The sequence below is a fragment of the Juglans regia genome, chromosome 16 (genome assembly GCF_001411555.2).
Source record: "Juglans regia cultivar Chandler chromosome 16, Walnut 2.0, whole genome shotgun sequence".
Lineage (NCBI taxonomy): Eukaryota > Viridiplantae > Streptophyta > Magnoliopsida > Fagales > Juglandaceae > Juglans > Juglans regia.
Window position 1 is genome coordinate 24,672,799 of NC_049916.1, and position 270,958 is coordinate 24,943,756.

Genomic DNA, 270,958 nt, shown 5'->3' on the forward strand with positions numbered 1-270,958 from the left:
AAGTATATGAAGTGGCGGCTCAGCCGGTCGTCAAGGCTGCAATGGAAGGTGTTAATGGTATGTAATACTTCTAGGACTCTGAAAAGCGAGTTTACTGGATTTGCTTGCGTGCGAAAACGAATTTGTATTGAAACATTTAAATGAATCCGGTAAAAAGGTGCTTAAAATAAGCGGTGAGTTTAATTCCAGTCAACACTTAGTTGTACTGATGGATACAGAAAATATCTTGTCTTAATCATTGCGCTCTGGTGATGCAGGAACTGTATTCGCGTATGGTGTTACAAGTAGCGGGAAGACGCACACTATGCACGTAAGTGTCAACGTTTAACTCAACGAAATGTTTAAACTCTAGCTGTGTTCAACTCCAAGTGCTGCCCAATCTTATTGAGTAATTATGCCCTCGCTAATGGCTTTTGTTGACCATATTAATCCTTTGTCCATGAATTCAACTTTAGCGTTCAATTTGAGATGGCTTGATTGAATGAGCAGGGAAAGAAATTTGCCAATTAAATATAATATGTTATTTTACATGGCAAAGATTCGCAGGAGTAAATATGTTCTAAAAACTGATCAGTGTTATTATTATTTTATCTGTCAAAGCTTAAAATCCCTTGAGTTTACACGCAGAGGAATGTTAACCGCTAGAGTTCTTTTCTGGTCTTGTGCTTACCATCAATAAAGTTATTGCTAGTCCTACCAGGACCACTTTGATGGATTATTAGAAGTCTTGGGAGGAGGTGAGGTAGAATCTACGTCTGAATAAAGCTTAAAACAGCAAAAAACTGAAGATATTCTTTAATATATAGATCCGTCTATAATATGCTTTACAGTGTGGGTAAGTTTCATGCTTAGCATTTCTGTTGTTGTGGTGCCGCAGTATGCTACTGCCACAACACATTCTGTTGAAGTTACTATTTTTAATATCAAGGGTTTTCAACCTATGTTTTCACCCTTTAATGCTCTGAGCACTTATTCCCACTTGTACCATGCAATATATGCTAAATTTCAACTATGCAGTATTTGACATTTCTCTTATACAATTTGTACAGGGAGATCAAAATTCCCCTGGTATTATACCCCTAGCTATAAAGGACGTTTTCAGCATTATCCAAGATGTAAGTGTTTTATAACAATCAGTACCATTCCTTTTGTTCTTTAACTCCTTTTGTTGAAGCTTTCATGTTACTATTACTTTTAATATGGCATTTTCCCCCTTTATTGGTTTCTTTGAAATATAGGTCCATCGTAGTGATGTGCATCATATTATAGGGTTAAACTTTGAAATATATCTTTTAACTGAAAGGTGGCTTTCTACAATTATCCTCTTACCACTTAACTAAATAACTGCATTCTGTTCCGCCTGTGTGAAATTTTGATCTTTTTAGAATAGGAAATACTTATGTTTGTTTTACATAGTCACTGGCTGTCTTTGCAGGGTCATGGATGCGTTATTATTTTCTTCTGGTTGGCATTTATTATCAATTGACTTAACTAACCTTTTTGTTAGATCTTTGCTTTTACGTTTTTGTGATGGAGGATATCTGCATGGTTGGCTAACTGAATTATCTTTTCAGACTCCAGGAAGAGAGTTCTTACTCCGTGTGTCATATCTTGAAATCTATAACGAGGTTAGTAGCACTAAGATGAGTTTCCCAGTTTGAGACATGGAGCGGCATTTTACTTTTGGGTTTTGGGCCTGAACAGTCAACATATTTCTCTTATGCTTCGTTTAGTCCTCCCCTGTAATTTTTAAGTTTATGGTTATAACTCTACTGTTGTAAGTTTGGGAATTCTTAACTTGGAAACGATAATCATCATTGGATGGGAGTGATTGGTTAGTAACTTGATTTTCATATGTGAAATTTATTTATTATGGTGCCATTTGTGCTTATTGTATCAGGTGATAAATGACTTGCTTGATCCCACTGGTCAGAATTTGCGTGTCAGAGAAGACGCACAGGTTTCCCACTTCTATTCTTAAAGTTTCTTACTTGTCAACAACTTGCCAAGTTTCATATGCTGATCTCATTTGAGTGTGATCTATTCAGGGAACCTATGTTGAGGGTATAAAGGAAGAAGTTGTTCTTTCTCCTGGGCATGCACTTTCTTTTATTGCTGCTGGGGAAGGTACTTGTACCAATTATTCCTGCTCTGTTCATCACCTTTTCATTTGTTGTTGATCTGTTCATGAGTGTCTGGTTATGGTATTCTTTATTGAACTTTAAGTTCACTTCTGGTAATGGCAGAGCATCGTCATGTTGGATCAAATAATTTCAATCTGTTGAGTAGCCGAAGTCACACAATATTTACACTGGTAAACATTCTATATGTAGAGGAATGACCTCTTTTGCTTTATCAGTTTTTATTTCAACTTAACAGGAACAAGTTGCTCTCTTCATCGTCTCTTTTTTACTTCAAATCTCATTTTTTATGGGTAAGTTACACATGCATCTAGTGGGTCTTGAACCCGTGAGGGATGAGGGTATTAATTGAGCTAAAGATCATGTACAACTTTGGTATTTCATATCATTAGTTTCAGATGTCAAAGGACCAACTCATTCATACTCTTACTTATGTGAATGTGGATAATACTGAGGTTCGTTGTTTAAAAAGGGGCGTTGTGACATGTTCTAAAATCTGAAGTATCATTCATAAATGAGTGCTAGTGGTTGTAAAATCTTGAGGTTGAATTTCATTGTAATTGAGTGCTAGTGGTTGACTTATTCCATTGTAATTGATTTCAATGGAATGAGTTTCCATGAATTTCTTGTATTGCTGAACTAGCATGCTAAGGTGACGCTCTTGTATATGTCCCATATACCTGGGCTTTTTCCTATTCTTATGATCAATCAAATTTTGTTTACCGATCAAAAAAAAAAATCTTGAGGTGGCTAAAGGTCCTTGTATGTAAAAGTTGCAAGTGCATTATGATCCATCAAGCCCAAATGCATGATAGTTTGTTATGAAGTAACGGATCAATGGGCCGGTATGATCGTTTTTTCAAATATTGGTTTGCCAATTGGATGGTAACAGTTAGCATTTTTAATGGTAGATTGCTTTAGTTTTCTCTATCAATAGTCTATTTTGATATACCATGCTCGCAAATTGATTCTTTAATAATAATTTTTGTTTTATTCTGATTTGAAAGGGAAATTAGTACAATTTTTCATACAGTATCTGATATATCGTTCATGTAAATTTGGTCATGATTTGGTGGACACTTATTTTGAAAATACAACCGGTATTGTGTAGTGAAAGCAGTCACCACATTCAAGTATTGAAGCAAATATATTTGTACTTGTTTACAACATATTTGGTGCAATACTTTCTGTCACAAGATTTCTCTAACTCATTGATGCATTTGCAGATGATTGAAAGTAGTGCAGATGGTGATGAATATGATGGAGTGATCTTCTCGCAACTTGTATGATCAAATCATTTGTAATTTGACAAACACAAAATGTTATTCTTACGCGCATGGTTTGGCTCATTGGTTGGTTTTTGTGTGGTTTTATAGAATTTGATTGATCTAGCCGGATCTGAGAGCTCGAAAACAGAAACAACTGGACTGCGGAGGAAGGAAGGATCTTACATCAATAAAAGCCTTTTAACTCTTGGAACAGTAGGTGTTGTAGAGATTTGATTGAACATACTGTTAAACTATTGTAAACATATTAGATATACTTTTACGTGTGAGCGCCAAAAGTAGTTTGCTCTTTGACTTTTTGCTTAGAAGTTTCAACTATTCCATTGTTAATTTTCCATACATATGCATTGAAATTTATAGTTTTTAATGTGCTTGAATGGTTTCAATGTGAAGGTAATTGGAAAACTGAGTGAGGGGAAGGCATCTCATGTTCCCTACCGAGATTCCAAGCTTACCCGCCTTCTGCAATCTTCACTGAGTGGGCATGGACATGTCTCGGTGAGTTTCAGATGCAACATAGGTTATGCTATTGAAACAATTCCCTTTTCAATTCTACTTAAGTTTCAAAACGCCATTATATGATTTGAATTGTGTTATACATATTTCTCATTAGATGGTTGCTTGTATACTAAGAGTGAAGTCACCATGGAATGCATATTGCCCATCCCTTATCCTGGATCATCCTGTAATGACACTAATAGGATCTTTTCTACCATCATTATTGTATTCTCCCAGCTTATATGTACAGTTACTCCTGCGTCAAGCAACATGGAGGAAACTCATAATACATTGAAATTTGCAAGCAGAGCAAAGCGAGTGGAAATCTATGCCTCACGTAATAAGGTGCGTTGCAATTTAATTATTTCAGTTACAAGCAATGTCCGGTCATAAGCAATTAAAGCTTGCTCTTAGAAGCAATTCAAGCTCTTACGTGTTTTTAAAAATAATGTTTCAGATTATCGATGAAAAATCTTTGATTAAAAAGTATCAAAGAGAAATTTCAAGCCTCAAAGAAGAACTTGATCAGCTCAGGAGGGGGATGCTTGTTGGTGTTAGTCATGAGGAGATTTTGACATTAAAGCAAAAGGTTTCTTTCCCACCCCTCTTCCTTTACACAATCAGTTTTATATGATGGGCACTGAAAAGTATGATTTGTGACTAATGTTTACCAACTATATTCTATTGTTGATTGAATAGTTGGAAGAAGGTCAAGTGAAAATGCAGTCGAGATTGGAAGAAGAGGAGGAAGCCAAGGCTGCTCTAATGAGTAGAATCCAGAAACTAACGAAGCTCATACTTGTCTCTTCAAAGAATACAATTCCTGGATATTTGAGCGATATTCCCAGTCATCAACAAAGTCATTCAGTTGGTGAGGATGACGTGAGTTCCTTCTCTCCCTCTCTCCCCCCTCTCTTGTTTGTTCTATTTGATCTGAAGAATGCTCTTTTCAAGTACAAAGAAACCAAATTTGACCATTTTTGTTGAAATTTTTGCAAGTTGCCTTGAAGTTTTTGAACCGTGTGTGATATAACAAATCAAGTCTATGATAACCAGTAGTTGATTGCTCAACTTAGCTCAGTAGAGATATCAATTTTATTTCTCTCTTGTTTTTCTTTCAGTCTTGTTATGTGCGGCTGTGTTCTTTCCAGATCAATAATCCCCACCCACCCCTTTATAAAAAAATCCATTCGTTCTGTTTCAATGTAGATTTTCTAGTTCTTTTCTCCAGTTTGAAAATATGAATCCATTGCTCATCTTTCCTGTATTTTTCTTTTTAGGATTCTTTGCTTTTAGAAGGTGAGAATCAGAAGGATTCATTGTCATCTGCCTCAGCAGCTCCAGCAGATGCACCTTTTGATTTTAAACACAGAAGATCTTCTAGCAAGTGGAGTGAAGATCTGTCACCTTCTGGCAGTGCAATTACTGAATCGACTCATGCTGGTGAACTTATTAGTGATTCAAAACTGCCAACAGTATGTACTGTTTCTTTCATGCTTATCTATTTAAAAACATGTACCATATAATCTTGTTTACAAATTACTTTTCTATATGTATAGTTTTTTCAATTTCTATGCTTATGCAAGACGGGCAACTGGAGCTTGCAATCTGTTTCTGTAGGGCCAAACTTTGGCAACATATTTATTTCATCTTGGCAGGTTTTGAGTTGGAATTAAGAGGTCTGTATATTTCTTTTGGTTCTTGCTTGCAAAGGTTAAAATATTCCCCCTCTAGCCTTTGGTTGGAATCACATTGCATTTTGTTATGATTTCTTTATGTTGCCCTACTGTATATTGGCTTTCCACATCCTTGTGTTCTGAAGTCTTTAGCCTACACATTTGCTTTCTTTCATTTTTATTCTTAAGTATTTAGTATGCACATTTTGCCATTGATTCTATCTCCTGATGCAAAAAGTGATATCTCTAGATGATATTGATTTCCTAATGTATAATTTAATGGGCCTATGTTGCATATGCTTGTTTTGATTATGGGGATTTCATATTTGTCTTGAATTTGTATTCTTTGAAGATGGTGCATAAATATGGCTGCTTACGGCTTAGTATTACAGGGAGGGATGACGATGTCAGATCAGATGGACCTTTTTGTTGAGCAAGTTAAAATGCTTGCTGGAGAAATTGCATTTAGCACCAGCACCCTTAAGCGCCTGGTGGAGCAGTCTGTAAATGACCCTGATAGCTCAAAAACCCAGGTAAATCCTTCTTCTATTCTGTTTTAGAGCCACACTACATCTTAGTGCAATTAAGTTCACTGAAAAGTTCTACTGACTACTTATCAAAAAAAAAAAAAAAAAGTTCTACTGACTAATTAAAAAAACGTGTGGCACCAAATAAATGAAAAGCCTGTTTGTTGGCTGCGTTTTGGCGTTCTGATTCCTATATCACTCTTTTGATTTTGTTTACCGATCAAAAAAAGGATATAGCTAATTTTGCATTTAGCAATGACCATAAGGATCTCCAATTATTGCTACCTTGATATTTTGGTGGTTAACTGATTATTAGTGTTACTTAAATTTTATTTTGCTGGATGTATCCCATTAAATATAGTAAGTAATACGTATAATCTATCTGGTTCATTATGTCCATTAGTTGTTCATTGTTTTATTTAATGGCCAGAAGCTGCCTCATTTTCTTGGCTTGTTTATTGTAATCCCTACATAAACATTCCTAGGCTGTCTAAAAGATAACTAATGAAAAGCAAATTGTAATGTAACCAAATCTTTGTATGTAAGCGTCTAAGAGAATATTTCCCCCCGAAAGAGCCTGATAAAAGCTCTTGTGCTTTCTTTCATACAGATTCAAAACTTGGAACATGAGATCCAAGAAAAGAAGAGGCAAATGAGGGTCTTAGAACAGCGTATTATTGAGAATGGTGAGGCTTCAATTGCTAATGCATCCTTGGTTGAAATGCAGCAGGCAAGTCTCAAGTCTCTTCCTCTGTATGGCTATAATTTTAATGTCAAATACCCTTTCATTGTACATGGTTATTGTTTGTTATTTTATTGTTGCTAAAGTATAGTCAATTATGTATTATTCCTTCCATTTTGTGACAGACGCTTATGAGATTGATGACACAGTGCAACGAGAAAGGTTTTGAACTGGAGGTCAGTATTTTTGCAACTTTATGGGGTGTTTGAGTTCTAGTAGTGCCCTTTCTTCCCTTGTTTACAGCATTTTTTTTTTATTGTATAGAGTGCAGTTTTTGTTCCTCGGATATATTTGAATTGTATGAATGGAATATCATGAAGCATAATATTTCATCTGTAACACCTAATTAAGATGATTTGTAATTGGTCCTGCAGATTAAATCAGCAGACAACCGTATCCTTCAGGAGCAGCTGCAGAATAAGGTCAGAATGTCACTCCATTTCTTTTAGTTATTTTAGTTGATTTATTATCACTTCATCACAATCTTTAGCAGCTTTATTTTCCTTTGTTTGGAGATGCTGCTAATCCTTTTAGTGAATTGAGTTCAACTTATCAAGGTTAATTATCTGGTTATTTTCAGTGTTCAGAGAACAAGGAATTACAAGAAAGAGTGAATAGCCTTGAGCAGCACTTGGTCTCATTTACGGGTGATAAGTCATCAATGTCTTCAGAACAGTATGTATCTGGAGAATATACTGATGAATTGAAAAGGAAAATTCAGTCTCAGGTGATCATTTGGCCTGTTTTGGATCAGAATGGCTAAATAGATTCAATTGTTTTGGCTGTTGATGGTTTGGAATCTTTTAATTATCCTGCTATAATTGAAATCACATTGATGTATAGTTTTTTCCAATATATATATATGTATGTATGTATGTATGTATGTATGTATGTAATGGTCGCAACTCGCATGATAAATTCTTTCTTGTGTACTTTTCATTTTGCTAATTTATAGAATCCATATGATCACTTGTGGACTGACTTGAAATTTCAGGCACTTGATTTTATGCCAACTTTTAAAGGATTAGTAGTTTGTGCCTACTTACTGCATGAAAAGGGGAAATACAGCTTGCCTCCTTAAACTATTGTCGTTTTCTCAATTTGCAGCCAAAATTACTAAAACCTTCAATTTGTATCCCAAACCATCACTTTTCGACAAGTTGCCTGCCAAGATTGTGCCGCATCTTATTTTTCTTTGATCTTAATGGTTAGAGCTAAACCATAAAAAAGTTTTATTCAACATATTAAACATGACTTCTTGTATCAAAGCACTTTCTTTATCTTTTAGTCTACATATTTGCAAGGGCTTGCACTTTTAGAAGTCATTCTGCCTTTGTTTATTTGGACAGGAAATTGAGAACGAGAAACTTAAGCTGGAACATGTTCAGCTTTCGGAGGATAATAGTGGCTTACGCGTCCAGAACCAGAAATTGGCTGAAGAAGCTTCCTATGCTAAAGAGCTGGCCTCTGCTGCTGCTGTTGAGCTGAAGAATTTGGCTGGTGAGGTGACAAAGCTCTCATTACAGAATGCAAAACTAGAAAAAGAGTTGTTGGCTGCACGAGATTTGGCACATTCTAGAAGTGCTGCTATGCAAACCGTGAATGGTGTCAACCGCAAGTTCAATGATGGAACAAAAAATGGAAGGAAGGGGAAGCTATCTGGCCGTGCTTATGAGATTTCTGGAGCGGTCTGTGATGAGTTTGAGTCATGGAATCTTGATCCAGAAGATTTAAAGATGGAACTGCAAGCAAGGAAACAAAGGGAGGCAGTTCTTGAGGCTGCCTTAACTGAAAAGGAGTTCATTGAAGATGAGTTTAGGAAAAAGATTGAAGAGGCGAAGAAAAGGGAGGAGGCTCTTGAAAATGATTTAGCAAACATGTGGGTGCTTGTTGCTAAATTGAAGAAGGAGGGGGGAGCTATCTCTGAGTTGAACACTGATGAGAGGAATGGTGGGGGAACTGAATTCATTAGTGATCCAAAAACAAATGTACCGGAAACTAACACGGTTCTTAAAGAGAGTGAAGTTTTGGATGTTTCAAATCAAGCTGATGAAATTCCAAGGGAAGAACCCCTGGTTGTTCGCCTTAAGGTAACAGCATTCTACATTTCTTTGTGACATTGCCTTGAAATTCAAACTTGAAAATCTATTTGAGTATAATTGTTACCTAAACCAAGAGCAATACTGTGCCCCCGTGAAATATAAGTCTGGCGCAAGATTTTTGTAAAAAAGTGGAACTCATCGTGAAAAAGTGTAAAAAACTCTTTTTTTTTCTTGATGGAGTCCACATTTTTACAAAAGATTTGGAGCTTTGTTCCTAGCAATACTCGTCAATAGATATTCAAAGTAATAACTTCTAATGAAACTTTCTGAGGTTGTTCTATAGAGCCTGTCGAAGCGGAATCCACTTGAGCTGCAAAGATATTTGACTGTCGTCACTGTCTCCACTTTCTGAAAGAAAGTGGTTGCTTTGAATGATAATTTTTTGGGCCGATTTTTATGCTTTCAGGCACGGATGCAAGAGATGAAGGAAAAGGAACTCAAGTACCTAGGAAATGGAGATGCCAATTCCCATATATGTAAAGTATGTTTTGAATCACCAACAGCAGCAATTCTTCTCCCCTGTCGACACTTTTGTTGTAAGTGGTTCGAACCTCCCCCAAGTTCCACCCTCCCAAATGCTTGTAATTTTTCATAGTAACCCCCAGTCTACCCTTTTTTGCAGTGTGTAAATCTTGTTCGCTTGCTTGTTCTGAGTGCCCACTTTGCCGCACAAAAATTGCAGATAGACTTTTTGCATTTACTTCTTGACACACTGCTTTTTAAGCCTCCAAATGAAGGTAACTCGAATTTGCTCTGTTTTATCTTCTAATAAATCCTGAAAAGTGGACCTATTTGAACTAAATACGATTTTCATTTTGTCTTTCCATTTTATCGATTAGCTTAAAGAAATCAAGAACTAGTTTTAAAAACAAGGAATAAAGTCATCATAAGCCATTTTTATCACGTTAGTTCCTTTAAATAGCAAACCAGTTAAATAATAAGTGTTTGTTTTGCTGCACATATTCTGTCTTTTATTTGCAGGTTTGTCATCAAATATATGATTGTGATTCTACATGCAACAGCGGTGCGAATTCTTTTATTACTTTGCCTTGTTTGTAACTGCCACAAAAGGTATATGAATATTTTGTTTCTGAATCCAACCTCTAGAATCTGTAAAATAAGAGGGGGGAAAACAGTTGAAAAGAAAGACAAAAAGGAGATGAGAACGGTAAATTTTAAGTTTTCAGATGCAAGAGCTTGCTTTGTTCTTACAGCAAGCTGCGGAATGGTGTTATCTGTCTAAACTCACTTCCATGTATATATAAACAATGTAAGCTTCCATAAGAAGCATTTTTTTCATCTCTGCATTGCCTTCGCTAATATTTTCTTATTTTGCTTTCGCTTAATTCACTCCGCAAATAAAAACTTACAAAGCAAATGGACCTGTGAGATTGTACCGTTTGGATTTAAAAAGTATTTTATTTCATTTCATGTCATTTTATATCATCATTATAATTTTTTATATAAAATATAATAAATAATTTAACTTTTTTAAAATTTCAAATAATAATAATATTAAAAAATAATATTTTTTTCAACTTTTATCTTTCATTTAAAATCCTTATCCCATCTTTGAATTCAACGGAGTAATTCATGGGTGGCATGATTAAAGTTGGTCTGGATCTGGCTACGGACCGGACTTGGGTGTCAAATACGGTTCAGTTACTTGTTTGGATTAACTCATGTTATGATGGGTTGGTACCCGGATGTATTGATTTTTGAAATCTAGATATCGGGCTTTTGCCAAAAAAAAAAATGAAATCTATATTGTATTAAGATTATTTGAGAGTGGGGTTTTTTAAAAAAAAAAAAAAAAGGCAAAAAGAGCAATGTTACTCTTTTTACAATTTTTTGTAATTATTTGAAATTTTAAATTAAGTGGGAAATTTAAAACTTTTGGCGATCATTTGATTGGCTGATAAAATAATAACATCAGTGGTTTAATCTTTTTTTAAAAAAAATGTATGAATGACGTTATTAATTGAATAATAGATTGCGGAGCGTTTAGGCAAAGTCCACGAGAAGCCTGATATTGCCAAGCGAAAGGCTAAAGCCAACCAGCATCGGAAATTTGTCAGTTGGATCTAAAGATCTAGGCGAGGTTTTTGTACTGTTCCTCGAAACATGTCACTTGGTTCTGTCCCAAAAAGCTGTTCACCAAATTCTTATTTATTTGAGATATTTATCTCGAACCGTCTTCATGTTTCTTGGTGTCTGGTCCCCCACTCTTTCCAACCTTTTCTTGTCATTGAGTGAGCAGATTTAAATTTTAGAAAATTTATTTTTACCACTACTTTTAATCGGGTTTCTTCAAATAAATAAGTACTTTATTATATTGATTTCGAAATTGAGTTGGGACATAAGTGCTAATCCGAGACATTCAATTATGATAAATATTTTAGTCATAAAGTAACTTTATTAAAATAAATTTACAATTTAACTTGATTTTATAAATATAATATATCACAAATCTCATCAATTTATAAATTTATTTTTATAAAATTTCTTTATAAGTATTGGACTTACTATCAATAATTTTAAACTTTTTTTTAGAATGTTATACGGTTGGCTATATCACTCTTTTATTGTATGAAAAATTCTTCTCCTCATGTATTATTTATTACTTCACATATTATAAAAAAAATTATAAATATAAAATATGAGAATAAACAACTAGGATACATCATTCTTATTAATTGTAATTAACTTGGTAACAATCGGTTGTGTTTTTCTTGATTTATGTGTTACTTGGAATGAATCGAGAAAATAATAATTAGATGGTCATCTTGAATAACAGCGGTTGTTGTACTTTCCAAAGAAAGTACCTTTTGTTCTCTCCTCATTGACCACAGGCATACAATACAGTATTTGCAAAGGAAAAGAAAATGATAGAAAATAAATGTAATCCCTTTTTCTTCATTTATTTGTGGCGTTTGAGATGGATTAAAAAGCAATCCAAGTGATCAAGAAGAACAAAACAAAAACTGACCCCGGATTAATAAACCACACGGAGTGTGAAAGATCCAGGGATTACTAACAGATTAAACAAGGATTGCCAAGAAAAAAAAAAAAAAACGGGGGAAAGAAAGAAACTTCAAAAGCAAACTTCTATCTGAAACGTCTGGATTTCTTGAGAGGAATGATTTGGGGTACTGTGAAACCATCGTCACTCCACTTTCGGTTGCTCATTTTCATGTCATTTGCCTTTTCTGATTCCTTGAATCCAGTCAGAAAGTCAGTACGGGGAAAGAGAGGTAATTGAGGGAGTTGATGTGAAACCCAGCTAACCAAATCTTCTGATGAAAATGAAGTCATATCTTTCTCAAGAAAGACTCGATCCAAAAACGGGAGTGATTGATCATTGGTCTGCACTTATTGCAACTACAACTAATATCAGCAAATAAACTCCATGCCTTTCTGAAACTTTAAAAAAACAATCTCAATAAAAAACAATTTTTCATATTTGAAGTGTGGTGCAAACCTTAAAGAAACCATTGGCAGCAAATGCAGGGTCAAGAAAGTCTTCAACACGCCAACCCGGCAAGGTTTCTATCAAATACTCTGATATGCTGCTGGTTGAAATAGGATCAGTGTCTCCAATCTGATTTCCTTCAGTACCCGACCTGTAACCTAGTGGTGGTATTGTACTCTTCCCACTTGAAGGAGAGACAAATACTTCATTACAAACCATGTTTGGTGATCTCTTTCTTGATGACTGCGAGCTTCTAACATCAGTATCAATGTTATTTGATTCATAGCCATTAGAGGATGATGAGGTTGGGTATAAAGAAGAGGAAGAATAATCATGGAGTTTGACACCCGTGAGAAGAAATCTGTCATGTTTCTGGGTATGTTCATTGGCTTTGTGAATGGGGAGGTCACATTCTCTACAAAGAATTGCTCTATCTTCTTTGCAGAAGAGAAAGGCACGCCTCTCCTGCCAAAAAAAAAATAATAATAATAGAAAGAACAACCATCAAGTTCGTATTCTATTGTATTGTTTTGCAAGTTAGGATTTTAAAAAGAAAGTGATTCATTTGGTTTTCGTATGAAAGATATGGATGAGGCAAGAAAGAACACCTGACAGATATCGCAGAGAGGAGCTTGTTTGGAGGGGTGGATCAAAGAGAAGCGTGTGTGCTTGCCGGCGAGTTTATTTGCGTGGTGAATGCTGCCATCACACCCATCACAAAGAGCAGCTTCATCTGCAGGGCAGAATACCGTGGCCTCCCCTTTGTTACACACGTCGCATTGGATCTTCATTCTCTTTCAACCCCCAACCCTCTTTCTTTCTCTATTTCTACACCCAAGAGTAACTCTTGGCTGATCAGGGAAACAAAAAAAATGACTTTTTGGGAGGTACGAAGGAAGAGACACAGTATTATGGGCAATTTGCTGCCAAGCTCAGAGGTCTCTTAACTCTCTCTGACTTTAAGAAAACTCTGGATATATGCCATAGGCCATACCCCAGCCCTCTCTCTCTCTTGTTTGTATATCGCTTTCTTTTAGTAAAGAGAGGCTGCAACTAGGCTTTCTGGGCTATAAAGCCATCACTCTCGATCCGTCTGAGTATATCTGAAGTTGGAGGAGGCATGGCAATTGCAAGCATATTTATCTAGCTATACCTACTTTTGAACACCCCCAAGCCTTTGTGCTTTCAGATCAGAATATTAAATTAATTTTATTTCGGAGACCAGGGATGGGCCAAAACTGCACTCTCACTATATTCTTCTCTGTGATCTGAAATCCGGTTTTCTCATTTCTTTCTTTTTTTTTTTTGGTATTTTCTATTGCTTTTGCTGTCATTTGATGACCTAAATTGGCATTTTAAATGCTATATAATCAGCTGCAGTTTTTGCATAAAAAAAAATAGACATGTCTGATGCCAATTCAAAGGTTTGCTATGGCCTCATATGGGTATATACACGGTCTTGTCTTTCATTCCTGTGCTATGGGAAATCACATGCTATAATTTGCATTGCACATTTCATTAAGTATGCATATGAAACAACAGAGGGAGGTTGACATTTTAGTAACTCTTTAATCTATTTCTAAAGGGTAATAATATCCTTATACCTCATTTATTATTGATTTATTATCTAGATATTTTTATAAAATTAAATTTATTTTTTTATAGATTATGCAATTAGATGTTATGAGATTTTTAATCTAAATTTAAAAGAAAAAAAAATAAAACAATAATAAAAAAATAAAAGAATATCGTTACCGTTTCCAAAGTCAAGATGTCAGAATAAAGTTGGCAATTTGTTTTGGAGCCACTCCTCTGATTTTAGGTTAACCGTGGTTTGAAAGGGCATAAAGCGTGTACATCTTGGACTCGAATTACTATGGTGCAGAAAGGTGTCCTTGGCGTTTGCCATTCCCATCATTATTTTCTGAGCGTGTCCCTGGCGTGTCAACAAACCAAGTGGCTCTTTGTCTCTACGTATAACAACAAAATTCATTTGTATTTTTTGGGTTTCCACATTTATGCCAATTAATAACGATTTGCATAAATAATTTAATTTAATTTAATATACCGTCCTTTTTCTTCTTCTTCTTTTTCTTTTTAAAATAATGACAGTAAAAATTTAAAGGGTGTAAATTTCGAGCATGTGTTTTATAAAAATAAAAATTCTTCACATAAGTTATTATTTATTATTTTATATTCTACATTTTATGAAAAATACATTCACATATTTTAAAGAAAAAAAATAATAAATATGAAATATAAGAGTAAATAGTAATTAATACATAATATTTCTCTTATAAAAAAGTAAATAAAAAAAATGAGAATATTTTTCTTTACACTTTGTGGAGTCTACTTTTTGTGTATAGAATTTATCTATTCGAGAATTGTTCAAATCATTACCTTATTTTTTGTTTGGAAAAATTCTCCAACATTTAGGCCAGGTTCCGATGTTGAAGCCTCTTTATCATCTCATATCGTATCACTTCTTTCTATCTTATTTCAATATCTAAATATTATAAATATAAATATTTTTTAATTTTAAATTTTCAACTTTTCATATAATCATTATAATTTTTTAAAATTTTTAAATAAAATATAAAAAATAATTCAATTTTTTTAATTCTCAAAATAAAAAAATATATTAAAAAATTATGTTATAACAATAGTTTAACTCTATAATATTTTTATTCAATTTTGTCTCTTATATTTTCTTAAATTTTATAAAACATCTCAATTCAAATAATTTTATTACTATTTACAAACTATATCATTATTATTTACAGATTATCACATCTTATTATTTTCAAACCAGACATCAGAGGGTAATCAAAGAAAAGAGAAATCTCATTATGTTTGTGGGAATTGAATTGTTCGAGGGAACTGTCGAACCTTTCTGTCTGTCGTGTGATTTAGGTCCATAATGTTAAATCTTGTGTGGCTTACCAATTGTTTCAGACTGACATTAGTGCAAGGGAAAGATGACTGGAGTTGCAAAAGGAAAATGAGGCCATCAAATCGTTCAAAACCGGTGGGTATAATTCCTTGCGTCGTATAAAATGATGTTACATTTCATCAAATTGTCTTTTAATTCCTTTGACTTGTACGTGGTAGTTATTCATCACATGATACTTTGTGAGTAAACCACTTTCAAAGCAAATATGATAGAGAAAATATACTTACAACCGTGAATTGCGTAACCGTCGCGTAATCGCTTTGAAAAAAATGAATAAAGCATGGGACTCACATGAAAAAAATTAATTTTTTAATAGTGGACCTCACTCTTTTTCAAAGCGATTACGCGGCGGTTATGCACTTCACGGTTGTATATAGAATTACTCAATATGATATATGGGGGAAAGCTTGGATAATTTGAGGAGAATGTGGTCTCCCTCCAACGCTACACGACAAATAACAGTCCTTGTTACCGATTATATTTATTATTTAGGGTTCCCGTATACAACCCAAAACATTAAATATAGAGATATGCAAGTGGTCGGTCCTCGTCAGATATGGTAAGCAGATTAGAGAGTAACCTTGTACTATTTTGTTCGAGTATTAACAACTTTTCTGTCCGAAAAATTAGGGAAATGCTGAACGTCCCCGAATTCGGAATGTAAAAATTGTCCCAAATGTTGTGTTTTTTTTTATTTAGTGATTAAGGAAGTAATTTTTAATAATATTATGAATTTTTTATTATTTTTTTAAAAATTTATGATGATTAAAAAAATACATGAAATAAAAAAAAATATTTTTTTACCTCTTCGGTGGATTTTCGGGCTACATCTCTCGAAAGATGTAGCACTACTCGAAAAATTATATTCAACACCCCTACACCTCACACTTATTGAGAGAAAAGTTAAAATAAAAGAGTTATTTTGTTTAGCAGGTGTGTGATATAGGAGTGCCGAATAGAATAACTCTTTTTGTTATGTTATATAAAGAATAATTCTATTTGAATGTTTTTACACCATACATCATCTATATGTTATAATTTGATTTGTAAGATCTAGATTTTAAAATATAAAATATGATAATTTTATCACTTTTGAATTATCTTTTATTTAAAAAAATAAAAATATTTAAAATCTGACACTTCTATCACTATGACCCGTGGTAGCACTTGCTTGCCCTCAGTATACAGATTTTTATTTTTATTTTTGTTTTGTGTGAATTTAATAGTTTGATTTATAGCCTCGGCTAACACGTGGATTTACGGGTAATAAATATGTTATTGAAAAAAAAGAAGAAGAAGAAAGATGCCGTGAACGGTCGACTTCACATTTTCTTACGTGCTTACTTCTCTCTCTGAACTCCGCCTTTGCAACAACGTTTTGAAAGTAGTAAACACTACTGCACAATGGACAAGCCCATTTCACTTCTTCTTGGCCCAATAAAAGGGTATTGGGCTGGTTGATTTTGGTCCAATAAGTATGATTGGGCTTTTAGGCCCATGGTTTCTTTGGATTTGGTATCCGTTCATCTCTGCAGATGCAAAGCAAAGAGTGAATACTATTACCAACGAAGATTTGGTTGGAAAACTTGAACGGTCATTACTCTTTCAGTGGCCCCTCTCTCTCGCGCGCGCCACCGCCAGTCCGTACGACTCCAAATGGCTGCATTCTTGGCGACGTCCTCATCCCCGCCGGCCTTTCTTTGCTTCTCCTCCCCTTCTCATTCCCACTTTCGTCAGGTAACTCGTCTTCTTCTTCTTCTTCTTTTCACTCTTTCATATACATTGTAATTCTTGAATTGTTCTTTTATGCTTCCCTAAATTAAAAACCTGTCGTTTCTTTTTTCTCGTTGCCCCATTTCGTCCCTGTCAAAAATATGTAGAATAAAGCTAAGGATAAACTAACGAGTTCTTTGATGTTTAATGGTACCGGTTGGGCGTCAGTTCTCTTTGTTTGATTCTTTTTTTTTTTTCTTAGAACTTTTTGAAGTTGTTTTTTTCCTCTGAATAAATGCCTCACTGCTCTGTGGCCCAGAGTTCATTGCTCCAATGTTGGAAAGTCTCGGTTTTCAAGGTGCGTTGGCTTAGGACGTTTTCTTCCACGACTTCAATGGATTGGAATAGGAGGTAATTTCGGAAGGGGAAAAAGGTGGAATTGTTCACCTGTCTTTGTCTATACTGAAGCTGAAATCATTTGCTCAAGTTTTAGAATTATAGTTTTATAGTATACTTTATCTGACCAATGGAGCTATCGGTAGTAAGATTGTGTTTGCATCTAATAATACAGGAGAAATTTCATCTATGCAGCCAGTCAAGATGCTGAGGAAGCTTTCAAAAAGACTGTTGAAGTGGATAAGCTGATAGATACACTGAGGGATGCAAATCCAAATGAAGTAAGTACATGATTGTTTTCCTGGAAAACTTTAAAGGCTGTGCTATGCTAATTATTTTTCATCATTCCTTTTTTTAAGGTAAAATTTATTTTTGAAATTCACCTCATTTAATTAATTGGACATTTTTATTTGACTATTAAAGGGATAATGAGATTATGTGGCTCTCCATTTACTTGAAACTGGAAATAACTTTTGCTTTGTATCTGTTTCATTAAACTTATTACTGTTGCTTTTTGTTTTGTGAACAGCTTCAGAAGCTTGTTGTTGAAAATGTCCTTGCTTTCAATGAGAGTTTTTGGATACGCCTTGCAGCAAGAACTGATACCTGCAAATCAGAGGATGATAAAGCATGCTTTTTGACTTAGTTAATTCTTATATTTAATGATGTTCTGATGTTTGACTTCTTACTGTACCCTGTTTTTCAGAAGAAACACTCGAGTGTTAATCTCTTCTCTTTTTGCAGAAAGATTACGAGGAATTGGCTATATCTGTGATGAGCATAGTGGATCGCCTTGTTCATAAGACTAAGGTACCTCTCTCTCTTCCCCCTCCACCATCAATGCTTCCTGGACACCCAGTGCCAATAAAATATATATATATATATATATATTATATTGTTACCCCCTCCCTCCCTCCCTCCCCCCAGGTAGTTCTTTCATTGTTTTTCCACCTCTGTATATTTCTCCTGCAGGAAAAAATAGAGTCAGCCACTGACGTTCTCAAGGAGATATTGAAACCTGTGGTTGATGAAGTGGAAGAGGTTACCTGGCCTCCTAGAGACCCTGAGGCCCTCAAATTAATGGAGAAAGTAAGTTCTCGATTTGATTTAAAACTGATTTTCATTATTCTGTTGCTGTGTATATAGGGGAATTTTTTTTTTTAATACCCTTTGCATGGGCTCCTTAAATTATCTTGTCATCTAAGGCAAAAATAAAGTTCTAATTGATCAAGCTTGCAAATCAATGCCCCTTGCTTATACATGCTTTGTCTACTCTGCAACTTGATCTAGATAATTATACTTTGGTTCGGCGTTAACAAATGTGTAGAAAATCGAAAAATAATGCAGAGGTCATGCATAGAATGGTAGAAAGAAAAGAAGAAACCAAGAACTTGGAGATGGTAGCTTCTTCTACCCTGTTGATTAGATAAGGTACTCATAGAAGCAGCTTGGATAGATGTGTTACTGGAAGCACACACGGAGTTGTTAATTTCTTCTTCTCTGCTCATGAAAATTAAGAATGTTATAGTTCTTATTGATTTGTCTATGTGCAATTTATTACTCCCTCTTCTGGTATTTAGGGGATATACCAAAGGGAACAAGAAGGGCAACTAGATGAAGGTTTTCTTGCAGAGGTTAATGCACAGCTACGGCAAGTGAGTCTATCTGGCACTCTTTATTTTGTCTGCTTGAATGAGCTTTTGTTGGCAGAAAATGTGGATTGGATTAATTATACTGGCATTAGATTACATTTTACTCAATCTAAACTGTAATCAGAAACTGTACTTAGCTAGCATGTTTCCAATTAAATGACATTACTAGATATTTGTAGAAAAAAGGTTCATGCTACCTTCTTGCATGCTCTCATGTTTATTATTTAGAGCATCAAACTAGCCATGCAATCTTTCTATATAAGTTCGGAGTTATGCTGCTGCTGCTGCTTTAGTGACAAGCTTTTGAAGTTGGATTTATAATGTTAACGTCATCAGTAATCATACACTAAATATTACATATGGTAATGCTTGGAGCTTTCTGATGTAATGTAAATCTTTCCTTCAACATCACTAAGGACCTCTGTTCATAAATTTTGTGAAAAATGTCAACTAAAAATATATGTCATGTGCAGGCAAAAGAAGATGGAGATAAGCCAGGACTGGAGGCTATGCTGCAAAAGGTTTTGCAACTGTATGCTTCCAGAGTTCTCTCCAAACGTAGTTATGCAAAGAAAGGTATTGGTTGCTTTTAAGTTTTTGTATAACCTCATTACTTGAAGATGTTTCTCTGCAAACAATCTGATATTGTGGACAAAGACTGGGATTAGGTCAAGCTAGATGTTTCCAGGACTGCCTCAACTAAAAAAAAAAAAAGAAAATAGTATGTGCATATGCATTACAGATTAATAAAGACAAAAAGGTACATTATATATTTTTTTTTATAAGTAAACAAAAAGGTAAATTATATAGTTAGAGGAAAAAGGCAAAAAGGCAAAACGTTATTAACATACTTAACATGGATAGAATGATACCATGTTTATCTTTCACACTTGGTTATATACATTTCGTATGCTTAGTTTGATGTGGATTTTGAAATTTATATTTATTATACCCATAAGTATATTGTTCGATCATGTGTTAGAGTTAATTTCTCTGTCACGTTTATTTTTATGACAGCAACTTCTACTTTATCATTAGAGAGAGAGAGAGAGAGCCGTGCCGGGGGGTGGGGGAAGATGTGACTAACTTTGTAACATCTCGGACGTAAAAAAAAATCTTATTACACCTATTCTTGTCCCTTTTTTTAATCATTATGGATAAATTTTAGAGTTTTCTCTTGACCAAAAGTTTATGCTCACCAGTCCCTAGTGGTGTTTCTGGTGCAGGAGAGGAAGTCTTGAAGGCCGAGCAGTTTCTTGAAGCCATAATAGAAGGTGTCTACGATGTACTGTTGTATTTTGCTTCAAAGTATACACTTTGTGACGCTAGTTAATGACTGTATTGGCACGTAGTTCCTGAAGAAGAGAGAGTTATATTGATCTGCTTTACTGATAAGTATGATATGGGTGGCAGCTCCACAGGAAGAATGGAACAAGCTCTTGATAAATGGAATGACAGTTGGCAAAGGGGAGATATCACCAGAGGAGTTTTATGCAGTCATTAAGAAACGAATTGAGCGGACTTTGATCCGAACAGTGAGACACCCCTTTGGCCTTGAATCTCAACCATCGGATAAATTTAGTTCATTTCATCTCTAATTTATCTGATTTTGTTCCTTCTTCGCTATGTGATGATATCCATTTATACTCTCTCTCAGGAGGGCGGTTCTTACCAGCAGCGCATCCTTACAGAGTATTTGAAAGGCATCCAATCAAGAGCGGAGGAGATTGTCCAAGTACTTCAGGGCAAACCATAATAGTAGCCGTCTAGAGTTGAAGCCAATTCAATATGATGGTGCATTACGCAGAAGGCATATAACGGGACCTTAGTCTTTCTCTTGTAAGTTTGAAAATAAAGAAAAAAGAACACCTTCAAGAAGTTGAGAAACTTTGTTCCAATGCGGACATGATGCATGTGCCATTCAAGCACCACTCCTAACATGAGGCAATGAACTTTCCTTACGGCGCCTAGGTATCTCTGTTGAAAATATTATCCATGTACCATTCATAGTTCTCTTCATTTTGATCACTATATGATGATAGGTATACACTTTGTGTAGGAACTGCTCTGCCTCCTGGACCATAATATTTGTGTGTATGTTTGAGCCTTTGTTTATCAACAATGCAAATTAATAATCGCCCCTCGATTTATTACTATCATTTTTATAAAGAAAGTACTTTAGTCACAAAGTGATTATACAAAAATAAATTTACAAACTGATGTGGTTTGCTGGGATACATCAGATTGTAAAGTTATTTTTATTATAAAATAGATTTAACGTATTCTATAAAATTATATCAATTTGTAAATTTTTTGTATAATCTTTTTGTATATATAACAATTTTTTATAACATATTTGACGACATCAGAGTCACCATTTCTCAAAAACAAAAGAACAAAGATAAAGAAAAAGGCCATTGTTTTAATATCGCCAGTTTTAGCTTCTTCATCAAGAACGAGATAAATCTACTCATGCTGTAACTCCCCAAATAATTTTAGGATAACGACAAAAAAAGGGGTTGATTAGCATTTCAGTTTTCCAGACATGATTTTGTGGGAGTGAAAATTTCTTTACATTCATAATGATTTCAAGGAAGTTCTGACTATGCTAATAAAAGAGAGAGAAAGAGAGCTCTGATCATAGTCGTAAATAGTTGGAATAAAGGCTCGCGTGTGGTTTGGATTTTTCTAATTTGGCTCATGATATGTAAATCAGTACTGGTAATATGTTGGGTTTGAATAGTGAGATAAGATGAAATAGTTTTAGATAAAAATTACTTGATGAGAATAAATTACTTGAGCTATATCAAATAAATTACTTGATGAGAATGCCAAATATTTAAACGGAAGAGATTGTTAATATTCTACGTCTACGAGATCTTATGATGCAATCTTTTATATATAAAATGATATACATGCAATCATTTTCTTATCTTTTTATACAATCTTGTTTTAAGTAAGTGATATTTTTATAAAATAATTTATAAATGTAATATTGTTTTATTTAAATATTTTTAATTTAAAATATAATTGTATAAATGATTATACATGTATCATTACTCACTTAAATGAGAGTGAGTTTTGTAAAAGAAAATAATGAGAATTAAAAAAAAGACACACAATAGTATAAACTTAATTGTGTTATGGAAGGATATTAAGTATTAAGATGAGATCGTGGATGCGATGTGGCTACTTAAGGCTTTGACTTAACATCTCGTCTCGTCTAGTGGTAAAGACTCGTGAGTGAAGGCTTTAGGCTCTCTCATTGGTGACAATAGCATATGAAACCATCGGTGTTATGATCTTATTGGATGGATGTTTGAATATGCACTAAGTTCAAAATAAATAAATAAATCACATTTTGAATTTTGGAATTAGAATTATGTGTTATTTTGCAACCCTTACTTAAATATCAATGCTATTATATTGCGTCTTTAAACTATATATAAAAAAAAATGAAACATATTTCAACCATTAATATCTGATCTCTAAGAAAGTGTCACGTTACTATTTTTTAATATATATTAACTATTATAAATAGGTAACAAATTGAGAGTATAAAGTGTGACAAAATTAATGACAGATATCGTATAAGTAGAGGAAAGTATAAAATTAGAACAATTAATTACCACATGTAGTTAGGAAAGTTGAAAACTAAGGAATGCCACTGAATTAATGCAAACTGCAAGGTATGCTTATAAATTCTACCTTACAAATAATGGTTAGAATTTGATGATATAAAGGATGAACTTACCTTTGGGAAAAAAATAAAAATAAAGATGATCATGATCCTATCATGTCTTTTTATGGTTCTTAATTTTTGCAGAATGGTCTGAATTTTCTTATCAAAAGTCTTGCCAATTAATTTTGGTTTGATTAGTCAATAGATAAGTAAATACATTTTTACTTTTGGTCAAGTTTATTCCAAAAAAAAGTAGAAATATTAAGTCTCGTTTGGATTGGAAATTCACATCAATTCATCATTTAAATTTTTCTAAATTTCTACACAAAATATAATAAATAATTAAAAATTTTCAAATCTCAAAATAATAAAATATTAAAAAATAATATTCTAATAATATTTTATTCAACTCATCTCTGAATCCAAGTGGAGAAATCAACAACAAGAATTATAAAACAAATAGTTTTTTTTATTATATTTATATATATATTTCCTTTTGTCAAATTTTATTTATTTTTTGAATTTTTGATTGATTTAAAAGAAAAACCAGTTAGATAGATAACTATTTTGTATTTAGAAAATGTAGAAATTAGAAAAAAAAAACAATAAAATATTTGTTATACAATTCCGTTAAGGGTGATGCCACAGTACCCACAGAAGCTTCTACTGCTGTTTTCCACGGAACGGTGTAATTTTATTTTTTTCAAACATTTTCTAAATCCCTTTAAATAATTTTAAAAATGAAAAATCATAAAATTATTAAAAGGAAAAAACTTCCTTAATAGTAAAAAATAAAAATTCGATACAAAATACGTGTACAAAAATTTACTCTATCATTTATCTTCCATTAAAATGGTTGTAATTTTTTATTTTTACAATAAAATGGTTGTAAATTAGTATTTTAACTAGTATTAATAGTCAAAGGCATATGACTTGATGATATAACACTCAAATCTCTAAAATAAAGTTATTGGATTGGACCCTTCTCTAACTCAAAAAAAAAAAAAAAAAAAATTAATATTTTGAATAATACTAAGATGCATATTAAATGTACACTTCAAATATGTAACTGATTGTAAATAATTGTTTTAGAAAAATATTCTAACCACAAAGAGATAACATAAAAATAATATCACAAATTGATGTTTGATGTGGTTCGTCAAATTATAAAATTATTTTTATTGTCAAATAAATTTAACAGATCAAATAAAATTACGTCAAATTATAAAATTATTTTTTATATAATTTCTTTATAAATATAACTGTCCTCATTTTTTTTATTGTAAGCAGTTTTTAAACATACTTAATTATTAAAAAAATAATATAAATTCGCTTATAGTCATTTTTTAATTATTAACACATTTAATGGCCGGTTGATAGTATCGTACTATCATTTTCCTAATATTTTCAGATTTTCCTTCGAAACCTTGTTAAATCGATAAATTCTGTCTTTTCCTTTCTGCCTTTTGGTCGATGCAAAATTACAGACTCCGCGAAGAGACTGAAATAGCATCGGTTCTTCTCTCCCTCCACCCCCTCTCACCTCCCGATCTACCTCTCCGGTTTTCTCTCTAAAATCTTATCTATCTTAATTCTCTCTATGTATATGCGTTTAGCCATACTATCAATCCGGTAGCGTCGGTGATTGTGGATACCGCTCTGCTTGATCCTTTCCCCTAAGGATCAGATCTAAGTTCACAGTGATCAGATCTGAGGTGAAATTTTGTATGTTTATTCGCCTATTTATTCAAATCTATTTTTATATTGAAATGATGAATTAGCTTTCTGTATGGTTGCTGAGAAATTTTGGGACAGATCAGGAAGATTTGGAATCTTACGGCTTAAATTCAGTTCCTAAGATTTCGTTCTTTTCCTTCGGTTGATTGGCAACTACACAGACTGTGCTATAATTATGTAAACTTCCTATTGACTTTGAACCTCATATTCGTTTTGATCCGGCGTCGACGTTTAGCGCTGGGGAGTGTGCATTTCCTAGGGAACTATTGGAGTTTTGATGCGATTCGACCGTGTACGTTGATTGAAGAAGATGTTGACGAAGTTCGAGACGAAGAGTAATAGAGTAAAGGGACTGAGTTTCCACTGCAAGAGGCCATGGATTCTCGCGAGTCTCCACAGCGGCGTGATCCAGCTATGGGACTACCGGATGGGGACTCTGATCGATAGGTTCGACGAGCATGACGGGCCTGTTCGTGGCGTCCATTTCCACAAATCTCAGCCCCTGTTCGTTTCTGGAGGTACCGTTGTAGTTGCCTTTGGCTTATATTTGTTACAATCGCGAATCTCATTGCCATCCTAGTAAATATTGATTGATTGGTAGATTAAGATTGTAATTATCAAGTGTAAGTCGTACAGTTGGAAATGTGTTCCTTCGGTTGGTTATTGTTGAATTTGTGTAGATCTAGGCTAGTATGTACTGCTAGGGGACCAAGAAAATTGCTTAAATGATCATTGAATCTAGACATTTGGGCTTGAAGATTTTGAATGAAGGGAATTGGATCGTAAATATCTAGCTGAAACTGCTTATGAAGTTGTAGGGAAAAAAATCAATGAATCAACAATATGAGGTATTATCAATTATAAAAAGAAAATCAACGAAAGAATTCCAAATAAGACTTTCTTCTTGGCCATTGACTGGCCTCACAACATGTTCCACGTGTGCTCCGGCTTTATTTCCCTTGCTCATTTGGGTAATTAATTTCCGAAATTTCCACTCGGTACCATATTTTATTGAAGAACGTCATTTTCATGTATAGACATAAGGGCTTCACAAGTTTACTGCCTTATGGAGTTGCTTTTTAATGGAAAAAGTCTATTATGTCCCAGTCTAGTAAGCATATTATATACAAACCTTATACCATAAAAAAATGTCTAAAAATAATTTATGTAGCTGCATTAAATTTTGTCCATGATTTTCCTTGTCCAAGAATCAATATAATATTTTTGTAAATATTTGTTTACGTGACAGAAGATTTAAACAAAAAAACCTATCGCCACAATGTGATCGATAACAAGAATTCATCAATGAGCTCCAACTCAAATGATTCTTCCACTCCCATTCTCTGAGGGGATTGAGAGAGTTCTTGGGTCGAGGCCCAAGACCCTCTATGCATGTCTACCTGAAAAAAATTAATGCTTCTATTTTATTTATTTAACTTGGTCCCTTTTGACAATATAGCTAGAGCCTTGTATGATTTTCTTTTTACAATAGCACTCTTTTTAAAAAGCTTTGCCATCTTGGATTTGTAATATGTAACGTGTTCATCAAACTTGAACATTCTATTATCAAAGTCCTTTCAAGTTAGCCTTATCAATTACTTGCCACTTAACTATGTGGCGAAGAATTTCTATATGACTATTACATATTTTGTAGTCAACATTCAATTTGTTGAGGAATATCCGAAACCTTTTGATCACATAACTATAACATGGCTAAATCAAAATATTCACAACAATATTTAGTTTGTGGCTCATGTTGATGAGTAAGTCAACTATCCATGCTTTAGAAGTGTACATGGGCTATGCAAATGTAGAGGAAGGTAGTTAATTTAATTTAAATGGATAAATTCTTTCATTTTTGAAACTTACAAAAAATCTTGAAAACTTTATCTGCGATGGGACCCAAAAAAGGAAAGCACCCCATCTATTGTGGGATGGGGGTAATTCACATATTCTTAGAACTCCAAATTGTTCGCAAATATCTGTCCCCCTATTCTAATATCCGAATGAAACTTATTTTATATGCGCATCAAGTTTTTCTATGGTAGAAAACATTTACTTGGGACAAACAATACAGTTGCATTAGGGTATTGAAATCATCTAAAAGAAAGTTTCATATCTTTTCTGAGTAACCAAACAGGGTGTATGCAATTTTTTGAAGACATATATGGTCCAATGGTGACTGAAGTGTTTTTATTACATTGACCCAATGCTTTATTGCCCGACAGTTTGAACTTACTTTACTATCTATATGCTTAAACTATTACTTATAGTTCAGAACCCTTCAGATCTGAATGAAATTTTGGATTTAATGTTGATTTGAGTCTTTGGTTGACTTAGTAAACAATTTTGGTAGCTCAGAAAAGAATGACAAACAATGTAGTTAGTTTCCAATGCTGTACATCCTATTATTAAAGTTACTTCCAAGTGTATCTGATGCAGTACACGCACTGATAAAATTGTTGGTTTTTTTTAACAAATTTTCAGGGGATGATTACAAGATTAAAGTTTGGAACTACAAGTTGCACAGGTGTCTTTTTACTCTTCTTGGACACCTAGATTATATTCGTACAGTGCAGTTTCACCATGAGTACCCGTGGATTGTGAGTGCCAGTGATGATCAGACTATTCGTATTTGGAATTGGCAGTCCCGCACTTGTATATCAGTGTTGACTGGACACAATCACTATGTTATGTGTGCCTCATTCCATCCCAAAGAAGACCTTGTTGTGTCAGCCTCCTTAGATCAGACTGTTCGTGTCTGGGATATTGGCGCCCTCAGAAAGAAGACGGTATCCCCTGCAGATGACATCTTACGGCTGAGTCAGATGAACACAGATCTTTTTGGTGGTGTTGATGCTGTTGTTAAGTATGTATTGGAGGGTCATGACCGTGGGGTCAACTGGGCAGCATTTCATTCCACCCTGCCTCTGATTGTGTCAGGAGCTGACGACCGCCAAGTGAAATTATGGCGGATGAATGGTAATTTCTACCTTCCTTTGCCACACACACACTTTCTTTGTTTATTCTTGGAATTGAATGTGTTATACATTCCTAGATCGCATAAAATTGTCAGATTGCTATTCCATTAAAGCAGCACGGTATTATGAGTTTAGATGAGTCACAAGAACTTTCTTTTTCTCCTGTGTTTGAACTGTATGTTAGATGGTCTGCAATTGGGACAACCTTTTCTCCACTTCTATTTGGTGACTTAAAATGTAATGCTTCATGTCCAAGAAAAGGAAACTCCTAAACGATCCTATCTTCTTGATACCATATGGTCCATATAATTACATCATATAAAATTTTTAAGATAACTTTCATTTTGTTTTCAGATTCGAAAGCTTGGGAAGTGGACACATTGAGAGGGCACATGAATAATGTTTCATGTGTCATGTTCCATGCCAAACAGGACATAATTGTATCCAACTCAGAAGACAAAAGTATACGTGTGTGGGATGTAACAAAGAGAACTGGCGTTCAAACATTCCGTCGGGAGCACGATCGATTCTGGATTCTTGCATCTCACCCTGAGATGAATCTGCTGGCAGCGGGTCATGACAGTGGTATGATCGTCTTCAAGTTGGAAAGAGAGCGGCCTGCCTTCGCTGTGAGTGGTGATTCTCTGTTCTATATCAAAGACCGTTTTTTGCGATTCTATGAGTTTTCAACTCAACGAGACACACAAGTGATTCCAATTCGACGGCCTGGTTCCACTAGCTTGAACCAGAGTCCGAGGACTCTTTCTTACAGTCCAACTGAAAATGCCGTTCTTATCTGCTCAGATGTTGATGGCGGATCTTATGAGTTGTATTTCATACCCAAAGATAGCATCAGTAGGGGTGATAGTGTGCAAGATGCAAAGAAAGGCATTGGAGGATCAGCTGTCTTTGTGGCTCGGAATAGGTTTGCCGTGCTTGACAAGAGCAACAATCAAGTCTTAGTCAAGAATCTGAAAAATGAGGTGGTTAAAAAAAGTGGCCTCCCAATATCTGCAGATGCAGTATTTTATGCTGGAACGGGCAACTTGCTGTGTAGGGCTGAGGATAGAGTAGTTATATTTGATCTCCAACAGAGGATTGTTCTTGGTGATCTTCAAACCCCTTTCATCAAGTATGTTGTTTGGTCTCATGACATGGAGAGTGTTGCTCTACTTAGCAAGCATGCCATTATCATTGCTAGCAAGAAGCTTGTCCACCAGTGCACTCTTCACGAGACAATCCGTGTAAAGAGTGGTGCCTGGGATGATAATGGTGTTTTCATTTACACGACTTTAAATCACATTAAATACTGTCTGCCTAATGGGGATAGTGGGATAATCAGAACTCTTGATGTCCCAATATACGTTACAAAGGTTTCTGGGAATACCATCTTTTGCTTGGATCGCGATGGAAAAAACAGGTCTATAGTTATTGATGCAACTGAATATATTTTCAAGCTTTCTCTTTTGAAGAAGAGATATGACCATGTTATGAGCATGATAAGGAACTCACAGCTTTGTGGGGAAGCTATGATTGCATATCTGCAACAGAAGGGTTTCCCTGATGTAGCTCTCCATTTTGTGAAAGACGAGAGAACTAGGTTCAATTTAGCTATTGAGAGTGGGAACATACAGATTGCAGTTGCGTCAGCTACAGCTATTGATGAGAAAGACTACTGGTATAGATTGGGGGTGGAGGCTCTCCGCCAGGGCAATGCAGGTATTGTGGAATATGCCTACCAAAGGACCAAAAATTTTGAGAGATTGTCTTTTCTTTATCTAGTAACTGGTAATAATGAAAAGTTGTCCAAGATGCTGAAAATTGCTGAAGTTAAGAATGATGTCATGGGTCAATTTCATAATGCTCTATACTTGGGTGATGTCCGTGAACGTGTTAAGATCCTGGAGAGTGTTGGGCACTTGCCGCTTGCTTACATTACGGCTTCGGCACATGGGCTACAGGATGTTGCTGAACGTCTAGAAGCTAAGTTGGGTGATAATATTCCTTCTTTGCCGGAAGGGAAAACTACCTCCCTCCTGATTCCCCCTGCCCCCATTATGTGCAGTGGTGATTGGCCTCTTCTGAGAGTGATGAAAGGCATATTTGAAGGCGGACTGGATAATGTTGGTAGGGGAACTGCAGATGAAGAGGATGAGGCCGCTGATGGTGATTGGGGGGGTGAGGAGCTGGACATGGTTGATGTTGATGTCTTGCAGAATGGGGATGTTACTGCAATTTTGGAGGATGGAGAGGTTGCTGAAGAGAATGAGGAAGAGGGAGGATGGGACCTTGAGGATTTGGAGCTCCCCCCTGAAGTAGACACTCCAAAGGCATCTGTCAATGCCCGCTCTTCGGTTTTTGTGGCCCCGACTCCTGGCATGCCTGTAAGCCAGATTTGGACCCAGAGGTCGTCGCTGGCTGCTGAACATGCAGCTGCTGGCAATTTTGATACGGCAATGCGGTTACTGACCAGGCAACTTGGAATAAGAAACTTTGCTCCATTGAGACCCATGTTTCTTGATCTTCACACTGGCAGCCATTCCTATATACGTGCATTTTCATCTGCTCCAGTGATATCACTGGCAGTTGAACGAGGATGGAGTGAGTCTGCAAGTCCAAATGTGAGGGGTCCGCCAGCACTCGTGTTCAATTTCTCTCAGTTGGAAGAGAAGCTTAAGGCAGGTTACAAGGCCACAACGGCTGGAAAATTCAACGAGGCTCTTCGGCTCTTTATTAGCATTCTACATACCATTCCTCTTATTGTTGTCGAGTCAAGGAGGGAAGTCGATGAAGTCAAGGAGTTGATCATTATAGTGAAAGAGTATGTTTTGGGTATGCAAATGGAGCTTAAGAGGAGAGAAATTAGGGACAATCCAGTACGTGAGCAAGAGCTTGCAGCTTATTTCACTCACTGCAACCTTCAATTGCCTCACTCAAGGCTTGCCTTGCTTAATGCAATGACTGTTTGTTACAAGGCAAGGAATCTTGCAACGGCAGCTAACTTTGCCAGGCGGCTTCTAGAGACCAACCCCACCATTGAGAACCAAGCAAAGAGAGCCAGGCAGGTGCTGCAGGCTGCAGAGAGAAATATGACAGATGCTGCTCAGTTGAACTACGATTTTAGAAACCCATTTGTGATTTGTGGAGCTACGTATGTGCCAATTTACCGAGGACAAAAGGATGTCTCTTGCCCATTCTGTAGTTCTCGGTTTGTGCCAGGCCAGGAAGGGCAGCTCTGTACCGTCTGTGATCTTGCAGTTGTTGGGGCAGATGCTTCTGGGTTGCTCTGTTCCCCTTCTCAGATTCGATGATCTTTTTGCTAGACCAGGAACATTTTGCAATATTTTTTTTTCACAATCCTTTTAGCCAGCACAAGCGACCATGTTGATTGATTCATATCTGCAGGTAAAAGGTAAGAACCACTGAAATAGTTTTAGTTGTCAATGAATTGTTTTTGCTCTCTTCTTATCCTGTCTTTCTTGTTTCCCCTCTCCTTCACTTAGTTAATTATGGTTTTCATGCTGGAAAAAAGTATAATTTTTTATATTGACTGTTGTTATTAATATTATGAGACATCCCTGGACCAGAATAGTCAAGGGCCTTTGTTACATTAGATGATGGTCATGGGCAGGATGATTTCTAGGTCAATGGATAGCAGGGAAAATATTATTGTGCCTGTTTAAGTAGCTCTCTCTCTCTTGCCCTTCCTCTCCCTCTTTCTTCTTCTTCTTTTTTTTTTTTTTTTTTTTTTTTTTTTTCCGGATAAACCGTGGTGCAAGGAGAACGATCTTTGGCAAAACTGTACTCCCTTTGAACTTTGCTGTTTCTTTTGTCCAAATTTTTAGATTCCATACTTCCAAGAACAGAATTAATCTTTTAAGCTATCCATTTGAGGTGGCAATCTTTTAGAAATGTTTTGTAGCATTGGTGCCTGTGACATGATTGATATTGATGTTGATTTCCCTCTTTCTAATGCCTAGTGTTTGCTAAGTGTATTCCATGTATACTTCCCTGCGTACTTGGGCTATGTCTATTGTTTTCTATTAATAAAATCGTATTCTTATAAGAAAATATATATATATATATATTTGATGAATGGATGCTGGCTGTTAGAATAGATGTTACCATGCTGGGGCAGATGAAGGAGTTTGGTCTGAGATAATCTAGTTGTTGTGTGTAAAATTAGCAAGAGGCAGTTATCTCCAATAGTACGTTTTTGTTAGTATTGTTCGTGTGAATGGTTGGGATTTGATATTCCCCCTCCACTTTGGTGTACCCGAAAGCCAATGTGCTGAGAAGTGATCTGCTTTTGGATAGACATGTATTGGTTTGATATTCTATGAAAATATAAAAAGAAAAAAGAATCTCATCTCCACCTACTCTTCTTCCCGTTATTTGGCTCGTAGAAACAAATTATTTTGAGTTAGTTCTGATTCAAGGCTGATGAACGGGGCTCCAGAATCCGAAGCCTTGTTTTTGTGTTTGTTGCTTATACAAGTGATATGCGGAGATAGTATTTTGATCTTTTTAATTCCCGTTGATTGGAGCTGTCTCATAGTCTTTTTAATGTTTCCTCTCATTAGTTGCTGGCCTTATTTGTTTTGTCGGTCTTTGGTGCAGTTCATATTTTAGCTGATTCAATTGTCCACAAGGCATGGGATCACGCGTCTGCTGGCTAAAGGTAAAAGTTTGGAGTATGAAATAATTTTTCCTTACGGTGTTATGATTTACAGTTATCTTCCTAGGTCATCTATTTCTGGATTTGTATTCTCTAGTTTTAAAGAAAATCTAGTTTGAACGGGTTGTAAGAATACTGTAAGCAGTTGATGATTTTGTGTAAGAATGGGATGTCTTTTTTTCTCAATTGATCCTCCCTCCACCTGCTATTCTTGGTCTCATTTATATGTCCCATAACCTTGCAAAATAAATTTAGAAAACGAAAAGAAAAAAAAAATGTTGATTGTTTTTAGACAAATATCTGTAAACATTTCCTATACCTATAGGAAAGGAAAAACACTGAGCTATCTAAACTACGGATAGGGAAGAAGAGGTGTGAGGAAAATGGGAAGAGAAGTTGATGTAGACATAGACATTGGAAACGTATCTAATCAAGGAAATTGATTAGCATAAAAATTCAAAGTTCAAACAATTCTTTCCCAAAACAAGCATTCAATTCTTCAAATCTCAGAAACAAAAGAAAAAAAAGGGATTTAAATTAATGGGTTAACTCATTAAAAAAAAAAAAAAAAGAAGAGTTTTTTCTATGTAACCATCATAAAACGTCTAAACTAAAGGAAATGTATTGAGGAAGAAAAAGAAAAGAAATGTAATATATATGAATTATAAAGGGCTCTTAGTTGCAAGACTTGTAGCGAAAGACCACCAATAGCACCCAGATAGCGTCCGAATGTTCATGAAATGTACTGCATCAACTTTTTCCAATTCATGATGGGAATCAACCAACCATCAAGCTTAGCCAGCCAGTGTTGATCTTTCTTTACTTCTTTTCCTTTCTTCCCTTTTTCGTTTCTGTTTCCTCTCTCTCTCTCTCTCTTCCTACGTCTCCCTTAAGTTATCAATTGTTTTCTCAGAGCCAAGCTCTGGCAAAGTTGGGTTTGCCAACCGTCCTACTTTACACTATACCTGGACATTTAAGTCTAAAATATTTTATTTTATTTTATTTTATCATTATAATTTTTTTAAATTTTTACATAAAATAAAATAAATAATTTTACTTTTTAAAATTTTAAAAAAATAATAATATTAAAAAATAATATTCTAACAATATTTTTTTAATTTTTAATTTTTATTTAAAATTATCGTATTTCATATTTGAATCCAAACCAACCCTAACTCTTTGGCTAAATTATGATCATCAATCACCATTCTTCACATCCTAAAACCATGGCAACTTTATGTGTAAAAGAAGAAGAAAAAACATAAAAAAAGCATGCCATTGCAAATTATTATGAAAAGATTCGACACGTGAAGAACTAAAGGGAAAATCCCACAAAAAGAGGGAGAGGTAGAGTTTATTTGTTGCCCCAAACATAACATTTAAATACTTCACACTTAAGCGTGGAATTCAAAAATCAACCATTTAACAGAGAAAAAAAAGTCATAAAGTACATGTGCTCTTTAAATTAACAGAGATAAAGATATCAAAACCATGTGGAATGCACAAATATATAAGGCTTTATTCAATGTGGTATAAGAAAATCATCCAAAAATTAAATATCATATATTTTATTAAAAAAATATGTTCTGAATCAATGCGTAAAACATATTTAATAAAATATTTATATAAATAATTTAATTTAAAAAATTAAATTCAACCAATCAAATGTTAGCAATAAAACGTTATTTGTGAAAAAATTTATTTACAATCCGAGCAATATTTAGGAACTGTAGCATTGCTCATAAATCTTTCATTCTAGTTCATTAGTATTAAAAAAAGGAAAGAATAAAAAAAGTGATGCAACCTGTACTACCGCTGCAGAAGTACTCGTGGCGCTTCACCATTGGTGGACAACACGTACAATCGCATTCTGAGGCAACGACACATCATGAATAACTTGCACAACAAGTCTGAAGCGAACCGATTACTTACTATAAAACGGAGCCTTGGAAAACCGAAAAGAGGGAAAGGAAAAAAGAAAAACCATTTGACCCCGACGAAAATAAAAAAGGAAACAGAGAAAACCGAAAAAACCAACCAAACAAAATAGTTGGACAAGTGCAAATGGCGAAGAACTCCGGGGCATCTTCAGCATCGTCATCATCCATGGAATACCTCCTGATGGAAGATCTTGGTTTCATCCAAGTCGAAGAACAGGGCCTGTCTCACTGGGAGTTCGTCAACGCCTCTGACGCCGAGTCTGAACGAGAAGAACTAGAAGAGGAAACAGAAGAAGCTAAAGAAAATCACATCGTAGATGGGATCGATTCATTGGGATCTGAAATCTCCACGCCTATTTGCTTAAGGGTTGAGCAAATAGAAACACATGTTGATGATGTCGATGTGGATAGGAAATGCGATGGTGGGTATTACAGTTTTGGTCGTGGGTATGACGGTGATTCTGGGTATGTCGAGGAACAATTTGAAGATGAGGACGAAGAAAACGATGATGATCATGATGGGGATGATGAGTATGGCTTGGACGACGAGCTCGTGCCTTGGAATGTGAGCAACAAGATCGGGAGGCAGAGGATGAGGAAATTGGGGAAAAGGGAGTTTCCTAAGATGTACAGCTCCAAGAGGTCGCCGTACCTGTTTGTGAGGCCTGGCTGTGTGCGTGGCAAGTATGGCCTGGGCTTGAAGCACAATTTCTGAGTGGGGTAATATGAAAATTGTGGGCAAAAGAAAGCGATTCAAGAGTTGGTGATTCTTCTAGGTTTGGTTTCCAAGTGTAACTATTTTTCTCTGGGGTAAGTAGCTTGTTAATTTTAGGGTCTGGACTCTGGCACTTGTCTTAGTTTCTCTGGTTGCTATGTAAATGGCTTATTATATTTCGTCTTCTATGAATATCTTTAACTTTTAGTGGAAAACGTGATTGCGTATATAAATAATGGATATCTAAATGTTGTCGTTGCTGTTGGAGTTGGAATGTTCTTGCAAATTCGAGATATTTTTAGGGGAAACGGTAATGGGAAGTAGGAAGACTTGAAGGATCGGAAGGGTGAAGTGAAGCCCATATTTGATCATGTTGAGAGTTGCTGCTTGGCTTGGCGCACTTGCTTTTGCCTTACTGTGGAAAGAGAGATGCCTGAAGAAGTGGGTAATCCGTTGCGGAGGATATGTTTGGTGTATGCCTCAGGGAGGGGCCACTGAAAGGCATCCATTCTTGGATACACAGATGACAATGTTTACTCCAATGATTTTGTTGGTGACTCGAGGTCAAGCATATTTGATGCAAAGGAAAGGGATTGGGCTCGGTGCGCTGTTTTTGGATTTCACTGTTGCCATTTTTTTGCGCTTGGTCGAGAAGAGTTCATCATCATGATAATTATGACTTGATTATATAAGTTCATCATCATGGGAGTCATTTCATGACTTGGTTTAAAATAATAATGAACTCAGTACCTTAACACAAATTATATATATATATATGTATGTATATCTTGAAAGAGGGTAATTGGGTTGTATTTTTTCAAACAAGTACATGGAATCAACATTTCTTTTTTCCAGAAACTCAAAAGCTTGTAGAAATCTTGATACATCGGCTAGAAAATTTGATGGGCTTTTATACAAATGATCGAGCTGTGGATTAGACTCGGACTCTTGCTGGAAACATCAATACCTTGGCCCCCAACAACAAATCTGCCATGCAACCCCACCTCAGCTGCACCATAATGCATTCTATGCCATCACTGTTGCCACTACCACCTTCCACAGTCATTCTATACCCACTTGATTACTTGATTAGGACCTCTGCCATTAAGTCCTTGACGACAGCACCACGAAAAGCCATCCATGATCTCTCATTCGAGCTGCCCCCCTCTCTCCCCCTTTACCGGGTGTGCAATTTAGCCATTGATTGTTCCACTTTCTCTGGAAAAAGCTTTAAGATTGTTTAAGTTACTGAATCATTCGGGATTGTGTCGGTTCTATAGCTCGTACTGAGCATGAGGCTGTAGGCCCATCAACTTTCTCTAGTTCTACTTGGAAAATTAACGTGTCCCAGCTATGAAACAGTTAAATATAAATAATTAAATTCATGTCATGTCAGCAGTGTACTCTTTATTTTAGCTTTGTAAGAAAATAATTCAATATTAAACTATCTTATACGTCAAATTCTATTATGTAATTGGTATAGAAGTTGTGTATTTCACACCAAATTTCAAATTAATACAAAGGACTCTGTTAACATACATGATAGTTGCTTGTGTTTCATGCTCACGTGAAGACAAAATGAACGACCTATCACATGAAAAGTAATAGAATGAAAATATCTATTATTTCCAACACATTTAAGTGCCATTTGGACTTTCTGGTTGTTTTATTTGGCCAAAATGTCATGACAGGGTACGGTCTGAAGCCAAGACATATCCCGCCGGGTAAGGGTGGGGGCAGAGAAGTATGAGTGTTGGGTTTTGCCACCTACCCCCTCCATGCCCACATGCTGGAATTCACTGTCGGATGGCTTTTGAATTCTCTTCGTATCGAAGTTTTATATTTTAAAGTAACGCTAGTAACAACTTTTAAATAGATAAATTCATATAATTCTTTTCTAGAAAGTAAAGTTTCCTAATAAAAATTAATATTTTTTATACTTTTTTTTTAAGTGACATCTATTTTTTTATAAGGACTTACCTATTTAGAATTTACACAAATTATTTCTTTTTATATGAAGAATGTTTTGAGAGAGTTTTAGAACTGTTTATGAATAGTTTAGTTCTCATACATACCATTACCAGATGACCCGAAGGAAGGACAGACAACAACATAGAGAAAACAACGTAAAAGACTTCAGTATTTTTTTTATTGGTTCTGGTTTTTGTTTGGGTCCTGCTAGTTTGTTGTTCAGCTCGTATTGTTACAGCATTAGTATTGTATTATGCATTATGTATATACATATGTATCTAATATGACCTTAAATTAAACTGTATTAAATTATGTATATCCAAAAATTTACATAATTATGAATAATATTTTTATAAATTTAAAGATGTGCTGTTTACTTCTCAAATCTTATTTTACTACTTTTTCTCTCTCCTCCCCCCTCTCTCTTGATACCAACAGAAACAAATCATCTTTCAAAACATTTCTTTCTCTTTACTCTTTCTTGACACCAACCAAAATAAATATAAAAGAAAAAAATAATTTTACAAATAATAAATTATTATTAGGATCAAATATATAAAATTTAATGTGAGAGTTTTTTTTTATATATAAAATCAATCTTTAAAATATGTGATTTTACATATGCATGTAAAAAAACTAATGCTAATGCTCTTAAGCCTTATGGCTAATTTATTCTTGTTTTGTTTAGAGGATTGAAAATGGTATAGCTAAAGTCAAAGAAAAAATTTGACTAAGGTCCAGTTTGGCTATATAATTAAGATGAGATATTTTAAATAATAATAAAAATTTTTGAATTAAAATGAGATAAAATAATTTGTAAAATAACTAGATGGTTTGCCTAAAAGCTTTTCCATTCAAGTGTAACGGCACATTGGACAAGGTAACTACAAGCAAAAATAATAATATAATATTTATTTTTTAATTGAAATATTCTTTAATATTATAATATTATCTTTTCCAATACACGCATAAAAATGTCCAATCCAATTTTTATAAGACTATATCTGAACTAATTATCGTGAGGTCAGTGAAATTTCTTGCAAAAATTTGGACACAATATAGCCATTTGTAAAAAATCAGAACTTAAAATATTTGTTAGTGGAATAAAATATTTGTGGTGAAAATGGCTCTATGTGTGGGATTAAAAGTGTATGTGGTCCGGTTTGGTCTAGTTTTAGATAAATTTTAGGATCAAATCGGTATACATTAATTTTAAATTTTCAATAATCAATACTGCATCAGTTATCCTCCTAAATCGATACTTCTGACTTTACCAGTTTCGATCTAGTTCGATCTAGTTTTCTAATTTTTAATAAATATTAAATCTTTAATCTCTTATACTTATATATATTAATATATATAAATATTAAGAATATGCTAATACTATTAGTATATAGTAAACATGTTGATATAATACTATTATTATATGTTAGTCGTAACATAATAATTAATATACTAATATATTTATAAAAAAAAATATGTTGAGAATTTATTAAGTCATAAAATGTAATTAATATATATTTTATATTTAAAACATATAATCAAATAAATATTTATGTTTAAGATTAAATTTTTATGTTATAAATTATAATATAATATAATATTATATATAATTATAAATTATAAAAAATATTATATATAATATTAAAAATTAATTAAAAATATATAAATATGCGAATTGTAATCTTAGAAAATATAAAATGGAGACGATTTTTAAAATAAAGGAATCCGTCCACCAATTTACCGATTCCCTGTTTTATTTTTACAGTCCCCTGGAATTGAGGAAAGCTACGCACGTAGGAAAAAAAAAAGTGGTTTACCGAATTCCTTTTTATTTTGAATATTTCTATTACTACAATAAAACATCTGTATTATTGATCTAGAGCTTTCTTATTTTGAATTTGTACCGTAATAAAGAGTAATAAAATATTTGTTATGGGTATGAATAATATTTATTTATTATTATAATTTTTTAAAATTTCAATACAAAATATAATAAATAATTTAATTTTTTTAAATCTTAAAATAATAATAATAATAAATAATAATATTTTAATAATCTTTTATCATCTCAACTCAACTCAATTCAATATCTAAACGCATTCTGAAAAGGTCGAAATGTAATGTATTAAAAAAATGACGTGAAAAAATATTTAAAAATGTTATTTTTGTTTTCTTACATCATTTTTTGATATTTTTAAATATTTTAAAAAAATTACAATATTATTAAATAATATTTTCTTAATCACTACATAACTTGCATTTACTGTAGCTCTTTATTGGTTTGGCTAGTCTAAAAATGCCAGTGTTCTTAAACATTTAAAAAAACATACAAATGTGATAACTTATTTTTAAATATTTAAAAAAATAAAAAATAAAAAATAAAATGTAAAATGCATGGTCAAATAGTATTGATTCATTTGTAAAATAATTCAAACAAATTAAAAGTATATTTACGCATCAAGAAACTATCATTTTCTGGCCTTTTCCTTTTATTTTTGGTATCAGTGACTTTACCAATGATGTGGTTTGACACTATTGGAAGGAAAAAGTTGCATTAATGGGCATTATTAATCAAAGAGGGGGTTGGAGAAGACTAGAGTGTAGATCCAAAACCCACCACAAAGACTGGTCTTCGACACTTCCGTATATGTGAGAGCTGTCAGACTGAGTGAGACCCTGCGTCACAACACAAGACCTGTTCATATAAATAGAACCTGCCACTCCCCCTCTTTTGGCCACAGTATCCGTTCGCTATCTTTAAAAAGAGCATTCTAATTTCTTTTATTTTTTATTTTTTTTAAATTTGATTTTTTTTAAAATAATTAAAATTTTCTATTCATCATCTATATATTATATATTTGATTAAAAAAATAATAATAAAAAATATATATAATGTATAAGACTCATGAATATAATTTTTCTCTTAAAAATAGAAATAAATACACAACATTTTTTCATTATACTCTTTAAAATATATCTTAAAAATAATATCACTTAATAAAACAACCTCATTTTAAACTATAATTATGATATATATTGTAAAAAATATTGTATGAATATCCGTGAATATTCATTATATTCACTATTAATAATTATTCATTAAAATTTCTTTATAGACCAGCCGTTTATATTCAAAATAATCTCAAATGTTCAAACATTTTATTTTTATTTTCGTAATTAATAAAAATCAAAATGATTTTCTTAAAATTAGAAAACAATATTCTTCTCTATTTCTTTTAAAATTCCCACAAAACGTACTCTTATATTTAAGTGGAAAAATGATAAGCACATATTATTTTTTACAATATATTACATAACAATATTTTTAAAAAGATAAGTATTTTTATGAGAAAAATATTAGTAGAATTTCTCAAACTTACCGCTCATGTGTTTTAATTTTTTAGTTAATGATTAAAAAAGTAATTATTAGTGAAATTATATGTATATATTTTCCTGATTAAAAATGTTAAAAAAATTAAAAATTTATAACTAATGGTAGATCCAACGGCAAACACTGAGCGACGGGTAGCATGCTTTTATAAACTTCTTAGAAGTAATATCATTTTATTAAAATGTGTTTATTTTATAATATGTTATAAATTATAAAAAAATGTTATTTATTATTATTTTTCTTATTAATTTTTTTAATAATATGATATTAAATAATTAAAAATGATTTATTATATTTTATTTATAAATTTTTTATTTAACATCACGTCATAAGATGATAACATAATGAAAAAAAGAAAAAATGATAGTAGTAGAATCTTTCTCGCCATTTAGCACCGTACTGGCGTGCTCCCGGAGCGAGTTACTTCGAAGTGCCACTTGGCATTATTTTTTATTTTTATTTTTATTTTTATTTTTATTCATCTTAACTGTTCAAGAAAAAGAAAAAAAAGTAACTGTTTGGATGAATTGACATCACTTAAGCACCAAACAGAAGTGGTGAGATAACATATATAGGTATAGGGTATAACTTTCCTGCACCCCAACAAACAAAAACACATGCCATGCCCCCACAATCTATTGGACAGATCTCCAAGTTTTGATCTTTGATTAAATCATCGGTTTTGATCTTTGAATTAATAAGGCTAGCTATGAGGGAGTGAGATTTTTCTTTCTTGATACTAGAACTGGTATGGCGGCGTTAACTTTGCAAGGGTGTAATTCTTTTTTTAACTACTCGATCTTGAATGGCTTTTGAATGCTTTTGAACGAGAAATTCCAAGTGTCTGCAAAAGCTGGCGCGCGCATGAGCTCAAGTAGCTGATGAAATGACTCGCGAATACGACAAAAAATGAAAGAAAAAAAAGAACACACCCATCGCCGCCGTCACTCCAACCACCACCACGACCACCAGCAACAACAGTAATAACCCTATCATCAACAAGGAGTAGTCAAGGACACGCCCAACTAAAAAGACCCCTAATTTAGAGAGCTGCCCTACTTTTCTTTCAGAGAAAGGAAGAGGCCGGAGGATAGGAGGAATGAAAAGGCTAGCTGGACGTAGTTAAAAAAGGATGTTGATGCAAGGAGGAATAGGGGGATCATTTACTAGTTCAAGGTGCCAAGATTGTGGGAACCAAGCCAAGAAGGAGTGTGTGTACTTGAGGTGCAGGACTTGCTGTAGAAACAAAGGGTTTCAGTGCCAAACACACGTTAGGAGCACCTGGATCCCTTTGTATAGAAGGCGCCAGAGGCAGCAACAGCTTGCGGCAGCTGTTCTTCCGCAACACCTTCGAGTTCGAGGACATAACCCTAAAAGGCAAAGTCAAATCACATCTTCCGGTACTGTTTTTGACGCAATACACAGATCCATATCAATTTTTATATTTTTGAGAGAGAGAGACTGTGATAAAGAGATAGAGCTAATCGTTTTTTTTTTAATGAATGTGATAACAGTTTTTTTTGCATCTACTCTACTGTTAGACTGACATAAGCACATTTATCGACGATGCGAGAGTACGGCCTTATATTCATCGTTATCGTCATCTTATTTTTGGTTCATTATTTGTTTCTTCCTGTCTTTCATTTTCTGTCACAACTTTGGTGTTGTAATTTTGCTTTTACACTTCTTATTTTGGTGGGTGCTTTTATCCAGGGTCCGAAGAGGCAAATTTCCCAGCTGAAGTGCACCTCCGGGCGGCATTCTTTTGCGTCCGGCTGGGCTCAGTGAACGATGCAGCTGAAGATCAGTACGCATACCAGACAGCCGTGAGCATTGGAGGGCATTTATTTAAGGGTATTCTCTACGATCAAGGCCCTGATCATGAAAGCAATTGCACTGCCGGCGAAGGCTCCTCTCTTGCACCTCAACCGCCTAAGCTTCTCAATGCTGCTGATCTAGCCAATATCACTACCAATCCAGCTTACACGGAGACATTACATCCTCCTATATTTCCCTTTCCCTTTACTACTACTTTCATGCCGGGTACGCAATTTCTTCAGCGCCCAAAATCTTAGACTCCATTTTCTTTTTGGGAAAGAATGAGAAGACTGAGAGCTCCGTAAAATAGCTTACGTTTTGCCATTAGTTATTTCTGCTGAGAACAAATAGTGAGTAGGTGGGAATGAAAGTGAAACCCCTAGTCAACCACCACTACTGATCTTCCCTCCTCTCTCAACAAGTTTGAATATTGTATTATTGTGATGCATGATCTAGTTCTAGTATATATATATATAGCCAGTATCCATATATTGTCTAATATTTCTGCCTTGTACTCTCTTGTAAGTTTGGTGAATTCGTGCTTAGCCAGCTGTTGTTGTTTATGAACTTTGATGCAATCTTTTCCCATTTACCTGTTTCTTTACCCAAAATCCAAAATTTTCGATAGAGCAAACTGACACAAAAACAATTACTGCGTGAACATAATGCATGGAGGTGAAGAGATGCAGATTACACTGCTATTCTTATTTGTTTCAGCAATCAATTAGATAAAATGCATGATATTGAGACAGTACTTCTAGCTCATGATCTGTCAACTAATTTTATCACATTTTTTTTCTATTTTCTTTCCTGTTTGTCACCAAAATCAAAATCTATCATAACCAAGTAGCACGTATATATAGAATGTTGATGGGAAGTTAGATCTACAAATTAAAAAAAAAAAAAATCCAGTGCATGGAAATTTGATCACTTTGCATTATATATCATGCTTTCTAGCTTGCTTCGTGCTTGAAACGAGTTTGCTTGTCGTCAATGATGAACACACCTTGATTATAAAAGAAAAAGAAAAAGTCTTTTATCTCCCTATGCTATTCTATTATACAATAGATTCTTGGCTGAATGTAATATTTCCATTTTATTCAAGTTTAATAAGTTGTGGGGAATAGCTCGATCCGTACATAGAATTATAAACTAGAAGTTAACCCTTCAAGCAAGCTAGCTGATGAATATTTCAAGACTTATAGAATTGCAGGAATAGATCATAGATGGTGATCATTTTATAAAATTTAGTACTCGATGAGAGACATATGAATCCTTTGCTTAAATATCTTTTATGCCAAAGAGACATTGACACTAAGTCTAGGAAAAGATTGATACCCACAATGACACTGGCCTGATCTGGAATATATTCATCCTTTGTACTTGAGATAGAGCCGGGTACAAAAGTCTTATGTAGTGGTTCTGTTCAGCATCGATGCATCTACAATCGACCTCCCTAATAAAAAAAAGAAAAAAGAAAAAAGAAAAGCGAGCTTTCAGGTGAATTGCCATCTTTAATTAGTCTTATATAGTCCTTTATAGGAGAAAATATTTCCATTTGAATTACATTTAGTTGGCAGGCAAACTTGATGGGAAGAAGGTACGTACTATGAGGTGGGACAACCAGGTTGTCTTTAAAACATGTATGTGGGTAGTGATGTTTAGTTTAAGGTTAAAATATGCCAGGAAACCTTGTCCATAAAACATAGCTTTGGATTGAAGTATTGCTGGATGCATTTTACACTGACATAAAAAGGAGGTGGAAAGATTTGAGCTTTCATTATTTATATACCAATAAAGGGCAAAGGCCATTGGAAGAAAAGAAAGAGCAACAGTTTCAGTACTACTACTAGATTTGTTGGGATTTTGTTTCAATTTTCATTTAAAAAAAAGCCTATATGTTAATGTTCAGTTGCTCCCCATCCCCACAAAAAAGAAACCGTTTCTGACCTTCAATTCCTTGATCTCTTTTTGGATATTGTTTGGTTGCAGATTAATTAGTTGTTCAATCTTATGTTTAATTGTTCCTAATTTTCAGTTGTCATTTAATTTACATATAAATTGATGTCCTAGCACATGCATGAGCCTGTTTATGATGTCTTTTTCTTTTGAGTAGTGTTACATGTACTCACAGTTTTACTTACAGGACTCATTTTGTTAGTTTTCTTTTAAAATTCAAATTTCATGATTTTCATCATATCAATAACTGACATACGAAAGAGTAAGTTTTTTGTAAGTTTTTCTTAAGTACATTTAACATTTTCCTTTACTTTTTGCCTGTCTTTATATTTCATTAGATAATTATGGTAGAAATTTAGAATATTAATCTTGGCCTAAAAGAAGCACATGATAATGATTAATTTTATTCATTTATATTTAGTTGCACGTAATTCTTTTTGTTGGATATCTATCTATCTATCTATATATATATATATATATATATATACATATAAATTGATCAGCACCAACATCGGGAATTAAGTGGGAACCTAATCCATCGGATCCAATTAGGAGGATCGATGCATTAGCATGCACTTCCGACTGCTTGAACTTTAAAACCACATCTTAAATCAATTCCATTACGATCAATGCATACAACATGAGTAAACATTAGAGATTGAATTACAATATTCTTTACCACTTTTTGTAGTTCTTGGTTAGTTTTAATGTGGTCCAAAAAGGTCGATGCTTAATTAATTTGGCACTTCAACGAATATATAAATATATATATATATATATATTTATATATATATGAGATCTTGTAAGTTTGTGATTGCTAAGATAGATCAGTTTTCCAGGTCACGAAAAATTATTTGTTTTTACAAATTAATTAGCATCAACGTCTCGTGTTTGAATCGCTAGCTCTTCTTGACTCTCTCTCTCTCTCTCTCTATATATATATATATATATATATAGTATATAATTTGTAAACCACTGTCCATCAGCTGCATGAATAAAGGTAAACAAAGGCCAATGATCATTCATGCCGCATGCATGCTTCTCGTTTCGTAAAGAAAATCATCATGTAAATTAAGCTATAATATTGCTTGTATTTCATGTGGTGTAAAGATCATGAGGAAGTGTGTATTTATTTATTAACCTCTGTCTTGTCGTAATTCTGAATTCTCTTTCAGATGATTATCCAATATTCAATGCTCATCATCATGTCGCGCATGATCGATCATGATTTATCCATCGATCAGAGTACGTACGTACTCATGTCTTCATGTCATGTTTTAATATAAAATAATGCTATTCATCATTTTAATTCTCATCATCTTTTTATCATTCTATGATATGACATTAGATGATTGAATATTATTTATTATATTTTACTTATGAATCTATTATCTAATGCCACATCATGGGATGATGAGTAGGTTTTTTCTTTAATATATTGTTTCCCTTTTTCTTTCAAAATGAGTACTAACTGGATTGAAAATACTCGTTTCTCTTTTCAGTGAAAACGCTCTGCAGAGAGGTAAAAAAAATCTTACCTTCTTTGTCGAGAGGGTGGCTGGAGCTTCGGCTCCACCCACCTTCTTCCCGTTTGTATAGTCTAGATAATGTTTTACTGTGTTCTTTTTGGTTTTTTCTAAATTTTCCGACCATAGCACAGACAAGTGCTGATCTATTGCTTTCTGGCCACCCAAGACCCCCACGCGCCATACCACCAGACTCACCAACCGCTGATCCTTCGTATGGCAGAAGAAAAACGTCGAAAAGAGTGGTGCGTGGTCCTTACGCGTGGCTTGGGCCGCACGTGAAACTCACGCGCTACCACACCGCGACGAGTCTGCCGTCAACATGTGTGGCATTTTTGGGCTCAGTGGCCTCAAATATCTTGGATCCAACCAAAGTCTAGTCTCATAGTGTGACAATTGGTCCCTACGCGCCATCACAGTTCCTGGCGGTCTCTTGGTGGCGATTCGACGCTTCTCCAACTTGCTATCTTCCTATATTATTGCCCATGCTAACCAAAGATAGTGGGTAAAAGGTAGTGAAAGTCCTATTCAATCAATCTAGACCAACAACATGCAGCATAGATCCATGTATTATAGTCCGTTTATCGGACTGTATCAAACTTGCTTCAGACGACTTCCTTTTGTGGGAAATAGGTGGGGGTCAAGTCCTTGGTCCCAGATCCTTTTTTTTTTTTTTTTTCCTATGTTGTACCAGCTAGTTTGTGATGAATGTTGGGACCTTCCGTCCTATTATCTTTTGTATCGTGTAACTGTTATATATATATATATATATATAATATGCTTTATTAGAAAAAAAAAAAGAGTACTAACTAGATTGAGATCAGGATTAATTTAATTAAGCAGGAATCATATATGATTATACGAAGATCATATATTTATCATTGCTAAAGTTAAATTAATGTGTTTCCAAGGTTTGATTTAGCAGAACGGTAGGCACACGTACGACATTGGCCGTTGAAACACAAATGTATGTTTTTATGTAGCTAGCTCAACTAATCAGTAATGAGCATCCCCGGCCTATCGCCAGTATCGTACGTTATCATCAACCTCCAACTCTTTCGACTATAATTTATATATAAAAAAAAAAAAAATCGACCATCAATATTATAGGGGTGTACACCAATGGTTTCGGCACCAAACCGAGGTCTCAATGACGTCTGCCATGAGAGCTCAGCACCGGTAGATTCTAGAAACTGCTCGATTGGAGAGAGAAAACCTATATTATGAGTCTCGATGTGGTGCGGTTTGGTTCTTCGATCTATCGTAGGCGTCTCTGTGACAGAGGAAGGATGTCGCGTTTATTGTCAAGTGAGAGTAAAAGGCTTAGGGTTCAGGGTTGCAGAGGAAGAAAAAGACATGAGGAAGAAGAATAATAGGGGGTGTTAATGAAACCTAATTCAAAATGGCACCGTTTGGTTTAAAGACAAACGGCGTCGTTCTATATGTTTTTTTATTTTTAATAACTTCTACTTGGAAAAACGACTTCGTTTCACTCATTTAAGTAAAATGACGCCATTCTATATACATATATTCAGAAAAGAGAAATGATCGGCCAGTTCAATGGTTTTCCATGGGTTTTTAAACCGGTGCCGAATCGTTGACATTGATTTTTCCTCATATCTTCTTGCTCGTTGACCTGTTTATCACCGGTTTTAGCCGGTTCGCATTAGAGATGGTCGGTCTAACGATTCCTGTACAGCCCTACTGATGGCCATATCTTAAATTGATAATTTGATAACGCAACGTGATAAAGTTGGAAGTTAATATTTTATGGGGCCGCGTGTTTAGTTCAAAGGATTATGGTTCTATCTTAAAAAAAAAGAAATTGTTATAAAGATAAATTTTGTGACTTTATATAATACGTTGAATCTATATTAAAATAAAAGTACATTTATAATCTGATATATTATATCAAATCGCGTTGTAAGTTTATTTTTATAAAATTTATTTATAGCTAAATTAAGTATTTCTCTATCTTAAAAAGTCTTTTTATTCTATATCAGTATGAATAGATATTATTACATTCCAATTCTTTCCCAATACTTCTCAAGGAAAATTTCGAATTGGATCCCCAATTGACGGGTTAGTGTGAGCTTATCCATGTGGTTATGCACTCTTCAAATATGAATTCATTTTTTGAAAGATCCTAACTTTTGTACTTTGGTGGGTCTCTGAGATCGTTTCGATGACCTATGTTGTGTTGAAAGCGTTACAACTTTTTGATAATTTGTGGTGCAAATTATAAAATAAGTGGTACGTAGTTTGAAGTATGAAGAAATTTATAGTTGGAAAATAAAGAAAGCTCTTATTTTTTTAGATGTACGGCTCTTGTTAGTTTTTTGAAAGGCAGCTCGAATCTATCAGTGGAACACAAATCTGAGTAATAATCTCTAATTCAATATTTAAGAGGAGACTGCGTTGGTGAATTTAATATCCATAAGACCTTTGTAAATTATTGAGCGAAAAAAACAAAAAAACAAAACTAAACAAGCACTTACCTTTAGGCTGACTTGGGCCAAGCATCGAAGCCCAATGCTTGGGCCACAAGCGTTAAACATCAAGGCCTATGATACAGGTAATAGCCCAACATCTCAATTTTTTACCTCCCTATTAGAAAGCCCATATATTCCTACCGAATAATAAACCCATCGACAAGCCCACAACGATCTGGCGGGAAATTTGCAACCTCTTCCCGCCATATCCACTCCCACCAATCGCTTTCTGCTCCTCTCAGTCCCAGACTCCCAAATCCCAACTCTTCCATCTCTCTGAGGCATCTCCCTAGCTATGGCTTCCGATTCCCCTGCCGCAAACGTCAACAACGGTCAGTCTCTCTCTCTCCCTCCCATTACATAAGTAAATTTGTATCGATAGATATATTTTCATCTATAGATGTATATGCATATAGATGTGTATGTATAATCGTGCGTATATGAAAAGTTTGCTCGAATGTTCACAGGACCGTCCTCTCCCGATGACTCCTACTCTAGCCCGATTGGCAACACGTTGTCGTCCCCAGGTGATGCCTCCGGGCGGCGGAGGCGGCGCCCATCCTCTACACCCTCGGCATTCTCCACCCCGTCGCCTCCTCGTTTCACCACATCAGATGCGAACCCAGCTCTAACCCCAACCCCATCTTACCGCACGCGCCACGGAACTGGTGCTGGCCGTGGGCGAAGAGCTTCCTCGGCGACCCCAATTGCCGCCACGCCCTCGTCCACTGACGACGCCCCGGCCTCCTCTGAGGGAGGAGACGGTTATGATGCTGAAGACGTGCGGCCAACCTACGTGTGGGGCACGAATATAAGCGTCGAAGACGTTAATGAGGCGATATATCGTTTCTTGAAGCATTTCCGGGAGAGATCGTCTCAGTCAGGGGAGGATGCGCTGCTTATAGAAGGGAAGTATGAGACGGCGATCAAAAGGGTTCTCGAATTCGAGGGTGATTCGCTTGATGTCGATGCACATGATGTGTTTGCCTATGATCCTGATTTATACACCAAGATGGTCAGGTACCCGCTCGAGGTCCTTGCGATTTTCGACATTGTGTTGATGAATATGGTGAGCCGAATTGACCCCTTGTTCGAGAAGCACATCCAAACTCGGATTTTCAATCTCAAGAGCTCAACATCAATGAGAAATCTTAACCCGTCTGGTTAGTTTCTCTTTCGGTCATACTGATTAATCCAGTTTTTGTTTGTTTGTTTTTTTTAATATTCTGTTTTGAATACTTGAAATGGAGATCTGGACTGATTTGGGTGTGTTTTCGTTAGATATTGAGAGGATGGTATCATTGAAGGGAATGATTATTCGGTGTAGCTCGATAATTCCCGAGATCAGGGAAGCGGTATTTAGGTGTCTAGTGTGCGGATACTATTCTGATCCTGTTGTCGTAAATAGAGGTAAATAAATTGCTGTATGCTGGTTTTGATTGTGTCGTACACAGATGTTTATATGAGTATTTCGAAGTTTCTTGACTATTTGAGTGCTACCAGGGCAAATTACTGAACCTACGCTATGCTTGAAGGAAGAGTGTCAAGCAAGAAACTCCATGTCACTGGTTCACAACCGATGCAGGTAATTCCTAGCTTGAAGTTTGTCTTTCTTATCTTGTAGACTGAATACTTACTGCAGTTGCTATTATGTAAGTGACTAAGGTATCGTTTGGTTATACAAATCATTTCATCTTATCTAATCATTACAACTTTTTTAAATTCTCACACAAAATACAATAAACAATTCAAAATTTTTAAATCTCAAAATGCAATAAACAATTGAGGTGATTTGAGATGATTTGTAAATAGTAGCGAAAAAGTAATAAATAGTAATAAAAAATAGTGAATAGTTTATGAATAGTAGTGAATAATAATGAAATAGTATGAGGTGATCAGATCACCTAATTTGATATTTTGTTGATATCTCCACATCATAGAAATTCTTCATTGACAAGATGTTCTTTTTCTTTTCCTACTCGACGAGTCTATGCTTATGCATTCTCCACTGAGTTCTTTTCATTCTTGCGTGGTAGCAAATTAGCTAGTATATATGAAATCTATGGGGACTAACAAATGAATTATATTAATGGAGGTATTTAACGCAACTTGTCCAAATTGTACTGGCATTCCCTGTCTCTCTGGAGTTATGTTCTTCAAACCTCTAGAACTTTGTATGCGTGTTTTCTTGAATGGTGGCATTGAATCGTGTCTTTTATTTTTTCCAATCTTTAATTTAAAGTGGCAAGGATCCAAACAATTGCAATTAATTAATTTCAAGTGACTCTACCCAACTGAATCTGAAGTCCAGATCTTGGTACAAGAATGTAATGGTAGCTGAAATCTGAATAAAGTTCACTTTTCAATGAATCTAAATCAAACTAATATTTGTAAGGAGAGTGGGTCATAAACTTTTTAAAGATAAATCTGTGGTTTTTTTTTCCACAAGCGGCTTTTCATGGACTTGGTAGTTAAACACTAAATTGTTTCAATCACTGCAATATCATTAGTAACTCAGCGTGCTTGCAATATCAGGTTCGCTGATAAGCAGATTGTGAGGCTTCAGGAGACACCTGATGAGATCCCTGATGGAGGAACACCTCACACAGTGAGCTTGTTGATGCATGACAAGCTGGTGGATACTGGAAAGCCAGGTGACAGGGTTGAGGTGAGACAATTGTGTAAATTGTTAATATCTAAAAGAATCCTGCCATTTTTTTTACATCTGATTTATGATTTCTTCTCATTGCATTAGGTCACTGGGATTTACAGGGCTATGACTGTCAGAGTTGGACCAACACAGAGGACTGTGAAATCATTATTCAAGGCATCTGTTGCTGCCTTTCCCTCCTTTAGAATTAATGCCTCTCAGTGGCAATTCCGTTTGAATGTCACAATATTTTTCTATTGATTGCAGACTTACATTGATTGTCTCCATATAAAGAAAACGGACAAGTCAAGAATGCTGACGGGGGATCCCAAGGAAGCGGAGAATCCCGTGGGTAGAAGCACTGAAGATATCACTTTTGATGAAGAGAAGGTATATCATTATATGCTTTTTCCTTATGTTCCGATTGAAAAAGTTATTTTATGCTTTTTTCAGTGAAAAAGACGTCATTTCTATTGTTTTTGTTTTTATTGACATTGCTTTCTTCATGCAGGTGAAACAATTGAAAGAGCTGTCGAAATTACCCGATATATATGATAGACTAACCAGGTCGTTGGCACCAAACATCTGGGAGCTCGACGACGTGAAAAAAGGTCTGCTTTGTCAGGTAATCCCATACTTTGACTCACTGATGCTCAATTATTAGTTGAGAGACGGGGTAATTTTATATTCCTTTTTTCCCCTCTCTTGGTAATCTCTTTGATAAAAATTTACTTTTATGCAGCTTTTTGGTGGAAATGCTTTAAGTTTGCCATCTGGTGCTAGCTTCCGTGGGGATATCAATATCCTTCTTGTCGGTGATCCAGGAACCAGCAAGTCCCAGCTGCTCCAGTACATACACAAGCTATCACCCCGTGGCATTTACACCAGTGGAAGAGGGAGCTCTGCTGTTGGCTTGACTGCTTATGTTGCCAAAGATCCTGAGACCGGGGAAACTGTGTGATCCTATTTAAGCGATTATCTAGCCATTTTGTAGAAATATGTGAAACCATACAATTCTGATACTTTTGATTCATTCTTCAGGTTCTGGAGAGTGGAGCCTTAGTTTTGAGTGACAGAGGCATATGCTGTATTGATGAATTTGACAAAATGTCTGAGAATGCAAGGAGTATGTTACATGAGGTGGTTATATTAGCCCTTTTCCACTCAGTTATAAGAGCCTTACTTTCATCACTGAGTATTTTCTTTCTGAAAAAAACGTGAATTTTGTCCTGCAAGAATTTTATCTGAGATGAGAACATTGAATATGATAATACTGTAGCTCGCTTGGGATATATTTCTCAACTTTTGGCTGTTCTATTCCCCCTTTATTTTAAAAGCTTGATTTCATTTACTTTCAATAGAAATTGGCATTCCATGAGAATTGGATGCTAAGTAGCATTGATGGTTACCAATTTGCGTTTTCTACCTAAGAATATGCAATTGAACCCTTCACTTTTTTGATTAGGAACATATTCAATGATTCATGCATTGCTTGCATTAGTTTGACCTTTAATTCTACTTCAAAATTATCCAGGTTATGGAACAACAAACTGTTTCAATAGCAAAGGCAGGAATTATTGCTTCCCTCAATGCTAGGACTTCCGTATTGGCTTGTGCAAATCCAAGTGGTTCGCGCTATAATCCTCGCTTGTCTGTGATTGACAACATACACCTTCCTCCTACCTTATTGTCCAGGTAAGAATACTTATGCCATGCAACTAGAATAATGACATGGGTACGTGGCTTCCAATACTTGGAATCCAGAGAGCCCAAAGTATATTGTGAAATTGCCCATGTTTCTCTGATTTGAGTAACAAATCGCTGCTATTATCATTTATGTTTAATTAGTTGTGTTTTCATACTTTGTAGCCTCCATGAGTGCCTTAATTCTTGATAAGGCAGAAAGATAACTACATTTTTAAGGCTAGAAAGATAACTGTATTTTTAATGCCCTTTCAGGTTTGATTTGATTTACTTAATTCTTGATAAGGCTGATGAGCAAACAGATAGGCGCCTTGCCAAGCATATTGTTTCATTACACTTTGAGAATCCTGAGGTCGGAAGAATTCTTGTCATATCCCTTGTCTGGGATCTTTTTTTTTTTATGATTTTCTTGTTCATCTGTAAAACTCCATCTCTATTTGCAGAGTGCAGTTCAGGATGTCTTGGACCTTTCAACGTTAACTGCATATGTGAGCTATGCTCGTAGGCACATTCACCCACAGTTATCTGATGAAGCTGCTGAAGAGTTGACTCGAGGGTACGTTGAGATGAGGAGGAGAGGAAATTTCCCTGGAAGTAGCAAGAAGGTAAAAGTTAATGCATTGCTCCTACTGGAATTTTGTTTGCTTGCTTAACAGTTTGATTAATTAGCTTTCTTAAAATTTTCATGATTCTATATTAACAACTAACCAGAAGTTAGTCTGCCTTGTGTGATTAACATTTGATTAAGCATGGTACTGAAGGGCGTGATTTGCGTCCTTTTCCCCATCATATCATGCCTTTTCTTTAAGTACTTTTTTACTTGGGAATTTACAAAATTCATAATGATTATAGTTTTTGTTATTGCAGTTTCTCTCATGCATTTCCACGAATTCATTGCTTCTGATATCTGATTTTGGAACCTGTTTTATATCTTTTAATACGTACCTGTGTTGGGCAAATTCAACAGGTGATAACGGCAACACCTAGGCAGATTGAGAGTTTGATACGCCTTAGTGAAGCCCTGGCTCGAATTCGCTTCTCAGAATGGGTTAGTGGTTGCTTCTTGTCTTGGCTGTCTATAATGGGTTCAGTGTGATGTAAAGGAAGCATGCATGCAGGTTGAACATCGTGATGTAACTGAGGCATTTCGGCTTCTGGAAGTTGCAATGCAGCAGTCAGCAACAGATCACTCTACTGGTAGCTTTTCAGTAGCCCTTGTATCCCTTTTACTGGATTACATATTATCTCACAGATAGATTAAATCTAATGACGTGATTCTCAAAATTTTTCTTTGAAGGAACAATTGACATGGATCTTATCACTACCGGAGTTTCAGCAAGTGAAAGAATGAGACGGGAGAGTCTATTATCAACTACTCGGAACATAATAATGGAGAAGATACAACTTGGTGGACCCTCAATGCGCTTGTTGGAGGTTTGCAAAATTTTATGAGAAAATAATTTGTTTTTTGCACAATAGATCACAACCAAAACCTGAATGTGTATAATTTGTTCTGTAGTTGCTGGAAGAGCTGAAGAAGCAGATCTCTGGTAGTGAAGTCCACCTTAATGATGTGAGTAAACAACTCTCTCTCTCTCTCTCTCTCTCTGACATAGAATCTGGATGTGTGCCCGTATAATATCGTTTTGTGAGTGATGGTGCTGATGTGTACATTGTCTGTTTCTAATCTTCAGCTAAGGAATGCAGTTTCGACCCTGGCAAGTGAGGGATTCGTAGCTGTCCACGGTGACAGTGTGAAAAGAATGTGATGGTAGAGGAAGGAAACCATGTGAAGAAATGGAGGAGTCGACGATTCTAGTGGTTGATAAACTGACACTGCTGCACTGAAAATGCTCCTTTGCCAGTTTTATCAGCCTAAGTATATCCAAATCCCACCTATTTGGCTAAGAATTGAGTTATTTCTTTAAGAGTTTTCAAGATCGGGGGGATGCCAGCGGTGGTGCTTGTACTGCGATGCAAAGCTATTTTCTTTTTCTCTACACGTGAAAGCAGTCTCTGCGCAAGTCTCCCATTTAACATTTTAAAGTGATGGTGTTACCAGGCATTAAATTATTTGAAAAGTTATTTAGTTACTAATTATTTAGTGCCACGTCAGAATATATATATATATAAGATGATGAGAAATAATATTGCCATAATTACATTGAAACCAAATAACTTTGTAGAAGAGAGTAGAGTGGGTCCCTTTTTAGAGGACATAAGAGTAACGATGTCTGAAAATACTTGATAGTTGATACAGTTATGTGCACCTATTTTACATACATACATCGCATCAACTCAAAACGAGAGGTATTCCGCCTTTCCTTTCCTTTGCTCCGGGGACTACAAGGAGCTCTTCTTGCTTTTTTCTTATTCTTATTCGAGTTTTAAAATAGAGAGACAAATAAAATGAACTTTAACATTATATATTATGAGTGATTTTTTTTAAATAATAAAAATCATATATTCAATAAATATTATAAAAGGCGTTCGCCTGTATATGCTTCATCTCACAATATATGCGGAGGATGGCTTGTCGTGAATCACCGTGAACTTTAACATGGCAACGTGTAATGGGGAAATTGAAAGTTGAGTGCAGTTACATACGACATATATATAGTATGTAAACTTATATAAGCTGTACTTTGTTATTTTTTGGTAACGCTCAAGTTGGGCGAAATTTCATGGTGTCAGACGGCCAGCGCATTGAAAAGAACAGCTGAATTCAGGGACGAAATTACTAACAGGGTCTTCGTTGAAAAGGATGGTTTCTTTTTTCTTTTTTTACGGAAAGATAAAAACCATGAAAATAAAAAAGAAGTAGGAAGAGGGAGAAACGTGACCATATTGTCCAACCAATATTTACTTATTTAATTTTGTCACGGTTAATAATTAAATTGACAATTATCGAATAGGTAAGGAAAAAAAAATTAGAGATAAAACCCCCGCCCCTAAAAATCAATGCAATAGCCAATAAATAAGGGCGGGGGGACGTGGAAGGAAAGCATTAGGCGCTCAGAAGCAGACAAAGGAAGGACACCTCTACTTCTCGTGAGAGCTGAGACTGAGATCGATCTTTTCCCTGCGTCCTGTCTCCGTGGCTTTCACTGAGAGAGGCAATCCAAGGGTTAGTGAGAAATGGGAGAGGTCCGAGGAGGGTGTTGCCCGTCGATGTATCTGTTCAGGTCGGAGCCCATGCAGCTGGTTCAGCTCATCGTCCCCACCGAGTCCGCTCACCTCACCGTCTCCTATCTCGGCGACGTCGGCCTCCTACAATTCAAAGACGTCTGTACTCTCTCTCTCTCTCTCCCTCGGTACCGGTTTTTCATCTTAAATGCCAAATTTCGGTTCGGATAAAACCTAGCTTGCTTGTGCATATCGGGATATCTACAATTGAGTTTCGATTAGTGGTGACATTTTGCTCTTAGGGTTTTGCTAAATTTTATATGATTTTGAATTGTTGTGAGGATGGCTGGTTGTTGATTGATCAAGGAGTGTGGCTTGATTGCTTGCAGTTGAATTAGTCGATTAGCGCAGTTTAGAGAGAAAGAATGCCATGCTTTAATTTTTTGTGAATATTGTGCAATTTTCGTATCTTTTACTTCCTGAGGGTTTTTTTTGTAGATTTAATAATAATATAAAAAAATTATGTGGCATGGCTGATGCTGTGTGATGCAGCATCAATCTAAATAACTGTTTATCCTCGAGGATGACAATGATGCTGCCAGTCATTTAGCAGCAAAATGAAGCAGATATTGGCTCCAGGCATATCCATTATATCAAGTACTTGATAGTCACTTAAGTTGTACATTTCCAATTATAGGATATTGAGTTTCGATAAATATAATGCTTAGCTATCTTCTCTGGAAAATAGAGACTCAACACTGTTAAGCTCGCTAAGGGTTACATGAAAGAAGTTCTAATGTAAGATAAAGAAGTTAAAGAAACATGGTGGAAGGTTTTTTTACCTTGTATGTACGTGTATGATACATGGGTATATTGCTTTGATGTGTTTCCAGTTTAGTTTGTTTTCAACAATTAATGTTTCTCACGTACCAATTATTTCAGCTCAATGTGGAGAAGAGCCCATTTCAGCGGACTTATGCAGCTCAGGTATATGTTTCTACATAAGCAACCACAGTATATACTTGCACTATGGGTGTTGCTTCTGTGCATATCACTTAACATTGGTCTTTAGGTTAAAATGCTTTGCAGAAACTGAATTAATCTAAAGTTGTGCAGTGGGTCTTTGTCTTGGAATGTGTCAATATAATCTCTACATAATTATTGTTTACAGTGACATTGAAAAAGTAAAAAAGAAAAACTGAAGTGGTCAGCCTTTCATGTCATGTGTGTCTTTATTTGATTCAGTAGTTTGTGGTAGCTAGGATAATATGCTTGATTTAGCATTTGTACTGATTTATATTGCTTATGAAGATAAAAAAATGTGGGGAGATGGCACGCAAATTACGCTATTTCAAGGAACAAATGCTGAAGGCAGGGTTTTGTGCAAAAAAGTCTACAGCACAAGTTGATATCAATTTGGATGATTTAGAGGTATATTAATGTTTTCAATAACTGGCTAAAAATGGTTTTTATCATTGTGCTTTAACCCCTTTTTTTGTGCATGCACTAGGTAAAACTAGGTGAACTTGAGGCAGAGCTGGTCGAGATAAATGCAAATAGTGAGAAGTTGCAACGTGCTCATAATGAACTAGTAGAATATAAGCTTGTTCTGGAGAAGGTATAGTTTTTTTTTTTTTTTTTTCTGTTTTAATCATTATGTTAAGATGGCAGCTCTATTTATTTATATTGTATCTTATAGACCATTATACTCCGATATAGATACAGTTGGTCTATCAGAAAAAAGACAGGATTGGTTACAAGGAAGGATGATGTGGTTTCCTTGCCATGGCAAGGTGAAAAGAAAAGGAAAATGTATCAGGGGTTTCTAAGTCAATAATAGAAATGGCTTAATGCTCTCTCTGATCTTTGAAAGTCTTTCTGAAAATTTTTTGAGCTACTTATTCAAGCAACATGGGCCAATGGCTTTCGTGCCAAATGACTGGTGTATGAGTTATGTACTCCTTGCCCCCAAAAAGGCAAGGAAGAAATAAAAAAGAAGCCGTTCATGTGTCATAATTGAGGCCTTTTAATTATAATTGATTGGCACATGACATGAGACATGTGCTGTGTACAGTTCCCACCTCTTCATGGACTCCAGAGTACACAAATATTATTTAGGTTATGAATAACCGTAATCATGTAGGTATAGCAGTCATCCACGTTGCCATGCATACATGGATTGAGGTCTTTTAAGCTGTCCTAAATTCGTAGATGCCCTCAGCCAACATTTAAGAATGTCAATTTTCAATGAATTCTATTTGTCAATTAAGTAGGATTGAGTATTCATTTTTTTTTTTTACTCATGTTATTGTGTGTTTTCAATAAGATATTTATCATTGTCAGGTAAAGCTGTAGCACTTGATATCAAATAAGTGATAAACTATTTTTCTTCCAGGCTGGTGAGTTTTTTCATGTAGCTCACAGCGGTGCCACAGAACTACAGAGGGAGTATGAATCACGCCAGATTACTGAAGAATCCTTGGATACACCATTATTGTTGGAGCAAGTAAAAGCTTAAACTGCTGAAATTTACTTAAATTGCTAGAACTATCCCGTACCTAATAATTTACTTGGTGAAATTTATCTTTTGTTCAACTATCTTGAAGGAAATGTTAACTGATTCATCCAAGCAAGTTAAGCTGGGGTTCCTCACGGGCCTTGTTCCTAGGGAAAAGTCAATGGCATTTGAGAGGATTATTTTTCGAGCTACTAGGGGTAATGTGTTTATTAGACATGCTGTAGTTGAGGACCCTGTGACTGATCCTGTTTCTGGAGTGAAGGTGAGTAACATAATTTGTTTCTTGGTTTTTCTATTATTATAAAGATGGGTGGCAATTGATTATTTTTAATTTTAAGTTTATGGTAGCATAAATCTCTTGAAGATTATCTTGGATGTATCCAAAAAAGTTATTAGCTGTTTTCTTTTACCTTCATTTTTTTGGGTATAGTTTCTTAGTATCTGCTGCATTCCGGGTTCATATTGGATATAGTGGCTTTTGTACTTGTGATACCCTATATGATAAGGATAAGGGTAGGTGGTGTATGATTGTGATACCTCATATAATAGAGATAATGATAGATGGTGAATGAGATCCTACATTGTTTGAGAATGAGAAATTCTTGCTCTTTATAAGGTTCCAATGGGGCTCCAATTGCATCATTGACTAGTCATTTTGGAGTATAGGTCATGTGGTTTGGGCTTTCCATTGGAGAGTTACAGTGCCCCCTTACATCGAAATATAATAGCGATTTACTGCTGAAGTAGATGCAATGTTTTCACGCATAGTTTCATTTGTTCCAGTTCTCAACTTCTCATATCCTCTGTATAATTATGAATGCCTGCAGATGTACACATACATATCTATGGTCATCCATCTTGTACTTTGGGTGGATTTTTTTCTCAATTTTGAACTTAATGCTGCAGAAGTGTGCTCATGCTTCTCATATGTGTTCCTATAATTTTATGTTTTGTTTATCACAATCTGATTGGGTGCCTACCCTAACAAAGTCATATGCTCACTGATGGTAGTCTAACCCTTACACACACGCACACAACTAGCAAGTTTCACATGTGAGTGTTACTGTTTCTGATTCTGTATGCCATATCATATCATATTCTAAGCGATATATGACAAGAAGTGATTTATAATCTTTTAACCCAATTTGTTTCTCAATTACTTTGGCTTTCTGTATTACAGTTGATTTTTCTCTAACTTGGCAATGTTTATGTCCAGATTGAAAAGAATGTGTTTGTGGTTTTCTACTCTGGAGAAAAAGCAAAGAACAAGATTCTTAAAATATGTGAAGCTTTTGGAGCAAATCGTTATCCTTTTAGTGAGGACTTGGGTAAACAAGCTCAAATGATCACTGAGGTATCTGTATATTTTTCTTGGATGACTTGACATCACAATTTGGGAGATTGTTATCATTGTATATATCATTTCTTTCACTGTCATTTTTTTCCCAATCCTTGCTTAACTGTAGGTTTTTTTTTTTAGTTGTATTACTTCCTCACTCCTTCCTCTGCAGGCCATGGGTGTGTGCGTCTTGGATAAAGTTCTGTACTTTTTTGTTTGAATTCTCCAGAAAAATTGTTTCATGTTTTCTATTGATTTTTTTTTTTCTAAGATTGATTTGTTTGCTTGTATGGATTCATGTGTGAATGAAAATCAAGTTAGGATTTGAGATTGATTCCGATGGCTGAACTATAAGAGTCCTTCACTATCAATAAAATAATATTTTGAATCTCCAATTTAATTCATTCCTTAATCATCCTTTGATCTTTACCCACCCCAAAGGTTTTGATGATCCTTGTCATGGCTGTTGGTTCACCTTTCGTTATCACCCTTCCCAAAATCACGGATAATCCTTGTCATAGCAGTTGGTCCCACTCTTTTTCCGCCTATTTTGGAATAGCAATTGCTCTGGTACTACTCTGATTTATACAAGGACCACTTCTTTACTGATAAAGAAAAATATAAGGACCACTTCTTTGCTTTATAATTTCCCAATTTCCTTATTTGAGGATGATGGTGGGATTTATATGCTGAAAATGGTATTCCCTTGAAATTGTCATGTTAACTCATGATTTTTTTTTTGGGGGGGGGGGAATGGTAGTGTATTAGCATGTTCTGGCTTACATAGGGGTTCCTTGTTTCTCTGAGCAAGTCCTGGCTTTTTACATTCTTTTTTGAGTAGTGGAATCAAACATTTGCATGATTGCATCTGTCCATGCGACATACTGGGTCTTTGAGACTTGCTCTGTAACACTTCTTGATATTAACTTATGGTGCTAACCATTTAGGTTTCAGGAAGACTATCAGAGCTGAAGACCACTATAGATGTTGGACTGCTGCAACAAAACAGTTTGTTACAGACCATTGGAGATCAATTTGAGCTGTGGGACCTTTGGGTCTGTTTAAATCTTATTATACTCAGTAAACTTGATTGATTATAAAGATAAGTGAATAAATTGGTGTTCGCTATGTTGAAATGTTTTTGGCTATTTAAAAAGGATCCTTTAACTTATGTAGGTGAGAAAGGAGAAATCTGTATATCACACCTTGAACATGCTTAGCCTTGATGTGACAAAAAAGTGTCTTGTTGGTGAGGGCTGGAGTCCTATTTTTGCAACAAAACAGGTAGTCTTCTCCTTATGTTACTTCCATGGGTAGGCGTGCATGTGTGTTGACCCTCATGAACCAAAATTTGCTGCTATGATGTATGGGTGAAATGTTATGCCTAGCTGCTCAAAACAATTCTGCTTGACTTTTGCAGATCCAGCATGCATTGGAGAGGGCAGCATTTGACTCTAATTCCCAAGTTGGAGCAATCTTCCAGGTTTTGCAAACAAAGGAGTTACCACCAACCTATTTTCGGACAAACAAATTCACTTCTCCTTTCCAAGAAATTGTTGATGCATATGGGTGAGTTCCATTCTGACTTTGTGTTTGATTATTCTCTATTCATAGTTAAAATGGTTGTTGATGATCGAAATGCCTGTGGAGTGGTGCCAAGTGCCTGCTCACAGAAATGCCTACAGCAGTGTACTACTATGAAGTTAATCATATCTAAACTAATAAGGGTTGGCTACATCTGTTTCAAACTGCTATAAATGTAAATCACAAAATTGCAGGGAACTGAGTAATAGAAAAAGGAAATCTGTGCTACATGTCTTTTTTATGTCTCCCTGGTATTGTACGTAATGCCATATTAACCATTTATGAAGGGCGTTTGTAGTAAATCCCATATATAAAAATGGAAAAAATGCTGTACGAGTTCTAGATATGTTTGTATCTAATTTGGTATGTTATGAATAGTGAAACTCATTTTGACGGAGACAATCTATATTATACTAATTTTGTTCTTCTGCTTAAATGCAGGGTGGCTAAATATCAAGAAGCAAATCCTACTGTATACACTATTGTTACATTCCCATTTCTTTTTGCTGTCATGTTTGGTGATTGGGGGCATGGAATATGCTTATTACTTGCAACATTATTTCTAATAGCCAGGGAGAGGAGATATTCTAGTCAGGTAATCTTTGAATTTTGTTGACCTAGGCCTGTACAACCATGTATTACTCTTCTCTATTCAGGCTTAAATCTACATTCTGCTCAAAAAAGAAATAAAAAAATGTATTTTCATCCTTTTGCATTAATGGTCGTTGACTTGCATTATGTTCGTCCTTTTCTTATTATATGTTTTCACATGTTAACATTTGCAAACCAGTTTGACATTCATTGTGACATTCACTGGATATCCTTTTTTGCGCTGGGTCTGGTAATTGCAATTGCACTTGGAGTATATACAGATCATCACACTAGGATGGAATTCTTGGAAATATCCTGAGCTTTTATGTCTTAATTATGTGATGGATTCTTTTATATTGTTTAATCAACATATTCTGCTCTAACCTGTATATATTGACGTACTTAGGAAATAGCCAGGTATGTGGAGAAGTTCTCCTATCATGCTTACTAGTTTTTTTTTTTTTAATATCATATTTATGCTTGTACTATCTCCGACATCTTGTAGGCATATTATATCTTTCTACATGCAAGCTTGTGTGTCAGTCAAAAGTGTTAGCATGGGTTAGTGGGATTGAGTTAATTGTAGAGCTGGGTTAAAATGAGTTTTGTATCTCTGGCAGAAAGTGATATATACTACAACTTTATCCCATTTGTATCCTACTGTGACAATGTGTCATTATCCATCGACTCTTGAATTTTTCATTTGAAAAAACAAGACTTGATCTAATAGTTGATGGGTATTACAACATCAACATAGTGGGATGGAAGTAAGATGGGAGTATGGTATATGGCATAACTCATCTCTAGCAAGGTGAAAACTCAGTCAAATTAAGCTTACATACATGTATGATATATGAATATACCCATAAATGGTGGGAGACTGATTTTAAGTTTCTTAAAAAGGCATCATCTTGTCATCTTTTTCATCTGGATATTTGTTTGATGTGCAAGCTTCTGCAAAGTAAAAGTCCAGTCTGCAGTTATCTTTTCATATGTTCAAATTACTTTATGGTAAAATCTAATTAAATCATTCCTCTTCTCATTTACAGAAGCTTGGAGACATTATGGAAATGATGTTTGGTGGTCGTTACTGTATTTTGATGATGGCACTCTTCTCAATTTTCACGGGTTTGATCTATAATGAATTCTTCTCAGTCCCATTTGAGCTGTTTGCTCCCTCAGCATATGCATGCCGTGATCTTTCTTGCAGGTAAATGACTAAACTTTGTGTGCATTGTAGTGTATATATTTGGTAGTCTAAAGCCTTTATCTTTTGGTAGAGATGCTACTACTGTGGGATTGATTAAGGCGCATCCCACTTACCCATTTGGCGTAGATCCTGCATGGCACGGTACCCGCAGTGAGCTGCCATTCCTAAACTCTTTGAAGATGAAAATGTCAATCCTTCTTGGGGTAGCTCAAATGAACCTGGGAATCATATTAAGCTATTGCAATGCTAAATTCTTTGAGAATAGCGTTAATATCTGGTAACATTCTGCTATCTGGATCACTGCATACTTGAGCTTTTAAAGCTTTTAAAGTGCTGTCATAGTTTGATGTATACATGATTAAACTGTGTGGGTCACAAATAATTTTCATATATATCATTAGTAAATAAATTTCATTGCCCGTCTTTTGACTTGCTGTTAGCTTTAACTTACATTTAGCTGCATTATTCCAGGTTCCAATTTGTTCCCCAGATAATTTTTTTAAACAGTTTGTTTGGCTACCTGTCCATTCTCATCCTTGTGAAGTGGTGCATTGGTTCACAAGCTGATCTATACCACACAATGATATACATGTTCCTCAGTCCCACTGATGATCTGGGTGAAAACCAGCTTTTTGTTGGCCAGAAGATGCTACAGGTTCACTTTTTCAAATCTTGTATGTTGTTAGTAAGTTTAAAATTTTGTTTTCTTTGGCACGTGGTCATTCCTTATAATTTTTCATGTGTTCCATTACCAGCTTGTGTTACTGTTACTGGCCCTTGTTGCTGTACCCTGGATGCTACTTCCAAAGCCTTTTCTTTTGAAGAAGCAGCACCAAGATGTATGCTTGTAGATTCCCTATCTTCCTATCACCCATTCTTTTGCCCAATTTGAATATTGTGTTATAGTTGTTTATGTTTCCTCTGGTTCTGATGGTTCTGTTACTTTAGCGGCATCGAGGCCAATCTTACACACCACTTCAGAGCACAGAGGAAACCTTTCAGTTGGAGTCAAATCATGGTTCACATGGTCATGAGGAGTTTGATTTCAGTGAAGTTTTTGTACACCAACTGATACATACCATTGAATTTGTGCTTGGATCGGTCTCAAATACGGCTTCTTACCTTCGTCTATGGGCCCTAAGGTATAAACTGCTACAAACTTGAATTTTTGCATCCCATCCTTACATGTGCTTTCTCCTCTTTTGACCAATTTAATACTGCTTATAACATGCAACATACCATCTTATCTTCTACACCATGTTGATCCACTTGGCAAAATCTGGTTAAAAAAAATGTGATGCTTTTGAAAGGTTATACTTATTGACCCACTCAAGCCATGAAACTTCTTTATTAATCCATTTAAGTCAAGGATGGGCTTCTTACCTTACATGGGATGACTTATATGGAGCCTCTAACAAATACTGAAAGTAGCCTAGCCATGGTCAGGGGAAGCTATTCTGCTTTATGAATAGCAATTTGACCATGTGATTGGATCAGGCTACGGCTGCTTCCCTCCCACTGTATTCTTCTCCGTGTTTTCAATAGAGAGAATAAAGGGTATGTAGAGGTTTTGTTGACATTAAGGGAAGCCAACCTACGGAGGTGACACAGATATGTTCAGTCATATCTAGTCATTAAACAAACATGGACCTCTGACCTGTCAAGGCATAGCTAATCATTAAAACAACCATGTTAGCCACGTCCTGACCATCTTTGATGAATATGTGGATCAAATTTGACAGGAAATATTGGTCAAAAAAAAAAAAGAAGTATGGTTTGAAGAAATAGAACATCATGTAACCCCTAGTGGTTGGCTCAAGTGGTAAGGGCCTTGGTCTTGGTGGTATGCTCCCTCCAGGTCTAAGGTTTGAACTCTTGAGGGTAAACAATTTTAGGGCCATGTCCAATCAGTAAGAAGCCTATGATTTACCTGATTTGTGTTATGGGAACACGTTATACGGGTCCATGGTTTTATCTGGTAAAAGACATGTTATGTTAGCATGGTTTCTAAGATTCCTCGTCATAAAAATTAAAAAAAAAAATTAAGAAAAAAATCATCATACTTTCATGCATGCATGTGGCTAATTTTACGCTATAATTTTGTGCACATTGTACATATAACTAAAACCACTTATCACTCGTATTGAATGGTGGGGCACAATGTGCTTTTTTTTTATTTTTTATTTATTATAGATAATCAAGAATTTTGTTTATAAGAAAAGAAGGAATAGCCCAAGTACACAAGATGTATACATGAACTAAAAGGAAATAAAGTCTGGCACAATGTGCATGTTTTGGCATGTTCTTATATCTTGAAGAGCTCATCACAGTGCCTAAGAGGTCCAGCCCTCTCATTCTCAGATTATCCCTAGCCACAAAAAAGAAGGGGCCTGCCTTAGTAGCTTCTTCCATGTATCTATGTGAAAATACTTGAGTCTATATTCGGAAAGGATTAAATTATATGTTTCAATAGATCTTTATTAAAGCAATGTGAAATTGCATGAATATTAAATTTATTGGCCCTCTTTGCTCTTCCGATTCAATTTGAAATTCTACGAACCAATTTAACCTTTCCCATGCTATATGCATTTCTCACACTCGAAGATCTGATTCTCGGTAGCCAATAAATTAGATTTGTTCTTATGTGTTTCATATTTTTAACTGGAGACTAATTATGCATTTGGTCTTGTTTCTCAAATTTGGACAGTCTTGCTCACTCGGAGTTGTCAAGTGTGTTCTATGATAAACTTCTCATGCTTGCTTGGGGGTATGTTAAACTCATTTTATAATGATTACTCTCTTTCAAGTAGTTAACTCTCGGAATGTAGAGAATAAGCCACTGGACAGTAATGATTGAACACAGACCCTGTCTGCGTTCATTTCATTTCTTTTGTTCTGATCACTTGATGGATTATTCCCTACACTCAACAAGCTGTTGGACTGCATAGGAATCAGGCCTGACTTAGCAGTTCGGCTGTATAAACAATGGAGGAACTGAATGATATTATTAATTCTATTTTTACGTGTTACAGGTACAACAATGTGGTTATCCTAATAGTAGGCATCGTCATCTTTATTTGCGCTACTGTTGGGGTGTTGCTTGTAATGGAAACACTCAGTGCTTTCCTACACGCTTTGCGACTTCACTGGGTGGAGTTCCAAAACAAGTTCTACGAGGGAGACGGTTACAAGTTCTATCCATTCTCATTCGCATTGATTGGTGATGAAGATGAATGAGGAGGCAGTGTTGAAAAAGGATGGAGTTGTGCGTGCATATAGGTATGGATCTATGTTGATTCTTTGATTTGGACATGACAGGGTGGGTGGCCATCTAGAATGTGGTTTGGAAAAGCTTTTTTATTTCTACTTTTTTTTTACGGTGAGCACCACCCAGTCTACTTGTTTATTTGTTTCTGAAAGGAATAGGCAGCTTATTCCTGGTTAGGCCTGCGGCTTGGTATGCAGGTGGCAGTTGCTTCTGCTAGTGTAATAAGAAGAATATATTCTAACGGCTTTCTATTTTTATATATATATATATATATATTACTATTTATAAAAAAAATAAAAAGAGGTTAGACTTGTAGTAGGCATTTTTATTGGTTCTGGGGTAGTTTACATGCAATTCTGTGTGCTTGAATTTGAAGAAGTAAATGTTAATAACGTAGCTGCCATCAGGATCTGTTTCCGTCAGGGAAACTTATGGGAACTTATTGGTGCACCTGCGATTCAAGTGAACCGAATAGTGCATCTGAAGAGATGACAATTTCGACATTGTATCTATCGTACGTTAAAAAAAATGCCACTAGTTTTTGTGATTTTGAGTAACAAATGCATTTAAGCAAAATCAAGATGCACTTGAGACAACACAAAGTGTATTTTATAGTATTTATTTATTTTTATTTTTTCTCAACAAGATAGATTCATTCATAAATAAAAACTGTTCTTACAAGATTAAGACAAATTAAAACTAAAACTGTACATCATCAACTATTATAAAAGGAGGGTCTTTCCGCTGTGGAAATTCAACATGCAAGGTGGAATAAAAGAAATGGGTATGCATCCATATAAATTCTTGGAAGCTGCCCACTGCGCAATGGAATGCGTGTATCGATTCTGATCTCGATGTATCTTTTTAATGTGCCAACTGTTGAATGAATTCAGCAAATATTTGATGTCGTTGACTACATGCTGAATTATCCAATCTGCCACTTTGTCAGGATCATTTGCCCCTTGCAAAGCCACTAGTGAATCCCCTGCAATGACTAATTTTTTTATATTGTTTCGTCTAGCCTCTTCTAATCCAATGTTCATCGCAGTGGCTTCTCCTAGGTTTGGGTTATGACTATCAATATGCTTTGTAATGACAAAGATTGGGTTGCCCTCTTCTGATCTGCATAGCGCTGTTGCTATACTACCTGTTTGTCTAACTGCTACATCAAAGAATAGAGTGTAATGCCCGTTTGGTGTAGCTCTCCAGCCATGGCTGTCATTTACTTTTTTAATGTCCCACGCATTACAGTGTTCCTTATAAGTTCTCAAAGTGTCAGAAATAAAATTATCAAGATTTGAAATTAAAGACTTTATTTCTTAAAAACCAAATACTGTCCATAGCATTGATAGCAAAAATTTGAAAGTCTTGCTCCTCTCTGTCCAAAATGTTTAACTTTTTTGTGGGGGAAATTATGCATTCAATCCAATCACAAATTTCATGGTTAGCAAAGCATGTAATATCCAAAGGCCATGGTGATTGCCTCCAAAGAATTCTGGTGAAAGGACAAGTAAAGAACAAATGAGCTTGAGTCTCTTCCTCATTATTGCATATGGGACACTGAGCTTCCTCCTCAGTTAGTGGTGCAAATCTTTTCACCAAGGATTTTGTTGGAATTATGTTATTCAAAATTTTCCAGCAAAGCAATTTCAAACTGTCTTGAATTTAAATCTTCTAAAGATTTTTCCAAATGTTTTCTTGAACCTGTGGTGGATTGGAATTTATTGTGATGGCAGTATAGGCAGATTTAACTGAGAATTTTCTAGAAGAATGGTGCATCCATCTGAGTTTATCCTCTTGTCTGTGAAAATTTGTTTGAGCTAGAGGAATTTTCAGAATTTCAATCACAGTATCAGGATGGAAAAGGGCTTGTAACAGTAGAATGTTCCATCTTCTAGGTTCTTCCATAGTAAGTTTAGAGACAACTAGGGTCCTATCTAAGGTGATTGAGTTGTTCTTTGGTATAGGCTTGAAATTCAACTGAGTTGGGATCCATGGATCATACCACACCTTTGTGCTTATGCCATTATTGATCTGATAGCACACACTCTGTTTCAAGAAATCTCTTTGCTTTAAAATGCATTTCCAGATCCAAGAATCTGAAACTTTTGGAAGTGTGTCAAAGAAATTTGAGTTTTCTAAGTATTTTCCAGATAAGACAGTTTTCCAAGTGGCTTTGCTTTCATTTGAAATGTTCCAACCAATTTTACACAAGAGGGCTTTATTGAAATCAGAGATTAGCCTTAAGCCAAGGCCTCCAATGGATTTGGGTTTGCATATTGACTTCCAAGATTTGGGTGTGAAATTTTTTGACTTTTCAATTGGGAATCCCCACCAAAACTTTGAGAAGGCTTTGTCAATTTTTTTTGTGACTGATTTTGGGATCAAGAGAGTGGACATGACATAAGAAGGGATCGAGCTAGCAACAGATCAAATTAGAGTTGCTCTACTGGCTTGAGAGAGAACTTTTGCCTTCCATCCTGCTAGTTTTTCAAGATTCTTTCTTGTAGATCTTCAAAGTGGATTTCTTTTGAAGCTTTAAAAGAGAGAGGAAGTCCCAGGTATTTTAGTTTTGAAGAGTCATTTGAATAACCAAAAAGATCCTTAACCTCTATTTTCTTTTGAGGACGAGTATTCCTGCTGAATTGAATGAATGATTTGCTAGAATGAATTTTTTGGTCCGACCAAGAAGAGTATTTTTCCAAACAATTTTTAAACATTTGATCATTCTGTTGAGTGGCTTTACCAAAAATAATGAGATCATCAGCAAAAAGCAAGTGAGAAATTGGCGGGCTATTTCTGCAAATTTTTACCCCTTTTAAAAGCCCCAAATTTTCTCCCCTAGTAATAAGTCTCGTTAAAACTTATGTACTTAAGATGAACAGAAAAGGGGAAAGAGAGTCTCCTTGCTAAGCCCTCAGGAAGGATGGAAGTATCCACAGGGGTTCCCATTGATAATCACTGAGTAAGAAACGGTGGTAATGCACTCTTTTATCCAATTAATCCAAATCCTACTGGAGCCTAACGCTGTCATAATGTTCAAAATGAAATTCCATTCCATCATATCAAAGGCCTTTTCCATGTCTATCTTGACTACCATAATACCTTCCCTCCATTTTTTCTCTTTAAGATGATGAAAGATCTCTTAGGCAAGAATGATATTTTCTTGGATGACTCTACCCGGGACAAAAGTTGTTTGATGGAGAGAGATAATTCTCAGAAGAATCTTCTTTAGCCTACTTGCAAGGATCTTTGCTACAATTTTGTAGCAAACATTTGAGAGGCTGATTGGTCTGTATTGATGAACAGTGTTTGGACAGTTTGTTTTTGGGATGAGGGCAATGTGGGTGTGATTCAATTCCTTTAGCAGCTTACCATGAATGAAGAAATTTTTTATGGCCACTATGAAATCAGTTTTTATGGTGTCCCAAAAATGCTTGTAAAACAAACCAGTGAAACCATCAGGCCCAGGAGCTTTCATTGAAGGTGTTTGTTTAATGGCACTAATGATTTCATCATCAGTAGGAATTTCACAGAGAAAGTTGTTTTCCATGTTTGAAATCTTGTCAGGGAACAAACCTTCTAAGTCCATATTTGAATTGGGATTGGAGGAAGTATATATGCATTTGAAATGATCCAGAAAGGTGTTTTGGATGACATTTTGATCAGTTGTCCAATGATTAGGATCTAACTTTAAACTCTCAATGGAATTAGCTCTTCTCTTTATTGTTGTTGACAAGTGAAAGAATTTAGTGTTGAGATCAGTCGTTGTCAACCATTGAACTCTTGACTTTTGTCTCTAAAGGATTTCCTCCCTTTTAAGCTGTTCATCAATGAGTGCTTTGATCTCAGCTTCAGACTCCATGACTTGAGAGGTAAGATCATTGCTTTGAATGTTTGAGAGAGTTTGTTTCAAAATTTTTATGGAATTCTGAATGCTTCCAAAATGATTTTTATTCCAAGTTTTTAAAGCTTTTTTTTACCTCTTTCAGTTTTTTGGATAAAATAAAACCAGGTGTTCCAATATGAGAGGTATTCCAAGCTCTTTGTGCCACCATCTGACAGGTTAGGTCCCTTATCTAAAATTCTTCAAATTTGAAGGGATATCTGTGGTGATTGCTTCCTATGGTGTCCAAAATAATTGGAGAATGATCAGAAGAGCTAATGGGGAGGTGTTTAAGGGTAGCATTTGGAAACAGGTTAAGCCAAGAAGAATTAGCAATCCCTCTATCAAGTCTTTCTCTAATGTTCCTAATTCCTTGTCTGTTGTTGGTCCAAGTGTATTTTGGTCCATGAAACCCAATATCAACCATCCCATTTATTTCCATGTAAGCTCTAAGTCCATTTAAGTTAGAAGAGCAAGCAAAAGGTCGACCTCCTTGTTTTTCAGACTGGTTGAGGACTTCATTAAAATCACCAATGCTAAAGACAAGACCATTAAAACTATTAGTAATTCTCTCAAGATTGTTCCAAAAATTTCCCTTTTTACTATAATTTGGAGGACAATAAACAAGATTTAACAGCCACGGGGAATGAACAGGATTTGAGTACACAAACATAGTCATTACATTACTATTCATGTAAACAGGTTCTACATCCATGCCATTTTTCCACATACACAAAAGTCCACCCCATTTACTGTCTGGTGGGATATTTACATACAAGTTGAAACCTAATCTATTCACAATAGTATCAGTATTCACAGCATTCAAAATTGTCTCCGATAGGAAGATGATATCAGGTTTTAGAGACCTGATATTTGCCCTCAAACTTCTAATTGCATGGGGACGGGCAAGACCCCTGCAATTCCAACACATAATCCTCATTTTTCATCTGGTGGTAGTATTGGCCCTGCCACATTGGCTCCAGAATCCAATGAAAATAAGTTCAAAGTTTGGGTTTGAGACATGTTACCCAAGTGTCGTGGTTCCCTTTGATATGGAGAAAATCTTGGCTTTTTTGTTTGCTTTTCTGAGATGCTGCGTTTTTTTCCTTTTGCATACTGGAAAAACTTTGCAATCGGGATCCTCTCCATTTCCTTAGAGTATTTGATGTACCCGTTGTTGCTTGCTTCGTTTGCTACGAGAATCTTCTCCCAATGAGGCCGTCTCTCCCTGCCCTTTATGAGTCTGCCTTTTCTTTGAACCAAGTTCAAGTTTTTCAGTGATTATTTGGCTGGAAGTTTTCAGTTTATGTGAGTCTGTTTTGGAGGAGGAAGAGGATTGTGAATGGATTTTTTTTTCCTGGGTGGATAGGATTGTGATAGAACACAAGAGGGTATATCGGCTGGGTAGAGATATTTTCCTTTAGGTCGTTGCTGTTTGGCTGGCCAGAGATGTTTGACTGCTTGGACTGAGTTGAATTTATGGGCTGAGCTGATTTTATGGGCCATTTCAACGGGGCTGGGTCAGGTTTTGAGGGGTTAAAAGTCAGATTGTTTGATGATTGAGCTGGGCTTTGTGTTGTATGAGATGGGTTTGGTTTTATTGCAAAGCACGACCGGCCAGATGGGCTCACTAACAGTGATAAGGAATGGGCCTTTGGAGTGAGTTCTGTTGAGCTCTTGAGCTGTTCGAATTGTGCTATGATGTTTTTGAAAATTAAGTTGGGTTCTTCCGTTGGGTGATCTGTTTGTTTGGTTTGCTTGCCAAAGAAAGTGGGTGAAGTGATGAGAATTAATGGTTGTGGGCTGTAATTAAAAGATGTGGGCACATTTCTTACCCGTCGATTGCAGTCGTTGTGATGAATGGAGTGGATGTTCTTGGTCTTTGTGAGGGGGGGACATATTTGACTATCTTTATTCTACAAAGAGATTTCCCAAGCCGTCGAATTGCACAAGGGGCTATTCACATTTAATGAAGTCACTTCAACAGACTGGTGTGCTCTCATGCTTCCACGTGTCCTCAACAGTTCTTCTTCCATTCCATGCATGCTGAGATTCTCATTATGAACGTTCACGCTGCTACGTCTAAGTGCACTGAAACTGGGTTCTTCTTGGACCTTCAAGCTGTGGGTTTGTTGCATTTCTTCCAACTTTTCTTTTCCTTTTGCACGATGATGAAAATTATACCTTGTTTCCAGATCTTCATTTCTGACTATAGGTCCTTGCATTTCTAGTTGGCCCCATCTTGTTGCATGCAGATGATTTTCATGTTGCCCCCATCTTACCGTTTCAGCTCTCATCCATGGACCAAAGTTAGAAACCTCAGTTCTAACTTGAAACAGAGGACACACTTGTTGTATGTGACCTAGACATCCACAGCAATAACAAAAGTCCGACAACCTTTCATATTTGAAACTGATCCACGTTGCTTGTCTTCTAGGCCGTGAGAGTGGAAACCCATCTGGAAGTGGATTCTCAACATTTATCTCCTTGCACTCTCATATACTTTCTGAGGATTATTTTCATGTCCGTAGCTTGCTCTACTTGAATAAAATTCCCTAGCTTCCTTGTTATTCTTTCTGTATTTGTTGTTGTCATATACTCCAGAGGTAGTCCGTGTATTTGAACCCAGAAGATTGACATTTTTAGATCAATTTCTTGCAAGCTTAAACCAGTGGGCCAATCTCTAATTAACATATGAAAACCTCTGATATTCCAAGGTCGGTGCTCTAAGACCCTGTTTTTCTCTTGCTGGGTTGGAAATGTGAAGAGAAAAGTGTTTGTGCATAGATCTTCAATAGAGAGTCCGATCACGAAGCTCTATGCAGCCTTTATTGTAGCATGTAGTGTAAGTTTGTTGAGCTGCTTGGATGAGATTATGCGTCCAATGAGTGCATGCTCTGAAAAATATGCTGCATTTTCAGTTTCTGGTTGTAGATCTAGGTCTAACCATTTGAGGGTTTCTGAGGTTTTGATGCTTCCTTCCATTTTTGTCGTTGGGTTCTCAGAAGTCTCAGGGAGGTTTTGGTGGTATATAATTGATTTGGAGGAAATGTAATTTTTGTCCATATTTGAGAAAGGGACCGATGGTTGAGAAGAGTTTACGGGAAGGTGTGCGTTAGTAGTGATGGTTGTAATTAATGCTGGATTAAAAGAGAAAGGATGGTGAGGAAACTGGGTTGAGTTTCTGGTTTGATTAAGAAACTGGGTAATAATTGGTTTAAGTTGGGCGTGACTCACTGGGGAGGAAGGGAGAACTCATCTTTGGGAGTTGGTTATTTCATATAGTTCCTTTATAGTATTTATTTATTGTATATATGATAAATTTATACCGATAACAATAAATATTATGGTGTCTGCCTCGTGCATATCTCTTTCACTTTTTACTGTGTCAATCTCAATCTCTCACTTGAACTCCTCAAGATCTGATAAATAGGAGGGGATCTTTTTTCAACCAAGATGTTTGGCCTTACATAAATAACGATCACATACACAGACAAAGTCGGATGAATTTACAATTTCTTTCAAATCTTTGTCCCCTCGGTTGAACGCTTGCTTGGACTCATTGGCAATCAAAACCGCCAGCAATTAAAAAGGGAAAAAAAATGAAAATCCTCCTTACTTCCTACGTCTCAGACACAAGGTTTTACAATTTGGTCTGAAGTTTCAGGCAACGACTTCGAATATATTTTTGGTATTTGTACAAAAGAAAATTATTTTAACAATTTTAAGATATACAAGTTTAGCATACTCTTATAATTTTAAAATGTGCAAATTCAGTGAACTCATTTAAAAAAAAAAAAAAAACTGAATAAATCTAAAATTCACTAATTTTTTTTTTTTTTTAGAAGGAATACCTTAAAACTGCATCTAGCTAACTCTGGTTTAGATACCACAAATCATGTCATTAAGCCCGATTTTAGTTGCTGTTTACATAAACCTTAAGAGTATAATTTATATACCACCGAGAACTTCAGTAAACAAAGTCGAAAGATATTTCACTAAAACATAAAAATACAACATTGTCTTAAATTAACACAATGACATATTTCAGTCGGATGTTTTGGGAGAATTTGAAGGACTACACAAAGTCAAGGATCAGGTTGCCATAAGAATATGCCAGATCCCTTGTATATACATGCATGCGGGGCGATGAATCTCGCAAGAATACAAGTCATGTTCTACTGTGAGGTGGCGGTTTGCACTGCAGCAACCGTTGAGACCATGGAATCGACTCCGCAGATATTGCGGCCCCTGCAGATTTTGTAGAAACCATTTTCTCCCCAGTTTTCACCCCATGAGTTTTTGATAATCCAATATGGCTTCTCTTTCATCCGGACAGGAGCATAGCCAGCAGAGCCGTATCCCACCAATAACACCCCATGATCTAGCCTCTTTGAGCATATGTATGGGCACGAAACTCCCCCTACATATGTCTGCATGAACACCGCATTGATGGCCACTGCATTTAAGCAAAAATCAAGATTTCAATCATTAGAGTTCATTCTAGTAGAAAAACTTGATCTAAATATCAAAATAATAATAATTATAACGGAAATTACCGTACCTGCCAGAGGACCATTTTTCACAAGATTAGCAGCAATTTGATCTTCATCAAGGGAGATGACACTGAAGTTGGATACTGATGCTGCAATCTTGCTCTTGTCAAATTTGCAGGTCGCACGATCAGTACCTGTGTAAGGATAGTCCTCCTCTCGCATTAGTCCACCAGCTTTAAGTGTGTACTCGAAGGCGCTATTCATCAACCCACCATTGCACCCAGAATCACAAGAACCCGGTTCCTCTGGATCACACTGCAGAATGACACAACCTTTAGGCCCCATTTGGATACATGAAGCGTTTTATCTTATCTCATCATTACAACTTTTTCAAATTCTCGAAATATAATAAACAATTCAACTTTTTCAAATCCCAAAACAATAATAATATTCTAACAATATTTTATTCAACTTTCATTTCAACTCAATAGGCACCTTATTTAGAAAATGAATACAAAAGAAGAGAGGATTTTGGCATTGATTCAGAAGAGTCGGCCCATAACGTTCAGAACACAAGTTCAAAACAAGATAGAGTGGTTTGATGAAATTTATGAGCGCCTAATTCTATTCAATATATGTACACACAGATGAACATCTAAAGAGATTGCGTAGGATGACATGTTTAATGGATCAAATTCAAGTTCTTGTGTAAGTTGTTCAATGAACCCCAAATATTTATATGCAACAAAGCAAACTTGACACTTTTTATGGGAAGGCAGCGCCATGATTGTTTTACATCATAGTGATATCAACAGCAGTATGACCAAATCAAGGAGGAACCTTCCACCATGCATATTAACAGCTAGATTTCAGCGACATGAAACATGAAAATTTAAATTTCAAAATAATATCGAGGTTGATTGCATTTTACTAAATTAAGACCACAAAAAAACATTAACATTTTTTAATCCGTCACTCCTGAATACATCATTGTGTACTTAAGAAGCACCCATAACCCAATAAATCCAGCTGAGGTAATGCTAGAATTAGAAATGCAAATGACAGGCTTCAAATGCTAAATTTTTTTCTCGCAATTTCAGCAACGCGTAATACCAAGATATTTACAAATGCGTAATCAACACATACCCCATTATGCAAGACACCACACCATATAAATTAGTTCTGTAAGAATCTTAACACACACACACATACATGCAGATATCAACCACAGCGATGACACACGCACACCTAAAATACACAAATGCGCATTAAATTCTGCTTGATAAATGGCATAAACTAATCGAAATAAACATTGACATGAAACATCAAGCATACCGCAGAAACTGGAAAGAAAAAAAATGAGAGAAAGAACCAAACCTCGTGATCGCAATCCACAAGCTGTTGCTCGCTGAGACTAACAAGCTTCCCTGTGGCAAGGAAGTTAGCACCTTCCAAGGCCCCAGTTGTGCTAAAACTCCAGCATGATCCGCACGAACCCTGTTTCCCACAAGACCACAACCATCAAAATAAATTAATTAATTATCAGTAATTGATTCACAATCAAAGTCAACGCAAATAATACTCCATAAACTAAACACAAATCGGCTTAACAATGTAAACTTAGAAAGAAAAACCAAATACAAACATTTCCACACAGATAAAACGCTAACAACATGTCAAAAGCTTATTAAATCAAAGTACAATTTTTTTTTCTTGAATAATCATAGTAAAAATACACATCTGATTATTAGTATCTTAGAAATTTAATAGCTTGAGAAATAATTATAATAAAAACAAACTCCTTTAATAAAAAAATGAATACGAATAGTATCTAAAATGGCTGGGAATTTAAAAAAAAAAAACAAGACCTGATTTTTGACGGCGGTTACAGCTCCATGATCTCTCCAATCAAAATCGGTAGGAAGATCTTCGGTCGGCAAAATCGGAGCGTTGCTGGCATCGGAGGGCAGCCTGAGGCGACTCCTGAGACCCAAGAAAGACCTTCGGAACTCGGACGGGGTCAAGTCGGAGAACTGAGTCACGCCGTGAGTCGCCGACGGGTCCAGACTCTGGTGGCGATGCGCGCGGCGCAGGTTGGCACGGAACACCTTAAACCTGCGGTCATGCTCCTCCTGTGACTTGTACGATTTTCCGAACCTCCGCTTGAAGAGCTCGAAGTGGTGCTCCGCGCCCAGCCGTGGGTTGTTGACGTTCTCCGAGCCATCGACGACCTGCCGTATGAAGGGTCCGGATTCAGAGGCGCTGTCGTCAACCTCGTCCATCAACGTCGTCGCAGCCGCTGCGACGACGACGAACAAGAAGAAGAGAGAGAAACGAGGATCCATTGGCTTAAAGAGATCAAGTATGGGCTGTACATGCTATTGGATGCTCTTTATAAAGCAAAGGGTCCACGAGGGGGCAATTTTTTGTTTCCCGTAATGCCTTCCAAAAATATAATAGATCTCCACCGCTTGAAAATCGGGGGCCATCTTCAGTAACGGATAAGATCAATTCAGTTGTTACCTGCGTTGTAGACGAGAAACCCACTCTGTCGTGTAACGGGAATGCGCTTTGCTTAACCAGGAGGTAAAGACGGGAGAAACCAATAAAAAGAGGACAGGTGGCGGGGATGGGGTGTTGGAGTTGAATGGTAGTTGCTTCTCACTCAGGTTTGGTTGTTACGACTTTTTTTTATGGATTGGGTCATGTGTTTTGTTAGGTTACTCGTGGAGCAAAGGGAGGGGACGTTGGGCTCTGTGACGATTTTGCTTGCCGAGATTCCCGAGAAGGTTGAATGGCAGTTGGGCTCAGGAACAAGTTGTTTCACTATTCTAGTCTTTTTCTGTTTTTCTTTTCGTTTATTATCTGTTCTCACTATTTTTTATTTTTATTTTTTTATTTCTATGATTAGCCTCTGACATCATCTGAGTTATGTAATATTCTAATACAAGATGATAAATAAATAAATTTATAATAATATAAAAGTGTTATCACATATTTTATAAAAATAAATTTATAAATTGATATATTTTTATGTAATTTATTATATTTATTTTATATTTTATAATAAAAATAATTTTATAATTTAACGTATTATATTAAAATACGTGAATTTAATTTTGTAAAAAAAATATATATGACTAAAATATTTTTTTAATATTATTTTAAAGTTTTAACAGAATTTATTATGTGTTGGGCTTTCTATAGGCCATGAAAATATATGGGCCTCGAAAATACGAGTCCTTTGTTGAGGTTTGGGCTTTAGGCCTCAGTTCAACAACTTTGGTCTTGGGTTTTGAAGACTTGGAGTGATGCCTTTCTAGAAGCGGAATCTGGTTCGTATTTTTATTTATTTATTTGGAGCGACCTGAACCGACGGGCCTTCACGTGACTTTGATGGAGCTAACGTTAAATGATGCGATAAATAATCTCGGACGGCATCACCTACGGAAGAGCTGCACTTGTCGGCACTTGATTACTCCTTATTGTAAAGGAAAGTTGAAACTTCGATGACAGGCACATAAACAAATCTGACCTTTTGAATATGAACTTTATCAAGCTTATATTCTAATTTTAGGATTTAATGGATGGGCTAATCTTATAAAAAAAACTAGACATACGTGGTGGGCTTATAATATTTTAATATCATATAAATAAAATGTTTGTATAGTATGAAATATTTATGTTCTGTCTATCTCTATTTTAAATTGAAAAATGCTATAAATAAAATTAGAAATATAGATTTATACACTATATTCGATAATAATTAAGAATAAAAAAGATGTAACTCTCAAAATCTATCTCTTTTATTTTTCTTTTATATTATATTATATATTTTTTTCACGATCAATCTCATATTAATCTACTTTTTCTCTTATATAAAATATGCGAAAATTGCACGATCTAAACTATAAATCATTTTCCTAAAACTCATAATTTCACTTTTGAATTAGACCATTTGGGCAATTGATTGATACATAGACAAGATACATCCTAAGTTTTAAGCACCAGGACCACCACATCATAACCCAAATCTTCGTATATCCAACACATACACCCAACTATGTAACATCCGCTTTTAAATTGTCGTCGAAGAAAGGAAACCCGTCGAAACTACGCGCACAATTTTTTCCAGACCGTGGCTGTTCGAAGTTTCGAACTCCGAACTCCAAAGTCAGCTTTTACAGAAAATTGTCGTTGTCGGCTGAAGCCTGAAAAGTCTTGAGTATTTCTACAATTTATTAATTATGTTCTTAATTTATTAATAATCTTAATCCTAGGCTTCTCCGTTTAAAACTACGCGGTTTTTGTTTGTTTAAATTCCAGGACAACTGGTCGGGGAAACCGGTGCTCTGAATCTGTATATTCGTAAGGAGCTCTGAATATTCGGTGCATTTTTCAGGTAAGAAACTGAGTTTAGTCGTTTTATATATGGCGAAGAGGAAGGAGGGTCTTGGCTCTTGAGCTCAAAGGGATCCCCGTGGGTTGGAGTTGGACAGTGTTAAGGATAAGGAATCAGATCGTGATTAGTCCATCCAAGTTTAGAAGACTGGGTCAATTAGACTTTGTTTTCTTTTCCACTACTGATTCTATTGTACAAACTCTTCCTCTATTAATACTACATGCCGCACGTTATTCTGTGTGGTTGATATTTTTCTCGACAATCAGGAGCGTGACTTGGGTTGTTCAGGAGAACATCGCTCAAGAATCAAGATGGGTCTGCGGGGTTCTTTTCCTTCTTCTTCTTCTTCTTGGGTAGCAATTATCTTGGTCTTGAATGTGGTGGTGATGTGTAATGGGGGGAAGACGAGCACTTTTGTGAGGAAAGTTGAGAAGACTGTGGATATGCCTCTGGATAGCGATGTCTTTCAAATCCCTCCTGGCTATAATGCACCTCAACAAGTACTTTTCTCCTTCCTTCCCCCTTTTTTGTTCTTCTCCTTCTAATTTTCTTACACATTAGACCATTGCTTGAAGTTTTTTGGTTTTTGGGTTTTATTTCGTTGTCTGATGTGTGGGTGTTTGTCAATTAAGGTTCACATAACACAGGGAGACCATTTTGGGAAGGCAGTCATAGTTTCATGGGTGACTGTGGATGAACCGGGTTCCAGTACAGTGATTTATTGGAGTGAAAACAGCAAGGAAAAGAAACATGCCGAAGGCAAAATTCATACCTATAAGTTCTACAATTACACTTCTGGTTTCATTCATCACGCTACAATCATAAACTTGAAGGTGACTGAAATATCTCACACAACTGTTTCAGTAGACTGCTCTGACATTATTCCTCTGTTCCTGTTCTGCCTCTGTTTATGTAAACTGTATTGATATATTTTTCTTAATCTTTTTTGGAGCAGTTTAACACCAAATATCAATACGTGGTCGGGATTGGGCACACTCCACGGCAGTTCTGGTTTATAACTCCCCCTGAAGTTGGCCCTGATGTGCCTTATACGTTTGGTCTAATTGGTAAGTATTCTGTATCAAATCTGCAAAAGAAGTTCGCTAAATCTACATAAGACAGTATTCAATTTGTTTTTTATATACCTTTTTTTCAAAAAAAAAAAAGGAAAATAAAAGGAAAGAGTATTAGTTGCATGGGTCTTAAGGGATTCAGTGATGTACTTATATCAGCAATTATGCTATATGTTCATTTTTTTTAATCTGTTTTTACCTATTATAACATGATTTATGCCTTTCCAAACTAATGGGTATCATTTGTAGGGGATCTTGGTCAGAGTTTTGATTCAAACAAGACGCTTACTCATTACGAGTTAAACCCACAGAAAGGGAAAACGGTGTTGTTTGTTGGGGACCTCTCTTATGCAGACAACTATCCAAATCATGACAATGTTAGATGGGATACATGGGGAAGGTTCGTCGAGAGAAGTGTTGCATATCAACCATGGATATGGACTGCAGGGAATCACGAGTTAGATTTCGCCCCTGAGATCGTAAGAATCTCTTGGAACATTTCCTTGTTTGGTAGAAAATTATGTCTATAATTAAACATAATATCATGTGTCCTGTAATTCTAAGTACTAACTTCTGCTTTCACGTGAGGGACTACATTTTGTATTGTGGTTATAGTTTATAGTAGTGGTTCATTCCTCCCTATTGAGCTAAAGTTGAGCTCTTTTCTTATGTGCATCCAAGGGCTACTTCTCAATGCCTTGACAAGCCACTGCATCATAATGCTTTACAAGATAAGACTAAGCTGCGATTACCTTCACTATTCCCCTTGGAGTCTGTTAATGCAAAAACTTCTTATGGCAAAACTCCCCCTTTACTTACCTGGAAAAAGAAGACAATTTCCCCCTAAACTGTGAGTCGTTTACAATATACTCCTTTGCGCAGCTAGACTGTGCCATGGAGTCTTGCATCTATGAATGATTTCTTTTGTCTGAAATTTAAGAAAACATAAGAGGCCTTAACATGGCAAAGCTAACATAATAGGTCGTTCAACCAGGCTGCCATTAATGTTACTTTCCTTTTACGGTTCTACTCTTCTTTGATATGATTTTGACTCACAATTTTTGCATTTCTGTATATAATTTTCCATCTAAACTTTGATTGCAGGGGGAAACAAAACCTTTTAAGCCTTACACTCACCGTTATCATGTGCCTTATAAAGCTTCAAAGAGTACTGCTCCCTTTTGGTATTCAATCAAGAGAGCTTCAGCTTACATCATAGTGTTGTCTTCGTATTCGGCGTACGGTAGGCATGCATTTGTGTTGCTTGATATATTGATCTGAAAGGTGTCATGAACACAGACATGTACAAACTAGCAACTTCAGGCTCCATCTTTTTTTTAGTGGTTTTGATGTCTGTTAGGTAACATAGTAATTGCAAGAGTTTATAATGCATACTGGGTAAGAAGACAATCCAGTAAAGGTGGGTGATTTGGATGCTCCTTGCTTTTGGTAGGATCTGGATCGTCTAAATTCTCTAGGATAAACTTTAATGTGAGAATACCCCTACCCTTGAGTTTGAGAACAATGGTAGGGATTTAAAGAAATCCACCTGAGAGATAGACTTGGAAGTCTGGAGGATCTTAATCCCTTTTGGTAAAGATCAATTCCTTTCTTTTTCAGTAAGTACCACTCCAGTTCTTCGATCACACCTGCCTACCATCTTATACTGTTTAAATTTATTAAAATAATCCTCATTTCTTCTAGTCTTGTATAGTAAACACAATCTATCCGTATATGTGAGGTTGCTACTATAATATTGTGTTTAGTGTCAGTGCATTGATGATGGCATATGTTTATGTATCATTTCATTAACTGATGTCAGCTAAGCTTAAGTAGATAAATTTTTTCCAAGCAAAAAGAAAGAAAGAAAGAATAGCTTATCTTTACTTTTTTCCCAGGTAAATATACACCTCAATACACATGGCTCGAAGAGGAACTACCGAAAGTTAATAGGGCCGAGACACCTTGGCTGATTGTTCTCACGCATTCCCCTTGGTATAATAGCTATAACTATCATTATATGGAGGGGGAAACCATGAGAGTAATGTTTGAGGCCTGGTTTGTGAAGTATAAAGTTGATGTGGTATTTGCTGGTCATGTTCATGCTTATGAGCGATCTGTAAGTCTCCTTCCATTTTAGAAGTTTTTGAAGTATGAGTTTTGACTATTTGATGTGAATATATAGAGTAATACTAGAGAGAAGCCACTATAGCAGTGCACATTTTGCACTCACTGCGTGACTGCTTCTAGCTGATTATTCCCAACACTCACTTGGGGAAATGTGTGGTTTAGATGATGTCACATTATGTGTGCAAAATGGATGCTCCCAATAATGGCTTCTATCTATATTTATTCTATAATATATATATATATATATATAAGTATATATTCTCTGGCAGCTGAGACTTCCTTCCTTGTGATGTTGATTGACAACTAATATATATATATATATATATATATATATATCACAGGAACGTGTATCCAACATTGCCTACAATGTCGTAAATGGTATTTGCACACCTGTAAGAGATCAATCAGCGCCTGTATACATAACCATTGGTGATGGAGGGAACCTCGAAGGCTTAGCAACCAAGTAAGACTATTCATTAGTGGAGTTATAGAGATGAACTCAAGTGATATTTGGTTTCCTGTTTCTCGGCATCGTTTAATTTATGTTTTCTTCTCTGGTGCAGAATGACCGAACCACAGCCAGAGTACTCAGCTTATCGTGAGGCAAGCTTTGGTCATGCCACTTTTGATATCAAGAACCGAACCCATGCTTACTACAGTTGGCACCGCAATCATGATGGATATGCAGTGGAAGCAGATTCCATGTGGTTTTTCAACAGATACTGGAGTCCAGTTGATGATTCCACAAACTCCCAATCATGATGATATTAAAATCTGTCATACTCATGCACTCTTTGAAATGAGAAAATCTATTTATAAATCTTATTTTTTATATTCCTAGCATACTGTTGATCTGGAAGCTTTCCACAGCTAAAAAACGATTAGTGTTTTGTTTTTTTTAAGTTATAATGGGTCCCATTATAAGCGGTATGTTAACATATCAGCTTATGAGTAACAAAACTCATTTGAAATAAATGATCTTTTGTAGTTTATTTTGGGCGGAAAAAATCTCTAATATCAATTTCAATATTTACTTCAACCTTTTTTTGCTCCACCTCCCTGTATGCATTTGGGTATTTTGTTTTCAAACTCATCTTTTCAAGCTATCTTCTCTTGCTGTGTAAATTGGGTGTGTAATTGGAATGTTGGGATTGGATTCCCCAGCTTCAAATGCCTTTCCACATGTGCCTATATGTAGATCATTAATGTAAAACTAGAATAAAAGACATGACAGCAAATGAAACCCACATCAACTAATCAAGTGTTAAGGTGGCAAAAACCATTACCAATGTTGGGTTTGAGGTTTTTCTGATAGAAGGGATTACACCAGACAAGTGTGTTGCATCAAATGTGCTGAGAATAATAATATTTATTTAAAATATGCCATATATTTTGCATTGCAATACATGACAAGAACCAGAAAAACTCAAACAACTGTGCTATTTTCTGACAAAAGGCTTCCAAAGCTGTGTAGCTAAAAACACGAAAAATGAAATCCAATTGAAAAAATTTCATTACCAACCTAAAACATATTAATCCACTAATCTTGATGAATTCTCCGATTGGTAAGTGGTGAATTGGGTTCTTGTCCTAGAGCTGGAAACTGCTGCTTTGGGAGGTATGGTATAAAGAAGCTCATGTGTATCTATTAGTAAAAGAGAAGTATTACATTCACAAAGAAATTCTACAAAAATAAACTTATAAATATATATTTTGGATTAAGCGGATTTCAGATCGAAAAGGGCTTCTTTTCTTGATGATTACCAACTTGGATACTGGTAACAGAATTTGTAGTAATTTAGGGATTTGTGTAGTGATGACACTTCGAGGTAACCAAATGTAATTTTTATCTTAAAAAAAAAACGAATATAATTTTTCTTAGAGAGAGAGAAAACGAAAATATCTTTCATTAGATAAAACATTTGAGATGTAATTGACACAATGTTTCTTCTATTCATGAGAGCTAAAATGTAATATTCGCGGAGCATCATTTTATGTGAGAAAATTACGATACTCATCACATAAACAATAATAAAATAGATAACTTGAGTATTTGTTATGGACTTAGAATCTTATATCTATATATATATATATATATATATAATTTTTCACATGCTCATTTGGTCTTGTTCGCAAATTACATTATAAATAATGATAATGATAATGATTTTTCTTTTTGCATGTATTATGTGTTATGCATAATGCATTAATGTATTAGTGAAGTGGACATCTATCAAAATCCTTTCACCTGCTCATTTAATTTTGTTCATAAATTACATTATAAATAATGATAATGAATTTTTTTTTTTTTTACATGAATTATGCGTTATGCATAATGACATGAAGAAATCATTTAGTGAAAGAGAAGTGTTAAGTCACAAAAAAAAAATTTATAAAAATAAATCTACAAATATATTTTTGGATTAAGCGGATTTCGGATAGAAAAGGGCACACAATAGTAGCTTATTTTCTTGATGATTACCAACTCCGATACTAGTAACGGATTTTGTAGTAATTCGGAGATTGGTATAGCGATGATACTTTGAGGTAACCAAGTGTAATTTTTAAAAAAGGTTGTATGAGAAGTGCATTGATATGCACGAGTAGAAATAAGCTCCAAGTGGTTTTCCAGGATGAAGTTGGCTACTTTAATTATTTTGATTGCCTCTTGTCATTCACTTCCAATATTCATTCTGGTGTGACTTTTTCGTATAAGATAGGGAGAAGATAACAACACAAGAAGTGTGTAGATAATTTTGAGAGTATTTCTTAATAAAAGAGAATTGTTTTTCGAGTCAAGTTTTAGGTTCAACTATTTGTGTAGAGTTAGGTCAAACTAAATAGCGATAAGTTAAAATGTTGTATCTTAAAAGAATCAAGTCAAGAGTAGTTCTGCTACACTGGTTAATTTGAAACTTTATACACTGTCAAAGACTTGAATCTCCTTAAATAGAGTGAGATTTTCATACTTCGGTCCAAACTGATTTCGTTTGAATGTTAATTTTATTATAATTTTTATTATATTATTGTATATTTTACTAACATATATATATTTATATAATCTTTCATCAAAGTTAAAGACAACAACTTTAAATATAGCCTTGCAAAACAAAAGTAAGTATAATTAAAAGTTGACTTATAGTTTAATTGGTATATTCATCCTTTGTATTAATAAAGAATACGGTGAGTTTGTGAATTCTAACACTTAGAGAAAAATATTTTTTCATAAATATAAAAAAGATAAAAAAAAAATTATCATTTTTAGAATTTATCATTTTTACTTACAAAAATGATAGATCACCAATTTGTTAACAATTATTATATTACAAAATAATATGTTTTTAAAATTTTAGAAAAATATTATTTTGTTAATTGGCTCTGATGGTATATCCACCGTTACGTCATAGTTAAATAAATGAAAATTTAATCATCTCCCCGCTGTCTCTTCTACCTCTCTCTCCGAACTCGCGGACTAATCGATGAGCCTCCTCCCATTTGCAGAAAAATAAGAATCTGTTTAGCGAACAGTCACCTATGGAGGATCCCCAGGAAGCTTCATAGAATGGCGGAGCAGACGAGCGAGGAGAAGAGTAGCGCAGTAGAGGAAGAAGACAAGAAGAAGAATAAGAGTGAGATCGTAGATCCAGAGCTCTTCAGTTGCTTGCTTCAGCCTGTAACCGCAAATTCTGATCCCGAGTACATTGGAACTCGTCGTCTCCTTCTCTACCTCAAGGCCGAGTCCGGTGTTTTTCGCCGCAGAGTACACTCTTCCATCTTCCGCCAATTTTTAACTTAATCTTCCAATATATTATATATATACATGTATATGCATGCTATGTATATGTGTGTGCTTGTATTTTCATACATGTCTAACTAGGTTTTATTAATTGGAGCTATGCTTGAAATTTTTTAAACCTGTGAATGCGTATGGCGTGGTGGTTTAATTTTTTTCAAAGGAATTGCTTGTTGTTGGATTTGGTAAAGGTTTCTGTTTTTAATTGATTCTTCTTGTTACGATGGATCGAGATTTTAGGTTTCGAGGACTTTGAAAATTTTCCTTTGAGAACAAATTTCGCTTCATTTTGAGCAGTATATTCGAGTTGTGGCATTGCTTTCTTTTATTTTTTTATTTTTCCCGAAGGATTGGAGATGCAATGGAAAAGGTTATGTGGCCTACCGTAATTACATTGGCAGGCCAAGGAATTGGGAAAGTTTGAAGTCACCAAGCGTTCAAGGCACTCCCGGAAACAGGTTACTAAAATTTTTATTGACGAGTTCAATACTTGAAATCAATACTATAATTCACAATTGTGGGAAGAGAATCACCTTTTCTTCCCTCGGAAATAGAAACTATTATTTCCTTATGGTGGAATTATTAGATGAATTGGTAGGATTATATTATACTGTAAAACGTAATCTGTATATGATTATCCCTTTTTTGGCCTACTTTTACAGAAGCGAAGCCTAGATTCATTTTGTAACATGATATTTTATTGCAAGCTTGATAAAGTAAGCTTATTATATTTTCTTTGTTTTAACCTATCTAAAAAAGTGTCTATATATAAATATTTTATTTGATAGTCAGAAACCATGGAGAACTTTGTCTTGGAAAATTTGTAAGTAATGAGTGCTGTTTTAAAGTTATGTTTCATACAATTCTGACGTCAGGATGATTTACTGGTTGATGCATCAGTGGCCGATGGATTCCACCTTCAAGTCCACATTCCTTGTTGTTTGAGGTGGACAGCTGGAGTTCTGGCAGGGTATGTTTTAATCTTACGGATTCCTGTTCTTTATGCTGCAATTATTTTTGCTTATTAATTCTTTCTTTCTCTTTTGTTGTGCTATATTGATAGTAAAAACAGTGACTGTTGTAGAATCTAGTACATTGTTTGACAACACGGCCTGTTGAGTATCAGGAAATGGCCACAATGGAGTGCCTCTTCTGCAAACCGCATGTGCACTTTTAAGTATTTGATATTGAAATTTTATTTTACTTACAAAAAAAAGTATTTGATATTGAAATTAAGACCCAATTAGTCATCTCTATTATACCATAATGACCCAAGAAAGCGCATGTATCAATACCTTTTCCGTATAGGTTTCTTACGTGCTCATTAAAGCTTGTATATTTGCCTCAGTGAAATGTGCAAGCGAGCAAGAAAAAAGAGACCAGCTTCATTTCAAAATTAATTTCATGCATTTCTGGTTTATGAGAGAACTCTGCACATCTTCTAGCATACTGAACCAGTCTGACTCTGTATTTTATGAGACGTCAAAGGTGTGTCTCTGCAACATTGATGGTATTGACATTTAAAAGAACATACAATATACAGAAGGGGGGGGGGGTTTCCCCTACAAACACCCCATACAAGCTTTACACAGCAGTAAAAAAAGCTTAAATACTTTTGGAAATGGACCAATGTCTTCTCGACCCAAGGGCCAAGGATAGGGGGCTGCTTGAGTGGCGGTTTTGGGAAGTAGTCCCAGAGTTGGGCAGCCTTGAGAAGTTCTTGCATCTGCTGTAGTGATCTATGAGACATTGACTTCCAGTTTGGGTTTTAGTTAAGTTAGAGGAGGTTCTTTTAGCAGGCATTAGAACAATGCAAGAGCTGAACACTGTTGTTCTCACTAGTATTCTTTCATTTCATTCTGATTGGTCTCAAGCAATTTTTCTTTTTTCAGGACCTGCAAAGTGGCAATCTAGATTCAAGTCGCAGATCAAGTTTTAGTTCAAATGCAAGTGATAATGATCACCCACGTCAACGAGGGGCTGAGCTTGCATATTCTTTTGTAGGAATGCATTGCATCTTTGATCAGTGCAAAGCTTCTGGTATTTTTTTTCCAAGCACCAATGTAGATTGGTTATGTTGCTGTCTGACATCATATATTTGACTTGTGTTGAAGAAACCCTTATTAGCTTAATGTGCAGTTACGGTTTTGAAGTTTGGGCACATGAGATCCGATCTACTTGCATATGGAGCATCAGATGGAACCTTGGCAGTATGCACAGTGTCAGGACCACCTTCAATCATCAAGGAATTGAAAGGTCACTCCAAAGATGTTACAGGTTGGATTGGCTGGTATTGTTTCTAATGTCTTTTCTTATATCGTATAGTGTCATATTTGTAATAAATGCCTGTCTACAGCTTGGTCAAATATACATGTAGACTGTGATCGACAATGACTTGAAATCTGATGTAACTCTCATATTTATAAATTGGGCCACAGATGGGTGCTATGCTCGAGCACTTTCTTTTCTCACAAAGTAACACAATGGCTGGGGGTTGTAGGGTCCCTATGTTGCAGGCCCGAAAACTTGTCCTTGCCATCTTAAAATTATTGTTGTTGAAATTTATGGTTCTATGGTCTCAAAACTCAAAAGCTGTTGGGCTTATTCACCCCTGTAAGAATAGGATGGCAGGTGTGTTAGGGGTTCAAGTTCTTAATGGTGTGCAAGTCATAGCGTGAGATTAATTACATGTTGGGGCCAATAAAAAATAATTACATGTTGGAGAACATAATAGAAGTAGGGGTTTATGATCCTTTTGAACATCAATAAAGCTGATAAATATGTGAATTAGTATATTTTGGTGCAAATCGTACCTACTGTTTATGTAGTATTTATGAAGGTTTATATACAATGTTTTAGAATTGGAACCAAGTATTGCATCATGCTTCTAAAATACAAGTACTTTCTCAGACTTTGATTTCTCCTCAAACAATCAGTACATTGCTTCATCGTCGATGGATAAAACTGTGAGAGTATGGGAGATAGCAAAAGGACTTTGCATTCGAGTAATATATGGAGTTTCTTCACAATCATGTATTCGTTTTCACCCTGTAAGTATACACTAATGTCAATAGCATATGTTCACAACAATACATCACAATGTCATATATATGTTCAGGATCCTCCTTGTTAGATCTAAATGTTTTAACATGTTTTTTGTTGCATAAGCAAGCCTGGATTACCTAAATCAAGAGATTAAGTTCCAGTGCTAACCCGGTTGGGCCCTTTAGATTGATCTACAACTTCTTTACCTATCAAAAGAAATGTTCCTGTGCTAACCTTTTGAGTTGTTTTGGTTCCAGTTCTCTCAAATATTGCATTAAAGTTATTATGAACTTCAGATCCTCGTCTGATTTATATTTTTATTTATTTGCTGTTCTTATAATAGCTTTGGAGGCTATATGTTATCTGTTGAGAGTTATGATGCATATCGTAACAAAAGGAAATTTTGTCCTTTTTGGTATTTCTTATTTACTTTATTTTTCATTAAAGGTCTGTTTTATCTTTCATATTGATGCAGGTAAACAACAACTTCCTTTCAGTAGGCAATTCAAACAAAGAAATCACTGTAATTACTTGTTACCCTCTCTTTTGCATATCAAGAAAAAATAAAAAGTTATATCCCTGGACTAGCATGATAGCTTCTGGATTGTTGTCTCGTTACAATCCTTTTTTTTTTTTAGTTTTTGCTTGGAAAAAATAATAGATTCCATCAAAATATTTCAATATTTTGTATGCTTAGGAATATGCATCTTGACTTTGATAAATTAGGTTTGCTTGTCAGATTATATTGCTGAGCTACATATATACCACAATTTTAACAATATAACGAGCTTGATGTAAAAGTAAGCCTGCCATATCATATCCTAGCCTTGCAATTATCACTTCCTAATGTGTTTCTGTGCAAATGTTCTTGTTACATATACCATATCCTTGTCGTGGTTCATAGATCCTATCTCATTAGTGACATTTTTTATACTGGTATACCAGGTAATTAATTTCAGCACTGGGAGAATTATTAATAAAACAGTCTTTGACAGTGAGGTTACCTCTATGGACCAAGATCACACTGGTCAGCTCATCTTTTGTGGGGATGCGCGGGTACGATCCTCTGTAATCATCTTATATTTTTATGATCTGATGAGCTCACATGTTTTTTTGCCATTGTTATTGGAACAATATGTGCAGGGATGTATTTACTCCGTTAGTATGAACTCTCGCACGGGAGCATTATCCCGTTCTCACCGCCATCGAAGTAGCCGAAGGCAAAAATCCCCCATTACAACTGTGCAGTACAGAAGTTTCTCCCTACTTGCTCGTGGCCCTGTGCTGCTGACATGTACTCAAGATGGAAGCTTATCTTTTTTCAGGTCTCTTCAGCTGAATATATGCCCTACACTTTCTTGGCCATGTTTGGTGGCAATGAAGGAATGGGAATGAGATTCACATCATTGCCCAGATCCACATTTGGGGCAATGGTGTGGAGATCTCAGTTCTGTCTGTTGGGAAATGATTTTACCAGGTTTTCGGTGTAAAATCATACCAATGGATGGACATGGTATTCTGATTCCCCCACGCTTGGAGATAAGAATTTAATTCTTATGTTCTTTCTAAGTGCACTCAAATGAAGGTATCAGAATACCAAGTCTGGGTATCTCATTCCCAGATTTCATTTCCATCAACCACTTGGGGCCTCCTGTCCTTGTCCTGAAGCACTGATAAATAAGGTTTTCATGTTCTTAGTGTCGCTTTGGAAATACAAGGTTATTTGACCCTTCGTTGCTCGCTTAAGTTAACTCAACAAATACATAGCATTCGAGCTTCCTTCTGCCCTCTGCTTTCCCTTGAAAAAGGAGAATACATAGGTTTGTATGTCTCAATCAACATTCAATACTCTCCATTATTATATGAAAACCCAACACCATCTAAAGATGATATGAAATCATGAAACTGAGATTTTCTATGAATCTACATGCTTCCCTGCAATCAAATGAAAAGAAAAATCTCTGTTGATTCTTGCTGATATTATGATTTTGTTGTAACATGTAGTTGCTGGAAGTGAGGATTCGAATGTATACTTCTATGATTTAACTCGGCCCACGAATACATGTGTAAACAAGCTACAGGTCCATCTTATTTTCTAATTGGGTTTTAATGATAAACTGCATCTATCAATATCTGCTTTTCAGCCTGACCCAACTACTGTGACTGCAGGGTCATCGCTTTCCAGTTACGTGTGTTGCTTGGAACCATGGAGAGAACCTGTTGGCCTCATCTGATTTTTCTGGCACAGTTATTGTATGGAAGAGATCAAAGACAAGTTAAAATAAAAATACAACATTATACAGGAATAGAAAAGTTCTAAAACACATACTCTCTCGTAAGGCTGGAGCTGGAGCACTAGATTATCTTTTGTTTGATTGATGTTTACTATTCTTTTGTGAAAATCCTTTGTACCATTTGCAGCTGATCTCTTAACATGTGTTGGATTGTAACCATACTGTTAATTGTTTCAGTCAGATCAGGAAACTGAGTGATTGTCATTTGAACCAATGTTGTATTCTTCAATTTCTGTAGAATGTAATCTGTTTTTTTTTTTTTAAATATATCAAATACTTCAGCAAATAATTTCACGTTGGCTGGATGTTCTTTATTATCCAATCATAAGCTCACTTTTCATGCATCGAACCGATCTCCAAAATAGTAAGAGAGAAAACTAAAGGTGGCCTAATTCATTTAGAATGAGCACTTCTATTCATCATTTTTACATCACACACTACACTTGATTTTTATTTTTATTTTTCAGTTTATTCTTACTAAATTAAAGAAATTTTTATACTTATCATTCATATGATGTAGAGAAAATGAGTAGATTTTTCATTTAGAACAAAAAACATACCGTGGTAATTAAATTTAATTATCCGATATCTTCACAACACTCCATTGTAGTCTAGTTGGTCAGGATACTCGGCTCTCACCCGAGAGACCCGGGTTCGAGTCCCGGCAACGGAATGACTTTTTAGTAAAGTGATCGCCAACTGCGCATTTTTTTAGTCCTAGCCTTGGCTGTATGCCTGTAATGCACATGTGATGCGTAAGCACAAACGACATTAAAAAACAAATAATAATAATAATTATAGTGGCAGGTGGAAAGGGTCAGATCCAAAGCCAGTATATGTCATGCAAAACACATTTTATACAACAGGAAGTATCTATTGCTATGGAAATGAGAATGAGAGAATACTCTCTCGTCTCTATACACGTTCCTAATTCTTCTCTCTCTTTTTTTTTTTTTTTTGGGGGAGAGTAAGGAATACACATTCCTGATTTTCTAAGAACAAAGAACTGGAGAGGGGTAGAGAGAGAGTGTGTATTACAAGATTACAGATGAACAAACACATCCTCGACCTTTAAGATGAAAAAAAAAAAGGGTGATTCCCCTTATAACAATTAGGCATTGACAAAAGGTTTTCAAACCATTTCCCCTCTCAACCATCAACTCATAAATACTACAGCGTTTAATGCAGATGCAGCCTCCGTCTTTGCCTGAAGCCATTATAACTCCTACCATACGTTTCTCTACTATGTCACCTACGGCGTCGTTTTGTCTCCACCTGAAACATCATAATTGCACATGAACATTGATCATACAGCTGCAAGCTCCTGCACAGTGTGATAATCCTATCAATTTGTTACCTTTTGTCTTTTTTTTTTTTTTTATTTTTATTATTGGGTGGGTTGGGGGAGGGTTATTAACATGCATTTCGTAGCCTCCGCTTAAATTTATAGCTTTAGGGTGCGTTTGGAACATAAACTACTCTCAATTCATCTCAACTCATCATTACAACTTTTTCAAATCCCAACACAAAATATAATAAACAATTCAACTTTTTCAAATCTCAAAATAATAATAATATTAAAAAATAATATTTTATCATCTCAACTCAACTCAACTCAACTCAATTCAATATCCAAACTCACCCTTAAAGTTCACGTAGAAGAAGCTCTTCCTGATGAAAGTGACATCCGTACATGTTTTATAGAATTTCCAGTGTAAGATACTTCTAAACTGATGGTTTTTATATCAATATACGTTAACATATCCAACATCTGAACTTAGACATGCACATTTTGAGTCTGCATATAACTAACACGGGAGTGAAACTAAATGCTGTAATAGTTACCTTTGTATCCAAGAGTCTGGAAGCAGTATGAGAATTCTGCAACTTCTTCTGACCTTCAGAGGAACAATTTTCGCACAAGAAATGATCTAGTATTTTAGCTTCCTCCGCAGTCATGTTTATACAAACAGGGTGAAACCTGAATAAAAAGTAATAGTCTGCTTTTAAGAGGCACATGAATTTGACAACTTAAACTCTTGTAACCAGGCTCAAGCAAATAGCTTGAACCCTCAAACCGGTCGGGTTTATAGCACATTTGTGGTTATCACTCTCACTAGGTCATTACATATCGAAGCCAGTCTTACCTTTGAAAACATTCTAAACTACATTTAATCATTTGCACACATATCATAAAGCATTTATCTTTAAGACTTCCATTTTTGTTTTACCAGTATCTTTAAAACTCTTAAATTCATTGTGGCTCTCACACACACCAGCCCTTGTGTACAAGATTTTGCACTGTTCCCACAGCCTGTGTGCAAAGGGCACATGATGGACGTGATTGCACATCCCCTCATAGAATTTATACCAAGCATCATTATATGGCCAAATGAATACATTTTTAAGTACCCATTCATTCATCATCATGCTTCCATTCAATAATACTTTATTACAGAACATCTGCATAGATGTATGTTTCTAGTCATAGTTGTTGGAGCATAGAAACATGACCATTCATTACTAGTACTTTAAAACATCTTTCAGAACTGTAATATATTGATTCCATCAAGCATTGCAAGACATAGAAGCGCTAAATTGGCAACACCAAGAACTACATGAAAGGAGCAGATAACTCCTCTTCGCAAGGCTCCATCAGAGACATGCAGTTCATTTGAAGTTAACAGTCTCTAAAAGAAAATTACAAAAAACCTGGATAGACGGTGATTTAAATTTAATAATGAGTAATTTCAAGTACTGCTTTTCATCACATTCTCACTCTTTGGCGAGTTGTCAGACACTTGAATTAGTTTTCATGTCCTGAACACAGAATGACCAATAACAGTACACAAGCCTAGGAAAATTACGAAAAAAAGAACAAAAACTACATCAAACGTGATGTGCCTTATGGTGACCACGTTTCACGCTATAAGGCTGAACGCGGATAGGAACTAGAAGTCCTCAACTTCTGGCGCATTCTTCTAAATGAGTAGGAAGGAGAAACAGCAAAGCGAATGCCGAGTGAATTGCAGGACTGAGTGAAACGGAACCCGGGGTTAGTAAAGATAATTTACCTCCCCTGCCCACGAAGTACGAAATAAGGGAGGTGTGCTTTCGTAGCGACCATTCCATTTGGTCTGGCTGGGTTAGAAAGGAGAAATGAGAGGAGAAATGAAAGGAGGAGAGACTGACAAGGAGCGGTTCAAACCTTTGATTTTTTCATTGTTCTATTCCTGTACTTGATAATGGCCTGCTAATCAGACGCGAGCCCCGCTGGCGGATTCCTCCTTTTGCTCCTCCGTCTACGGGGTATTAGCAGCCGTTTCCAGCTGTTGTTCCCCTCCCAAGGGCAGGTTCTTATGCATTACTCACCCATCTGCCACTAGAAACATCACTTCCCATCTGACTTGTATGTGTTAAGCATGGGTCCAGTGGATCCAATCTATAGTTAGGGGGCAATACATACCAAAAGTTTCGAAGGAACCCTACCTCTCTTGCCGGCTCAAGTTCAGCTTGAAGATAGTTAGCTCATTTCCTACATGATAGGGGGCACTTCTATTATGCTTATGGTAGTTATAGTGCTTTTGCGCACTTCCTTTAGAAAGTCCGTCCGCACCCTCTCTTTGATTGTTAGAGTAAGCCTAATCTATAAAACTTACCACCGCAGTACCTCGACGTGACATGAGCATGAAAGGGGTTCAACAATCTGTTTTCTGAGTCAAAAGAGATATCGTGTCCGAAGGGGAGGGTGGTTTTATTCGGGGCTCGAGAGATGGAATACGTTAAGCCAGATCTTGGTTCCAATGCTGCAAAGACAGGTTCTGGGTAAAAACTAGGTATTGGTCCTGGTGCTGCAGAGACAGGTGTTGCTGATCGAACTAATCTACTTTAGGGATTCACCTAGCAGCCCTGCTGCAGTCCATTTCCCAGCTTCACTTGCGCGATTTGCACTTCTGATTGGTTCCATCCATCCCCAACCCAAATGAATCAAGTATGAAGGGGTCAGTCAGTCAAGCGGTTCGAGTTCTCGGTCAGTTCCCATTCGCTTGCCCCCCTCATAGTCCATTAGTGGGTAGGGTGGTAAACTTAGAGGGCGACTACTGTAGGACGTGGATCGATCATGACGAGAATGGACTTCTCCATAAGGATGCTACTGACTAATAGCATTTAATTTTACAGGGTTTAAACCCCTTCCATAGAAGAACCTGTGTGGGTGAGAGGCAAAAAACCTTTTACTCAGTTGTATAGTTCTAGATTTTTCAACATGTATTCAAATATTTTATATCTAAATTTTTACATTTGGCAAAATATTTCAATTGCCATAAAATTTGGTATTTTGATATATACTTCAATCACTATATCTGAAAAATCACACATATTTGTATAACATTAATAGCATTCAACTTACCAATCACTGCAACCTTCACACTGAACCATTAGGTCATCAGGGTTGTACGGCATCTCACACTTGCAATACCTGACAAAATATAACAAGCAATAAACCATAAGATCTCAAACCAACTGATGAAATAAGAAACTTGAATCAACAACTTTGAACTCCGAAGATCCCATGTTACAATAATTAGATTGTTATTAATCCAATAAACAAAACAAAAATGCCAAATATGCCGTGGTGAAGATAGAATCATGAAATAAGTGAGCCCCAAGAGTAGATAAAAAAAAAAACCAATTAACCAATAAATAGTGGCTTATTTTGGAGATAAAACATCTTGTGTCACTTTAATTTGGACAAGCATAAGGACTGCAGGTACAAGTCCCAATGTGGGGCTCATCAACTTTTAAAAGAATTTCCATCTGGTATCCATAACTTTAGCTTTCTCATGTCATATCATGTAGGGAAAATCACATCAAGGGGAAGCCAAGGACCATGTAGATACAATTTATCAACCTCAGCTAGCAAGTATTTTAAACTAGTGAACGCAACTGAAATCTTGAAATACAAGTTCCAATATTTCATAGTTTGAGGATGGAGGGAAGAAACTTTGCTGCAAATGAGTAACAGAAATATACAAAATACCAAATTGTGTTCAAATTTATCTCCAACTAGTACCAACTAAAATGCAACTCAGTAAAAGATTTTAAAATTTGAGTAACATGTAATTTCTACATAAAGGAAAGACAGTTGTGTAAACTTTATCACGTCAAAATCACAAGCTAACTAAAAAAACTAATGTGCCACTTCACAAAACCGTAAAATTCATATGACAAGCATTGTTTGCCAGTGGTACTATATGCACCACTGGTATGCTACAACGTTTTTCCATTGATTCTTATACTAAATGAAAAGCTGCAAATGGATTATGCTACCAAAAGTAGAAGGTTGAAATAAGAATCTTCATTAGTCAAATGGCACATCAAACTGGAGTACTCAGACTGCAAAATCGATCTACAACCTACTCGACACACCTGCTGCTACAACAAATTCCTCAACTATAATACGATTTGATAACGATAGGCTTGAATCATACTGCCACTTTGGTTATTTCCAGCACATAATTATGAAGTCACAATCACTAAGATTTTTCATGTTGCACAAAATTACTTGAGCATACAGGCAGAGGTGTAATTTTTTGGATTGATCGTAGCCTTGGGTGTAATTTTATGTGCAATGCAGAGGGACCAACTAAAACACAAATCATTTAAGAGATTTTTACTTCTCAGATAAATCACTTGTGACATTGCAGCTGGAAGTTCCGATAGTACATCCTGAGAACGGTGGTAGCAAGCTTACAAAGGAGCCAACTAGATGAATGATGAAAAATGTCTCAATTTCATCCTGGGCCCTTTTCTAAACTACCTAAAGATTTTTTTTAACTAATAATCCTGACTCCATACTGTGCTTGTGTACAGCATGAGTTGAGTTGGCTCCAAACGAAGCGCTGGGGACAAAAAAATAACAAAAAGTCGAAATAAATTCATTGACGCCAAAAGGTTCTATCTCATCAGCCCGAGCCTGAATAAGTAAATCCTTTCATCCGTTGCATTAACTTGGAAACCTTTCCATAGAAAGCTACTGGGATTTGGCATTACGATCCCATACCTTTTCAGCAAAAATTCATATACACGTACGTATGTCTAAGTGGAATCATGAATTACTGTGGCGAAGATAGGAAACATTTAAAAAAACAAAACAAAAGATAATGATAAAAAGAGTCCCCTCTCCTATTACAAAAGCAACTCCAACAATAACAATAAACTGTAAAAATAAAAAATAAAAAAATAAAAAAGGGAAAAAACCCGAATGATTCGCTTACATACACGGCGACTCTGTCGGGATTGAAAGCTCCGGTGGAGGAATTGTACTCGAAACGACAGAAGAAGTCGTCGTTCCCGACGGCATCGAGCTTGGTGTAGCTCTTGAAGGAGTGGACCGTACACTTGGCCTCAATGGTATCGGCGCTCTGTGCGTCGTAGTGATCGGAGAGGAAAACCTCCTTGGAGCCATGGAATTGACGTCGCCCGCCGATGGACTCCTCGGGCCGGTAGTACCATCTGACGTGGACCTTCACGTTGGTCCCACGGCCGTCCGCTTCGATCCGCTCGATCTTCGCCACGTAGGACGGCTTCGAAGGATCCGACGGCCGCATGAGGACGCAGTCCCCGCCTGAAAATACTCGGAGAAGTCAAGTCATGAGATGAGATAGCTCTCTCTCTCTCTCTCTCTGAACAGAAAGGTTAAGGCGGTGTTAGTTTTCTGGAAATTCGAGGCGGAAAGTGTGGGAAAAGCGCTTACCTCGGATGGTTTTGTTGATGTGTTTGACCGTGTAAGACTCAAGTGTTCGTCTCGGAGCCTTTGGTTTGGCCATGGGAGTCCTGAAGAGTACAAAGACATGCACAGAGACAGACAGAGAGAGGGAGGGAGGGAGAGAGAGAGCAAAACCAGGAAGTTGAGGACTTTTTTTATTTTTTATTAGAATATTTTTAACTACTTTTGCAGGAAGATTCGATTTGGTGCATCGCGGACACAGATTAAGTGGTGGTGTCTCCGGTTTAATCAGCGTTTGTATGTGTAAAGATTAGACTTCCAGTTGAAGCGGAAGGGTATATCTGAAAATAAATGGATTGCTAGGGGTGGTTCCGTGGTTTGTTGAGGCAGGATCGATGCGAAGCCACGTCAGCGTCGATGTAGATTTGGGCTTTTATCCATCGAGTTTTCTAGTAGATTGTAGAAGCCCTCTGTAGAATGTTTACATGTTCTGGTAGGGAGCTCGAAGCCTACGTGGATTGTGTAAATAATAAAAATAAAATAAATTATTTTTATAGTACATTATTTATAAAAAATTACAGCAACATAAAAATATTATACAAAATAAATTCATAATCTAATAAAATTTTATAAAATTTATATTATAATAAAAATAATTTTACAATCTTATATGTTATATCAAGTCACAAAAAAAATTATTTCTATAATATATTATTTATAGAGAATTATAATAGACCTAAATAGATTATATAAAATAAATTTACAAACTAATATAATTTTATAGAATCTATTAAATTTATATTATAATAAAAATAATTTTAAAATTTGATATATTACATCTAATCACATTAATTTATAAGTTAATTTTTGTATAATTATTTTATTATTAAAATATTTTCTTTATTTATATTATTTAAATAATATAAATTTTTTAAATAAAATTATTATTAATAATATACATCACATTTATCCTACTTTTATCTCACAATATAAAATATGTCACGTTTAACATCCTTGACTGGTAAAAATTATTTAATAAAATATTATATAATAATAATAAATATATTATATCTTATATAATTAAATAAAAATAAAATAATAATATGATCAATAGAATTTTCTATTCGAATTCCGAATATCCAACGTGAGTGGGGTTCGAGCGTATGTTGACCGGTGCCCCCGTAACCTTTTTTTGTTTGACTCTTGGGGCACACTTCAAAAAAGTTGTACCCTTCAAGCTTCAATTATGATGGTTTTAATTATAACGTTATATTTTCAAACAACCTACCTAGCTAGACTCCAACCATTTTTGTCTACTCTTATAAATTTGTGTTTTTTCTTGATTTTTTTTTTGTTCAAGATATTGATTGTTTCTATTGTGCAGGGATTTGGGTATAAATTTAAAATACAATGATTTTAGGATGCAATATATAATTTCTTCAACATCAATTTATTGGTCATGTGTGTGTATTATTTTCTAAAAATGAAATTGATCATTTCTCATTATCTGTCTCCTTGAGCCTATTTTCGGGCAGCTGGTCCTCCCCTATCCTATCCCACTTCTCCTCCAACTTCAAGCTACCTACCATATGTGCTCCTTTATTTTCCTATTTGCTTTATTTAATGGAAAAATATTTGCATCAGCCCCACACCAGCACACACTCAACCTATTGAGTGTAAAAAAAAAAAAAAGTGATGTGAAGTGTGTGCTGGTGTGGGGCTGATGCATAGCATTTCCCTTATTTAATTTGTATTTTTCCTCTCATTTTCAGAGCAAGTCTATTGTTAGCCACCTGTTGCGGCTGCCCACGCCCACCTCCCATGCCTTCCTCTCGACATCCTCCACCACTATGCCTCTGGCTCATCCTCCATCTTCTTGACTTTTGATGCACATATGTTGCCATCAAGCACATTAGATCTATGTTTTTATGCTACTCTTTGCTTTGAAAAGAGCTAATTCCAGCTCAAAATCAATGCCCCTTTGTCAAACCGCATTGTAATTACTAATTGTAGCAAATGTGTCTTTTGCTCCACACAGTCAATATAGGATTGGAACCACTTCATTAGCCCACATTCTCCCTTTCTCTAAATTACCTTTTGGTATCTTGAATTATATCATGCTATGAGAGATTTATTAATGGGTTTTAATTTTCTAAAAACTTGAATTTCAATTGAATCCAGATTTTGAAGGAATAGACCTTTCATCCCTAGCCAGTGCTGTGCATCATTCCACTAGTTGTTTCTTACAAGCTAGGTTTAGAGCAGCATGCCCTTGCCTTCTTGAGTCATTGCTTGCTTCATAGCTTGGTCATTGAATTAGAATTCTATGTAATCGCTTACGTCAGAAGAAATGAGGACCCCATCAAAGTCCATTGCCATCATACAAAACGACAACTCATTAGGTGTACTATCTCTGATTTCAACCCCACTTTAGTCTTTGGTACATTAATAAGGGATACCTTCTCAAATGGTTTTAAGAAAAGCACTGTACTACTTTATATGAGATTCCTTTTGATCATGAGGGGAGGAGGACTCTGTCACAACACCATGAAGGATCAATCAATGACCAGCTTTAGGCCTTGCTATTGAGATTTTTTTTTTTAAAAAAAAAGAAAGAGTAATTCTAACTAGAAACTCCATTCTTCGCTCCCTTTTCCTCTCTTAGTTAATTTAATTGTATGGAAGCTCCTACAGCTTCAGAAACCCTACCCAGTTGCTTGCATTTACGTTGCATACAAAATTTATCACTTCACAAATCTAATCAGAACTGGGTTTTCCAATGCAGATTGAAATGAATACAACTGTTCCAATTCTGGTATGAAGTTAGGATTCCTTTTCTTCTTCTCAAACCCCTTAATTGGGTGTGGCATCTGTGGGGGCACAAACAGCTTCTACCAATAATTTTTTTGATATGTTTGGACATGGGTCTGCACCAAAATTGCTGTTTGATACGGTCACCATGCATTTCTGCTTACCTACGCATTCCTGGAATCAAGAACAGAATATAAGTGAATTCGAGATTGAACATGAATCAGGATTGGGTTTAAACGGTATTTTAAATCGAATTTGAATGCTCGACAAAAGTGGATTGAAGAAATTAAAGAGCAGACCGAGTACCTTCTCAAAGACAGCTAGAGAGCTTGGGGCATGACAGGTCCCATGCTGGAAACTACCACAAGTCCCAAATGGAGTTCCAAAACTAGCAAATTTAATTGCAGAAATGAACTGCCCGCCTGCACAATGTAGGCTAACCTTTGGCATGTCTAGACCTTCAGATTTGCCATCTCTCTCAATATGCCAGTTGTTAATGTTTGAGTGATCCCCGGATACCTTGGCACAGATACTTGTAACTGATCTTTTTACAAGTGCAATTTTAGAGGGATCTCCACCTATTTCCTCAAATACTACCAACAGATTTTTAGTTGGCTTCAACCATGACCGAGGAACATGGTACCTGAACACATGATAGAAGATAGAAATGAGCTAGCAATATACCATCATTTAATCTTCACTTTTATCTTGTTCGTGGAGGAGGTTTGAGCAAGTCCGTACCATTTTTGAGTTGGTTGGCCACAACCAAATTGGCACTTTGTAGGCCGGAATGTGACGGAATAACTGCATCCACTGCAATTACCATTAGCATAGAGATTCCAATATCTTCCCATGCTCTCCCCATTGATCCACACTTGGCCCTTCCCCATACTACTCATGTCCAAAGCCAAGGCCTCCTCTCCTTTCGGTGCACCAAAATGGGTCTGCAGGTTCAAATGTCAACTTAGACTTGTTAAGGTTTTGAATAAGTTTAAGAACAAGCCTACCCCCATAAAAAGCATAAAAAAGAAACAAAAAAGGATTATATCAAAGACTGCTTTTGACGTTCCCATACCTTATACCATGTCAGAGGCTGCTGTTTCTCTGCCACTAAGGACCCTTGCATCCAATCAACTGATGATATAGAGTTAGGAGAACATAAATTCATGGCTTCTCCTTTAAGCCCAACCTGTACAAAGATACACCTGTGAGGTAGATACTCATCTTGCAAGTCCTCAAAATATGTGGAAGTGAGATGCTTAGACCTTGTATGACCATTTATGCCAGGACAAATCCCTATTTCCCTGGTCTATCCCATGTATGACAACTGGTCCAAGGATTCCTGTGTTCCTCGTCTCAAAGTGTGGACCATTGTTCTTCAACACCAACAGGACCAAAAAGAAAGGATCAGTTGAAGAAAGCTACTAGGACATACTAGGCCAAGCAATATAATAACCTGTTGAAGTATTAACTGGTACTGATCTATCAGAGTTATAATAAAAGTGAGGATTGAAGTATTAACTGGCAATCCAACAGCTATACTGAGTAGTGAAATTTTGTTTGTTCCGGGTTTCAGGTCAACATTCCCTGTAAAAGTAAATCTCAAGCTCTCCCGAGTCCCAAAAGCCGAGCCTATCATTAGATCAGACACAATTCTTTAGTAATCATTAAAATGATATAAAAGTTGAACCTCTCTCTCTCTCTTCCCCCTCTTTTTTTCATAGAGTAACAAAGTTCAATCCAGTTGTATTTTCTGGCTTTCTGAAATCAAGAAACTCGATGATGTACCTGAAAATTTCCCATTAGTGAAGACATGCATAACATGGCCAGCTGAATGCACAGTGAGAGTTGGGCGTTGGCCTTGATGCAGGAATGGTTCTGATGAACTAATATCAACGCTGGAGACAATTTTAATGGTAAAAATGTTATCAATGTGTATAGATATTTAACATTAGAGTGAAAAAGAAATTTAAGAAGGATTCAATTCACCTGGTTGTGTACCAGAGATAGTCGCTAGCATCTCTAGTGACGTTCAACTGTTCCAAGAGACCAATGACACTGATTGTTGAATCATCATCGGCCAGGGATATGTCTTCATTAAATGTATGCCATGGAGAAAAATCAACATTTGTAGGCAACATTTGCACTTGGGATGTCTGAACTCCAACCTGAAAAGGTTGTGCATCTCACTATCTCAGCATGCATGATAAACGTCAATAGGATGGAAATAAAAACACTGGCAAAAATATCTTATCACATTTGAACAGGCCTACACTTGTTTGCAGTGAAAATTAATGTTAGGAAAATGAATTAAGATTGTTGGATAAATCATGTTCCATCATGGTGGTAATGATCTGCATATTTTAAAGTTAGTTTTGGCTATATTATGTATATAGACAGAGTATACTGTATGTAACTATAGTCAAATTTTCAGGCTTCACACAGAACGTCCAGGAAATATGCAAAAACCAAGATGAATCCAGTAGTTCCGATAGTCAATTCACTTACTTTGGCGGTGTTGAAGACAACATTTTCACAATCAGGAAGGATGCTTATGGACCAGGGTGGTAGGTTGTAGTGCTTGTTATTGAAAGTCACCCTTGCAACTGACTTGGAATTGTAATTTGAGAGAAAAGCTGCACAGTCTCCTGACTTGGAAGAGAATACATGTGCCTGGGAAATGTTAATAGTCAATCTGATTTAGATATAAGGAAAAGAAAAAAGAAAAAGGAAATTAATTTGACACTATCCTATAACCAGAAGCAGTAATTTCCCAAACCCTTTGGATAGAGGATATGACAAACCTTTTCATAATTTCCCAAGGATGTGATAGTAGGGTCAGCATTAAGCAAAGCTCGCTCACATGACTTGATAGCCATATGGAGTTCCTTCAGACGGCCATACTTGGGCTCCCTTATCAAGCCTATCAAATTAGTATGGTTAAACTATGAGTTACAATCTGACAAACTGATTAATTCTCTGATTATGTAAAAAAATAAAATAAAAAATAGTTTATAAATTGAGTTTCCTTTGGTACGATACTGGCACAGGTTTCTCACCATATTCATCAATTGGAGCATCATAGTCATAGCTGGTTGTAATGAAAGGGCCACCAGCAGTTCTTCCGAAGTTTGTTCCTCCATGGTACTGCCAAACACAATATGAATATCACGTAAATCGTTTCCAAATGTACATTGTCGTTATTTATAGATGTAATGCATAAATGGAATGGATCAGATCCTAGAAAGCATAAATTCTGGAAGACTTCTTGCACGAGATGATGTTAATTTACTAGCAGATGAGGACAGTGAAAGTAAGAACATTGAGAAATAAAGAATTGCCATTATGGTCTTAGACTTCATAGTGTTAGGAACGATAAGAAGAAAAAGTAAGCAAAAAACGAAATCAATCATACACGAACACAAATTTACGTGGTTCACTAATGTGTCTACGCCTACGGAGCTGCAGAGGATTTTATTTTCTTGAAAGTCAAATACATTGTGCGGCAATACAATGAGTAATGCTAAATACAACCTTAGGGTGTGCAAACCCCGCGTACTCTCTTAAAAAAAAGTGGATAAATCTGGGATCCACATGAAAAATTTATTTTTTTAATAGTGGACTTCACTTTTTTCAAAGAAAGTGTTTAGGGTTTGCACACATCATTTCTCATGGTGTGCAAGTATCATTCTCATGGTACAATATATATATATATATATATATATGGCAAAACCCTAATTAAAGATTGGGTCAGCCTGGTTTAAGAGCTAAAACCGGGTCAAAAAATTTTTTCACCCCCCGACCCCCTTATTGGATCAAGTCATCAAATCGGGCAGCCACAAAAATAAACTAGGCTCCACAAAAACAAGCCCAACGAGTAGAATATAGGCTAGATATGATGTTTTCTGGGAAATTAAAAGAGAATCAACCAAGACGTTTCCATCAGCTTGTCATTCAAAGTATTCAGTTTTCAGGACCCCAAAATATAAATCATCTCCCCTTTATTACATGGTAATTAATAAGAACAATATTGAAACATTTTTGTGTACTACTTTGAATAGGTGCTGAATGCCGTGTAATTATGAAGAGTGACTAACCATGTAATAATTTACAAAGGAGCCTCCCTTCTGAATGAACCGAGCAACTGCAAATGCCAAGTCTTCAACAGGTCGATGGTGAATGGGGCCACCAAATTCTGTAAACCTTAAAAAGGAGATTCAAGATAAATTGATATGTCTTAGGGAAGTGATTCGGAAGTGATGGTGGATGTAAACCTTACCAGCCAGTCCAGGCCTCAGTCCATAGTGTGGGTTTGTAAGGTTTATTTGGGGAGAAGTAGTCACAATAGAAACCGTTGCACGTGTTTATCTGTCATCAAGATTTAGAGAAAGATGGATTTGAACTTTTCACTTCTAAAGCTGAAGAGAGAGGCTCACTCTCCCATTTTTCTCACAAATAGAATTTCATCGTATACTAATTGTGTTTACAGGTAAGAAAAAGCTTCTTTGCCAGTGCACAAATTAGCTAGAATTCACAAATAATTGAACAATTAGTTGTGTTTATAGCAAAATATTAACATTGATAGAATGCAAGAGAACAAAAAAGTGACAAGAAAGACCCTACAGCATAACTTTTAGTTTATAAGAAGAAACCATGGTTGGAGCTTGTATACGTTTCATGTTTAAGAAGCATAATTTTCATTACCATTGGGTCAGGGGCATCATCTTCCTTGCACATTACCCATGGGACCCCAGTACCCATTCCAACGGCCATCTTTGCAGCCCAGGTCATGTATGCATGGCCGGCAGTTCCAAATGCCTTGCTTACAGGCTCATATTCATTCTCTATCTGCACTCAGAAAATAAGTGCAAAGATATATAAGTAAATCATTAAAATTAACGTAACGAAGTTGCACAATGTAGCCGTTCTTTACTTTTTACTAGAACTGATTCAACTGATTATTTTATTTTTCTTTAACTTTGCTTTGTAATATACAGGAAAATTTACTAACAGAGACTATTGCACAGTGCAGGAGTTGATTTTCCCAAAACGATACCTGAGAGAGGATGATGGGACCACCTTGAGACGCGAACAGATTTTCATCCTTCATCATTGTAACAATTTTCTGGGTAAATTTTTGCATTGCCAACTGTAATACAGCGAAATGTAAGATACTCGTAGCAAAGTTTAGTTAGTGGTTAGCGAGTTTTAGATGCCAACATTTTCTGTACAGACTTTCATATGTGCAGTTCATCAATCACCTGTTTTTATTTTACCCACACACACACACTGAGTAGAGAGAGAGAGAGAGAGAGAGACCTTGAAAGGCTCATTATCTGTTCTAAAGTTAATGCCTGGAACATACTTCAACCAAACAGGAAACCCCCTAATTAAAAAAAAAAAAAAAAAAAAAACACACACAAAAACAAAAGGTGATGAAATAATTGAATTTGAAGAACAGCAACTCCTCGTCACCCAAAGAAGGAAATTTTTGTTACCCAAAATTCCACTCTGCACAAACATAAGGTCCAATGCGAAGATGCACGTATAGTCCTGCTTTCTGAATCATCTTGATAAACCGAACCAAATCAAATCTCCCCTCGAAAGTATACTGAACCCCCGAGAATAGAAAAGAAACAAAAAACCATAACTCATCAGTTAATGTCGACCAGAAAGTATAAGAAACGCAGCTGAAAACAGAGGAAAAAAGAGCATGAGTAAAACCGAAGTACCTTGCCAGGAGAAGGTTCATGAACATTCCAAAACACATAGGTATCTATAGCATCCAAGCCACCATCTTTGGCTTTCTGTATTAGACTTTCCCACATCTGCATTGTATGCAAATTGTTCGTCATGAAGAAGTGTGTAAGCAAAACTTCACATATCAACCACATTTTCCTTGATAAATGTGGGAAAGGAATTGGATAAAGTTTTGTAAATTAAGATACCTCAGGGGTGCTTCTGGGGTAGTGTATAGAGCCAGAAAAAAGAATTTTCCTCTGCCCATTAATGACGAGTGCCTTCCTATCATAGGTGACACTGCACTGAGCCAGCTGAAGACTCAGAAACAAAACCATACAGAGAAAAAACCACTTGGAAGCTGAGCTAGCTTCCATTTTCTCTCCAGACTCTCCCTCTCTCACACACACACAGACTAAGGAAAAGTGCAAAATGTGGGAAGAAGCGGTTGTTATATGGTCACCACTCAGCAACAAACAAAGAATCCATTTCTCTGAACCCTTTTGTTGTCTTACATATACTGATATACAGCTATAAGCAGCTCAAAAAGGTGGCATTCACAATCTGTGTGGGCGAGAGAGAGAGAGGTTTATGAGTTTGGGAAGCACGAGATTATAATGTGGTCACCACTCAGCAGAAAAACCAGTCTATTTGTCTCGAATCTGTCGTTACTGCATATACTGACACGATGACATTTGACTCAAAAGAATAACCATTCACTACAAGAGAGAGAGAGACGCACCATACCCACTATCCTTGCATCTGATTCACTACAATGGCATAGTGATAATGTAACGGAATGTAATGTGCGTGACACAACTGCACTGCGGTCCTGCTTTATGGCCGAAGCTTTTATTTTCATACTGGCTTCATGCATGAATTTGATTTCTCCCTTGATACCAAATATTTTTTTTGGGCCTCTCTGTCTCTGTCTTACATGAAATTCAGACAACAAACTAAAACACCAATGACATGGGAAAACAAATATTATCAGACAACCAAAAAATATGTCTATGATTAATATCCTTTTATATAATATTATCTTACAACATTACAGTAAACGTTAGATGGATGCATCAAAGTGTATAAGCAAATATTGTATTCTACATATATATTTTGTAGCAACAAGTACAACATTGATTACAAACCCAAAAAAGCGTTGGAAATAAAGTAAGGGCACTGCTATGGGTCCCGAATTCGGGATCTATTTTGTGTCCCGAATAGGTTTTTTAGTTTTTTAATTTTTTTTTATGTATTTTTTTAATCATTATAAATATTTTTTAAAAAAATAAAAAATCACAACATCATTAAAAAATATTTTTTTAATCATTCAATAAAAAGAAACATTCGAGACACACTTCGGGACCAAAGCATTTCCCTTTGCACAGACTGAGCGGGGGCTTTTTTTTTACACCCGGATAGAGGAGCAGCCGTGATGGGACTCCTGTAACTCTGAAACTTTCAACCTTTATTTTATTTTTTTTACCCTTTAAATTCTTCTCAAAGGATAAAAAGAAAATTCATTAGTTAGTAAAACTGTTCGAGAAAGAGTCTAAAAACTAAGGTCACTTTTATTTTCATAATTTTTTTTAATCTGATCTCATTTTATTATTATAAATTTTATAAATTTTTATATAAAATAAAATAAAAAATTTAATTTTTTTAAATCTTAAAATAAAAATAATATTAATAAAATATATTCTAATAGTATTTTATTCTATTTTTAATTTTAATATCAATTCATCTCATTTCATCTATAAAAATAAATTAAATAAAGTACTGAATTTTTTTTTATAAATATAATAAATCTGAATAATAATTAATACATATATATATATAAATTTCACACCTATCTTTTATAAAAAAAAAATTGAGTTTCAATATAAAAATAAATATAATTTTTCTTAATTCCGTTTAAATAGTGAGATGAGATGAGATGATTTTAAATAAAAGTTAAAAGTTGAATAAAATATTATTAGAATATTATTTATTATTATTATTATTATTTTAAGATTTAAAAAAGTTGAATTGTTTATTATATTTTGTATGAGAATTAAAGAAAATTATAATAATGTGATGAAATGAAATGTGTTAAGATGATTTCTCAATATAAACGGGGCCATAATGGTACTTACCTTTTTTCGAAAAATTTACACGAAATTTATAGTGCACGTCAATTTATATTTTGGAGTATTACTAATACTAAATTACTAAGAACAAGACTTTATTCTCCTTGTACTAAATTACTCCAAGACTATATTTTGGAGTAAAGCGGGGCCCCGCCGCCCACCCCTACTAACATCTTTTTTTTTTCCTTGTACTCTCATTGTCCTATCTTTTTCTCTCATTCTGTCGTCTTCTAATAGAGGCCCTTGGATGGGCTGAACTTGATTTATTTAGGCTTGAGATATTTTATCCCTTCAACCATATCAACTAGAACACCTTATAATTAACATGGGTTGTGTGAAGGGTCGATTCAGATTTCTTGAATTTCTTTGGAGACGCTTGAATAGTGGGATTTAGAGAGAACTTTTTGATAGGATTTGAAGGAGGAGAAAAGGAAGAACTTTTGCGCCTTGACTTGAAACTGAGAGATATAAGGAAGAGCACGAGAACTATGGTTGCAGCTATGCATAAATTGTCTGTGATGCATTGCACTATTTCTCATGATCACAGAAAATAAAAAATAAATGCCACCAGTCCAGCGCTTGCAGGGCCTGAACAGATCCAACAAATCCTAATTGAAAATAATTATTCCCTTATTTGGATGTAATTGTGCAAAATCATGCACTTGTTAAATAAGAGTCAAAATAGGAACAAAACAAAACACCTATTCATTGGAGTCAATTATTCTCTCTCTCTGTCTCTCTCTCTCACTTCACATATTCTTGTCAAGCTTGGCGTTTTAACTTAAATAGATCAAGGTTTCCTTTCTAGGATATCTACGTAGGGGCTTTTCCACGGCCGCCTGTGTCTTGATTTAGGTTTCTTGTTTGAAAATGGAGGAGTCCTTCCATCATCACTATCAGCGTCTCGCTTTGACTGAGATGGAGAATGCGGAGGTGGTCCTAGAATCGGCGAAGTTAGCCGATATCTTTCGGAGCGGAGGAAAGTGTTTGATAATGAAGTTATTCACTGAGAGGCATTACAATAAAGAGATCTTCAAGAGTACGATGCGCAAAGCTTGGCATTTGGGGTCAGTGGTGAAGTTCAGAGATCTGGATTCCACTCTCCTTTTAGCCGATTTTGAGAATATTAAGGATAAGGAGAGGGTTCTTTGGGAAGGCCCTTGGTCCTTTGATAAACATTTAGTGCTACTGTTTGAAGTTGATGGCCGGAGTCAAGTTCACCAGATTCAGATGAAGATGGCGTCATTTTGGGTATGGATTCACAACTTACCTCTTATGGCTCGTAATGAGTATGTGGGTCGTTTATTGGGTGAGAAAATTGGGTATGTTGAGGTAGTGGATGTGGAGGCAGGGGAAATGGAATGAGGGCAGTTTTTACGAGTTCGGGTAGCTTTGTCTATCGACAAACCTCTTCTTCGAGGCTCAAAATTGATTATTAGGGATGGTGAGCCTGTGTGGGTTCGGTTCTTCTATGAGAGATTACCGAATTTTTGCTATTGGTGTGGTTGTTTGGGACATGGTGAGAGGGATTGTGTCAATGTCAAACGGGGATCGGAGGTGCATACATGGAAGGATTATCCCTATGGTCCGTGGTTGCATGCGGGTAGTGGGTTTGGAGTCCACGCATCTGCTGGGAAAAACATAGGATCCAATCCAGTGAAACATACTCCAACAAATCCTTTGGGATCAAAGGATGCCACGAGAACGATTGTACAGGAAAAGGGGGCAGAGGTAGTGGAGGAAGGAGTGCTTTCCCCGCCAGTTTTTCATGCTGAACAGATGGTAGTTACGGCTGGAGTGGAGGTGGACCTGCAGGCACAAGGTAGTTACGGGATGGCTGAGGTGGGCGAGAAAGCTAGCACTGAGAAGGATTCTCTGGAAGTTTCGGGTCACAAGTCGGGTGCAGTTGCCAGTGACACGCTTGGGCCTGGTGGGCCAGAAGCTGTGGGGCTCACTTTTACAGGGGTTAACAAAAAAGAAAAGCCTGCTACTAAACCGGATGGGCTTCGAAGCAAGAAGTGGAAACGCACTTCTCTACTGCATGAAACGACACCTAGTTTTCCTGGGGGTGATTCTGTGAAGGGGGCATCCAGAAAACGAAAGGGGTTTTTAGAGGATGATTTTTCTGGCGCAAGATCAGCGAAGCGTTTTCAAGCTAACCCCATTTTTGATGAAGCAACGAAGTCTGTTGATGATAAGGCTGCGAAGAAAGTACAAAAACCAGAGATATCGGCGGTGGCTATGGATCAGCACCGCCGGGAGCCATGAAAATTTGTAGTTGGAATGCACGTGGGCTTGGGAACCCACGTGGCATGGCATTCATACACTCTGTGACTTTATACAGAGGGAAGCGCCCGAGGTTTTGTTCTTACAGGAGACTAGACTGACCACCCGTGAAGTTGAATCTTGTAAGTACAAGTTTGGTTTTAAAAATTGTTTGGCTATTAGTTCTCAGGGTAGAAAAGGGGGTATTGCGTTATTATGGGATGCTGAAGTTGATCTTTCAGTTATTAATTATTCTCTGAATCATGTTGATGCTGTGATAAAGGATCCTAATTTGAGGAGGGGACACTGGTTTTTAACTGCTGTGTATGGCTTTCCTGAGACTCACTTAAGGTATCAAACTTGGAGTTTGCTTAGAATGTTGTGTCGAGCAAATGATGACCTTGGATGGTGATGGGGGATTTTAATGAATTAATGTATTCTCATGAAAAATGTGGTGGTAGACCTAGGCCTGACAATCAGCTTTATGCTTTTAGTGAGGTTGTCGAAGAATGTAATTTCAGGGATTTGGGATTCTCAGGTCCAAAATTTACGTGGTCAAATAGGAGACATGGGGATCAATGTATTAGTGAAAGGATTGATAGGTTCTTGGTCAACTCTGCTTGGTGGGATAGTTTTCCGAATGCCAGAGTAACACATGGGGTGGCAGCCTACTCGGACCACTTGCCTATTTGGGTGAATTTGGCGGGGGCCACTTGTCCTCGCGCTATTAAAAAATCCTTTAAATTTGAGGCCATGTGAGTTGGTGAGAAAGCTTGTGAAGATATTATAAAAGGTGTTTGGGGAAGAAGTGCTGGCTCAACTAATATGGAAGCTGTTTCTGGTTTAATTAATGAATGTGGAGCTAAATTACAGGGGTGGAATAAACAATGTTTTGGAAATGTCCAAACCCATCTCGGTAAAGCACAGCAAACATTACATAGTTTACAGGAGAGGGGCCCAGATTTGGTTTCCACAGCAGCTATGAATTTTGCAAGAGATGAAGTACAACTTTAGTTGGAGAGAAAAGAGGTTATGTGGAGACAACGTTCTAAGGCTTTGTGGCTCAAAGAAGGTGATAGTAATACTAAATATTTTCATATGAAGGCATCTCAACGAAAGAGGAAGAACCAGATTTTGAAGATCCAAGATGAGAATGGCTATTGGCAAGAGGATTCTCAGCGGGATAGGGTTATTCTAGACTATTTTCAGACACTTTTTACAAGCTCTGTCCCGATTATTGATGGAAATTCTTTGGATTTCTTGGCACCTTTGGATGGACGAGTTTCAGGCGAGATGAACCAGAATTTGATAAAGGAGTTCACAGCAGAGGAGGTTAAGGAAGTGTTGAATCAGATGAATCCTACGAAGGCCCCAGGGCCCGATGGCATGTCCCCAATATTTTTCCAAAAATATTGGCAAGTGGTTGGTGATACCATGACTGCAGCAGTGCTGGAAGCCCTCAATTCAGGTTCTTTTCCTTCCATATTAAATCATACACATATCACTTTGATTCCAAAGAAGAAGTGTGCTATTAAAATGAGTGACTATCGGCCCATTAGCTTATGTAATGTGGCCTATAAACTTATTGCTAAGGTTGCTTCGAATCGACTTAAATCCGTATTGCCAAACATAATTAGTGAGAGTCAAAGTGCTTTTGTTCCTGGGCACCTTATTTCTGATAATGTGCTGATTGCTTATGAGTTGATAAATTACCTAAAGCATAAAAGGAAAGGACAAAAGGGGTTTATGTATTTGAAGTTAGATATGAGCAAGGCATATGACCGCATCGAATGGGGCTTTCTAAAGTCGGTTATGGAAGTGATGGGGTTTCATACGAGGTTCATTGAGCTAATAATGTGCTGTATTGGGTCTGTTTCTTTTTCGGTTTTGATAAATGGTGTGCCAAGAGATCCCATTCTTCCCACTAGAGGGTTAAGGCAGGGCGACCCATTATCTCCATACCTTTTTCTACTCTGCACCGAAGGTCTGATTTCTTTATTAAGAATTGCAGGGCTGCGAAAAGAGATTTCTGGGTTGAAAATCTGTCGAGGGGCGCCAACTATAAATCATATGCTTTTTGCCGATGATAGTGTTGTTTTTTGTCGAGCAGAGGTGGAAGAAAACAGAAGGATACAAGCGTTATTGGAGAGATATGAAGTTGTTTCGAGGCAAAGGATTAATAAAGAAAAAACAGCTATTGTGTTTAGTGGTAATGTGAGTGTGGAGAACCAAAATGAGATCAAGAACCTTTGGAGTAAAGGTGAAATACAGCAATATGAAAAGTATTTGGGTCTTCCACCTATTATAGGGAAGTCCAAAAAGAGTGCTTTTCAATCTATCAAACAACGGGTATGGCAAAAGCTTCAAGCATGGAAGGAGAAGTTGTTGTCACAAGGTGGAAATGAGATTTTGTTGAAAGCAGTAGCTCTATCTATACCAACCTATACCATGTGTTGCTTCCTTTTACCAGCTAGTTTTTGTGCTGAATTAGAAGGTATGATGTCTAAATTCTGGTGGGGCCAAAAAGGAAATGAGAGGAAAGTGCATTGGTTGAGTTGGAACAAGTTGTGTCAGGCAAAGAAATTTGGAGGTTTGGGATTCAAAGATTTAAGAACTTTTAACCTCTCTCTTCTCGCAAAACAAGGGTGGAGGTTGTCCCAAAATGAAGATTCTCTTTTGCACAAATTATTTAAGGCTAAGTATTTTCCTCATACCTGTTTTATGAAAGCTGGTTTAGGCAAAAGCCCCTCTTATACTTGGAGGGGGATTTGGGAGGCTCGTAAATGGTTAGAGGTGGGTTGTAGGTGGCGAATAGGGAATGGGAGGGCTATTCATATATGGCAAGATCAGTGGATTCCGGGGCATCTTTTTTTGGTGGCAGAAGGGGTCAGGGGACGTGAGGGCTTAAACTCGGGTTTGGTGGATTCTTTATTTGTTGACATTGTTAAAATGTGGGATATTCAAAAGCTTAGATCTCTCTTCAATCCAAGTATAGTTTCAGATATTCTAAAAATCCCTCTATGTTCTGATAATGTTGAAGATAGGAGGGTTTGGGCTTATGAACGTAACGTAATGGGGAATTTAGTGTGCGAAGTTGCTACAGATTTATCTACTCTCAGGCTGGTTTTCAGTATGATGAATCTTCCAACATGCAGGCTCAGCAGAAATTTTGGAAGCATTTGTGGAAGATGAAAGTGCCAAATAAGCTTAAAATTTTTACATGGCGTGCATGCAAAGATAGTCTACCAACTGTAGTGAATTTAGTAAAGAAAAAGGTTTTACCGAATGCAACTTGCAGGCTATGTTTGTCAGAAGAAGAAAATATTGCTCATGTCGTTGTTCACTGTGGGGCTGTGCAAGATTTATGGAGGTTTTATCTCCCTGAGTTAATAATGGATAAGCAGCTGTCTTTGGTGGAGATGGCCATGCAACTTTGTGAAAGAAATATGGCTGAAAAGATGTCTACTTTCTTTGCTTTGGCGTGGGGTTTCTGGTACCGCAGGAATAAGTTTGTGAATGACCAGGTACTGTTAGGGCTTGCCAGTGTTGCTGAGAATGTTAATGTTCTGTTGAGAAGCCATGCTCAAGTTAGTATAAAGACACGAAGTGAGACTTTGAAGCATTATAAATGGCATCCCCCTTCGGTTGGTAGTCTGAAACTAAATGTAGATGTTGTGGTCTTTCCTGAGTGGGATAAGGCAGGTGTGGGGGCAGTGTTGCGAAATGAGAATGGCAGAGTTATGATGGCTTTTAGCCGTGCAGAAATTCCCTTGGAAGGTTCCGAAGGTCTAGAGCTTCTAGCCATCTTCAGAGGCATGCAACAGTGTGTTACTATGGGTGTCTCCCATCTGGTTGTGGAAAGTGACAGCTTGTTAAGTATTGAGGCACTAAATGATGATAGCATGACAAACTCTATGTTGGGTGTGCTTTATTATGAGATAAAGAAATTGGCTAGTTGTTTTGCTGTTTGTATGTTTTCTCATGTATATCGAGAAGGCAACAGGGTAGCTCATAAGTTGGCTAGAAATGCTTTTAAGGTTGATAGTATGGAGGTTTGGTGGAATTGTATTCCAGACTGTATTTCTCAAACTGTATGGTTTGATGATTGTCTGTAATCGTTTGTTTTCCAGTTGATGAATGAAATTATCATTTTCTATCAAAAAAAAAAAAAAACTTAAATAGAACAATGCTACTTAAAATATATCACGTCAGTCAAATCAGGCCGATGATATACATTATTTTTTGCCTAATTTCTAAACCCAGATTTCTCAACCTCAAATGATGAATTAGGATTAAGGTCCCAAATAATTTCAATGCATTGGACAGTTTCAATGCATGAGAGGGGGCTAGCTAGTCTTTGATTATATGGTTTTCACAATAGACAAGTAGGCCGGCCATGCATTTTGGCAGCGATTTCAGGGATAAATGTTTGAGCAATAGATCATATTAATCTTTCATCAATCAAAGGATCAAGTTTTTGCCCAGAAAAATATTTTTAAGATCCTATTGATAGTGGCTGCTGCTTGCACTCTAGCTGCTGTTATTTTCACAACTTCCATGGACTTTTATGGTGGTGGCCTTGGGCTGCAGACTGACCAACCCATTAAGTGATTGAGCCTGATCCGATCCGACCCCTATCAATGGATGTGGCAACCGACCCGACCCAAAGAAACTAGGTTGGTTTTTTTATGTTTTAAGGTGGCAGTGGGGTTTGGACATATACTGAAGATGGAAATGAACTCTAGCTATGTGATTATACACTCATTACTTCACGAAACCTTATCTTTTTTTTATTTGTCCCACTACACATAAAATTAAATCATCTTTACAATTTATGTAAAATTCATCATTTGAATGAATATGTGCAGTTTCAAATTAAAAAATGTCCGGAAAGGAAATATATCAGTTAATTAGGCATTGTTAGGTTTTGTAGATGAGATGCTTATCTAATCATTACAATTTTTTTAAATTTTTATATAAAATATAATAAACAATTCAATTTTTTTAAATTTCAAAACAAAAAAAATAATAATAAATTATATTCTAATAATATTTTTTTTCAATTTTTAACTTTCATTTCAACTCATCACACTATGTAGCCGAGCCATATTTAAGCTTGAAGCTTACCAGAAAAAAGAAAAAAAAAAAGGGAAAATGAAGAGCATTATCGACAATTATGATATATTTATATAATATAAGGATTTGATTCAGAATTTTTTCTATTATTTTCTCCTCTGCTTTCTCCTTTTACCTCTCTCTACTGATATCTAATTCAAGCTAAGAAATCAATATGTTTTTTTTTTCTTTTTTTATGAATCTGAAAATTGAAGTTAAAAAATGTTGGTTAATGACAATTTGGCACGCAAACAATTTTTTTTTTTTAATCAATAGCAAGCAAACAAAGAAATCAATATGTAGAGGAACACTTTCCAAACTATTGTCTCCTTTGCAATTGTCCCTTTCCGTATACATAGCAAATCGACACCTTAAAGGAAATGAAAAACATATGAAATGGGGCTTGGAGAGCCTGGTGACCATGACAATATACAACACTTGGAAAAAATAAATTATTCTCATCGGCCGGTTTAAGATTTCACACCTCCCACATCCTACGTGGCAAACCGAATTCTCTAACAACTGAATCGATTCTGAACCCGAATGAAAAATGCACTCTCTTGCCCGACACCACAATTCCTCTCCTCCCCTCTTCTCTGTGAAATGAAGCGGCCTAAAGACGATCTCCCCTCCTCGCCTCCCTGCTTCTTTGTGAAATCAAGCTCCCCGCTTCTCTGTGGATCGAGCTTCCTCTCTCGTATGAAGCTGATCTCCCGTCTTCCTCTCTCAAGTCTTTACTTCTCTCTCTCTCGTCTCTCTATGATTATAGGGCATAGCCATGTGTGCTCCTCTCTCTCTCTCCCTCTCTCTCCCATTTTTACCTCTCCCTCTTTACTCCATCTCTTTGTTTCCCTGTGATTCTAGGGAAAACACGGAAGGCCATTCGAGTTCGAGGAGTACTACGTCCAGGTCTGCGGAAGAGAACCCATCTCGAAGGCCAGATCTGCGCCACGGTAATATAATTTTCCATCCAAAGAATCTTCTATTCAAATTGTTTCTGCAATTTAAATATGTTTTCTTTTAGTCTATGTTGGGGTTACGAAAAGGATGTTGGATTGTGTGTTCTATTCCATTGTTAGTTGGAGATCATAGCTTTCCGTATGAATAGATCCGAAGAGCAGCCCCTATTCACGCTTCAGCAGTTGCACTCCTTACGTGTCAGACTGGGTTCACTAACAACGAACCGGTTCTGACCTCAGCTCCCTCATCCCGAAGCCTCCCTCTTGAATTTTAAATCCTCTTCAATGAAAACCCCATCAATTTTCTTCTTCTTCTTCTTCACGTCGAAACCCTCAATCCCCCTCACGCCTGACCTTTCTTCTTCTTCACTGTGAAGGCCTCAGTCCCCTCACAAAACCCAACCCTTCTTCATGCAGGATCTTCTCCTCGCGCCCCTTCGTGCAATCACAGAAAGTAAGAAAGAAAGAAGAACACTCCATCAGACACGGTTGCTAGGCAACTCATCTGTCACAAGCCCACGAACCGAATACATTGTCCATGGGCCTTGGACTGATTTAAATTCATTTACAACTTCTTTTACTTTGATGCTATCTGTTATTTGGACTACAATTAGCTATTGGGCCTTGGGCCTTAGTTTTATTTTCTTATATGCCTTTAGTTGTGTTAGCCTACGCCCATGAAGGGGTCATCTTCTTTATGTAAGAGCCAAAGGCTCTAGGGTTGAACATTGAGAAAAGTTAATGCAAATATTATTTCTTCTTCTCTTATTATCTTCTTCTTTTTTTTTCAATGGAGGTGCTCCTCTCGAAGTGAGTAATTTTCTCGTATATTTTCTAGTTAGACAAACACCTACTATCAAGTGTGTTACATCATCAGAGATCTGCGTGTTTCTCCCTCGCCTGGTTAGTCACCTCTCTGTGATTCTAGGGAAAAATCCATGCTCCTCTCTCCCTCTTTACTCCATCTATGATTCTAGGGCAAACACGTCTCTTCATTTCTCTATAATTTTAGGGCAAACACAGACATTTGGAAAACTAACATATGTCCCTGCGTCTAGATCTGCATCTCGCGAGGTAAGGATAATTGTTAATCTGCATCTCCGTCTATAAGGGCTCAATTGTTGGCTAGAAACAGAGGTAGGCATATCGGAAACTCAACTCAATAATCGTGTGAACTATGTTCTATGTCTTAAGTAAACATATCTAATTGTGTGGTCTTTAAGGTTAAGAAAACGTAAGGTTTGGTTTCCTTCTTAGAGACTGGTTTCATCAAATACCTTTCCTTCAAACAAAGGCTGCCCTTAGTCTCTAAGAGAGGTGTTTGCCGAATTGCCGCAGCGTGAGGACTAAAGAAAAGTCATTGAATTTCATAGTAAGTTTGAATCATTTTGATCTTCTACCATTTCATTGTCAATATGTGAACCTTCAATCTTCTACAAATCCATCACACATAGAGATTATCTCAAGTTCTTCACTATTAATAATCATCTTCAATATCCTTCAAAATTATTTTTAAAGAATATTCAATTTAACTGGTTGATTTTTTTCTTGATAAGGCTTGAACTTTCGTTTTAATTTCCATAACATCAACACATAAGTTTTAAGGTCTGAACCTTTGTTTGGTTTTTGGATAAGGCCTGAACCTTCATAATTCATCATAGTTTTAATTTGCATGTGTTTGACTAAAATACTAAACCAAACAGCTTGATATTATTTGTTCTTGCCCATCATCAAGATTTGATTTATCAGAGACAGACTTCCATTCATGCAATACATGTAAATAATTTAAGCACAACAAAAGCATACAATTCTTTTTTAATGAGTTAGACGTATATAAACCCAATAGGGGGAGTATTTGAAAAACATAATTTGAAAGCTATTGAAAGTCCTCACTTTTTAAAACAAGACAATTGGTGAACTTTATTCGTTTAAGCTATTTAAGCAATGCTTACCGTCCATTGTTTGTTTTATGGTGCAGGAGATGAAGTTACAATGTGATGAAAAGAGGTCCTTCAATGGAGAAGCTGAGGCCATTTCAGAATCTGTGTTGTTTTCATTTAATTGTTATTGTGGAGTAGTTGATAGTAATGTAATTTGCAATTTGTAGCTTTTTGTAATACTCTTTCTTGGCATGGGTTTTATGTTCTAGCCCCGTGTTTGCCACTGTATGCCAAAACATGATATTTGTGTGATTGGCAAGTAAATGTAATGGTTGGAGACTCCATATTAGATTTTGATGCTTGCTAGTTGTTGGCTGTTCACTTTATTTTTTGTCTGACCATGATTTGTTGTTCAGTCAAAAGAAAGAAAAAAGTTGTTCAGTCATGGTTGCTTTTGCAATGATCAACCAGGTTCAACTTGTGCTTAAACATTTTGGCTATATTAAAAAATTCATGAGAAATCCATGGGACCTTCTTTAGTACATTACAATCATAATCTCAGTCACATCCTGAGCTTTGCACTCTTATGAAGCAATAGAGAGAAAAAAATGTACTAAATTCATCTTCAACAATTTCCAGATTATTCTAAAAGTTCTTGGTGAAACAAACCCAATTTAAGTAAATGAAGAAAATAAAGAATTATGCATCCTATATAAAACCTCAACCAGCACTAGTCTAATGTCTGCCCCTCAAACATATATACTCAAATCTTACTAAGCACACATCCATAATGATATTCATAGACAATATAGCATTACAATTACGGTCCAAACCATTCATTTAAAACAATACTAGTTTGTGACAAATGTTGAATTTTTTCCAAACTCACTCATGCACATAAACAAATCAACTAAACTGACATATTGAAGCTTGATTGATTTCATATACAAGTTTTGTATGGTAAGCTTAACAACATGTACTACGAATTCTTAAGGAGTCACAAGCTATGCATCTCCACAACACAGTCTCTACAACCCGCCTATACACAAAATCCATACACAATTGGAAACAAAACCATCTATACACAAACTTGAACATGATCCACAATGATTATATACACAAAACTCCCTCCACAACTGAACACAAAACCATTTATACACATACACCAAGACGCAATCCACAACATTTATATACACAGCTAGGCACAACAACATCTACACAAGCAGCCACACCGACTGTTCTCAATATTAGAACATGACGCATTCACATTGCCATCAAATAATCATCCTTGGATTAAGTCATCTAGTAAAATATTGAGTCATAATATTCATTCCAATTGGATACAACATTACAAAGAAGCTTATTACAACCTAAGTAGTTTCATAATATTCATTCTAAAATCCAAGATTCTAATCTAAGTAGGAGCAATGTCTTGTTTCCTCCAATGTGCAAACTTTTAGCAGCTTTTCCTCCACTACACAACACATCAAAACCACCTGAAAATATCACAAGACAATGTAAATAAACGGTTCAGCCCCTGTAGGGGCGCACACTTTGCATAGCTAAGGAAGCGTCTAAACTTTACAAAATGGAGAAAAAAAGAGGAACTCACTAGTAAAGAATGAAAACAGAGAACTTAAAAAAAAAACAAAGCATTGTGAGATTTGATATAAAACATAATTTCTCTGGCACAAAATCAAGGCTAAGTAACATAAGCTAACACAACCCTAGTAATGGTGGGTAACATTGAACAAAAGTATTTCAAAACAGTTTTTATAAAGAAAAAATCTACAAAATATACTACTTTTTAATTTTTTATGATGACATAGCTCATCAGGTTTTGCAAATTTCTTTTAAAAATATAAAGATGATATAATGAGATTTCCCTTCCTTCCTCACCCTTTAAGCCCTTTAAACTCCCATCCTACTGGCCATGGGAAAAGGTATATCCTTGAACATTCCTCTTGGTTTGTTTGTGTATTTGAATTTAAGGAGGATATGTTCGTTGATAGTGACAGGTGAAGATTGGCCCAATGCATCTATCTCCAATGGGGTTTGGAACGTGGGCATGGGGCAACCAAAACCTAGACATAACTACAACTTTTGTCATTCAAAGTAAAAGTGTTCTATGAAATCACTTGAAAGCCTCCACAAGGAAAATTCTCAAATTTCTAACAAATTCAAGCTAACAATAACCAATGAAATTTTTGCTTTTTTCAAAGCAAGGGAAGTGCTCTACGATCAGTTTAAGAGCCTGTAACATTTTTCTACTTTGAGAAGGTCATTACACCATACAAATCCACCTAATCTAATAACCATCAAAAGTTTTTTAAAAAAGATGAGAAGAAAACAGAGTCCCTAATCCTCGATACCACTTTCCAACACCAAAATGGAAAAATCTGTATAAAACCGCATGAAACCAGGCCATGAAATGCAAGTTCCAACTCCTTATTTTCAACAACCAAACCACCAATCCCTAATCACAGCCTTCAACCCAAAAGTACTAAAAGTTCCACCACCAGCTCCACAAGTTCTACATGCAGCAACCACAAAATCCAACACTTGATAATCCCAGCATTTCTTAGAAAGCTAGAAATGAGACAGAGGTAGCTATGAGACAAAGGTAGGAGTTACCTCTTGTTGATGAGCAGATGGGTGGTGAAACAGAGGTTGGAGTCGAGGGTACTGGGCGGTGATGGGCAGAGGGAGGCCGACGAGACGCGAGTGTTGGGCGACTAGAGGGACGACGACGAGTCGAGGGTGCGTCACACGGTGGCGTTGGTGGAGGGAGGGCGACGCTGGTGCTGGACGACGAGTGGTTCTTGTGAAATGAGGGTACTGGCGACGAGAGGTACGAGATGGGTGGAGATGGCTAGAGGCAGGCCAACAAGTCACCGGTTCTGGGCGACGATAGAGACAGCGAGGGTGCTCAACAATGGAAGAGAGGGAGGGGGTCGCGGGAGTGGGATGGGTTCAAAACCTGAAATGGGGTTGCTGTGTTCAAATCCATTAAAGAAAAAAAAAAGAAATATAAACAGTGCAACCACGTAGGGTGTGCAAAGTGTGCGCCCCTACAGGGGCTGACCCGTAGTACTACTCTATTGAACTTATCCTCTCATTTAATTTATTTCATAGAATTGAGATATTTTTTTCTAATTGTCTAATCGAATTAGATGCATGGTTTTATTTTTTCTTTTTTCTAGGTAACAAGGCGGGAGATTTGAATCTTGTTCTCTAGTTGAGAAATCAAGACTAATGCCATTTGAGCTAATATTGTTGAATTAGATGGTCTAATATAAAGATCCTTAGAAAATCAAGACTAATGCCATTTGAGTTAATATTCTCAGTAGTCTCAGTACATAAGATCCTTAGAAAATCAATCCACCTCCTTCGGTGGAAAAAGACCCAAATTCAGTTTTAGGCAGTCTCAGTACATAAATCCTTATTGTGTTGATCTCCAGAATTTTGGTCGAGCAACATGATCATCTTTTATTGCCTAACTCCCCTTTGTTTTTATATTAGTGATGAGAAAACTGATCACAAACTTTGCTTGAATAATTATAAAGAGGATCAAAAGTTATTGATATAGCATGCCAAATAAATAGAAATAATTAATTGAGAAGGAAAAGATAGGTCAAAGGAATTCATATTCACAAGATATAAATAGACATAGACTCGTAATAAATTAATAACAATATTAATAAGAACAAATCAGCCGGCCCATGATATATTATAAGCTTATCACTACCATAAATATATTCAGATCGCTAAATAGTAGTGATTGAACAAATACGTACTACAAGTGCTTGATCAAGCTTTCTAAAACAATGATATCCATCGCATAGTCGGATCATGATCTATAACACCCAGTCCTAGCCAAGCCCGCTTTACAAAAAAAATTTTGGATTTATAAGTATGGAAAGCCCACTTGGGATTAACGAGTACTTTTTTTTATGGACTATGAGCCCAGATTTTTTATTTTTATTTTGACGGAATATAATTTTTCAATAGATTTGAAAATTAGTTTTAAAATCTTTTAATGGATCAAGTGGATTTTCACCCAGAAAAATCATAGGACAATGTAAGTTTTTTTTAGGATGAGTCGAGGCCCAAAACTTAGGGAAAACACTTATGCATTAATCCCATACAAGATCCAAGACGTGAGCCAAATTATTTTAGGCTAAAGAGCCCAAGCTCGTGGAAACAATATTCCTAGACTCCACACATGCACGGTTTCACGTCTACTTTTCCCTCTTCATGCACGTCTCTCTTTCCTTCTTTTTCTTTAGGATTTTATATGTTTCCTATATACTTGCACGTTCATCATCCTCAACCAAAAGCTAGAATAGCTGCTTCATTTTTTTCTCCTTCTACTCTCGGTTTCTCATTACTGCCACACCACCTTAAGGTATCCATTGCCCAACCACGCGAAATCGTAGCCAGCCATCCCCGACGTTGCACCCTTACAGTTTTTCCACAGCCACGGCCTCCTTTTGTTGCAGCATCGCAAGCCCCAGCCTCCATCCCCATGTGAAACCGACAGCCACCTAGATTCCCTTCCATAAATCGCAACCATCCACAGGCACGAAAGACCACCACAAGTAGCTACTGTGGAAGCTGCACATACTCTTCACCACTCAGTTAGCCCTTGTTTTGCTCATCAAAATGGAGCACTTCGTTTCGCCCCACCGTGAGCTACGACTTTACCACCCAGCCGCCGACGTAGCCACTATCCACCTCCCAGCTCTTTACACAACTCCTTCCGCACGGTGAGCTTCCGTTCTCTCTCTCTCTCTCTCTCTCTCTCTCTCTCTCTCTCTCTCTCTCTCTCGATTTCTCTTGGTCTGCAGTGCTCACCCTGTTTCTCTCATCAGTTAGTCTCACCCTCCGTGCGCAGTCTCTCTCTCTCATTAGTTGGTCTCTCTCTCTCTAACCAGTGTTTTGTCGCCGCTGCCCCCACCACCGTAAACAACTGCCCAGCTCGCCACCTTCGTGCCCTCCATCGCTTGGTGAGTATGGCTCCATACGAAGTTATACTGTTATGTATATGAATCTCCGTTATTCCAAAAGAGCCCTCATGTGTTTTGTTTAATCCCTAAAATACCCTTATCATCAGACTAATTATAGGTTGATCATGTTTTGGTCTATATATATTTGTAGCTTTTGTTTTAAATTTGTTTTAAATACAAGATTTTATAAAGAAAATAAATAAAGATTTGAGATATATTATTAGTGATAATATATTTTTAGAAGTACATAGTAAGTGCAAGATTTTATTTTGAACCTTTTAAAAAGAAACTAATTAGTCTATTTTTTATGAAAGGAAATTTTTACTTTCCTAATTTTTAATTAGTTTTGTTATAATTATGTTATGAGAATTTTTAAACTAGAGATATATTTTTTTGGCATAGTTGTATTTAGTATAATATTATTATGCAGTTTAGAAATGAATTAGAGTATAATAGTTAGAAGAATTATGTGGATATTGAGAAATTTGGGAAGTTATGATGCTTTAGGGTTAAGAGAAATTTTAAGTTTTGAGGAATTAAGGTAGGTCAATTTTTAACATTTTAGGTTAAGTATTGAATTACGTGTTTGACGAAAAATTTACGAGTATCACGTGACTATTTTATAGGTGACAAGTAATTTTCGTTCAGCATTGTTTCGAAGAAATTTAGAAAGTTAAGAAGTCCAAGTAAGCGGGGTTTCTATGTTAGACTTTGCATAAAAAGAAAATGAACTGAAGTTGATTTATGAAAATGTGCATGATATATTTGTTTTTGAAAAGAAATGTGAAAATAATCACAGTTATTTACTCTGCATTACTCATGAGATCCGTAAGAAAGAGAATAGTATTTTTGTTATGAATGGTGTAGACATGAGCTAGTTTTTTGTGCATTCTGTTTCTGATCTGGAAAAGAGCGAATTTGTGTCTTTTTTTTTCTAAAGATTTGTTTTGAAGAAATAAAGATGTTCTGATGCATGAGATCTAAAAGTTTTGTTGTGAGTAAATAAAGATGTTTTGATTCTGTTTATTTCGAACATGTGAAATTATCTGAAGATGTTTAGTTTTTGGCTTTTGGCTTTTGATATCAAGTGGCATTTGAAAACATTGACATGAGATTTTGATTTCGTATTCTGATTAAGTCTGATTATGATGTTCTGTTATGTTTTCTGTTACAGACCAGCCAGAGTGATAATAGTGACATACGGCCCAACCATGGGTTATAATAGTGGATACGGCCCAACCATGGGTTATAATAGTGGATATGGCCCATCCATGAGTTATAATAATAGATACGACCCTTCCATGGGTTATAATGGTGGTATATAACCCTAGCACGGGGGTTAAATATGGTATATGGCCCAATCATGAGTGATAATGGTGGATACAGTCCTTCCACTGGTTATATTGGTGGTTTATAACCCTACCACATGGATTAAACATGGTACACGACCCAACCAGGGGTGATAATAGTGGATACGGCTCTTCCAAGAGTTATAAATGTGTTTTATAACTCTACCACGGAGGGTTAAACATGGTATATGTCTCGATATGATGCTCCGATATGATAAATATGAGGTTTAAGATTTTGATATGCCAAAAGATTTTTGAATAAGAATGTTTTTTTTTTTTTTTAAGTTTTGCTCTGATATTTTTGTAACATGTTTTGATCTTTGCATTCTGAAAAATAATTGTTTATGTTTCTGCATTCTAAAGGTAACAGTTTGTTTTGCATTATGAATTCTGAAAATGCTCATGTTTACACACTGATATATGGTCATTGCTTACTAAGTTATTGATAACTCACCTCCTTATCTCCACAATATTTTTCAGATAAGAGGGTACAAGTTTATTGGAGAGTCTTATACACTGATGCCTCAACTGGAAGTCAAGAGTAAGGTTTGATGATCATAGAGGAATAAGTGTCAGAGGGTATAAGTTTATTGGAGTCTTATTTAGTAGGTTTATGATTTTATATTATTTGATATTTGGAGTCAGGGATATTTCTAAACATTTATGGAGTTTTTAAATTATTTTATTGAAGTATTTATTTGGTGTCCTGGTGGAGGAATATATATTTTTAGTTTGAATAAATGAATTTGTACTTTTTGAGAATATTGGAGTATATAATTATGTTATGGAAGATGGATTTAGGTTATAAGAGATAACTCTCCGGATCTCTGGAGACGGGGCGTTACATGATCATCATGAGAGATTCATGTCAAGAACGATTATATATAATCATAAAATATAACACTTACGAGGCTAATTGTAACCTAACAGACTAATTGTAACCTAACCTTCCTAGCTATTTTTATACATGTAAGCTAAGAAGGCCATTAAGGACGGGAATGACGTAGCCAGTACAAGCAAAATCCCACCCGCTGCCGACAAAAGCAACCATGGTTTGTCAAAATACTCCCGCTTGAAGCTTGCCCACTTCCATTCCCACCTATTTTGATCATGCTTCTCCGCATCCTTGAACACTTTCCCCAAATAGAAGCGTTTATCATCATTAAGTACCAAATCCTTGCCCGCATAGTTAATGAACTGCACAAGCTCGGAGTCGTTGGCAAGGTAATTGTCAATGACATTGCGCTTGCAAAGGTACTCGACGTCCTCCTTGCTGTTCACCAGGCAGTCCAAAAAAATAACATAAACCGTGAAGTACTTGTTGCTTCTCTGGTGGCATTGTTGGAATACCACACAGTTCAACAACAGGCATCTCATAAAGTCGTTGATGGCTATGTTCGGCATCTCAATCACACCTTTTTCAAATTTCACTACTAGGAAGCTAATTACCTCCATGCCCGGGCTGACCTTAATCCCTGCTAGCCGGAGCTTCGAGATGCAGTGAATGAATTGTAAAGCCCCAAACCCGGGTGGCTTTGAGAATTACTACCTGTCACTCATAAACATGTCTCCCAACACATCCAAAGAATAATCTCCAAAAAAAAAACTTCATAAATGAAATCAATCTCATATCTTCTCAATAATCTCATTACAAACTCCACACAATCTTTAATGCAATAATAAAAAAATATCAAAGGGTCCACAATCTCCCGGTAATAGTAACATACCAAACTGATAAAACCATAGGTCCTACTAAACCCGAAAATATAATTAAAACTCAAAGAAATTAAAACTAAGGACATCAAAAGTCCTTCTTCTAACCACATCTCCTCAACTTAAACACGTTCACCAATCTAATCCAAGTCCTCATTTGGACTCTCCATATCATCTAAAAAATATTATCATGATAGGGGGTGAGTTATCACAACTCAGTAAACAGAAATCATATGCTAGCATGCAAACATGAGCATTTACAAAGAATAGCATGCAGAACCAAATATTTTCCAGAGCTATCACGCAGAACATAACATATTTTCAAGAGTAACAGAGCGATGGTTTTAAGACAAGTAAAAACCCATAGTGCTTTGGCATAACATAAACTGAGTATCATCATCAAATCAAAACAGAGCATCAAACAAAGCAGAGACCATGTTTAACCCCCGTGGTAGGGTTGTGCTAACCCCGGTGGCCAAACCAGGCAGAGACAGAGGTGAAATCTTTCCTTTATTCTTCTCGGAGCCCCGAGTGTGCACACAGGAAAGACCACAATAAAACCACTTTGTTTCAAAGTGGGTGCACTCAGAGACAGAGAAGTTGGTACCAACCCAAACAGAGCAGAGCATAACAGAGCAGAGCAGAGCAAAGCAGAGACAGAGTCAGATACGAAAAACCAGTACACCATGCCAAAGGTTTTCATATGTTATATCAAAATAATACAGAGTATCAAAACAGAATCAGACAGTTTACACGCACTGAACACAAAAGCCAAAATATCTTTTCAAATAAATGCACAACTTTTCATATTCTCAATATCGCTTATTTTTCAGATTTCAGAAATCACATGACAGAATTTAGCTCATGTCTACACAATGCATGTCAGAACATATTTTTCTCTTTTTCGTACAGATTTCATGAGTATGCAAATAAACGACCGAGGTTGGTTTTGTTTTTCTCAAGTTCTCATTTCACCACAAAAATATACAAAGTTTTCAGAAAATCAACTTCAGTCTCAAATAATTCGTATAAGGCCTAGCATAGGAATCCCGCTTACCTGACTCTTGTAGCGTATTATCTAAGACTTGAAAATGACCTCTATTAGTCTCGTCACCTATTCATAAAATAAAAGAAATATACACCGAGTATTAGAAGACAAAAGGCATAACCTCATCTAATAATTAAATAAAACCCACAATTTAACACACTAAGTCAACCACTTAATAAAAAAACAGTGGACAGCCCGAAAATCCAACTCAAGAATCAAGTACTAGTCTTTGGTATTATCCTAAACATTCCCCAAGATCAACGTCAACCTTATAAATAAAATATTAATCTTACTTCAATGGTCAAAAATACCAACCCACCAGTATAAAAACAGCACCTACTCAAAAGAGTATCCAAATGCTTTACCGTACCTCCAACCCAAATATTTCAAAACTCAGAACAACTAACATAACCCTGAACAAATACAGAACTCATCCTACACCCCACGTCAACCCAACAATATACCACAGCACCTCAACAAAAATCTCGAAATTTATACTCCTTCATCAACAACCAAACCATCATATTACTAAGCCCTCGACTCTGATTATAAACAGAAGAAAACCTTCCCACGCTCAAACAATTAAAAGTCATAAACTACACCATGAAAGAGAGTGGTTCACGGCTTCCTTACCCGTTCAACAGAGTCCAACGTCAAACCACAGCAAAGAGATTAAACACTGAGCGGACAGAAGTGAAACCAACTGGACTGTAAGAGAATGAGCGTCAAGTGGGGTTTCGGAGTGGGGAAGAACGCAGCAGCACAATCTATGAACATTCAGAGTCGGAAATCGCATGAAACCCGAAAACAACTAAGAGGAGAGAAAAAAAATCGACTTGAGGGAAAAGAGAGAGATTTACATGAAGACGAAAACTCGAACAAGAGGAAGAGAACCAACGGAAAAGCTGGAGAGATGCGAGAGGGAACCCCTTGCTCTGCTGCAAAGTGAGGAATTGATTTTAAGTGAAAACTGAAATGGGGGGATATGGGTATGAGATTCGGAAGCCACAAGGTAACGCCAACAACAAGAAATAAGAATGAAACCGAAAAGGAAATAGAGAGACGTGGGAGAAAGAAAGTTGCGGAAGAAAACCGAAATTGAAACTGAAATTGCGGAAAGAGAAGGGAGAAAGAAACGGAAAACAGAGGAGAAACTCTTACCTCCCAAAACGACGCCGCTCGGTGGTCTTACTAAGCACTAAAATGGCTGGGCCATTTTCACGCAGGGTCCGGGCCACTTTGATGAAGAAACTGGGCCTTACATGAATGGAGCATATACTAAGAATCCTGCTTGTCTCTGTTGGATATTGGATGCAGGTATTAAACTACTCCGAACCAAGTCCAGCAAATGCAGGACCACCGTATCCATTTGATCCAAGTTACCATGAATAAAACCGAAAATAATAGTAAAACCGGATTTTTTCATTCCGTTCTTAAAGAATCCCAAAGCAGCACGCACCAACCGGGATCTACTTTTCACCTCGACAGAATTCTCAAGGGTAAGCGCATATATCTCTTCCAGAACGAGAAAATGGATCTGATTCACAAGCAGAAGAAAGTCCCTGTAGAAATACAGTACCATCCACGCCAAGGCTTCAAGATCAGATTCACTGGAGTGGACTCCTTTCAACGTGAATGCAAACATTTCAATGATTTCTTTTATAAAACAAGCATCAACAACCATCATTTCGAGAAATGCAATACCGTCGACATCAAACTCTTCAGAATAACACTTTCTAATCTCCTCTTCAAGTTGGTCTATTTTTTGCAACCAGCACTTACAGATATCAATTTACTTGTCTTTATCTAATATTTTCTTGGCCAACAACGAGCCGAAGTACTTCCTCTTGCAATCTTCGGCCATCTGGAACTTTTCTTTACGTTGTTTGTAGTAGTAGGGCCCGATGGAGACCATGTTGGACTCGTATAACGAGTTTCCATTGATGTATGTCCTTAAGCCTCGAGAGGACTCTGTAGATGTAGCTAGCGTTTCTACGGTGGGCTTTTTCTTTTAACTTTTTGGCTTCTTCCAAATATTTCGTTACCTGCTCGTCGATGATGTCAAGTTTCTTCTGGGTGAACTCGCTTATCGGCTTCTGGTCATTGGCACGACTGGTTTCTCCTTTCTCAGCAATGCTAATTTCCATTGTAAATGTTGGCGTTCTAAAAACTCTGGATGCCAATGTTCACTGTTGTGTGGAGGCTCTTCACTTCACTGAGGACTGCGATGCGCAATCTATTCTGGGTGTATTGAAGAGGTCAGATAAATAAGATGAATGCAATCTCATATCAAAACAGATCTATCTGGATTTTGGGGCAATAAATTCTGTATGGAGCACATCTTCAGTTAAGCAGAAGTACTAATTTGTAAGAAATGCCGAAGTGGATTGGCGAAGTCCGCCCTCTCGTTTTTTTTCTCTCTAGAGAAGAATTGAGGTGGTGTGCCCTATTCCCTACTAGTGCTTGTACCGGCAGCAGCTGTGGATTGTGAGTGAGCTTATTGATTGAGATGGAAAGTATGCAGGAGATGTGGGGGAATCTACGTTTGAGTGAAGAAGAGGGAGGTGAAATTATTTTAGAGGATGGTGCAATATCAGAAGCTCAGAAGAAAGGTGAGCGTTGTCTAATTGGCAAGATCTGTTCAGATCGCCATCTTAGTAGCAAAGTGGTGGAGGCGATGATGGCAAAAATATGGAGACTCAGCAAACCTGCTAAGTTTAAGGAGGTGTGTGCAAATGTGTTCATCCTTACTTCTGAAACTCATGCTGACAAACATAGAATTCTTGATGGGAGACCGTGGTCCTTTGATGGGAGTTTATTGGTGATTGATGAGTTTCAAGGTTTTATTCAGCCAAGCAAAATGAAATTTGAATCTGCTTCTTTTTGGATTCAATTTCATAACATGCCCCTGTTGGGAATGAATCGGGAGTGTGGTGTTCATCTAGGCCCTACAATGGGAGTTGATGAAGATGTGGATGTAGAGGAAGATGAGGTAGGGTGGGGCTATTTTTTTAGAGTGAAGATCAAGTTGGATCTATTTTAACTTTTAGCTCGTGGGAAAACCATTACATTGCAGAGGGTGAAGCATTGGATCCCCATTAAATATGAAAAACTTCCACATTTCTGCTTTCATTGTGGCAGAATCTTGCATAGTGCATAGAAATGTCCAAGCCAAACAAGGGAGATAACTTCTCAATTTGGGTCCTGGTTACGTGCAAATCTTGGAGGGAAGAGACGTCATGACTCTGCAGTGGGTCCTTTCAGTTATAGGGAGACCAACCATAGCGATGATCAGGGAGGGCAGAAGGGAGTGGATGGTGGTGCTGGCCAGGTTGGGGTCACGCCGGTGCGTTTCACAAATCCAGAGCCAACGAATTTACAAGCCACGAGACAAGAGATACATGGGGTGAAGGGAACGAATCCGACATCAAACGACGGTACTGAAAAGGGCGAGCTTCCTGGCGAAAAGTCTGATGGAAATCACAATAATGGTGATGCTACAGCTTTGTTGCAGAAACCGAGTGGGGAGGCCCTACGTGGGCCAACATTGAAGGAAACATTTCATCTAAAAGCATGCGGAATTGACGAACAAAGAGTTCAAATTCACAGTTGGCAAGTCAGATCTTGATGGTCAAAAGGTTGGTGCGAGAAATCTGGCAATGAATACTAAGCTAAGTAATGTGGAGGGCCACAATCCTGGGCAATGTCTAGTTGACCCCCCAAGGCATGATACGTCTGAATTGAGGGGAGGCTAGCCCAGGATTTTCAATTTTGAAATCCAATAACCGCCCCTGCTTTAACACCCCGTATTTTTTTAGTGTATTTTTTTAATTGAATGATTATTTGTTATTAATTTAAAATTAGATTATCTTGTTTTAAATTTTCAGATTTTAGTGGGTTTATTTTTATGATTTTTTAATTTGTGAAAATTAAATTTGACATGTTTCCTTAATATTAATTATTGTTATGAATTTAATTTTCTTTTCATATTAAATTAACTTCTTGTTGAATTTAATTATTTATTTTTCATTTTAATCACCGCGTTTGAATTATTTTATTTCACTTGCTGTTTTAAAATTGTCTCCGTTGGATCATTTTTTTTGTGACCCAAGATGTGAGGATTGGACCTCATTTCTTTCCCTACATTTTCTCTTTTCTTTTTCTTCCTTTCTCTTTTCTTCTTTTCTTTTCTTTCTTTTCTTTTTTCTTTTTCTTCTTCTCCTGGTCTTTCACCGCGCGCCGCAACTCCCCTCCCTCTCTCTCTCCGTCCGATCCTCCTTCTCACCCCAGTGCCACCGTGCGCCGACGGTGGTCGACACCGCCCGGCTTCCCAGCACCCCCACCCACCGGCGACCTCCCCCTCCGGTTTCCAGCCCCAGCCGCGCTGCCATTAGCCTCCACGCACCACACGAAGCCGCGCATTCCTTGCGCCGCTGCGCCGCCGTCACGCCACCTCCGGCCACTATCTTCTCACCACATCATCATCGACCTTCTAGCAACCTAATGCACCCATCCTTGACTCTGATCTGTCACCGGTGAAGCCCCATCTATCTCCATCTCCGATTTGAGCATTTTGGCCTTAAACCGCCGCCCACGCCGCCATCCACGGCCAACCACCACAACCACTAGCTTTACCGACATCCCTAAGCCCTACCCTATCAATCTCGGGTCTTCGTTTACACCCGTTCAAAAGTGGGTTTTTGAGACCCACGGCCACAGTGCATTTCGCACTGTTTTGTTACTGTGTTGCCGCTTCTAGTACCTCCGTGATCTTTCAAAAATTATATTATAGCATTGTAAGTATTTTTCCTAAAGAACTTTTGAGATTTAAATGTATTTTTGCGCTAATTCATATTTACTGTGAATTTGTTGGTTGTGCCGGACTGAGTCCGAGGAGTAAGGGGGTCGGTTGGATTGGATGATGGAATTGTTTGTGTGAGATTGGTTTATGCTTTGAAAAATTGTTGTCTGTTTCGGGTTTAAATATTGGTGTTTTGAGTTTGATGTTGGTCATGGTGGATATTGGTGATTTTTAAGAAGTGATGGTATATTTTGGGATTATGAGGGTTTTAAGTTTTGAGATATTAAAATAGGTTATTTTAGAAGTTTAGGCTTAAATATCGAAATCCGTGATTGATTGAAAACTTACAGAAATTGTGTGATTATTTTTATAGGTGACGATTTATAGTCGACTCGACTTTTTTGAGGAAAATTCTGAAAAAGCTAAGAAGTCCAGGTAAGCGGGGTTCATATACTAGTTTTGCATAAAAGAAATAAAATGAGGTTGACTTTGAAAATAAACGTGTTTGTTTTTTAAAAGAAATGAGCTGAAAACAACCTCAGATGTTTATTCTGCATATGCATAAATTCAATATAAGAGAAAGTGTTTTCTGTCATGACTGGTGTAGACATGAGCTAGTTTTGTGCACTTTATTTCTGAACTATGTAAAAGAGCGAATATGAAAATCTAGAAGTTTTGTTATGAACAAATGAGAATATTTTGTTTATGTTTATCTCGAACATGTGAAATGATCTGAAACTTTTCAGTATTTTGTTTTGAAATGATGTGTCATCTGAGAACCTTGGCATGAAGTTCTGATTCTGTATATGATTGTAATCGGATTTTCGATGAAATCTGTTCTGTTTCTGTTAAGGCCCAGCACGGGTATAATGGTGGTTTATAACCCTACCATGGGGTAAACATGGTATACGGCCCAGCCACGGGTATAATGGTGGTTTATAACCCTACCACGGGGGTGAAACATGGAAAATGGCCCAGCCACGGGTATAATGGTGGTTTATAACCCTACCACGGGGGTGAAACATGGAATATGGCCCAGCCACGGGTATAATGGTGGTTTATAACCCTACCACAGGGGTTAAACATGGTATTGTCCCGATGTGATACTAAACGATGATATGATTATAATGTTTCAGTTTAGAAATGCCAACGGATTTTCTTTTTGGAATAAGTTTATTTTTTTGGAAATTTCACTCTAATGTTTTTGCACAAAGTTTTGGTTCTACATTCTGAAAGTAAATATTTTGTTCGGCTTATCAAATGTTATAAATGCTCATGTTTACATCCTAGTATATGCTCTCTGCTTACTAAGTTGTTGATAACTCACCCCCTTATCTTTACAATATTTTTCAGATATTATGATGGTTCAGCTGAGGATAAAGATTATGAGGCATTGGGTGAGATGTTTTAAGTGTGGTGATTCAAGCATAGGAAGTTTTTTATGAGTATTGTCGATTTTATTAAGAAGTTTTATTGTGTTATAATGACTTGGTATTTTAGAAAATTGGTTATATTGAGGAAATTAGATTTAATCGAATTTTCTATATGATATTGAGAATTTGGAGTATATTTTTATATTGTTGAAAGGTGAGTTTAAGTGTTAGGAAGTAACTCTCCGACCCGTGGGGGACCGGGGCGTTACACTGGCCCACTGGCGAAAGCAACATGGAAGAAGAGAGCACGTGATCCAGGTAATAATTATGTCCCTCACAGTGAGATGTTGAAAAAGAAACGCTGTAACATCCGGGTCTCGGAGCTCGCATTCATTTATTTTATTTTATTTATTATTATTTACTTCCAACCGTTCTCTTCTCACTCATCCGTTCCTCATGGCCACGTACTATAAGATCCCCGCCTCAAGCACGGCAACTGCATGTAACCGCTGCCCCCATACATGTAACCACCCTTTCCCGTGCGTTTTGGTTTCTCAATAAACTCCACCTTGTAGATCGATGCTCTCTACCTTTTCTTTTTTTTTTTCTATCTTCTCCGCACCAAGTCGGAAGGCACCTGGAAATCCACCACAAACCAGTTACTGCCTACGTGAACCCGAGTTACCCAGCAACCTCCAACGGACGCCACCATCCAACCACCTTCTAGTCTCCCCACGCATCTACCTCAGTCGCAACACCCTCGCTTTTAACTACGCTGCGGAAATCACCAGTTTTACGTAATGCGATTTTAGCGATGCTGACCGGCAAGCCAAGGTACTCTCCACGTCGACAGCCACCGAGCCACACTTTAAACCTCCACTACTCTGCCTTGCACCACCGTACCCCACACTTAGCCGCCTAACGTAAAAGCTCTATCGCACGCATCACCGAAACACCCCTACTTTTGCATCTCAAAACAGAGCACCACTCAACCCTTTCGGTGATGTTAGCCACGGCAAGGGAAGTCCAGCGGCGTTGACGCCCAACAACTTCGTGATCTGCTGTCGCCCCAACCACCCTGTCGCTGTCTCTTACTGCCTCGGTGAGTATCTCGCACGGTATCCCTCTCACCGTGTTTCATCTCTCTGGAGTCTCTCTATCTCTCACTCCCCGTTCTCTTTTTCTCGCTCATCACTCTCTCTCTCTTCCAGTGCGCCGCAGTCTGAACAGCCGCCTTCCACCACAACCCAACTCCGCCGTGACCTCCCTTCGGTGCCGCTACACCGTAGTTTTGCTTGGGTAAGTGCTACCGCCGCTGCTCTGTTTTTGTGTTTGCTTACTTAAAGATGAAATATGTGGTGCCTCGGTTAACCTAATAGATGATGCGCTTTATTACCATTTTTGCCCCTATGATGTTTCCAGATATATTATTTCGGATGTTGAGGTTAATGGATTTATATTTTAATGAGTTGTTTATGTATATTGGATTTGAAATCATGAGTTTTATATTATGTGCTTGTTATATTTTTTATTTAGACGTAGACGTATGGCCTTATACTACTAAGTCAGTATACTGATGCTTTTAACAGAGTAATTCTAAGTTGATCGTGTTTTAGTTTTTATATATTAAACTCACTTTGTATGAGTTTTGTTTTAAATACGGATTAAATAAATATTTGGAATATTTATTACTAGTAATATATATATATATATATATATTTAGAAGAACATAGTAGTGCAAGACTTCTATTTTGAATTGTTTAAAGAGATACTAATTAGTCTATTTTTTTATTAAATGAAATATTTTCTCTCCTACTTTAATCAATTTTGTTTTAATGAGTCTTTAAACCAAAAATGTATGTTATGGCATAGTTGTATTTATTATTAATATTATTATGCAATTTCAGAAATATTTTGAGTTTAATAGGTATGTGGATATTGAGGAATTTAGGAAGTGATGGTATTTTAGAATAAAGAGAAATTTTAAGTTTTTGAGGAATTAAAATAGGTACTTCAGGTGTAATATGAGATTATTTGTTCATTGGAGATTTATTTAAGTCACATGAATTTTTATAGGTGACGATTGACAATTGATCAGTACTGTTGCGGAGAATTTTCTGTAAAGCTAAGAAGTCCAGGTAAGCGGGGTTCATATACTAGTTTTGCATAAACGAAATGAAATGAGGTTGACTTTGAAAATATTCATGTTTATTTTTGAAAAGAAATCTAAAAACGACCTCAGATGTTTATTCTGCATATGCATAAATTCTATAATAGAAAGTATTTTCTGACATGACTGGTGCAGACATGAGCTAGTTTTGTGCTTTATGTTTCTGAACTATACAAAAAGAGCGAATATGGAATTCTAAAAGTTTTTGTTATGAATAAATGAAGATGTTTTGGTGTCTGTTTATTTCGAACATGTGAAATGATCTGAAACTTTTCAATATTTTGTTTTGCTATGATGTGTCTTCTGAAAAACATTGGCATGAAGTTCTGAATCTGTATCTGAATGTGATCTGTTTCCGATGATGTTCCGTTCTGTTTCTGTTAAGGTCCAGCCACGGGTATAATGATGGTTTATAACCCTACCACGGGGGTGAAACATGGTATACGGCCCAGCCACGGGTATAATGGTGATTTATAACCCTACCACGGGGGTGAAACATGGAATATGGCCCAGCCACGGGTATAATGGTGGTTTATAACCCTACCACGGGGGTGAAACATGGTATACGGCCCAGCCACGGGTATAATGGTGGTTTATAACCCTACCACGGGGGTGAAACATGGTATACGACCCAGCCACGAGTATAATGGTGGTTTATAACCCTACCGCGGGAGTTAAACATGGTATTTGCCCCGATGTGATGCTATGAGATGATATGAATATAATGTTTCAGTTTGGAAATGCCAAAGGATTTTCTTTTCGGTAATAAGTTTGTTTTTCTGAAAATTTCGCTCTGATGTTTTTGTACAAAGTTTTGTTTATGCATTCTGAAAGAAAATATTTTGTTTTTGCTTTCTGAAAGTAAATGTTTTGTTCTGCTTATCAAATGTTATAAATGCTCATGTTTACATGCTAGTATATGCTCTCTCCTTAGTGAGTTGTTGATAACTCACCCCCTTATCTCCATAATATTTTTCAGATATTTTGATGGTTCAGCTGAGGATCAAGATTATGAGGCATTAGGTGAGATGTTTTAAGTATAGAGGATTAAACAAAGAAAGTTTTTAGGAGTATTGGCGATTTTTATTAAGAAATTTTATTGTGTTATGATGACTTGGCATTTTTTGGAAAGTTGGTTATATTGAGGAAATTAGTTTGAATCGAATTTTCTATATGCTATTGGGAATTTGGAGTCTATTATTGTATTGTTAAAATGTGAGTTTAAGATATAGGAAGTAACTCTCCGACCCGTGCTGGACCGGGGCGTTACAAACGCAACTAGAACAAAGAGAACATTGAACCTGTTGATATAAAGCCTGGAAAAAAAAAGTAAAATAAGCTGGAGTAGCTCTGACGTTGCTATGGATGCGGATGATAGAGTATTGCGTGACTTCATGAGATCACCAGAGGCTATTAACCAGCCCTGCCAGAAGCAATGATTCTTCTAAGTTGGAATTCTCGTGAGCTTGGAAATCCACTAGAAATTAGAGTGCTTCGTGATTTAATCAGAAGAGAAGGCCCCAACATTTTATTTCTTTAAGAAACTCGTTTACAAGCTAAAGTAATGGAGAAGTATAAGTATCGTTTGGGTTTTGATAGTTGTCTAGCTGTGTGTAGTGAAGGTAGAAGTGGGGACTTAGCTTTGTTTTGGAATAAAAACTTCAGTCTTACGATTCTTAATTACTCAAAGTTTCACATTCATGCTTTGGTTACTAATGTGGGGAGTAGTGATCATGATGAGGCTGATTGGTTCTTGACTGGTGTTTATGGTCATCTTGAGGCTGAAAGAAGACAGGAAACATGGGATATGATAAGTTCTCTACAAATCGATGCAGGCAAAGGGTGGTTGCTGATGGGGAACTTTAATGAGATATTAAGTAACCATGAGAAATGTGGTGGTAGAGTTAGAGCAGAAAGACAAATGAGGGCTTTTCGACAGATGGTAGATGCTTGTGAGATGCAGGCTTTGGGGTTTAATGGCAATCAATTCACTTGGTGGAATGGTCGGGAAATGCAGTATACTATTTGTGAAAGACTTGATCGTTTCTTTGCTAATACGCATTGGAAGTGGCTGAATCCTATGGCTGAAGTTTACCATTGTGTGGCTCCTTACTCCGATCATGTGCCCATCATCCTAAAGTAGCAAGAGAATAGCAGGAAATGTTTTAGCAAGAAGCTTTTTAGGTTTGAGGCCATGTGGATGGATGAACCTGAATGCAGAAAGGCGATTGAGCATGCATGGACAGGGCTTACAGGAACACAGGAGTTGACTACAATCTTGGAAAAAATACTTTATGGTGAGAAGCTTACTGTTTGGAATAAAAATAGTTTTGGCGATGTGAAAAAGCATATAGAGAAAGCCAGATTAAATTTACAAAGACTGCTACAATTGGATCTGTGCTGTCATATGAGAGATAAACACAAAGATGCCAGATTTGAATTACAAAAGTGGTTAGAAAGAGATGAATTGATGTGGAAGCATAGAGCAAAAATAAAGTGGCTACAAGCAGGTGATAAAAACACACGTTTTTTCCATAGTAAAGCTTCTCAAAGGAGAAAAAAGAATCTGATCGAGAGTGTTAGGGATCTCGCTGGTGATTGGTAGATTGGAAACATAAGGGATACTGTAATTGCTGAATATTTCATAAATTTGTTTCAATCTTCTGATCAACAGGGCAATACTGATTTCTTGGAGGGTCTTGTTGGGAAGGTTAATCAAGATATGAATGATTCCTTAACTAGAGTCTTTACAACAAAAGAGGTGAGATTGGCTTTGCATCAAATGGATCCTCTAAAAGGTCCAGGCCCTGATGGTATAGTTCCTCTCTTCTATAAAAAATTATGGGATGTTGTGGGTGTGGACGTGACTGAAGCAGTTCTAAGTGCACTCAATTCTGGGCAATTTCCAATAGGGATTAATCACACTTTTATCACCTTAATCCCTAAAAGGAAAAAGCCTGAGGAGGTACCTGATTACAGACCAATTAGTTTATGCAATGTTCTTTATAATTTAATATCAAAAGTGATTGCAAATTGCCTCAAAGGCATATTATCATAAGTGATTTCACCAACTCAAGTAGCCTTTGTTCCTGGGAAACTTATAACTGATAATGTATTGGTTGCATATGAAATGGTTCATTTCTTGAGGCAGAAGAGGAAAGGAAAAAACGGATATATGTCTTTGAAGCTAGATATGAGCAAAGCTTATGATAGAGTTGAGTGGATGTTTCTTGAAATGGTGATGTTAAAGATGGGCTTTAATGAACAATGGGTGCAGCTGGTAATGAAGTGTGTAAAATCTGTCTCTTTCTTAGTCTTAGTCAATGGAGAGCCTCAAGGTCCAATACTTCCTTCACGAGGATTGAGACAAGGGGATCTCATATCTCCTAATCTTTTCCTGCTACGCACAGAGGGATTGATCTCTCTCTTAAAGAACGCTGAGAGGACTAAGCAAATTGAAGGGCTGAGCATTTGCAGAGGGGCACCAAGAATAAATCACATTCTTTTTGCAGATGAAAAAATTCTTTTTTGCAGGCCTAATATGGTGACTAATCTGCAAATTTAACACCTACTACAACTCTATGAGCAGGCCTTAGGTTAGAAGGTGAACAAAGAGAAAGCATCCATGGTTTTCAGCAAGAATGTGCCTCATATAAAACAGCAGGAGCTTCTCAATTTTTGGGGGTTACAAAGCCATCAACAGTATGAGAGATACATTGGCCTCCCACCTATGGTTGGTAGAGAGAAGAGACATACTTTTTTAGATTTGAAACATAAGGTGTGGACAAAAGTGCAAGGGTGGAAAGAAAAATTGTTGTCTCAAGGTGGTAAGGAAGTCTTGATTAAAGTTGTTGCCCTCTCTATTCCTACCTATACTATGAGCTGTTTTAAATTGCCCTCCACTTTATGCACTGAATTAGAGAGTATGATAGCAAACTTCTAGTGGGGACCAAGGAAAGATGAAAAAAGAATTAGATGGATAAGTTGGAAGAAGATGTGTGAGGCCAAAGGAAATGATGGAATAGGATTCAAGGAATAAGCTAGAGAATTATGACAGAAGAAGGCTCTCTGTTACACAAGCTTTTTAAAGCCAGATATTTCCCCAAGACCAGGTTCCAAGACGCTAGAATAGGAGCAAATCCCTCCTTTGTTTGGAGAGGAACTTGGGAGGCTAAAGAACAGCTATTCAAAGGCTGCCGTTGGAGAGCGGGTGATGGTAAGTCTATCAATGTTGGACTGACTATTGGCTGCCAAAACATAAGCTCATCCCAAAGCCTGCAGGAACTGCTTTGGTTCATCACAGTGATACAGTTGAGTGCCTAATTGATAGAGAAACAAGATGGTGGAATGTTGCTAAGGTACAAAGTTTAATTTTAGCACAAGCAGCAGAAATCTTCAAAATTTTGTTGAGCTCTGAACCTGCAGCAAATTGCTTAATTTGGGAACACAGTAAGAATGGGGTGTATTGTGTGAAGAGTGGTTACAGAATCTTCAACTCACTAAAGCATGATGAACAGGTGGGGGAATGCTCTGAAGCTCAAAACCAGAGGAACTTTTGGCCAAAGCTATGGAGGATGAATGTGCCAAATAGAGTTAAGATCTTTGCATGGAGGGCTTGTTGAAATGGCTTACCTACTTTGCCCTTAAACTTCGAAAAGTTTTTGAGGAGGCTGCTTGCAGGTGGTGCAATGAGGAGGAGGAGGATATTACTCATGCTCTACTAAAATGTAAAACTGTCAGAGAAGTGTGGTCTGATTAGTTTTCAGAGGTAATTACAGATGCGATACCCCGTATTATAGCATTTCTTAGGATTGTGGGCTTTCTTGTTTCAAATTTTAGATAATTTACGTGGTATTATTTTATGACTTTTAACTGAAAATTTTAATTCAATGTGTTTTATTGTTATTAATTATTGTTCTTTATTTAAAATACTCTTTATTTTAAATTAGTTTATTGTTAGATTTTATTATTTTATTATACTTAGTCATTGTGTTTAAATTAGTTTATTTAAATTGTCGTTTTGAAATCATTTTCGTTGGATCAATTTCGAGACCTCGAGTTGAAAGACTGGACCTCATTTCTCTACGTCACTTGCTCTTTTTCCCTTTTTCTTTTTTTTTTCATTTTTTTTCCTCCTTACTTTTTCTCCTTTCTTTTTCCCTTGCCTTTCTTTTCCCAAGTGCGAGCCCCTCTCCTCTGCCAGTCCATTTTCTTCGTCGACCCACAGCGCCGTCGTGCGCCGTCTGTGGCCGCCACCCACGGCCAACCACCACCACTTGTAGTTTCACCAACACCTCTAAGTCCTTCCCTAGCCATCCCAAGTCTTAGTTTGTCCCCATTCGAAATTGGAATTTTTGAGACCCACGACTTTAGCCCAAATTACACTGTTTCATTGTTGTACTACCACTTCTAACACCACTGTAATCCTTCAAAAATTATATTATAGCACAACAAGTATTTTCCCAAAAAACTTTTGAGATTTAAATGTATTTTTGAGCTAACTCATATTTATTGTGAATTGATTGGTTGTGCCGAACTGAGTCTGAAGAGTAAGGGGGTCGGTTGGATTGGAGGATGAAGCTGTTTGTGTGATTGGATTATGTTGGGATTTGTTGGTTGTTGGATATTTGTGTTGTGTCTTGTACATTGCATAATTGTACGCATGTTCATGTTTGTAAATAAAAAACTGAGTTTTCACATAATTGCATACATGTTCATGTCTATATTTGAAAACTAGGTTTTCATGTGCGAAATAGTTTTTAGGTGCATGTGTATCATGACCCCAAGCCGAGATGGGATATTATCATGGTGAAACTCCTCTGGTCACTTGGGAGTGGAATATACTGAGTGGCGTCCCCTGAGTTGTCGTTGGGCGACAACTAGATCAGACGGGATGGTAACACTCTTGTGTCGACTCTGTGGCCTATCTTGCTGCTGCGGGTTAGAGGATGCTTAGCTATGAACGTGCTAGGTGCAAAACTGGGCATCACTCGTTACGAAATCACTCGCATGGTAGTTACCCGTGGTGTGAAGAAGGGAGTCAGGGTGCACGGATGGTCCCTAATGGAGCTCATGGTGCATACGATTAAAATGGATTATTGAGCTATTTTCTGAAAAAATGGCGTGTTTTGGATAAAAGGATTCTGTGTGAACCATTTTCTAGGAAAATGGTGGAATATTTTTTTAGGCCATTTTAGGGGAAAATGACGATAAATATTTTAATAGAATGTTTTGGACCAAAATAGGATATTGACGTGGGTTAGAAAATATTTATTTTCGAGAAAAATGAGGTTTTGGTCTAATGCATATTCCATCATATGTACGCATATATGTTGGTTGCATTAATGCACTTTTATCTCCAAGGTTGTTTGGGCTGTTACTTACTGAGATTCATATCTCATGTGGTATTCCTTACCCTGCAGTACCGTTTTATGGTACCGTTGATTTTGATATAGATCAAGATGTGGAGCCTGAGGGATCGACTCCACCTAAGGAGTGACATGTGGTCACTTGGGATTATGGGATTTGTTTCCCACTCGTTTATGTATTTGGTTTGTATTATATTTATATTGGATCATTGTATAACTTTTTAAAGGCATTTTAATTTGGAAATCTGTATTTAAATTTCTAGTACTTAGTTGGCTAACTTTTAATTAACCGTTGCGACTTTTGTTGTGCACTTTTTGCATGTTGCACACACTTGAGCACTTTTCGTTGGGATGCGTGACCTGTGTTGTCATCATCCCGACGTCACGATTCTCGTGTTTCTGTACGTGGGAGTCGGGGCGTCACAGATGGTATAAGAGCAGTTCGGCTCTGGGTAAAACCATTTGTCCCGTAGGGGAGGTACCAGAAATTTTTAAAGTTGTAAATTGAAATTATTTAATTTAAAGTATGTTATTTTTATTGGTTTTATTTATTTTATTGTATACTACTTTGTTTGTTTATCTATTTTATTGTATGTTATTTTATTTTATTTGCTTTATTATATGGTAGGTTATTTTATTTGTTTTAATTATTTTATTGTGTACTACTTCATTTGTTTTATTCATTTTGTCACATGTTATTTTATTTTACTGGTTTTATTCTATTTTATTTTATGTTATTGTGTTTTATTTTAATTTATTTTACTATATTATATTTTAATTTATTTTGAATAAGAGTGGGGTTAAAGGTTATGCTATGGCAGGAAGATGGTACGACCGAGGATGTCATTGATAGGTATGAACATTTAGTGTAGTAGGCCTGAACTCTTAGCGATTGGTTTGTTATAAATATCGAGGCTCGAAGGGAACGACATGATCTAGGTGAACTCTATGGAGTAGGAACTCAAGTCGCAACTGAGGAGGGAAATAACTTTAAATCGCTTAGGATAATTGAGGTCTTAGGTCCCGTATAATTTATTTAATGAGTCTATATTGTAGGAGGTTGTAAGTTCAACGAACTTCAATGATAGATTTACGAGAAGTTCATCTAAGGTTTGAGGCCCTATAGTTTTTAGGAAATAAGTTTATGGGATTTAAGGTGGTAGGTTCAACAAGCATTTGAAGGATTAATTAAATTAGAAGTTTTAGATTTTGTCGACTCAGATAAGCAATTTGGCATCATTTAGGGCTTTAGAAACTACAAATTTTTTTAAGGCGATTGTTTTATTATTGGATATAAGTTCATCGATTTTACAGATTTCGGAAAGTGATTCTAATATAGTTTAAGATTTTAGAATTGCAAACATGAAGAACTGATTTATAATGAGATTGGAGTTTTTAGTTTCGCAAGCTTGGTGTGCTAGCTTGAATTATTTTGGAGACTGATTAGGCTGTAACCATTCAAATGGGGTTGATTAGAGTTGAGCTATTGATATAAGAACTTTCAAGGAGAATATTTAATTGGGGATTGAAGGTATTGATTTAGTTCATGAATTTCTCTGAGGATTGAAGATTTTGATCAAATTCGGGAAAATAATTGTTATTAGTTCGAGGTTATTGAGGCAGGTTTTAGGATTGACCCATATCAAGTTTAAGGATAATAGATGGTGCGGATTCAGAAAATGATTCTTGTTGATTTCAAGGATATAGGTCCAGATGATGTAAATGGTAGTGATGGATCACTTGCACATTTGCAGGATTATTGGTTTTGGCTAAGGGTGCATGAGATCGAGGTGTAGTAGTGGTGAGTGTGTATGGATTTTGGAGAGTACAGGTCCTAGTCTCATTTTTTGGCTTGGAATAAATGGCTTTGGTAGGTGTTGAAGAGGAGTCGATACGATAGTATTAAATTCAAGAGACCTTGGCTTTGAGTCTTTGGTGAGTTGATCGAAGTGTATAGTCGAAGCGGGTTACTCAATGAAATGATAGTTGGCAATGATTGTTGTGATTACCTTCAGGAATTATTATGACTTGAGGTCACATAGGATTTTAAATTCTGAGGCTATACTTTCTTTTGAAGATTGAGCATCCAGTCGAGAGAATTATGGACATTGTATGGTTTATGATAAAATCTTGGAAGTTGAAGCTTAGGCATCAGCGGTGGATAACATAATCAAGTATGTGAGTTAATAAAGCATTAGGATCCATGGGTGTTGTGCAATAGTTTTTGGTGGATTGAAGATTTGAGCAGTATGGCTTGCTTTGAGGTTTAATAGTGATGTGCTATTGAAGGAGCTAGTCATGCTAGTACTAGCTTATAGGAGTAGAAGTAGGTGGGCAAGTTACCAAGAAGGTTTCGATAATGTTTTGGTGAAGTTAATGGTCGTTTGTAGTGAGTTTAGTCACCACTAGATTAGATGATATTCAAAATTTAAGTGATGAACTTTTAAGTATAGGCTATTGGGTAGAAGTTTATAGGCGCGCTTGTTGGTTGGTCAGAATGGATTCGAGCCTTTTAGGGTATGTTCATTATCTTAGATGAGATGGGTGTATTTTGGGTGATGTTACTTGTTTTCAATTTGGGATGCTGAGGTTGATTGATACTAGTTTTCTATCAATGATCATGGATGTATTTTGCAGAATATTGATTTGGAAAAGAGAGTATTTTCTACCAAAATGTGGTAAGAGTTTTCTAGAGCCACCTTGTACTTGATGGTGTTATTTTTATGAGGACATAAATTTTATGTATGTGGCAAATTATCAGAGTGCGCAGTAGGAGCGTGATCTTTTTTGATGTAATTAGAAGTTCAAATTTGTGCCGATTTTGAGAAATTAGTGGTAACTCAAAATTTTGAGAAGACACTTGTAATTAGAGATTAATCATTTGGATGTGCAAATTTCGTTTATTGATGGTTAACTTTGGAAGTGGCTTTTAGGTTACCAAGATAGAATACAATGAACGTTTGGAAGATAAAGCATAGGAGTCGATTGAGGTTAGCATAGTTTATGGTGTGAAGATAATAATTATTGGAATTTACTGGATGTTGTACGTGAAGTGCCACAAGGAGACTAGTGCGAGTATGATGTAATTGCCTATAGGAGAGTAGACATGAGAGAGCAGTACTCATGCTTGTTTGGAAGTTGTTGATGGTAAGTTTTTCTTAAACATGTTCTAAGTTGTATTTTGTAACCTGCTTTGGCACTAATGTTTGACCTTACAAATTTCAAGGATGAAATTTTATTTTAAGAGGGGAGGATATGATACCTTGTATGTACGTGTATTTTGACTAAGAAATTATTGCATTTCTTAGAATTGTAAGCTTTCTTGTTTTAAATTTTAGATGATTTATGTGGTATTATTTTACGACTTTAAACTGTAAAATTTAATTCAATGTGTTTTATTGTTATTAATTATTATTAATTATTTAAAATACTCTTTATTTTAAATCAGTTTTTTGTTGGATTTTATTATTTTATTTTACTTAATCATTGTGTTTAAATTAGTTTATTCAAATTGCCGTTTTGAAATCATTTTCGTTAGATCAGTGTCGAGACCCCGAGTTGAAAGACTGGACCTCATTTCTTTTCCTCACTTTCTCTTTTTCCCCTTTTCTTTTTTTTCTTTTTTTCCTCTTTTTCTTTTTCCTCCTTTCTTTTTCCCCTGCCTTTCTCTTCCCGCACGCGAGCCCCTCCCCTCTACCGGTCTGTTTTCTTCGTCCACCCACAGCGCCGTCGTGTGCCATCCATGGCTGCCACCGCCCCTCTCATTTTCTTGCCCTCCAGCCAGCAACCACCCCCCTCCATTTTCAACTCCTCCCTCATCACCGTTAGCCTCCACGCACAGCTGCAAGCCACACAGTCTTTGTGTTCCAGCTCCGCTGTCGCGCCACCGTTGGCCACCATCTTTTCACCATTGCACCGGTAGCCTCCCAGCTACCTAACCCACCCATCCTTAGCTCCAATCCGCCACCGGTGAAGCCCCTCCATCCCCAGTTCTGATTTGGGTGTTTTGGCCTTCAACCGCCGCCCACAGCCAACCAAGTAGTTTCACCAACACTTGTAAGCCATTCCCTAGCCATCTCAAGTCTTAGTTTGTCCCCATTTGAAATTGGAATTTTTGAGACCCACAACTTTACCGTGAATTGCACTGTTTCGTTTCTGTGTCGCCACTTCTAGCACCTTCGTGATCCTTCAAAAATTATATTATAGCACTGTATGTATTTTGCCAAAGAACTTTTGAGATTTAACTGTACTTTTGCGCTAACTCATATTTACTGTGAATTGGTTGGTTGTGCCGGACTGAGTCCGAGGAGTAAGGGGGTTAGTTGAATTGGAGGATGAAGCTATTTGTGTGATTGGATTATGCTGGGATTTGTTGACAGTTGGATATTTGTGTCGTGTCTTGAACATTGCATAATTGTACGCACAAGACACTGCATAATTGTACGCATGTTCATGTTTGTAAATGAAAACTAGGTTTTCGCATAATTGCATACATGTTCATGTGTATATTAGAAAATTGGGTTTTCATGTGCGAAATGGTTTTTGAGTGCGTGTGTATCACGATCCCAAGCCGAGATGGGGTATTATCTCGGTGCAGCTCCTCAGGTAACTTAGGAGTGGAATATACTGAGTAACGTCCCCTGGGTTGTTGCTAGGCGACAACGGCATCGGGCGGAATGGTAACGCTCTCGTGCCGACTCTATAGCCCCTTGCTGGCGGGGGTTAGAGGATGCTTGGCCACGAACGCGCTGGGTGCGGAATAGGCATCGCTCGTTACGAAGTCACTCACATGACCGTTACTCCTGGTGTGACGAATGGAGCCAGGGTATGCAGATGGTTCCTAGGGAAGATCATGGTGCATACGGTTAAAATGGATTATTAGGCTATTTTCTGAGAAAATTGTGTGTTTTGGATAAAAGCATTCTATGTGAACCATTTTATGGGAAAATAGTAGAATATTGTTTTGGGCCATTTTCGAGGAAAATGGAGAGAAATGTTTTAATGAAATGTTTTGGACCAAAATCAGATTTTGGCGTGCGTTAGAAAATATTCATTTTCGGGAAAAATGAGATTTTGGGTTTAATGCATATTCTATGATATGCACGCATATCTGTTGATTGCATTAACGCACTTTTATCTCTTGAATTGTTTGGGTTGTTACTTGCTGAGATTCATATCTCATGTGGTATTTCTTACCATGCGGTACCATTTTATGGTACCGTAAATTTTGATGTGGATTAAGACGTGGAGTCTGAGGGATCGACTCCATCAAAGGAGTGACATGTGGTCACTTGGGATTATGTGATTTGTTTCCCACTCGTTTATGTATTTAGTTTGTATTATATTTATATTGGATTATTGTATAACTTTTTAAAGGTATTTTATTTTGGAAATCTATATTTAAATTTCTGGTACTTAGTTGGCTAACTTTTAATTAACCACTACGACTTTTGTTGTGCACTTTATACATGTTGTACACACTTGAGCACTTATCGTTGGGATGTGTGACCCGTGTTGTCATCATTCCGACGTCACGATTCTCGCGTTTCCGTACATGGGAGTCGGGGCGTCACAACAGATATTCTCAATACAAATTTGCTAGCTCTTGCAATGCAGGTATAATACAAAGGTAATAATGGAGACTTGGAGAAGCTATTCTTGATAGCATGGGGCATGTGGTAACGAAGGAACTAGCTATTACATGAAGCTGTGGAACTTACTGCTATTCAGACAACAGAGCATGCATTGGTATCTTATATGTTGAACTTACAAGCGCATGACCCTCGTGGAGAAAAGAAAGTTTGTCAATGGGTGCCTCCTGACCAAGGGATACTAAAGCTAAATGTGGATAGGGCAGTGTTTGCAAGCCAACAAAGTGCTAGGGTGGGAGCTGTTCTTAGGTATGAAAAGGGTGATGTGATCCTCTCAGCTTGAAAAAAGGAAAATGAGATTATTGATCCTATTGAGATTGAAATGCTAGCAGTTTTGAGAGGTTTGCATATATGCTTACCTCTTGGAATATCACAACTTGTTATCGAGAGCGACTCTTTGCTTATGGTGAATGAAATCCGGACTGACAAACCATCAAGATCACTTCATAGAAACCTTGTGATGAAGATTAAGCAATTTATGCAGTGATTTCCAAACTGCTTTATACAACACAGTGGCCATTTAGGCAATGGTGCAGCCCATGGGATGGCAAAACATGCATGGACACTACAAGAAAAAAAACTTTTCTCAGTGCCAAATTAATTACAAAAAAGACAACTATAATGATGTACTGTTGTTCTAGCCTGACATCAAAATACAGCTCAAACGAAAAGGAGAAGTAATTGTCAAATGAGAGAGGATGGTACAGTAAGGAATCCTTATGCTGGAAGAGCACAGTGATTTAAGAAGGGGGCATGCATGCAAGAGGTTGGTGAGGGACTCAACTTTAATTAAATAAATTATAGCAAAAGATCAATCAAAACAAGCAGGCATGAAACCTCGGGCTTCTTCCCAAATAATGTTATATATCATGTACAGCAGATTAATTGCTTTGGATGCAGAGAACTAATATTACAACTTGTGCAACCCAAAGTTCCAAGCCCAAAGAGCTCAAGTCCTTGTAATTTATTATTATAAGGTCATATATGATATATACTCGATCTTTGACAATATTGGACTTTTTTTTTTTTTTTTTGGGTGACTTGCTACCCCAAAACACAATCTAGCCCATTAATTCCAACTAGTGAATGGAAGGAATAATTAGGTCAAGTTGGAATACGAGTGGGGATTTTCCTAACACCGTATTTCAAGATTATACTCTTAGATCAGGTTATAATCAAATCATATATGATATAAATAGATATTTGTGATTTGGTTATTATCTAAGTCAATAGATTTGAATATATATGTACATTGGAATCAATATTAAGAAATCTTATCTTATCTTGGTTTTTATAATGACAACATATATAATACTCCAACTCATCTCTATATAATTAATTAAATCGAATATAAGCCTATGTTTTATATTCAATTTAATTACCATGAATAGTAATAAAGATATAATAGTCCTAAATCCATCTCGGCAGGGAAGGCCATGCCAAGGGGCGGAGCAGTTCTCTCGACATGTCAAGAAGCTAGGGTATAATTTTTTTTTATCAGTTTTTTCTACAATGTCAGTGCTGCTTTATAGAAGAAAAAGAATAATCGAGGGTAAAGTTAACACAATCTAGTTTTTGACAGCATGCAGCAAAGAAAATCCATCTCTATATGTCCTGTTATGATAACCTAAAGAACACAAAACACACAAAATTTGTACTAGCATTTTATCAAAAAGTGGGGGAGTTGGGAGGTATTAAGGCCACAGCTAAACTGCCACAACAAATGCCTAAAGAAAATATTCTAGAAGGCATTGGACATGCTACTGGCCGTGCCTCCTCACAACCTAATAGTGTGATCCCTGTTAGTTACTAAACTCAAATGAAATTTGCCTCAAATGTATTGGCAAATGAACTATTGGTTATGTGTATTGAGTTGTATAAATATGGCCTCTAGCCTTTTGAAGTTTGTGTGGGAAAAACATTATAATCAGAAATTCTCAGTCTCTGTGGCATTCTCTCGAGCACTTACTGTGCTCTATTGTGTTTTATCATGATATCTAGAGCCTCTTAGGACAGACGTCCATCTTTTTCATCTCTTTTACAAAATGACCACCAAAACAACCACCGATCCAACTCTCTCCATTGTTTTCTCTGCTTCTCATTTCATAACCATCAAATTATCAAATCAAAATTACCTTCTCTGGTGTGCACAGGTTGTCGCCTTCCTCAAAGCTCATCAGCTTTATGGCCACATTGATGGCTCTGTTCCCCCTCCACCACCTCTTGTTGATGATGCTCCCAATCCAACTCATGCTCGTTGGCTCCTCCACGATCAACTTATAGTTTCGGCTCTTTATTCTTCGCTTACAGAATCGGTTCTCTCCCACGTACTGGAGTGCACTTCCTCGCGCCATATTTGGACTATCCTTCGGGATCTATATGCTGCCCAGTCCAATGCCCATGCTATCCAAACTCAATTTCAACTAGCCACTCTTAAGAAGAGCTCTGAATCCTTGACTGACTATTATAATCGAGCTACCTCTATGGTGGCCTCCCTTGGAGCTGCAGGTCATCCTCTCTCCCCTTCTCAGTTTGCTTTATATCTCCTTGCAGGACTTGGCTTAGATTATGAGTCCGTAGTCTCTGCTATAACTACTCGGCCAGATCCCTCTTTCTCCACAACAAATCTACAGCTATCTTTTGAATCATGAAGCCCATCTAACTCATCAACATAACACTCTGCTCTCTGCTTCTTCTATTACTGCTCATGCCACAACAACTCGTCCGCCCTTCTCATCCAACAGAGGCCGCAACTCAGTCTCAAACAGAGGCAGGCGACGTGGTCTAGGAAGGGGTGGCCAATACCCAAACTCCTCTAGGCCGACTTGTCAGGTCTGCCATAAGCAGGGACATACTGCTACGACATGCTATCATCATTATGAAGAATATCAGCCATCCACACCTACTTCCTCCCATTATACAGCCAACCTCACCACCACTTTCCCCAACCAAGCACCTTCTACAAATTCTTGGTTCCCAGATACGGCTGCCACAAACCACTCCACCTCAAACTTTGCAAATCTCTCTCTGGAATCTACTCCATACAGTGGCCCAGATAGTGTCAGCATCGATGATGGCTCATCGCTCCCAATTCACAACACTGGTTCTAGTCAATTCTCTACTTCTACTGGCACTTATTTACTCAATAAAATTCTTCATGTTCCTTCTATTACAAGAAATCTGCTTTCGGTTCGTCAATTTTGTACTGACAATTCTGTTTTCTTTGAATTCCATGCTCATTTTTTTGTTGTGAAGGATTCTCGCACTCGGGTGGAACTTCTTCGGGGAAACGTGAATAATGGGCTCTATGTTCTACCGGTGCTGTCACCTCAGTTGGAAGTTTCTGCTGCTCCTATGGCCTACTTGGGTGAACACACTACCTCATCCATTTGGCATACACGTCTCTGACATCCTAACTATAAGACTACCCAGTTTACATTAAGACATTTTAATCTTCCTTTTACTCCCAGTCCCCTCATCTCCCCGTGTTCCTCATGTATTCAGGCAAAGTGTCATAATCTTCCCCACCCCCCATCAGCATCAGTCTCTACCAAACCTTTTCAATTATTGTTCTTAGATTTGTGGGGGCCTGTGTCTGTGCTTTCCTCCTTAGGATGTCGCTTTAATTTTTCTATAGCTGATGATTTTACCAAGTATATTTGGATGTTCCCTCTTCAAACCAAATCAAGTGTTTCCTCTGTTTTTCTTGCATTTCATAAGTTTGTTACCAATTCCTTCTCCACTAATATATGTGTTGTTCAATCCGATTGGGGGGGTGAATTTCGTCCCCTCCAATCTGCTCTTCATTCTCTTGGCATTTCTCATAGGGTCACATGTCCCTATTCCCATGCCTAAAATGGCACAGTTGAGAGACGTCACTGTCATATTGTTGAGACGGGATTATCTCTCATGGCTCATGCTTCCATGCCACGAAAATATTGGGTTGAAGCTTTTCAAGCAACAGCTTATTTGATTAATCGCATGCCAACATCCATCCTTAAAAACTTCTCTCCATTTCAAAAATTATTTGAAAAAATTCCTGATTACAATTTTTTAAAAGTTTTTGGAGTAGCATGCTGGCCCAACTTAAGCCCTACAATAAGCATAAAATGGATTCCGTTCTCAACAGTGTGTCTTCATGGGCTATAGCCCAGATCATAAAGGATATATTTGTCTTCATTTGCCTATAGGCAGAACATATATATCTCGTGATGTTGTTTTCTCTGAAATCGAATTTCCCTGTGCAATACAAAGTTCAAATTCGGCCCCTTCCACGTCAATATCGCCCAGTCCGCATATACATTCCCCTTCTTCCCATTTACCATTTCATAATCCTTAGGACTCTATCCTACCCACAAACCCAAACTCTGCACAACACGTTGGCCCAACCCTTCCCTCTTCTTCTGCCCAAATATCTAGCCCATCACTCTCAACTCAGACACATCCCTCTCCTTCTTCCTTGATATCTAACCCTAATCCTCTTATCATTCCCACGCCGCCTCCCTCTCCTACGCAGCCTCTCTCTCCCACGCAGCCATCGCCTTCCATCTCTCCTCATACCCCTCAGTTTTCAGTGCCCTCTGTGTCTTCCTCTCTTGTTCCAACCACATCTTTACATCCTATGGTCACTCGCTCGAAAGCCTCTGTTCATTGCCCACTCATTTGCACAGACGACACTATTTCTTGGCCACACAAAAAGCCGCCGGCCTCTCTTACCTTGATCCCATCTTCATCTATTCCAGAAGAACCCTCCTCATTCACCGAAGCCTCCAAATACCCAGAATGGCGAGCTGCGATGACTGCCAAATTTCATGCCTTGCTAGCCAATAATACATGGGTTCTAGTTCCTTCTTCTGCTACAACAAATGTTCTTGGGTCTAAATGGGTTCTTAAGACCAAACGAAGAGCTGATGGCACCTTAGAATGAAGAAAGGTTCGTTTGGTTGCCAAATGCTTTCATCAGCATCCTGGGACCAATTACTCGGAGACCTTCAGTCCCGTAGTAAAGCCTGTTACGATTCGATTGCTTCTTTCTTTAGCTGTGACTTCCAACTGGGTGCTACATCAACTGGACATTCAGAACTCATTTTTGCACGGTGACCTCAAAGAATTTGTTTACATGCAACAACCATCCGGGTTCGTGAATCCAGATCTGCCCACTCATATCTGTAAGTTAACTAAATCCATCTATGGGTTGAAACAAGCTCCTAAGGCTTGGTTCTCCAAACTTGCTGATCGTTTGTTTTCTCTTGGTTTTCACTATTCAAAATCTGATTCCTCATTGTTTATTTGGTGTACTGCCACTGTCTCTATGTATGTCTTAGTTTACGTAGATGATATTGTAGTAATCTATTCGCATGATCATTTGGTCACTGAATTCATTTTTGAACTCGACACTACATTTCCTGTCAAAGATCTTGGTCCGTTGCACTATTTTTTAGGCATTGAGGTCACTCGTAAGTCATCTGGTTTATATCTTACCCAGTCTAAGTATATTGCCGATCTGCTTGTCCGAACCAATATGCATCAAGCTAAGCATGTGTCCTCCCCTATGTGTCCAACGACCAAGCTCAATGCACTAGATGGACCCTTCATTGAGTGGAGGATCCTCATCTTTATCGCAGTATCGTAGGAAGTCTTCAATATCTTTCCTTTACTAGGCCAGATATTTCCTTTGCTGTCAATCGAGTCTGTCAATATATGCATTATCCACAGCTGCCTCACTGGCAAGTGGTCAAACGCATTTTGCTCTATCTTGGACATACTCAGCATTATGGTCTTCATTTCAGTTCCAAGTCTTCTTTTCACTTAAATGCTTTCTCTGATGCTGACTGGGTTGGTTGCCCTGATGACCGTAGATCTACAGGAGGTTTTTGCATTTTCTTTGGTACCCATCTTATTTCCTGGAGCTCTAAGAAACAGTCAACCATTGCCAGCTCCTCTAAAGAGGTCGAATACAAAGCTGTTGCTAATACAGCATCTGAAATCATTTGGCTACAATCTCTTTTAAAAGAGCTTGGTGTCAATCTTAAGGCTGCTCCCACACTCTAGTGTGACAATTTGGGTGCTACATATCTCTCTCATAATCCTATCATGCATGCTAGAACTAAACATATTGAGCTTGATAATCATTTTGTTAGAGAACGTGTAGCTAACAAGTCTCTCCAAGTCTCCTTTGTTTCTTCTAAAGATCAAATTGCAGATGTGTTCACCAAGCCACTCTCCTCCTCTTAGTTTGCTCAACTTCGATCCAGTCTCACAGTTGCTACAGTGGTGCTTGGATCACGGGGGAGTATTAAGGTCATAGCTGAACTACCACAACAAATGCCTAAAGAAAATATTCTAGAAGGCACTGGACGTGCTACTGGCCGTGCCTCCTCACAACCGAATAGTGTGGTCCATGTTAGTTACTAAACTCAAATGAAATTTGCCTCAAATGTATTGGCAAATGAACTATTGGTTATGTGTATTGAGTTGTATAAATATGGCCTCTGGCCTTTTGAAGTTTGTGTGGGAAAAACATTATAATAAGAAATTCTCAGTCTCTGTGGCATTCTCTCGAGCACTTACTGTGCTCTATTGTGTTTTATCAGGAGGAGATACCTGTGGTGCATGCGTGAGAATCGCCGAGGAATCACGAAGGATCTCCACCTCCGATACTCTGCCCAACAAAAAAGTAAGAGGGACTCGAAATCGGCGGAAGCGAGTGTAGTAGAGGACAGGGAGGAGGCTACATGGGAAACCCTTTGCCGCCAGCAAAAGGGGTGTGGTTGATCTCGAAATAGGGGCTTACAAAATCACCAAGTCCAGATTTTGAATCCAAAAGGGGAGGAGAAGGGCCTAGCTTCCGTGGATTTCCAAATGGGTGGACGATGCTGCTAGGGCTAGTTTTCTATGTATGAGGGAAGTCGTGTGGCAACGTTGTGCGGTGGATTCGTTCGTAGGTACCGGAAATCGATGGAGAAGAAGAAAATGGAAGGGTTTTCAGGTGTGTACAGAAGCCAAAATCGGGAGTTTTATTTTTGGTGCGTTTTGTCGCGCCCCCATATACCAGTACTAGGATAATCTGCCGTTTAAATTACAATTCCATCGTTTTACTTACGTCGCAACTGAGTTTTATTTATTGCGGCGTTTTTTCTCGTCGCAATATCTCATAAATTTGCTGCAAAAGGACAGTTCATAGCACCACCCAGCGGCAAACTCACTTTGGCGTAAAAACTCCGCGTCGAATCCAAAATTGCCGCCATTAATATTCTTTTGCAACAATTACTTTCCAACAAATAAAATTTCACTGCAAAAGGATATCTTCTTGTAGTGGGAATATTGATGATTTGATAATTTGGTGGGGCTTTTATCCTAATTGTATTGTCCAAATTATTTGGTCTGATTCTATATTGTAATCTTTATTTCAAAGTTTTTTTTTTTTTTTGATAAAATAAACTTCATTGAAATAGCAACAATACATCAATTGGTATCAAACCATAGTGCATGACGAATAAAAGAAGGGATCTGCTCCCACCAAACATTAATATCAACTGTTCCAAGCATGTCTAGCTAGAGAGTGAGCAACTCCATTCCCAATGCGATTAACATGTTGGACACGAACCTCCTGGAAGCGCCCCATTAGCATCTTAGCATCATTAATCACGTTACCAGCACTAGCCATCGATGCCTCTGTGGATTGTAATTCCCGTACCACATTCATGCAATCACATTCAAGGATTAACTTAGGAATTCCAAGTGGAAGGCATAGTTGTAAGCCTCTCAACACAGCAATGGACTCTATAGTTTCAGCCCCATCAACATCTTCTTCATGTTTACTGGCAGCCATCACAATTATCCCATGCATATCCCGTAGAACAACCCCAACTCCGACTCTCCTCAGATCAGCAAATGTTGCACCATCTACATTCAACTTGAGAAAACCATCTGTTGGGGCTTGCCATCTAGAAATCATATACATCTCCCGAGTTGTTGAAACTCTCACTTCATTAAAGATTTTGCACAGGGATAAGGCATGGTCAGCGGCTTGGACTGGTTGTATCAACTTTTCCTCCATCTGCCAGAGGTTTCTCCTGTACCATAAACTCCAGCACAAAATAAAAAATTCAGTGAAAGCAACTTCATTACCCTGCCTGTCAACCCTTCTCACCGTATCAATGAAGCTTAAAGATTGTGAAAACTGTTGTGACAATGGAAAAAAGTGGTGCCACATATTAGAAATAGTAGAGCAAGTGAGTAATGCATGCTTAATATCTTCCTCATGAGTATGGCAAAAACCACAAATGGACTCCACTTCAACCTTTCTCCGCCTGAGATTAGCAAGGGTCGGTAGTATATCCTGGCAAGCCTTCCATGCAAAAATTTTAACCTTCCTTGGAACTTTCATATGCCATATCTTCCTCCATAAACTTCTATCTTGCATCTGCAGAGATGATTCTCCCCTACAGCCAGCCCACAAATTTTGGATAAGCTTATACATACTCTTAACAGAAAACTTCCCACTCGCCTCCTTATCCCATATCCATCTGTCCAAAACCGGAAGAGAACCCAAACGAATTTTGAAAATCTCCTCAGCTATGTTTGGATTAAAGAGAGCTCTAACTGCCTGTACATTCCAAGATCTACTATTTTCATCAATGAGACTATTAACTGTTTGCTCTTCATCAACATAAGACCCATCTCTACTATCCAACTCAGGATGCAAAATTCTAGCACCAGGTAGCCAAGGCACCTTCCAAATCTTCACTGCTTCCCCACTACCAACCCGCCATCTGCAACCTTCCCACAGCCAGCACCTAGCTTCATAAATACCCGTCCACGCATAGGAAGGGTTGGGGCCTAGAGAAGCTTGGAAAAAGGAGCAATTTGGGTAGTATTTAGCCTTAAAAATTCTATGTAATAGGGAGTTCTCATTTTGTAACAAACGCCAACCTTGCTTTGCCAAAAGAGACATATTAAAAATGTGTAGATCCTTAAAACCCATCCCACCTCTAAATTTTGAAACACACAACTTCTTCCATCGCAACCAATGTATTTTCCGTTCATCACTCCTTTGACCCCACCAAAACCTTGCCATCATCATTTCAAGCTCCCGACACAACGTCAATGGTAGTTTAAAACAACTCATAGAATAGGTGGGTATAGATAACGCTACAGCTTTTATTAGGATTTCCCTACCCCTTTGAGAAAGAAGTTTCCCTTTCCAACTCTGCAGATTATTCCACACCCGAGTCTTAATGCTTGCAAAAGCTTGGACTTTTGATCTACCTACAAAATTAGGCAATCCAAGATATCTATCATACGGCTGGAACGTGTGCACCCCCCATAACTGCAGCAGCTCACGTTGTTTAACAGCATCCACATTCTTTGAAAACACCATTGCTGTTTTACTCTTATTTATCATTTGCCCGGAAGCCACTTCATATTCATCCAAAAGGCCTTGAATAAAACTGGTTGTAGCAACATCAGCTCGACAGAAAAGAAGACTATCGTCAGCAAAGAGGAGATGAGTAACCATTGGTGCCCCACAACAAACCTTAACTCCAACCAGCTGCCTTCTTAATTCAGCTTCTCTCAATAACTCAATAATGCCATTAACCGTTAAGTGCAGAAGAGGAAAAGGTAAGGGGAGAGTGGATCCCCTTGTCTAATCCCCCTTGTAGGCACAATGGATCCCTGAGCACTCTCGTTACTTAAAACTGAAAAAGTAACAATTCTAACACAATCCATTATAAGGTTAACAAAACTAGTTGCAAATCCCAATTGAAGCAGAATTTTTTCAAGGAACTCCCATTCAACTCTATCATATGCTTTGCTCATGTCTAGTTTAATAGACATATACCCTTTCTTCCCCATCCTTATATTCCTCAAAAAATTCACAAGTTCATAAGCAGTCAACACATTGTCACTAATCAAACGCCCCCCCCACAAATGCACACTAAGATTCAGACATAACAGCAGGTAAAAAACTTTTCATCCTATTCACAATGACTTTCGAAACCAGCTTGTAAATCACATTACACAAACTTATTGGTCGGTAATCGGAAACAAGCTCACATGTTTTCTTCTTCGGTATCAAGCAAATAAGAGTATGGTTGAGTTTAGAAGGCAACTTACCAGTATGAAGCGAGTCCAAAACAGCAGCTGTAATAGAGTCGCCTATAATGTGCCAATAGGATTGAAAGAACAAAGCAGGCATGCCGTCAGGTCCTGGCGCTTTGGTTGGGTCCATTTGGTCCAAAGCTGCTTTAACTTCCGCTGCTACAAATGGCTTAGTGAGCTCAACATTCATTTTAGCCGTTACCTTTCGATCAAGAAGACTCAAAACATGCTCCTGATTCCGTGGGGCAGAAGTAGTAAATAAATTATTGAAATAGTCAACAATCAGCTTATCCCTTTGTCCATCCTCATACCACAATCCACCATCATCCTTAAGACTCCGAATGATATTCTTCCTCTTCCTGAACGATGCCTTAGAATGAAAATAGCGGGTGTTCTGATCCCCCTCTTTCAACCATTGCACACGAGATCGTTGACGCCACATAATCTCTTCTCTTTCAAGCCACATCTGAACTTCCTTTCTAGCCCGACCAAGCCCACCAGTATCTAAATGACTAGAGTGAATAATCTGCAACCTCGCAAGCTCATTACGGGCTTCATTTAATTTCCTTCGAACCTAACCAAAGGAGACTTTGTTCCAACTAGCCAACTCTTCTCCACAGCCCTTAATAAGATGAAGAACCTCCTCCATCCCAAGACTAGTACGCTTGTTATTCCAAACTTGGTCAATAATTAGTTCGCATCTCTCCTCACCCACCCACATGGCTTCAAAATGAAAAGGCCGCCTGACAAGTGGCCTAGGCCTACTATATAAAGAATCAAACACAACAGGCAAATGATCTGAGTATGCCACAGTTCCATTTAAAACCACCGCATGTGGAAATAAGCAACAGAAAGAAGAATTCCCCATATATCTGTCAAGACGCTCCGAGCCCAGCGCCTTCCCTTCCATTCCAACAAGTATATTTTGGCCCTCGAAATCCCAAATCACGTAACTCACAAACAGATAACAACTCCCGAAAAGCCCCAATCTGAGTATCAGAACATGGTCGTCCACCCCGCTTTTCATGTAAATGTAGAACTTCATTAAAATCTCCCCCTAAGAGCCAAGGAATTTGTTCAATAGAGTGAAGGGTTCTAATGAGATTCCAAGTAGATACTCTGTTGGAAGCCTCCGGATTGCCATATATACCCGTAAAACGCCACTCCCGTAAATCATCCATTTTAACATGGACATCAATATGGTATCTCGAAAAGGATTTAAGCTCATTACCCAACTCAGAATTCCACAACAAACTCAAACCACCACTACGCCCAACTGAATCAACAGAAAAACAATTCGTAAAACCCAATTTAAATTTACAAGCTCCCATACCTCGCGCCGTAAGCTTCGTCTCCTGCAAGAACAGCAGGTCAGGTCCTTCCCTTGTGATTAAATCACGAAGAGCTCGAATTCCCTGTGGGTTCCCAAGCTCACGGGAATTCCAACAAAGTGTTTTCATGGTTGTCAGCAGGGCTGGAAATCAGCCACTGCCGTTGAAGTAATTGGTACCTCATGGAGCTCGCAAATCTGAATTCCTGCAGAAATGCTTCTCCCCTTCTTCACTGGCCCTTCTTTCAGCTTTGTTGATGAATGCCGCTTAGTGGGTGTCACGATACTTCTAGAAACCCCTGAATAGAACTGCTCCTTCACCCGCTGCATCTTTCCTCTTCTTTTACCAGGAGAGGGAATCGGGCCTTGGGTAACAGGTTCCTCTCCCGAAAGAGGAATAGAGGGGGAGCCCACCTCATCACGGCCCACACTAGAAGAAAACATTGCAAGGCCCATTACCTTCGTAGCATTACCCGTAGTAGTCTCCTCCTGCAGTGCACTGGCTACCGAATCCCGAGCATCACGCTTGCCATTAACTCCACCTCGATCCTCCATGCTAACCGCACTAATATCAGTAATCGTCCCCTTTAACTCCTGCATTATCTCCCCTTGTAACGGATTTACCTCCACCTCCGAAATTGTTGGGCCTTTCAAAATAGTTTCACCCGCCTCCCGGTCCGCCGCAGGACTCGCTGGCACAATTGGTGACTCACTCCCCCGGGCTGCCATATTATCATTGACCACCTTTGACAGTTGCCGGTGACCAGTGTGATCCGCCACAAAACTACGTCGACCGAGATCTCGCAGTCATTGGCCATAAGGCAAGGTACCACCCACACCCTCCATATGATCAATCTGCTCACAGTCCTTTTGTAGATGTCCAATCCGCCCACATAAGTAGCAAAATTCCGGTAACCGTTCATAAGAAAACCTCACCCAATAATCCCTATTCAATCCCAAACTCAGCCTTTTTCCCCTCAAAAGAGGCTTGGAAACATCTATGCAAACTCTCACCCTCATGAAATCACCCCATTCATACACACCCTCGCTCAAGTCTACATCCAGAACCTCACCCAAAGCTTCTCCAATCTTCCAACATATCTGTTTACTTCAAGCCATAAGTGGGAGATCGTGAATGCGAACCCAGAAATGGGCTTCCGTCATAGTAATTTTATGAGGTTGAAGAAAGCCATCAAATTGCTACAACAAGACCAGTTGTTTGTCAAACGACCATGGTCCATCACGCAAGATCCGCTCCTTATCTTTAACATTCTCAAACTCAGCAATAAATAGAGAATAACCCAATCCTTCCAGCCGCAGAGTCCCCACCGGTCGCCAAATCTTCTGAAGGACCTGCTTGAATGCCTCCTTGTTATAGTGTTTAATAGTGAGCAACCGGACTATCAAACACTTTTCACCACGAATTAAGTTTTGCTGGACTACAGCATCGTCTCATTTAGAGAGAGTTGAAACACTTCGTAAGGTTGAAACAAACCCACGGTCCCAAATTTATTTCACCATCTCATCTAAGTTTACAAATACTAATAATCATCAATACAAGTTTAAAAAATACAAGTATGATGTGTGCAGTGTCTTTTATTAAAAGATAGAACCCTCCATAAAAATATGTATAACAAATCTACTCTATTTCTAGTACTAGTAGCACCCACCTTTTTACAAGGGAGCTTACACGTTTTTGGCGTACATTATTACTCTACTGTTACAATATGCTACTATAGTCCTTTTATTACAGATGGATAATTTGGAGGCATCCAAAAGACATGATCCACATTCCCACTTTTTAGGGATTCCCTAATTGCTCTTTTTAGTATTTATAAGCATCTTTTATTAAAAATATAGTAATTGTTTGAACTTTGCTTTATTAAGCATCTTTATCGTAGAATTGAAAAATTACTTTTGGAGTATGCATAATGTACATATAATTGACAATGACGAGCATCTTTACAATCCATCAACTCAATATGAAAAGCCCATCCTTCAACAATGCTAATTTTGGACATGATGGAGCAAAAAGTATACCTCAATCCTAAAGTGCATCCTCGGCTTGATCAAATGAGGAGGTTAGCTAAAATTTAGATAATGTATATAAAAAAGACTCTATATTAGATTGGTCATCTCTAAAATAATTTAGATTTCTATTATCGTGATTGGCCAAATATAAACAAACACAATTGATTTACCAAACATTAAAATATTAATTTCTCACTCCAACTACACACGTGGAAATGGCAACAAAACATCGGAATATTTCTCGCCTGTTACTCTTTCCACACTTTTGTTATTAGTATTAAATGACATTTGAAAATATGATTTTTTTAATATTAATTTAATTAGAATATAATTATTATTAATATTAAATTAATAGAATTATAAAATGTGATACAAGTAAATTAAATAAAAAATTATTAATTTAATAATATTTTATTATTATATAGAGAGTGAATGATTAATCTAATGTAGAGATTAAATTTAAATAAAATAAATAAATATAAAAAAATATGATATTAATTAAATTTTAAAAATAAATTTCATCAATTCAATAAAAATGCTCTAAGAAAAATAACAGCTTTTATGAAAGTGGTGCAAACGAGGTTGATTGATTTATCCGAAACAGCTGGGAAGAGGAGACGATAATTTTTTCCGGGACCCATTTATTGTCTAGTGAGTAGTCAGATTTGTTGCCTTGAAAAATACAAAAAGCTAGATATGAAGGCTTTTGGAGAATAAAAGCAAAATTATAATTTCTTCGGCAGAAAGATTTTAGAAAATTGATACTCATCATTTTCACACGTTATATATTATATTATATTATATTTTTTTAATTTTTTAAAATTATTTTAAAGTTTTTTTTAATTTTATTCTTCTTAAACATATTGAATTCTTCTATAGATTATTCGTAGAACGGTGCTATTCTACCATTTGCATAATACTGCTCATTTTGACTGTTAGGCTAAAATTATATTTTTTTTTTCTTTTCAATTTTCTTATTCATATTTCTTTAAAGTTTTAAAACATTTTAAAAAAATATCAATATACTAAAAGTCACTTCCTTAACTATTAAATAAAAAAAAATTAAAATATATGAAATGTCAAAATGAGAAGATAATTGAGTGGGTAAAGTGATATTTTTCATTATCGATATTACACGTTTGATAAGATAAAAAATATATAAAAATATAAAACAAAGTGTGATGTGTAGAGATTATAAATATAATTTTTCTTTTAATTAAGGCCATAAACGAGTTGAGTTTTAAAGAAGAAATAACTGATCAAGTAATTTTGTTCATTTAATTTTATCAAGTTAAATTTTATATTCACGTACAACTCGTTCACGATTCGAGAGAGTTCGACCTTATTCATTTGTTTCATTTTGATAAAATGGATTTATTTTATAAATTTATATATAAATTTTGACAAACAGACAAGGACATGGCTGGCTAGTGGCTAGTAGACAATCTCCAAAAGTTGAAAATTTTACTCTAGCTCTTAGGTGAGCGGTGAGTCGGTGACATGGATAGGCTTCACATGTAAACACTATAGAAATATAAAGAGATTTTACATATTGACACGTACTAATGCACACTAGTAGTGCCACGTCTTTTTTTTTTTTTCTTTTTTTTTTCCTTTTTTTTGTCCTCTCTCTCTATCTCTCCTCTCTCCCTGTGCCTCTCCATTCCTCCCTCTTTCCCTCTCTCTCTCTCTCCCTCCCGAGATGGTTCCAACCACCACAAACGGCCAAGGACAGCGACAGTCTACCACACAAGCAGTCGGCTCATATCCCGACCACAACGAGCATCTTTTGGTGGTAGGCCATCTCATAATGCTGATGAGTTGGTCTCCACTCACACGGTATGCCTTCCAATAATTGATTAGATTTAAGTTCTGACAATCAATTATATATCCCGGGAATCCCGAATGGATTTCATTGAAAGAAAAGCTAAGATGGGTCAACAAAGGCATGGCCGAAAATCTGGACCAGTCAGGATCGACTAAGTAGTTTGAACCAAGGTCTAAGTACCATACCTTTTGAATCATGTTTGATTTGTCACGCAAATATTTAAACAAGAACTAAGATATCCAACCAAGTTAAAGTCATCTTCCTATAGTTAAGGAATTGCTAAAAAAACCAAATACATTTATCCAACAATCTATTTTTTTTTTAGAAACTATGCTAAAAGAAACAATATTAATTCTAAATTAATTTTTTTTTTCTCTTAAAATGTAGTTTAGTTCTATTGAGTTGGTTTTGTGTTTCTCTTCTCAAGTTTGATTCATGCATATCCAAATTTCTACCTTCACTATAAATATATAATGATATATGGATTTTGTGGACAATTTGAAAAGTCCAAAAGAAAAACTAAGAGAAATGCTGAATGCAACCGGCTTGGGGAACCGGTGCGTATCCGTGTCCTACGTGGTGGCTTAATGGGAACGTATCATTTCATTCGAAATAATGCTGTGATTTGTTTCAGTTTGGTCTCTCGGTAGTTTTTCCCTCCCTCCTTCCCCTTCTCCTTCTTCTTCTCCTTCTTATCTCCACGTACCCTTCCTTTTCTGATCTTCTTCATATCCATCTTCTCTGAAACTAATCTCCATCTTCGTCAGATTCGTCTCCTCCGATCTTCTCCATCTCCTCTGATCTTCTGGATCTCCGCGTCTCTTCTAACTCATTGTTTTTGTTTTTTAGAAACCTCGGACATGGGAAGCACAGTTCAAGTCTGGTATATATCTAGAGCATTGTTTTTCACAGCATTGTTTTTGTTTATCCAGAGCAACCCACTTTCATTGTATTTAGGCCAGATAAGAGATTCAAGATAAGCCACCTGCACCCTTCTACTGAGTATTCCTGCAAGGTTTCTTTATTTAGCAGCACAGGGGTATTGGGTGGTTTGGAAGCTAACTGGGAGACACCCGCATCAGATAGAAGTTGTTTTACAGCTTTAAAACATGGAAAGGCAGAACATACAATTATAGCGCAAGATCATCTTCAAGTGGAGTCAACCAAGTTTGGTAACATTAAATTAGCAACTCCTACAAAGCTTCAACAGTTGGTCGACATCAACAAGAGCAAAAGTGAAATGTTTTGCTCACTGTCTCTTTTCATTGAAACTGTTTCTTCTTCCACTCCTTAAGTGCAGTGGAATGCGAGCTGTTCTAGATATTTGTTGTAAAAAGCACCTAGAGGAAATTGATTATGAGCATTCCGTGCAAGTGGTCAAATGGCTAGAGCATGAAGGGCACCTGGATGAATTTTTAGAATAAAATTTCTCACTTGGTTCAGCCTCAAAGCCACAGAGCAAGAGATAAGGGTGGTTAATGTCTTTATGGCCGTGGACAGCTTATGGATACCTTCATGGACAAGATATGTTTTGAACAAAAACCAGTTAATTCTAGGCATGGCTTTTGCTTTAGCTTTGTGGCATTAATGCTGAATGGTTATTTTGTTTTACATGAATATTTTAGAGAGTAACCAAAGACATGTAGGCTTTTGTTGGCAAAATAGAAAAATATATTTGACTACTTCAAGCCAAAAAAATGTGAAGCTCCTTTATTTTTATCTAAAAAAAAAAGAGCCATTCATAGGGTCTCTCTCACACACACATTTTCAGATTTTAACAAGTTAGTCTAACAATGTCCTTCAAACTTGTTCCTTCTTTTTTCTTTTTTTTTTTCACTGAGAAAGAAATTCAGCTCATTGAAAGCATCCCAAGCGTGCTTTTACTCCATCCATCCTCCTTCGCATTCCCCTTCAACGTGGATGGATACGGGCACCCCAGAAGCATGGCAGTTCCAAGGCACTGCTCTTGCTCCCCAATTGATTTCTATGATCACCAAACAACCAGCCTTTGAAAATAACAACTTCTATGAGTAGCCTTGAAGCCCTTCTCTCCAAGCTTCCCTCAGTTGTGCTGCCAATCACGGCGCCACAGTCACACGAGTTTATATCATTATCTTAGAAGACATTAGAATTTATTGAAAGGGAAAAAGTAGTGGAGGAGATTGATGAAGAGATATATAGGCCTGAACTTGAAGTGGGTGAGAGCAGCAGTTCCATGGCAGCCAATCGTCGTCAAAAGCATTTCTATTAGAACCAAGATTAGAAAGTGAAAACTGGTGCCGGACCCAACAATAATAATGGATTTTAGGACTCACTATCGGTACAACAACTCGGTTTTTATTAGATTGTATGAGAATTGAGTGCTTGATGCATGTCTAACATTGGGGGTTCCTGATCTACTAGGTTAAGCTTTAGCTTTACGCCAGTTTGAATATTCCCAATTCCTCCGTACCAAACCCAGATGCGAATGCGATTTTCCCTCTCCTTCTGAAATCTGATTTTCCCTCCCTCCTTCCCGTTTGTCTATTCTGTGATATTTTTTTTTTAAATATATCGGCTAGCCACGTCAGCCGATTCCCCAATAGTTGCGTGCGACGGTTGCACGTAGCATTGTTGAAAAAGTAAATCATAATTTCATATAAAAAATAATACATGCTAATTAAAGACCCCATCAAACCAAATTCGACTGATAATATCATATCGCTAAAAGTAGCGATTGATGATCAAACTTTCTAAAACCATTATAACCTAATTAATTACCTAATTGGTAGCTAGGCTAGCAACTATTATACTTGTAAGTTAAGATGGCCATTACGGCCTGGATTGACGTAGCCAGTACGAGCAAAATGCCACCCGCTGCCGACAGAAGCAACCATGGCTTGTCAAAATACTCTCGCTTGAAGCTCGCCAACTTCCACTTCCACCTATTCCGATAATGCTTGTCCACATCCTCGAACAATTCCCCCAAATAGAAGCCTCTATCAGCATTGAGTACCAAATCCCTGCCCGCACGGTTGATGAAGCCCGCAGCCTCGGAGTCGTTGTCAAGGTAATTGTCAATGACATTGCGCTCGCGAAGGTACTCGATGTCCTTGCTGGTGTTCACCAGGCAGTCCAAAAAAGTAGCGTAAACTGTGAAGTACTTCTTGCTTCCCCTGTGGCACTGTTCGAATGCCACACAGTTCAGCAACAGACATCTCATCAAGTCGTTGATGGCTATCTTTGGCATCTCAATCACACCTTTCTTGAATTTCACATCTAGGAAGCTCTGCGCTTTGGCTGGACTGACCTTAATCCCCGCTAGCCGGAGCTTGGAGTCGCAGTGAATGTATGTAGTCTCTGTACGGGATTCTGGTCCCTGTTGCTTATAATAGAATGGCATTAAACTTCTCCGAACCAAGTCCAGCAAATGGAAGGCCGGCCGCTGATTCGTTCTCGTCACGTTCGTTGAAGTGTAATCGAAAATGTCTACATCGAATCTTTTCATTCCGTTCTTAAAGAATTCCAAAGCAGCATACATCAGACTGGGAATACAACTAAGGTCAGGAATTTTACGGGTAATCGCATATATCTCTTTCAGAACGAAAAAAGGGATCTGATTCTCAAGCAGGAGAAAGTCCCTGTAGAAATACGGTACCATCCACGCCAAGGCTCCAAGAGATTCGCTGGAGTCGACTTCTTTCCTCGATCCAAACATAGCAATGATTTCTATTATAAAACAAGCATCAAAAACCATCATTTCGAGAAATTCAATACCGTCGACTTCGAACTCATCAGATTAACATTTTCTGATGTCCTCTTCAAGTTCGCTTATTCTTCGCAAGCAGCTCTCATAGATATGAAATTGGATGTTATGATTTGCTGCCTTAACCAGCATGGAGCCGAAGCACTTCCTCTTGCAATCTTCGGCCATCTTGTACTTTTTATCACGGACGTTATAGTAGTAGGGCCCAATGGAGACTATATCGGGCTCGTATAAAGACTTACCATTGATTTTCTTATGCCTCCGGGGGACTCTGTAGATGCAGCTAGTGCTTCTTCGGTCGGCTTCTTCTTGTAACTTTTTGGCTTCTTCGGTATATTTCATTACCTTCTCGTTGATCTTGAAGTGGAGTTCCACCATTGGGAACTCCCGTATCGGATTCTGGTAATTGGAGCGACTGGATTCTCCTTTGTGAGAGAAGCTTGTGATTTGATCCATGGTGGATGTTAAACTATGGATGCCGATGCATATACTCCTAACCTTAGTTTAAAATAGGGACATGAATTCGGGACCCAAAGTGTTTCCGAATGTTTTTTTTTTTTTTTTTAATTGAATGATTAAAAAAATATTTTTTAATGATATTATAATTTTTTTATTTTTTTAAAAATATTTATAATAATTAAAAAATACATAAAAAAAACAACAAAACAAAAAAAATAAAAAACTTATTCGGAACACAAAATGGGTCCCGAATTCGGACCCACAGCAGTGCCCTTTAAAATAACATACAATTGTTTGAAAAGTAATCCGGATTCCAAGGACCTTTTCAAAATTTTGAAGTGATGCAGAAGTTGTCGCAACGACATCGTTGTCAAGTCAGGTGATAATTAAAGTTTTACAATTCTATTAGGCTAATTACACTTAATTTCTCAAATTTTCACTTAATTTATCAATTTATAATATATTTTTAAAGTTAATAATTACATTAAAATAGACTCTCAAACTTTTAAAACTTCTCAATCTCTACTTCTATCTACCAGCAACGTTAAATCTAATAGAAATACATTATAGATGCTGCTCATGTGTATAATATTTATTATAAAAATATAATTTTTATATAATTTATTATCATTAAACATTAAGCATATAAAATATAAAATAATATATGATATCGATTAATAATAAATGAGAATAATTTTTTTTTATATAATTTATTATCACGATTTGTTGCGTTTTGATTTTTGTTTTTTTGCTTTTTTTTTTTTTGTTTTTGTCTTGCATCTTTTTTAATATTGGTGGAATTCACTTTTAATTATATTAGTTTTTTATAATAAAATATAAATAAAATGGTAGAAGTCCGTGCATGAACAGTAAGATCAAATGAAAATCTGTTTCCGGCATTTTCACGTGTCCGTAACTTTAGGTCAGACAGTAGATTAGCTTTTTTTTTTTTTACAAAACAGTAAGTCAGCTTTTTTTAATATAGTATAATTTATAAACAGTAAATAAATTAATAAGAGATGAATGATTAGTTTTTTTTTATAAAGAGCTTTGTTACACAACCTTCACTACACTTCATACTCCACACTTTTTTAAATTTTTTAAATTTTTAATTTTTTTTTGAGTTTATTCTTATTAAATTATTTTAAATTTTTTATTCATTATTTATATAATAAATATTTAATAAAAGAAAAAAATAATAAAAATTAAAAATAATATGAAATATAGAAATTGTGTGAATAGTAAGAGGTTGAGTAGATTTTTTGTTTTATAAAACAGTACGTTAGCTTTTTGTTTTTTTAGTATAGTACAATTTATAAACAGTAAATAAATTAATGAACAATAAAATGAAATGAAATAAAAAATAGATATTTGTTTCATCCAAACGAGGCTTGAATTAACTATATATGGGATGGGTGCATGAACGTTCGTAGCTAGCTAGCTAGCCCGGCCTGATGGTCAATGGTCAGTCATGATCAGTGGACCAGTGGTACTGTTAAGAACATGGCGTGATCCGTGTAAAAGTTTGCTATTGACATGCTACCCAACGTCTCTTATTTAATCCCATGTGCGATGTGGGAGGCACTGAAATGCTATTGATATATAAAATAGAGTAATGTTAAATACAGTTTTATTTAGAGATTGTTCCAGCTATAGCCCTCAGATTTTGCATCTGCATCATCTTCCATGCTTGTCACCCCGTGGTTGAAGTCTATACATTCGCTTTCCAGCTGTTAAATGAATAACTTTTTTTTTTTTTTATTTATAAGTAGGATAACAGAGAATTTGCTTTTCACATGTGATAGAAACAAAGCATGTTAAAAATATGAGTGAGTATTAAAACTTTCCTCATAAAACTACAAACCACCTATCAACGTTTTATGATTTAAAACATCATTAATTTTTTTTTAAAAAAAAATTATAAGTAAAGATTTAAAAAACAAATTAAACCAAAACAACATCATATCTATTCTTCCTGCAATATACATGCAGAAAATTAAATTTTGAAGAAGGCTCGTGCCAATGATTGCGCAATACTTTATGACCCCGTCATGGTCTACACAATACATGTCCTAAGTACTCTAACCAAGTTTCCAAGCAACCTATGCACATAGTGTGCGAAATGTACACCAACGTGTATGACAAGCTACCGTGAGTTCCACTCCAGCGATGCCGCTTGGACCGTCAACGTTTTTTGCCCACTCTAAAGTGGTCCCCAACCACAATGGCCAGCACGAGGAGATGGCAGGGGTGGCGGCCACAAGGTGGAGGGGGAGCAAGAAATACAAAACAAATAGGGTAAAGATGAGCAGTGTGTCACATCAGTGTGTAAAATCTCTTTGTAGGATTCCTTTATGTCTATAGTGTTTTTCTTTTAATTAAGGGTGTAAATGAGTTGAATTTGAAAGAGGAATGTGTGGTCAAGTCTTATTGGTTTGATTTTTATTCTAGCAGAAGATCATAAGCTTGAGCATTTTCTCAAGTTTATTCATAAGCTATTCGTGCCAGTTGAGTTTATTCATAAGCTACTTCATTTTGATAAAATAGATTTAGTTTATAATTTGATATATAAATTTTGATAAACAAATAATGACTTTTCGCTAATATTTTTATTAAATTTATATATACTTAACTTAATGATTATATTCGTAAGAATGAGTTAACACGTTTAGTATAAGGAACATGATTTCTTCTAATCATTTAAAATACTAAAATAAAAATTTAATGTAAAAAATATTTACGAAATTATTTGAATTTATACAAACTTATGAGAGTGATCTAGACAAACTTTTTGCAAATTGTATCATTTAATAATCGATTATATTTTTGTGTTCATAAACAACTAATTTAACAAATTACTACTTGAGCTAAACTTGAATTTGACTTAATTGATCCCGAGCAGCTTATCGAGTAGTCTTATTTATTTACAACCATAAGCATTATTGTTTAATGAAGCCCAACATTTTCTTATATGGATAAAGTCACGAAGCAAGTACATGAAGATAAACATAGAGCATAAGACATTAAACCCATCCACAATCAAAGATTAGGGTTTGGAGAAGAGGAATGCGAGAAACGGCAAAGTGCGAAATAAAATTAGGGATCATCAAGAGAATCGAATCTTATACGTGTAAAGAGATTACCTGAGCTTTGGAGAAGCAGATCGGCAAGAGAAAAAGGGATTTTGGTCGTTTCCGACGTGAGAATGAGTGCGGTGGCACGGTGGTGCGGTGCCATTGTTGCCGACGAGACGTGGGGTGGTGGTGCAGTGGTGATGCAGTGGTGGGTCTCCCTGGTCAAAGATGAAGCACTCGGGGTTTTGGTGGGAAGGGCGTCTGGTTTTTGAAAGGGAAGGGAGAAAACCGTTGGAAGGGAAAAATAGCATGTGTACCGTAGTTGATGGAGTCCTTGGGAGAGAGAAACAAATGATATAAAATGGATTTGATAAATAAACAGTGCTTTTCAAATTTAAAAATTACTTTAAAAGTTACTGTAGTTATATTTCAAATATTTAAAATATAGTTATTCTAATGTAATATATTTCATGACTCAATAGCTAAATTTTAATTGGATTTAATTTTTAACTAATCTAATAAATATTCTAAGAGATGAATTTTCCTCCTTTCTCACTGCTTTTTGAAAGAGAAATCTCATTGATGGTAGTGAGTAGGTCACGAGATATATTACCCCAAGAGCTATTCTGGGCAGCAGCCCATAGCCGCAGCACACCCATGTTGTGATTTTTTTTTTTTCACTCCATCAGTAGAATGTGGTGCGGCTGCAACGTACAGTAGGCTGCAGTATATATTTTCTCATTACCCCAAAAGTAAATTTTTCTTCAATTGTTTTTGGCGTGTGTTGCCCACTATGATGACAAAAGGGGGCCCCTTTAAGAGCAGCCAAAAAGCAATCAGGATGGCCGTAACCCCAATTATTTGATATATATATATATATATATATATATATATATATATAATTATTTGCTCAATTATTGTTATGTCGTACTTAATCACTTTTTTTTTTTGAAATGTAATCACGTATAATTTGGCTTTAGTGTTGACATGGACAGGTCTCGTTAAGTCATTATAACAAATAATGTTGGGTCTTTATAACTACGTACTGTCCTATAGAAAAAAAAATTATTATTTGATATTTATCATATATTATTTTTTTCACTCAATTATTTCACCAATAAAAAAATTTAATACCATATATAAAAGTGGACCTATGAGTGTGGGGGCTCCCCCTCATTGATAATTATACTTTGTCTACAAGATTCTCTCTATTATTTTGCTGTGAGAGTGACTGTTTTGTCATGCACCCAAAATAACAATAATTGCTCTCTTTTTCCATTGAGATATGACTGGGTTAGGTAAAAGGGGATGAACTCTGGGATTTAGAGCAATTGGACTCATTAATAGGCTGTTTTTGGAAGCATCATGATTGGCTCAGCTGATTCAGAACCACACACTGTGATGGGGGGTAATTAATTACCCAAACCCTTTTGATATGCATGCCATGTACTTTGATTATGAAATGAGGTAATTTTCTCTAAATAGTATGGACATTAGGGGTTTTCATATGGGCAGAAGGGATGGCATCTTGATCGATTGAGTGAACAAGAAAAGAGTGTTTTAACTTCAGCCTAAAATGCATGAATACCCATAAAATGAGCTACCTATTTCCATTTAAGTTGCATTTGCAAATCACAAATGTGGGGGTGAAAGAAAAGTGCATACTGAAATTCTGTTGATAGACATTAAAGAATATATTATTGTGGTAACTGAGAGGCAGAGAGATTTTATGATATGGAAAAATTTGGCCTTGTTTCTCCCAATGCTCACATAAATGTGTGTAGAATTCTGGTACCAGTCCCGCAACAAAACAACTACTCAAACTTGAGACAGAAGGAAGTATAATCCTGCAAAATTTCACAGCCTCAGCCAAGATCCTTCTCAATTTTATAGTGCAATGTTCTTGTATAGTAAATATCTCCTCCCATGTATACTTCCTGGAATAAATATAGATAGAATCTACTATTGAAAACATCCATTTGCATACATGATGTGACATCATCTAGACCACACATCTTCTCAAGTAAGTGTTGGGAACAATCAATTAGAAGCAGCCACGCAATGAGTGCAAAGTGTGCACTGCTATAGTAGCTTCTCTCTAGCATTTCTCATACTTCCTGTCCTCAAAAATCACGGTGCATGAACTCTATACATTCACTTTCCCAGGTTTCGGATTGTGACTTTTCCAGCTATAGCCCTCAGATTTTGCATCTGCATCATCTTCCATGCTGTCACCCCCCGTGGTTGAAATCCATACATTCGCTTTCCAGCTGCTCAAGGAATAAGTTTTTATCTTTAAAAGTAGGAATAACAGATAATTTGTTTTTCACTGTCATAGAAACAAAGCATGTTAAAAATATGAGTGAGTATTAAAACTTCCATCGTAAAACTACAGACCACCGGTCAGCATTTTATGATTTAAAACATCATTATTTTTTTTTAAAAAACATTTTTTATAAGTAAAGATTTTAAAAAACAAATTAAACCAAAACAACAGCATTTCTATTCTTCCAGCAATATACATGTGGAAAATTAAATTTTATTTTGAAGAAGGCTCATGCCAATGATTGCGCAATACTTTATGACCCCCTCATGGTCTACACAATACATGTCCTAAGTATTCCAACCAAGTTTCCAAGCAGCCTATGTTCTTGGATAATAAAATCAATCACAAAACCAAGGACATGTCATTTATTCCCATAGCCAATTCATATAAGAAAAATAAAAAAGTAAAGGCTCTATGTCAGTCTGCCCAAGGCTTCATGACCCAACAATACTTACAAAAAAATTCTCACTGAAAATTAAAATAAAAGAAACTAAGAAAATGAGATTCTTAGAGGGAAATATATGTGTAAAGATAAACCCAACGCTGTAGAAAACCACGACATGCAAGTAAAAAAAAAAATCTAAACCCATTTATTAAACTGCTCTTAGTGGGAATCTGCGTGTAACTTTGCACTGGACAAAGAAATTCTCACTGAGTGTCACAGTCCAGGAATAGTATACATGGGCCATGGGTCAATTTGGGCCTATTACTTTGCTTGTTGTTTTTCTTTAGGTTATGTAAGGAAGTGGGCCATAGAGTAGCTGGGTTGTTAGCTTGTTATTTCTTTTTATCCAGTCTGTTAGTCATTAGTTTTGGGTCATGTTTTATCAAGGCTGACGCCTTTTCTAGATATTGGGCAAGATTCTAGCATATATGTTCACTATAGCTATCGAAATAACCTATCCAGAAAAGTTAATGCAAATGTTACTTATCATTCTCTTATCATCTTCTTCATTTCTTCAATGGAGGTGCTCCCCTCGAAGTGAGTAATTTTCGTGTATTTTATCGTATATTTTCTAGTCACCCAAACACCTACTATCAAGTGTGTTACAAGTAGTATCCAGAGCCAATCTTTCCTTGGCATCGGTTTCATCAATTCGTGAGAATGGAAAACATCACCTCATCCTTACTCAATATCAAAGAGCTAATGGAACACAATCTTCAACGCTTCGATGTTCTTCAACAACATTTGAAGGATTTTCGGGAGAGCCAAAACAAAATGCACCAAGTATTTCAACAGCCCCTTGATGAATTTGCTAGCAACTTTCAGGAAAGTTTCAACCAATTAGAAGATCGAATTGGTGACATACAAGAGGAAGAAGATCCAGTGACTATGGAAGGTGACTTCGAAGTCTCCAAACCCGATTTCGAAACTGGTATTTTCAAAATCATGTATAGAGTCAGAGAAGGGCAAGAGAGGAAAATGAGCCATGCGATTTTGGGGATTTCTCAAAGTTGGAATACAACATTACTACGGCTCCAGCCTCAAATTTCACACTTAGATTTTCATATTAGGGAGATTGATCCTAGTGGTAGAGATGTTCAGTGTCTCCATTCTGAAATTTTTCTATCCTCACCCTCCTTTTTTCTTTCCCATGAGCGCCAAATTTTTTTCCATTTCTCTGTCCTCACTTGGATGATCCAATAATAGAAGACCCAAAATTTGCTGTGTAGAAGACCCAAAAATCGGCGGCAACACCTTCGGTCTTGAGTTCTCAAATTCATTTTTTATTATGTCTATAATAAAAAAGACCAAGAACTGGAAGAAGCTCCGTCACCGTGCACCTTCCCTCTCTCTCAACCGATCCTTTACCTCTGCTAAGTCGACCTGCAAGCATACCTAAGAGTTCCTTCCGTGCACCACCATCGTGCTGGGCAACCTGTCCCTCATCGTCGTCTATGGCGACCTCATGTTACTCTCCGCCACGTATTTGTCCAAAGGGAGTGAGCTATTGTTAGAGATTTGTGGCATCTTGATTCTAATTTCTGTAAAATTTGGGAAGAATGAGAGTAACGGGCGTAGCACTTGTGTTAGGGTCAAGAAAATTGTTTCTTGCCAATGCACCTTCGATTCCGTGTCTTGCAAAAATGAAGCACCACGTATGGGCCATTTCAGTCATGGTGATATTGGAAGCGTATTGGAGGTGATTGGTTGTGTTCAAACTTTACAAGAAAAGTTAGTATGAGGATTCTTGCCAAGCATCGAGTTCCGAGCCCACAAAGTGAATGCCGTGGAGAAATAGTCACTAACGTGTTCAGAGTTTTTTTGGTCACCCGCAAACAATGAACAATATTTCTAATCTCGAAATCATGCCCATAGTACTGCAGGCAAACATGCCCCCTTCTAACAGAGATGATGGTGTGCTAGCAATGGCCTATCTCGAAATTAGAAAGGCTGAAAAGGACTACACCGTGACCTTGAGTTTAGATGATCGATATATAAAAGCATACTCACCACAATCAACAGGTATTTTTCTACATGCATACACTTGTCTTGATGGTCATGGAAGGGTGAAAGAGTTCAATACCGTTGGAAAGAAGACCCACAATGCCTTTTTGGTATTTAACAAAGCAAGCCCAATGAGTCTAGAAAGTGGTCTTGAATTCCCAGTCAACAGGATGGTTGAAATGGGAATGATCAAAATGGCCATGGAAAACCTACACAAGCCAGACTCTGGCAATGGGCAATTACTGGTGATGCTTGTAGTCAATCTCATGCAGTTGGATGCTGGTATTGCTTCATTGCTATAGACTGAAGACGAGAGGCACGGACTTTATGTTATGAAGCTTGTGAGATCATTTTGTAGAACCTCCAGCGAAAGTAGTGACGATCCATTTGAACATGTCGGTTCAATACAATAAAAATCTCAAAGCTGGAAGCAGGAAGCAATCTTTTATTGGACCCTAAACAAGGGTAAAAAAGCAGTGGTTCGACCAATCACTACACCTAGAGGGAGGGTGAATAGGTGTATTCCAATTTTGAAGGTCTTTTCAAAAATAGAAACAAATAAACAGTTAATCAATGAACAAGAATAATTAACACAATGATTTTGGTCACGAAGTGGAAACTCATTTGAAGAACTTCTTCAAATTCTAAAACCACTCCGGGTGTAAGGCACCACCTAAAAGCCACTATAGAAAAAGTTCATTACAACCAATATAGAAACACTCACAAAACTTTTGTAGTTTCTAAACTTAGCTTGCAACATCACGAGTGACCCACTCGATCTCTACACGCATGTAGTGTCGGAACTCCGACCTTCTATAGCCTTCCACGAGAACCTCTCAATTTCTGCATCAACAGCAGCTCCGGAAACCTTCCGGTCAACAAAACGTCCACTTCAATGGACTTTGAATGAGATTTGATCTTGAGAGTGGTGTGGTGGATTTGTGTTTGTCCAAAAGAGATTCACAAGGTGAGGAATAGGTTTCTCTCTTTGGCTCTTGAAACACTTAGGGTTTTTCACTATTTTTCCACACCACAGAACAGAAATGATATGTTCTATTTATAGTCCCAGCAAGTCACGGCGCTCAAAACATGAATTTTAGGTTGTCTTTGAACATTGGCTCGAGCGAGGTGTCGAGCCCACGTTATCTTCTGAGACTGCTCGAGCGAGGTGTCGAGCGAAGGTCAAGCGAGCGTCTCTAGATGAGTTCTACTCGCGCGCAACATCGAGCGCACATCGAGCGAACCACTCTGGATGGGTTCCGCTCGAGCGCCACGTCGAGCGCACATTGAGCGAACCACTCTGGATGGGTTCTGCTCGAGCGCCACATCAAGCTCACCTCGAGCGAACCACTCTGTCTGGGTTCCGCTCGAGCGCTGCGTCGAGCGCACATCGAGCGAACCACTCTGGATGGGTTCAGCTCGAGCGCCACGTCAAGCTCACCTCGAGCGAACCACTCTGTCTGGGTTCCGCTCAAGCGCTGCGTCGAGCGAACCACTCTGGAAGGTTCCGCTCGAGTGCCAGGTCGAGCGCCCATCGAGCGAACCTCTCTGGAAGGTTCCGCTCGAGCGCCAGTCGAGCCATGTTGAGCACACTTCAATCTTTTTCATGTACCAATGCATCAACAGTTGTTACAACTCAACTTTACATAGGTTTTCACAAGAATATGCCAATTAACACATTTTTCCCTCAACAATCTCTCCCTTTGGCATTTCTGTGACAAAACCTCTAACCTATACATAGGACCTAATCCTAACACACACAAATCAGGATTCCCATTATTCAGGCAAAAAGTCTTGAGCACATTGAGATATTTCTGCAAACTTAGCAAACGGTTAAACGTACCAATAACAATATGCAAGAAATAATCTCATAAGCATAAACACCTGTAGCACAGTTCTCAGAAAAGACTTTTCATTAAGAATTAAAACATACATTGTTTTCAATTTAGACAAACAATGGTAGCATGAGCAGCATGTGATACAAATAAAAATAGCTGCTCCCCCACAAAACAAAACAAAAGCTGCCCCAACAGCTTTCTTGCTACTCCCCCTAAATCTCTATACCACTGCCCCTTAATCTATACTCCCCCTTTTTGTCACAAACGCCAAGGGTGTCAACTATCCCCATCAGATTGACTGCCATCATCTTCATCAAGCCGCTCCTCAATGTCGTTGAAGCGTTTAGTCACAAGCTGCTGAAAGCTGTCAACTTTGGCATCAAGAGGATCAAAACGGGCTTCAAACCGAGCTTCAAGCCGGGCAAGGTACTCAAGGACCTGCTGAAGGCTGGGATCGACTAATCCCGCTGTAGGAATGAATGGTGCCGAGCCCTGAGGCTGTGAACTGGATGGCTGAGAGGTGGATGGCTGAGACGTGGATGGCTGGGAGGAGGATGCTCAACATTCAGTGGGTGAGGGGTAATGTGAGAACGACTCAACTGCATGGTCCTACGCCCAATGGGAGCCTTAAGAGGAACTCTAGGCTCATTGGGAAGAAGCATAACATCTTGAGAGAGGGCTATCCTAGTGATGGGGCAGGCGAGAGGCAAGCCAGTCCGTAATTTCAGGGAATTAAACGCCTCAAGCATGACACGACACAGATGACTCCCCAGATCAATGGAGACATCATTTATCAATGCATACAAAAGAGTGGCGCGGTCAGGACCGACATCACTCTGATGACCAGTAGGATATAGGTTTGTAAGGACTATCCTACTGAGAATGAGAAACTCGAGTGAAAAACGAGAGGTGAGAATGGGTGACTTACCATCCCAACTCGAAAATGGACCGATTAAACATTCAACAATGACAGTCAAACTTGGAGGAGAAGTCCGTGTATATGGATATGTGGGGTTTGCCACTCGCGGGGCATGTAGCAAGTCCGCAACCATGCCCGGAGTCACCCGGAAAACAATGTTCCGGAGACTGACTTCAAAAGAGCCATCATCAGAGATGGCATCAATATTGGAGTAAAACTCCTTAACCAACTCCACAGAAGGAGTGGGATGACCAGTGGTCAAGGCCAGCCACTGGCGAGACTCAAAAATGCGGGGAATGACAGTCTCAGAAAGCTCACCAAGGAGAACTTCACGCTCGACAATGAGAGAACGGGTGGAAAAATTTTGAGCGTAAAGTTATCTTGCACGAGGATTGCGAAAATGTGCTTGAGCGGGGGTTGGAGGATTTTGGCGTGAACGAACTCTTCGAGACATGACTGAAGCTGGACAAAATCAATGACCGTTAGACAAGGCTAAAGGTAATGTGAAATGCCCAATGTTTGATGAATGCACATGCCTAATTGTGAACCAAGCCAAACTTATGTTTAAAAAAAAATTTCAAAAACAAGTCATGAATGTTGCTAAAACTATGTCAAAATGCACAATGCACACTGCACATGCCCACTAACACAATATAACAACCCATTTTGCAATTTTGAGCACTTCAAACTCAACTAAGCCAATATTGGGTTTTAAACCCAATGGAGGTCCCAAACCTCAATGCCAAACACTATCCCACTACTAGGATAGACAAAAGTGACCATGGGGACAATGCAATATCAATGCAACATGAAAATAGGAAATCAAACTTCATTGATGCATTTCACCGAGCACTTGGAGTGCATCCAAGTACAAACCAAATGAAAAACCCCTTGGGGGTTCTAAGAACCTCCTAAATACAAAGACAATAGGAATGGACAACCAAGAGGTCCATCCAAACAGCAAACAAACCAACAAAAAAGGTTCCATTTCAGAATCCCCAAATCAAGCCCTAATTTCCGAAATGTATGAGTATGGAAATGTATGATGCAAAATGGAAAAAAATGACCAAAAATGATGGAGAAGAGGGAGAAATAAGAGACTTACCGTGATTGAAGCAAGATTCTTGGGAGAAAATGAAAGAAACCACACGGAGAGAACGATAGAGGTTATCGCACGGGGTGGGGAGAGGAAACGGTGCAGAGGGGAAATAAGGGGCGCGGGGCTTTTTAAAGCACGTTCGCTCGAGCGGCTTTTAAGTTCGCTCGAGCGGCTGCCCAGAAAATTTTACTTTTCTGCCTAAAAAAATTCAGTGTGATCCAACTATTAATGAGGTTAATTTTTAAATCATTCACACACATCAAATGTAGAAAGGCATCATGTCCTTATAAAACACGCAGGTAATAAAAACAAAGTATCACAAGTAATAAAGACAGCCGTGTTAACAAATTCCTTGCTTAATCAAGAAATTTCAACCAAAAGGTGTGAGTGGGGTTGGGCTGTATAAGAAACCATAAGTGTTTGAGAAACTCTTCCATGATGCAGAAAGTCAAACCCAATGCTGCTAGAACCTAGATGCTTCTGTTTGATTATCTGTATCAATGTTAAGATACTTGTTTACCCTTCTTTTTTTTTTTTTAATTTGCAACAACATCCCTTTTTCTTTTCAATGACATACAATTTCATCTCCTTTTCTTTTTCTTTGTAGAAGGGAACAATAATGAGGTTGTCTAGCCCGTGGTCACTTATGTGTGTAGGTAGAGTTTCCTAACACTTTTGATTGCCTCCCTAAAAACTCACGGTGGTGAAACGTCGATTGACTAAGCGTGGAGTGAAGTGTGTGAAGCTAGTCACAGATTACAACTGATACTCATGTTTCAAACCTTTGTAAGCCATAGATATATGATACAATTTTCAAAAGACACATGCACCTAGATTTTTAGAATTAACAACACCAATAACTAAATATCACAACCATGGAGTGCATGTAAAGGCAGTAATACCAAAAATGGAATAAGAAGATGAATAATCACAAAATAACAAAAACAAAAGAAAAAAAATGCATGTAAAGCATGCAATGCATGTTATGCATGTTTCAACCCTCAGGTCAATGCACAAATACCAATAGCCTTTCTAAGTAATTCAAACCGAAGCTCATCCAAAGGTTTAGTGAAAAGGTCGGCTAGTTGGTGTTCGGTGGGAATGTACTCAAGAGTCACAACACGTGTTTCTACCAGCTCTCGAATAAGATGATGTCTAATGTCAATGTGCTTGGTCCTAAAGTGTTGGACAGGATTTTTTGAAATGTTTATGGCACTAGTATTGTCACAATAAATGCTCATCATACCTTGAGTAATGCCATAGTCACACAACATTTGCTTCATCCACAACAATTGCGTGCAACAGCTGCCTGCAGCAATATATTCAGCCTCAGCCGTAGACAGCGATATGGAGTTTTGCTTCTTGCTCATCCAGGCAACAAGGTTTGTGCCGACATAGAAACACCCACCAGAAGTATTTTTCCTATCATCTGCATTACCTGCCCAATCAGCATCGGGAATAGCCTGCAAGCTCAGTATTAGAGTCTCTAGAATACCAGATCCCATAATTGACTGTCTCATTTACATAGCGAAGTATGCGTTTGACAGCTACTAAATGTGATTCCTTAGGATTAGCTTGAAATCTAGCACAGACCCCAACACTAAAAGCAATGTCTGGTCTACTTGTAGTGAGATACAGTAGACTCCCAATTATGCTCCTATACAAGGATTGCTCAACATTCTTGCCTGACCCATCAGTACTAAGCTTAACACTCGTGCTCATGGGGGTTCTGGCATGGCTTTTCCCATCTAATCTAAATTTTTTGATTAATTCCTTTGCATATTTGGATTGAGATATGAACAACCCATTATCTAACTGTTTCACTTGGAGTCTTAAGAAAAATGTTAGTTCACCCACCATACTCATTTCAAATTCATTTTTCATTTCTTCAGCAAACTCAAGAGCCAAGGCGTCAATCGATGATCCAAATACAATGTCATCCACATAGATTTGAGCAACTGTTATGTCTTCTCCAACTTTTCTGATAAACAATGTTCTGTCAACATTTCCTCTCAGAAAATTGTGATCTTCAAGATATGAAGTAAGCCTCTCATACCAAGCTCTAGGAACTTGTTTCAAACCATATAAGGCTTTCTTCAACCTATAGACATGATTAGGATATTTTGGATCATTAAAACCTTCTAGTTGTTCGACGTACACTTCTTCTTGGAGGATCCCATTCAGAAATGCACTCTTGACATCCATTTGATACAGCTTAAAACACATATGGCATGCAATGCTGAATAATATCCGGATAGATTCAAGTCTAGCAACTGGAGCAAAGGTCTCGTCAAAGTCTATTCCTTCCATTTGTGCATACCCTTGAGCAACCAATCTTGCTTTATTTCTCACTATTGTACCATTCTCATCCGACTTATTCTTAAATATCCACTTAGTACCCACGACATTGTGATTCTCTAGTCTTGGCACCAAGTACCACACATTATTCCTCACAAATTGGTTTATTTCTTCATGCATAGCATTCAACCAATTCTCATCATTTAAGGCTTCTTCGATTCTCTTTGGTTCAATTTGTGAGATGTAGCTTGAGTAAGCCAATTGATTTATCACTTTCCTCCTCAGCCTCATTCCTTCATCTATGTGTCCTATGATGTTATCCTGAAGATGATTTAACTTTACTCTTGAAGAGGGCTCCTTTTGGTAACTCACTTTTTCACTTGAAGAGGTCTCTAAGTTCTGATTCAGTGTACCAAAATCTTCTTGTCCAGTTTCACTCGGTGTGTGGGTTTGCTCTTCCTTGTTCAACTCCTCTCCAGGAGCATCATTCACCACCACATTTATGGATTTCATGACGGTTTGGGTGCGTAGATTGTAACTCCTATAAGCACGACTGTTTCTGAAATATCCAAGAAAAATTCCCTCATCACTCTTAGGGTCAAACTTAGCTAAGTTTTCCCTATCTCTCAAAATATAGCATTTACTTCCAAAAACCCGGAAGTATTTCACATTAGGTTTCTTTCCTTTCCACATCTCATATGGTGTTTTGGAAGTGTTCGGTTGTGGATAGACTCTATTCACAATATGACATGCTGTGTTCACAGCTTCTCCCCAGAAGTGAGTAGGTACACTTTTACTGTGAATCATGACCCGTGCCATTTCTTGAATAACTCTGTTTTTCCTTTCGACCACTCCATTTTGTTGTGGAGTGATAGGGGCAGAAAATTCTTGACTGATACCTTCTTCATCACAGAAACTCTCAAGATTTGAGTTTTCAAACTCTCTTCCATGATCACTCATAATTCTGACTATTGCTTTCCCTTGCTCATTCTGAAGTTTCTTGCACAAAGTTCTAATCACATTAGGAGCTTCACCTTTTTCTCTCAGAAATTCTACCCAGGAGTATCTGGTGAAATCATCTACCATTACCAGTATGTATTTCTTTCCCCCCAAGCTCTCAGTTCTAGAGGGTCCCATAAGATCAATGTGCAGCAACTCTAATGGTCGTTCGGTTAGGATAGCCGTTGTGTTCTTATGAGCTGTTCTAACTTGTTTTCCCAACTGACATGACCCACAAACAGGAGTCTCTACTTTACCCAGCTCAGGAAATCCTATCACCATCTCTTTCTTGGCAATCTTAGATAGATTTTTGTGATTCACATGTCCAAGTCTTTGATGCCAGAGGTCAGTAGTTTCACTCTTAGCACTATTGCAACTATACTGAGGTTTAGAGGCAATGCCATAACAATTATCAGATGTCCTTGTTCCCTGCATCATGCAATTTCCATTATTATCTGAAACAATACACATATCTTTTGAAAAACGGACTTCTGCACCATTGTCACACATTTGGCTTATACTTAGGAGATTTGCTTTTAATCCATCAACAAATAGGACTTCTCTCAAGACGGGTAGTCCAGGTATTTCAATTTCACCCCTTCCTATTATATCAGCTTTTCCCCCATCTCCAAATGTTACTGTTCCACACTTGTACTCTTCAACTGTTTTAAATAGACTTTTATCACCCGACATGTGGCGAGAACACCCGCTATCAAGATACCACATGTAGGTGTCTCTGGTCTTTAGAGCAATGTGTGCCACATGGCACGTGTGCATTTTTTCAGTTCTGACCCACTTTTTTCTAACTTTGGGAGAGATGTCCTTTTTGCTAGTTGACAGTTGGTCTATCTTGACATTTAGCATCTCATTTTGTCTAGTTAGGGCCCTGACTTGACTCCAAAGATTTAAATGTCCTCTTCTCGATTCACTATTTCCATCTCTCATAGGATTCCTCCTAAGCTCATAGCAGTTTGGTCGAATGTGACCAGCCTTACCACAATTATGGCACACGTAATTCTTTTTGTGATCTCTTTGTCCCCTGAAAGATGAGACATACTTAGGAGCAGTTCTGGGATTTCTACCCATTTTTTGTGAGTACACACCTCTACTTTGAGAGCGTGTATGATGATCATACATGGTGCATCTCTTCAATTTAAAACAGTCTCCTACAACATGACCAGTCTTACCACAGTGGTGACACACAGGGCTTGTATTTCGAACTCTTGATTTATCATGAGACTGAACACCCATTTTTACATGAGAGGATTTCTTACCCTTGTTAGATGGGTTAGCATTCCCTTTTGCAACAGACTCACGAACAAACACAGTTTTCTTCTCATTCTTATAGGAGACTTTTGAGGTAGTAGCTGTATCAGATTTCTCTGTATCATATCCTAGTCCACTCCTATCACCAGGAGGCTTTCCTGACCTCAGGATTTCATCCAGCTTTTCTTTCCCAGTGGACACGGATTTCAGTTTATCCTTCAACAGAATCATCTCACTTTCTTGGTTTTTTAATTCCTCTTCTAGAGATACATTCCTCATTTTCAGCTGATCAGTTAGACCAATGGCTTCATTTAATTTGCCTTGAAGTCCTTCATTTTCTCGTTTGTTGAAGTCTATCTCCTCAATGTGCGCTTTGTTACGTTTTCTCAATTTAACACATTCCTTATACAGCTTCTCGTAGACTTCTTGCAACTGATCTTCATACCCAGATTCATTTCCAGATATGCTCCCATCATCAGACACTGATTCACTACATTGACTTTTGCTGCTAACAGAGGTAGTGAATGCCATGTAGTTAAGATTTCCTTTTGGCGAAGAGTTATCTGATGATTCACTCGACTCTGACTCACTCTCACTTAGAGATGCAATCTTAGCTCTTTCTTTTACCTTTTTGTAATTTGCACATTCCAGACGAATGTGTCCAAATCCATGGCATTCATGACACTGCACCCTTGATTGTACCTTGTCTTTATTAGCTCTAGTGTACTTCTCAGTGCTTCTCTCCTTGTTCCCTGAACTTGAGCATCTATTATATCTCTCAAACTTTTTCTTCTCTGGCCTCTGGTTCTTATTGTTTCTAGCCACAAACAGTTTCCTGAACTTCTTAGCATAAAAAGCTATTTCTCTGTCACTCATAGCTGACTCATCGGATGACTCATTTGACTCCTCTCTAATGGTATTGAGGGCTATGGACTTGTGTTTCTTATCCACAGGAAGAGTGTGTTCATATGTTTGCAGAGAGCCTACCAATTCTTCAATTCTCATACTGTCCAGATCTTTGCTTTCCTCAATAGCAGTAACTTTAGGACGAAACCTCTCAGGGAGTGATCTGAGAACTTTTCTCACAATTCTGTTCTCAGGAATTCTGTCCCCCAAATTAAAACGAGAATTGACGACATCATTTAATTTGGCATAAAAAGCATCAAATGTTTCATCATCCTTCATTCTCAGTTCTTCAAAACTTGTGGTCAGCATTTGAAGTTTAGAATTCTTTACAGCCTTGGTACCCTCATGGGTGACCTCAAGAATGTCCCAAGCTTCTTTGCAATTCTCACACATGGAGATTCGCTTGAACTCCTCCTGGGACACAGCCATGAAAATCGCATTCAGGCCTTTGCTATTCCAACCACACTCATTAATTTCATCCCTAGAATAATTATCCACACTTTTGGGGGTTTGAACTCCTTCAATAATAGTGACTGGTTCTCTCCATCCCTTTGTTATAGAAACCCATACTCGTTCATCCACAGATTTTAGGAAAGCTCTCATTCGAACTTTCCAATAAGCATAGTTGTTTCCATCAAAATAAGGTGGCGATGTGAGAGATTGAGACTTCTCCATTTTAACCACTACAACAGGATCACACTCAGGAATTTAATCCCAGCGGAGTGAACCCGCTCTGATACCAATTGAAAAAACAGTGGTTCTACCAATCACTACACCTAGAGGGGGGTGAATAGGTGTATTCCAATTTTGAAGGTCTTTTCAAAAATAGAAACAAATAAACAGTTAATCAATGAACAAGAATAATTAACACAATGATTTTGGTCACGAAGTGGAAACTCATTTGAAGAACTTCTTCAAATTCTAAAATCACTCCGGGTGTAAGGCACCACCTAAAATCCACTATCGAAAAAGTTCATTACAACCAATATAGAAACACTCACAAAACCTTTGTAGTTTCTAAACTTGGCTTGCAACATCACGAGTGACCCACTCGATCTCTACACGCATGTAGTGTCGGAACTCCGACCTTCTATAGCCTTCCACGAGAACCTCTCGATTTCTGCATCAACAGCAGCTCCGGAAACCTTCCGGCCAACAAAACGTCCACTTCAATGGACTTTGAATGAGATTTGATCTTGAGAGTGGTGTGGTGGATTTGTGTTTGTCCAAAAGAGATTCACAAGGTGAGGAATAGGTTTCTCTCTTTGGCTCTTGAAACACTTAGGGTTTTTCACTATTTTTCCACACCACAGAACATAAATGATCTGTTCTATTTATAGTCCCAGCAAGTCACGGCGCTCAAAACATGAATTTTAGGTTGTCTTTGAACATTGGCTCGAGCGAGGTGTCGAGCGAAGGTCGAGCGAGCGTCTCTGGATGAGTTCTGCTCGCGCGCAAAATCGAGCGCACATCGAGCGAACCACTCTGGATGGGTTCCGCTCGAGCGCCACGTCGAGTGCACATCGAGCGAACCACTCTGGATGGGTTCTGCTCGAGCGCCACATCAAGCTCACCTCGAGCGAACCACTCTGTCTGGGTTCCGCTCGAGCGCTGCGTCGAGCGCACATCGAGCGAACCACTCTGGATGGGTTCAGCTCGAGCGCCACGTCAAGCTCACCTCAAGCGAACCACTTTGTCTGGGTTCCGCTCGAGCCCTGCGTCGAGCGCACATCAAGCGAACCACTCTGGAAGGTTCCGCTCGAGCGCCAGGTCGAGCGCCCATCGAGCGAACCTCTCTGGAAGGTTCCGCTCGAGCGCCAGTCGAGCCATGTTGAGCACACTTCAATCTTTTTCATGTACCAATGCATCAACACTTGTTACAACTCAACTTTACATAGGTTTTCATAAGAATATGCCAATTAACACATTTTTCCCTCAACAAAGGGCTTCTGAAGCAGATTATTAAGAATCATGCATTTCCTTCAAGATGGATTAATGAAGACTTGGGTGAGACTAATCTTTTACTAGTTAATGAAAATCATTGTGTAGATTCTCATGCACCTGAGCCCTGTATAGATTCATTGAATAACTTACAGAAGCAAGATGTGGAAAGTGTGGGTAAAGGCTATTCATCTTTTCATAACGTGGAAGATTATAATGAGTTATTTTCTACTTTGTTTTTAATCTCTGGTGAAGGGAAATGGCAAATTCATATGGGGTTGCAAGTTTTAGGAGATACAAGAATTGCCCATCAACTACTTGATTTTTTGTCACTTAAAGTTATTTTTAAGCCCTTTGATAGAGGAAGGAAAATAACTCCCATGGAAATGAATTGTGATGGCCAGGACACTATTAAGATTCTGATGAACTCCTCATATGAGGTGCAAGTGGCATCACCTTGTGATTATTTAGCATTCACTCCTCTACTACCCAATATTACACATAGTACAAAGTGTCATTTTGCTATTGTTGGTGGTGGCCCAACTAGCCTGGAGTTTTCTACAGATCTTCATGGAGAGTTTGTTTCAGTTCACCTTAAAAATATGGGCATTGATGGGCATTCACTCAAAGCTTTCACATTCTTTGAAAAGGGGGACAACGGAACTTCCAAAGGCAGTATAGGGGCTTGCAAACTTGATGGGTTGCTTAATTATCGAGCATTTGCTGTTGCTTGGGCAACTTACCAAGATGTCTCACTTGTCTGGTTAGATCAATATCTACTTGGATATGCAGCAACACCCATTGACGGGGTTATTATTGTGAAACGTGAAGTGGTTGTTAGTATAAAGAAAATTTTTGTTCTTGACCCAGGTGGTGAGACAATCGTGACCGCACCTTGTGGACAATATGCTTCTATGGGAAACGGTTTGTCACAGTCCAGGAATAGTATACATGGGCCATGGGCCATGGGCCAATTTGGGCCTATTACTTTACTTATTGTTTTTCTTTATGTTATGTAAGGAAGTGGGCCATAGAGTAGCTGGGCCGTTAGCTTGTTATTTCTTTTTATCCAGTCTGTTAGTTATTAGTTTTGGGTCATGTTTTATCAAGGTTGGGGCCTTTTCCAGATGTTGGGCAAGATTCTAGCATATATGTTCACTGCAGCTACCGAAATGACCTATCCAGAAAAGTTAATGCAAATGTTACTTCTCCTTCTCTTATCATCTTCTTCCTTTCTTCAATGGAGGTGCTCTCCTCAAAGTGGGTAATTTTCTTGTATTTTCTCATATATTTTCTAGTCACCCAAACACCAACTATCAGGTGTGTTACACTGAGCAGAGGCTTCAGCTATCGGGGCCTCCAACACCCTATTCAAGAAAAACCAAGAATTAAACCTAGACTCAGAAACAGAAAATCATAGAACAATCCTGACCAAAAATTGACTAGAACAAATTAACACATAAAAAAATAGAAAAAAAAAAAAAAACTAAGTCAGAGCTAGGCTTCTCTAGCAATGGACGGTGGAGAGAGAGAGAGAGAGAGAGATACCAAAACCACCGTTTCTAAGGCGTGATGGAGGAGATCGAGAAGAGAAACAGCAGGTTTGGCTAGAAATCGCAAAAGTTGAGGTCGAGATGATGGAAACATAGGGAGAGAGAGGCATTGGGGCTGGGTCTCACAGCTTCGGTGGTTTGGGTTTCAGCAAGATGAAGAGAAATCGAGGGTCGCGAGGTAGAGAGAGGGAAAAGAGAGTGGGTCTAAGTTAAGAGAGAAAACTCGAGAGGGAGACGAAGCCGAGAATGAGAGATGGATTTGTGTGATCCAAAATGCTTATGGAGGGAAAATATCACTAACATAACATCATACCACGTGATATAAAGATTAAAATACTCTCACGGGAAAAAAAATGTGAAAACATAAGGATAAAAAAAGATAAAATACACAAAAAAAGCTGGAAGAAGTGGGTGAAGCAATTAATGTTCTGAGGTTAAAAATGTAAAAAATGAATAAAGCAAAATCATGTGGGACAAAAAAAAAAAAGAAACAAAGTTGGAAGAGAAAAGCAAAATCGGAAATTAAAAGAACAGAGGGATACGAGAGGAAAACACCCAAAACAAAAGGACAAAGCTGGAATAAAAATATTGTCAAAATTTCATTGTAAATTCTTGGATAGCCTCTTTTATTCATAGAATAGTCTATATATCTATTTGCCAATCAACTTCAGTCGAAATCTTCTGGATAGGTATATCCGAACTGAATTCTTTATGGATAAACAATATCTTTCTAGTTGCTCTAAAACAATTAGGAGATTATTTAGAAGAAATAGGAGTTATGCTTGGGGCGGCAACATCCTATGGTGTAGCAGTCCCGCTTATGAGGTCAAATCAATACGTTTTAAAAAGGAATATTTGAATATAAATCTCATCGACCATATAAAATCATATTAATCAAATCACTATTCAAGACCCAAGACTCTATTTTATTCTCAATTTAATCAGCATTCACGTTTTTTTTTTTTTTCCTTATCAATGAATAAATTAGATGACAAGTATTTCTGGAAAAAGCTTATTGTGTGGATTTCCTTTTAAAAAAACCCACAATTAATTCCCCCTTCGTTCTACTGAATCTCTGATGCAATCTACACACCAACGTTTTAGTGCCCAACCCAAAACTTCTGATTCTTGGATAGCAAAAAGGATAATTACTAAAACCAAAGAGTTGGGTAAAAAGGGTTCCCACTTCCATGTACGAAATGGTAATTTCAATGACATTTGAGAAGACCATTAGGTCCCCAAAATTGATGGATTTGTTCGATTGGCACAAGGATTGAACTGGATTTTTCTTCTAGACAATTTTCTCAAGAGAATACTAGAGCCGTAGTAGTTGGGGTCGAATCATCAACTGTTGACCCCAAGCATGGTACCTAAGGATCAGGAGTAGTGTCATTTGGCCCGAGGGCCCATTGGCTAAGTGACAACTATGATAGCATGAATATTGCCACATTTCGAAACCAGATTGGCAAATAGCAAAGGAAATCACAACTCCAAAATAGACTTATGTTATTTCTCTGGAAATTAAATTGCTTGGGACATGATGTTACCGACTTGAGCTGCCCTTGTTCATAGCTCCCAATATTGACTCACACTTTCCAACCCACTGTGTGAATCCTTTGTTGAAACAGAAGGAGAGCACTTTTGGAATACCCTTTTTCATGAGTGGCGTGTAGACTTTCTGCTTGACTCATTGATACTTGTTTTTTTGCTCAACTTCCCTTCCTATAATGGATTCAGACAGTTCACAATAAGGAGAAAAGGCATCATGGCAGCGAGGAACATTCTGAACTAGATTTCTATAGCATAAACAGGCTTGTGAGGATTGAATCAATGATAGTTGAGAATAAATCCAATCATGGCCTAAGCTCTTAGCATCCTAAGTACCAAGTCACGATGGAAATTTTAACATGTTAATCATTTCCATAGCAGATGAGATTGCTAATCCATATCCCTACTAACTAGGGGTTATTTTTAATTTTCCATTCTAATTGGATTTGTTTGACAGCTTAAACATTCTCTTTCAGAAAACTCGCTGGTTTTAGACCCATTCCAGCTCTGTATATCCATCCCTGAGGATATCAAGAAATTTGACTGCAAGAACATTGCTATCTACTTTTTATATTGATCTGTACTAGAAAATAAAAAATAAAAACAAAAACAACGTATCTGACATGATCATCTCCAATCTGTAATGCCAAAAGGCTGAATTTTTAATAAATATTGCAAGGTAATCATTTGTTGATAAATGGAAATTTCAAAACTAGTTATATTTTTTCTAATCGCACATCTGCCGCCTCTACAAGGACATGGCTGACTAGAATACAATCTCCCAAAATGGAAAATTTTACTCTGGCTCTTGAGTAAGTGGTGTCATGGTGAAGCAGACAATATGCATCTGTGTTCCAAATGGGCGACACAGTTTCACGGTTAGCCCTCTTTCCAATATGAGAACAAATATCCAGAAAGTGAATGTTCACCTCTCATTTCGTCAGGGCTGTTGTTTTACAAACGGGGCACAAATTCTTCTGCATCAGCCATTGTTTTATACAGTCAGCATGAAAATTATGGCCGCATTCCAGAGTTCCAAGATCATCTCCCTCATTGTATTCCTCCTGCATATGAATAAACAATAATTCAGAAAGAGAGGAAAACTGGTCATTTGGGCAAAGAGAAGAAAACAAGCAGCGCAAACCCGAATCAGGTACGTCATTTACCTGACAGATACAGCATGGTTCTGCATCAAGCTGAGACCCCACTGCAATTGAACATTTCCGTTGTCTCAATCGATTTAAAATTGTTTCTTCACTCAATCCCGTGCTAACATTACCAATGCGCTCTTCCAGAGCCAATAACTCCTATAATTCAAAATAAATGTTGTAGTACTTAAACAATGACTAACATAAACAGGTAAATAAAAAGTATAGTTCAATTTATTGTATACTTTACCTCATAAGACATGTTGTCAACATCTAGTCGCATATCCCTATACCGATCATGAATATCAGCCACCCCCAAAAACACAGACTGATCAAGGATCATAACATCCTGATAAAAAGGCGGAGTCACATGTCAGAAAAGCATCCATTTGCCACCATCAGTGGATCACAAATGAAATAAGAGTATATTCATGCAAGGCTGTTTAAGTCAGCAAAAATGTCTTTCTCCTAGGCTTTTCTAGCATTCTCTTGATAAGTGTGGTTGGTGAGTAGACACCGTTAAGGTAGAAACCCAACCTCAAGTCGCAAGCTCTCGCCCCTACGCATGAGACCCAAGACATTGCGAATCTGCTTCAAAAAATAACAAAGTTTCAGATGAACACTTGCTTGCCAAGATGACTTGAAAATTGAAATCAAAGAGTACTAATTTACATAAAACCAGTGTAACTGCTACAAATGTTGTAAAAAATAAAAGCCGAAATGGGAAAAAAATACCCGATTAGATTTTTCACTTCTACTTTTCAGCTTGAACAAACATCCAATCAACAAACTTAACTGAAGTAACTGCATGTGAGAACATTCAGAAAGCCAGACTGTTACTATTCACCAGAACAGTATGTCATAAAGTAGCAGTCAAGCTCAGGATTTTTTTTACTAGAAAAGTCTCCGTGTTTCTAGGATGAATATTGTCAAAGATCTGCTTGCTTGAATGCAACAGGAATTATTTATGAAATGCACTTTTGGAAATCAACATAATGTAGCTATAGGAAAATTGAAATCACAATTTTTGCTAGAGATGAAGTTATTCAATGGTTGAGTTTATTGATGTAAAGCATAGATTCACCAGCCATCTAAACAACTCTCACAGTTATTAAAAGCATGCAAGACCCATATGACCGTAATTGATGAAACACAAATCCACATATTTGATGACTTTTGCTATAGTCACTAATCACGAGATGATGTGCCATCTCAACCATTTAATATAAAACAAACTTTTCTCTTATTACTTATCAAAACATAAAAAATAAAACTGGGTTTGACACTAGATGCTTCACATGAAAGAGTCCAAATATTTAAATTTAAAAAGCAAACGTCATATGTAAAATGAGTTCTCAAACATACCTCGGATACAAGTCTGCTACTTCCTTCACTGGCTGCAGCAGATGTTCGCAATAAATAGGGGATTCCAAGACCACCATCACCTTGTCTCTCTACCCACAATGCTGACCTTGGGTGTGACTGAGCATGGCCTGGGTTACCAGGTCCAGATGAAAAACCAATTTCTTGTGACGGAACAGGACCCGAACCCAGTGGGGAATAATTATTCCTCTGGCCTCCAGATTCAGAGCCAGCAGAAGACATCAATGACCGGCGAACATATTCAGAAAATCTTCGTTGGAATTGTGGGGGACTATGTTGAGGAGCTAAAGTAGGAGCATATGATGGATGGACACCTGAACTGGGAACAGGTCGAGATGTAGAGGCAACATTTCCAGGAATACTCACATTTCCACTAGTTGAACCCCTATTTGCTGGGTTTCGAACCAAGTTTCTCAGTTCGATAGCAGGCATAAACAAAGGATGTTCCGAAAGGTTTCTTGTCATGCTTCTTGAGCCCATTTCTTCATGTGGCACATAATCTCTATCTCCAGAAACCATAGAGCTTGTGATATTGCCAGCTCCCAAGCTAGGTCCTCCATTCCACCTGTAACCTTGCACGTTTCGCGGCAATGTAGGAACATGGACCAAAACCGGTTGACTTTGAGGAGTCATACGATCAGAAGCAGGTGTTGACCGCAAGTCCAAAGAATAACCAACTGGAAGAAGTCTTGGTGACAGCAGGGAAGATGAAATACTAGAATGCCTAACAGCATTGTCTGTAGAGATTAAAGTAGGGGCAATAGACTCTTGTTGATTTGAAGGATTTATCCTTAAACGGGTATTTCTATGGAAGCTTCCTGCCAAACTTAGATCAGGAATGAAATCAGAAGCTACTTCCATTGTGCCTAGCCCGAATCTTGGGTTCACCTGTTCGGGTGTAGCAGATACACCTAAACTGCTGCTCAAATTAAAGCGAGCAGGCACAGCAGACCATGCACTATTTTCAGAAGGGTGAAAGTAGCTAGAACTTCCAGAAACAGAAGACTGTCCAGCATTTGCTTCAAGAGCTTTTCTTTTACAGGGGACACGGCGACCCTCCATTGAACAGCCTGGTCCGCCATCATTCTCGGTCACTAAAACTCCACTGGGTCTGGAAGGAAGTACATGATGATCAGAACTACTTGCAGGTGGAATGCACCGATTTTCAGATCTGATAGACTTGTGTATGTTAGGGCATCCCATGGCTTGACTATTATCACCACCATGACCAATTGGATCTGTGTTTAAGTTGAGATTCTGAGTATGCACATTAGAATTGGAACTTTGTGCAAACATAGGGTTTCCATTTGTATTAGATGGTTCACAGTTCCATTCTTCCAACCTTGGACCAGCTGCAGGACAAGCACTTCCTGAAGATGACCATCCAAATTCTGCTTTCCGCTCATCACACCTGACCTCATTCTGGGAATTGCTAGAACTAGGCTCACCCAAGCTCCATTCATTCGACATCTGCTGCTGACAGTTAGCAGAATTTAGGTATGCAGCCTTTGTAAACCCAGGTGATGGTATATGGTCTGGTATTCAGTTTCCAGCAGGATCTCGCATATTATTCCAGCATATATGCTGATCTTTGGAAGCATTACTAGGAGTAGATCCACAATCAAATTTCCAAGGTTTTAGGAAAACCACCAAGTTTACCCCTTTGCCCTTGCATTAGGCTAATAACAACTTTGTTACAAGTAAAAATCTTGAAGAAATCTCCAACAGAGATGGTAAGCCAAGTACACTTTTGGTACACCTGATACAATACAGCAACAATTATCATTAGATTCGGAAGTCAGTAAACTCTAAACCAACTTATCAATAAAACACTAGGCAGTGGTGAAGGGAGTAGAAAATTATTATATGAATGTATTCCATTGGAAAGTGCAGCCAACTTGACCTAAAGGCAAAGTGCAGGTTAAGCTTAGATTCATGATCTTGCCATGAACAAGTCATATCTTGTTTCATTTCATTAAATTCTGGCAGGTTAAATTGGAATGTGGGTAGAGTGATCATAGGGTCATGAAAATGCCCTTCATTCGGTCTTCATAAAAGTCTCATGCACTGGAGTCTTATGCATGGAGTAGTCAATTGGTCGGCATTGCCATTCAACAGAATCTTGGAACTCAATTCCTAGAATTTCTTTTGCACTAGTTATTTGTTGCTCCACTGCCCAGTGTATGTTGTAAATTAGAACCATTTAAAATCTGTAGAAGCACGATATTCTGAACTTGCAGTTGTTTTCAGCCATTGTAGGCCCATCAGATGGAGTAACAGATTTTGAAGTATATAAAGTACTTCTAAGCCACCTATGAAAGGCTATGATTCTTTCGAGAAAGTGAAAACTTTGGCAGCATTGGAAGACTTTCTTAAAACTGGAGTATACGAGAAGATCCCTATCTCTATTTAATACTAAACGAATAGAAATCCAGGACCCAGCGTTACATTCACCATGATGCTAGATTTAAAGGTGTCGTGAAGTTTCTCAGATACTTAGAAACTTCAAGAATGAAGCAAGCCTTGTGCCACAGAAAATAGCCAAAATACACAAACATAAAGAAAGATTGAGAATTGACACTTTGTATTACTTGACTCATGAAGGGTGTTAGATCATCCAAACATCAGCTGCTATTCCATTGATCAACATAATATTATCAAAGCAACAGTAGTTGCATAGCAACAAGAAACAAAGTAACAGTTTGCAGAAGCAGAACGCAATGGCCAATGAAGCCACCAGAGGCGGAATAAAATAGCCCGCTTAATCTTTTACAATATTGCAGCCACGAATAAGCATTAAACTCAATGGGCAAAAAGAAGTTAGGTCAACCAGGCATCATTAGCTTCAGGACTCGTAAGATATACATGCAGTTCCGAAAATCACAATCCCAACTACCCCAAAGCCTCTACTTGCAGGGTAAATAATCATGAAACAGCCAAACTGGACAACATTTCAACAAATAAATTCATTAGTAACGTATAACCCTGCACCCACCAGGGCAAAGATCTAGTCCAGCAAAGCAATCATGCGAAAGTTGGACGATTTTAAACTGGCAACAACAAAACAAGCACCAAAAAAAAAAAAAAAAAAAAACTTTCTTAATATGCTTAAGTTTCTACCTTTTTCCGTGGAACTTACCACGGAATCAATATCCTGCAAAGAAAATCAATACAGAGGGGGAGGGAGTTATAAAAAAAAGACGGTCAAATTGGGATTGAGAGGCTATGAGCGCTAATATCTTCGCTAATAGCTCTATCAAAATGATTTTTAAAAAATCAAAAACAGATATATACAAAACCCAGCTGCGTATGGAGTTCAAATAGCAGAAAACAAACTAACCCACAATTTCCAAAAGAATTTAGCTTCACGAATAAAACTCAAAAGAAAAGGAGAGAGATACGACGGAAATTTCTAACAGAATAATCAAAATCCGATCTTATCGCCAACCGATCAATCAAAAAAGGTCAACTAAAAAAAAAAAGATAAATCCAGAGAAACTTACCGAGCAGATGGATCTATACGAGAAACCTGAGCCAGGAAACAAAGAACTAGCCCAGACAAGGTGATCAAAGAAAGCTGTATTTATGTTCACGTTTTCAGGAGAGAAAATAAAGAAACCAAGAAAGAAAGAGAAGAGGCGAGGCGAGAAAACCAAACCCAAGATGATGCAGAAATGGGAGGAAGGGAGAGAGCCTTTGGCGAAGGATTTGAGAGGAAGAAATAAAAATGAATGGAAACAGAAAGAGAGAGAGATTAAAGACGACAATAATCTTCAATGTACGAAACAACACAAAAGAAAGAGAAAGAAGAGTAGTAGTAATATTGGTCCTAAATCGAGCAATTTCTCATTCTAGAATTGCATAAAATATTAAAAATAAAAATTTTAAAAAATAAAATAAAAGCAAATGAACAATTGGCAGAAGTAAAAAAATTAATATTTTCACCACTGTTTGGCTGTTTCAACAATAATTTGCTCTTAAACAAGAAACTACTTGAACTAATTTATGATAAATTCAATCCGAATCCTTTCTAATTTCTTGACAAAATGAGATGGTTTCGGACAAGAAAGAGAAATTAATATAGCATTAAATATTAATATTCATGTAAAATTCATTGTCCTAAAATCCTTTACAGCACGTTATAAGGTTATATATACTATAATTCTATCATACAATTAAAAATAATCTCAATTCCATCAAACTAGATTTTAGGGTTCCCTTTGGTATATAATATTTGTCTGTCGAGTTATTTTATTCTTAAACTGATGTAGAGTATACTATACACATAACTTTTTTTTCTCAGCTACTATACACATAACTTAAATAGTAAAATTTAATTTGTAAAATTTAAATTTCAAAATTTTTTAATTATTATTCATTATTTTACAAAATTTCTGAGATCACCTTACTATCTTAACGCAACCTAAGTATGTTATCCACACCCGCTTATAAATAGAATATATCTTGTATGCATCATAGACAAAAATAAAAGAACTGCCTCCCAACGCCAGCCCCCACCTTGTCTTTAACTCAACGTGTTAGATGTTGCTATTTGTTGTTGTCAAGTGTTCATTTTTTGTTTCCATCTTCTTCACGCCAAGCATCTGTCCCTCCCTCCTCTTCCCTGCCTTCCAACCTCCTCAGTCCCCATCACATGCCTCCCCTCTTTCCTCTGCCTTGCCTCCCTCCTTCGCTCAACTGACTTTGAGCTGTGACCAAAACCAAACGCATCACACAGATAATATAGATCGGACCCCCGAATTGTTCTTCATCCAAATCAGGAAAATTTTCAGATTTTTTGAAGTGTGAACTCAAAAGGGTGCATGGTGTAGTTTTTGATTGACCACGCATTAGAAGGCTTTGGTTGCAATCAGTGGTTGGAAAAATTAAAACCTTTGACTATTATGTAGGGTATGGTTTTCAGGGGTTGGATTATCAAAAATTTTGGGTAAGGTTGGTGACTTGGTGCTCATGTTTTTTATGCTTGCAGTCTGGCACAAAAAGCTGCTGACATTGTCTAACTTTGCTTAAGACAGGTGTGAATACATAGACCTAGTGAGTATTTGTTCAGGTTCTGCCCCCCCTAACTCTATGAGAAAAGCTTGTTGCAAGCGCCTTATGCAGTCGGCGAGCAAACGCGGCTTACGTGGCAAGGCAAAAACAAAACGGTTCGTTTTGTTTTTAATCATCCACATCATTTTACTCGCCTCAGTGTCCCGACTCCTCTCTTGAATCACTTGTATCTTCCTCCCCAGTTTCCATCTCTTCTCTCGTTCGCAGAGAGTCTCAGTTTCCCTCAAATCCCTCTCGAGAATCTGTCTTTCTTCCGCACGAACCTTCCTTCCTCGACTCCGTCGGCGCGAAGCAGCAGCTTGGACTCAGCGTCCCTCCCCCTTTGGGACTCAGCGGCGGGTTAGGGTTCATCTCCCTCAGAACCGTTTCCACCACGGCGTCTCGTCGAAAGCATCTTCCGAAGATCTAAAGGAAAATCTAAAGGAAGGTTCGTTATGGTCAGTTTCCCTATCTCAAACCCTAACCCGCCCCAAATCATTCTCATCCCCAAACCCTAACCCGACCCAATCATTCTCATCCCCAAACCCTAACCCACCGAAGATCCTGTTCATCCCGAAACCCTAGCCCTAGCCCGCCCCAATCCCGTTCATCCCGAAACCCTAATCCTAGCCCGCCCCTTCCTATTCATCTCGAAACCTAACCCTTCCGATAATATTGTTAGGTCAGAGGTAATATTGATATTGAATTTATTATTTATTGTCGAATCTTTGATAGGGCAGATTGTGGATTTACTCTGTGAAGTTGTTCTTTAGTTTATTTGAACAAGTATGAGATTCTGATACTTCCTATGGTAATTGTTAGGTCAGAGGTAAAATTAGACACTTGAATTTATTATTTGTTGTCGAATCTTTGATGGGGCAGATTGTGGATTTACTCTGTGAAGTTGTTCTTTAGTTTATTTGAACAAGTATGAGATTATGATATTCCTATGGTAATTGTTAGGTCAGAGGTAAAATTAGACACTTGAATTTATTATTTGTTGTCGAATTTTTGATGGGGCAGATTGTGGATTTACTCTGTGAAGTTGTTCTTTAGTTTATTTGAACAAGTATGAGATTATGATATTCCTATGGTAATTGTTAGGTCAGAGGTAAAATTTCTACACTTGAATTTATTATTTGTTGTTGAATTTTTGATGGGGCAGATTGTGGATTTACACTGTCAAGTTGTTCTCTACTTTATTGTTTTTGAACAAGTATGAGGTAATATTGAGAGGTAAGGTGATTTATTGAGAGGTAATATTGAACAAGTATGAGATTACTTATCAAAAAAAAAATATTGAACAAGTATGAGTTAATCACAGTTTATTGTTTTTGTTCCTATGGTATGGTAATTGCTAGGTCATAAGTAATATAGGGAGATTGAATTTATTTATTTATTTATTGTTCTCGAATTTCTCATGGCGTGGATTAATGTGGATTTATTCTTTGACCTAGTTATCGAGTTTATTGTATTTGAACAAGTATGAGACTATTGTAATGAAGTTATTTTTTGTTTAAAGTGACTATTGTAAGTATGAGACTACTCTGCCTAATGGGGCAGACTATTGCTTCTTGTTCATTAGACTAAGGTAACAAGTATGTAGTTACCTTTTGTTGTCCTTCTAATGCTATGGTAGTCTAGGTATAAGCAGAGCAAGCAGGCTGGGACTGTGAAGTTTAATCAGAACTGAACTTTCTCATGTAAATCCAGTGACATTGGTGGTGGCTCAATAGTACTTAGGTTATGATGCTTTCAGAAATATGTATCTTTTGATATGTGTGCCTTTCCACTGTGCTTATGGTTTATGTTAGAATGTCGTCATCAACTCTGTCTTCTTCATCCTCTGGTAAACGTACTTGTCAATCATTGTGCTTTTGCGATCTTCAAGCTACATTGAGATACTCAAATACTCCCAGAAATCCAAGACGACCATTCTTTGGGTGTCCAAATTACAACACGAAGGTAACATGTTTATATATGTTTAATAAATTGATTAATATTAAAAACATCTAACATTTTTTTATATATGTTTGCAAGGGATTACCTTATTGCAAGTTTTTCAAATGGGCAGATGGTGATCAATACATGCAGCTGGAATTACAAGAAAGAAAAAATGAACTATTAAGGAAGGAGAAAGAGGTCGATGAGAGACTTCGCGATATTGAGAAGAGGGAGATTAAGCTCCGTAAGAGGGAGGATGAGATTGAGAAGAGAGAGATGGTGCAAGATGGTCGAGATGAGGAATTTTTGAAGAAGGAGTTGATGCTCTTTGAGAAAGAAGCTGGACTAACACGTTCACGCACGCTTCTCCGGTTGTCTTGGGCTGTTGTAGTTGTTGTTTGTTGTTGCTTAGTGACTTGGTAGTGGTTGTTTGTTGTTGCTTAGTGACTTGGTAGTGGTTGTTTGTTGTTGCTTAGTTTGAAGGTGTAATTTAAGTGTTAGAAGTCATTTTGGTTGTTTAGTCCAAGTGCGATATAATAGCTATGTAAATTCAGATTCTGATTTGCCTCTGTTGGTTAAATTGTTGTAAAATACTTGCTGTAAAATACTTGCTTAAATTGGAGTAAAATAGCAGTTTTGGTCAAATCAGGTCCACCAATCAGGTCTTCCGGTAGTGCTGTGTTATTGTTAGTCTGTTTTCTGTTTCTCTTATTTTATACCATTATGTTCAAAACAGAAAGTTATACCTGAACCAGACATCAAGAAACAGAAACTGTTTCGGGCTGCAAATACAAAAAACAAACCCGCATCTAATTATTACAATAACACTTATAAATCCAAACAATATCATAACATAATCGGTGAATAGGCTCTTCTCAACATCATGCAACTTGTATGCAGTAACAATTATGCACAAAACTCTTAATTCGGATGCAAAAAGCCTCACGTGAGGCAATACTCAAAACACTTAAATTCTTTTTACCAATACCTAAACATAGTCATTTTGGTTCTCAGGTTACCAAAACACTAAATGAGAATAATGTTTCCAATATTACAAAAATGAAAATAATATGACAATGACAAACATGAGAATAATGTTTACAATTTCACCAAAATAAGAATAATGTTTACAATATCACCAAAATTCCAATAATGTTTAGAATATCACCAAAATGACATTCACTAATTCTACATGACTACTCCTGGAACATTCACTAATTCTTCTACCATTAGCACCATATCCCAACACTTTTCTCTAATAACATTTACTAATTCTACATTTACACACTCTTACACAAAAATGGCCATTTGCTCATATCAATTAATCCAGTTGTGATCTATCCAATCCATGATTCTCAGGTTGCGATCCATCGAACCCATGCTCCACCGGTTGTGATCCATCCAACCCATGCCCCACCGGTTGTGATCCATCCAACCCAAACTGTATCTGTAAAGATTTGTAAGCAGCCAAGTAGAAAGAAACTATTAGAAAGTGAAAAGTGTAAAACATGAAATTTTTAAGTGAAAATTTTCAATTATTACACTTTCTTGACTTCAGATCACTGTTTCCCGGGGTTGGGTTCCACTATTGTTAAAAATCGAGCTGTCTCGAACAGGCTGTTGATGATTAACAAAATGATATATTATTATTTTTATTTTTTTTTTGCATTTACTTCTTCCATAGGCAACCAACAACGCACAATATAACAAAATATTTAACAATTAATATACCTGCAGTTCACTAGGACTGGTGATATCTACTTCTGATGGGCCAAATAAATTTCTACACGTGTCCGGGAGTGGTGTATCTCCTTCATCTCGCTAATATATACCACAACAACGCACAATATCATAAAGCTAATGTACATAACTATGTATATAATATATACCATTAATATTAAAAATATTAAAACATGCACCTGTTTACGTTTCCCTGTGACTGGTGCTTTTTTCTGTTTGACTTTAACCTTCCGCATTTCTTTCTCCATCCTGGATGCTCTCCTCAGAGATGGAGGTCTTCCTTTCCCTCGCACAACATTTGGACTTAGTACGGGTTTTGAACTACCAACAGCATTTGTGTCCAGTGTCGTACAACCAGCATTCGAACCTACCAGGGGCGTAGAACTATTAAATATGACATACTAACTATCAAGCTTTACTTAAAAAAAAAAAACAAAATTGCAAAAATTCAAATATGACATACTAACTATCAAGCTTTACTTTAAAAAAAATATATTAGAAATATTCGCATACAAACCTGTTTGAGTCATAGATGGGGGGTGTTGATTCTCACGGTACAAGTCAATCATTGAATATAACTTCTTTTTTGCATCTTCAAACTGCTCATTGGAACCCGCTGCATAAGTTATCATCTGATAACATATATTCAGCAAACTTGAATATCTATTCCCATCTGGCCTCTGATCCCCAGCATCATAGCTACTGTGGATTAACGTGTATCTCCTCTTAATGTCCTTCCTCCATCGATCTAAAATGTACCGGTCTGGCAATAACTTTATACCATTAGCTTTGAAGATGGCTAAAATATGCCTACACAGTATCCCCCTCATCTCGAATAACCCACATGAACACTTTCCATCGCAGTCTTCCACATTGAAGTTCACTGAATACGTAACAAGCTTAGTGAACTCTTCAACATGAACTTCATCTTCCACCAGATATCTTTTCATTACACCATCCTCACTAAGTAGACACGGATCCATATCGAGCACACCCATTACTTGCTGCTGGACTTCCCTAAATTTAGCATTCGTGTACAACTCTTGAAATCTCTTCTCAATTGGAGATCTAGATATACAGGGAATGGTGACGCTAAATGTGTGGAAATCGACATTATTTTCATTCTCAATTTTTTTCCTCAGTGCACTGTCAAATTGGTCGACAAACTCCTTCAAATTTGTCTTCGCATGAACATAACCATCAAAAAAAGCATTCATACTTTCACTACGCTGGGTTGTACTCATTCCAGCCCGAAGTGCTCTTTTAAGAATACTGGTACCCAATGCTGACGCTCATCATATAAACTTTTCAACCAGACATTCTCATGTAAATCATATGTGTTAAGTAACCCATCCCAACATTTCTCAAACTCCTCAATTGTTTGAGTGTCGTACACACATTTCATTAGGTGACTTTTTAGTCCACTTTTGTAGGCAGCATATGACCCAAGCTTCTCGGGAACTTTCTTCAGTATATGCCATAAACAGAATCTATGCCGACTTTCTGGAAAGACCTTAGCAATTGCATTTTTCATTGCTCTATCTTGATCAGTATTAATAGCTTTTGGAGGTATACCATCCATACACTGCAACCAGGTCTGGAATAACCATGTAAAGGTTTCAGTATCTTCACTTGAAATCAACCCCGCTCCCAAAAGAATGGACTGTCCGTGATGGTTTACACCAACAAATGGTGCAAACGACATCCCATATCTATTCGTGAGGTATGTGGTGTCGAATGTGACGACATCACCAAAATACTGGTAGGCCGCCCTACTGCGTGGATCTGCCCAAAAACATTCTTTAGCCTCCCATCATCACTTAAGTCCATCAATGCAAAAAAACCATTATTCTTGTACTGCATCCTCAAAAAATAATCTCGAAGTGCTCCAGCACCACCTGCACCAAGTTGTAGATGACGTGCCTTATCTATATAATTGCGACAATCCTTTTCTAAAAATGGGAGGTTCTCGAAACCTCCTGCACCAACGACAAGAGATCCGAAACTCTTATTCATCCGGATCCCAGCCAAGTCATTTGTATCTAGGACTCTTTTTACAGTCTCACTCACTTCTCTGTTACAACGAAAGAAACGAGATTTCTTTGGACTGAGGCCATGATTATGTGTATTATGGACTGTTGTTAACCGCATCTTTCCTTCAACCTTTAAGGCATTAATCCTTGTCTTACAATCCGTCTTTCCTGTCGGGCGTGGCTTTGCAACGTTCAAACTCTTAATTCGGGCTTTCCCTCCACGGGCACAACCAAGAGTGACATATCTGATACTTTGATCATCTCCCTTCTCACTCCTTTGTGTCATCACCCCAAACCCGCATTTCTTAGCATAATCCTTATAATAACTATGTAAATCTTCAAAAGAATTGAATTCCATCCCCGACCTTGGCTCCTCAATTATATCATCACCATCCGTTTGCACTAATTGTAGTGAACCGGTAGTGCAATCGTCGGTTTCCCGTGATTTGGGTCTATCCTCTTTACTTTCTTCATCAACAATTGAGTTTATACATGGCACTGCAGTTTCCCTACAATCGGGACTATTCTCTGAACAACCTCTTCCGCTCGTTGCGGAGCTTGTAGCGATGTGAGGAGTCAGAGGTCCCATTCCATATTGAAATGGATAACCAACATTCTGCTTACAAATAAATAAAAACAAGAGCAATTAAACTCTAAAAAACCCCCAACTTACATAACAAACAAAAAGACGTTGAAAACCACCTGAATGTTACTGGGATATTGGCTGCCATCTGGATATGGCAGAAAAACTGGTGACCATGTAGGCACTGATCCATAGTAACTGTGCATGTGATTTGGAAAGTTTATATGATTCGTTTGAGGGATGTCCTAACATAAAGTAGACCATTTCCAATAAGTAGACCATTAAGTAGACCATTTCCAATAAGTTTTTGAAATATTAAATAACATACTGAGGTAGGGGTGTTTGAGCTAGATGGTGTTAGCGGATTTGAGTGTTCTTCCCCTTTTCCAATGCCCTGTACACATTGTACAATAAAAACAAGGTCAGTCTCTAGGAAGAATACTCTAAGTGAACAAACAAGTGGAATGGTCTTCAGCATGCATTTTTAATCATACCAACAGTAATAATAGCTTTGCAATGAGGTCTCAAAACTACAACTTTTGACATGCTAGGGTCCAAACAAATGTTTCTTGTATATAGAAATCAAAGACCAACTTTCAAGCCTCGAATTCCACAACATTGTCAATTTGTATTTAGAGAGGCAGTCACTATTTTGTAAAAATAGGATACCATTAGCACCTCCTTTAAACAAAGATTGAAAATCTCATATGTTAAAAACATAACGCAACAGTGCTCAAAGAGTCCATAAAACACTAATCTAAAAATAACTAAATCAGATACAAGCTTCAATTGAGCAACTTTATTCAAGCTTCTATCCATCCATGTCCAAAACAAACAGATTAGCATCTCCTTTAAACAAAGATTGAAAATCCCATATCTTAATAACATAACGCAACAGTCCTCAAAAAGAGTCTCTAAAACACTAATCTAAAAATAACTAAATTAGATACAAGCTTAAATTGAGCAACTTTATTCAAGCTTCTATCCATCCATGTCCAAAACAAACAGAACCAGGAACAACATAGCCACTCGTCCAGGTCCTGAAATCTATTGCAAGTTCATTTATCAGAAAAGTTCATGTAGATTCACCAACATCACCAACTGCGAATAACTGCATCCATAAGTTAAAGATAGCAATTAATTAAAATTGTAATGCGGGCTCAGAAGATGCCGTGATTCATGGGAAACAAAAGTTAATGACCTTCAAATTTCAAAGCACTACAAGTTCGAATATAATTTGTTTTTTTTATTTTTTATTTTACACAGAAACATGAATTTCATTCATGTGAATCTACATTTCTACGGCATAAACACATGAACACGGAGCTGGGTTTCCAAGCACACACAAAAAAAGCTGATTTACCATTGTATGCGTTCCAGATGATATCCACCGTGCTGGACCAGTTCACCTCACAGCTCAACTTGAACAGCACGAAATCCCAGAGCTTTCTCGAGAGTCGATTTGAAGCCGAAGACTGTTAGAGTTCCTTAACTCCTGCAAACAAAAATGTAAGAGCAAACTCAAGAAGATGAAGCTCACCCAGGCCGAAGAAGCTCACCCAGGCCGAAGCTCACTCAGGCCGAAACTCACCCAGGCCGAAGAAGCTCACCCAGGCCGAAGCTCACTCAGGCCGAAGCTCACCCACGCCGAAGACAACGCAAGCTTACGATCTGAAGGAAAAGAACCAGCCGAAGATCTCTGTATCGACTTCGAGCACCAAAGCAGCTTTCGAAAATGTCGGGCCAAAGACGAGAGAGGTCGAGCGGGAATCGAAGACAAAAGAGAAACGAAACCAGAGTTTTGTTCTGTTTTCCCCTTTTCTTTATATTTATTTATTTTATTTATTTACTACCGACGTGGCATTAAAAAAATGCCGTTTACTCGCCGTTTGCATTCGGCGACTGTGTGTAGAAGAAGTGTAACTCTATTTTGTCATGGGCACTGCTATGGGTCCCGAATTCGGGACCCATTTTGTGTCCCGAATAGGCTTTTTAATTTTTTTGTTTTTTTGTTTTTTTTTATGTTTTTTTTAATCATTATAAATATTTTTAAAAAAAATAAAAAAAATCACAACATCAATAAAAAAGCATAAATATCTTTGATGCATCAACTGTTAAAGCGGCTACTTTTTGTGCTTTTAAGTATATATATCTAGTGGTGATATCTTTGTAGAATAGGTAATGAAAGAACAGATTACTGTGTTCGGGAAGGAGAGGGGATTCAGTCAGCTCTATAATAGAGTCTAAATGATTGGTCCTATGGAAAATGAAGGAGACATAGGATGCCTCGTCGGCTGCTTTTTTCGAAAAAGACTATCTTTTTGAAAACTTGGCCTCTCTTTTATGACCCTCACTAACGACCAATGTGTGGGAGCCATGCCCCGCAAAACTCAAAAGCCCCAAGCTTCTTGACCTTGTCTCTTTTCGAGTTTTCGCTGCTTACAAATTTAAAACGTCAATATTTTTGCTATCGTTACGAGATTCCTTTAACAATGTGTTAAGAGGTTAAAAAAAAAAAAACAAAGGAATTTACTGGTAGATTTTTTGCATGTGTGAGAATTACACGCGTTGAACCAACCATGTGTACGCCGTTAATTCCGCGACCGCGCTGTGAATTTAGCAAAAGTCAAAAGAAGCTTATTAATGGCGCTTGAGAATCTGTGATGGATTAGACAAATTGATCATATTCAACTTGTTGATTATTATATTTTTGCGTACTAAAAATATGAAGTCGTGGCACTATTAAACATGACATTAGCTGGAACGTCTATAAATTGTAGCATATATTATTAGGATCGTGCAACAGCCCCCGCTGGGATTGTAGTGTATTTTTGTATGTGTTTTTTTTTAAGTTATTTTTTATATAATTTTTTTAAATATTTTTTAATATTTTTTAAAAAATAAAATAAATTTAAAACATTATTAAAAACACTTTCTTAATCAAGAAGTAAAAAAAAATTATTAAAAAATACTTCCTTAATCACGAAGTAAAATAAAAAATCATATAAAAATATTTTATATTTTACTTTGTGATTAAGCAAGTATTATTTAATAATATTATAAATTTTTTTATTTTTTAAAAATATTTAAAATCATTAAAAACATCTACATAAAAAAAGAATTAAAAAATACACATAAAAAAATACACTAGAGCTCCAGCGGGAGCTCCCAGCGGGAGCCCCCAGCGGGAGCTCTAGCATTTTCCATATTATTATATCACACGGAGGAAACTTTAAATGCAAGAAAATGTCATAAATTGGCACTTAAACCAACATGAAATTTCTATTATTTTAATTCATAGAAAATCACTTATAAATTACCACATCAGCAGCAAGTATAGAAGAAAAGACAAAGCAAAATAAAAAGTAGTGCTGCTGGAAAGAAAATGACATTGTTTTACACAAGTGCATATAAGTTTCCTTGGGGGGAAAGCATGAAATTGGAGTATTTTCATTCCTTTTCTGTTCCTTGTGCAAGTCGATCCATCCATCCCCTGTGTTAAATCTTAAATATGTTTATATGCCATTCGCCATCAATACAATAGATCGCACGTCGATCAAAGTTCGCCGCCTAGTTTGTCAAGATTTCCAACAGCAGACAAAATTCAGTGCAATTGCATCAAAATTAGTATATGGAAATACCTCCTCATCACAGACTTCTGCAAAACCTGTGCTGGTGGACAGTCATGATTGGAACCATTTTCTAAGCTGTCTGGAACCTTGCTTTTCACCATCAGTTTTCTCATCACTCTGCCGTGAGAACTTGGATCTGTATTGCTCAATCAGCATGTCAAGCTTATCTGCAACGTCTTGCCCCACGGGGTCTTTTCTCTTTTTCGGCCTTTTTCCTCTTTTCAAATCCCTCTCTTCCTTCGGGTGTTCTCTTTGGTCCCGCAGCTTCCTCATTTTTGGTTGTACATCCGCTTCCATGGAAGTTTTTAATTTGCTGGCATCACTGGCTATCATTTTGCCCCCGAGTGATCTTCCATTATCAGGATTCCAGCCATCTGGGTGATTCTTTGACTTCCATTTGGAGCCTTCTGGTTTTCCTTTAGGATAAACATCTTTCCCCTTCGCACCAGCCAGATTGCTTTTTTGCTTCTTACTAGCTCTGTGCCCTTCAGTGGCTGCTTGGTCAGGTGTGCTATTCTCCACTATCTCGGATAAAGAATCCTTCGCCGATCCATCATCACCTCTGGATTTCCTTTTTTTGGACTTCTTTATGTCTGGCTGTGCAGCTGGTGTGCGAGTCTCATGACTCTTCTGCACACCTTTTCGGTCATTGTGGGAACCGTGCTGATTAGCCTGTAGCTTAGCTTTCCGTTGATTCAATGTCCGAACATTATCAAGAGAAAACTCCACAATTGGGCGATGTTCAGGACCAAAGGTATCTATGAGTAACCAAAAAATTGTATCAAATTAGAATATAATGGGATCAACTCATTCTAGTAAACAACCTCAAAAGCATACAACGTTAGTTCAATTTTACAGAGGTACAACACCCACAAAATGACAGTCAGTCATAATATAAAAGGAAGAAATATTTATGATGTAATGGACTTGCCACCGATCATAATATCATAGGAGAGAACAAGAGGTAGTAACTTATTAACAAAATATGTTACCAGGGTTGTTGTTAAGAACCCTCAGGGCCACAAGTGCATGTTGATGCTCGGCAAACTCAACAAAAGCAACTCCACGTGAGTGACATTTGGTATCGACCTTTCCTTTCTTTATGTCCTCCAAGAACTTTATCTGCATGTGCAATATCAAAGAAGAGAAAATTTTCATGAACATATATGCACAAAGTTATATATATATGCTAAAAACTCCAAAGTTGTTACGGGTGTAGCTAACCTGTTTAATCACTGGTTTTTGCTTCGTAGCTCGTGAGGTAACTGCATCAATGCAAAGCTTCTTAAGTCCTTTTTCAATCATTGACTTTGGTAAATTGTATATAACAAGTCTAGTCCTCGAAACGTGAAAATTTGGGGATTCAAGCTTAGTCATCTTTTTGCTCTCCAACCTGCAGTAGACCCAAAAGAAAAGATTAAAAAAACCTGTTGAGAAGGAATGCAGAATTTTATAAATGCAACACATATCTCAGCATTTGATTTTTCAAAAGCTTTATCAACATCTTGTTGCCAGCCATAAAAATTACAAGACCACTAATGTCACTTTCTGAGGAATTCTCAAGGGTCTTCTCCAGTCACTTATTTCTTTTTTAACTTAAAATTGAATAAATAAGCATAAAAATTAGAGAATGTGCAAAATGCAAAACTCAGATAATTTCTTTTTTATTTGATGTTCTAGAACGCACATGTATGCCACAATGACGAACAAGAGCATCATCCAAACTTCATATATAATTGGGAAATATTTGTGCACCATGCACAGCCACAGGTAAGAACTGCTTCTCATCTTGCATTCACCACATGAAAGATCCAGTTCATCATTGAGAAGAATAAGCTATGAAATACTTACATTTGGCGTTTAGACATATCACTAGCTGAAACCCCTTCCGCAGCTGGAGTTCCTTCAAGAATAAGACCTTCCTATTAAAATATTCAAAAAGAAGAAGAAAGTCAATCAAATTTGAGACAAATCCTAAAAATATAACACTGCAGATGTGCAAACACAAAATAAACTAGGAATTACAATGAACCGGGGAAGACGGAATTAACTAAACCAACCTTTGCCAGGTAAAGATTGCGTGGGTCATGAACCTCATTTTTGGCCTTCTCCAATTCCTTATCATGAGCTGATTTTTTATCCAATGCCTTCAAAACAGTCAATTGCCTACCCTTTAGACAAATCCCCAGACCAGATCCAACATTTGCAGCAGTAACTGCAGCACTAGCTGCTTCTGTCATTTTAAACTTGAGGAAACCTGTTCCTCTTGGACGCCTACCACAAGCACATGGAGATCAAAACAGACTCCAGTAGCAAATGAAGTACATAATCATGCTGAGTTTTAAAAAAATGCATACTTGGTGACTTGATGGAGCACTGGTACAAAGGATTGCACTTCCCCAAATCCAGAAAACCGCTGTTTAACCTCTTCATTATTGAGATCAAAAGGAAGGTTATTGATAAATATTGTTCTCTGTAAATCATCTTCTCCTTCTGTCTGTTTCAGTCTTGATGGCTCAACTTTGCTGGAGCTTCCTGGCTTAGTAACACCTGATACTTCTGCAGACTCAGCAGATAAATTATTTGGTGCACCAATGGTGTCAACAAAATTCAGCTCCTCATTTCTCTTGGGCAGCATCAAAACATCAACCTGAGAGGGAAGAGTTACTTTGGTAGAGGATGTAATCAAATTTTTCAGAACCTTTCTTGCAATGTCTTTTTCCTCATTAAAATCAACTTCAGTAGGAATGTATTCTTTCTCTGTTGTATTGAAGTCATCTGACGCACTATCATTGCTATGAGGGGGCTTGGATTTTTGGTCAATATCCTCGACATCACCCTCCAAATCCACACTGCTATTGTCACCTTCATCGTCTCTTCCATCTTGTTTTCCTGTGAAATCTATGACTATGCTTCATTAAGATGTAGAGTTATGATCTTCTAATTCAATTACTTAAGAAATTAAAGATAAATGATTCACACCAAAAAGGATGTAGACAGCATATATGGTTTTCTAAAAGTATACAGAATGCAGCTTATTTCCCATACTATATATCTGCATTACAAAGCTTATCAATGTGTCTAGAATATGAAGCCAAAAAGTTTCTATTTTCACAAAGGTGATCCCCCCCCCCCCCCAAAAAAAAAAAAAAAAAGTCATTGCCCGTACACAGAAACATCATCACATTAAAACTTTAAAACATGCCTAAATAATTGCTTCAAACCGTATCAGGCTAGGATTACCAACCTCCTATTAATATCAAATTTAAATAGCCCAGAAAATAAACAAGTGCGTGCATGCATGCGTGCGTGCGTGCGTGTATCTCACATTGGAATCCCACCAAATGCCTAGCTACAGCACATTGGCCCACCCAACATAATAATCCCCTCAATTCTCCAATCAAGGAAAAAAATATTAACTATCTTTTAATATTCTTATTACTATTCCATTTGTTTGACTAATACTAATAAAAAAAATATTCTTATATATATTTTGATGAGTAATATTCTTATAATTATGCATAAAAGGAGAAGGATTTAACTCTCCTTAATACAGACGAAGAACTCAAAGTAACACAAAGCTATTAACCGTAAAGAGAGCAGAATATTAATTACCATCTTCTGAAGCAAGAACAGCATCAGCACCACTGTTATATACTTTCTTCGGAATGGCCCAATCAACAGCTATAGGTCTTTTCATAAACTTTTGCCCATTGAATTTTTGAATAGCCTAAAAAAAGAAAGAAAAAAGGGTAAAATATACAAATCAAAGATTCCCAAGGGTTCACTACTCATTATATATATGTATATATATATATAACCCCACACCTTTTCTGCATCCTGTTTGCATGTGAATTTGACAAACGCAAAACCTTTGGACAATCTGCATCAGGAAAAATGGTATTAAGAGAAAAGAATGATTTTTCATCAATAGATGAAGTAACTTTGGATATTGAGGTGTATACCCTGTATCAGGATTATGTGGGATAAATACATCCCAAACAAACCCCACCGGCGAAAGCATATCTTTTATCTCATCCACTTTGGCCTACATTGAGGTTTAGAGACTTGGTTGTCAAGATCCTCGTAACAGGGGAAGAAAATATGAAAATTTAACTAGATCAAACCTTAAAAGGAAGATTTCTAACGATAAGTTTCCATTTCCGAGTCTTGGAACCCTAGCAATAAACCCACAGGATATTAGAATTCCCCTGCAATAGACAGTTAGATACAAAGAATAAAAGTAAACTGAAAATAATGGTATCAATGAGAACAATGCCATCAAGACATGCTGGACTCATCCTGTTAACATCTATTTGAACCATGGCTGAAAAGAGATAGCTAATGATGATAAATGACATCAACTAGAACATAAATTTCTTCTTTTAAAGTAAAAAAATTTATTTGTACTAATAGAAAAATAGGCAAAGCCCAAGTACACAAACGTATACAAAAGGGAATACCCAGTTAGGAAGAAGAAATAGAGACATCAAAGCCTAAAATATAAATGAATTGAATTACTTTAATCGGTTAGCAGAATGCCAAAAGTTTCATTTGGATAATCTAAGCAATATCAAAACTGTAATCAGCCATCTTGCGTATGTTTTACCTCCCCACCCAGTTGACGTGCCCAGACAATTCCCCCATTTATCTGTTTTCGGTGCATCATTGCAACTGAAGCATGTGCTGACTTAACACTAGTATAAAGTACAGCTGAAGCATCCATTTTGCATCCATCTTGAACAAGACCTGGAGAAATGTCATGTGTTTTGGCCAATTCAACATCCTAAACAGAACGCATTCAATGCTCAATTAATATATCCTGACACTTACCAAAAAATATATATATCCTGACTCTCCCACTTATTAAAAAAATATATATCCTCACCCTCCCAATTATAAAAAAATATATATCCTGACCCTCCCACTCATAAAAAAGAATATATCCTGACCCTCCCTCCCTCCCCTATGCTAGATAGGGAAAAAATTACCCATACCATGCTGGTCAAGATCTTCTTTAGGAAGAGGATACGTTACAGAACAAACAGAGCCAATCTCCTTGGCTTGTTTATGAACCTCTTCTGCCATATCAGCATCAAGAAGACCCCCAAATATGACAGTCCTAGCAACCCTTCATGACACAAAAAATATAGCATATCATGGAAAAAGTTTTTGAACAAGGTAAGGGGAAAAATTAGCCAATATAGGGAACAAGATCGAGTACCTCTGCTTTTCTGAACTAGCCCCTTTATCTGCAGGAGCACTAGAAATTGTAGTTGCTGTTCTAGCTTCCACAGGTTTCTCTGCATTTTTGTTCAAAAGCATCAATTATAGATATCAGATTAAATTATAGTAAAAAAATTAAATGATTATTAAATATAACACCAAAATTATATGCCTAAAATGTTAACCGAAAATTAGAAAAATGAAAACAAGGACATAACCTTCGGTAAATGAAGCACGCTTTTCCGCCACAGAAGCACTACCATCCTTGTCATTCTTCAACTTGGCAATTTCATCTGACTGAACCACTGATTTAAGAATACAAAATATAGAAGAAAATTGTTAGCAATTATGTGTAGGTTTTGCATTCATTTGAGTTAAGCAGATTAAGGAACAAGAGCATGATATGTTTAAAATCCAAATATAAAGCGGGTCACATCAACCTTGATCTGCCTTTGATCTTCTTTGTTCAAGGGAAGCACGACGCTTAGCAGGCTTGACTGCAATTTTCCGACCTCCGACTGATGAACCATTCTTCAGCTCAATAGCACGGTTCGCATCTTCTGCAACAGCACTGCAAATAAATGTATAACACATGCTAAAGGTAAAAGGTTCAAGGCTTAAATAAAATATAAATAATTAAAAAATACTTCAAATAAACGAAAAAATGCAGGCAAACGTAATATTAAAATTTCTGCATGACAGCACATCAAGTTCTAGCATAGAAAGACATCGAGCCCGCATATAAGCTTGCCACAACTAGCTTCTCAGTGTAGAAAAAAACAGTAAGGGAATGTCATAAAACTGATTAATCCCTTCTTATTTTTAATTCAAAACATATCTAGTAAGACAAATACTCTAACTAAAAAGAAAGTGGTAAATGGAAACTTAATGGGGATGAACCATGCAGTTTAACTTACAATTGAATGAAACCAAAACCACGGTGCTCAGCTGACCCTGCAAAAATTGGGGGAAAACAATTAGCATATTTACCAGTGTTTGGTTAAAATTATTGCTAAATCCAACCAAGTGACCAACATAATACCCATAAGCAAATAAACCACAAGACGGAAGAATAAAAGGACTGGCATATCAGTCTCATTTGAAAATATAGCACAAATGACCTCTAAAATTCAATTCAGATTCCTATGTAGTCACCTGACGAAAATAACTTCAACAATAAATCACCAACCTACTTAGACTACAAGCTAAAAGCATTCTAACAATAGGTGGTACCAAAGTTATTATTCTAGTTAAAATACCGACATTCTGATATATCTATTTAAATGAGAAATAACCGATTAATCAGATGCCAAAGTGTATTGCATTTTTTTTTTAAATAAGAAAATTTTTATTTCCAGCAGTCTGATTTACACTCCCAATACGATAATGCCCACTACTACTCGGAGAGAAATTTCTTTCTTACCCTTCTGCATAACCATGAAGCACCGCCTAACCGGTCCAACATCGCTGAATGTTTCTTCAAGCTGAAATTAAAGAAGTAACGGAAACAGACACGTTTTACTCAATTACACAGCACAGAATTGAATAAACGATGGTAGTCAGAAAAACATAACAGTTCCTATTTAGCTTCTTTGAGTTGTCCCTTTTTTATAAGCCAAAATCACTCAACAGACCAGGTCAGAAAGTAATAATCCAACCAAGGAGTTCAAGATTAACAGCGCCATAGATAGAAGCGGCAGCCATTAAGTGGAGAATTTCCATCCTTTGTTGTCTCGTTCGCTTCCTCATGTCATACTTAGGCAATTGGTCTAGTTTGAGTTCCGACAATGGCTCTCAGAAAAACTACAGATTTCAAATAGTAGCGTAGAAGATAAAGGAGAACCCATTTAGAACGGCGTATCCCAGTTTTGTTGTGAACAAATAAAAACACTTTCTCTCTTTATTCTAAGGTTATAACACTCTAACGTACTGAGCGTTCTGTTAATATGCCCCGGTCTTTGGTTGAGGCCCTTATGTAGAAATGCCCAAACTTAAGTGTTTTGGTTTCCTTTCTTTTTCTCAGCAACCAAACAAAGTGTGAGATATGAGCGAATACCTGAGAATTCGTGAAAGAGTAGGGCAGATTGGAGACAAACAGAGTGGAAGGGCAGTGTTCACTTTCGGCTCTGCTTTCACCTCCCTCTTCCGTTTTCTTCCTCTTTCCCATCCCTCTTTGTTTGGCAGAGACAGACTGCGAAAACCTGCTTCTTTTTCAACGTCACTACATACAAGTACGTGGGGTTTTCAGGATTCAAGGATTCAAAACCAGGGGTGTAACCAGTCCGGTCCGATTTTAGAAAAAATTTAGGATTAAACCGGTATGTACCGGTCTTGCACTTTCAAAAACCGATTACGCACCAATTACGCCCCTAAACCAGTACTTCCGGTTTTACCGGTTTTCAGGTTTTATTCATCTAGCATAAAAAAATTCTGCCATAAAAAAACTGCTCCCATGTAAAAAATCTGCTGCCATAAAAAATGTGCTATAAAAAATCTGCTATAAAAATATAAAATCTGATATTAAAAAAACAAAAAAAAAACTGTAACAACAAAATAAACCCTAAATCAGAAGCTCATTAAAGTTTTTACAATATGCAGTTATGCAAAATTGATACCAGTTCACAACAAATATACAAGGAAAAAAGAACAATCAACCAAAACTGACTTTTTTTATAAGTGTTCAATGGACACCAAATAAATTGATATAAAGGAATCTCAAGTACATGAATTGCAAAGACAAGCCAAAAGGGCAAAGTACCCTGCCTCTTGTTACATAGCACGAGAGAAAAAGCTTCTGGCTTCCTTATATCAATACACACAGAATAAAGATTAATACAGAAAGAAAAATCATCAATGCAATAACAGAAAATTCAAAATAGAGAATACACACAATGCAAGAAAGATCATAAAGAATACACACAAAAAGAAAACAAGAACACACATAAAGAAATTCAAATAGAGAATACACACAATGCAAGAAAGCATTGTAATGATTCAAGTAAACACAGAACACACAAGAAAACCAAACCAGTAGAATCACTGATTGACATCCATGTAACCCAAAAAAAATTATCAGGTTCAAATCTATTAACAGATATAAATGAACAAACAAACAAAATTACCCACAAAAACAAAAAGGTGAGAAATCAAGCTATTTTCAGCTGGATGGGCAACTATACATGTTCATCCTCGATGAGGAGCTATACAACATATATAAACCCTAAATCCTAAAATATAAAAATATACCTTCCACAATTATAAAACCCCTAAACCCGAAATCTGTAAAACCCCTAAATCTCAAATCTGTAAATTCGAAAAAAAAAAACCCTAAATGAAATTAATCAATTAGCAATGAATTGAAACATTGTAATGATTCATGAAGTAAACGTAAGATTTTACAAATTAAAAAGCATATGTTCACATACCGATTAGCTCGCCGAAAGAGGGGAAAACAATATCTGTGATTCTGTAGCCTCGGGAACAACTGGAAGTGGAGGAGAGCAGAACGGACCGACAGTGTCGACGGCGAGGGGCTGTTGACGGCGTGAGAGATGGCAGCGGGGACTCAGGGACTCGAGAGGCAGAGCAGAGGTGGTCGAGCGGGGAGGGGGGATGTAACCGTAATATATATAGCCCCATTAAACGACGCCGTTTGGCAGTCTATATGCATAATATATATAATATATAATATAGTATATATTTTATATATATATATATATATATATATATTAATCATATATATATTAATCATATATATCAAACTATATATTATACTTTTATAGTGATACTATCATAATAATATTATATACTATTAGTTTTAGTATATATATTAGTATTAGTTATAACTATATAATATATTAGACTATATAATATATAATAGTATTAGTTATATAGTAGTATTAGTTATAGTAATTTATTAAAATTATATTAATATGACTATAGTCTATATTAGTTTAATAGTATTAGTTATATATTAGTATAACTATATAATATATTGGACTATATAATAGTAATAATATTAGATTATTAGTATTAGTTATATATATAAAACTTATATATAAAAAATATTTTGTATAAAACGTATATATAATATTAATTTTTATATTTTTTTTTCAACCGGATCGGTCTGGTCCCGAAAACCATGGAATTGGGACTGAATCGGACTCAGCCAGTTTTAAGGTTACAATAATCGGTCTCGGATCGGACCGAATCGATTTTTCGATTTAAATATACACCCAATTTATCAGATCTAGGTGTTTAGGGCACGATTGGGCTGTCAAGATCTGGGCCAGAGGATCGGGCTATTTTATTCGGGCTTTTAGCACTCTCTTTGGTTTATAATTTTTTGGGTAAATTTAAAATTGGACATACTTCCCATTGGGCCTTAGAAACCCTTCGTTCTAGCAATAAACTCTCCGCATATTCCTTGACCATAATATGTTAGCTGCAATCATCACCTCTAATATGGCATCCATATCAAAATAAATTATGTAACTATTATACAATTATTTTAAAAAAATAAAATAAAATATGGAAAACTCACATTAAAATAAATTAATTTTTTAAAAGTAGACTATACTATTTTTTAAAACGATTACGCAGTATTTATACAATTCAGAATTGTATGTAAAATTACTCTAACACTGTTACATTTATTTTAATATTAATCATTCCCTTTGTGGAAGAGATAAAAAGTATTTTGATTGAGTGAATATTGTAATGTTATTTGTTATTGCGAGGTATATTGGCCAATATATGCCGCGCTGGCATTCGAAAGAGCTAGCGAGACTCGATGATTGTTATTATTCGTGTGTATCAAAAGCATCGTTTCGAAACGAGAACTGACGATATTGATGCACTCAGTCGGAGAAAAGGGCAATGGCCCTCCTGTTCTGCTTATGTTCATGGTTAATTTCCTGTACCTTTGGTCCCCCCATGCATTTGTTTTAACTCAATGCAGGTGGTCGGGGCTTCCGCTGCAATGGGTCATTATGCAGAGAAATGGTACTACTGGTCTCCATGGAAAAATGGAGGCCCATGACTCCATTAATATAATGTGAAAATATCCATGTAGTAGTGTAGGTCTTTGCCATGCGATGGAGATTGGAGACTCGTGCATGGACTTTTCATTTCCATGCAGGTACATAGTCCTACAACTCTCGTGGAAAACTCCACGTGAAAGAGACTAAGGCTGCGTTTGGTTAGTAAACTATTCTCAACTCATCTCAACTCATCATTATAACTTTTTCAAATTTCAATACAAAATATAATAAACAATTCAACTTTTTCAAATCTCAAAATAATAATAATATTAAAAAATAATATTTTATCAATATTTTATCATCTCAACTCAACTCAACTCAATTCACTTCAACATCCAAACTCACCCTAAGGCTTCGTTTGGATCATCAATTACTCTCAACTCATCTCAACTCATTATTACAACTTTTTTAAATCCCAACATAAAATATAATAAACAATTTAACTTTTTCAAATTTCAAAATAATAATAATATTAAAAAATAATATTCTAATAATATTTTATCAACTCAACTCAACTCACTTCAACATCCAAACTCATCCTAACTAGAGTATATACTAAATATCACAATTTTATTTTAGAAGTGTTATCAGCATAAAAAAATTATATAAAAATAAATTTATAAATTGACATATCTTCACATGATACGTTAGATATATTTTATAATAAAAATAAATTTATAATTTAATGTACCGAAATCAAATTACATCAGTTTATAAATTTACTCTTATATTATCTATTTTTATCTTATCATGAATCAATAGCTTAGATCTTTTGACCCATTCCTCCTGCCTTCTGGTGTTGAGAATTTAAGAGTGGTTTAGATTTATAAATGAACTGAGATAGTTTGTGAATAGTATAATAAAAGTTACATTATTTATTATATTTTGTGTGAAAATTTGAAAAAGTTGAATTGTTTATTATATTTTGTGTAGAAATTTAAAAAAATTATAATTATAAATTGAGATGAGTTGAAGTGAATTTTAAATACAAACATGACTAGTATACAGGCTTTTTTCAACTTCATCTATCGATCATTATTAAACATAGGTTTGTAAAATCGTGATGCCATAAATATGGGATGTAATGGGGAGCTTCTGTGGCATGCATGGCAGGGAGCCAAAATTAATACTGTTTCAAATTCCAACTCATCTGGGACGGATGAGGATTATGTTACGTGGAGGGAGAACAATTAAAAAGAGCCTTGCTGGAAGACTTTACACACTCACGGTCCGGGCGTGTTATAATAAAAAAAAAAATATTTTAATTATAAAAAAATTACATAAAAATAAACTTATAAATAAATTTTAATTACTGTAATATTTTAAATTATAAAATTATTTTTATTATAAAATAACTTTAACAAATTTTATAAAATTTCGTTAATATATAAATTTATTTTATATAATCTTTTTATATCTATAATAAATATTTTACAATAACAATGGTATTATAGTTCCGACAACAGTCCAAACCACACTCACGGGTGTTGTGTTCCACTTGTTCTGTCCTTATGCTGAAACCTTGGTGCATGAGGGCATCATTGATGGGCACCATTTTATGAATGAAGGATGAGATATAAAGCAGAACAATATACGGGTGCATTGTATCATTTTTCAATGATAAATCTCTCCCCTAATCATTATGCCCTTTTTGCATCACAAACCGATGAGAAAAAAATCTAGAGCAGAGATATTTTCTTTTGGCCATTATTTCCTGTATTCGTTTGGAACTTGTCCAATTACTTTGGTCTTATTGGCCTGGCTCGCGAAAGCACATTAAGATTCGAGACCGTGAGGACCAGCAACCAAACAAAAATGCAAGTGCATTTGGATCTTTCTGGTTCTAAAAAAATAAAAAAAAGTGAGTTAGAAATATTTAGTTTATTATATAAAAATAAATTCATAAGGTGTTTGATGTGTTACTTCCAAACTGCAGTTGGTGTTTATTATAACGTGTTAACTTTATATTATAAATTTAATTTTTTTTTCTAAAATCAATATAACAATTCACATAAAATCACGTATAATGTTTATACAGTTACTTCTTTCTATTTCTACGCACACATGTTTATCGGACTAACCCAGTTTGAATACACTAATCTTAAGTTTGGAAAGGTTTGGACAGTGAGTTGTGATTTAAGATAAAAATTAAAAATTAAATAAAATATTATTATAATATTATTTTTATTTTAAAAGTTTAGAAAAAAATTTAAAAAATTATATCTCATTATTATAATTTTTTTAAATTTTTACATAAAATATAATAAATAATTTAATTTTTAAAATATAAAATTAAAAATAACATTTTATTAAACTTTTAATTTTTATCACACTTTCACCATAAACGGCACCTAGTGAGGTTAGGCTAAAGACACCCGTGTGAACTGCGTTCCCGTGGTAAAGCCAGACCGGGCAAAGAGCAAGGCAAAAGACAAAAAAACCTCATAGACTTTGCTTCCGGCGTGGGACCCACGAGAACGAAGCATTATTTTTAGTCGGTCCCATGCATGTCATAAATGACAGACATCTCAAAACTCATCGAACGGATTCTCACACGCATACACACTGCATTGGGAATCAGTTCCCGATTGATTAGGTTGATTCTGAAGTTAAATATGGACCCTACCTTCGAATACCAGAAATTGATTAGGTGTTGACTCTGTCCCACCTTCTTGCCTATTTGTCAATGGACGAACCAAATTTTATCCTCTCGTTAACTTATAGATTAGTATAGAGATTATCGACTAATCCCGTATGGATTAGATTGCACTTGGCTTTGTTGAATTATTAGAGAAATATTTAATTAAAAACTATTTTAAATAATTGATCAAAGGGAATTTATATTTACAATTATAAAATCTGGAAATCTCGAGCACTTTCTTTAATTTATTAAAAAAAAAATTATTTTCTAATATAGAATCCTACTTTTAAAAAAAGCAACACATAAAACTTACATAATTGAAAACTATATCTATATAAAAATTCATATGAATCCAGCTTTTTATGTTGTCGGTGGATTGTAGTTTGGTTTATGCAGGCGTTGCCGCGTTGGTGCCGGATAAAGGTTGGCCCCTTACGATTTTTCTTTTTCCATTGGTCTTCTTTGCTTTTGCTGTGACTATAAATTGAGATTAAAATTAAAAATTAAATTAAATATTATTATAATATTATTTTTATTTTATATAAAAATTTAAAATAATTATAATAATTATATAAAATAAATTGAGAATAATTATAAATAAAAAAAGACCTAGTACGAATACTCTAATAACGTGCATGCAACTTTTTTTTAAAATAAATAATTTTTTTTAAATAGATAATTTCACGCAATTTTTTTATATATACGAAAGAGTAGATTTTGCTTTTAAAAATATAAAAAAAATTATTATTTATTACCGAGACTCACATTTTTATAAAAAAAATTTATTTATTTAAAATTTATACTTAACATTATTATGTTTTTAATACTTACAGAAAGCTTGATGATGTACAAAAAGTGCAACATTTAAAAAAAATGAAGAAAAAATAATGGACTTGCTCTTTATAAGATCGACGAAAGTGCAGAATTAGGTGGAAATGTGAATCATTTTGATTCAATTAATTTTTGTTGCGTAATAAGAGTTGAGTGTACATGAAAATTTATCAAACGTGAAGAAATACCAAATGTGAAAAACGTTTTTAGAGATCTTCGATTGCTTTTACAATAATCAAAATCAGATTATTATGGAAATATGATAAACCAACTAAAGACGGGCAACATGCCAACAACATTGAAGACACGTGGACTTTTTATGGATTGAGAATTGTGGTTATATAGTTTTGGATTACATGTGAACTGAATAAAAGCCTAATAAAGAAAATATATCAACTACTATTCATTCATATATTTTATATTTATAATTTTTTTATAAAGTGTGATAGTATTTTTCATAAGATATAAATATATTTTTTATAAGATATGGAGTATTGGATGGTAAATAATTACTGATGAGAATAATTTTTTTTTTATAAATAAAAAAACTCAAAAAATCGGGAGTTTAAAAATTTAACCTATATCCTATTAAAGTTAATTAAAAAATAATTTATTATTTTACTTAAAGCGATATTATTTATTATTTTTTAAACAAAATATATATAATAAAGTTTTAACGTAAGCAAAAACAAAAACATGTGAACTGAACTAGTTGAATCCTAATTTTGATGGTTAAACGAAAGTACAATGATGATTACATGGTTGGATCCGATTGAGGATTTTGTGTCAGAAAAGCGGACCCAAACCGCAAACCAACCCAGCTTGAAAATCACACGTAGGACGGAACGTAAGAGAGAAATTTATGGGGCTTTCCACAGCTGTCGGCCAATCAGATCCCTTGGTTTGTTTAACAATCCCAAGGTGGTCATGTCTTCTCTTTGCTCACGTTCCGTATTATATAGGGAATAAAGCTACAGATACCGATAAAGTGGTTATCGAATGATTTTATTATTATTTTTTTAAAATTAAAAAAACAACATCTGGCCTTATCGTGAAATTTATCGTGCTACCTCTAGTCCTCTACACGTCAGCACCACCTCCCTCCCCTCTTCCTCACAACATCAGCCTGCAGAGCTCTGGTCCCTATGGTCCTATGTATGCGCCTCTTCCCTTCTGTGCCTCTGACTTATTTGTCTTGGGCAATTCAAATTTTGTGTTTATTAGGAAAGGAAATTATGGTACTCATTTATTATTTTTTTAAATTTTCTTTTATTTAATGATTAAAAAAAATATTAATAAAGTTATATATTTTTTTAATAATTAAAAATATTAAAAAAAAAATCAAATACACAATAGAATAATAAAAAAATGATAAAAAGTAATAAGCATATTATTATTTGGTTTTTTTTTTTTGGAAAATGCTAGTTTTTTCGATGGGAGCTCCTGTTGGGATTTTTTTTATTTTTTATTTATTTTTTTATTAAAAAATGTTTTTTAATAGTGATGGGATTTTTTTTTTAATTTTTTAAAATATTTAAAAATATTAAAAAAATGTATGTAAAAAATGAAAAAAAAAAAAAATTCAAATACGCTAGCGGGAGCCCCCTACGGTGACTCTAGAAGGGTCCTTTTTTTTTTTGTTTGTTTCTGCCTTAAGATCAGTGTTTTGAATTTTGTTTCATACAGGCCGAATAGCCAGTACATAGAAGACTCTTGTTTTGTATCGGCCAGTATAGATCGATACATCAGATTTCGACCTTTATTTCTTTTTATTTTTTTTTAAATGACAGGCTTATTTTTAGACTTTCAATTCAGATCAGATTATTTATAAATTATATATATATATATGTGTGTATATATAATTTATTCATATATAAAATATTATGAAACGATATTTAAAATAATACTGATATCAAAATATCTCGTTTCAATACCTCAATCGAAAGAGTATTCAAAACATTACTTGAAATTGAGCTAATAATAAGGTTGTTAGAATTTCGAGCGATTTGGACATTATTTGATTTGCATTTTAAGCAAAACAAAGTGGTTAATTGGTCGTGGTTTTCTTTGCAAGGACAAATGATTTTTTTTCCTTATTTTTAGTTAATATAGTTAATTTATACATTTAAAAAAATAAATAATAGATATATTAAATTATTTAAACTATATTATACCAGTCCATGCCAACGGTAATAACAAAATTTAAGATAAAAATCGCATTTTTTATTTATTAATTATGATTCGTGAGTGATTATAAAGAGAAAAATATTTAAGATAATTCATATTAGAGAAGTACTGTTGCTACAAAAAGATTTTATAAATTAAACCTACAAATTAACTCCATGATTTTATGTGATATATTATATCGAATCAAGTTCATTTATGCGTTTATTTTTATAAAATTACTTCGCAGCAAAAAAACTCTCCTTTTTGAAATAGCAATTTTCATGAATATAATCATTTTTATTAATCAACATTAATATTTAGTTGTTAAAAAAGAAGGAAGTTCAATGCTATTTGAGGGATGGTTTAACTGCCCATCAATCAATAAACACAGAGAATTCAATTGGAGGAACAAAAAAATAATAATAAAAAGACCAAGACCAATCTTGTAATGTTGGTTTATATATATATATATATATATATATATATATATATATAAATATATATATATTTCGGCCTCCGTTTCGCTTATACATTTGCTCCGTAAGTATGGGCTCCATAGGTCAGATGATGTCTGTCTTGCCACTTTAAGATCATCTACCGTAAAACGACGTGTCGATTTTACGACCGTTTGAAAAATATTAATATTATAGTACTATAGTGAGAAATTTAAGAACATAGAACATGTTTCGGAATCTAAACTAATAAATAATTAAATGCACGTACAGGGAAAAAAATGCATGCATATGGATGTATTGCACAGCACGTCGTATTTGGAAGCTTTTCTCAACTTAATTAGCTAGTCCTATATATGTCTAGCATTAACATTATTTTAGCCGTAAACTCAAACTATAACTCTTGTCATCAGTCAACTAAACATGCACGCCAACCTGGCTTTACCTTATGCCCAAATAGAACATATCTTCTCCTCCCTCTGGTTTTGAAAAAAATATTTTGATGTGCATAGTTATTTCATGAGTAATGCTAAAAGTATCTTATTAGTGACGTATTTCGCATCTTGCCAACCTTTACGTTTGACTTGAAACAAGAAAGTTTGGTAGCCTGAAGTGCCAGAAAACACACTTGATGCTTACATTAGTTTTTCATAGAAAGAAAGAGTTTTGTAATAATATGAGTTCGAATCGTACATGTATCAAGACTTTTATACTTCTTTTTTAGTATAGTCATTGTTCTTTCTTGTGCGCCTGGGGTGTCCACCCCTGTTGTGGGCAGCATGTCGTCGCATTTAATGTGAGAGTTTCTGTCAGGAGCAAGATCTCAACTCATATCAAATTTATGTGTCTGTAAGCAGCATCATATCGTATTTATATAATGCGATAGCCTTTGTCAAAGATGAGATGTCGACCCATATTATGTCATTTAATGTGGTGTGTCTGTGTGAATGTTGTCCCATATTTTTCATGCCGATTTGAGCCTTCTTCTCGCTATCCGTTGAATCTTTAACATATGGGCTTTCATATTTGGATAATCGTGCCGGACCATTCGGGCAAGACGTATATGTCATTCCACTTATCATCATGTGATAATGTATAATATTGATGAGTGATCAAAATATATTGAGATAGTAATATAATTTATTTTTATTATTATTATTATTTGTATTATTATTTGCGGGCATTAAATATAAGCTAGACTCTAGATAGATTGCATTTAAAAAAAAAATGATGAGTTAGAAATGTTATTATTTCAGATAATTTTTTAAAATTCTATATATGAACGTAAATGACTTCTTTAACCTATTATCATCGGATAATATAACGACAAATACCGCCCTATATTTCAAAAGTTTGTGCCTCCATGCTCTCTCATTCGGATTATAGCTACTTAGGTAGCCGCCCCACCCAATATGCCTTTATCTTTATCATTGCAACAATCTAAAAGATACCCCCAAGAAGAAAAGGAATATATAAAGACAAGTAGTGCCAATTAGCGCGTTAGGCATGTACGGTTGGTTGATTGTTTTGTTTTTGAAAAATAAGGCAGTCCCTACCTCAAGTGCCTTGTAAACGATTGCTGAGTTGATAAAAAATAAAATATTATGTTTTGTTTTTTTTTTTGTTTGAGTTTTTGTTTATTTCGCTGCAAGTTCCTTCCCTCTCCTCCATCTCAAATTACGCGGTAAGATCTTCCCTCTCTCTCTCCTTAGACCCACGCTGCAAGACAGCAAGACCCTTCCCTCTCCTCCATCCCAAGACCAGACCATTTATCAATTGCTACATTGACAAGTTAGAAAAATCACACAAAAGTCCTCCACCCTTCCCTAACATGAAAATGGCAATCAAAGCTTAACGAAATTTCAGCTCCTTACCAAAAGCAGTCAGCCTCATCACAACTTGATACTCTAAAATGAAAAATACTCTAATTCTCGCTATTTAAGGAACAAAAATCTTCTGGAAAGAAAGAGAAATATTAACAAAGGAAGAGACTTAAGATTTTGCATAAAAATGAGGTGCATAAACTTACAAGACCATTTTTTTGGAAGAAAAAACTTTTTTTTAATATGTAAATATGAAATAGAATATATGAAACGAAATTAACTTATCTCGTAGACGCTAGAAACTCATAAAGGAAGCTGCTTGTTTTAAAGTGAGAGATGAACAGTCTAAGGAATGAGACGAACATTTGTTTTCGTTCGAGCTTCAACACTTAAAGATCACTGTCTTGCACCCTGAAAGGCGGGAAATAGAAAGTGAAATGAGTTTTCCTGCTTTTGTTTTCGTTTTCATTTTTTTTTTTTTTTTTTTGAAATAGTAGCTGACGTGGCATGGTGCCCTATCTGCCGACTGCACGACGTCTATATAAGACGACTGTGTATAAAATAACTATTTTTTTTTAATGGAATATCTTCATCATCAGGATGAAAAATTCTTCATGCGATCTTACCTTTTATGTTTTGAGCATACGATAATTAGGTCTAATTTTCAAAAAGTGAGCATATTATTGATGATTCCACTGACAATCGAGGCAAGTTTTGTACTTTATATCTTCGGTTGCAAGTTTTTTGAAGAGGTTTTCTTCATTGCTTTAAAATGGCTATCTATTTAAAAAATAAATACTTTACTCACAAATAGATTATATAAAATTAATCTCATAAAATAATGTGACTTGATATAATACGTTAGATTGTAAAATTATTTTTATCGTAAAGTAAATCTAATAAATTATATGAAATCACACTATTTTTTGAATTTATTTTTATGTAATATTTTTATATCTGTAGCACTTATAAATTAAAAATATAATTTTTAGAAAAAAATTTGATAGTAATAAGTCACTTGTTTCAAGATTCATCATCTTATATAACAATTATTATTATTATTATTATTTTATATATTTTGGATGCATGTAATCGAGCTTGCAAATAAACTTTGATTTTATTACATTTATTCGAATGGTCATGTACATGACTCTTTGAAAGAAAGCAATAGCTTTGAAAAGAGTACCATGTCTCCCACGCATGAGTGCATGACCTTTTTCCCTTGCCATTTCAAACAATGATGTTGACTAGTAATACTCGTACGTAGAGAAGTCTCTAATACCAAAACTAAGGGAAATAAACACAAATACATCAAAAGATAGGGACCCTCAATGCAAAATCACAATATTTGGTAGAATAAAAAGATGACATACGCAGTGATATGGGCACCTTCTGTACGCCTCAATTGTTTCAAAGAATATATAAACAATCGTTTTAAGTTACATAGACAGACAAACAGACAAACAAATAATGGAAGTTTGAAAAAAAGTTAAAAAAAAATAAAGGTAACAAAAAAGGGGAGGGATTAGAATATGCTTGTGTATGGTGGATATCGCAGCGAAGCCAGACCTTCCATGCTCAAGGATGAGAGAGACAGCCCGAGGTGTAGAGAGAGGGAGGGAGATATGGTGTAAGGGGTTTAACAGAGGGTTTAGTTCTACCAACTGGTAGTTAGAGATTAAGCTCCTTAACCAAACTCTCCTACACCAGCAAGAACAAGCTCTCGAGTCGCGAAGAAGAAGCAGCAGCGATACTGAGTCAAGCATCGCACCAAACTCCTGGAACTCGGGCTCAAACAAAACCCAAAAGAAGAGGAAGGAAAGAAAGAAAGAAAGAAAAGAGAAAATTCTGTTTTACAAAAGGAGATAGAGATGGAAAGATAAAGTTATCATTCTTTTGAGTTTCTCACAGAAGCTTTTAAAGAGAGAGATGTTTGCGTATGATTCTCACGTGGAGATTTAAGGGAATCATAGGAGGAGAGCACACGATTAGAAAAAAAGAGAAGAAGGCGAAAGTTCATAGCTCTTCGAGATATATATCCCTTTTCTTTTTCCTGAAAGAACAGTAGCTGGGGCTTCTTTATTTTAATATTATTATCCTTGGAGCATATGTATGCATTGAATTTTCAACGAGAAGCGAGGCCTTGTGTTGTTCTATTTGGGGGAGTATCGGGATCGGAAAGTGTTTTAGTTTGGGGAGGATTGTGTTCCTGCAGATCGGTTGGTGTCTCTAAGCTTTGCTGTTCCCCAAGACACCCACAACTACTACAGATTTCCAGGTTTTTTTTTTTATTATTATCATTATTAATATTCTCAACTCTCTGACATTTTTCTTCCTTTTCCCCCCTTCGCGTCACTTTGTCTTGGCCGCTGAAACATAAACTTTTGTTACTCTCTCTCTCTCTCTCTCTCTCTCTCTCTCTCCCTCCTTCTAGTGCTTGATAGGATGATGATGGTGACGATAAGAAAATGAAGTACATCCAGTTTTTATTTTTCAACATGTACCAACTTATAAAAGGTTGTTGGTATTTCGTTTTGCTTGCTTCTTCCTCCCCTTTTTTGGTTCTTTTATTTTTTGTTGGGTTCTGTAGATTTTGTCCCCCTTTTATCTTCCGAAATCACGTTCTTTTCCCCTGGAAATCTCATGTTTTTCTCCCTTGGTTTATTTCTGATTTTTTTGGGTCGTAATTGTTCATTCACGTGAGTGTGTATTGCTTAAATTTGATTTCTTTGTGAAGAGATATGATTTATTGAGCATTAATTCTCTTTCTACTCAAGTTTTTTGTAAAGGTTTTCCTTAAATCAGTACCTAAGATTTCTCTCGTTGATGCTTGTATAGAAATCTATCTTTATAAAAAAAAAAACCAATAAATTGATATATATATATATATATAAATTTATATATCCCAGCACGGAAATGAAGATTGCTCTTACGCCTGACCCTTAAATTCATAGCTTTTATCTACTGTCAAGTGTTATGACTGAGAGTCTTCTACCTGTAATAGCTTCTTTCAGGCAGTTTCTAAGGTTGTACCTGTCTGTATTAAGACTAAAATTTGGTTACTAATATTGATTATTCTCCATATTTAAAATAAGAATTAGTAATGACAGGAAGCTGTTTTGATTTCCAATTTTCAGTTCCGAGGTGACTTCGTGATCTAAATCGCATAACCAGGTCGGGACGTTTTGAGAGTTGAGAAAAATGGAAGCTTTTTACGCCAGTTCAAATAATCAAAGAGATACTGCGCCAATGCTCTATGTAAGGGAACATTTGCCTAATTCGTCGGTTCTTCCCGGTAATATGATGATGTATATGAATTCTGGGTCATACTCGGATGCTTTGGCCGGGAATTCTCAGCAGCAAAACAACTGCATGGTGATCCCATCATTGGGTGCTTCAAATTCCGCCCAACAGCAGCAAGAAATTTTGTCAAATTTTGGTTCACGCATTGTGGAGCATGATTTCAATGCATGGAGGGATGGTAGAAATGAGATGTTAGTTACGCACCCAATGGGTGGGCGCTCCGCCAGCATTCTTCACGGTGGGCAAAACTTACAGGGCCAGGGATTATCTCTCAGCCTCAGCACACAAATCCCATCGGGAATTCAAATGCCTTCTATCCCATATCGGAATCCTAATCCAGGATTTGCTTCAATCTTGAGTCCTAGTTCGTCAGTTTCTGCTGATAGTGGCGATAGGAATGGCTCTTCTAGAGATGAACAGTTGAGAAATGCTGAATACTTGCCTCATAATTTTCCTGGAGGAAATCAAGATTTATATAAAGGGAATTTATCTACATTAGGGATGTCAAACATTGTGAGAAACATTCCCAGTTCCAAATATCTTAAGGCAGCACAACAACTGCTTGACGAAGTGGTTAACGTCCGGAAAGCTCTAAAGCAGCCTGATATTGCAAAAAATGATGGCGCGCATGAGCATCAGATAAAGAGTCGCAAGGAGGGTGGTGGGGGAACAAAGAATGAAACTACAATGCCACCCAGTGGAGTGTCTTCATACCCTCACGAGTCAGCCAGTAACTCTCTATGTGAGCTTTCTAATGCTGAAAAACAAGATCTACAAGACAAGTTGACAAAGCTATTGTCCATGTCGGATGAGGTAAGACCAATAAGTTAGTTTTCCATGTCTCTTTCTGAGATAATTGTATTGATCTATTCATTTATGTGGTCATGAAGTGGACTAATTTTAGGTAATGCAAAACCTCATTGCAAATTTAGTGAACCTGATTTTCTGGTAAGTTTTTACTCTATTTGAACATTGTGTACCTCTCATATTTTTGTCGCAAAACATTTTGTTTGCCTGCCTGGATGCATGCATGTGAAACTTTAAATTTTATTAGTTTGGCATCACATGTTTACCGAATTGAGGACCTCCAAAGAAAGATTGATACTAGTTTACCAGGAAAAAGAAATTTATATTTAAGAATTAGGTAGCTGCAGGATCAAAAATTTAGTATCACATGCTGATTGGGCAAAGGTATTATCTCACTGATTGGCTTTTGAGTATTTTGTGTCTGTTGGTGTTCAGCCATTTTCGCCACCAGGTGAATTCAGGCCAAATGGATATGGGGAGAGGTGCTGGCATTACATAGATAGCAGTTTCCTATCTTGTTAAATGCTTAATTAAAGACTTAATAATGTTATCACAATTTCTTAACTTTCTAAAATTGTTGAAAATAAAATGTTCTGGCGTAGCTTTAAGGAGGATATGGAATTCAGGAACCCTCCATGGATAATGGGAGGATGAAATGTTCACATTGTTCAGCAAGTAAAAGTTACCAGACTTTTCGTGACAAAAAGTTTTAACTTTTAGTTTGTGACAACTTACCTATTTACAATTCGTATTTGTATATTGGTTGATGGTGGCTATGCAGTTATGAGAAATTAGTTGGTGCTGCTGGGAACTTTTGTACAAATATAATATGAGCTACTTTTTTTTTCTCAATTAAGTAATTAAGTTGATAGTTATGATCGTCTGTAGATTTTTATTTTTACCAAGAATGTTAGTTTTTTTATCTTTCAGATGTCTCTATGTAAAGAACAAGAATGCATGAATTTATGCACTGCACAGTCCTTTTCAACCTATTTCTGATAAACACTGTGCTATTGGGCTCTTATTTCCTTTGTACCTTTGTGTGTGGATGAGAGAGATTGTTTTGATTAAGCTATGAGGAGTGCGTATAGTTTTATTTTCCTGCTCTGTGTTCTCATAATCTCTCTTATGTTACAATACCTGTGCCAACTACTTTTGCTGTATTATGATACAAGTCATGCATAGGCTAGAATTCATTGCCATGGAGTTAATTCTTTAGTCAACAAAAGCTAAGATGTGTTCTAATGATTTCATCCTAATCCCTATAATATTTTAAGAGGTATGAACTTCTTTTCCCACAAGGTCTAATGATGATTACTTTATTTCATAGGTTGATAGAAGGTACAAGCAGTATTATCATCAGATGCAGATTGTGGTGTCTTCATTTGATGTGATTGCGGGATGTGGGGCAGCCAAACCATATACTGCACTTGCCCTACAGACTATCTCACGTCACTTTCGGTGCTTGCGTGATGCAATCACTGGTCAGATTCGAGCAACTCGAAAAAGCCTTGGGGATCAAGATACTTCAGGAAGCAGTCAAGGAGTTGGAATAAGTCGCCTCCGATATGTGGACCAGCAGCTCAGGCAACAAAGGGCTATTCAGCAGCTTGGTATGATGCAGCAACATGCATGGAGGCCGCAAAGGGGGCTACCTGAGAGCTCAGTTTCAATTCTTCGTGCTTGGCTGTTTGAGCATTTCCTTCATCCGTAATTCCTCTAACATAACACTTCTACCCAAGAATTTCCAAATTTTCTTACATGAGATCTTAGTGCTTTGTTAACCAAGTTCTAATTTTTTTTGCCAGCTATCCAAAGGATTCTGATAAGATCATGCTAGCGAGGCAGACTGGCTTGACTAGAAGTCAGGTGAAAACCATTTAATTTTGTTGTCTACAGTTTCTGGCATAGAATATGAGATGCTTTGTGTTCTTATAGGAAAATCGGAAGTACCTCTTTCAGAGTTTGGATATGCATATCATATGAAAATTGAATCCCGTTGATAGAAAACAATTTCAGTCACTTGGGAGGATGTGATGGAGAAAGTTGAGAAGTCAGTGGTACGTAGGCCGTAGCCAAGGACAGTAGGAATAATGCGGTAGAAGTTGAAGAATAAACTTATTTAGGTTGACTTTTTTTAGTGGTCATCATGGTCGAATCAATTGAAGGAAGAAACGGAAGAGAAGTATCATTTGTTTCCATTCTTCTGCTTTTATTTTATAACCAGAGCATTGGGTTACTGTGAAAAATAATATGAAAATTTTTGGGTTACCTCTTCACTAAATATCTGGGATATGGTTATATCAACTCATCATTAGCTAGTATTGTGCGTATTTTAAATTCTTTTTGTAGGCTGTTCGTGCAGATTAGAAGATACTAATCGATTAGAGTCGCTTCAATACTACTTGGGATCTAAAAGTAGTAGGAGAAATGTCATATGCTCTTGGCTTCTTTTTTATTTTGTCCTTAAATGGCTATGCATTGTTTCTGTGTTTCATCTTTATTAATTTAGCGACATCTTTGAGCTTGCTCAGGTCTCAAACTGGTTTATAAATGCACGGGTGCGTCTCTGGAAGCCCATGGTCGAAGAGATGTACAAAGAAGAGATTGGAGATGCTGAAATGGACTCTAATTCCTCGTCTGAAAATGCAGCCAAGGCAACAAAAGGTGATAATGGGACCTCTGAGGATAGAGGGGAAGATTTCCAACAGAGTGCAAGTTCAACAGCCACCGAGAGATGCAGCATGGGTCAACTCATGGACTCCAAACCAGATCATGTTCCTGATGTAGAAATGGCAGGATCTGTTGGAGTAGCCAATTATCAAAGTGGGACTCATGGAGAAACTGAAAAGGAATATGGGCTAATGAAGGGAAGGGAGGAACAAAGGCGTACTATGGATGACTGTAATCTCTTTCCTGATGCTATAGTTCATTCTGATGCAGCCAGTGAAAGGTACATGGCGGCTGCTGCTGCATATCACATGTCAGAGTTGGGGAGATTCGGGGGTGCAAGTGGAGTGTCTCTCACACTGGGTTTGCAGCACTGTGAGGGTGATAGCCTACCCATGTCTGGTGTGACCCATCGCAGTTTCATTTCCATGAGAGGGGACCAAATTTACAATGCTGCACCATCATCATCTGTAGGGGCTGAGACGGCAGATTTTGAGTGCATGAATCCTGGTAACCAGCAACACAGGTTCAGTTCTTCCCATCTATTACATGATTTCGTCGTGTGAGAATTCGGATCGCGGATCCACATGATTGATTTTTGAACTATTATTGTTAGCAAGAGGGACAGTAATCTGCCTGGCTATGGACTCTTCTTCCAGGAACATTGATCTAGCTAGCAGATGGTAATAGAAAGATTGCAGTCCAAATATGGTGACACATAAAACACAGTTGTAATATATCAAGGAATTGACTGGAAGATTAGCATATTGTAAAGATACATATTTTTTGCTTGACATGTTCAAGGAAATTGTACAATTTGTGCCTACTTCAGTTTGAAGAAGAAAGATGCTATAATCTGAAATAAAAGATTAGTAGATGTTGGGTGATTGCTGGTTTGATGCGGACGATGACCTACAGAGGATACTGATTGTGCCGGGGTTGGTAATTGTTGTTGCTGATCTAGAAATGGCTGCATCAACTGCAACAGGAGAGAAAGAAACAGAGAACCGGCTATGTTTGATTGTTCAAATAATTTCAGTTCATCTCAAATCAATCATTGATGAGATCGATTACGTTTTAAACTTTCAATAAAAAATTTAAAATCATCTCAACCTATTTCATACATTTAAACACATATCTTAACCTATTTACATTCAAACATATCTCAATAGAACCTACAGAATACTATTATTTATAGTTCATCTCAGTCTAAACGCTGCCACTCAGATGCAAGTGTTTGCTCTATATTACCATTTCTCACCTTCCTGGGGATTAATGGAGAATTCTCTTTATAAGCTAACAATAAGCTAAAACCATAACAAGTAGGGCATGGCAAAACTAAAAACCGCTATCAGGCTTCTGAAAATTAGGGGAAAAAATCGTTTCATCCACATACAGAAATTAGTGTTTACGTCACTCTGACCACTACAAGCGGAATGGTCTTAATGGCTAGTGAGAAACCACACAATTGACAGGAAATCGTCACTCAATATTAAGCAACGCTTGAACGTAACCCCAGGCTTCACTTAAGGCATGCTATACAGAAACGTTTTTCCCCCGAGGATTTGAAGTCAGGAAAAGCAGGCTCCAATGAACGTAATCCCAGACTCCAGAATGGATTCAAGATTGTTACTGATTCAACCACCCCTCTACATATAAAACCGAAGTTTGAATAGGTGAAGATTCTAACTTGGCCAGATAGAAGTCAGATATAATTCAAGCCTACTCCAGTGCTGAGACCTAGCATGATGCTAGGAACTACCTGAAAATTATACAGAACAAAGTTAGGGAACAATTTAATATTCGAGCATGGATCATGACTGTGAACAAGGGCGTGTGTATTCTAACCTTCTGTACAGAGCCTTTATGTCTTCCCCTAAGAATGAACTTTCCAAGAAGGGATCATCACAATCTTTCACGTCAACAGTCTCCACTTCGAAATCCCGATAACCACAATATTCATTCCATTCAAACCACATCTTTGAAATTAACTCCTTCTTGAAGCAAGTGCCATGATCTACCTCTTCGGGCGAATCAGCAGCTACCAATCGATATGCAAACACTCTCTTCTTTTGACCTGGTCGAAATGCTCGACCTATTGCTTGCCGGGTCACTGACGGATTAAGATGTACATCCATAATAATTATGCGGGATGCCCCAACCAAAGATATACCCTCCCCACATGCCTTGATGGAGCCAAAGAAGACTTTGGCATCAGAAGAATTATTGAAGCGCTCCATGGACCTTTCACGATGGTCAGAACTTGATTCACCTGAAATCACAAAGATTTCTCTTCCAGGACTCCAACCCTTCATCTTCACTGCTAATCGCTCTAGAAATTTCAAGGGTAGGAGGTACTGACTGAAAACCAGCAGCTTCTCTCCGGCTGACTCACATAGGCTAAGCATATTAAGAAAGAATTTTGCCTTCACTCCATCTTTCACGTCTATTTTCTCTAACAACTCATCCACCAAATGATCAGCAATTGCATGATTCTCAGAGAAAGAATTCAATTTTGGGTGAAGATAGACGGCACTCCCAACAGAACTTATCTTGAATTTCCTCACCAACTTTTTTAATTTCGAAACTTCATGCTTCTGTCTGGAACTTAAATTCAGCACCACGGTGAAATCAACAAGACCAGGAAGCTCATCTAAGAAGTCCCCTTTATAATAGTGAAGGACCTTGCTGGTCATCTCACGCAAATCTTGTATGACACCCACTTTCCTCCTAAAATCCTTGTCTTTCTGTAATGTGTGTTCAACCAAGTCATAGAAAGCTGCATCAGCACCTGCTTTAAACTGCCTTCTTGAACCAGGTATATCCACTCTACTCATGATGCGCTTGACAACAGCTCGAGAGGTTTCCAACCGTAAAAACTTTGGTCGGACCAGATTCAAAATATTGAACACCTCTTTGACATGATTTTGGTAGAGGGTTCCTGAAAGTACAACTTTTCTAGGCGTTTGCACCTTCGCAAGGGACTGTAATACATTTGTGTCCTCGTTTCTTGGAGTGTGCCCTTCATCCAGAACAAGAATTGAAGGTGCCTTGAGAAGTATCTCTTGACATGAAGCAGAGGTATTGCTGGTTCCATTGTCACAAACAATTGTTGAGAATTGTTTGTACCCTAAGAAAAGGACACTCTTATGCTCCACCCACTGCTTCAACACCTCTAGCTGCTGAGACCGATTATCTGCCTTGACAGTGTAAAAATCATACAGTGGAATGTCCTCCACTTGCCACGTCTGGAACTCCTTTTTCCAAGTAGCCAGTATTCCTTTAGGGAGTACAATAAGTGGTCTAGCGTGTGGATACTTTCCCAGGAAACTTTGCATAAAACTGATTATCATGAATGTCTTTCCAGATCCAGGAGCATGGGCCAAGATGCAGCCCCCAGGACTATCACCCACCAAGTTGCTAACAAGAAAATTGAAACCCTCCACTTGATGAGGTTTCATTTGCTTTGTATGCCTTGGATGGGCAGATATTTCAGTTGCCATCGTATCATCTTCAGAATATTTAACTCCAAATATCTCAGTTGAGTCTCTGTCTTTGGCATTCCGAGAATCAGGCATGTAAGTCCGGGTACTCCTTTTGATCTGAATTGAAAAGAATAACACTGGTCAAAAGGCAATTGAATCCCCAAAGTATCCCGATATAAGTTCAAGCATATCCATTTAATGATGGCTTTAATTCCAATACCAATACACTCAACTTTACAGAACTAGAACTCTATATTATTAAACGTTGGCAAACAAATTAACTTATCTCACAACATAACAGCAACTATCACACAATCATTTAACCATCAAAAGGGGTAAAAAGGACTAACAGTTAGAATACCAATTGTAATTTGATACTAATACTCATATCATTCTATGCATATACCACTGTTCCGTGCTGACATTAGAAAATTCCAAAAATATAATAAATGCACCAAGAGTCTTCACCTTATTGTACTGGAACTCGAATATTGTCTCAATACCCCTGTCTATTACCCCACAAATGCGGCAAACATAACCAAGATCATCCTTCAAGACAAAAGAATGATCACAGTCTTCCCCTCCTCCTCTCGCCTGTTCTTCAGATGGAGGATCTACAGCATCATCCTAGTGAAAGCAGCATAAAATTAAGTTAATATAGTCAATAATATCAAGTTATTCATATCAATTTCACATCTATAAAAAGGTATTTCTCCAGTCCTTAGTAAGGTTGAGTGACCATGCAACCATTTTCTAGTTTTTTGGTAATACCAAACAAACACCTTAAATTGGAACCTAGATTTTCAGGATCAAGTATGATTCATATTAACAATGCTTGTGCAGCAACTTTAAAGCATAAATAAGCAAAACTTTGTCGTTAGTGCTCATTACAAAAACACATAACTTCTAGTTTTAAGGACAGAAGATAAACATAAAATATGAAAAATGAGAAAAGAGCTTATGCAATGCATACATAACTAAGAAAAGTTACAGGAGTAAAAGTTTAAACCAACAAAATAACATGAATGTATGTTAAACTACCAGCAATTAACGTACATTTTAGCTACACTAATGCATTCCATCCAGCAGAATCACCTGGCAGTGACTTCTTTGCAGAAAGTATTCATCATCTTCTTCAATCTATACTGATGGAAGTTACCACAGCCTTTTAACAAAACTCAACCTGACAATTTTTGTCCTTGTTTTCTAAACCACTTTTCCCTTAAATTTCTAGAAGGGTTTTGCAAAAGAAATTGCAAGTCACACGAAAATTCATTTAGGTATCCCTACATCAATAGTATATCCAAAATCCAACTCGACTTTTTGTCGACGGGTAATGTACAACTCAACAATCCTAACTAAAAAAATATTTGCAACGATGTTAACCAAGGCATTGAAGCAAAGAATTTTGATACAGTCCAAACAATAGGGTGGATAAACAAGCTCGGTCTATCTCATCTTAGAGAAAAATAAAACAGAAAGAACAAACTGAAAATTAAGAACCATGTCGTCTTGACAATGACTAAATTTTAAATACCTTCGAACATTCTAACGCCATTGACATCTCCTTCCACATATCTTCCAGGCCATCCTCTTCAGCATCGGTCTGATGATTGTCTTCATCGTCTATGCCAACATAAACACCCTTTTCTCCCTTGATTTCGAGCTCAGCACCCGTTTCTCTCTTGATTTCAAGCTCAGCACTTGCTTTTTCTCGTTGAGCTCCACCCTTTTTAGCATTAGCAAGAGGGACACGATAATCCTACCAATAATTGGAAGGACAGGATAAAAATGTTATCAGAACAACAACTTGCATTAATCACTTGATATCACTAATAAAGAGCATTAATCACTTGATATATCAGAATATCCCAATCGAGCAACATTTTTACCTCAAGCAAATGCAAAGGGTACAAACACTATTGCAGTAGGTACTGTGTGTACACACTTCACTGAAGCAATAAGCTTCTTCAAAGCAAAACTGTTGCTTACAAGCGGCATGGTACATCCTACCAACTCATGCAACATAGTGCGCATGCATGGTAAGACTAGAAAAAGTATATCATCACTTGATATCACTAATAAAGAGCATAAAGTGCTTTTGTACTTAGTTGCAGTGTACGTCACCCATGTGTGATACATGCTACTATTGAATGGCTGTCCAATTATTTTTCTCTAGCTTTACCTTTAAGAATTTTTACGACCTCTTTACTTTCTCTAACTAGTTGTATCTGAGCTATACTCTCTGTGTACTTGGATAGTACCTTTCTGATCATTAATAAAAGTTATCTTACTTGTCATATGAAGAAATATTTCACTCATATGGTGAACGAATCCAGCTGTCCAACGGTTTACAATTCACATTAAAATTAATTCAAAATCATTGAAAGTAAGAAACAAGTATCTTAGTTAAAATGCTACAATAAATTATAATACTCATCTATTACAGGAATTTAAATACATCTATGTTTTACACAAAAACTGAAGAAGTGAGGAAGAGGGCAAAAATTGCAAAAACGTTGACCAGCACACAAGAACCCGTACTTATTTAAATAAAATAAAATTTTATTAAGAGAAGGGAAAAAGTGTATGGGAAGCATATGGGAGATCCACGTATATAGGAAGTATATGGGAGATCCACGTAACTAGGAAAAGGGAAAAAGTGCTAAAAACTCAAGTTTTCATCGACTTGAAAGCCTAAGACTTGGCAATAACAGGCTCATGCCAATAATTTTTTTTTTATTTAAATATGTGTATATGTTATTAAATATTGAATGATCATAGTTTAATTTACAGAAATTCAGTAGCAAAAAACAATATAGATATATAGATATATTCTGATTCCTAAATTGGATAGCACATGGATTTAAACTCACTTCATCAAACTGTGATTAGTCAAAAGCTGAATCATGTAGCTTTTTGAGTGTGTGCCTTGTGTTCATGAGTGTGATTAAACATGCAACTCCACAATTACAAGTTCAGGGCAGAGTTACCAAAAAGTCCTTCATGAGAAATTGTCCAGCTGGTCTTGGCAAGACAATCTCCCGAAAAGGAACAAAAGGCTCCTGATATCCATTGTCTTCATCATCTGATTCAATAACTACAACTGGCGGTGCTACTGCTTTGACATCATTTGTAACATGTTCATCCTCCAAATCAATTATATTAATATCTGATGTGCGAGTAGCTTGTTTCAAAGCCCCTTTACTCTGGTTCTTTTCTGCTTCCAAGAATGTATTTGAAAGAGTGGGATACTTGGAGAAATAAGGGTGTAGCATCTGCATCCTTCGAGCAATGAGGGCTTCCATATCTTTCGTAACACTTCCATATTTACCAGAGCCTAACCTTTCCAGGAGGTCGGGGATAGCAAAAGGATCACGGTAATCAATAACTTCTGGGGACGTCTTTGGTTTCCTCTGTTCAATATCATTAAGAATGCTTGCAGAGAAGGCTAAGCTTTCGTATTCTTTTCCATTATCTGATAACTTTAGTCTTTTATGTCCTGTTTGGTAAAACCCTGATCTCGATACAGATTGTGACATATGAACTATCACATGTAAATAAATAACTCACAAGAATTAATGACTCCAAACATAATAAGTTCATTATGAGGGGAAGCTTTTTTTTTTTTATAAGTAATTTTTTATGAGGGGAAACTACAAGCAAGAATGCATAGGAGGGAAAGTATGGTATGGGAAAACTATAAACCCTTATTTTAAAAACAAGTATAAAATCCAAATAATGAGCAACTTTTTGAATTTGCTAAATTTCATGGAAAACTGAAACAAAAACATAACGTGGAAGGATACAATAGTAGGGAAGCAGTGGATGGAATCACTTTGGCACGAATATTTTCTATCTTTTTTTTATAATATTTTTTCTTTGACGTTTTTTTTAGAAAAAAAAAAAACACATCTGTTTTATAGTTCACATTATTACACTCATAATGATTTTAATAAAAAAAAATTGGTTTCATTTCCATGTAAAGATCATTTCCTTCACGAGTAAGTTCACCTACTCCACCAAATACGGATACACTCCCATGAGCTTTGGCAATGTTATTGATCAATTCCATAATGAGTACTGTTTTATCAACTCCAGCTCCCCCCAAATAGTCCTATTTTTCCTTCATGGCGATAAGGAGCTAAAAGATCTACTACTTGAATTCTCATTTGAAAAATAGATAATTTTGTATCTAAATGTCTAAAGGCAGGCGCACAATGAAAAATTCTTAGAGTCGCTCTGCCGACTGGAATGCTTAAAGAAGCTCCTGTGTCAATCACTTCCATTCCTCTTATCAGACCATCTGTAGCCCTCATAGCTACAGCTCTAATGCGATTATTTCCTAATAATTGTTGTACTTCACAAGTCACATTAATTTGTTGCTGGTAGAATCTCGACCCCTAACTACTAGAGAGTAAATATTAGGCATTTTGTTTCCCAAATAGGTGTTACCTTTTGTATAATATACTTGGGCTATGCCTATTCATATCAATATAATTGTTTACTTATTAAAAAAAAAAAATAGACATTTTGCCCCCCGGGGGGGGGGGATACATCCAATACCGGACCAATGATTTGAGCTAAACGTCCAAAGTTTTTTTTCAAGGGCGGAAACCCCAGGACCAGAAGTAGTAGGATTTATTATAATCATGGGTTGTGTACTCTATACTGCACACCCACCTATATATATTTACTAAAACAATTAAGCACCCAATTATTCTAAAAAAAGAAAAAATTCATAAGAATAATTTTTAACCCCGTGCACTGTCCTGGTCGAACAGCGAAACTCAAAGAAATATCGACTAACTGGTCCAAATTAATGTGAACGTGAAATGCAAATAAGCTAAAGCAACACAGGAAACTCAGAGACAGTACCCTTCAGAGTGGCGTGATCAGTGGGCAACCCTTCAACCTCTTGCTCCATGACTCACCGAGCTCCAGAAAACGCTGAGCAGAACAAAAGGGTGCGTTATTACCCAAAAATAAATTCTCTCCCATGAAAGCACACAAATTGAAACAGGGAGAAATCCCCTGAATTTCGTAATCAATTAATCTCACATTTTGCTTCACAGTCTGAGAAGGCTCTCTTTCTCTCTCGAGTCTCGACGACACAGTCGGGGGAGAGAGAGAGGGAGGGAGGGGGGGTCAGTATTTTCAAGCATAGGATTTTGTACAAGAGCGATATATTCAAGAGAAAAAAAGATTTACGCCCCGTTTCAACGAAGTAACGAGAGGATATAATTTGAGGTAAAAGTACGTAAAAGTTGAAAGTTAAGTTATGATATTATTTTTTTAATATTATTATTTTTTTTATAATTTTAGATTTTAAATTATTTATTATATTTTATGTATAAATTTGATAAAATTATAATAATAAAATGAGATTAAATTGTTTATGTATCTAAACGATATCTTATACAACTCTTAAATAGATTCTAAGAAGCTTGTCTATTTGAAACTCACTTTCAAAAAGTTAGGATTGGTTTGGTTATATAAAATCAAATTATCTCATATCATCTCATTTCATTTCATTTCATCTCATAAAATCATTATATTTTTTTAAATTCTCACATAAAATAGAATAAATAATTTAATTTTTTTAAAATTTAAAAACAAAAATAATATTATAATAATATTTTATTCAACTTTTAACAAAACATATCATCTCATCTCATCTGAACTACATAACCAAACGAGATGAATCTCACCTTTAAAAAGTACAAAAAAAATTATTTTTAATTTATGGGACCCACCTTTTTATATAGGACTTGTATGAAATTTGTTTATTTGAGACTTGTAACTAACATTATTAGAGTTTTAAATATCATTCCGTACTGGCCGATACGACCGGTATTTATCACGCTGGGATAGTGACAAGTACATGGAATGTATGTGTTTCGTACCGGGTCAAATACCGATCATATCGATGTGTTTCGATGTACCAGTTGATTTTCAGTGTGTTAGTCGAATTTTTATATTTTCAATATATTTTCACAATTTTCACTCTTATTCTCACATTTGAAGATTATTTTCATAATTTTTTTAATCCCTTGTGTACACGAGGACTGAAATCTAATCGCTACTCTTATTTTCGTGATGAAGATAAGTGATTATTTTTTTTAATAATTGGATTGAGAACTTAGAAGTATTGTTGAGTTTTATTAATATATGTTTTAATTTTTAAGACTTGCATTAAAGTTATTTTAAAATATAATTTATACATATATAATTAATTTATCTATATATAAATTATCCCAAAACAGTACTGATACTCCTTAACTGAAACAGTTATCGAAACGATATTCAAAATTTTGAACATTACACCTTAGTCAGTAAGAAAAAAGAACTATGCAATTTTATTACTAGTTATTTTTTAATAATTAAGTAAAAAAAATCAAGCGGTGAAACCCAACAGTACAAGCAGGGCGGCTAAGAGCATTGGCAATGGACTAGCCAAGTGTCAATGCAAGTCCAAACTTTAGCTATATGTGAGAAAAAACCTCTACATTGGACTAGCCAATGGTCCAAAACTTAAGACTTGATGAATAGTAAATCTTAAGTCCTCTTCAAATATGACTAGCTACTATTCACAATGGAAATCAATATTTAATTATTTCATCACTTCCCTCTCTCTTTGAATGGTAAAACATGCATAGCATGCACATTATTTATACTAATTGATAGAGTAGATATATTATTTCTACAAAGCATGAAAATCTAAGAAATATATAATACATTATTTTCTACAAAGCATGAAGATCTAAGAAATATATAAATTGTATTTGGGAAAAAATATATATATAATATTATATTATTATTATAACTTTATAATGAATAGTCTAATGTGGACTCCCCTAGTCAAAAATTGATATTATAATAAAAAATTAAGATTCTAGCTAAATTTTAGACTTGGCAATGGCAATGGATTAGCCATTGCCAAGTTCAAGTCTAAATTTTACATTTTTATGATTTAAAATCTCTGCATTGAACTAGCCAAAGGCATATTTTGTTAGCTTTGAGCTACAGTGAATTCATCTCTTTGGCTATACTTGGCGAGTGACTGTAGAAGGATCAAACCTTTATTTTATTCTTTTCGTCCCTTTTCTTTTTCCCTCATATTCCCTTTTCTATTCGCGCTAAAAGTTTGGACAGTTGGAAACCATTGCCCTTCTCTCCCTCTTCGCTCCCCCTTCTTTCTGTTTTCCTATCAATTTCTTGAATCCCTGATTTTCCTAGTTCCTGTCGTCCTACGGTTCTTGATATTTCTTGATCCCCACCCCCTTAAGACAGAGACAGTAACAGCGAGAGAAGGAAATTAATGAAATTAGGGCCAAGACCACAAAAGAAATCAACAAAAAGGTGGTCGACCTCAAGGGAAAGCTCCTCATGCTTCGCCTCCATAAGTCTATCCGCAACTAGTTCAAGTCCAGCGAGTTCCATCGCATGCACAAAATGGTACTTTCCCTTTCGTCCCGTTTTATTTCCTCTCAACGGTGACTGGATTTTTTGATTTGAGTTTGACATATTGAAATTTTAAAACCTTTATTTTTTGTTCTTTTTTCAAAATAAGGTTCTTTTTGGCTCTATAGGTGCGATTTCTCGTAAATCGATGTTTTTAGTGATGAATTAATTCGCTAATTGAGAAGAGATGGGCAATTAGATTTTTATGGAAATTTTGTAATCTTCTGACTATCAGATGCATACACCAGGGCGAAAATGTTGTTTTGCAAGAACGAGATGACTCAACTCTAATAAATTGATACTTTTTAGTGAAATATGGTATTGGCTTTCAATATTGCAAGAAATGTGGTGTTTGTTACTTTACTTCACTGATCTTAGGAGACTTTGATATCAGTAATAATATGTTTTGTGGCATGTAGGAGGAATCGCCTAGATTAAGCTCTGATGAATGAGCTACAAATGTTCTTTTATGTCAAAAAGAGACAATTAAGTAGGTTCTGGATTCTTAGTTAGTTTGAGAGTTATTAATCAACAGTATTTGTGGGGGCAAGATTTGGAAGTTAATAATTGGTAATGACCCCAAGTTTGATAGGATGACTTCGACTATTCTTCTTTTGAATGTTTATAGTTCACATTGTGAAAAGAAAAACAAAAGGAGTTGTGGCATTGGCTAAAAAGGCTTTAGCCATGCATTATGGCTTCATACAGTTGTAATGAACATTTTAACACTCACATGTAGGTTTAAAATTTTGTGGGTCATTGGTTGTAGGTTAAATTAGGTTATTCTTGAAGTTTCAATTTGCTGTTTGAATTTGTCTCTAGGCCACTTCATGGTGGGATCAATTAATTTAATTAATGCACTATTACTGTGATAGGTCTTATATGCGATCTCTATAATATCTTTGCATAGTGAAGTCTTATGACATGGGTTCAAATCCTAATAGTTGACCATGCATGTGTGTACATGTATATATGGGGAATTTCGTTGGGAGGAGAAGACTAGTTAGTGAATGAGATTGGTATTATGTGAGTATATTAGCAAGAGAATGGTAGTGAGTCATTGGTCGTGTAATGACTTCTCTAATTATTTGTACATTTATATGTATAGGCCATCGTGAATTATGTATATAGCTTTCCTTAAGCATTAATACTTCCACTTTGGCCCAACTATGTTGAGGTTTCTCATTAATTATGCTATGTTCATAAATACAGGCCAACGAAGAAGTGAAGCATGCTTTGACAAAACTAGGACATTCTCCATATGGTAGAAACCGTGTTGATAGAAACTGCAATTTTTTTTTATTGGATTTGTGTTTTGAACACATGGTTAAGTAGTGGTAGAAACTATGTTGAATTTGTGTTGGATTTGCGTGGTTACATATATATGGAGGAAGATGTTCTGACTTTTGGGTAGAAGGTTGTGATTATATATAGGAGCTTGTTGCTTTTCTTTATTTATTTTGTTTTTAAGTAAAAATTAAATTATTAATTAATATATAAATTTTATTTGCAAAATATTAAAAAAATTATAAAATGTTATTAAAATATATGATATTATATTATTATTTTGACTTTAAAATTACTAGTTTAATGTGGATTCACCTAATCAAAGATTTATTATATAGCTAAAACTTGAAGTTCTAGCGAAAATTTAAACTCTAGGCCATTGCCAATGCTCTAACTATCATTTTACTTTTCAAAATAAAAACATATTTAGCCATTTTGAGAAAGAATGATACTAGTCAATTATCCAGTATTTATTGCTATGCATACCGCTAGTGTAAATCTTTTTTTTAATTTTCTTTTAAATATTTTTTTCACATGCTTAATTATTAGGAAAAACAATTATAATTTTACTAATAATTATTTTCTTAATCATTAAATAAAAAAAAAAACAAAAAAGCTAATCAGTCGAACCCATTGGTATAAATTGGGCGGCTCACTATCATCTTCCTTTAAAAAAATTATCTAAAGAATTTAAAAATAAAATTATTATGTTCTCAAACTAGTATATATAGTACATTGTACACACTATTTAAATAGTAAAATTTTAAATTTATTTATCACTTTATTAGATTTTTGCTATGTATTAGCTTGAAGATAGAATTTTTCTTAAAAATAAGTCACAAAACTTTAAAATTATTACTATTTAAAAGATATTAATGAATTTTTTTATTAATAAGGGGGGGCGGGATGTTCGATCTCAAATTTTTTATTTGAGGAATCGGATTAATGAATATGAACATGGCATATACGGCCCCGACTATTTGTAGGGATATTCGTCCCACTAGTGAGCTTTCTTCAAGTATAAAATAGTTAAGAAAAAAAGCAAAAACATGATAAAATATATTAATTGAAATAATAATGCTAGATATATTTATAAATTGTATAAGTATCGCGTATTCTTTTTAAAAAAGAATAAGATTTGTTATTTCAAAAAATTAAAATTTTCATATAAATTACATATTTATTTATTTTTTTAAAAGGAATATACATTACTTATGTACTCCATGTCTTATGACTATAAATATTATTTCTCTAATTAAATGTGTGTATATTTCAAGGAATAAAAAATGAAAAATTAACTACAAATCTAAAATTATAATCCAAACAAATATGATCCCCACAATTTATAATAATATTTATTATTAAAATTACATTTCAAATATAATAAACAAAACATACAATGTAAATATATTAATATTACAATCTTAAATATAATAAAAAATTAAAAACACAGATTTAAACAAATTTAAAACTTGAAGAAGGAAGTGGAGTGTCCTCCTTACCCTTTGGGTCTAAGGGTATAAAGATAAATTTAATTTTTTTAACAGGTCATAACGGGTTAACTCGTTAGTGATCTGTTAAGCAATCGTGTCTTAACAAATCAACCAGTTTTGATCCGAATCTGTTAAGGTTAAACCCTAACTCGCTTTTTATCGTGTCGTGTTTGTATTGGATTAACGGGTTATGTTACATATTGCCACCCCTAGTAAAAATGACTGAACATAAGATTTTGATAAAAAATATATATCGTTCCATAATTTATTTATTGCCAACAGATAAAGATTGAGTTAATGAGATGATTTCAGATATTCTGTAAATAGTAAAAACAAATATAATATTAAATAATAAAAAATAATAATATAATTAGTAAATAATAATAATAAAATAACAAAACTAGCCTTAAATCACGAAGGCAGGCTGCTGCCAAACACCCACCTCGTAGATCACTGACAGTGAATTCCGAGAGAGAGAGAGAGAGAGTGATTTGCTTCGCTCTCTATCTAGAAATTTTATTTTTATGTAATTTTGGCGCCTCTGCGACTGCGTAGCTGCTGCTTTCCACGAAGGCCATGGTCACGACCTCTTAGATTCTACCCACCACCAGCACCACCTTCTCTCTCACGTCCCGCTTTCGATTCCCCACAATTTCTCTCATGCTGTATAATATTAACATTTTGTATTCCAATTTCCAAGTCGCTCATCATCGTCCCTCTCTTCTTCCTCTCCAATGGCTTCCCAGCAACAGTTCTCTGCTCTAAAGGTAACCGGAAGATCCCCCCCCCAAAAAAAAAAAAAAAAAAATTTGCTTCGACTTCAAAGATGTTTCCATTCGCTGATCGAGGTATTATTGGCTTTTTGGGTTTTGTAGGGCGCAAAAGTGCTTATGGTTGGGGCAGGTGGAATTGGCTGCGAGCTGCTTAAGACTCTTGCTTTGTCTGGTTTCCAAGACATTCACATCGTCAGTTGTTTTTTTTTTTCATTATTATTTCTTCGAGGAACAATTACGAATGAGCTATTTCGTATTTTCATTTCTGAAACTTTTACAGGGGTTTTGTTATTTCGGAGGTGGGGAAGGGTTCTAGTGTTTAATTTATACGGATTAACTTATCAAACAAAATTGATACGGATTAATGGACAAAAAAACCTTAATTTGCTACTTGATTGAAGTTTATGTGTTCGTTGTCGCGGGGTTTAGTACTTGCTTAGGGTTCCTTTATGCTGTTTATGGGAACTTCTAAGGTAAGGTCTGGGAACTTCCTTTTATTACAAAATCTATTTTTTATAACTATAATTTATACCACAAAATTCTTAATTAACTATCGTTTTTATGACTGTACTAATTATTCCTCTTGTAATCAAGGACAAGAAGGGAAAAAATTCCCATGCTACTTACAATCTCTCCCCTTTCATGCTATATCATATACGATCAAGAAATTTATGGGATCGAGTTTCTGTATATTAATCTTTTTTTTTTTTTTTCCTTTCATTAGTAGTTTGGAAGATGTACTTAACAGAAAATGTTTGGGTAGGTGGGGTAGTTGTGGACAAATGTGGCCAAGTTTGAGATGTTAAACTTCAATAGCAGTTGAACCAACTGATTTATGGTGATGCACATATCCGGGACTAAACTAGTTGTATGACCCCTGACAGTTCATCACAGGATTGTGAAATCTTCTTATTTCAAGTCTTTTAAGATTTTTTTAGACATGGTAGGAATTCGTACGTCATGTACTGTTACTTTGTTGTCTGTGTCATTGCGTGAACCATAGATGGGTGTTGGGAGAGAGAGAGAGAGAGAGAGAGGCAAAGTTGGTCGCTGTTTTAGTTGCTGAGGGTTGTCAGAGATTGTGGCAGTGCTGTTGCCTCTGTGTTAGTGGTATTAATGACATTAGCAAGGGTAGCGTACTTGGATCTTAACTTTGGTGGATGTGATGGTTTCCAGCTACAGGGCTAAGTGGCACTAGTGCATTAATAATAATGCCTAAGATGGTGATCATAAATGAGTTCAGTGTAGATCTTGTTTGTCTTAGTGGTGAGGGTCTTTTTGGAGGTCTCGCCCATGTGTGATCAAAACTTGCTCGAGGATATCTATGAAATTGGTCTGGTGGTGCTATCCCCTTCTCTCGATCATCTATAAGGTGCAAATTTGATTTTGTTGTTGGCTGCCATTGTTTTGCCAGGCTTTGTTGGGATGTATTGGGCTGAAATCAAAGTTTTGTATGTTGAACCTAATTCAACCTTGGATGTGATTGTCATGTGGGTCAGAAGGTGTAACACCCCACTCCCCTAATTATGAATAAAGTCATTTTTAGAAATTCTCGGGGAAACCGGAGTGCTAGTATTGAACCTGACTTAAAATCTCTGTACAGGATCTAGGCTACTGTCACGCCTCTCTGGACTAAATCTCGTCCTGCATCTCTAGCTTCATTAATATTATGACCTGGGGTGGTTTAAAAACATAAAACAAACTAAAATGAGGTGAAGACTTGGTAAGAAACCCATCATAATGTAAACATACTTAACATAAGGTTTTTCATAACATATTTCATGTTGAGAACTTAAAATCATGATCATTCATACGTATGCTTATGCCATGCATAATTTGTCTTGAATTATCTGACTTATCTTACTGGCCCACACACTTAACTCTGTGTGCAAGGTTGTGCACCGGCCCCACATCCCGTGGCCGCAAGGGGAGTCGCTAATAGTATTCTAGCATACTATAGTGGACCATGCTTAGGTTTTAGACTTGCATCTCCATCCATAAATTCGCATTGGTATCATGCATTGGAATGACCATCTGATTAACTGTTCTGAACTTATCTTACACTTGATCTTATGAAAGCTTACATGTCTTATGCAACATGAGATACAGAGATGCATAATACATACATAACTATAATATGCGGAATGAAACATGATGAATTATGTGTTTGCAAATATTATGACATGCGTGGTACATAAACAATGGCTTCTAAAGAACTGGCTTTAATAATAATATATATAACTAGCTAACATATGCTAATCCTAATTCATGATTAAGCTACTTACCTTGTAGTACTAACCAATATTTCCGACACGTAAGCGATCACGTCGTGCGATGGAGTAAAATGGTTGAGAGAAAACAAACATGCAATATGAGGAAAGCCGTGAAGAAAGAATAAATCGCTCTCTGAATAAAAGGAACCAAGATCCCCACACGCACTTGAGAAGTGGAAAGGGAAAAAAATGTAATTTAGTCTCAAAAGCATTTATCAAATTATTCAAGGATACCATTTTTTTTTTTTTTTCCAGAGGGAATAATTGAAACCTAGTGGTATTCGGTGAGAGAAAAATGAAAGAAAGAGAAATCGCGAGGGAGGCTTAGATCTGGGGCAGTTACAAAAGTATAGGAGAGAAAGAAAGAGAGCCTTACTGTAATTCTAGTGAGAGGAAAAAAAGGAAAGATAGGGAGAGAACCAAGGCTGTTTTTGGCATGCTGAAGGTAAAAAGAGAGCTAAAAACAAAAAAACCTAGGCTTGAAGAGGTAGGTGCACGTACAGTGCATGAGACTCTATTTATAGGATTTTATACTATGCGAGTGATGGTATGGGTTGGGTTTAGGAATTTTAAGGTGAAGAGGATTCTAGAATTGTAATCCTAGTGTGTTTGAAATAAAATAAAAAACATACTCTAGTAGTTCATTTAATGTAGGATTGAGAGTGAATGAGATTGTGTAGAAAACTTCAATTAGTGATGATTTTAAATTAAAATAAATTTCTACTTGTCGATCTTTAAATTATAAAAGGAGTCTAACTCGTTCAATAAATAATAAATGAGATTTAACCTAGTTATTGAGCTTAATTAAAGTTGCTAATCAACCTAAAAAAATTATCGCTCGTGGGCTTTTCCAATATGGCCCATTAAATATAATTTAGGCCCAATAAACATTATCAATATTCCTACTTTAGAATTATTGAGCTGAGTCATTATAGAATGGTCCTACCTTGGCGAGGTTTTATGTCAAAAAAACATTAGAAATGTGGAGTAGCACTGCTTTTTGCTACATTACCCATCTAATATAACTTAGTGTAGCTATTAGATGAAGAAGTCTTCCCATTCAATATTGTTTCTCCTTCCTCCGGTTGAGATTTAGTCAGTGTTATATTGTAAGCAGCTTTCGTGCTGGATAATTTATTAATTTAACAATTCTGATTGGCTGACTAGTGAGCTATTGCCGTTGCGGTTTCTGAGGTTGTGGCGATAATGTAGGTTTGTATTATAATATTTTTTGGAGTTTCTGTTAACAATTTTGCTGTGCCTTTTTTAATATTAACTTGCAGATTGACATGGACACCATAGAAGTGAGCAACCTTAACCGACAATTTCTATTCCGACAGTCACATGTTGGGCAGTCCAAGGCCAAAGTAAGTACATCGCCAAAGTCCTGCATCATTTGTCTTGCACTGACACTTCTTTTATACGATCTTCTCATAGAATTTTCAACCAGGTTGCTCGTGAAGCTGTCTTAAAATTTAGGCCTCACATAAAAATTACACCATATCATGCAAATGTCAAGGATCCTGACTTTAATGTGGATTTCTTCAAACAATTTAATGTTGTTCTGAATGGACTTGACAACTTAGATGCAAGGCGACATGTGAATCGCCTATGCTTGGCAGCTGAAGTTCCTTTGGTTGAAAGTGGGACGACTGGCTTCCTTGGACAGGTGATCTACTGTCTTATAAAGGTTTGAAACATTTTTTCTGATCTTTTACTAAAACAGGTCTGTAATATGGACTTTATTCAATTATGTCCTTGGTGATACTTTTTCTGTTTCATTTGTCATTTTATTGGCTGTATGTATATACACACACTCAAAATTCAAAGTGGATCATTAATTCACACAATCCGTGGAAGAGGTGACTCTTGCTTATTCCACTGAAGATGTTTTAATCAGGGAAACTTACACTTTTTGTCTACATATGTAGCATCTGTTGTGTTCACAAGGAAGAGTCTTTTCTATAACAATTGTATGATAATTATTCCATGCAGTTCATTTTTTAGTATACAAGATTGCTGATGCTCCATCTATTATGATCATTTTTTTACTTCATGGGTGCAGGTAACCGTACATGTGAAGGGAAGAACAGAGTGTTATGAGTGTCAGCCAAAACCTGCCCCAAAAACATATCCTGTCTGTACCATTACCAGTACTCCATCCAAGGTATTTCATGTTTTTAGTCGTTCGCTACTGCTTGGTTTTTGAGTAGCTGCTTTTGTATGTTTGTATTGGAAGATAGGAGCCTCTAGTTGGCAGTAGTTAGCTGTGAATTAGAACCTATACCTTTTCTCTAGATGGTGCCTTAATATATATTTGCGTTTTTATAGAGTTAGTACTTGCAGCTATTATTTATTCAGATTAGTGAGTATTTATGCAAGAATTCCTATAATGCGAAAATAAGACATGTAGTAGGATCATTTTGACAGGCAAAATGATGCAGTGGAGAGGCATCCATGGGACCAAGAAAAATATTGTGAAAATGAGTATCTGTTAGGAATGAAACTTCCCTTTACAAAGGACACGAAAGCTTTAACTTGCAGCTCCTAAGTTATTGTGGCTGCCATTTATTTTAGACTTTCAATATATAGTTGTTTGAAAATACATTGTATTCTGATTGAGCAGTTAAACTCAAAAATGCAGAATGTGATGTGCTTTCTACCAGCTTACAGTAATTATGTTCTTAATTAGATGAATGATCATTTGTCACAAGGGTTAAATGACTGATCGCTCAATCATTTGCATGACAAACTTCTTCTCCATAACTGCTGGTCTATGACGATTGTTATTTTTTTATTTAAATTTTGCAGTTTGTTCACTGTATTGTATGGGCAAAGGACCTACTTTTCGGAAAGTTATTTGGAGACAAGAATCAGGAGAATGATTTAAATGTGCGTTCTAGTGATGTTGCTAGCTCATCAGAGCAAACAGAAGATGTTTTTGAACGTAGAAAAGATGAAGACATTGATCAGTATGGAAGGAGAATATATGATCATGTGTTTGGTTATAATATTGAAGTAGCTTTGTCCAATGAAGAGACATGGAAAAACCGTACCAGACCAAAACCTATCTATAGTAGTGATGTCCTGCCCAATGGCCTGGCTCAACAGAATGGAAATTTGGATAAAAACTGTGCAACAGATGATCCATTGTCAGTATCTGCCATGGCATCTCTGGGAATGAAGAATCCACAGGATATATGGAGCCTTGTGGAGAATTCAAGAATCTTTTTGGAGGCTTTCAAACTATTTTTTATGAAGAGGGAGAAGGTTTGGCTTGAACCATTGCTGTGTTTGGATAAAGCTCTCAACCACTTGATTTATTTTTCCCATGTCAACAACTGATTTTATTTTTTGATTTTGTATTCTTCTGTTGGGGTAAGCAGGAGATTGGAAACCTGACTTTTGACAAAGATGATCAGTTAGCTGTGGAATTTGTTACTGCTGCAGCAAATATAAGGGCTTCTTCTTTTGGCATCCCTTTGCAGAGCCTTTTTGAAGCTAAAGGTATTGCTGGTAATATTGTACATGCCATTGCAACAACGAATGCTATTATTGCTGGGTTGATTGTGATAGAGGCAATCAAGGTGCTGCAAAGTGATACAAAAAATTATAGGTGTGCACAGTTTTTGTTCCTTTCTATCTTGTGTGTTTGCGTTTAAAATATGTTTTTGCCTTTGGTTTTCTGGATGGGTGTGTTATTTGCATGTGGCGGCTTCCTGTCCTCATTTGTTAGTGAGCATTTAGGAGCTGAATTCATGGCAGTATATACTGCTTAAAAAAGAGGATGCTTTAACTTTTGCTAACCCCCAGCTGGTAAAAAGAAAAAGAAGATACTGTATACATTATATCATGAGTAAATTCATAGTCTTTCATTTGAATACTTTGGCTCTGGTTGGCTTGAAGCTAGAGGGGAAGGCCCCATTTGCAAAGTTCGTTTACTTTTTTATTTGGTCGAATGAGTGGAATATTGTCAATCCAAGGATAATGTAAATGCCGCTGTTGAGATTTTTTTGATTAAGAGCTTATGAGGGACGTCAGTTTTTTTGTATGGAGATTTTTATCACCTTTGACCACGTTATTAATTGGTGAGATACCATTTATGGGTTAATGTATAGCATTAGTAGTTAACCCCCCCCCCCCAAAAAAAAAAAAAATCTGTATATTTACTGATTTCCTCTTTGTTATGTAGGATGACATATTGTTTAGAGCATGCAACGAGGAAGATGCTGCTGATGCCAGTGGAACCATTTGAAGCTAACAAATCTTGCTATGTTTGTTCAGAGGTATTTTAGATCTCTCTCCCCTCCCCTAAAATTTAACTATCTTTTAATCATCCACAAGTACAATATGCTCACATTTGGTATGACTGAAAATAGACACCACTAAAGCTCGAGATCAATACTCGTCATGCAAAGTTGCGTGACTTTGTGGAAAAGATTGTTAAGGCCAAGCTTGGGATGTACTTTCCCCTTATTATGCACGGGTCAGCACTTCTTTATGAAGTTGGTGATGATCTTGATGAAGACATGGTAGCAAATTATGCAGCCAATCTCGAGAAGGTATATATCTTGCTTTCTTTTTTTTTTTTTTTTTGTCTTCACTTGTCATTTTGTTCTTGATGTGCCCCTTTTTCTCTCTTTTTTTCTTTTTAAATTTTGATCTCAGGTGCTGTCTGAGCTTCCTTCTCCAATTACTAGTGGGGTTACTGTCACAGTTGAAGATCTGAAACAGGAACTTACGTGCAATATCAATATCAAGCACAGGTTTTTCTTTACTTATTGTATCTGTTGAGCATAAGCTTCCTATCTAACGTGTGAAGTGCTTGTTTAAATTGACAAGTTTCACAACTATAATTTTGGGGGGGGGTGCATGAATTTGGTTCATATATGTAAATTCTGCATGCATTTCTATTTTGGCAGAGAGGAATTTGATGAAGAAAAGGAACCTGATGGAATGCTTCTCTCTGGATGGACTCAAGCTTCTTCAGTGGAGGCTGAAAAGAATGATGAGATGGGAACTGTTCCTTCTGGGAAGAAAAGGAAAGTATGTGAGGTTCCCGGGGCTGCTGCTCAAGATTTTTCAAATGCTACTGAAGGAGCTAGAAATCACAATAAATTGGAAGTGATTGATGACGGAGACGATTTTCTCATGCTCGATCAGGATCCGGGCATTAACAAGAAGAAAAGGTTGCAATAGTACTCGACTTAATTATCAAGGGCGCATCTTACATCCTAATTTCGTACCATTAGGAAGATACGGTGATTCTTTTGGAGCTCATAATGGTTGCTTTAGGTCTCGATTTTTAGCCTTTTGCTTGAGTTAGATAGAATTAGTTGTTCTCTCTATCCCCCTTGTATTTGTTAACACAGTAGTAACAATGTGTATTCTTCGTAGCTATATTAACACGGGTTAGAGCTAGCTGTACTGTAGCAATGATGGAGATTGACCTGAAATGAACTCTGGTCATTGAATTAATTAATGACCATAATTCTCAGGAGCTATTTGAATCATTCATTTTCAACAGTGTGATTTTCTAATTTTCATGTGCAATTGATATTTTTTCTTTTGAATTCATAAGGTGCAAGTCATGAACCGGTTGGAGCATCAAGAAGCAATGTAGTTAGCTTGCTAAATTCTTAGCACGGATTCCCAAAATGCTGTTCGTCGGCTGTGGAAGAAGATGCTCATCCATGGTTATGAGAATCAAACTTCAGAATCGGCCTTGTTTTCTTTGAAAATTAATGCACGGTGGCTTCCTTCCAATACCTTGACAGTAGTCCTCTCCTGCTGAAAGTCAAAACATCTATTAATTTAAGAAAAATGTTCTATCCTATCCTTCATTCTGCTATATATCCATGTTGACAAGGAATTGCCCATCAACTTTTGAAAAGCAAAAGTTGATCTAATGTTCAATAAATAGGACCATATTAACAAAGAGAAAATATATTTACAATCGTGAATTGTACGACCGTTGCATAATCGCTTTGAAAAAAATGAATAAGACACGGAGTTCACATGAAAAAAATTAATTTTTTAATTGTAGATCTCACTCTTTTTCAAAGTAATTACGCGACGTTTATGCACTTTACGGTTATATGTAAAATTACTCATCAACAAAATGTGATGGAAATGAGACGAAGGTGCAACATGATATTGCATATTATATATGTTGAGCCATACCAACAGGCTCGTACGTACCAACTTCCAACCAAATCATCTTCAGTAAGAAAAAGAAAAATAACAATGCAAACCTACTTCTGTGGAAGATTTGTCCTGAATGCATCCATGTCAAAGGTCCTCATGATCATGTTGCCAGTATCTTTCTCCATGTTGGCTTTAAAGAAAGAACAGAGCAATAGAGAGAAAAAGTTTGTGGATGTAATAAAGTTCAGAAAGGTAGCTCTGGGGATAAGAGCACACACGTAATCATGGGTAGGAGTTGCATTTGGGGTTCGAAAAATGTGGGCTGGTTTTGGAGACTAAAAATAGAATCCACAGCTTTTAATTGGTTCGTGTTAGAGATGGAGACATCATGACCACATTCTTATCGACACTCCCTCTGGTTCATTCAACAGCAGCCCCTACCTTTAATTTTTTTGTACAAAGCATCTCACTTTATCCCCTGAAAATTGACCTTTTTCCCTTGTCATGCCTCAAAACTTTGCACACAGAATCGTGGTGGAGAGAATTAAAGATGATTTTCCTTTATTCCAATGCCTATGATCATACGTTTACGTTTCCCAATTTGGGTTACACAAATTGCCTGATTTATCCCTTTGATGAATTGATCCAAAATGGGATTTTTTTTAAATTTTTTTTATTTTTAAATTTTGGACAGCTATAAAAATATTATACAAAAGTAAACGCATAAACAAACGTAACTTCATGTGATATGTTAGATATACTCTAAAATAAAAATAATTTTATAATCTAACGTACCATACCAAACCATGTTAGTTTGTGAATTTACTTTTATATAATCTGTTTTTGGCTAAAGCATTCTCCACTGTGATAATACTATAGAGATTTTCTATTTATTTTTTCGTTGATCTATAATTGAAACTTTAGGGACCAAAACTTTTGAATGTCTTTTTTTTCTACGCGTATCCACTGAGAGGGATAACTCAATATTTTTGCAAAAGAGCTAGAATCAGTTTTAATTGCCTAATTGGGTTCAAAATCCTTCAATTATTTGGGAACTGTTTGATTCACATTAACAAATCAAGAACTTGATGTCATATTCTTTAATGCAAGAAAAACACTTGTTCAAGTAATTAAACACTGTGAATATGAAAGCAAACCTTTAGATTGACTGAAGAAACTGATGGAAATTTCTGGTCGTACGTCCATTATCGTAACAAGAAATAAAAAATCAATTTGCACGCAATAATAATAATAAAAAAAAGAATCACTATCCTTTGAACTTTTTTTACAAATTCAATCTCTAACTTGCATGGTACAAAAAAAACATGATGCTCTAATATATAATATTGATAATGTATAAGATTACTAGGAGAGCATCTGTGCATGCATGCAAGCATGCAACCTTTCCTATACTGAATACATGAATCATACGGTATTTGGAAACGAAAAAGGCAGGTGGATGAACAATCATTTCATCGAGCATTGCAGATCATTTTCAGGAGAGAAGCGTGCGCACAGGAGCTTGGAATTGCTGCTGAAATGTCCTATCCATGATGAAGCGGATCAGAACAGCATTGAAGTTCCATGCACCAGATGCTTAAACCTGTACTGATATAGACCAGCACTCAATGTTTCAATGATCATCATCTACCATTGAGATTAGCAAACTGGGAAAACATCGTTGTTCCTGAATGCTCATTCATGGCCTGAGCTTGGGCTGGACTCTCATGCTCTTCCGGATTAGTGACTAGAAGGCTATCAGAGTTGGAAGCAGTGGTGGATGATGTCACAACAGCAGGAGAGGTGGCAACAATGGCAGAGGAATTGCTTTTGCTTTTATCATCTTCAGCATTTTCTTGCGAAAAAGTCTCTTGAAGCTGCAGAGCGAACTCCAAGTTCCAAAGCACATCTCCCATTGTCGGCCTGTCCACCCCATATTCAGCCAAGCACTTCTCTGAAGCCTCGGCAAACTTCTTCATGGATTCAGGATTAATGGAACCAACGAGTAAGGGGTCAATGATCTTGTCAATCAAGCATTTTCTCTTCCATTGCATAGCCCAGTCAGCCAAGTTAACTTGCTCCCTAGGGAGCGCTGGGTTAATGGCGGGCCTTGCGCAGAGCACCTCAAGCAAAACCACCCCGAATGAGTACACGTCCGATTTATCTGTTAATTGTTGCCTCCTGAAGTACTCAGGATCTAAGTACCCGAAGCTTCCTTTCACTGCAGTACTCACATGACCTTGCCCCATTGGAGTATCTTTTGAGAGCCCAAAATCGGCAACCTTGGCGGTGAAGTTTTCATCGAGCAAAATGTTAGTGGTCTTAACATCACGGTGAATGATGCCCTGTGCAGTGCCAGTGTGAAGGTAGTGAAGCCCTCGAGCCGCGCCTATACAGATCTCCAGCCTCTGCTTCCACGACAATGGGGGCAAATCCTTGCCATACAAATGATCCCTGAAAGGACCATTGGACATGTACTCGTAAACCAATATCATTTCCGAGTTTTCGTCGCAGTATCCTATCAGGGAGACCAAATGTCTGTGTCGTAGCTTCGACAACATTTGAATCTCTGTCTGGAACTCTGTAATGCCCTGTTCCGACTGAGGGTTCCCTCGCTTGACAGCCACTTTTGTCCCATCGTCGATCTCCCCGATATACACATTTCCAAATCCACCAACGCCAATTACTGCATTGGAATCGAAATTCTTGGTTGCCTCCTGCAATTCCGTGAATGAGAAGTACCGGCCTAATCCCATAGTTGAGGAGTAAAAGTTGCTCTTGTGAGACCCCATGGAGTTCTTGCTTGTCATGAAGCTGGTGTCACTAGCATGAAGAGGGAGCAACCATGAAGAGAAGCTGTTTCTCTTCTGCCAGTCTGGAGGCCTCTTGTGCCATTTCATTACCATTGCACCAAGACCAATGAAGGCTCCGAACATCATCGCAAACCCGACTGCAGCAACCTTACTGCGGTTGCTCCCGTCAGCAGCCATGCTTCCATCAACTCCGAATTCTCCGTCAAGACTGTTCACCGAACTGCTGATTTTCAAGATCTCTAGACCGTTCAAAATGGCGTTCAAATCACCGGAACCCAATTTAGAAGGACCAATTTGGACAGTTAGTCCGTTAGCCATCAAGGAAGCATTAACCACAATATCCTTATAGTAAGCCAGTGCCAAACCATTCAAGTTGTGTGACAAATCCAAATCAGATATCGCCATTTCCCCATTAATGTAGACGTCGAAATAGAGGTTATTGAGCGCTTTGCTCACGATGTCACAAAAATGAAGCCGAATTAGGTACCCAAAACCCGGGTCTGCCTCAAAGTTCCATGTCACGTTGAAATTAGGCCGACTGACCTTGGCATCAGCCATTTCAACAGCGGAAGCATACATCGTTTGTGGCGCGATCAAGGGCGTCACTCCCTCGGGGTACTTGACTATGGTGGTCGAAACGGAGACGCTCTTTGCCAGGTTTCTGGACTTAAGGTACGACTCATCAGGCTGCCAAGTCCTCCCGAGAGTATCGTTTCCGGAGGTGATGAGGGGTCCTCCCATATTAAGCCGGTACATGGTTTGGTAAGCGTATGTGGATAGCCCCGAAACTTCGCCGACAGGCGAAAGCTCGTTGGCGACATCGGTGATCAGCTCATCGGGTGCCGCAACCACCTCAATGGCGTTAATGAAAGCAGCGGAATTCTTCATGGGCACGAACTTGATCGATAAATGTGGCTCGGTCACGTTGAGAAGGAACTCCTTGAGGACGTGTTTTGAGCTGTTGTTCATATTAAAGCTGTGGAGAAGCACGTACTTATCGGTGCTGACAGAGAACGTGGCAATCTTGAGGTCGAATTGGTCGTTTTGAAGGGGATAGAAATGGAGGCGAACCCAATGCCAGCTGGGCCGAGACAAGGGGAAGGAGTAAATGGCTTCTTGGACAAAGATTCTTGCCGATAAGTAAATGGGCGAAGGAACATCGGCCTTCTCCACTGAAACCTTGATTTCATCCATGGCTTCTAAGAATTGCTTGGATTGCTCTTCGGTTCTGAACACTCTTCCATCAGGAAGGGAGGCTAATTTATCGGCGCCGGAGTCAATGAGGAAGTTGTCCTGGGGAACGAAGGGAGCGAAGGCTGAAAAGGCGGTGGTAGAGGCGGTAAAAAAGGCGTAGATAAGGACCAGGAGAGTAGCCATCGACGATGGAAATGGTGATGGAAAGGAGTATAGAAAGAGATTGGATGTGTGCAAGTTTCTTGGTTTCTTTCCTATGATCTCCATCCCTCCTGGGTGAGGAGGTGAGCAGAATGCATGGAGAAGAAACTAAAAAATTGGTCTTGAAAAAGAGTCTGTTTTGGTATATTTGTGATGGGTTTTTCCTTCACGTTCTGTTACTGTTTTTCTTGGATTGAATTGGAGGGAAAGAGATGATTTTTACTGTGGACATGATTCTTTTGTTGGGTTTGGCTCCTTGTTTTGGGCACTACCAACTAACTAACGGTCATAAAAAAATCCCATAATTTGAAAAGGTCAAACACCATTCCTATCCTTTCTCTGTCTCTCTCATTAATCCATCCAAATCTTTGCAGTCGAAGGGCGGAGGCCTTTCATGCATGCATTTTAGGACAAATAGCCAAGTGCTGATGATCTTTACGTGCCAAGCATTCCTAATCTCTGCCAACACAGTTCAACCTAGCTCAACTTCTATAAAATGTTCGAGTCGTCCTCTTAACTTTGTTTGTTCTCGAAGCCATGGCTGTTTATAACATATATGATCATCATCATGGTTGTCCTCTATCTGCAGTTTCTTCATCGATACAATGAGTTTGTATGAATGGAAAAGGATTCATTGTCTACCGAATTTGAGACTTCCAAGTGCTATTTATAAGATGTTATTTATATATCTTTTTTTTTTTCAAATACCATCACATAAAAATTTGAGTGATAAATATTAATTTTAATTCTGACACAAATTATCTGAATTTATTCTTGTCCGTATCTGTTTACGGCTGCAAATAATTTAAAGAAATGAAAAGGCAAAAAAGAGAAGAAAAATGCTGTTCTTTTCGCTGGAATTTTTATTTTTTTTTAATTTTTTTATTTAATGATTAAGAAAATAATTTTTAATGATGTTGTAAATTTTTTTTTTAAATATTTAAAAGTATTAAAATATATATATAAAAAAAAAAAATTCCGCTCGCAGGATGAGGTAGAGCCAGTGAGCCAGCCAAAAGAAAAAGAAAAGTTAAAATTAACGTGGGCAAAACCCCCCTCACCCCTGCGTTAGAAAACGTCGTTAAAATTAACGGCTCCCGACAGATCGTAAGTGACCAACAACACATTGGGACGTCGTTATAAACGCCCGTCTAACACCACTTCACTTCCCCCTCCCCTTCTCATGTCTTCCCCAACGTATAAGGAAGAGCAACTGGCCCATACCTGTCTCTCTAAGCTTTGACCGTTTGGGCTCTGAAAAGAAAGGTACGGTTCAATTACGTCTGGTTCGGGTTTTGAATGTTCGAGTACGGAGTAATCTTCTCTCCGATGACGTTATATTTAAGCTGATTACATATATGTATGTATAGATATTGATTATCGAATCCCATGACTTTAGGCTTTTTTTTTTTTTTTTTGTAATCTCACGTACTTTGTTTGATTTCTGTGTTTTTCACAACGTTACCTGATTTTGACTGTGAAGTTCGCTTTTTAAGCTGTAATCTCGGATCTCCCTGAGCTCTGCAGTGTTTGAAATTCTATTAGCTTTTGTTTCTATTGCTATTTTTGGGGTTTCTGATTTGGACTCACTCTACGATGTCAATTTAATTTGTTAATCAAATTGTAGTAATTTTCTCAAATTTGTTTTCTCCATCTAAAACACATCCTTGAGGCGATTTCTTTTTAATTGTTCGTTTTGCACGCTGATTCTTGTGTTCTTTATCATATTGTTGATGGGCTATTTATTTATTTATTTTTGCTTTGGACTTCCTTGTAGAGTAGTGGTATCTGGATAATTAGTTGAGTTTGAACTTTGGAGAATGCGAGGATGGTTGTGCGATTGCTATTAGAACTTAAAAAGGTGTGGTGTCATTGATTATGGGGTCTGCTTGTTGTGTTCCTGCTAGAGATAACACTCCACCAAATGGATGGAGAGGGGAAAATTTGCATAGGAATGTTCAGTATTCTCCGACATGGAGCTTTCAATGGGATAACCCAGGGCGAGTAGCTGGTGAAGAGATTTCTATGGGTTGCTTCTCAGATGGGGTAGACCGGAATGGTCGATTGCGAATTAAATATGAGCCATCATATGCTGACGATGGGAGTCCAGTGGAATATTTTCAAAGATGTGCATGGCAGAAGTCTCCAAATTCTGAAGGAACTGCTGGGCAAGTGAGAACTCCTGCTTCAGGTACCTTCACAATGGCAGCTCTTTAAGTTTAATTGCATTTCCTATGATGTTTTATTGAGTTTCTTGTATATGCAATCTGACGTATATAAAATCAATTTTCTTGCTTTACTGTAGATGTGAGAGAGAGCCATTTTTTTTTTAAATGGCGCAGTGTGTAAGGTTTTTTTTTTTTTATATGTAAAAATATAATTTTATTGTAATAACAATAAGCATAGCCCAAATACACAGAAAATATACATGGAAAACGCCTAGCAACCACTAGGAACTAGATAAAGATACAAGCAAATTATGAAAAGTAGTCTCGTTACAAATGATAATAGAAGCCCAGTAAAATAAGGTGTTGAAAAAGAATCTCTTCAACTCATCCAAGGAATGCTCCCGATCTTCAAAACACCTACCATTTCGCTCCATCCAAAGGCACCACATAATACAATGAGGAATCCTTTTCCACCCTGAAGAAATATGAGCATTACTCTGAAGACCACTCCAACGCCTGAAAATATCCATTACTCTTGTAGGCATTACCCATGCTATACCAGTCCGGTTGAAGATATCGTCCCACATAAGTTACTGCCTATGGTTTAATATTTTAAGTGAATCCCTTGTTCAATTGGGAATATTAAGATCTTTTAATGTTTGTTAGATACGCTCTTTGAAAGATTCAACTATTTTCTTATCGATTATATATGAAGATTTAGTTTCTTATGCATTTTTATTCCTCTCTTATTTTTGGAGTGACATATTTATGGGTTACGACACTGGAAATAAAGAGAAGCTTTTGATTCAATTGTTATCTCAGGAGATCATTATAGCTTGGTGATAGAAATCAAGCTAGTGGAAGGCTTAGGAATGTAATACCTAAGATTGTGTATAGGAAGTTGGTTCTTATAATGATTTAAAGGAGATCCAATTTAATAGAGCAAATAGTGACTCTGCCTCAACAGAAGCTTCCACAGCCAAATCCCAACAGAAATGCATAACAGACTTGGTGGAATAGTGTGGAAAGATCTAGAATGATTCTTGTAACCAAATACATGCAAATATGTAATTTTCTCTATTATATTCTCGTTTGAAATATAGGCTCAATAAAGCCTATAAATACTGTACTAGCCTTTGGCTATTTGTATTGAGGAAGTATGAAATCAAAAGAGAATTTCTGAGAAGTAAAAACCTCTGTGTGGCATTTTATCAAATAGGTGTAATGCATATGTTCTATTCCTTCTTCACAATTATAATTTTGACTAGTCCTTTTTTAGTATAGGCTCACATGTACTGATACAAAAAAAAAAAAAAAAAGAGTATAGGCCCAAACTTTTCTTGGGTCATTATAAATTGTATCAAGCTAATCTCAAATGCGACTTGATCCATGCCACAATGGAATGAACCAACAAGAATATTGGGGATTTAAGGGGGAGAATTTTATTTTATTTTTTATTTTATAATATCCCAATTTGTGTATAGAAAGATGGTGAATTAGATTTCATATTTCTTGAGAGGGAGAAATTGGTAGATGGAGTCAGCGAAGACAGGCAAAAACTAGACTTTCGTGTAGATGCCCAAAAGTTGTTGACTACTAGGCAGGCTTCTTTGATCCTCGGTGGTTACTTTTATGCAAACATTTACTTTATGTCTTATTGTATAGTGATGTTTAACTCCATATCAAACATAGAGATGATGTTGAATTTTTTAGCTCTGTAGGAAAAACCTGTTTTCATTTTCCTTTCCCCAAGAAGCTGGTTTTCATGGAGTCCTAACGAAGGGAGATTCTTTAGGATTTTGGATTTTCATGGATCTTTTTCCTAAAACCTTACTAAAATAGCGCACTAAACAACTAGGACAATGAGATCTGTTACCTATCAAAATGATGACCTCTCCAGTGTTCCCTCTTCTCCACCCTCCCCTCCCCTCCCTCCCTCCCTCTCTGGCTTTTTGGTTGTAGATTTTGACCTTCAGTACCTTTGATGTGACTAATCTTTTTTTCTGTGTCTATTGTCAGATCAATCATTTTCAAGGAATATTTCTATGGGCTTGAGTTTGGAGCAGGTAGAGCTTATCTAGTAGAGGCCGCTTTCTGGAATGATTTTGTGATTCTGTCATTCTTGTTATACCCTAATTTAACTTTTCTCTTCACATTTCTCGATCATAATGCAGGTGAAGGAATCTCCAACAGGTTCATTTCCATCTCCTTTTAAGCCGTCACTTGCAATGCCTTCTACTTCATACTTGTTGTCGTCCCCTTTGTCATCCCATCTGCCTCCTGCGAGCTCTACCACGTCAAGGTGGCCCAGACGTTCTCCCGGACACCTGCTTTCAAGGCAAGTATCTGATAGCCAAATCCTTGGATTCAAGTCACCAGACAGCTACTCAGTTTCCAAAGAAGGGCCCGACAGCTACTCAGTTTCTGAAGAAAGGCCAGTGCTCCCAAGCAATGAATCGGCTAGGGGCTCCCGTGGGGGCTCTTCTGATGGCTGGTCTATGCATGCCTTCAATGGTCTCATGGCCACTTCTCGTAGAGAAAGGTGGTCTTTCGATAGTGATTTCTTTGGCTTTAATTACGAGAAGTTAACCCGATCCAGTAGCCGACTTTCTACTTCTTCCTCTGTTGATCTACAAAGATGTGGGGTTTGCTCGAAGCTCTTGACTGAGCAATCGTCATGGAGTGATAAAAAAATTATTTCCAATAATGAGCTTTCTGTAGTTGCTGTGCTAACTTGTGGGCATGTTTATCATGCTGAGTGTTTGGAGAATATGACTCCTGAAATTAGCAAGTATGACCCAGCTTGCCCAGTTTGTACTTTTGGGGAGAAGCAGACCCTGAAATTTTCTGAAAAAGCACTGAAAGCTGAAATGGATTTGGAGGCTAGAAATAAGAGATCGAGGAACCAAGTTGTGGATACCTATCTTGATGGTAATTCTTTTGTCCTTGATCGCTTGAAAAATAGTGGATGCCAAGGGAAGGGTTCCAAGATGTTTCGCAGTTCCAGCTTGAAAGACTCCTTGGGGAAGCCTTTCTTGAGGCAGCACTTCTCATTTGGCTCAAAGGATTCTAAAGCCTTGTCAGAGAATCACTCTACTAGAAAGAAGGGGTTCTTCCGGGTGAAATCAAGCAAAGAATGAGCAAATTCTAAGCTGCGGTGAGCCTCTCCATCTCTTATGTGTTGCTTAGTCTATACACATCACTGAAAATTGTCTCTTGCCTTGCTTGTGCTTCTTTGTGGAATTGAAAGTATCAAGTTCAAACACTTAAAAATCTCGTTCCATATGCACGTCCAAAAACACTTCTCAATGTTGAAACTCAGTATTGTTTTTGCATACAGATTTCAGTGTGGGATCCCTACAATCTCAGTTGGAGGAGGAATTGCAAGATGTCTATCAACAAGATGTTGTGATGAAAAATCTACTACTGCATACACGCTGAAGTCTCAACAGCATTAGGTTGAGGAGTTAGGCTGTAAAAAAAATCTATAGAAGATAAATTCAATATAAGAAGGAAAAAAAGTAGTAGTGATCAGATTCTTACTTTGTACATATCAATTTGTTCATGCATTGACAAATATATGATTTGATCCAGATGGGCTTCTGTATGGATCTGCCAAAAGGACAACGTCATGCCCACTTACTTCCCTTGTGCGCATTAGTGGAAGAGGGCTAGGCAATAGACCGATAATTCGATATCTTGTCGATGTATACTTTCACTTTTTTCTTTTTTTTTTTAATTAAATCCTAGAGGCAAGTTTTTTTTTTGGGTCTTTAAATATATACTCAATTGATAGGAATATCAATCAGCATACAAACAAAGGATAAAAATAGGGATGAAGATCCCAACATGATATCACCCTCTAACAATCAGAGAGTTCAAAGCAACCAAAAAAAAAAGGAAAAAATGGTAAAAGGAAGAGGGAAATGGGACCACAAGAGTGGTTTCAATTCCATAATTTCTTTCTTGATTTTGAGGTTACCATCTTACCGTGAAAATGGACATTTTTGCAGATGTTAGCAAGCTTTCTTATCCGAGTTGCATTATTCATCCTTACCCAAAAGCCAGAGCCATCAACATTTGTCACTCCGGAGACGAGTACGTGCCTTCTCGTGGCTAAGTTGGCAGTACCCTTCGTGGCTCTTTTGCAGTTTCCCAGTAAAGACACTTGTGAAATCCTTGTTACATGCAAAAAATACACACTTCTTCTCCGACTATATCCCATCTTCCACCTTTCATCTAAAACTAAAAGCTCAAGCTAGTAGCCTTAGCTCAAACCTGCTATTGCAAAAATGGCTCAAATACTAGATAAGGATGGCAACCGAATTCAGCTCACCGACGAACATGGCAACCCGGTCCGATTAACTGATGAATATGGGAATCCCGTTCAACTTAAAGGTGTGGCTGTCGAGCCCGAAACGCTAGCTGCAACAACGGAGAAGGAGATTACCACAGGTGGTGGTGGTGGTGGTGGTGCTGCAGGTGAGCATGATGATCAGCAGGAGCAGGAGCAGAAGCAGCAGCATGAGGAGGTTTCTCGCTCCAGTAGCTCCAGCTCTGGCTCGGTGAGTAGAACATATTTAAATGACGCTAATTGCAGATAATCTATATTTTTGTTTTCTTTTTTTCTGTGGTCGTCTCTCTATGTTTGGTGTCAATTGCAGTATGAGGATGACGGATCACAAGGTCAAGGTGGGGAGGGTGAGAGTGGGGAAGGTAGAAGAAGGAAGAAGAAGGGTTTAAAGGAGAAAATAAAGGAAAAGCTAACCAGTGGAAAGCACAAGGACGAACACTCGCACTCCAACACCACAGAGATTTCTAGTACAACCACAACCACTGGATCCGAACACCAGGAACATGAGAAGAAAAGTATGATGGAGAAGATCAAGGACAAGTTATCTGGGCATCATGTCAGTTAAGAACGTTGTAAAATGTGCATGTATGTGTTGTCTGCAATAGCTTGTGTTTCTTGTCGAGATGTGCAAGCAATATGTAGATCGTGTATATATGTTCTGCAGGGGTGTCTGTCCTTGAGTTGTGTTCATAATTTTGCAGGGAAGATGTGTAACGCAATTCGACATGTGATAATTTTATTTATAAAGTTTATTTCACTTTGTAGTTAGTTTTCTTCACCTTTGTACTTTATAAAGTACATCTCTCGCCCAAACATAGCTTTATGCTCATATCTAATGCGGTCGAATACATTTTCCGTCAAAGCAGAGTTTTGTGCTCACACCTAATGCGATCGAATACATTTCTTATCTATCTCTTCAAGTTGAGCTATTCACCGCTTAGTAAAAAATAAAAAATTCAGGACCAAACAAGAAACCAGAGATTAATTTTTAAAATTTATTATGCAAATTATTGACTTAAAGATTCTCAAGGTCTTTTTGTCCAGCAAATTGCCTTTAAGAATTGCGGGCATCTGTATGGGTCAAATCAGCAACCTATAATTTAGCCTCAAAATAAAACCGAAAATCAAACTAAAAGATAAAATAAAAAAGATAGGACAAGTTGATTCAGGCTCCTAAGAGGAAAGACAAACAGACTCCTAAAAGGAAAGAGACTCGGATTTCTACAAGAAAAATGTTTTACAAGGCAAGTTGGACCCAATCAAAGAAATTGACCTCTATATGTATGAGGAGATCCCCCACAAATCAGACAACTCTCTAGAGGCTCTCTACAGAAGCTCCTTACATACAAATTCTACCATACAGAGCGACTCCAAATAATATTCTCTAAATTCTTCCATTGTATTGTGAGATATGTAAACTATGAGAGATTGTAAAATATCCATTATAGTGGATTTCGCCCTCAAATAACTGGTGGACGTAGGCTTTTATGCCGAACCACGTAAATTTCTGTGTCTATATTTATTTCTATTTATTTATTTGTTATTTATTTCTATACCTCCAATCCTCGAATTACACACCAATCCTCGTGAGGTATGACTCGACCTCCAATCCCCTTTTTGTCATGGGAACAATGCTCATATCTACCACCTCAAACGTGAACTATCCTCCCTGCATCAAACCACCCATTCTATTCATGAGTACTACAACCAAATTAAACAAATTTGGGTTGAACTCAACCATCTACAAAAGAGCAGTGACCTCAAAGACTTCCAACAACAAGCCGAGGATGAACGGGTTTACTAGTTCTTGCTTGGCCTCAACGATTCCTTCTCCCAACTAAGAACACAAATTTTGGCCATGAATCCCCTTCCTTCCATCACCAAAATTTTTTCTATTCTGTTTTAGGAAGAGTAGTAGCGCCTGCTTCAAATTCGGCCACCACCAGACCTCCCAGTCTTTGCCGCTCATTCCACCAAACCTCCCATTCGCTGTTGGAATCAGCCCAGGCCGTGATGCACGGAATCAGCCCAGGCCCTCTCTCCTCTCCTCCTCGTCGCTGCTACTTGGCATGTCTCCAGAAATGTACCAGAAGCTCATCGATCTGCTCAGTCTGAAACCCTCCTCAACCAACTTTGTGGGTAACGTCTCTACCTCTCCCTCTTTTGATAACAACTGTGAGTGGGTCGTGGACAGTGGCGCCAGTGACCACATGTGCCACGACCGAAGCTTCTTCACCGAGTTGGTGCCTCCCTCCCATGAGCAGCTAGTGAGATTACCCACTGGCCATACTCTTCCAATTGAAGGTGTCGGCACTTGCTATTTGACTGAAACCCTCATCTTGCACAAAGTCTATTATGTCCCTCAATTCCAATTTAATCTTCTCTCCGTCCCTCATCTTACTGCTAATAATTATTGTATTGTCTCTTTCTCTTCTACCAATTGTTTTTTTTTTAGGATTCACACTCAATGAGGCTGATTGGAGCTGGTGAGCTTTGCAATGGGCTTTATGTGTATCGGCCCCAACCCATTATGGCCCTCTCCGTACAAAATGCTGCTAATAAAGTCTTATGGCACTAAAGCCTAGGTCATCCTTCTTGCTTAAATAATCCTAATCTTTTCAATAATGCTTATATTTTTTCTGATTGTGATGTTTGTGCTCATTCTAAGCAAACTAGACTCCATTTTTCTTCTCAAGTTAATAAAAGTATTTTTGCTTTTAATCGTATTTTTTGTGATATATGGGATGAATATCATACGTCTTCAATTTGTGGTGCTTATTATTTTTTTACCATAGTTGATGATTTTTCACGCACTACTTGGATTTATCTCATGCGTTATAAATCTGAAACTTACACTAATCTCATGCATTTTTTTGCACTTATCCAAAATCAGTTCAACACCATGATTAAAATAATTAGAATTGATAGTAGACAAAAATTTCTTTTTCACAAATTTCAAAAGTACCTTCATAAATGTACTTGTATTAAAACTCCACGATAAAATAGCATTGCAGAACGTAAATATTGACATCTCCTGAACAGGGCTGTAAACAAATCGAGTCCGAGCGAGCACGAGGTGTGCGAGCTCTACTCGTTCACTGCTCGAGCCCAATTTGGACTCGACTCATTTATTAGCTGAGTCTATAAGAACGTTCGAGCTCAGCTCGTGTACAAGGGAAATTAGTTTGAGCTCGGCTTGAGCTCAATTCTGTTAACGAGTCGAGTTCAAACTTGACTTTAGCTCGGCTCGCTAAAAATCTGAACCAAAAAGAAAAGCACAATATTAGTGAAAGAAAAAGCAACAACAAAGGTCAACCGAAAAGGTAAAAAATAAAATTAAGCACACTGAGATTTGATCACGATCTCTTTAAATATATCAACATCTGTTCGGATTTACAAGAAAATCAACAACTTTAAAAAAAAAAATGTATATTAACTCATATTGAGACGTCTCTCGTTCGCTCGCCCAAAATCAATGTCTCCCTCTTAGAAGCTCAGCTCGACCAAACTGTCATCTCCTTTGACAAAAGCCCTCCCTTCGTACCAAAAGCCACCCAAACGGTCTGGCCAAATTTCTAAAGATGGAAATGAGTTTAGGATTCTCCATGAGAACAAAGTGATGGACAGTTTTGAGCTGTTGCAGATCATGAAGTTAAAGAAACTCATGGTGATGAAGCGGTTCCATTTTCAACAGCCAATGAGAACTCTGATCAGTTTAGGAGAGAGATAGAGAGAGAGAATGCTTACATTTCTCTGTTTTAGGCGAGTGAATGGATCAGAAGACTTCCACGGTTCTACCACAAGTTTATGACAGTTTTTGAATTTCGGGCAGTGAAAATGCAGTAGGAAAAGGAGGAGAAAAAAATAAATAAAACCACGTGTACACATACTTTATTTTTTATGCAGTAGACAAAAGAAGAGAAAAAAATAAATAAAATCACGTGTGCGCATAGTTTATTTTTATTTTTATTTGTGTGACCAACTGCTTATACATATCTCGTGGATCCGTGCTAGTGTGTCTTAAAACATCATAAATATTAGCATGATGTTACAGCTCATATTGAGGTGTCTGCTTAGCTGTATTATGTGTTTATATGTATTTTTTTAAAAAGTTATTTTTTATATAATTTTAAAAAGTAAAATAAATTAAAAATATCATTAAAAAAAATTAAAAAAAAAATTATTAAAAAAAATTCTTTAATCACAAAATAAAATAAAATTATAAAAAAATATTTTTTATTTTATTTTGTGATTAAGAAAGTATTATTTAATAATATTATGAATTTTTTTATTTTTTAAAAATATTTAAAATTATTAAAAAAATTTATATAAAAAAAATTAAAAAATACATATAATAAAACACACGGGAGGGAGCCCAACGGGACTTTAGCATTTTCTTAAATATTAAATTGTTAATAGATCTTGCAAATGGTGAAGCAACGTTTGTCGGCAGACTTTTCTATCCAATGCTTTGATGTGTACCATCCATCCATTTGTTTATTTAGCAGGTCCCAAGATATTTTGATGAGGGTGCGGTTACTATCCCGTTTCATTTTGACCATTGGATTCTAACGTAAATTTTTTTTTAATATATTTAAAAATATATATCAATATATTTAAAATTATTTTTTTAATATAAAAAAAAATTGACTAACGGTCATATAGTGCCAACTTAAGGTGGCATAATAAACTTTTTCTTTTGATGAAGCACATGGGTGCTTTGGAAAGGGCAGTATATTCTATTGATTTAATTCTGCAATATTGTCACGGTGTATTTGTCGTATTTTAATTTTGTCAATAAGTATGATAGTTCAAAGAGTTTATTTATTCTTATTCACCATTCTCTAATT

At 36.7% G+C, this 270,958-nt stretch overlaps 24 protein-coding genes, 1 long non-coding RNA gene and 1 other non-coding gene across 45 annotated transcripts in view; 15 read left to right on the plus strand and 11 right to left on the minus strand.

Annotated features, from left to right (window-relative positions):
• Nucleotides 1–10,279, plus strand: part of LOC109006511 (kinesin-like protein KIN-7D, mitochondrial) — an 11,290-nt gene extending 1,011 nt beyond the window's left edge. The window contains exons 3-25 of the mRNA XM_018985801.2: nt 1–57; nt 258–310; nt 1,050–1,115; nt 1,575–1,628; nt 1,901–1,960; nt 2,049–2,127; nt 2,247–2,314; nt 3,368–3,424; nt 3,518–3,622; nt 3,821–3,925; nt 4,163–4,270; nt 4,383–4,514; nt 4,625–4,807; nt 5,206–5,400; nt 5,994–6,134; nt 6,739–6,858; nt 6,996–7,046; nt 7,245–7,292; nt 7,451–7,597; nt 8,220–8,960; nt 9,379–9,508; nt 9,595–9,709; nt 9,954–10,279. The exon at nt 1–57 is cut by the window's left edge and continues 33 nt beyond it. Coding sequence (XP_018841346.1) covers nt 1–57; nt 258–310; nt 1,050–1,115; nt 1,575–1,628; nt 1,901–1,960; nt 2,049–2,127; nt 2,247–2,314; nt 3,368–3,424; nt 3,518–3,622; nt 3,821–3,925; nt 4,163–4,270; nt 4,383–4,514; nt 4,625–4,807; nt 5,206–5,400; nt 5,994–6,134; nt 6,739–6,858; nt 6,996–7,046; nt 7,245–7,292; nt 7,451–7,597; nt 8,220–8,960; nt 9,379–9,508; nt 9,595–9,680 — 2,786 coding nt within the window. The 3' untranslated portion in view covers nt 9,681–9,709; nt 9,954–10,279. The remainder of the gene's footprint in view (nt 58–257; nt 311–1,049; nt 1,116–1,574; nt 1,629–1,900; nt 1,961–2,048; nt 2,128–2,246; nt 2,315–3,367; nt 3,425–3,517; nt 3,623–3,820; nt 3,926–4,162; nt 4,271–4,382; nt 4,515–4,624; nt 4,808–5,205; nt 5,401–5,993; nt 6,135–6,738; nt 6,859–6,995; nt 7,047–7,244; nt 7,293–7,450; nt 7,598–8,219; nt 8,961–9,378; nt 9,509–9,594; nt 9,710–9,953) is intronic.
• Nucleotides 10,280–11,861: 1,582 nt separating this feature from the next.
• LOC109006510 (B-box zinc finger protein 21-like) lies at nt 11,862–13,626 on the minus strand. 2 transcript variants are annotated; one of them, XM_018985799.2, is made up of 3 exons: nt 13,053–13,626; nt 12,454–12,909; nt 11,862–12,338 (listed from the first exon to the last, which is right to left on the minus strand). In XM_018985799.2, the coding sequence occupies exons 1-3, from the start codon at nt 13,233–13,235 to the stop codon at nt 12,081–12,083; spliced, it is 897 nt and encodes a 298-aa protein (XP_018841344.1). In that variant the 5' UTR covers nt 13,236–13,626; the 3' UTR covers nt 11,862–12,080. The 2 variants fall into 2 exon arrangements, with proteins under 2 accessions (XP_018841344.1, XP_018841345.1); XM_018985800.2 differs by having other exon boundaries at nt 12,223–12,353.
• Nucleotides 13,627–16,969: 3,343 nt separating this feature from the next.
• LOC109005737 lies at nt 16,970–21,295 on the plus strand. 2 transcript variants are annotated; one of them, XR_001998505.2, is made up of 12 exons: nt 16,970–17,134; nt 17,430–17,521; nt 17,682–17,787; nt 18,036–18,134; nt 18,251–18,316; nt 18,479–18,595; nt 19,087–19,161; nt 19,632–19,734; nt 20,385–20,432; nt 20,572–20,693; nt 20,816–21,129; nt 21,218–21,295. XR_001998505.2 is itself a non-coding variant. In XM_018984783.2 (11 exons), the coding sequence occupies exons 1-11, from the start codon at nt 17,054–17,056 to the stop codon at nt 20,912–20,914; spliced, it is 1,008 nt and encodes a 335-aa protein (XP_018840328.1). In that variant the 5' UTR covers nt 16,970–17,053; the 3' UTR covers nt 20,915–21,295. The 2 variants fall into 2 exon arrangements, 1 of the variants encoding a protein (XP_018840328.1); XM_018984783.2 differs by having other exon boundaries at nt 20,816–21,295.
• Nucleotides 21,296–24,296: 3,001 nt separating this feature from the next.
• Nucleotides 24,297–32,422, plus strand: LOC109005730 (coatomer subunit alpha-1-like). 3 transcript variants are annotated; one of them, XM_018984775.2, is made up of 5 exons: nt 24,297–24,565; nt 24,813–25,095; nt 27,065–27,559; nt 27,913–30,970; nt 32,179–32,422. In XM_018984775.2, the coding sequence occupies exons 2-4, from the start codon at nt 24,888–24,890 to the stop codon at nt 30,867–30,869; spliced, it is 3,660 nt and encodes a 1,219-aa protein (XP_018840320.1). In that variant the 5' UTR covers nt 24,297–24,565; nt 24,813–24,887; the 3' UTR covers nt 30,870–30,970; nt 32,179–32,422. The 3 variants fall into 3 exon arrangements, with proteins under 3 accessions (XP_018840320.1, XP_018840319.1, XP_018840321.1); XM_018984774.2 differs by having other exon boundaries at nt 24,297–24,555; XM_018984776.2 differs by having other exon boundaries at nt 24,297–24,555; nt 27,913–30,963.
• Nucleotides 32,423–34,300: 1,878 nt separating this feature from the next.
• On the plus strand, nt 34,301–34,891 carry LOC109005739 (nuclear polyadenylated RNA-binding protein 3-like). Its single transcript, XM_018984785.2, has one exon. The coding sequence runs from the start codon at nt 34,301–34,303 to the stop codon at nt 34,889–34,891; it is 591 nt and encodes a 196-aa protein (XP_018840330.1).
• A 6,217-nt stretch (nt 34,892–41,108) lies between these two features.
• On the plus strand, nt 41,109–45,277 carry LOC109005738 (protein SHI RELATED SEQUENCE 3-like). Its single transcript, XM_018984784.2, has 3 exons — nt 41,109–41,656; nt 41,970–42,299; nt 45,209–45,277. Exons 1-3 carry the CDS (start codon nt 41,389–41,391, stop codon nt 45,259–45,261), a joined length of 651 nt encoding a protein of 216 aa, XP_018840329.2. The 5' UTR covers nt 41,109–41,388; the 3' UTR covers nt 45,262–45,277.
• A 2,991-nt stretch (nt 45,278–48,268) lies between these two features.
• On the plus strand, nt 48,269–54,505 carry LOC109005731 (DNA replication licensing factor MCM4). Its single transcript, XM_018984777.2, has 18 exons — nt 48,269–48,383; nt 48,519–49,214; nt 49,333–49,461; nt 49,555–49,636; nt 50,587–50,719; nt 50,807–50,878; nt 50,969–51,091; nt 51,213–51,326; nt 51,444–51,656; nt 51,743–51,841; nt 52,236–52,396; nt 52,661–52,757; nt 52,849–53,010; nt 53,373–53,453; nt 53,524–53,602; nt 53,703–53,839; nt 53,925–53,978; nt 54,100–54,505. The coding sequence occupies exons 1-18, from the start codon at nt 48,347–48,349 to the stop codon at nt 54,172–54,174; spliced, it is 2,544 nt and encodes an 847-aa protein (XP_018840322.1). The 5' UTR covers nt 48,269–48,346; the 3' UTR covers nt 54,175–54,505.
• An 883-nt stretch (nt 54,506–55,388) lies between these two features.
• On the plus strand, nt 55,389–66,356 carry LOC109005733 (V-type proton ATPase subunit a3-like). The gene is made up of 18 exons (XM_018984778.2): nt 55,389–55,690; nt 56,474–56,518; nt 56,843–56,962; nt 57,042–57,149; nt 57,927–58,037; nt 58,138–58,311; nt 59,266–59,403; nt 60,336–60,443; nt 60,565–60,672; nt 60,809–60,957; nt 61,414–61,567; nt 62,613–62,773; nt 62,844–63,050; nt 63,245–63,428; nt 63,529–63,612; nt 63,722–63,915; nt 65,481–65,540; nt 65,806–66,356. Exons 1-18 carry the CDS (start codon nt 55,544–55,546, stop codon nt 66,008–66,010), a joined length of 2,457 nt encoding a protein of 818 aa, XP_018840323.1. The 5' UTR covers nt 55,389–55,543; the 3' UTR covers nt 66,011–66,356.
• Nucleotides 66,357–73,896: 7,540 nt separating this feature from the next.
• LOC109005735 (cysteine protease RD19A-like) lies at nt 73,897–76,789 on the minus strand. The gene is made up of 4 exons (XM_018984780.2): nt 76,292–76,789; nt 75,801–75,920; nt 74,492–74,738; nt 73,897–74,386 (listed from the first exon to the last, which is right to left on the minus strand). The coding sequence occupies exons 1-4, from the start codon at nt 76,766–76,768 to the stop codon at nt 74,106–74,108; spliced, it is 1,125 nt and encodes a 374-aa protein (XP_018840325.1). The 5' UTR covers nt 76,769–76,789; the 3' UTR covers nt 73,897–74,105.
• Nucleotides 76,790–78,478: 1,689 nt separating this feature from the next.
• On the plus strand, nt 78,479–83,027 carry LOC109005736 (purple acid phosphatase-like). 2 transcript variants are annotated; one of them, XM_035686455.1, is made up of 10 exons: nt 78,479–78,648; nt 78,750–78,825; nt 79,092–79,325; nt 79,458–79,658; nt 79,781–79,892; nt 80,148–80,377; nt 81,003–81,141; nt 81,797–82,017; nt 82,370–82,491; nt 82,592–83,027. In XM_035686455.1, exons 3-10 carry the CDS (start codon nt 79,137–79,139, stop codon nt 82,788–82,790), a joined length of 1,413 nt encoding a protein of 470 aa, XP_035542348.1. In that variant the 5' UTR covers nt 78,479–78,648; nt 78,750–78,825; nt 79,092–79,136; the 3' UTR covers nt 82,791–83,027. The 2 variants fall into 2 exon arrangements, with proteins under 2 accessions (XP_035542348.1, XP_035542349.1); XM_035686456.1 differs by lacking the exons at nt 78,479–78,648; nt 78,750–78,825 and having other exon boundaries at nt 78,834–79,325.
• Nucleotides 83,028–85,445: 2,418 nt separating this feature from the next.
• LOC109005734 (WD repeat-containing protein 13-like) lies at nt 85,446–91,439 on the plus strand. Its single transcript, XM_018984779.2, has 12 exons — nt 85,446–85,788; nt 86,170–86,279; nt 86,722–86,791; nt 87,714–87,861; nt 87,961–88,098; nt 88,732–88,871; nt 89,342–89,389; nt 89,812–89,922; nt 90,010–90,191; nt 90,565–90,686; nt 90,871–90,947; nt 91,036–91,439. Exons 1-12 carry the CDS (start codon nt 85,591–85,593, stop codon nt 91,144–91,146), a joined length of 1,455 nt encoding a protein of 484 aa, XP_018840324.1. The 5' UTR covers nt 85,446–85,590; the 3' UTR covers nt 91,147–91,439.
• Nucleotides 91,440–91,760: 321 nt separating this feature from the next.
• On the plus strand, nt 91,761–91,833 carry TRNAE-CUC. The gene has a single exon. It is a non-coding gene; the product is annotated as a tRNA-Glu (tRNA).
• Nucleotides 91,834–91,997: 164 nt separating this feature from the next.
• On the minus strand, nt 91,998–98,094 carry LOC109005742 (chromatin remodeling protein SHL-like). 3 transcript variants are annotated; one of them, XM_018984789.2, is made up of 5 exons: nt 97,915–98,094; nt 97,440–97,785; nt 95,569–95,637; nt 93,006–93,141; nt 91,998–92,484 (listed from the first exon to the last, which is right to left on the minus strand). In XM_018984789.2, the coding sequence occupies exons 1-5, from the start codon at nt 97,985–97,987 to the stop codon at nt 92,467–92,469; spliced, it is 642 nt and encodes a 213-aa protein (XP_018840334.1). In that variant the 5' UTR covers nt 97,988–98,094; the 3' UTR covers nt 91,998–92,466. The 3 variants fall into 3 exon arrangements, with proteins under 3 accessions (XP_018840334.1, XP_018840333.1, XP_018840335.1); XM_018984788.2 differs by having other exon boundaries at nt 91,998–92,435; nt 97,915–98,092; XM_018984790.2 differs by having other exon boundaries at nt 91,998–92,435; nt 97,440–97,843; nt 97,915–98,081.
• A 2,379-nt stretch (nt 98,095–100,473) lies between these two features.
• LOC109005745 (beta-galactosidase 3-like) lies at nt 100,474–106,913 on the minus strand. The gene is made up of 19 exons (XM_018984793.2): nt 106,647–106,913; nt 106,431–106,526; nt 106,197–106,309; nt 106,018–106,084; nt 105,755–105,847; nt 105,403–105,546; nt 104,978–105,066; nt 104,796–104,901; nt 103,758–103,845; nt 103,503–103,621; nt 103,207–103,371; nt 102,688–102,866; nt 102,487–102,596; nt 102,221–102,330; nt 101,964–102,074; nt 101,774–101,887; nt 101,440–101,642; nt 101,005–101,341; nt 100,474–100,872 (listed from the first exon to the last, which is right to left on the minus strand). Exons 1-19 carry the CDS (start codon nt 106,812–106,814, stop codon nt 100,741–100,743), a joined length of 2,544 nt encoding a protein of 847 aa, XP_018840338.2. The 5' UTR covers nt 106,815–106,913; the 3' UTR covers nt 100,474–100,740.
• Nucleotides 106,914–116,465: 9,552 nt separating this feature from the next.
• On the plus strand, nt 116,466–119,143 carry LOC109005746. The gene is made up of 3 exons (XM_018984794.2): nt 116,466–116,643; nt 116,811–116,899; nt 118,884–119,143. The coding sequence occupies exons 1-3, from the start codon at nt 116,490–116,492 to the stop codon at nt 119,010–119,012; spliced, it is 372 nt and encodes a 123-aa protein (XP_018840339.2). The 5' UTR covers nt 116,466–116,489; the 3' UTR covers nt 119,013–119,143.
• Nucleotides 119,144–119,800: 657 nt separating this feature from the next.
• On the minus strand, nt 119,801–131,705 carry LOC109005748. Of its 3 annotated transcripts, none has more exons than XR_001998515.2 (4): nt 129,066–131,705; nt 128,538–128,842; nt 127,914–127,970; nt 119,801–120,281 (listed from the first exon to the last, which is right to left on the minus strand). It is a non-coding gene; the product is annotated as an uncharacterized LOC109005748 (long non-coding RNA). The 3 variants fall into 3 exon arrangements; XR_004798631.1 differs by lacking the exon at nt 129,066–131,705 and having other exon boundaries at nt 128,538–128,671; nt 128,765–129,038; XR_001998514.2 differs by lacking the exon at nt 129,066–131,705 and having other exon boundaries at nt 128,538–129,038.
• A 34,631-nt stretch (nt 131,706–166,336) lies between these two features.
• LOC109005728 (UPF0481 protein At3g47200-like) lies at nt 166,337–167,296 on the minus strand. Its single transcript, XM_018984772.2, has one exon. It carries the CDS (start codon nt 167,294–167,296, stop codon nt 166,337–166,339), a length of 960 nt encoding a protein of 319 aa, XP_018840317.2.
• A 23,282-nt stretch (nt 167,297–190,578) lies between these two features.
• Nucleotides 190,579–196,298, minus strand: LOC108990388 (probable E3 ubiquitin-protein ligase RHG1A). 2 transcript variants are annotated; one of them, XM_035686396.1, is made up of 7 exons: nt 196,015–196,298; nt 192,494–194,270; nt 191,864–191,932; nt 191,666–191,716; nt 191,379–191,477; nt 191,147–191,287; nt 190,579–191,044 (listed from the first exon to the last, which is right to left on the minus strand). In XM_035686396.1, exons 2-7 carry the CDS (start codon nt 193,979–193,981, stop codon nt 190,913–190,915), a joined length of 1,980 nt encoding a protein of 659 aa, XP_035542289.1. In that variant the 5' UTR covers nt 193,982–194,270; nt 196,015–196,298; the 3' UTR covers nt 190,579–190,912. The 2 variants fall into 2 exon arrangements, with proteins under 2 accessions (XP_035542289.1, XP_035542290.1); XM_035686397.1 differs by lacking the exon at nt 191,864–191,932.
• Nucleotides 196,299–200,828: 4,530 nt separating this feature from the next.
• Nucleotides 200,829–204,069, minus strand: LOC109003536 (protein FAR1-RELATED SEQUENCE 5-like). Its single transcript, XM_035686247.1, has 7 exons — nt 203,983–204,069; nt 203,171–203,896; nt 202,527–202,832; nt 201,765–202,428; nt 201,427–201,614; nt 201,239–201,328; nt 200,829–200,954 (listed from the first exon to the last, which is right to left on the minus strand). Exons 1-7 carry the CDS (start codon nt 204,067–204,069, stop codon nt 200,829–200,831), a joined length of 2,187 nt encoding a protein of 728 aa, XP_035542140.1.
• A 3,052-nt stretch (nt 204,070–207,121) lies between these two features.
• On the minus strand, nt 207,122–216,320 carry LOC108980839 (RNA-binding protein 28). Of its 6 annotated transcripts, none has more exons than XM_035686442.1 (19): nt 216,147–216,320; nt 214,778–214,922; nt 214,145–214,205; nt 213,639–213,675; nt 213,162–213,292; nt 212,940–213,026; nt 212,720–212,798; nt 212,493–212,626; nt 212,105–212,244; nt 211,623–211,673; nt 211,461–211,543; nt 211,324–211,378; nt 211,111–211,225; nt 209,853–210,396; nt 209,556–209,769; nt 209,347–209,417; nt 208,720–208,888; nt 208,488–208,617; nt 207,122–208,253 (listed from the first exon to the last, which is right to left on the minus strand). In XM_035686442.1, the coding sequence occupies exons 2-19, from the start codon at nt 214,886–214,888 to the stop codon at nt 207,547–207,549; spliced, it is 2,919 nt and encodes a 972-aa protein (XP_035542335.1). In that variant the 5' UTR covers nt 214,889–214,922; nt 216,147–216,320; the 3' UTR covers nt 207,122–207,546. The 6 variants fall into 6 exon arrangements, with proteins under 6 accessions (XP_035542335.1, XP_018807400.2, XP_018807402.2 ...); XM_018951855.2 differs by having other exon boundaries at nt 209,853–210,402; XM_018951857.2 differs by having other exon boundaries at nt 209,853–210,387; nt 214,778–214,942.
• A 10,818-nt stretch (nt 216,321–227,138) lies between these two features.
• Nucleotides 227,139–233,343, plus strand: LOC108980836 (BEL1-like homeodomain protein 6). The gene is made up of 5 exons (XM_018951847.2): nt 227,139–227,954; nt 228,814–229,792; nt 231,117–231,496; nt 231,595–231,655; nt 232,321–233,343. Exons 2-5 carry the CDS (start codon nt 228,878–228,880, stop codon nt 233,020–233,022), a joined length of 2,058 nt encoding a protein of 685 aa, XP_018807392.1. The 5' UTR covers nt 227,139–227,954; nt 228,814–228,877; the 3' UTR covers nt 233,023–233,343.
• A 444-nt stretch (nt 233,344–233,787) lies between these two features.
• On the minus strand, nt 233,788–241,110 carry LOC108980838 (protein CHROMATIN REMODELING 35-like). Of its 3 annotated transcripts, none has more exons than XM_018951853.2 (7): nt 241,003–241,110; nt 240,820–240,891; nt 238,935–239,443; nt 237,479–237,703; nt 236,410–236,568; nt 234,305–236,058; nt 233,788–234,218 (listed from the first exon to the last, which is right to left on the minus strand). In XM_018951853.2, exons 2-7 carry the CDS (start codon nt 240,866–240,868, stop codon nt 234,215–234,217), a joined length of 2,700 nt encoding a protein of 899 aa, XP_018807398.1. In that variant the 5' UTR covers nt 240,869–240,891; nt 241,003–241,110; the 3' UTR covers nt 233,788–234,214. The 3 variants fall into 3 exon arrangements, with proteins under 3 accessions (XP_018807398.1, XP_018807396.1, XP_018807394.1); XM_018951851.2 differs by having other exon boundaries at nt 238,935–239,458; XM_018951849.2 differs by having other exon boundaries at nt 238,935–239,488.
• A 5,507-nt stretch (nt 241,111–246,617) lies between these two features.
• Nucleotides 246,618–254,757, plus strand: LOC108980840 (SUMO-activating enzyme subunit 2). Of its 2 annotated transcripts, none has more exons than XM_018951860.2 (11): nt 246,618–246,952; nt 247,061–247,150; nt 250,515–250,598; nt 250,682–250,900; nt 251,297–251,398; nt 252,043–252,501; nt 252,618–252,847; nt 253,424–253,517; nt 253,611–253,793; nt 253,900–253,997; nt 254,154–254,757. In XM_018951860.2, exons 1-11 carry the CDS (start codon nt 246,920–246,922, stop codon nt 254,428–254,430), a joined length of 1,869 nt encoding a protein of 622 aa, XP_018807405.2. In that variant the 5' UTR covers nt 246,618–246,919; the 3' UTR covers nt 254,431–254,757. The 2 variants fall into 2 exon arrangements, with proteins under 2 accessions (XP_018807405.2, XP_018807404.2); XM_018951859.2 differs by having other exon boundaries at nt 246,628–246,952; nt 250,682–250,921.
• Nucleotides 254,758–256,589: 1,832 nt separating this feature from the next.
• Nucleotides 256,590–259,762, minus strand: LOC109013336 (probable receptor-like protein kinase At2g21480). The gene has a single exon (XM_035686732.1). It carries the CDS (start codon nt 259,650–259,652, stop codon nt 257,022–257,024), a length of 2,631 nt encoding a protein of 876 aa, XP_035542625.1. The 5' UTR covers nt 259,653–259,762; the 3' UTR covers nt 256,590–257,021.
• Nucleotides 259,763–260,747: 985 nt separating this feature from the next.
• Nucleotides 260,748–265,520, plus strand: LOC109013339. 2 transcript variants are annotated; one of them, XM_035686525.1, is made up of 5 exons: nt 260,748–260,852; nt 261,364–261,777; nt 263,774–263,820; nt 263,929–264,911; nt 265,095–265,520. In XM_035686525.1, exons 2-4 carry the CDS (start codon nt 261,465–261,467, stop codon nt 264,892–264,894), a joined length of 1,326 nt encoding a protein of 441 aa, XP_035542418.1. In that variant the 5' UTR covers nt 260,748–260,852; nt 261,364–261,464; the 3' UTR covers nt 264,895–264,911; nt 265,095–265,520. The 2 variants fall into 2 exon arrangements, with proteins under 2 accessions (XP_035542418.1, XP_035542419.1); XM_035686526.1 differs by having other exon boundaries at nt 260,750–260,852; nt 261,369–261,777.
• A 211-nt stretch (nt 265,521–265,731) lies between these two features.
• Nucleotides 265,732–266,882, plus strand: LOC109013340 (embryogenic cell protein 40). The gene is made up of 2 exons (XM_035686527.1): nt 265,732–266,319; nt 266,419–266,882. Exons 1-2 carry the CDS (start codon nt 266,047–266,049, stop codon nt 266,671–266,673), a joined length of 528 nt encoding a protein of 175 aa, XP_035542420.1. The 5' UTR covers nt 265,732–266,046; the 3' UTR covers nt 266,674–266,882.
• Nucleotides 266,883–270,958: the final 4,076 nt, after the last annotated feature.

Excerpts from the sequence above, each read along its gene's own strand:
- LOC108980839 (XM_018951855.2), bottom strand. The coding sequence starts at position 214,888 with ATGGGAAAGAGGAAGAAAACGGAAGAGGGAGGTGAAAGCAGAGCCGAA. Across the intron at positions 211,674-212,104 it reads CACGTCAACTGGGTGGGGAG|GGTTCCAAGACTCGGAAATG; the intron begins GTAAAACATACG and ends GTTTATTGCTAG. Across the intron at positions 211,544-211,622 it reads TTAGAAATCTTCCTTTTAAG|GCCAAAGTGGATGAGATAAA; the intron begins GTTTGATCTAGT and ends ACCTCAATGTAG.
- LOC109005735 (XM_018984780.2), bottom strand. The coding sequence starts at position 76,768 with ATGGATCCTCGTTTCTCTCTCTTCTTCTTGTTCGTCGTCGTCGCAGCG. Across the intron at positions 75,921-76,291 it reads TAACCGCCGTCAAAAATCAG|GGTTCGTGCGGATCATGCTG; the intron begins GTCTTGTTTTTT and ends TGTGGGAAACAG. Across the intron at positions 74,739-75,800 it reads TTGTGGATTGCGATCACGAG|TGTGATCCAGAGGAACCGGG; the intron begins GTTTGGTTCTTT and ends GTCATTCTGCAG.
- LOC108980840 (XM_018951859.2), top strand. The coding sequence starts at position 246,920 with ATGGCTTCCCAGCAACAGTTCTCTGCTCTAAAG. Across the intron at positions 247,151-250,514 it reads GTTTCCAAGACATTCACATC|ATTGACATGGACACCATAGA; the intron begins GTCAGTTGTTTT and ends ATTAACTTGCAG. Across the intron at positions 253,518-253,610 it reads CTTGCTATGTTTGTTCAGAG|ACACCACTAAAGCTCGAGAT; the intron begins GTATTTTAGATC and ends GACTGAAAATAG.
- LOC109005736 (XM_035686455.1), top strand. The coding sequence starts at position 79,137 with ATGGGTCTGCGGGGTTCTTTTCCTTCTTCTTCTTCTTCTTGGGTAGCA. Across the intron at positions 82,018-82,369 it reads TTCATGCTTATGAGCGATCT|GAACGTGTATCCAACATTGC; the intron begins GTAAGTCTCCTT and ends TATATATCACAG. Across the intron at positions 82,492-82,591 it reads CTCGAAGGCTTAGCAACCAA|AATGACCGAACCACAGCCAG; the intron begins GTAAGACTATTC and ends TCTCTGGTGCAG.
- LOC108990388 (XM_035686396.1), bottom strand. The coding sequence starts at position 193,981 with ATGTCGAATGAATGGAGCTTGGGTGAGCCTAGTTCTAGCAATTCCCAG. Across the intron at positions 191,717-191,863 it reads GAAGTGAAAAATCTAATCGG|ATTCGCAATGTCTTGGGTCT; the intron begins GTATTTTTTTCC and ends TTTTTGAAGCAG. Across the intron at positions 191,045-191,146 it reads AACCATGCTGTATCTGTCAG|GAGGAATACAATGAGGGAGA; the intron begins GTAAATGACGTA and ends ATTCATATGCAG.
- LOC109005737 (XM_018984783.2), top strand. The coding sequence starts at position 17,054 with ATGGCTGCATTCTTGGCGACGTCCTCATCCCCGCCGGCCTTTCTTTGC. Across the intron at positions 19,735-20,384 it reads ACGTAGTTATGCAAAGAAAG|GAGAGGAAGTCTTGAAGGCC; the intron begins GTATTGGTTGCT and ends TTTCTGGTGCAG. Across the intron at positions 20,433-20,571 it reads TCTTGAAGCCATAATAGAAG|CTCCACAGGAAGAATGGAAC; the intron begins GTGTCTACGATG and ends TATGGGTGGCAG.
- LOC109013340 (XM_035686527.1), top strand. The coding sequence starts at position 266,047 with ATGGCTCAAATACTAGATAAGGATGGCAACCGAATTCAGCTCACCGAC. Across the intron at positions 266,320-266,418 it reads GTAGCTCCAGCTCTGGCTCG|TATGAGGATGACGGATCACA; the intron begins GTGAGTAGAACA and ends TGTCAATTGCAG.
- LOC109005739 (XM_018984785.2), top strand. The coding sequence starts at position 34,301 with ATGGCGAAGAACTCCGGGGCATCTTCAGCATCGTCATCATCCATGGAA.
- LOC109005742 (XM_018984788.2), bottom strand. The coding sequence starts at position 97,987 with ATGGCCAAACCAAAGGCTCCGAGACGAACACTTGAGTCTTACACGGTC. Across the intron at positions 93,142-95,568 it reads TGTGAAGGTTGCAGTGATTG|GTTTCACCCTGTTTGTATAA; the intron begins GTAAGTTGAATG and ends CTTTTTATTCAG. Across the intron at positions 92,436-93,005 it reads CCAGACTCTTGGATACAAAG|GTGGAGACAAAACGACGCCG; the intron begins GTAACTATTACA and ends ATGATGTTTCAG.
- LOC108980838 (XM_018951849.2), bottom strand. The coding sequence starts at position 240,868 with ATGGAGCAAGAGGTTGAAGGGTTGCCCACTGATCACGCCACTCTGAAG. Across the intron at positions 236,569-237,478 it reads TGGCGTTAGAATGTTCGAAG|GATGATGCTGTAGATCCTCC; the intron begins GTATTTAAAATT and ends TGCTTTCACTAG. Across the intron at positions 236,059-236,409 it reads TCGAGTTCCAGTACAATAAG|ATCAAAAGGAGTACCCGGAC; the intron begins GTGAAGACTCTT and ends TTTTCAATTCAG.
- LOC108980836 (XM_018951847.2), top strand. The coding sequence starts at position 228,878 with ATGGAAGCTTTTTACGCCAGTTCAAATAATCAAAGAGATACTGCGCCA. Across the intron at positions 231,497-231,594 it reads TTTGAGCATTTCCTTCATCC|CTATCCAAAGGATTCTGATA; the intron begins GTAATTCCTCTA and ends TTTTTTTGCCAG. Across the intron at positions 231,656-232,320 it reads CTGGCTTGACTAGAAGTCAG|GTCTCAAACTGGTTTATAAA; the intron begins GTGAAAACCATT and ends GAGCTTGCTCAG.
- LOC109006510 (XM_018985799.2), bottom strand. The coding sequence starts at position 13,235 with ATGAAGATCCAATGCGACGTGTGTAACAAAGGGGAGGCCACGGTATTC. Across the intron at positions 12,910-13,052 it reads CTCTCTGCGATATCTGTCAG|GAGAGGCGTGCCTTTCTCTT; the intron begins GTGTTCTTTCTT and ends TTTTTTTGGCAG. Across the intron at positions 12,339-12,453 it reads CTGCCAATGGTTTCTTTAAG|ACCAATGATCAATCACTCCC; the intron begins GTTTGCACCACA and ends CAATAAGTGCAG.
- LOC109005745 (XM_018984793.2), bottom strand. The coding sequence starts at position 106,814 with ATGGAAGCTAGCTCAGCTTCCAAGTGGTTTTTTCTCTGTATGGTTTTG. Across the intron at positions 106,310-106,430 it reads ATGAACCTTCTCCTGGCAAG|TATACTTTCGAGGGGAGATT; the intron begins GTACTTCGGTTT and ends TCGGGGGTTCAG. Across the intron at positions 101,888-101,963 it reads GGCATAAATGGTCATACAAG|GTTGGGCTTAAAGGAGAAGC; the intron begins GTCTAAGCATCT and ends ATCTTTGTACAG.
- LOC109013336 (XM_035686732.1), bottom strand. The coding sequence starts at position 259,652 with ATGGAGATCATAGGAAAGAAACCAAGAAACTTGCACACATCCAATCTC.
- LOC109005746 (XM_018984794.2), top strand. The coding sequence starts at position 116,490 with ATGAAAAATGCACTCTCTTGCCCGACACCACAATTCCTCTCCTCCCCT. Across the intron at positions 116,644-116,810 it reads TGGATCGAGCTTCCTCTCTC|GGAAAACACGGAAGGCCATT; the intron begins GTATGAAGCTGA and ends CTGTGATTCTAG. Across the intron at positions 116,900-118,883 it reads AAGGCCAGATCTGCGCCACG|GAGATGAAGTTACAATGTGA; the intron begins GTAATATAATTT and ends TTTATGGTGCAG.
- LOC109005728 (XM_018984772.2), bottom strand. The coding sequence starts at position 167,296 with ATGGTTTTTGATGCTTGTTTTATAATAGAAATCATTGCTATGTTTGGA.
- LOC109005733 (XM_018984778.2), top strand. The coding sequence starts at position 55,544 with ATGGGAGAGGTCCGAGGAGGGTGTTGCCCGTCGATGTATCTGTTCAGG. Across the intron at positions 59,404-60,335 it reads AAGCTCAAATGATCACTGAG|GTTTCAGGAAGACTATCAGA; the intron begins GTATCTGTATAT and ends CTAACCATTTAG. Across the intron at positions 60,444-60,564 it reads TTGAGCTGTGGGACCTTTGG|GTGAGAAAGGAGAAATCTGT; the intron begins GTCTGTTTAAAT and ends TAACTTATGTAG.
- LOC109005731 (XM_018984777.2), top strand. The coding sequence starts at position 48,347 with ATGGCTTCCGATTCCCCTGCCGCAAACGTCAACAACG. Across the intron at positions 49,462-49,554 it reads TCCTGTTGTCGTAAATAGAG|GGCAAATTACTGAACCTACG; the intron begins GTAAATAAATTG and ends GAGTGCTACCAG. Across the intron at positions 49,637-50,586 it reads CTGGTTCACAACCGATGCAG|GTTCGCTGATAAGCAGATTG; the intron begins GTAATTCCTAGC and ends TTGCAATATCAG.
- LOC109005730 (XM_018984775.2), top strand. The coding sequence starts at position 24,888 with ATGTTGACGAAGTTCGAGACGAAGAGTAATAGAGTAAAGGGACTGAGT. Across the intron at positions 25,096-27,064 it reads GCCCCTGTTCGTTTCTGGAG|GGGATGATTACAAGATTAAA; the intron begins GTACCGTTGTAG and ends ACAAATTTTCAG. Across the intron at positions 27,560-27,912 it reads GAAATTATGGCGGATGAATG|ATTCGAAAGCTTGGGAAGTG; the intron begins GTAATTTCTACC and ends TTTTGTTTTCAG.
- LOC109005738 (XM_018984784.2), top strand. The coding sequence starts at position 41,389 with ATGTTGATGCAAGGAGGAATAGGGGGATCATTTACTAGTTCAAGGTGC. Across the intron at positions 41,657-41,969 it reads AAGTCAAATCACATCTTCCG|GGTCCGAAGAGGCAAATTTC; the intron begins GTACTGTTTTTG and ends GCTTTTATCCAG. Across the intron at positions 42,300-45,208 it reads TACTACTACTTTCATGCCGG|ATGATTATCCAATATTCAAT; the intron begins GTACGCAATTTC and ends ATTCTCTTTCAG.
- LOC109005734 (XM_018984779.2), top strand. The coding sequence starts at position 85,591 with ATGGCGGAGCAGACGAGCGAGGAGAAGAGTAGCGCAGTAGAGGAAGAA. Across the intron at positions 89,390-89,811 it reads ATTCAAACAAAGAAATCACT|GTAATTAATTTCAGCACTGG; the intron begins GTAATTACTTGT and ends CTGGTATACCAG. Across the intron at positions 90,687-90,870 it reads TGAAAAAGGAGAATACATAG|TTGCTGGAAGTGAGGATTCG; the intron begins GTTTGTATGTCT and ends TGTAACATGTAG.
- LOC109013339 (XM_035686525.1), top strand. The coding sequence starts at position 261,465 with ATGGGGTCTGCTTGTTGTGTTCCTGCTAGAGATAACACTCCACCAAAT. Across the intron at positions 261,778-263,773 it reads AGTGAGAACTCCTGCTTCAG|ATCAATCATTTTCAAGGAAT; the intron begins GTACCTTCACAA and ends GTCTATTGTCAG. Across the intron at positions 263,821-263,928 it reads TGGGCTTGAGTTTGGAGCAG|GTGAAGGAATCTCCAACAGG; the intron begins GTAGAGCTTATC and ends ATCATAATGCAG.
- LOC109003536 (XM_035686247.1), bottom strand. The coding sequence starts at position 204,069 with ATGCACAGTTACTATGGATCAGTGCCTACATGGTCACCAGTTTTTCTG. Across the intron at positions 201,615-201,764 it reads CCCATCTATGACTCAAACAG|GTTCGAATGCTGGTTGTACG; the intron begins GTTTGTATGCGA and ends CGCCCCTGGTAG. Across the intron at positions 201,329-201,426 it reads TCACAGGGAAACGTAAACAG|CGAGATGAAGGAGATACACC; the intron begins GTGCATGTTTTA and ends GGTATATATTAG.